The following is a 288,358-nucleotide window of genomic DNA, read 5'->3' on the forward strand; positions in this document are numbered from 1 at the left end:
CCAAATTTTAATTTCAACAGTTCTAGCAATAGCTCAAAATGTTCCAAAACAGATATCTGAGAGTGGATTTCCCTTTTAGTCATTCACCCCCACCCATCTCTTCCCCCAGGACCTGGTGATGATGATGATGATAATTTCATCATTATTGTGATCAACACTTCACTTACATAGAGTGATTTAAGTTTCCTCAGGAGAAGCCTGTGAAGTAGGTAGTGAAAATATTTTTTACTCCCATTTAGAAGGAATTCATTCAATTTCCAGGATGAACTTGGGGAAAATAAGAGCAGGATGGGACCTGGGGGAGGGGAGTAGCTTTATACTCATTTTACAATCCCAAGTGTTGGACAGCAAAAAAGGTTACATAGGCTGCCATTCTATGAAAGGGAACTCAAAATTCCTCATCCTTTGTACCCACTCTTCCAGTTTAGGAGAAAGTATCTTGCATAGCTTTGCATTTGTGGGATGGAAACAAAACCTGGCTGCATTTTCTCCCATTGCAGCCTCTTCATGGCAGATTCCTGGATTTATAGGGCTCATCTGGGATGGTTGCTGACAGCAAAAAAGATTGATTTTCTCCTCGATGATTCTGGGAGGCTTGTGTTGGCGAGCCAAAGTAGTGGGAGTGAACCTCAGGCCTAGGATTATGTTGCTAGTGCTGAAAAAGAGCATCTGACACCATGTGCACGCAGCAACTCAGGATAGGGCAAAGGATACCTTTTTCCCATTTTTAGAAAGATACTCAATGTACAAAGTGGGTCAGGTATAGGATAACTATTCATTTTCTCCACCACTAAAGAAATGCTTAAAACTCAAAAGGATTTGTAAATACACATTGTCAAATATGAGATACCACCTCACATTCCTATTACATTCTGCAGGGAGATTGATACTTAAAACATTAAAAAGTGAAATACTTTGAAGGATTGCTAAACAAATATTCCTCTTTTACTTCTGACCTGCATTGTCTAGGCAACTCACAAGTTTTGATTCCCTGATAAATCGTGCTCTGGCTTGGATTTTCTTAGTCTTAACTTCCTGGCAGGGGTCCTCTTCTATTACAAAGATCTCTTGCTGGGCAACTAGCACCCAGATCCAGGAGCTTCTGACCTTTTGAATTCACAAGGTTGCCAACAAGGCTAGGAACATTCATCCCAGGGTCTCTGTTCAGTCCCCAGTACTCAGGAGAACAGAAAGCAGAGGACAAAAAGAAGGTTTTGATATGCAGCCTCAAGCTCACCTAGACAAGGACATGCTGTTCAACCATCAGTAATAAGAGCTACTGGGGAGAAGAGGAGAGATGTTCTTCTCCCTTGCCCTTCTCTGGAAGTCAGAGAGACTGGAGTCTCCCAATAAGGGCAACAGTCAGAAAAAGGGAGAGAAAAAACATGAGAGGCAAATTCATTCTTTTTTAAAGACTACTTATTCTTCCTGACTCAGTGACTAATTCACTGAGGCAGAGCCACAATATAATAATAATAGTATTATTAAATTTTATTTATTTATATTTTTATTCACAAATGTATTATAAATATAATACATTATTAATAACAATGCACATATATAATAAATAAACATGTTATTAATAAATTAAATAATAATATTATTAAAATAATATTATCTTATAGTGATTTAAGGTTTACAAAGTGCTTTACATATCTCCTCTGAGACTCACAACAACCTTATGAGATAGGTGCTCAAAAGAAGAAATTGAGACCGAGAGAATTTAAGTGAGTAGCCCAGGGACACAACAGTTAGTAAATCTATGAGACAGGATTCAAATAGTTCTTCTGCTTAGAAGTCCAACACTGTCCCCTGGGCTACCTCCCTGACTAGTTACATTCTTTAAGCAAACCACCAGACTATCTACCCTGCCTGTGTATCTTGACCTTTACAGTGATGTTTTCCCCTTTTCCCCACTGAGAAGTCACCTACTGATGTAGACCTCCAGAGACCATGTCCCCCCTCTACTCCCTCACCTTGGAGTAGTTAATCCACTCAGTTTTGTAACCTTGGGGCTAAGCTTTCCTGATTAGTGGGTAAGTGAAAATTGACTTAACTCACTATATGTAGTGGGGTTCAGTTTATGTAGCATGATTCACATGCCATCAAGCCACACGGAAACCAGGGCTCTACGGAAAGGGCCATCTGCCCTGGGAAAACACAGGAAATCCCCTCCACACACACAGAAACACACACCTTGCTCTGGTATTAGAAATGTTAACATAATCGATGCACCTTTGTTTAGGGTGTAACAATCAACTTACTTACATTTCCATTCACAACTCTTGTGATTTCCCAGGCCAAAACTTTCTGTTTTGGTCCCCACTCTTTTATCTATGTGGTCTCACCTATTGTGTGCGTGTTTGTCCTTCTTCATTCTCGAAGAGGACCATGACCTCAAAATGATGACATGACTTGCAGTTGAGGTCTCACCTATTAGAAGCTCCTTGAGGGAAGAGATTGTTTCACTTGTGTTTTTGTATCCCCAATTTTCAGTATCTTGAAGACAATAAATGCTTAATAATGCTTGTTTCTTTCTTTCCTTCCCTCCCTCCCTCCTTCTTTTCCTTTCTTTATTTTCTTCCTTCCTCTCTCTCTTCCTTTCTCCCTCCCTCCCTTCCTTCATCTTTCCCTTCCTCTTTTCCCTCTTCCTTTCCTCCATCCCTCCTTTCCTTCCTCTTTCCCTCCCTCTCTTCTTTCCTCCCTCCTTTGCTCCCTTCATCTTTCCCTTTCTCCACTCCTCTTTCCCTCCCTTCTCCCTCCCTTCTTTTCATTTTTCCTTCCTTCCATCTTCCCTTCCTTTCTTACATCTTCCCCTCTTTCTTTCCTTCCTTTTTTCTTTCTCCCTACCTTTCTCATTTCTCTTCTCCCTTCTTTTATCCTTTTCTTCCTTCCCTCTCCCATTCCTTCCTTCTTCTTTTCTTTCCTTCCAAGAAGTGAAGTCAAGCAAAATAAATGAGCTTGAGGGTCTCAGGGACTCATCTACTATATTCAGCTCCAAAAATAATTTGAGGTTCTAAGTATAGTCTTCACTGTCTCTGTGAAAGAAGCTGACAGCAGTTTGCTCAGTTTTAGCATTTGAAGTTCAAAACTTACCTGAAATATTAGGACCAGTGCATTGAAAAACTGTGTCTAAACAAGATTTGTTTCCAGTATTTTCCACTTTACTTTTGAGTGGGAGCCCTGACTTCCTCTGGGGAAGATGAAGAATTAAAGTGGTGTTTCTTCTGGGGTGAAGTAGAGGTGGAGAGATAAAGGAGTTGTATTTTTTATTTAATGTACATTTACTTACAAATACTTAGACAATAAGCATATTACAATTTGATTGCTAAAACAAATATACAAATAGAAAAGTCCCTAAAGAATCAACATAGCATCTGGATTATAAATATCAATATACTTTTAAGTACAACTATGAATTACTGAATAAACTTCTGTACTTGGAGACTTAGGAAGATGTGTTTGTATCTCATTAGCACATTCAAATATTTGCTGGTATAATCTCCTGGATAAAGGACATTTGAAAGGCATTCAGCAAGGTTTATTGGAGTGAGGAAGACATAATTCAATTCCTACCTGAGATACTTAGTAGTTCTGTCCCCTTGGGCAAGTCATTAAACATTCCACAAAAGTTTCCTCATCTCTAAAATTAGGGGATTGGGTTTGATTGCCTTTAGATTTCCAATTCTTTTTCCTTTTCTTTTGATCTCTTTAGGATACGCACCTAGCAGTGGTATTACTAGATCAATGGAGATGCACAGTTAGTGCTTTGGTCTTAGTTTCAAATTGTTCTCCAGATTGTACCAATTCACAACTCCATCAACAAAGCATCAGTGTATCTATTTTTCCACATCCCCTCCAGCATCTATAATTTCCTTTTCTGTCATATAAGTCAATCTGATAGATGTAAAGTAGTACCTCATAGTTCTAGTTTGCATTAATGTATTTAATAGTGATTTAAAGTATTTTTTCATATGATTGTAAATAGCTTTGATTTCTTCTGAAACCTGCCTGTTCATATACTTTGATCATTAATCGATTGGAAAATGGATATCTTATTTTTTACAAATTTGACTCAGTTTCCTATATATTTGAGAAATGAGGCCTTTGGAGAAGTTTGCCGTATTTTTTTGATATTACTTTATTGTCTATAATATCTTTTAGCAAAATGTAGTTTCCTTGATTATCTCTTAATTTGGTCAATTTTTACTTTTGCTTTGTCTGAGATCATGACTATTACTGCTGTGTTTTTTACTTCAGTTAAAGCATAATAGATTCTGCTCTAACCCCTATTTTGACTCTGTGTGTGTCTTTTTATTTCAAGTGTGTCTCTTGTAAACAATGTATTGCTGAATTCTGGTTTCTAATCTATTATGCTATCTACTTCCATTTATGGATGAGGTCATCCCATTCATATTTACAGTTTTGATTTATGTATCCTATTTTCCTCTTTTTAACCCTCTCTATTTACCCTATCCCTTCTCGAAAGTCTGCTTTGCTTCTGACTACTGCCTCCCTTAATCTGCCTTCCCTTTTCTTATCTCCTTCCCATTCTATTTTCCTATTGAGTAAGACATATTTCTATGCTCAGTTAAGTGTGTGTGTGTGTGTGTATGTGTATTCTTTCCTCTTTGAACCAATTCTAATGAGAGTGAAGTTCAAGTGTTACCTACCTCCCCTCCTCTACCATTTCCCCCTTCTCTGTAAAAGCTTTTTCTTATGCACCTCTTTTATTTGAGATAATTTTCCCCATTCTTCCTCTCCCTTCCCCCTCTTCCTGTGCATTGCTCTTTTTCACCCTTTCATTTTTTTAGATCAGTCCAACATAATCGATTCACACCTATGCCTTCTATCTTTATAGACTCCTTCTAACTGCCCTAATAATTATAAAATTTCTTGGGAGTTACATGTATCATCTTCCTATATAGGAATGTAAATACCTTAACGTTATTGAATCCCTTATGATTTCTCTTTCATGTGTACATTTTTATGCTTCTCTTGAGTCTTGTGTTTGAATGTCAAATTTTTCATTTGGCTCTGGTCTTTTCATCCAGAATGATTTATTGTGGAAGCTACTAAACCTTATGTGATCCTGACTGTGGCTCCATGGTATTTGAATGGTTTCATTGTGACTCTGTAATATTTTCTTTTTGAACTGGGACCTCTAGAATTTGGCAATAATATTTCTGGGAGTTTTCATTTTGGAACATCTTTCAAGAGGTAATAATTAGATTCTCTCAATTTCTATTTTACCCTTTGGATCTAAGATATTAAGGCAGTTTTCCTTGATAATTTATTAAAAGATGATGTCTTGACTCCTGTTTTTGATCATGGCTTTCAGGTAGTCCAATAATTCATAAATTATCTCTCCTTGATCTACTTTCCAGGACAGGTGTTTTTTTTCCAATGAGATGCTTTATGATTTTTCTATTTTTTCATTCTTTTGACTTTGTTTTATTATTTCTTGATGTTTCACAGAGTTATTAGCTTCCACTTGCCCAATTCTAATTTTTAAGAATCTCCAGTGAGATTTTGTATTTTCCATTTGGTCAATTCTGAATTTTTAAAGATATTATTTTCTTCAGTATTTCTGTACCACTTTTACCAAGATCTCAATTCTCTTTTCAGAATTTTCTCACATCACTCTCATTCCCTCCTCCCAATTTTCCTCTACTACTCATTGCTTTCTTTAACTCTTCCATGATTTCTTGTCAATCTTGTGTCCAATTTGAATTTCTTTTTCCTTGGAGGCTTTGCTGCTAGCTGTTTTCGTGTTTATTATATTCTTCTGAGTTTGCATCTTGGCTTTTTCCTGCTGCTGTAGTTTTTTATGTTCAAGTTCTTTTGTGTGGGTGTGGTTTGCTCATTTTTCCAACCTATTTCTTGACTTTGAACTTAATGTTAAAGTTGAGCTTTGTTCACTTTGAGGTGGAGAGGCGCTGTCTCAAGCTTTAGGTTTTTCTTTTTTTTTTTTTTTTGGTGCTGTTTTTGGTGCTTCCAAGACGGTGTGATCTGATGAGAGGTGTGGTCACTGCTCTCTTGGTCTGAGCTCTAGTCTATATCAAGGAAAGGCCCCTGCTCCCATGCAGCCACAAGTGCTAGCACTACTCTCTGCCTTGAAACTGCAACCATGGCCCATGGTCCCTTGTGAAGGCACAATTAAGAGTTCTTGTGACCTATAACTGTATATGGGCAATAGAGTTGCCAAATAGTGCCAAGCCCTACACCCAGTGCCAGCTCAGGATCCTCTGTAATCTCTTTTCAACCAGTTGTCTAACTCCCTTACAATCTCTGGGCTGATTCTTCCTAAAGTTGCTGCTGTCTCTAGCCCAGTGCTGCCACTGTGTGTACTCCAGGCTGACCACCTGGTGTCTCCTGTGAATCTCCTAAGTTGTCTTAGGCTGGAAAAATGTCTCACTCTGACTTTTTGTTGGCTCTGTTTTCCAGAATTTGAGTTGAAGTATTATTTTAAAGTTGTTTGTGGGGAAATGTTGGGAGAGTTTGACAGGTAGATAGAGGCACTATCTTGCCTTAGCTTTAAGGGAGTTGTATTTTATGATTACTCTAAAGAGGGCCGAGCCAAACCTAGATGTGCGTGTGTTAATAGTGGCATTTAAGAAACATTGAAAGATGTGGGTAGAAGGGCATTTGGGAGCAAAGGCTTTCCCAGAGACTGTCAAAATATATCACATAGGTAGCTACCTAGTCTGCTTATGGCAAAGTCTGCTCTACTACCTATTGAATATCTCCAAGAGACATATTGGAGGTCTAGGGCCATTGGGCTAGACACAGAGACAGAGCAAAAGACAACTAAGACAAAACTAAGCACAGAAGGATAGGAGGAGAGAGATTCCTTCTCAAACATCAGTCACCGTATTATATGACACTCATGATTCATGTCAAAAAGTAATTGAAAGTTTTAAATCCAATGAAAAAAAATCTATTTCAAGTCAAATGCCAAGTGTTTAGCACTATGGGGCTTTTACTTTTTGTTCTTATGAGGGCTAGTCATGACTGCATCATGGCCTCATCCTCATGGATAGCACTGCATCTCTCCTACTCCCTTAGTCAATTTCTTTGGCTCCACCTCTTGGAGGTGGTTTGATTTTCCTTTCAACCTGAAAAGAAAACATACCAGTCGTAGCTTTCACCAAATATGAGCTGACATTGTTTAGAAGTCCAGGTACCCATGGGATCCCCATACCTTTTCAGGGGATCTAGGGAAATCAAAACTTTTCACAATAATACTGAGATGTTTTAATTTTGAATATAGCAAATACTGATTGAAATAACTCACATAAACAAAACCTCTTTTGGGGATCCTCAATAATTTTTAAGCATGTAAAAGGGCCTTGAGATCAAAAAGTTTGAAACTAATAGCCTAGAAATATCTAGGTCCACGTTTTTTCTTCCTGCTGTAAGAAGTTCCAAAAAACTGAATCAAGAATTCCTTTTTTGTTCAACTCAAGACCCTAGTCAGAAAAAATTACCCTGGCAAATACTGCAGTTGTGAAGTTTATTTCTCTTTCTCTAGGTGTTCTACCCTTATTGCCTTTCGTCTGCTTTATTTGATTAATGAAACATGTAGAAAAACAGAGCAATATTTAAGCATATTTATCTTAGAAAAATCACCTTTTTCAAAAAAAGAGAGATCAAATCTGGCATCAGACATTTGATGTCTACTAACTGTGTGACCCTGGGCAACTCACTTAATCTCAGTTGCTGAGAGAGAGAGACAGAGACAGAGACAGAGAGAGACACACAGAGAGACAAAGAGACACACAGAGAGAAACAGAACAGAAAGCAAACTCTTAAGAAATTTAGAGAATAGGCATAAAAGTTATCCCAAAGTGAACCGTGGAAAAGTGAGAGAGTTGAAGAATCATCAACCTTTCCCAAACAGTTTCAGCAAATCCAGATTTTGTTCCATGACTCTGTTCCATGGCTCCATCAGAGAGGCTTTGTCCTGTAGCCCAAAATCCAATCCTCAATGCAGCTGCCAGTAGTGGGTGGTGGCTTTCCCTGTTTCCCACTTTCCGGGAAACACTACAGTCATATGTGGCTGCTGTGCATAACTCCCAAGCACCTACATGGAGAGTGGAACTTCTGCCTTTCCTTTCCCACAGAATAGCTGGGCTAATGAGGACATTAGGGATATTAGGGATAATTGTCTGCCATCAGACACTGTCTCCAGATTCCTATTATATATAGATACAAACTTCCTTTTAAAGGCAAAGAAAGAATTACCCAACATTGTCTTGACCATCAATATGCATGCAAATCTTTTTATTATCATTCACTTCTCATAAGCACAAGTATATTGAGATTACTCTATAGAGAGTAATTGATTAATATAAGATCCTAGAGAATGGGGAGTAGGGGGAGAGAGAAGGGCAGAAATCACTCTCTCCTACTAAGAAACTTTGACTCTGGAGGCCTAGGCAGACAGTTCTGGGAGAAATTTGACCTCTAAAAAATGGTATCACAATTTTTTCCCCCAAACTCTCTGGCTTATTAGGTTGTATTTAAGGGCCCAGGAAAAATATCTTCAATAAATCTTATGTTTGACTCAAGTCTAGGGTCTCCCCAAAAAGAGATGGACAGAGTCCCTCTTAGAAAAGTATTCAGTGTGTAACATAGATCATGTATAGGTCATCTATTTTCTGCAGTATAAAAGAAGTATGTAAAGCATAAAAGCCTGCCACCTTGACAAATGTATAAAACGTAAACTATATTTCTTCTTAATTTATTTATTTAACTTTTAACATTCATTTTAACAAAATTTTGGGTTCCAAATTTTCTGCCCTTTTGTCTCCCCCCCCCCAAACACCAAGCTTTCTAATTGCCCCTATGACCAATCTGCTCTCTCTTCTATCATCCCTCTCTGCCCTTGTCTCCATCTTCTCTTTTGTCCTGTAGGGCCAGATAACTTTCTATACCCCTTTACCTGTATTTCTTATTTCCTAGTGGCAAGAACATTACTCAACAGTTGTTCCTAACACTTTGAGTTCCAACTTCTTTACCTCCCTCCCTCCCCACCCCTTCCCTTTGGAGGGCAAGCAATTCAATATAGGCCAAATCTGTGTAGTTTTGCAAATGACTTCCATAATAGTTGTGTTATATAAGACTAACTATATTTCCCTCCATCCTATCCTGTCCCCCATTACTTCTATTCTCTTTTGATCCTGTCCCTCCCCATGAGTGTCGACCTCAAATTGCTCCCTCCTTCCCATGCCCTCCCTTCCATCATCCCCCCCACCCTGTTTATCCCCTTATCCCCCACTTTCCTGTATTGTAAGATAGGTTTTCATACCTAAATGAGTGTGCATTTTATTCCTTCCTTTAGTGGAATGTGATGAGAGTAAACTTCATGTTTTTCTTTCACCTCCTCTCTTTATCCCTCCACTAATAAGTCTTTTGCTTGCCTCTTTTATGAGAAATAATTTGCCCCATTCCATTTCTCCCTTTCTCCTCCCAATATATTTCTCTCTCACTGCTGGATTTCATTTTTTTAAGATATGAGTCCATCCTCTTCAATTCACTCTGTCTCTATGTGTGTGCGCGTGTGTGCATGTGTGTGTGTGTAATCCCACCCAGTACCCAGATACTGAAAAGTTTCAAGAGTTACAAATATTGTCTTTCCATGTAGGAATGTAAACTGTTCAACTTTAGTAAGTCCCTTATGACTTCTCTTTGCTGTTCACCTTTTCATGCTTCTCTTCATTCTTGTGTTTGAAAGTCAAATTTTCTTTTCAGCTCTGGTCTTTTCATCAAGAATGCTTGAAAGTCCTCTATTTCATTGAAAGACCAATTTTTCCCCTGAAGTATTATACTCAGTTTTGCTGGGTAGGTGATTCTTGGTTTTAGTCCTAATTCCTTTGACTTCTGGAATATCCTATTCCATGCCCTTCGATCCCTTAATGTAGAAGCTGCTAGATCTTGTGTTATCCTGATTGTATTTCCACAATACTTGAATTGTTTCTTTCTAGCTGCTTGCAATATTTTCTCCTTGACCTGGGAACTCTGGAATTTGGCCACAATGTTCCTAGGAGTTTCTCTTTTTGGATCTCTTTCAGGCGGTGTTCTGTGGATTCCTTGAATATTTATTTTGCCCTCTGGTTCTAGAATCTCAGGGCAGTTTTCCTTGATAATTTCATGAAAGATGATGTCTAGGCTCTTTTTTTGATCATGGCTTTCAGGTAGCTCCATAATTTTTAAGTTGTCTCTCCTGGATCTATTTTCCAGGTCAGTTGTTTTTCCCATGAGATATTTCACATTATCTTCCATTTTTTCATTCTTTTGGTTTTGTTTTGTGATTCCTTGGTTTCTCATAAAGTCATTAACCTCCATCTTTTCCAATCTAATTTTGAAAGAACTATTTTCTTCAGTGAGCTTTTGAACCTCCTTTTCCATTTGACTAATTCTGCTTTTGAAAGCATTCTTCTCCTCATTGGCTTTTTGAACCTCTTTTGCCAATTGAGTTAGCCTATTTTTCAAGGTGTTATTTTCTTCAGCATTTTTTTGGGTCTCCTTTAGCAGGGTGCTGACCTGCTGTTCATGCTTTGACTGCATGTCTCTCATTTCTCTTCCCAGCTTTTCCTCCACCTCTCTAACTTGATTTTCAAAATCCTTTTTGAGCTCTTCCATTGCCTGAGCCCATTGAGTAGGCTGAGATATAGAAGCCTTGACTTCTGTGTCTTTGCCTGATGGTAAGCATTGTTCTTCCTCATCAGAAAGGAAGGGAGGAATTGCCTGTTCACCAAGAAAGTAACCTTCTATAGTCTTATTTCTTTTCCCTTTTCTGGGCATTTTCCTGGCCAGTGACTTGACTTCTGAATATTCTCTTCACACCCACTTCGCCTCCGCCTCCGGATCCTCCCAGCCAGCAATTGGGGTCTGAGATTCAAATGCTGCTTCCCAGCCTCAGGGCTTTTGGTGGGGGCAGGGATGCTATTCAGTGTGAGATTAAATTCAGATGCTCAGGTCAGGGCAGGGCCGCCTCACAGGCTCAGTTCCCTCAGGGGGTTTATGCAGAGACCTTCAACAATGGATCCAGGCTCCTGCCTGCTTGGGGAGCCGGATCTGCTCCCGCCACCACTGCTGTCTCCCGAGGGGGCCTGAGTTATGGGGGCACCCCACTCCCCTCTAGACCCGCCAAAGAGACCCTCTCACCGACCCCTGTCACCTGCGGGTGGAGGGACCCGCGTGGCCGCTGGAGATCCCGTCCCTGAAGCCTGCTCGGATCTACTCTTCTCGGTGCTGCAGCTGCGGCAGGGCTGTGCTTGACTCCCAGTCCGCGGCGCCCAGTCCGCGGTGCAAAGGACCTTTTGAGAGAGGTTTGCAGGTCCCTCTGGAACAGAAATCTCCTTGGCTCCAATGTTCTGTGGCCTCTGTTGCTGCAGAATTCGCAGTGAGTTGCTATTTACAGATGTTCTATGGGTTGTGGGTTCGGAGCTATGTGTATGTGCGTCTTTCTACTCCGCCATCTTGGCTCTGCCCCCCGTTAACTATATTTCTAAATAAATGCAGGAGAAAAGCAAAAATTCCCACTATGTTATTATTTGATAGAGTTCTAGAAATTCTAGCAATTAGCAATAAAACAAGAGAAAGAAATTAAATGTGTAAGGATAGGTAGAGGAGATAAAACTATCCCTTTTTGCTATTACTAGCATGATGGTTTATTTAGAAAATTCTAGAGAGTTAGTAAAGATTATAATTGAGGTAGTTGATAGTTTCAGTAAGGTTGTAGGCTACAAAACAAACCCCCAAAATCAACATTTCTATAAAATAATAACAAAATCCAAGAGCCATAATAGAAAGGAAAATACCATTGAAAATAACTACAAAATGCATAAAATTCTTGAGGATCAAAATCCTGTGGATCAGATAGGGGTTTTGTAATCAAGGCATATAAACAACTAACATGTTATATGTGTTACTTGGTGTCTATATCTATCTATCTATCTATCTGTCTATCTATCTATCTATCTATCTGTATAGAAATATATACAAATATGTGGGCAAATAATGTGTGTATCACATATATATATATATATATATATATATATATATATATATATATATATATATATATATATATATATATATATATATATATATATATATATACAGTAACATTTATATGGCACTTAACTATGTTCCAGGCACTATGCTAAGTGCTTTATAATTATTATCTCATTTTATTCTCACAACAATCCTGGAAGGAAGGTTCTATAATTATCCCCATTTTACAGATGAGGAACTAAGACAAACAGAACTTAAGCTACTTGCCCAGTGTAAACACAGCTAGTGCCTGATCCTGGATTCGAACTCAGGGCTTCCTGACTCTAGACCTGGTACTCTATGTAGATAAATGGTCAAAGTATGTGGATATTTCTCAGAAAAACTGTAAACTATCAATAATCATATGAAAGAACACTCTAAATCACTAATAATAAGAGAAATACAAATCAATACAACTTTGAGATTTCAACTCAGTTCAGTAAATTGGTAAATAGGACGAAAGATGGGAATAATTAGTGTTGAAGGAGTTATGTGAAGATAGGCATACTAGTGCATTGTTGGTTGAGCTGTGAATCAGCACAACCATTTTGGAAAGCAATTTAGAATTATGCAAAGGAAGTGACTAAAATGTCCATTCTTTTTGACACAGAGATTCCACTACAAGTCTAATATCCTTAAGAGGTCATCAATAAGAAGTAAGTCCCTATATATGTATATATATGTATACATATATATACATATATAGGGACTACATACATATATATATAAATACTACATACATACATATATACTACATACATATATATAAATATATATATATATTTATAGCAGCACTTTTTGTGTTAGCAAATAGTGAGAAAAAAATGTAGATGCCTTCTGATAGGGGGATGGCTAAACAGACTGAGTTACATGTATGTAATGGAATATTACTGTGCTGTAATAAATTATGAATATGATGAATACAGAGAAAAATGGAAGATTTATTCTATGTGATGTAGAGTGAAGTAATCAGAGCCAAGAAAAAAGTCTCTCCAGTGTCTATAACAACAAGTGAATGTTGCCAAATTACAAAGAACAAGAATGATTTGAAAGAAGAAATTCGAGAAGATACCTCTACTCTGCTTCTTTGCCAAGGTGAGAGGTCAACAGTTGTGGTAGATTGCATATAGTTTTAGACCTTTTAAATATATTGATCACTTTTAATGATTTTTCATTTTTTTCTTCTAAAATATCATTTATTGTATCAGAGACTCTCTGGAAAGGAAAAAAAAGGGATAAATTTTTCCTCTAAAATATTCTTTGTTATGTCAGAGGCTCTCTGAAAGGGAAAAAAAGAAGGGATATTGGGATAAATTGTAGTGATGTAAACATTTATGTAAAAAACCTAAACTATTACTGCTTACAATGTACTCACAGGAGCCCATGAACAGATATAGAACATGCATGAGGTACTCAGAAGATGCAAACAAGTTATTTACATCTATTCAGTCCTGTGCTATCTGCATAACTCACAAGTCCAAGTCTCCTAGCAAACCATCCCTGGCATATGCTTTCCTCACGGTTTCATCAGCAGCATCTTCCTGGTGATAGTCACTTTCTCTGAAAAGTTTTGCAGATCTGACCTTTTTTTGGGTCACCAGTACCTGGACCCAGGAACTCTCAGTCTTTTCTATTCTCAAGGTTGCTACCAAAGTTAGGAACATCCATCTCAGAATCACTCTTCAGTCACTGGTGCTCAGGAAATAGAAATTAGAGGAGGCAGCTAGGGACTTGAGATCCAGTCTCAGGCTTCCCCAGACAAGCTTTTGCTCTCATTAGCACAGGTAAACTAATTTCCAGGATTGGGGTGACGTGGGGAGGAGAGAGAGATTCCTCCCAGCTAGAGCACTAAGAAGTGTGCCTATATGCTCAACAAGTGGGGAGAGGTACAAGAGATTCATCTTAAATTCTACTGAGTGGATGACTTTACCTGGCTCAGCCATTCATTATCTTTGACAGAGTCCCTTCTGCCTATAATGGGGAATGCAGGATCAACAAGAAGACTCTAGTCCTGCGTATTCTTGGGCCAAAGCCAGACCATGTATATCACCAAATGTGGCCAGTGCATAGGCTCAGCTCCATGGGGAGTGCATCAGCCAAAAACCTCATGTATCACCAGAAGCAGCCAGGGCACAGGCTGAGCTCCATGGAATAGCCCCATAGACCCATCTCCACATGCATTGTGTGAGTCAGTCCTCTTCTCTAAATGTTATACAGCTTAGCCAAGAGCCTGGACCTTGTCCTTCTTTGGTGACCATAGTACAATTGTTCCTAGTGGATGTCCACTAAGCTAGTCTCACCCAAATCTAACCTCTCTACCTACATTTCCAAAATGCAGTGCAGAACTCCCTTTGTTGCAGTACTTTATAGCAGAGGTGTCAAACTTACTGCAAGAGTAAAACTCTCAAGTGGTACCCAAATTAGATTAAAAATATAACTGGGAAATGTTAAAAACATAAATAAAAACAATAAATATATGGGCATCTAGGTGGTGCAGTGGGTAGAGCAATGGGCTTGGAATCAGGAAGATTCATCTTAATGAGTTAAAATCCAATATTAGACACTTGCTAGCTGTGTGACCCTGGGAAAGTCACTTAACCCTGTTTGTCTCAGTTCCTCATTTGTAAAATGAACTGGAGATACTCCAGTATCTATGCCAAGAAAACCCTTGAAACTACTCAGCAACAAACATTACAGCATAGATGATGTTAATTTGTGATTTTCTAAGACAAAATACTGCCCACAGGAATCTTTTCTATTTGAAACAGCATTGCTTTACAGCTTGAAAAACAGCTAAGAAGAGCCCTGTGAGATAGGTATAATAGTATACCATTACTCTCACTTTAAAGAAAGTGATAAATAAATTAAGAAACTGAAGACAAAGAAACTAAGTCTTAAAGAGGCAAAATGATTTGCCTATGCTCACATAGCTAATAAAAAGCCGAGCCAGAACTCAAACACAGATCTTCCTAAATCCAAGTAAACCATTCTTTGCATGACACCGCCTCGCCTCTACAAAGGCATGTACAGGTACTGTATGGTTCTGGCTTAAAGGGCCCATCTGAGACTCAGCAGGAGAAAATGAGGCCCCAAGTCTTAAAGAAGAAATGGAAAATGTAATTAACTCTGCTCTGTTTGTGGGACTGTGATCCCCCCTTACCTTTCACCTTAACTCAAAGATGGATTAAAGTGAAATCCAAACTACAGCTTGGGTCCCATTCAGAGCTGATTAGAAACATGCGTTTCCTCCCTGCGACTGACTAGTCCGTGAAGAGGGAAGCTATTATCTCTCTTTAGAGCTGGTAAATGTTTCATAGATGGGGCACCTTTCATTCTGTGGAAGGGAAAAAATTGATCTGAAGAAAGAACTCCCCTTTCTTTTGTTTTACAATCACTCATTGGTTCAAATAAGGAACAAACAACCCACATATGGTTGTGCTGGAATCCACAAAACACCATGGCTTTTGATGCAAAGTATAAAGTCCTTAGAGGAACTGCTGACCAGCCAGAAGGGCACAGCAGGGTGACTTCCTGCAGAGAAACGTTTGCCTCCTATGAGTCAGAGAGGGAGAATCTGAAACTTTTATATTGTGACTAAGTGCTCAAGGAAAATGTTTCTGAGAGAGAGTGAAAGAGAGAGACAGACAGAAAGAGACACACGGAGACAGAGAAAAGAAAAAGAAAGAAAGAGAGTGGGGCAGGGAATGGAGAGAGAGAGAGACAGAGAATGGGGGACTCACCCACACTGCTTAATAATGGCTTTGGATTTAACAGAGTGGCTACTCAAACCCTTTAAGGCTCTTAAGGTGTTTTAAGGAAGCCAAGGAAGCCTGAGCTGCAGGATCAGAGCCCAGATAGATGTTTGATGGGGCAGTAGCAGCCAATACTGGGGCTTCCATGTGGATTAAGCCGGCCTTCGAAGCCCTCAAGAGCTCACATTATATTCTCCATTGTGTGACTTCTGCCAAATCAAGAGAGATACAAACTATGGGAATAATAATTTGAGAATGAAAAATGACAAAAGAAGAGGCTGCATGTCTAATTTTAAAAAAATTAAAATAAAAAAGCTAAAGAGACAGAATTAATGTAGTGGCTGAGACTCTGAGTGAGGAAGATATAGGTTAAAATCCAGCCTTTGACCATGTGTGACCATGGAAGTCACTTAATTTCTCTGAAATTCAGTTTCTTTATCTGTAATATATGAAGATGAGATAGGATGGCCATAGACATCCCTTACAGTACTAAATAGAAGATCTCATTGTAACAGTGGGTATACCTTCGAGAACTGGGCCCCTGCCACGGTCAGATGTGCTATGCATGGAACTAGGGGCCCCATCTGGTAATACATCTGCCCTATCCCTTTTCAGTGTGCCCATGGATAACAGACATGCATCACCTCAGTCTTCTGATTGGTCCCTATGTGTTACCTCTCTCTAACCCACTCCAGGAAGTGGGGCTGTGTCAAACAAGGTTTGCAACTGAGCAGCAAGATCTGCCCACTCAGTAGATTTTAATGGGAGAGGCAACTTCTGCTCTCACTCTTTTATCCCTTTCTTTTGAACATGTGGTTTGAGACTCTTATTTTCTTAGACTTTCTCTGTTCTGTCTCCCCTTCCCCAAAAAGCTAGGACAATTGTTTTCACTGAGACATGTGCTTGTCTCAGTGAGCCTCCGAGGTATACCTCAAAGTGTTGGCTGCCTCTTCTGTTTTGTGTTTCTTTCTCTGATTACAGGTGACCAAACAGGGATCCTGAGTTGGATGTTTCCTGATTCGGTGGCTCGCTACCTCATAGGTTCAAGAGATCTGGAAGCATTGAGAGGCCCAGATGTCCAGCAGCAGGCACTGTGCTAAGTGCTCTACAAATATTGTCCCATTTGAGCCTTACAACAACCCTGAGAGATAGGTACTATTGCTATCCCCATTTTACAGTTGAGGAAACTGAGGCAAACAGAGGTTAAGTGACTTACTCAGGTTCACACAACTAGGAAGTGTCTGAGGTCAGAGAGTCTTCCTGACTCCAGGCCCAGTGCTATTCACTGTACCAACTGGCTTCATGTGTTTTATTACACATACATAGTATGTGTAATAAAACACACTAAATGATGAAGTAAAACAAAAATTCTTTCCCAACTAGAGAGACAAAGCCTCCAATATATTTGCCAAAAAAAAAAAGTCAAGCCGATAAGGGGTGTTGCCTTTTCTCTATAGTTCCTGAATAATAAAAAATGTTAATATAGTACTTCCGTATTTACATAGTGCTCTACAAAACACTTTCTATATATTATCTCATTTGGTTTTCACAGCCCTGGCACTGATATATCCCTATTTTACAGATGAGAACACTTAGGTTGAGAGATAAGCAATGATGATATATAGCTTCAGAGCCATAACTAGTTAACTTTGGACTTGAGCAAAGACTATAATTCTACTTGCACTTTCCTGGTGGTTACTTTCTTTGTTTTAGGTATGTTTTCTTGAACCATTCACATTTGTTGTCCTAGGAAAGTCCTGCAGTCCTTGTTATATTGCCAGGCCTAGAGGCCTGAGGGCTACCCGAGTCTTCCCTTACCTCTATCGGAGGTCTTCGGCTGGCCAAACCGGATGCTCGTATGAGAAAAAGGACGTTCCAGAGTCGAACAAGGGTTGAGCTTTATTTCAGGGTCTGGTTACAAGTGCAGAGGAATTCTTCCTTAGGAGGGAGAGAGAAAGATCTCCCAAGGAGGCAAAGATCTTACAATAAGAGATTGGAAGTAGAAGTATAAGTGGGGAGAGAGGGGGAGGGGAGAGAAGAAAGAGGAAATGAGGAGCCTTCTGTCCACACACGTGGCCCCTCCGCCCAAGAGCGCTTTCAGGCTTTCCTGATCCTACTTAAGCTCTCCAGCCTTATAGTTTGCATCTGAATACCGTGCTGTTAGATAACAATAGTGTGCCCAGATACGGGACAATCTCGAGGGCGGGGAGAGCTCTCTCCCATCACGTTTCTCACGGGAAGAGGCAGAAATACACGAGATAGCTCGGTTCACCTCGATTCCCAGTCGTTTTCCTGGGGGGCCTCGTGAGAACTCTAAGATTTAGAAGTTCCCACCTTTACCTGCCTGAGACTGTCCACATGGAATTGAGCTTCCATCCCCAGCATTATATCCTGATACAATTCAATTCAACTTGACTTATTAAATGTACACTGTGTACCCAAGGCCTTGTGCTAGGTATCATGGAGGATAGAGACCTGGATTCTGAAGTCAGGAAGATGTGGGTTCCAATCCTGCTTCAGACACTTGCAAGTCACTCAACCTCCTCATCTGTAAAATGAAGACAATAATAGCACCTGCCTTACAGGGCTGTTTAAGGTTTAAATGAAGTAATACAGGCAAAGCTCTTTTCAAGCCTTAGAGCACTATGTAAATGTGAGCTGTTATTATTGCTTTTCCTCAATTCTATTTGATGATGGTGTTGAAGGAGTGGTAGAGACTAATGGGAAAAGGAGTGGTCAGGAAATGGTGGAGCTATTAAGGAAGGTGGAGATGAGTCTTGATAAACTCCTTGACTGTAGGGACAAAATGTATTTGTCTCTTTTTTTCTGGTAAGACATCATCTATCCGTCCCCTAAATGCTTACACAAGGTTCTATATGCAGTAGATGTTGAATAAATGTTTATCTACTAAATATGGTTAGAAATTAATCAGCTGGGCAGCTGGGTGAAAGTGTCCTGAAGCTACAGACATAACAATCTAACCAGATGAAGGAATCATTGCTATTACACTTCTTTTTCTCCTCTTAAAAAATTCTTTGATGGGGAGGGGATACAATACATGTATCATTTCATTTGAGCCTCACAACAACCCTGTGAGGTAGGTGTTATTATTATCTTCATTTTACAGATGAAGAAACTGAGGTTGTGAGAGGTTCAGTGACATAATCAGGATCACACAGTTAGGAAGCGTCTGAAGCAAGATTGGAACCTAGGTCTTCCTGACTCCAAGTCCAGTGCTCCATCCATCATGCCACCTAGCCCAAGACCTTGAGTATACAATGTGTGTCTACCTGAAGGAGGCTAAAACAGAGTTATTGCTGGAGATCTGAACTCTCATTTCATGAATTCTCTACAGTCACTGCTCTCTGTGGGACCTTCAACAAGTCACATTGATTTTCAGAGTGATCAAACAAGAGTGCTATGTAAGCTGTTAAGAAAAATGAACATACTGTAACCCAAAATGTATCCTAGGAGGTTTTCACTGCAAATTACTCAGTTTAGTTTCAGTTCATTCAACCTTTTGAATAAAGCACAGAACAAGAGGATTACCATGATAGCCTTCTTAACAGGTCTCTCCACCTGCTGCCTTCTCCTCATTCCAAAACATACGGATATATGTGTATGCCTTCACATTCCTGGAGCAGACATCCCTCTGCCTCACTGACGTGTTTGAGGTCTGTCAGTTACCCTCAACTTGGGTTAGCCTTTTTTTTTTTTTAACCAGAGTGTGGCCACTGTGCATGCTATGGTTTCCGAGCAGCTCCTTGGGGAGCCCTCCCACCTGGTGGAGTGGGCGAATGTAAGCAATTTGTTTCAACAGCCCTGAAGGCCACTGGATGAAGCAGGTACTATGGAGTGCTTAGAGCTTGGCCACACACGGAAGATGCCAATTTAGGGTTAGGGCTATGTGCATCTGGGGCTATCACCAGTCAACCCTACTTTTGTCTTACCACCAAATTTTGATGACTCTGGATAAAAGAGGAAGGCTGATAACTTTGTGCAACTCTGCCTCACTTAAATCCAATTCACCAACAATTCAAGACATCCCTCTGTGACACCACCGGTCCTCTTCAAAAACAAAGGACAAACAAGAACATATGTGTATGTATATATGCATTCATATACATATGTGTGCATACATATGCATGCATGTACATATACATGTATGCATATATGTGAATAGATAGATAATAGATTAAACTTACTCAAATCCACAGGTGTTACCATTCTATCTTTCTCTGTTCTACTCCCCTCCCCCATTCTGGCTCAAAATCTTTCAATGGTTTCCCAGTTCAAGGCCTTCGTTTCATTATATATAACCTGGCCTCAATCTACCTTTCCAACTTCATCTTTCACCATATTTCTCCACAAACTATCAGTTCAACTGGTCAAATTACTCTCATAGAGCAGAATTTATAATTTCTTACTGCCATATTTTTGCATGAATTATTCCCTTCATCTAAAATACCGTTCCTCTTCTGGCTGCCTATCAAAATACAACCCATCTTTCAAGACTCAGATCTTAAGTCACCACCTCCTCCATGAAACCTTCTTTGATCCCTCATTGCAATTTCTGGTACATCTGTTAAAAACTTATAAAAAACCATTTTATCTTCTAGTTCTTTGTATATACGCCTTCTTTCCTTTTCTGGATTTTGAGCTCTCTGAGGAGAAGGATTATGTCTTATATGCCTGCCCTCAGTGCCCCCTGGATAGTGCTTCATGTAAGTTTTAGCATTTAAGGTTTACAAAATGCTCTGATCCCAAAAACCCTCCGAGTTAGATAGTACTGCTGTCCCATCTTGCAAAATCAGGAGTGTTAAAGTCACAGAAATGGGTGAAGTGACTAGCCAAGGCCATAGAAGTGAGGATTTGAGATTAGGTCAGGTTCACCTCATCATCTTATATGGAAAGAAACTAAGCTCCATTGAGGTGAAAGGATTTGCCCAGGACAACACAGGTAAGAAGTGAAAGAGCAAGGATCTGAATACAGTTTCTCTAAGTTCAGCACTCATTTCACTTTATGACAACCATCCTCATGAGTTCGTAAGTTGAGTTGGGTGAAAAGTTAACAAATCCCTTGAGTCAAGCAAGATCTTTCCTTTTACAATTTTGATTCGGGTATTCAAAGGCTCACAGATTTGGAACTGAAAGAGAGGGAACTAAAGGTAATCTAGTCCAATGTTCACATCTCATAGATGAAGAAATTTGGGACCCAAAGATTTTAAGACACTTGGTAAGGTTGTATACAGGCAATAGAGCTAGAATTTGTATCTAGGTCCTCTGATTTCAAATCCAGCTCTTTTTGTACTCCACCTGTGGTTATCTCTTTGCCCAGGCTAACGTGTTCTTGTTGCTTCTGCATTTAATCTTAGCCAAAAGGCCAAGAAGCGATACTTGTTGCTTCTGAATCACCATCAACCCATGTTGCCAGAGATAGCCCTTTCTCTGTCACTGGCAGGTAGAGAAGTAGCATTCAATCCAGGAAACTATGAAGGAAAAGAAAGGCAGAAAGGGGCATGAACATCAAAACAGATAAGCTTTTTTATTTTGGCTGGGTTTTTGCTGTTTGCATCTCTTCCTACAAAAAGAGCTGCTTCTTTCCGCTGCTTAGGGAATAAATGATCAGGAAAAACAGGAATTAGTATGCTCAGCTATTTGTGACTTTGATATAGTCCCTGTACATATTTCAGTGTATGTCTCATCACTGATTAACTTGCTTTGCCTTTCCTGTCCTCCATGAATTAGGACACACCCTGGATTTTGTCAACAACCCCAAGAAAACCGTTGGTTAAAAAAAAAAAAAAACCACAAAGTAATTAAACGTCAATAGTTTTGCACTCTAGTTAAAATGCAAAATAAGGGGAAAGTAATTCCCAAGTTCAGATTCCTAGAGGCTTTTCCAAGTCAGAGAGAAGAATTTAACTCAAGAGAAAAAGAAACAATGTCATGAAAATTCCCCACTTGTTCCGAAATAGCTCATGAGCCTCCATTTACATGTGTAACTTTAATAGTCAGTCAGAGGGCACAGTTCATTCAAACCAAAGGTTATTTAGTACAGTAGGAAAAGTGGAGTATGTATAGGATATTAAGAAAAGTAGCAGCAGAACATAAACTTAGGTCACAGACTTCTACAAAAATACACACCACCACCAGAGAGGAAAAAGACAGAGAGAACATATGTAAATAGGACACACATGCAGGAAACCCATGTGTTCAGAGCATCTCATGACTCCAACGTGTCAGGATCACTAATGTCTTCTGACAGTATCATAGTGCAACAAAATCTGTTCCCCACTGGTCTTCTGTAGACACTTTGTCTCCACCAGACACTGCTCAGCTGGTTATGTCATATGCACAAGATACATAGTCTGTCAAACACAGTTAGGGCAAAGATGGAGCTTCTTTAATCATTATCCTTAGCCAAATCACTATCTTTTCCTCTCAAGGAGAATTGGCCTTGCTAAGCTTTCAGTTTGGGTCACAGTCCTAAGGGCTTCTTTGCTTGGTTTTAGAGAAAGCTTTTAGAGAAACTTCAACCATATTAGGTGGGAACTAGGAAGGGGAAGCTACTGACCTGTTTTTTCTCTAATGAGCAGCCTACCCATTGTTCTCAAGAAATTATGCTACATCATCTTTCCTCTCCGAGAGATGGTTTTACTCAGGAGCCAAATTCTTTAGGATTTTGAAGAAATTCTTGTTAAGTAACCAATACCCTGAGACTTCTATTTTTTCTTTCTACTAAAGCTTCTTCTTCCACAGCTTGAGTATCCCTGTCAGAGACTTCACTCTAGTTTACAATGGTTATTCCCCAATGCCTCCTGATTTTAATTTATGAAGTCTACAGTACACCTAGTTATCATCTATATAGGGGCTATTCACCCAACAAGTGTGGAGTTTGGGGGTCGCTTAGTTTCTCTATTCCAAAAATTTCTTCTACTCTCCCATGTAGATGCTACTGTTAGTCTTTCGTTTTTTAAAAAGGACCAATGACATCAATGATGTCTTGACTTGCACTTGAATTGGAATTAAATGATGCAGAGTCATGAGCCTCACTTGCTCTTCCAGAGTCATCAAAGTCCAGCGACTAGAAAAAAGTCAGGATGACCAGCGATGGCCCAGCATGTACTGAATGATCTTGGCATCCTCAATGTCTGACTAAATTCTAAGCACTCCACATTGTCTGCCACATTCATGGCTATTGGAACAAAGTGTTCTTATCTGCTCACTCCACCAGGCAAACCTTCACATTCTTGGAGTAGACATTCCTCTAATTCACAATGGATTTGTTGCCTTTTGGTTACTTTCAACCTGATTAAGCCTTTCTTTCCAGACATTGGACAATGCGTATGCTAAAACTTCTTGGAGCCACAGGTGAGAAAAGGGTAACAAGTGGACACCAAAGGTGGATGAGAGGCTCTAAAAAAGGCTTGGCAAGCCCTCATACTTGTGGTGCTAGTCCTCTCTGAACGCCCAATATATCCCATGGAAAAGGGGAAAGGCACATAGACAATATAAGCCCAGGAAGCAAGGCCATTGTATTTCCTTCCTGCCTCACCACACTCCTGACATTTACTATACATATAGAGCCAGCCAAAGCTTGAAGAGGATTTGCGCTCACCCTTACTTAAGGAAAATCTCTGTAACAATGAGAGCTATCCAAAAGTAGAGTGGGCTACCTTGAAAAATCTTGGGTTGCCACTCACTCATGCTCTTTAAGTAAGCTGTAGAAACATTTTTAATAGAGGAAATTTATGTGCATGTTGCATGTATAGGTTGGACTACAATAGATGACTGCTGAGGTCCCTTCCATCTAAGAGATTGTGAGATAAAACAGGAAACCAATGCTAGGCAGTAGATATACAAAGATAAAGAACGACAATTTCTGTCCTCAGAAATGCTCAAAGCTTCTGCCCTTATGAAGTCTCTCTGGGCATTGCTCTGCCCACAACAGGTATCATAATCTCTGCCACTCTCTTCCAAGGATTTCATGGGGATTTAAAAAAATTAATGGTGGTGAATATATCTTGGGATGAATTTATTTCCTGCAAAAACTTGAGATCATTCTTATGATTTAGAGCTAAAAATGATTTAGGAGGTCATCTAGTACAAGTACAGTTGAAGAAATTGAGACTCACAGAAGATAAATAACTGGTCTAAAGGCATATAAACATGGCAAAGCATAAATTTGGATACAGGTCCTTTTTACTCTAAATTCAGTGTTCTTTCTACTATCCTATACCACCGCCTTAGGATATAAGAAATTATTTGCCAGGTGCTGACTTCTGAGCATCAAATTTGGGATACATTTGAGATATAGGATAATATGAGATTGGAAGAAAAAGAAGAGTAGCTTTACTGCTAGAGTGTTTGTGCTGAACAATCAATATCACGATATGTAGGATCTTCAAGCTTATAAACTGAAGAAGAAGCATATCTGAAAAAGGAACAAAAGCCTCCTCCTTGACCAGGAAGAGTTTCACTCTTAAGCTCATTTCCTTAGAGCAGGAAATAACATTTGAAACTGGCTAGAAGCCAAGACTCTGGCCCTTATGCAATAAAAGCACAGATCATCATGGTGTAAGAGAGGTAGTATGGTTTACTGGAAAGAACATTGCATGCAGTCAGAAGAGACGGGTTTGAATTCTACTTCTGCTTTTAACTACAGATAGGATGTGCCCCTCTTTGGTTCTTAGTTTCTTCATTTGTAAAACAAGTCAATTGGACTAGACAAGGTGATAAATTTCGAGCTAGTAGAGATGTTGAAAATCATTTGTCCCAATACTCTCATTTTTTGAGTGAAGTAATCAAGACCTGGGGAGATTAGGTCATTTATCTGAGATCATACAGGTTAAAAGTGACAGAGACAGGATGAAATTTGAGGACTTTGAACCCCAATCCTCTTAACCCCAAAGAATGTTTTCTAACTCCCTTTCTAGTTCTAAATTATAGGATCTCCTTTGATATCTAGGTCAACCAACTCATCATCTTAAAGGCCTATCCTCTAGCCAAGAGGCTAAAAAAGTCAGTTATCTTTCCTCCTTCCTGACTTCTCAGGAGTCCTTCTGTTCATTCCTATGTTAAGTTGAAGTCCTTGAGCAAACTTTTAAAACTTAATTTCCAATATAATATGAAGACCATGGCCAAACCATAAAGAACAAGTGGCACTTGGAAACTGTAAGTGATCCAGATTACCACATAGTAGACATCAACTCTTTACAAACAATAAGTTACAAACAATAACAAAAACATGAGGAAATTCTATTAGGCCATAGAGATATAACTGAAATGGGATGTGTAGATGGGCCCAAAGCAGAAACACGGGTCATTATTGATTCTAGTTAGGAAACTAAAATTTTGGTTCAGAATCAGCTTGTACAAATTTCTTTTAAGGAAAACTAAAATCTCACTCCTGATTTTCCTGAGAATAAAAGTGGGAAAAGGTAGTTACCACCATAGCTCAGATAGAGAAAGGAAGTCCAAAGCTGATTGCCTACAACTTTATATTCTGGGTAGATTATTTACATCATACTTCTCAATTTCCTTTTTCTAGTTTCTCGTTCTTTAATGTGTGGGTTGATGGAGTAAATTTTTTTTGTGTGCAAAGTCCTGCTTCAGAGCAACTTGAAGCATAGTGCTTGAGATCATAGAATCATAAGCTTACGGGAGGCCATGTGATAGAATATTGGCTATAGAAACAGAGATCCTGGATTTAGATCCTACCTCTGACTATTACTCTATGTGTGACCTTCGTTAAGATACCTAACTTCCTTGGGCCTCATTTTTCTCATCTTGGGTTGAATGACCTCTGAAGGCTTGTCCAGCTCTTGACCTATGATTCTATGTAATTTTGCTCATACTTCCCTTTCCTACCACTTATTTGGAATGAAATATAAAACATAGGTAGATCATCATTTATATATTCATTTATTTTAATGAAAAGGTTTAATATCAGGAAGCATATTCCCTTCTAAGATCAGGAAACCATCTTAGAAAAGTAAGCCCTTCAAATAAAAGAAAAAATTCTATTTGTAATAAATAGAGAAATAAAATTAAACAACAAAGTAAAAAAAAAAAAATGTCTTAAAAAAATGAAAAAAAAGCCTTCCTAAAAAGCTATAAAGTAGACAAAAAGGAAGGGACAGAGAAGTTATATGACAAGGCTCTGAAGTGGAAATTGGGCCTGAGAGAGAAAGGAAAAAACCTACATGGTAAACTCCTGGGAGACAAATTGCTGCCACCAAAGCTGTCTTCCCCCAAAGCCTGGGGAAATTTGGCTTCACAAGCTTGATGTAGCTTCCTCAGAGTCAATCACGTAAGCCTAGAATACTCAAGGTGTTAGGGGCCTCAGAGGTCTAATAGTCCAACTCATCCCTGAACAAGAATCTTTTCTACCTCATCCCTGACAAATAAAGGTGATCTTGCTTTGGCTGAAGACCTCCAGTGAGGAGGGAGCAGCTTCCTCTCAGGCTGTTCTAATTGTTAGGAAGTTCTTCCACATTTCTGCAATTTCATGGAGACTCTGCCCCAGTCTTTCTGAAATGTTGACCCCCTTATCACCTCATTCTTTCTCTGGGAAGAACCTAGTACAGACACTCCTAGCTCCCCAAAGCTCTACTCAAGCACACATGCCTATAATATGGCTTTTTCCTGAACCCCTCTCCTAGGTGTGCTTCCCCAATAATTTGTCTTTCTTTTCTAATACTTGCGTATAATGCTGACATGCTGTTTCCCCTGGTAGAGTATGAGCTCCTCTAGTAGAAGGACTATTTCATTTTTGTCTTTGTATCTTCTATGCTTAGCATAATGCCCAGCATATAGTAGGCACTTAATTATACTTTATTGGTTGGTCCTTCAGCTAACTTCTTTAACTTCTTCCAAGAAAGAAAAGAAGGAACATTAGGTGAAACTGTTACAGGGCATTTTGCACAAGTTAGTTCTGTGAAAATAGAGAAAGAGATATTAGCTATTAAAGCTTAAATCTGCACTAAGACTTTTGGGACACTGCATATATGTATATTATGTGTGTGTGTGTGTGTGTGTGTATATGTGTGTGTGTGTGTTACCTGAGATCCAAAGCCCATTGGTATGGGACTCTCTCTTCATTTATGAAGAAAATGCCCTGCACCTGTGTGAGAAGCAGGAAAGAGATGAAAGGAAGAGAGAGGAAAACTCTACCTCTTCAAGCCTTTGGACCGGCTTTGACTCTGTTTGGGTCGCCCCAGATCACTTCAGTCTCTTCAAGTGCTGCAATCACTTTAGGAGCTTCTAGCTTCTGGCGTCAAGGGAGAAAAAAGTGGATGATGCCAAACCTACTTCAGGTTGCTGAAGGAAAAGACTCTGGGTAGGAAGCTGACATGAGAGGAGTTGGCAGTCCCTGTCACGTACCTATATGCAACTTGAGACCCAATTCTTTTGGGTGAGATCTAGAATTCTCTCTGTCTCTCTCTCTCTGTCTCTCTCTGTCTCTCTGTGTCTCTATGTCTCTCTCTCTGTCTCTGTCTCTCTATCTCTCTATCTGTCTGTCTCTCTCTCTCGCTCTTGCTCTCGCTCTCTCTGTCTAGCTTAGTTATCTCACTCCCATTGTGACAATTCTGTATTTTCTATATATGTTCTCCTTTGCATATTTTCTTTGATCTCTTTTTTTTTGCTATTTGATTTGGATAAATAAGTTTCTTGGCTACCTACTATGTGTATACATCGTGTAACTGGTATTTTGTGGAAAAGGAGTCAACCTTGGATATAAATGTTGAGGTACTGCTTCTCCCCCAATAATGAAACAGTAATCAGAAGTTTGATTGAGCCTGAAAACTACATCCCCTAGACTAGTCATATATAAGGAAGCAGATAGATATAATTCTAACCTGGCAGCCCACTCTCTGAGGAGAACAGAATGGCCAAGCTTTTGGCCCCAACTTCCAGCTTCCCCTCCTGGCAGGAAATTAGGTAGTCTTTCCAAAAGGTGTGGGGGAGGAGATGTCTACTTTTCCTCTCTTTGAGCTGACATTCCTATGCTACATGATGGGGGAATAGCTTTTGCTATATATAATTAAATGTTTTATTAAAAATGTAATACTGAACATCAATATAAATAAACTTGCCCAGTAACTATATTGAAATTTATTAATTTCAACATATATCATACCTTTTTTTAGATACTTCCTCTAAATCCTCATAGGATTCTGTGTCCATATTCATTCATTTTGCTACAGAAACAATATTAAAAACGGATGATTGACTGAACAATGTTACAAGGGTTTTTCCTGACTTTAGCTGAAATTTGGTAGCAGCGATAACAACTTATTGATGCTGTTATCACAAAGCAACGTTGGGTGCAGGCAACTTTGTGTGGAGTTTGCCTGAACTTGAAATTATATTAATTAATTAATTCATTCATTCAATAGTCATTTAGTAAGGGACTGTTCTGTGCAAAAGCATGATGCTTTATAATAATTCTGCCACCAACACACTAGAGACTTTATTCTACAGATTCACGCCTCAGTTAATTCAGGTCTAGATAACTCAGACCTTTACCTCCATGCTTGCTAGTGAAAATCTGATCTTGGATGGATTGATTTACAGTGGCACACAAGCAAACAAATTTCATCAGAGGTTGAATGCAACTCATTCATAATGGGTACCAGGAGTTTGTATGTGTTTGGCTTGCCACGGGTCTGGATTTCAAAATTTAAGGTCCAAGTATATTTACGACCTTGGTGGTAACCCCGTGTATATCTCTAGGAAATTATCTGATCCTCACCAACTAGATACTCCATTTGAGAGAATGTGGAACCCTCTTCTTATGGAGCTCTAGTTGACAGCACAAATCTTCCAATATTTCTTGGTAATGCTTGCTCAACTAATACAAGTTCAACTCCATCTGACCCATCCCACTTAATCGGTAACATCCATGCTCCTTTCAGGGAAGACTGGAATGAAAGTACTTCCATGTGGTCCTTTGACTTTCTGCAATGACAGATGACTTCAAATTACATTTCCATTTGCCCGGTGAGGGCAGAATGCAATTTCTGGGTATTGTGCACAGACTGTTGTGTTGACACATCCCAATACACTCCAGGAGCAGAGGGAGATTGCCTTGGAATTTTTGACTGTTTTTATGCTGTTTCCATCAAGGCTGGGAACTCTATGATTCTCACTGAGATGTTGTCATTGGAAACTCCTATCTAGAAAACTCTCCTTCCTTAGTGAGAAGATAAATTGAAGCCAGATTTTCCAGAGTTTTTGCAAGAAAATTTCTTGGCAAACTGCAAAGTACTATAAAAATATCAACTAATATTTTTGAAAAGTACTAATGCAGGGGCAGCTAGGTGGCACAATGAATAGAGCAGTAGTCCTGGAGTCGGGAGGACCTGAGTTCAAATTCAGCCTCAGACACTTGACACTTACTAGCTGTGTGACCCTGGGCAAGTCACTTAACCCTGATTATTTAGCAAAAAGAAAAAGAAAATTACTAATGGAGAGGGAAAAGGAGAAGTGGAGAGATTAGCGAAACACATTCTGAGAGTTAGGAAGACCCGGGTTCAAATCAGACATATAGCTATGTCATGCTGGACATATCATTTAATCTCTCAGTTCCTTAAGCAATTCTCTAAAATTATAGTAACAGCAGAATATTTGCTGATCTACATTTCTAGAGGGAGTTTCCTCTCTGGGGAGTTTCCTACTTCAAGGAAATCAGAGATCTAGACCAAAAAGCCATGCCAAAAAAAATCAAACCGCTGTGGAGATGCACCCTGATCCAATGGCAAATATCTTAAACCTTCAAGCACTAGCTTTTATATTTGCTAGTTGAATGATGGGGGTTAAATTGTTAAATTTCTCTGTGCCTCTTTTACCTCACCTATGAAGTGGAAATAATAACACTTGCATTATCTATGTTGTGATAATTACAGGGTTTTCATGAGGAAAGTGTTCCTATAAATTGTAAATGAAAATTTGAACCCTTAACCAATGTTTGGAAGAAGAGTTAAACAAGGGATGACAAATCTGCCTCCTTCTAACTGGTGTCATAATCTGGTTGTACCTATTAGAAAGGATGGGGATGACCACAAAGACATAGAGAGATTAGTGGAGGAGGCCAGGGAGTTTTTGTCCTGCAATTCTCACTGTGGAGAAAGAAAAGGAACTAGAAATGAGGAAATATAGCTTTTTTTTTTCTTTTTTGCAACTGCTTTCTTTTTTTAATACCAGTTTTATTATTAATCCAACAGTCATAAACAAATATAAGCACTTCCATACACAAAGGATGGAAAAAGAGGATTGTCTATGAAACTGAATTTATTGAATGTTATTTTTAAAAAATGCTTCAATTTTAACATAGTAGGACCTACATTGCCCTTGTCTGTTTCCTTCTGAAGTTCTAGCTACTCTCTTCTATGTATTTTTTCTGTACATCATTACGTTCTTTTATTCTTTTTTTTGTATCCCTTTAAAAAAAAAAAACCTACCAGGATCCCCTATGACACTTCCCCTTCCCTAATAAAAGCCCTCTCTTGTAACAAATAAGTATGATTAAGCAAAACAAATTTGTGCATACCCACTATTTTCAATCCATGACTGAATTTAATTCAACAAGGTTTTATGGACCACCTCCTGTATATCTGTCCCTGGGCAAATGCTAAAAGGAAGACAAGAGAATGAGGAGACATATTCTTTGCCCATAACAAAGCAATGTGTAGTCTAACTGGGGAGACCAGGCTAATATACACAAAAGCCAAACAACCTATTACATTACCTACCAATAGATTATGCGATAAGAATAAGCACTAAAGGAATTCATTAAAAGGAAAAAGAAAAGGTTTCCTTGAAAAGGAGCAACTGGAATTGAGCTTTGAGAAGAGAGGTTAGAATCATAGATGAACCCAGAAGGAAGCTTAGAGATCATCTAGTTTAATTCTCTCATTTTACAGACCATAGGATAATAAATTTAGAAATGAAAGGAGCTTTCAAGGTCGTCTAATTCAAACTCTTCATTTTACAGTTTAGGAAACTGGGTCCCTAAAGAAGTCAAGTGACTTTTCTCAGGTCACTCACATAGGTTGGAAGTGATGGGATTCAATCCCCAATCCTATAACTCCAAAGCTAGCGTTTTTTTCACTGTACTAGTTGAATTTTGCTAGATAAAGAAGAGGGAGCTCTCTATTTTATGTCTTTAAAATTCATATATATATGTGTGTGAGTATGTGTATGTACATATTAATGGGACTCTGTGTGTGTGTGTATTCTTTTTTAGGTTAACATTTTGTTGTTGTGTAGTCATTTTATTCTTGTCTGTTTCTTTATGACCCCATTTGGGGTTTTCTTGGCAAAAATACTAGAGTGGTTTGCCATTTCCTTCTCCAGTTCATTTTTACAGATGAAGGACTGAAACAAATAGGGTTAATTAACTTGCCCAGTGTCACACAGCTAGGAGGGATTTGAACTTAGGAAGATGTCTTCATATCTTCAGACTCCATGCTGTATCCACTGCTCCCCCTAGCTGTCCAAGGTCATATAAGAATTGAATGTCAGAGGTGGGATTTGAACAAAGTCTATCTTCTATGAGTCCAGAACCTGAGGTCTTTCTTTCCGGTGGCAACAATACCAAACAGAGATTATATCTATTTAGCATAAGTTTAGTGACATTGAAAATCAACCTTTTCCCATTCTCTATTGGCATCAAATTTCTTGTTTCATGGGTTAACATAAATATCAATTTCTCTTTTTCAAATTAACTTTTATTATTTTTTAGTTTATACATTATTCAGATTTCCCATAATACCCCCCCACACACACACACACACACACAATCCTGTCCCAGAGAGTAATCCCATATAATAAAGAATTACTTCTAAGAGGAAGAAAAAAATTCAGCAAAATTTACCAAGGATAGGAATAGAGACAGAGTCTGGGATTTCATCAATATAGAGAAATCCATGATGAAAAGAAAACTCCTTATACTGAAGTGATCAGCTGCATATGTCAGAAAAATAATAACATGTAATGTTCCAAACCCATAGCCCCTCACCTCTGAAAAGGAAAGGTGATCATATATCTTCACTAGGGCCAAGCTTGGGCAGTATAATTTTGAATCATTCAGTGTCAATTGTTTTGCTCTTGTTACTATTATTTCCGTTGACGCTATTGTAATCATTAAAACACAAACATTTAAAGATGCAAAGAACAGCAGAGAGGATTGCGTATGTTTCTGTCTCTTGCTCCCTACCTGGGCTAGAGGGAGGGTTTTGTGAACTCTTATTTTTACCAAGGGAGGATGCCAGTGATCACTGGTCTTCGTACCATCTACTAAGACCCTGAATTGAGGGAGGATTAGAGATCTGCTTGTTTTTTTTATTTATCAAAGAGCATTCTGAAATAGTCACAGAAACAGGATCTGAGAGCTGGGTGAACCACAGAGATAATCTTGTCCAAATCATTAATTTTCCAAAAGGGAAAATAAAACTCAGAAAGGAGAAATAAACTGTCCAAGCTTACCCAATGAATGAGCAGAAAATCTGGGACTACAACACTCTTGCTATGGCACATTTCCTATATATGTACACAGTCTCTAGCACATCATAAGCACTTAATAAATGCCTGTTGACTGATTGACTTATTAGGTCTTAGTTTTCCCTCCCAGGTAATGTTTGTATTTTAACAGGAGCCTGGTCATTAAATTTCAAACATAAATTTTGGGGCCAATGAAGAATGGGAAAAGGTTGATTTTCAATCTCACTAAAGTTATGTAGTTAGATTAGCTTTTCCTTGGTATTGTTGCCACCAAAAAGACTTTAGGTTCTGGACTCAGAGAAGCTAGAGTACCTTGTTCAAACCTGACCTCTAATGTTCATTACTTGTGTGACCTTGGGCAAATCATTTAACCTCCCTGGGCCTCAGTTTCCTCATCTGTAACATGAGGGGGTTGAATTAGAAGACCTCTCACTCTCAGTTATCTATTTCCTTTTCCAGCTTTAGATCTAATCTCATAATACTACTAAAAAGCTGAGATTGTGAAGATTGTCATTGGAATTTAGAGTCCTAGAAAGAATATTAGGGTAGGGAAAAGTTAGCTTTTAGGAGGGCTTAATTACAAATTATTAAGCCAAGCTTCTATTCTCTTTGTCTCATAGAGGAATGGATGTGTTACCTCTGGTCTGATGGATGTCACATCTAGTTTTGTGTGACTTTGGCTCCTGCAGTAGCAGCCAGTTAAATCAAGCTGATCTTATAAATACAGACTTTAATGCTGCTAATCACCTTAATCACCTGTCTTGGATACTCTCTTCTCTCCAGGTTTTTGTGACTCTGCTCTGTCCCTGGTTCTTCCAGGACTGGGAGAACCTGTCTGTTCCTTCTCAGTCTCCTTTGCTGGATTTTTATCCCATTCACTCCTAGGGACTGTGGGTGATCTTAAAGATCTGTTTTGACCTCTTTTCCTTTTTCCCTCTAAATTATTTGGTGCTCTCATTAGCTCCTATGCATTCAAATTTCATCTCAATGTAGAGAATTCTCAGATCTATTTATCTAGTCCTTACTTCCAGTCTTGTATCTCAATTGCCTAACAGACATCTCAAACTGGACTGTCCTATAGATATCTTAAGCTTAACTCGTCCAGAACTGAAGTCATTATCTTCCTCCTCTTTCAAGTTCACCCCAATTCCTAATTTCCCTATTATTGTCCAGGGCACCACCATCTTCCAGTTTCTCAGGTTCTCAACGTAGATGCCATCCTCAATTCCTTATCCTCGCTCACCCTCCATATCCAATCTCTTGCCAAGTCTTGTGGATTCTACCTCCACAACATCTCTTATATATGCCCTTTTATCACCTGTGACATGCCATTACCTTTATCAGGTCTTAATCATTCTTGTCTAGACCATTGCAATAGCCTTCTGGTTGTTCTCCCTACCTAGAGTATCTCCTCACTCCAGTCCATTCTCCAATTAGTTATCAAAATGATTGAACCTTTTTGCGGGTTTGACCATTCCACTCTCCTATTCAATAAATTCCAGTGGCTCTCTATTACCTCTTTTTGTCATTCAGTTGTGTTCAACTCTTCTTGACCTCATTTTGGGGCTTTCTTGGCAAAGATACTGGAGTGGTTTGCCATTTCCTTCTCCAGGTCATTTTACAGATAAGGAAACTGAATCAAATTAAGTGACTTGCCCAGGGTCACACAGTTACTATCTGAGGGCAGATTTGAACTCAGGAAGATAAGTCTTCCTGACTCTAGAGCTGATGCTCTATCCGCTTTGCCACCTAGTCACCCTATTACCTGTAAGACCAAATATAAAATTCTCTGGCTTTTTTTGTAAAAATAATTTTTATTAATATCTCTTATTTTTACCTCACCAGCACTTCTCCTAGTATCTCTCCACATTCCAGAGAATCATCCTATATAACAAATAATATTTTTAAAGAGAGAACAGAAAAAGGAAGAACAAGAAAAAAATCAGTAAAAGTAATGAATACAGAGGAAAAGTCTGAAAAATATGCAATGTACCATACCCATTGACTCTGCAAAGGAGTGGGCTGTGGATTTATTCTCATTTTTCTTCTTTGAGGCCTTCATTATTCTACTTTACATTTTATTTTACATTCTATTTTACATTTACTTTTGATTGTTTTGTGGTTATTTTTTCCATTAATATTATTGTAGATATTGTTTTCTTGCCTCTGTTTGCTTTACTTTATATCTACAATCTTTCCATACTTTTCTGTATTCACCATATTCATAATTTCTTACAGTCAATCAACTAGCATTTCTTAAGTACCTACTATGTGCCAGGCATTGTACTAAATGCTAGGGATACAAAGAAAAGCAAAAAATAGTCACTGCTCTCAAGGAGCTTACAGCGTAAGGGAGGTAACAACATGCAAAAAACTATGTACAAACAAAATTCAGGCAGGATAAATTGGGGATAATCTTAGAGGGAAAGCATTAAGATTAAGTAGGCCTGAGGAAGGCTTTTTGCAGGAGGAAGAACTGTAGTCAAGTCCTAAAGGATTCTGAATGGGCAGCGAGATGGTGCAATGGATACGGAGTGTCAGGTCTGGAGTCAGTAAGACCTGAGTTGAAATTCAGCTTCAGACACTTAGTAGCTGTGTGACCTTGGACAAATTACTTAACCTTGTATAGCTCAGTTTCCTCATCTGTAAAATGAGCTGGAGAAGGAGATTGCAAAGCACTCCTGTATCTAGTGTCAAGAAAACTCCAAATGGGGTCACAAAGAATCAGACAAGACTGAAAATGACTAGACAACACAGAAGGAGCCTGAGAAGATAGGAAATAGAGATGTGGAAGGACAGTATTCCAGGCATAGAGGACAATTCCAAAGCAGGGTTTCTGGTTTCGAGAAACAACATAAAAGAGCATTGTTATTGGATTATACGAAGGGATTCAAGGTATAAAAAGACTGGAAAGGTAGAAAAGGGCCAGATTAAGCTTGAAAAGTCAAATAGAGAATTTTATATTTAATCCTCAAGTTAACAGAGAGCCACTGGAGTTTATTGAATAGGGGTGTGATGTAGTCAGACCTGTGTTTTGGAAGATCTGTTTGATAGCTGAATGGATGATAGAATAAAGTGGAGAGAGACTTAAGGTCCAGGCCTGAGGAGAATAGTGTCTAAACTAGAGTGGACAGTGTTAGAGGTGATAAAGGGGCATAAAGGCACACATGCACACTTACACATACGTATACAACGATGTTATGAAGATAGAAACAATGAGCACTGATTGGCACACCAATATTTCATTCTGTTCCAGTACCTCAATATATTTAGCTGTTCCCAAATTGGTAGGCATCTACTTCGTTTCCAATTCTTTGCTTCTAAAATATTTGAACGTCTATCTAATAACTTTTTTTAGGAGCATAAGCCTAGTAGTGGAGACTGTGGATCAAAAGGTATGGGCATTTTAGCCTTCACACCATTCCAAACTGCTTTCCAAAATTGTTGATCATTCTGATTCATAGCTTGGCCAACAACACATCAGGGTGGCTTTCTTCTAACAGCTCCTCCAACATGACTATTCCACTTTTTTTGTCATTTTTGACAACTTGTTGTTGGTGAGGTAAAACCTCAGACTTGTTTTGATTTGGATTTCTTTTATTATTGATGATTCAGAACATTTCCTCATATAGGTATTAATAGTTTGTAATTCTTTTTGTGAGCTTCTTACTTATATCTTTTGAGCACTTATCTACTGGGAAATGGCTTTTAGTTTTACACACACAGGCACACACACACACATACACATATATTTTTATAAAGTTTGGGAGAAGAAAAAAGACTTAGTTCTATACTATTTAAGGCAGGAAAGAGAATGTCTTGGAGTTTGATTGGCAACTATTTGCTTATATAACTAAATAGTAATTTAATAACTTGTAATAACTAAATAATAATTGTTTATCTTTTACCCAGGAACCCTGAGGGTCTTCCCCTCCTAGTCACACTTTTTTTTTTATTAAAGGGGCCATCCCTTGAGTAACTTAAAGAAGTCTATTCATTGAAAGGGTGTATCTCACTCAAAGTGAAAATTTGATAAGACCTTAGCCTGAAAGGACCAGGGTCCCACATTGCATCCTGGGCCATCTCCAATCATCCTGATGAATATCAGGTCACTGGACCCAGATGGCTCAGGAGAAGAAAGTGAGGTTGGTGACCTTGCACAGCCCTCCCTCACTCAAATCAAAGTCAGTTGCAAGTCACATCATCATCTTAATGTCATGATCCTCTTTGAAAATGAAGGACAAACACAACAAATATATATATAATATACATGTATATATCTACACATATATACATATACACACAGATATATCTATTGGTTATCTATATATCTGGCATACAAATTCTTATAAGAGAAATATAGGTATTAATAGTTTGTAATTCTTTTGTGAGCTACTTACTTCTATCTTTTGACCACTTATCTATTGGGGAATGGTTTTTAGTTTTACACACACAGATATACATATATATTTTTATATATTTATATGTCTGGATATATATATACATTCACAGATATATGTCTATTGGTTATATATCTTGCATACAAATTCTTATGTGAGAAAATTGATACAAAGATTTTTCTCATTTATCTATTGTTCCCATTTCCTTTTTTACCCTAGGTACATTAATTTTATTTATACAGACGCTTTTTGGTTTTATGCAATTAAAATTCATCTTTTGTGATTCTCTCTATCCCTTATTTGTTTAAGAATTTATCTCTCATCCCTAACAGCAAAAGGTTTATGATCTACTTCTCTTCTATTATTTTTAATAGTCTGATCTTTTATATTACTGGCACATATCAATTTAGAATTTATTGTGGAATATGGCATAAGATGTTAGCATAAGCCTAATTTCTGCCATATTGCTTTCCAGTTTTCCCAGAAGTTTTTAAAATCAAATAAGAAGATCTTATGTTTCCAGTTTATCAAATACTGGGTTATTGAATTCCTTTGTTTCCGATTTACCTTGTTCTAATCTGTTCCATTGATCTACTTTTCTGTTTCTGAAAACACCACGTAGTTTGATGCCTGCTACATTATAATATAGTTTGAGGTCTGGAAGTGCTATCTCCCCTTCATCCCTAACATTTTTTCTTTATTTCCCTTGATATTCTAGATCTTTTGTTTCCCCAAGCAATTTTAATTTTAATTTTATTGAGTTGTTGGACTTTTCAAGCCCTTCCTAGGCCAGGCTTCTTTTACATTTCAAATTTTCTCCCATTTTACTCCCCTCAAGGACTCTAAGATCCAGTGAAGTTGGCCTCTTTGTCATTTCTTGCACAAGCCTCTCCAGGGCAGCTAGGTGGTGCAGTGGATAGAGCAACAGTGAAGGAGTCAGGAGGACCTGAGTTCAAATGTCACCTCAGACACTTGACACTCACTAGCTGTGTGACCTTGGGCAAGTCACTTAATCGCAATTTGCCTCTGGTCACTGGATTCAGATGGCTCTGGAGGAGAAGTGAGGTTGATGACTTGCACAGCCCTGCCTCACTCAAAACAAAAGTCAAGTGCGAGTCACGTTATTATTTCTCTGATGGCATGGTCTTCTTTGGCAACGAAGGACAAACACACAAGACTCTCCTTTTGCTGACTCAGTACATTTTCATTCTCTGTCCCCTTGCCTGAATGTGCTCTCTCTCTCTCTCTCCCTCCCTCCCTCCCTCCCTCCCTCCCTCCCTGCCTGCCTCCCTCCCTCCCTCCCTCCCTCCCTCCCTCCCTCCCTCCCTCCCTCCCTCCCTCTCTCTCTCTCTCTCTCTCTCTCTCTCTCTCTCTCTCTCTCTCTCTCTCTCTCTCTCTCTCTCTCTCTCTCTCTCCTGCTTTCCCTGACTTTCTTCAGGGCTCAGACCAAATTCCCTCCTTTTACGAGAAGCCTTCCTGGTTTTCTTTAATTCTAGTGCGTTCTCTCAGAGATTACCTCTAATCTATCTTGTATATCTCTTGTTCATACAAAGCTCTTTGCATGTTATCTCCCCCATTAGAATGTGAGTTCTTTCAGGACAACAATTCTTTTTGCTTTTCTTTGTCTTCTCATCACTTAGCCCAGTTTCTGGCCCATGGTGAGCACTTAATAAATGCATGTTGACTTCTTACTGGGTCATTGAAATAAAACAATGAAATTCTCCCTTCTAGTTGAGCCAGCCACATTTTAGATTTACCTTCACCCTTTCCCTCTCCCCCTTTTTACTGGCCAACCAGCTTTTCAGTTACCAGGACTCATGAGGAGGGGTTACTAAGCCCTAAGCCATCATTTAGATTCCCAAACTCCTCATCAGACTCCTGCCTTTCCCTACCAGCCCAGCTCCTCCTGGGTTAACCAGAAACACCTGCCTACATGGAATTTCCTGCTGCAACTCAGTCTTCATTTCCTTAGATAGTAAAAACCCAAGGCATGCAAAGGTGAAAGAAACCAGCAGGTCAATCATGTTCATGACCAACAACCAGTACCAGAGCAGAGGACTTTCTAAATTAAATTTTAATTCCCACCCGATGGTGTGGCTCGGTGAAAGGGTGATTCAAACCTTCCAGATGACCCAGGCTCGGATCCTAGATGATATTAGCACCATCCCCAAGACCAGGGGGGCTGTTTATGCCTTTGCCACTAGATTATGGAAGGAGACTTAAAGAATGAAAGGAATCCTTACCAGCACCTCCCTGCCCCCCAGACCCAGCCTCTCATTCTGCAGCTGCCTTACTGAATCAAGCAGTCACTCCCAAGGGGCTGTTTGAATTATTAGCTGCCATTAGAGATCAGAGCTAAGCAGGCAATTGGCGTACTTGGACTGAGGAAACATCAAAGTGTAAAAGGTTACCCAGGTTTATAGGACTGCCTAGTTAGGGCACAAGGTTTGGGGTTCTGCCCTTAAGAGAGGTGAGTGAGTGTAATGAGGAGCAATGCCTTAAAGTCTCACGTAGGGAAAAGAATGTTGGGGTTGGAGTCAAAACCTGAGTTCAACTGAAAGCTCCATTGCTAAATAGCTGTGGAAACTTGGGAAAAATATTTAACTTCTCTGGGACTCAGTTTCTTCTTTTGTAAAATAAAGACTTTGAACTAGAGTCTCTTTGTTTCCTTTGAGTTCTAAAATGTGTGTCCTATTAATCCTTTCAGAATACCTTATGAGGACTCTCTGTATCTCTATGAAATGGGGAATTGAGGATATTAGGAAGATGGAGGAGGGGTGCATGTTATTCTCCTCCATTCCTTAGATTGACAAATTGAGGTACCATGAGGGCAAATGACATTCCCAACTCTACAGCCTGCTGGCATGACCACTACATTAGCCTCAGTTCACTTCACTGTATGATGCTGCCCAAGTTCCAAAATGGACTGGTAAGATTGTCTGAGCTCGAGGGACTTTAGACATGGTTAGCCTTCTAATTTTATAGATGGAGAAATAAGTGAGAAATGACTTTCCATCTTAGTTTAGTAGTTCAAGTCCCTTCACCCCCACCTCCAAATGAGAATGCTTAGGATTTAGAATAGGAAGGGACTTTATAGGTCATCTATTTCAACCCCCTCATTTTACACATAAGGGAACTGAAGTCCAGATAGTGAAAGTGTCTGGCTCAAGGACACACAAGTACTAAAGAGTTAAACTGAAATTTGAATCTAGGACTTCTGATTCCAAATCCTGTGTTCTTGCTTTAAAATATCCAAATGTTTTCAGAGGTGAGTACAAAACACTGTAGAACCTTGCCACAACACAACTCATCAAAATAACTTACGAGTATCACAGGTCCAATCATCTCCCTCCAAACGTGACACAATAAAAGGCTCATGGAAGTTGCTTCTTATGTTATACCCTGTTACACTAATTAACTCATGCAAACCCATAGACAACACCCCTATAGTTTCTTCTTCTTCAGTTTAGGGAGTTAATTTTAGTTGATACAAGCTCAGTCACAATCACACTGACTTCCCATTAGGAAAATGCCCAATATTTAAGTGGAAGATAGGCTGTCTGCCTAATTTTACCTAGAGATGTAAAAATGGAGAGATAGAGAGAAAGATATATGTATACACACATATGTGCATATGTACACACACACGTGTGTGCGCATATGTATGTGTATGTGTTTGTGGTATAGGGGATAAAACACTGGGCCCAGAGTCAGAAAGAGCAGAATTCAAATCTGACCTCAGACACTTACCAGCCATGTGACCCTGGGCACGTCACTTAACTCCAGCCTCTATAAAACTGGAAAAGGAAATGGCAAACCATCCCAGTATCTTTCCTAAGAAAACCCCATGGACAATTGGTCCACAGAGTCAAAAATAGTGTGTGTGTGTGTGTATGTGTGTGTGTTCATCCTTTGTTGCCAAAGAAGACCATGCCATCAGAGAAATGGTGACATTACTTGCATTTGACTTTGTTTTAAGTGAGGGAGGGCTGTGCAGGTCACCAGCCTCACTTCTTCTCCAGAGCCATCTGGGTCCAGTGACCAGATATTCATCAGGATGACTGGAGATGACCCAGGATGAGGCAATTGGGGTTAAGTGACTTGCCCAAGGTCACATAGCTAGTGAGTGTCAAGTATCTGAAGGGAGATTTGAACTCAGGTCCTCCTGACTCCTGCACTGGTGCTCTATCAACTGCACCACCTAGCTACCCCTGGTTATCTAATGGAAGAGTACAACAAAGAGAGGCACCAAAAGGAAGCTGGCAAACTATGTAACACATAATTATTTACAAAAAATTAATAGAATTATTTTGGGCAAAAAAAAAGGAAACTGGTCTCTGTAACTTATTGCTGAATTGAACTGGACCCCTCACTGTGTGACAACCTCAATCAAAAAACATAAAAATCAAAAACTTAATGAAATTGCCCTCAGAGAGATGTTATCATAAGTTTTGTCAATTTTATTTATTTTTAGTACTATGTTACTGTGGATTTTCATAGCTTAGTATAATTTACATCTGACTTACAAAAACAATACTTCAAAATTTAAGTTCTCCCAGCATTCTTATTTTTCTTTATATTCCTTCCACACTGCTTCCTAAAGTACCCAACAAATATATTTTGACACACACACACACACATTGTATCTTTGGAGGAACCTGAACTGTTTCTATTGCAGTTCTTTCATTTCTAAACCAAAGGTGACAAAGCACTGAATTTGACATTACTTATTACTCTGTTTATATAGGGTGCAAACCCCTGAATGGAGAGTCATATCTAATGGGAAGCTACATACTACAGTCCACCTTTGTAGGGTTTTATTTCAGTATGACTCATCAAAGAGACACAGTAATATGTCTCCTCGTAGGACATAACTGAACAACAAATTGCATATATATATATATATATATAAAATATACGCACACACGTACATACATACACACACATATATGTATATGTATATGTATGTTACACTATATTTACAAATACGTATATATATATATATGTGTGTGTGTTTGTGTGTGTGTGTGTGTGTGTGTGTGTGTGTATGCAATGTCCAAGGGATGCAGAATAGACATCTCTTTCCATCCTTCACCAAGGAAGACTTTAATTCCTGCCAGGAAGAGAAGCAGGAAGTTAGGACTGGAGTCTACTCTCTTCTTCTGGGAGCAGGAGAAGGGGAGAGGTATTGGATAGCATTATGTCTGTTTTCTCCCTTAAATATTGTTAGTCTACTGAGGATGAGGTTTTCTGGTTCAAGCTGACTTTTGATTGCTATTTATTATTTATTATTCTGGGTGGGGAGGGGAAGCAGGACTCTTCTATAGCCAAGCTCTATATCCAAGTATCCAAGGCTTGACCTCTTTCCACCAAATACCAGTTCCCACAATGAACACACATATCACTTAGAAAAAAAAACAAAACTATGTATCTAAATTGATATCAAAACAGAAATCAGGGAGGAGCCAAGATGGCAGAATAGAAAGATGTACATACTATAGCTCTTCCCCCACAGCCCATAAAATACCTGTAAAAAAGGATTCTCAACAACTTCTAGAGCAGCAGAAGCCACAGAATGACAGAGTGAAAGAGATTTCCAGCCAAAGGTAACCTGGAAAGCCAACAGGAAAGGTCTATCCCATGGGATGCTGAGTGGAGCAGAGTCCAGCCCTGGCCTCATGACACCTGGAGGAATAGGACCAGAACAGGCCTCCAGGGCAGAATATCCAGCAGGGAGGGTCTCAGATCCCTCAACTCACAAGTGCCAAAGAGCTTCAAAGGCCACTGAGAGGGCTTTGCTAGCTGGGCAAAAGGAGAGCAAGGTCTCCCCCCACCCAGCACAGGCCCCAGGCATAGGGTCATGCTCACTAAATTTGGTATGAAAATCTATCTTACACTACAGGAAAGTAGGGGAGAAGAGGTCAAGTGGAATGAGGGGGATGATAGAAGGGAGGGCAAATGGGGTAAGGGAGTAACTAGAAGTAAACACTTTTGGGAAGGGATAAGGTCAAATGAGAGAATAGAATAAAGGGGGACAGGGTAGGATGAAGGAAAATATAGTTAGTCTTACTCAACATGACTATTATGTAAGTCTTTTGCAAAATGGCACTTATATAGCCTGTATTGAATTGCTTGCCTTCTCAGTGGGGGTGGGTGGGGAGGGAGGAAGGGAGAGAAGTTGGAATTCAAAGTATTAGAAACGAATTATTATTGCATATAACTGGGAAATAAGAAATACAAGTAATGGGGTATAGAAATCTACCTTGCCCTACAAGAAGAGAGAAAAGATGGGGATAAGAGAAGGGTGGGATGTGACAGAAGGGAGGGCACATTGAGGGAAGGAGTAATCAGAATGTAAGGTATTGTGTGGTGGGGGAGGAGAGAGATGGGGAGAAAAATTGGAACTCAAAATTTTGTGGAAATGAATGTCATAATCTAAAAATTAATTAATTAATTATTTTTAAAAAAAAGAAGAGGAAAAAAAACAGAAATAAGAGATGGTATATATAGGAAAATATAGGCCAGACAATTCAGAGTGAAAGAGTCCTCTCATTGGGAGTGATGTAGCTAAGTTCAACTAAGAGAGAACACCCTGGTGGAAGTTACCCTAAAGATGGGACAAGGACATAATGAAGACTGCCTATTCCACTCAAATCTTCCCAGAGTCTTCCTTCAGCAATCTGAAGTGGAGTTGGCCTCCTCCATCCATCTCAAAATAGAAACAGAAGCACATAGAAGAAGACTCCAACAATACTGAAGAGACTCAGGTTCTTCACCCACTCTGTCCTGTCCCTCTCACAAGGGCAGGGCATTGATCTCCACCCATGAAAAGTGAGTCCCATACCAATGGTCTTTGGGACTAGTTGTGTGTGAGTTTGAATAGACATTAACTGCTTAACTCTTTCTGGTCTAGGCAAAATTCAATTTATTACAAATGTTTGATTAATGAAACAACAGGTGATATTACAGTGCAGGGGTGGGAAACCTGTAGCCTTGAGGCAGCCTTTTGACTGAGTTCAAGTTTTACCAAGCAAATCCTTTTATTAAGGGATATGTAGAGACTATAATAGAGTGTCTATGAATAGACTGGCACTGGAAGGGAAAGGGAAACTGGGGAAAAGCAAACCTTTCTTTGGGACCTTCTTTCTCCCAGTCTTCTGCTCTGAGATGCCTATATATCTAGTAACCCTCCTTGACATCTCCTGTCTCTGCCAGAGTTCTGTCCTACTTTTGCTCCTTAGGGATGTATTACTATGGCACCATCTTTCTCCAACCTCTCAAATGACTCTAGTCCTCTAGTTTGATAATTTATAAATTACAGTGGAGTATGGTCAAATTTCCTGGGCTTTCGGAACATGATTCATGTGAAACATATTAAAATTTCAAGGACTTTTTCACATTTAGTGTAAATCCTATGAAACTGATTGAGCATCATATCACTTAATTTAAGTAGGGGATTGACTAAATGAATCAGCCAACCCTTACACATGTATATTGTAATGCTGGGGTATTAACACACATCAGCCTTGTGAAAAATAGTTGTTTCCTCAGTACATTTGTGTTCATCCTATGAAATATGAAAATATGAATTGTGTTTACTAAGACCTGCCCACAAACACCCTAATAAAACCTTAAAATTCACTATTAATGGACAAAATATGGAGAATTACTTGTCAATTCTTCCACCCAGGCCAGAGATGGATATAAGGAACGTTGATTCCTAAGAAACCCTGAAGCAGACAAGCCAAGGTAGGTCAGAGGTCTAACACATCCCCAAGATAACTAGAGAAGTGGTCCAGCACTGACCTAGAGCCCAGGGACCCAGGGAAAATGAGGGGATAGCCATGAGCCCAGTGTCAGGAAAAGGGCTCTAGGCAAAGACTAGGCCACCTAAAATCCCATGAAGGGAGTCCAGTAAGAGAGTAATCATAGTAATGCCTGAGGCCAGTAAAAGGTGGGGAGGAAAAAGGGCCCCAGGAATAGCCTATCAAAGGAACAAGTAATGAACAAGTAAATCCTTGTTGTCAGACAAAGAACCTAGGTACAGCCCAGTGCTGGAACAGTCCAAGAGACCCCTGAAGAGGAGAACTACTCTATGCCACCACACATAGGACCAGACAAGATTAGCTCACTTCTTTCATAAATACTGGAGTGGAGACCAACACCCCCTGTGAAGACACTGAGGTTGCTGAAATGAGCAAACCAAAGAAAATGTAAAATACTATATGAGGAAATACTTATACTGAGAGACTCCCAGTAAGTAAACCTTGTAGAAGAGACAACATGTCCAATTAAAATCTCAGAGAAAAGAATATTCTTGCCAGAAAGGATTATACAAGTACCTAGATGAAATAAAGCAAGATATACAAAATGAAATAGCTAGAGAGAAAAAAGGGCAACATAAATTGATACATTAGAACAGATAGGGGAAGATCTTACCTAAGAAGTAAATGCTCTGAAAATTATTATGACCCAAACAAAGAATGTCAAAAGACAAGAAATATTAAAACAAAATCACAATATTTTTTAAAATGTAAGAAATAGGGGGAGTGGAGCCAAGATGGCAGAGCAGAAAGATGGACCTACTGTAATTCTCCCCTCATAGCCCATAAAATACCTATAAAAATGACTCTAAGCAAATTCTAGGGAAGCAGAAGCCACAAAACGACAGAGTGAAAGAGATTTCTAGCCTAAGACAGCCTGGAAGGCCGACAGGAAAGGTCTATATCATTGAGTTCAGAGTGGAGTGCAGCCCAGCACGGACCATGTGGCACAGGTGTCAACAGGCCTGGAGCAGACTTCAGGGTGGGGAATCACAGGTAGCAGCTGCGGTTCCCAGATTTCTCAACCCACAAAAGCCAAAGACAGCTTCAAAGGTCAGTGAAAAAGCTCTTTCACCTGGGTGAGAAGGGTGTGTGGTTTGCTCCAGCCTCAACGCCAGGGCAGCAGCCACTGCAGCAGCAGCATCCACTTTTGGAGCCCTTGGCCTAAAGACACTGGGGGAATCAAGCAGCCAATCTGAGTCTCAGTCCCAAGTGGTGGTCCTGGGGTGAGGAGGAACACTGGCATGGTGGAGCTGGTGAAGTTTCTGGAGAGGGAATCCTACTTGCAGATCCTGGGCAGAAAAGAGTGCTAGTGGTTGCTCCTAGACCAGAGTGCAGGCCAGGAGAGGAGTAAACTCCTCTCCCTTGATTGTGCCAACTTGGAAGAACTGAGAACTTACGGTCCCTGGAGTATACCCTCCACTTGACAAAGGACTCAAAAGTCAAGTAACTGACTGGAAAAATGCCCCCAAAAGGGGAAAAAATAATACTATAGAAGGTTACTTTCTTGGTGAAAAGGTATTTTCTTCCATCCTTTCAGATGAGGAAAAACAAAGCATACCATCAGGGGAAGACATCAAAGTCAAAGCTTTCACATCCAAAACCTCCAAAAAAATATACAATGACTCAGGTCATGAAAGAGTTCAAAAAGGATTTTGAAAAATCAAGTAAGAGAAGTGGAGGAAAAATTGGGAAGAGAAATGAGAGTGATGCAAGAAAATCATGAAAAGTGAGTCAACAACTTGCTACAAGAGACTCAAACAATACTGAAGAAAACAACACCTTTAAAATAACCAATTATTTATAATAATAATTATACAATGATAATATAATTAATAATAAAACAACTAATAAAAATAACCTAAATGCAAAAGAGGTCCAAAAAAACAATGAGGAGAAGGATGTTTTAAAAAGCAGAATTTGCCAAATGGAAAAGGAGGTTCAAAAACTCACTGAAGAAAATAGTTCTTTAAAAATTAGAATGGAACAGATGGAAGCTAATGACTTTATAAGAAATCAAGAAATTATAAAACAAAACCAAAAGAATGAAAAAATAGAAGACAATGTGAAATATCTCATTTGAAAAGCAACTGACCTGGAAAATAGATCTAGGAGAGATAATTTAAAAATTATTGGTCTACCTGAAAACCATGATCAAAAAAAGATCCTAGACATCATCTTCCAAGAAATTATCAAGGAAAATTGCCCTGATATTCTAGAACAAGAGGGTAAAATAGAAATGGAAAGAATTCACCAATCACCTCCTGAAACAGATCTCAAAAGGAAAACTTCTAGGAATATTGTAGTCAAATTCCAGAGTTCCCACATCAAGGAGAAAATATCTCAAGCAGCCAGAAAGAAACAATTCAAGCATTGTGGAAATACAATCAGGATAACATAGGATTTAGCAGCTTCTACATTAAGGGATCACAGGACTTGAAATGTGATATTCCAGAGGTCAAAGAAACTAGGATTAGAACCAAGAATCACCTACATCATCAAAACTGAGTATGATACTTCAGGGGGGAAAATGGAATTTCAATGGGATACAGGACTTCCAAGCATTCTTGCTGAAAAGACTAGAGCTGAATAGAAAATTTGACTTTCAAATACAAGAATTAAGAGAAACATGAAAAGGTAAACAGAAAAGAGAAGCTTTAAGGAACTCACTAAAGTTGAATTGTTTACATTTCTACATGGAAAGATGTTATTTGTAACTCATGAGATTTTTTTCAGTATTAGAGTAGTTGAAGGGAATATATATACATATATATGTAAGTGTGTGTATGAGTATGTATGTATGTATATTATATATGTGTAGGGGTGATATGTACATGTATGTATGTGTATGTATGTACATATGTCTATTACATATATAGACATATATACATACACACTAGACAGAAGGCACAGGGTGAGTTGAATATGAAGGGAGAACACCTAAAAGAATAAAATTTACTGTTGAATGGAATGTACTAGGAGTAAGAGAAAGGAAGAGGAAGAATGTAGCAAATCATCTCACATACAAGAGGGAAGAAAGAGCTTCTACAGTGGAGGGGAGGAGGGTGGAGATGAAAGGAAATAATGGAGCCTTACTCTCATGGGATTTGGGATTTGGCTTAAGGAGGGAATAACACACTCAATTGGATATGGAAATCTATTTTACCCTACAGGAAGGCAAAGGGGAAGAGGATAGGAGAGGGAAGATAATGGAAGGGACAGAAAATTGGGGAAAGGGATAATCAGAAGCAAACACTATTGTGGGAAGACAGGTCACAGGAGAGAATGGAATAAATGAAGGGCAGGATAGCACAGGAGGAAATGAGGTTAGTCTTTTACAACATAAATATTATGGAAGTACTTTGCATTGTCACACACGTATGACCTATATTGAATTGCTTGTTTTCTCAATGAGAGTGGGTGAGTGGGGAGGGAGAGAATATGGAACCCAAAGCTTTAAGAATGAATGTTAAAAATTGTTTTAGCATGCAACTGGAAATTAGATCATACAGGCAATGGAATATAGAAATCTATTTTGCCCTACAGGAAAACAAAGAAAAAGGGGGGTGGAAGAAGTGTGGGTAAAAGAAGGGAGGACAGACTGAAAGAAGGGGTGGATGGGGTGCATGCTGTCCTGGGATGGGGAGTGGGGAGAGATGGGGAGAAAATTTTGAATTCAAATTCTTGTGGAAGTGAATGTTAAGAACTGAAAAATAAATAAATTATATATTTTAAAAAATGTAAGAAATAATCAAAAACAAATGACTTGGAAAACAAGTCAAAGAGAAAATATCTTTGTAACTGAATCTGTATGAGTCTTTTGTGGGCTTTGGTACTTGATTTCCATGTATTTTAAGCATTTTGTAGTTATGTGGAATCTTTCCATTATTGCTTCTTGTCTTTTGTTATTATTATATAAAAATGCTGTTGATTTTTTGAGATTTATTTTGTAGCCTTCAACTTTGTTGAAGTTATTGTTTCAATTAATATCTTTGTTGATTCTCTAATATTTTCTGAGCATACCATCATATTACCAACAAATAAGGATAGTTGTATCTCCTCTTTATCTACCTTTATGCCTTTAATTTCTTTCATTTTATTGTTGCTAGCATTTTCAGAACTATATCAACTAATAAAGGAGAGAGTGGGCATCCTTGCTTCACTCCTGCATTTATTGGAAAAGATTCTAGTGTGTCCCATTGCATATGATGCATACTTTTGGTTTTAGATAGATGATATATAACATCTACCTAAAATTACATATATATGTGTATATATATATATATATATATATATATATATATTATATATATATATATATAATGTGTGTCTATGTCTGTATTTTGTAGGCTTTTTAGCATAAAAAAGTGTTGTAGTTTGTCAAAACCTTTTTGGGGGGCGGGAATCTATTGAGATGACCATGTGGTTTTGGATGTTTTGGTTTTTAATAAGGTTAATTATATTGATTATTTTCCTAATGTTGATCCATTCTGGAATCACTGGTATAAATTCCACTTTGTCATAGTGAATGATTTCTTAGATAAATATCTGTATTCTGTTTGACAGTATTTTGTTTAAAATTTTAAATCAATTTCATTAATATCACTGGCCTATGGTTTTCTTTCTGTGATTTTCTCTCTCCCTGATTTATGTTTTAGGACTAAATACATTACACAAAAGTAGATACCCTACCAGAAGGTATGAGGCTTTCTTTCCCAATTTTAAAGAATAATTTGTGAAATATAGTTACTAATTGTTCTTTAAAAGTTTGACAGAATTCTCATCAGGACCAGGAGGGCTTTTTTTTCCCCACTAGTTCCTTTACAGCTATATCTATTTCCTTTTCTAAGATTGGGTTATTTGAAATCTCTATCTGGTCTTCTGATAGTCTGAGTATTTTATATTTTTGAAAGTATTCCTTTATTTTCATGTGGTTTTTTTGTTAGTATATAACTGTGTATAATGTGTTCTGATTATTCCGTTTATTTCTTTGGGTTTGGTTGTAATTTCATCTTTCTTATTTTACTTATCTCATTTATTTTTCTGCCCTCTTTTTAATCAAGTTAGCTAAGGATTTATTAATTTTATTAGTCTTTTAAAAGAACTAGCTTTTAGTTTTCTTTATAATTTTCATGGGGTTTTTTATCCTCTAATTTTGATATGTCTTTTGTATTTCTTTTCAGCTTGTTTAGTTGTTGGCTTTCTAGTCTTTTAAACATACATATTCAGTTCATTTATCCTCTCTTTTTTAATTTTGTTAATGCATGTTTGTAAGGATATGATTTTTCTCCTGAAGACTGCTTTAGCTGCATCCCATAAATGTTGGTATATTGTTTCATCATTATCATTTTTATATATCATTAATTGTTTATATGATTTATTCTTTGACCCACTCATTATTTAAGGTTTCATTGTCAGATTTCCACTTGGATCTGTATCTTTTGTTTGTGGGCCTGAACCAATGATTAATCTTGTTGCATTATGGTTTGTAAAGGTTGTATTAACTATTTCTGCCTTTTTATATTTGTCTGCAGTGAATACTTGTCCTTCATTGCTGAAGAAGACCATGCCATCAGAGAAATAATGGCATGACTTGCACTTGACTTTGTTATGAGTGAAGGAGGGCTGTGCAGGTCACCAGCCTCACTTCTTCTCCAGAGCCATCTGAATCCAGTGACCAGATATTTATCAGGATGACTGAAGATGACCCAGAATGAGGCAATTAGGGTTAAGTGACTTGGCCAAGGTCACATAGCTAGTGAGTGTCAAGTGTCTGAGGTGAGATTTGAACTCAGGTCTTCCTGACTCCTGCACTGGTGTTCTATCCACTGCACCCCCCATTTGTGTGCAGTTTCTTTGTACGAAGCACATGGTCAATTTTTGTAAAAGTTTGATGTGGTGTCTGATAAATATGTGTATTCATTTGTTGTCCCATTTAGAACCTTTAACTTTAATCTCTCTAGCAATTTGTTCACTATCACATTTTCTCTTTTGCTTATTTTTCTTTTTGATTTATTCAAAATTGAAAGAGGGATAGTGGAATCTCTTATCAGTTTTGTATTATTGTCTGTCTTTTTGTAGCTTAAGCATATAAACTTTATTACTGCTATTGGCTTTTCAGAATAAAATAGTTTCCTTGTTTATCCCTTTTTAGTTTTTTTAATGTTTCTTTTTGCTTTGTCAGATAGCATGGTTTCATTTCTTGCTTTTTTTGGATTCATTTGATGCATATTTTAAAAAAATCCTCCTCCTAGGTTTTATTTTGTATATGTTTTTGTTTATTTAAATGGTGTTTCTTGTACACAACAGATTTCAGGGTTTTATTTTCTTATCCAATCTGTCACTCTTTTTATTTTATTGAATTGTTTAATTCATTCACATTTAAAATTATAGGAGTTAGGTTCCTATTTTCCTTCATCTGTCTCTAATAGTGTTTTTTCCCCAAGTTGTTAGTTTTTTCTCCTGCTATAAATACAGTACTATGGTCCTTTAGTTACTTCATTTCATTTTTTTAATGGCTCTATTTTCTCTGATTCTCTTTCCTTCACCCCTAATCCCCTGTTTTTTGTTATTCATTTAACTTTGGGTTCTTGCTTATTAGTTCCTTTTTATCCCCTACTTTTATATGGCTATGTAATTCTCCCCTTACCCCCTTTTCCCCTCTCAGTTAGATATGTAGATTCTCCCTTCCTCTCCTCCCTTTCAACTAGCCCTGTTCATTAGTTTTTAAAATTTCATTTTTTGTGTCCCTTTCCAAAACAGTATTCCTCTTAACTCTTTTCATTATTCATCCTCTCTTTCTGCGTACTCTAGACTTTTTGATTCACAACCCCTATCATTAGCTTCCTTCTACTCTCTGTATTCCTTGTGTAATTAAAATTTATATTCTAGAAGTACTAAAAGGCATACATTCTAGGCTCTCCTTTTTAGGCAATTTCTGCCACTGCCTTGTAGAGCCTGCCCCTTGAACTTCCCCTTTTCTATTGTGCTTTTCCCTCTCAGAACGATCCCAATTATTGCAAGTGTCAGTCTCACCCCATTGTAAGATGCCTCCCTCACCACCTTCTTACTCATGAAGTCCACCATTGATCCATATCCTGCTCAAATTACCTTTTCTTCCTCATTTGATTCCAAATGTTCTCTCTGAGTCCATTTCCTTTTGCTTCACCAGGTACCATTTGCCCAAAGGACTTCCAATTCCTCTCGTTCCTGAGGTGGATAAGTGTACTTTTCAAGTACCAAAGTCACTGGTGGAGCCAAGATGATGGCACGAGGTGAGCAGAACATTCTTCTACAGCAGCTTTAAGTTCTGAACAGAAAAGCCTCTCCAAAAAGTCACAATGAGTCATTTTCCAGCCACTATAGCTTAGGAAGACAGCAAAAGAGGTTTGCAGACAATGAAATGAGAGTTGGTTAGAACCACAGTGCCAATTGATAGTGACATTAGTTAGAATTATAGTGACACCAAGTAGTAGTGGTGGTGGTTAGGCAACAGTGGTGGTGGCAGCAGCAGCATCAACACCAGGAATACAAGGATACTGAGTACCTGGTCACAAACCCTAGCAACCTCTGTACCAGCACTGGGAGCAAGACTGGGTGCCATTTGTCAGATCTGTTGCCCATTACCCACTTCTGGGTCACAGTTTCAGGGAGAAGAGAAGTAGTTGTACTCATGAGGGAACAGGGGACTTGCCAGGGTAAAGAATAGAGCATAGAGCAAGAAAGCAATGAACACACTCCCTCCCTAGTTCATACCACTTTGGAAGCCCTGAAAACTTACACCATGCCCTGAGACTGAGCTATAAAAGCAGCAAAAGTAAACAAAAGACAGAAGCTCAGGATAGATATCCTCACCACCACAAAAGATTAGCAAAACCCAGCTCTATTACAAAGTTTAAAGTAAAAAAATAGATTCAAAAATGAGTAAACAAACAAAAAGAACTTGACATTAAAAACTGCTATGGTGGCAGGGAAGCTCAAGAACAAACTCAGAAGAAAACAATGATTTGAAAACATCTACAAGCAAAACCTCAAAGAAAAGTTCAGGTTAAACAAAAGCCCAACAAGAATTCCTAGAAAAAGCTAAAGAGGGGATTTTTAAAAATAGCAAAGAAATGATTTTAAAAATCAAATGAGATACAGTTAGGTGGCTCAGTGGCCAGAGCACTGGCCTCAGACAATTGACACTAGCTGTGTGACACTGGACAAGTCACTTAACCTTGACTACCTTGCCAAAAAAATCAAATGAGAGTTGTAGACTAAAAATTGGGGGTAGGGTGGAAAGAGAGCTGTACAGGAAAGTTATGAAAAAAGCAATTAACAGCCTGGTGAAAGAAGCACCAAAAATACTGAAGAAAATGATTCCACAAAACTAATAATTGACCAATTGTTAAAAGCAGTACAAAACTTCACTAAAGAAAATAACTCCTTAAAAATTAGAATCAGTTGTATGGACACTAATGATTTCTTTTTAAAATTTTTTTGTCATACTTACCTTATTCATAGTTCTATTCACCTCCTTAACTTCTTTCTTGTTTATTTTTTTAGGTTAGATTCATCAAGTTCAGAGAGGGGGAGGTTGAAGTCCCCCACTAGTATAGTTTTGCTGTCTATTTCTTCCTGTAACTCCCTTAACTTCTTCTCTAAGAACTTGGATGCTATGCCACCTGGAGCATATACGTTTAGTAATGCTATTGCTTCATGGTCTATTGTGCCTTTTAGTAGGGTATAGTTTCCTTCCTTATCTCTTTTGATTAGATCTATTTCTTCTTTTGCTTTGTCTGAAATTAGGATTGCTACCCCTGCTTTTTTTTACATGATCTGAAGTATAATATATTCTGCTTCAACCTTTTACCTTTATCCTGTGTGTATCCTCCCATTTCAAACGTGTTTCTTACAAACAACATATTGTTGGATTATGTTTTTTAATCCATTCTGTTATCCATCTCTGTTTTATGGGAGAGTTTATCCCATTCACATTCACAGTTACGATTACTATCTGTGTCTTTCCCTCCATCCTCTTTCCCCCCATTTATGCTTTTAGTTCTTCCTTCTCCTTTCCCCTCCACAGTAGAGTTTTAATTTTTTACCACCACCTCCCTCAGTCTTCCCTCCCTTCTTTCAGCTCCCTTCCCTTTTACTCCTCTTTTCCCTTACTACTTCTTGCCTCCCTTTTAGCCTCACCCCCATTTTCTTTCCTTCTTCCCCTACTACTGCCTATAGAGATAGTTAGAATTTTATACTTAATTGAGTTGGTTATTCCCTCCTTGAACCAAATAAGATGAGAGTAACTCTCAAACAATGCTAATTTCCCTCCCCTCTTTCCCTCTACTACGATATATTTTTGTGCCTTTTCCTGTGATGTAACTTACCTTTTTCTGCCTGCTCCTTTTCACATCTCCCATTACATCCCTTTGCACCTTTAAATCATACTTTTATCATCACATCATTTACTTTATACCCACTCCCTCTATCCGTGTATATCCCTTTTATATAGCCTAAAAAATATACAATTATCAAGATTAACAAGTATCATCTTAAACAGTGCATATTGAATAACAAGGTTTTTTCCCCTGTTTACCTTTTTATGCCTCTCTTGAGACTTGTATTTGAAGATCAAATTTTCTATTGAGGTCTGGTCATTTCTTCAAGAAGGTATGAAAATCCCTTATTTCATTGAATGTTCACCTCCTTGCCTGAAAGATTATGCTCAATTTTGTTGGGTAATTGATCCTTGATTGTAGTTCCATTTCGTTTGCCTTATTGGAGATCATATTTTAATCCCTTCGATCTTTTAATGTAGAAGCTGCAAAGTCCTGTGTGATCCTGACTGTAGCTCCTCAGTATCTGAATTGTTTTTTTCTGACTGCCTGCAGCATTTTCTCCTTCACTTGATAATTCTGGAATTTGGCAATAATATTCCTTGGTGTTTTTAGTTTGGGATCCCTTTCTGGAGGTGAACGGTGGATTCTTTCCATGACTATTTTGTTCTCTGGATCTAGGACTTCTGTGAAGTTTTCCTTGATGATTTCTTGAAAGGTATTGTCCACACTCTTTTTTTCACCATGGCTTTCTGGTAGACCAATAATTTTTAGATTTTTCTCTCTTGGATCTATTTTCCAGGTCAGTTGTTTTTCCAATTAGATATTTTACATTTTCTTCTATCTTTTCATTCTTTAGATTCTGTTTGACTGATTCTTGATGTCACATAGAGTCATTAGCTTCTATTTGCCTGATTCTAAGTTTTATCAAATTGTTTTCTTCAGTTAACTTTTGCATCTCCTTTTCCATCTGTCTAATTGTTCCTGTTAAGGAGTTGTTTTCTCCATTTAGTTTTCATACTTCTTTTTCCATTTGTCCAATTTTCCCAGTTAGGTTTCATGCTTACTTTTCCATTTTTCTTTTCAAATTCTTCCGTGATTTCTTTCAATTCATGAAATCCTTCTTGAGCTCTTCCAAGAATGCTCTTTGGGCTTCAGACAAGCTCACATTCCCTTCTGAAGTTTCAGATGAGAGTACAGTCTCAATGCGCCCTCTTTAGTATTCATGTTTTGGTCCTTGGACCCATAGAAAGGTTCTACGATTTTATCTTCTCTGGTTTGCTTCTTGCTCATGATGATCACCCTTTTCCTGGCTTGTAAAGTGGATCTCTGCTTCTGGGGCACAGGGGGCTCTGTCCCCCCCTTTCTTGTGTTTAGAACTTGAGGCTTTGTGTATTGTGGGCTCTGGTTCTTTCAGCTAGAGGCTAGAATACCTGCTGTTGAGCTGGCTGATGTGCCAAATCAGAGGCCAGGTGAAGTCTTTCTGAGTTTCCCTGGAGTTACCCTGGAGCTAACTGAGTTAAGTGTGGGAGAGGGGTGGTCTGGCAACAGGAGGTCTTCTCTCCTGAGCATAGCCAGGCTCAGTAGTTGGTGAACTAGTGTTTGCACTAGTGTCTTCCCTAGTCTCCTGCTTGTGCTAAGGCACATCTGGGGTCCTGGTGTTGATAATTACAGACTCCATCCCCCTGGGGCTCAGGATCTCCTCCTGGTTCACTGAGGTGGGGCTGTCTGGGACAGCTCTGGTCCTGCACTGGTCCCTTTCAGGCACCACAAGAGGGACCCCTCTTTGCAACTTTCCTAGCCTCATGATCTAAGAGACTGTTTACCCCTTCAGCTGATCCCACTGTTCCAGGATTTTTCCTGGGGAAATATTTTATGGGTTTTTCAAGGTCAACAAGGGGAGGGATAGAGCATTTATCAATTACTTCACCATCTTGTCTCTCAGAAGTTCAAGTAGGTGACTTATAGATATTTAATCTGTGGGCTGATAGCCCACAGGATAGCTCAGAAGCAGCTGCTGCAGTTACCTGAGCCTCTGCATCTCTCTCTCTCTCTCTCTCTCTTTCTCTTTCTCTCTGTTCCATTGGACTCCCTTCCTGGACTGATATAACTGAGATTCCACAGTGTATCCACTGTTTCAGCCCTGCCATGGCAGGGACTGCACTGGTACAGCCTGTACACTGTGTGCTCCTCCAGCCCCTCATAACAGATCCTTCCCACCAACCTTCCAGTCTGTGCTAGGCTGGAAATCTGCCACAGTCTGTCTCCTACTGGATTCTGCCACTCCAAAATCCATTCAGATTCTCTTTTTATAGGTATCTGAAGGAGTTTCTCATAGAGCTTAGGTGAATAGTTGCTCTCATTCCACTATCTTGGCTCCACACCACTCCCTACTAATGACTTCTTGAAAGATTAGGAAACAATAAAACAAGCCAAAATATTGAAAAAATAGAAGAAAATGTAAAATATCTCATGGGAAAGACAACAATCCTAAAAAATAGATCAAGGAGAGATAATTTAGGAATTATTGGGTTATCTCAAAGCCATGATAAAAAAAAAACTCTAGACATCATATTTCAAGAAATTATCAAGGAAAATTGTCCAGATACCTTGCAACCAGAAGCAACATAGTAATTGAAAGAACCCTGGAATCATCTCCTGAGAGAAATCTCAAAATGAAAATTCCTTGGAATATTACAACCAAAATCCAATAACTTCAGGTCAAAGAACAATTAATGCCAGCATCCAGAAAGAAATAATTCAAATACCTCAGAGCCACAATCAGGTTCACACAGGATTTAGTGTCTACCTCTGTAAAAGAGTAGTGGGCTTGGAATATGAAATTCTGGAAGGCAAAAAAAGCTAGAAATACGATGAAGAATAACCAACAAAGAAAAACTGAGTATAATCCAATAGAGGAAAAAAATGGATGTTTCATGAAATAGAGGTCTTTCAAGCATTCCTGATAAAAAGACAAGAGCTGAATAGAAAATTTTATATGCGAACACAATACTTAAAAGGAACATAAAAAGGTAAATATTAAAAAGAAATCATAAGAAATTTAACAACGTTAAACTGTTTATATTCCTATGTGAGAAGATACATATAACCCCTAAGAGCATTATCTTCATTAGGGCAATTAGAAGCCTACTTAGGCAGAGGACATGGGTGTTAGTGTGTTATCCTGGTATGAACTCAAAAGAAGAAAGGAAGGGTGAGGAAGAGGGATGCATTGAGGGGATGCACTCCCCCTCTTTTGGGGGGAAGAAGGGTAAAGGGAGAGAAACGGGAAAATTATCTCACATAAAAGAGGCCTGCAAGAAGTCCTGCACTCTCCTTTCTGGGTCTGGGAGAAGCAGCAGCTGCAGAAAGGCTTCCTCCTCTGTGGGGGCCCTCCTATAGGCTGTCCCTCTCCACCCATGTTCTCTTCCTGGGAAGGCACACCAAAACCAACCCTGGCTAGATTGTACAGTGACTTCAGTGGAAAACTGGGCAGGGAACAAGAGGAGATCAGCCATTCGTCTAACGTTCCTGAAGGAGAGGAGTGCTAGCTGTAGTCAAATGCCAGGTCCTAGTTAAAACACTGGCAGCAGTGTTGTCTAGGCTACAATTTCAGATACTATCCAGGAGGCAAAACATAAGGTTCTGATAGTAATAACTCACCTATGTTGCAATACATGGAATTATATGCTTCTAAATGATCTTAGTTTTTTTAATTCTCTGTCACATTCCTCAAGTTGTTGTGAAAGTTTCAACTTTACTCCAGTTTTTTGTATTTGTTTTTGAAATTGACATTTGCAACTTAGGTCATAAAAAGAAAAAGAAAAAAGACATAGCTGATAAACAGTCTCTCCCCTTGAAGGAGAAGGAAGACTTTTTAGAATGGAGGGGAAAATAAGGGAAAAGAGCAGGTAACACTTAAATCTCACTCTCGTTTGAACTGGTTCAAAGAAGGAAGTACAGACATAGACACAGACACAGATATAGCTGTGTATGGAAATTCTATTATCTAACAGGGTAGTAGGAGGGGAAGGGACTAAAAGAAAGGGTGGGGAGTGATAAAAAGAAGAGTAGATTAGGGAAGGTACTGACCAGAAACAGAACAGACTTTCGAGGAGAAGACAGGGTTAAAACAAGAAGGATAAATAAAAGAGAAAATGATGGAGGGAAATATATGGTTAGTAAGAATAACTGTGAATATGAATGGAATAAACTCACCTATAAAACAACAGGATAACAGAATGGATTAGAACCCAGAATCCAACATGTTGTTTACAGTGGACACACCAGTAACAGAAGGATGCTACTGGAGTTAAAATAAAGTACTAGAGCAGAATCTATTATGGCTCAGCTGAAGTAAAAAAGATAGGGGTAGCAATCATCTCAGCTGGAGCAAAAGCAAAAATAGACCTAATTAAAGGAGATAATAAAGGAAACGACATCCTTTAAAAAGGTCCATGCCTATGGTAGATGATGAATTGATATCAATACTTAAACTTATATGAACCAAATGGCATAGCATTCAAGTTCTTGTAGGGAAAGTTAAATGTGTTCCTGGAGGAAATAGTAGAACAATACTAGTGGGGGACCTTAATTTTTCTCTGTCAGATCTAAATAAGCCTAACCATTAAATGAACAAGAAAGAAATTAACCAGAGGAATAAAATTTTAGAAGAGTTGTATGATAGACCTCTGAAGAATATTAAATATGAATAGAAAGGAGCATACCTATTCTTTACTGTGCATGGTTCCTTCCCCAAAATTGTCCCTTTTGGGGACCATAATGCAATAAAAATTATATTCAATAATGGGCCTTCAAGCATAGATTAAAAATCAACTGGAAAGTAAATAATCTAATCCCAAAGAACGAATGGATCAAATTGTAGTATGTGTTTGTGATGGAATACTATTGTGCTCTAAGAAATGAAGAGCAGGATGTTCTGCCAGCTCTTCTCTTACAGAGACCACAGGAGTCACCTTCTTCTCATTGCTAGCCCTTGATTTGATTTAAGTGTATCACTTCTACACACATCCCCCTTCCCTTTCATGTAACCTCCCATAATGTGATATAGTCCCATTAAAAACATTGATTCACCTGTAGGCTGGATGTTGCTCCAGGCCTGCCTCTTCACTGTTAACTTAACCACACTTCTGTTTTCTCCTACAGTGTCCTTGTGTACTGGTCTTTCTGCAATCACTCTGTTGCCATTTCTGTCATTGGAAGCTGTATTTATTCATTCTGGCATTTCTACTGTTCGCTGTGTACCAGAAGCAAATTATCTCTTTAGTTCTCGTTTTCTTTCTTAAAATGTTTTAAATATCTCTTTATTATTGAACATCCATCTTTTCTCATTTATAGTTAAACTAAGATTTCATGATAGGTCACTCTGGGCTGTATCTAGAACTCCATTGTTCTTTAGAACAAATGATTCTCTTTCCTCCTATGTTTTCTTATAAGTGCAAAATAATCTTGTGTTATTCAAATTTGCTTTCCTTTGTGTTTAAAGGTTTTTCTCCTGATCACTTACAGATTTTGTCAGAAGTTCTGGGCAGTTCTCTTTTATTATCTCCTGTATTATCATGTTAGATTTTTCATCATTGTGTTCCTGATGCTTAGTTTTTGTCTACACAACTTTAAGATTAATTTGTGATGCTTGCATAGGAAGCATATTTTCTTTTAATGTTATTATTTTTGTGCTTCTCTTCCTCACTTGTGTGACTGTTCTTCGCTTCTTAAATTTGCATTTTCAATCTATTGTTCTCTCTTTTGTTTCTTTGGTGAGACTTGCTGGCACAGATGCCAGTTTTTCTGTTCCTGCCCATTGTTATCTATTGCCCATTATTATTTCTGTGCAGGCCATAAGTGCTGTTTTCATAATTCTCATTTCTCTTTTGAACCACTCAGAAATAGAGTGTTACGGCTCCATGTTCTGCTGAAAATCCAAGGGTCCTTTACTTCATCAGGTATTAAATCATTTTTCCTTGTTTTGCAGTACTTTTTCATGGATGTCTGAACTTGTTTATTAAATTTGGAGACCATGTATCCTTCTGTTACTAGGGTTTTTCTGTTGATTTATCTGCTTATATTCAAGGTCTTTGAGTTTTCTTCTTCCTGACATCTTTGATAACTTCAATCTTTCTTTTCCCTTATTTTCCCCTGTTGCTCACTTTCTGATCCCCTCCCCTCTAATTGTACTTTCCTTGGAGGTTGGAACAATTTAGAATTTACCAGCCCAAGTCTCTGACCCAACTGACTTTGGGATGGTCAAAACTGCTCCCATCAGGATACTATGCTCCCTGGACTTGGTGGAGTGCTGCTTAATCCCCATACATATACAGTGACCTGTCCTGTTCCCTCTATTCCCCAAATCTCCATCCCAGCACTGGCAGTTCAGAGCTTTGCAGTGCTGATGCTATGGGGTTTTTCACCCTGGCACCAGTTCAGAAAGCAGCCACATGTTATGGAGTTGTCTTCCTTGGCACTGGAAGTTCAGAGTTTTGCAGCACTGATGTTAAGGGAGTGTTTGCCATAGCACTTGCTGTTTATCATGGCCCTTAGCAGGCTTTTGTTCTTAAAAGGGCTGCTGCCTACACATCAGGCACTTCACAGTACTGGGAAGAGGGAGAGGAGACTGGAGTGTTGGAAAATTTGTTGCAAGACCTTGGATCTTCAACTGCAGCCTTGCTGCTAGTAGAATGTGGGTGACCTATAGATAAGTATCCATTCATATTTTTTTAACATTTGTTTGGATTCTGAGTGTCCTAGACCATGGAGTTAGCTAAAGATGTTTTATCTTGGGTACATAATTTCTGTTTCAGGTAGGTTTTGAAAGGTCATGGAGATCAAAGGAAATGTCTAATCTTCCATATTGCTGTTCACATAATCTGGAAGACCCAACGATGATTTCTTAATTGCCAAATCTAGTCCAGACAATTTCCTTTGTAGATCACAAGTATCAGGCAAAGTCCCTCTCTTTTATTGTGTTTTTATTTTTAAGTATAATGGGATCAAAGAGAAGAAAAAGTACAGAAGGATAGGATAGAAAGAGATACACAAAGCCATGATCACAAATGAAATGACCTGACCTATAAAATGGAAAGGATAGAAGAACTGATTTGAAAACAGAATGCAACAACATATTGCTTACAAGAAATACACTTAAAACATAAAGATTCACATAAAGTTAAAAGTAAGGGGCTGGATTGAAATTTATAGTGCTTCAACATAAATCAACAAGGCAGGGGGAGCAATCATGATTTCAGATAAAGCAATGATACAGATTGATATGATAAAAATTGATAACCAGGGAAGTTACATTATTCTTAAAGGTTCCAGAGATAATGAATCAATATCATGACTATATGCATATATATATATATATATATATATATATATATATATATATATATATATATATATATATATATATATGCACTTAAAAGAAAAGTTAATTAAATTGGAGGGAGAAATAGATAGTAAAACTATAATGATTAAGAAACTTCATTGTAACTCCTGCAGATATAGACAAATCTAACCAAAATATAAACAATAAAGATGTTAAGTACCTGAATAGAACTTTAGAATAATTAGAGATGATAAATCTCTGGCAATTACTGAATGGAATAGAAAGGAATAGAAAAGAATTCACATATGGCATCTTTATATTAGAAACATAAAGATTGTTTAAAAAAATGTAGAAAAGCAGAAATACTGGATACATCATTTAATGATCACTATGCAATTAAATTACATTCACCAAAGGGCCTTTGAGGAATAAATTAAAACAAAATTGGAAATTAAATAACATAATTCTAAAAAGATGGAAAGTTAAAGAAAAAATTATACAAACAATAGAAAATTTCATCAAAGAAAATAACAATTATAATTTGTTGTTGTTCAGTTGTTTCAGTCATATCCAACTGTGACTCCATTTGGAGTTTTCTTGGCAAAAATACAGGAGTGGTTTCTCATTTCTTTCTCCAGCTCATTTTTACAAATGAGGAAACTGAGGAAAACAGGGTTAAGTGATTTGCCCAGGGTCATATAGCTACTAAATGTCTGAGGCCAGATTTGAACTCAAGAAGATTTAATTCCAGGTCTAGTACTCTATCCACTGCGGTAACAACACACCAAAACCTATGGGATGAAGCTAAACCAGTTCTTAGAAGAAAATTTCTATCTCTAAATGCTTTCATCATAAAAGAGGAAGTTAGATCAGTTGATTGGATCCCCCTCCCCCCAGTAATCTAGGTCCACAATAAATCAGTCCTCCTCAAAAGAGTATTAAAGTAGAAATTATGAAAACCAAAGAGGTTAACAAAATTGAAAGCAAAAAAGACCCCATCAAACTTATAAATAAATCCAGGAGATTTTCAAGAAAAATTAATAAAAAATAAATAAAGATTAAGCTAGAGAGAAAAGCCTTTCTTTCATGTCAAAATAAAAAAGGAGCACTCACAGCAATTAAAGAAGAAATACAAGAAGCTATCAGAAACCATTTTGCATATATGTATATGCATATATACATGAACTGGCATATATAAACATATATATATATACATAAATTGGCAAGTTAGAGATAATGTATGTATACTTACAAAAAATAGAAAATATCCAGATTGACAAAAGACAGACCATTTAAATAACCCAAAATCAGAAAAAAAAAAGAAAATGAACAAATTTTAAATGAACTCAAAGTCTCTAGGAATAGATTGACTGGCCAAGGAATTTTATCAAACATTCAAAGAATAATTAATTCTAACACTACATAAACTGTTTTTCAGAAAAAGAAAAAGAAGATATCCTTCTAATCTTTTATTAAATAAAAATATAGTCTTGAAACCAAAATCATGGAAAGACAAAGCAGAGAAAGAAAATGATAGAACACTATCGCTAAAGGACAATATGAAAAAAAAAATGGCATTGGTTATTGGTAGATAACATTTTTAAAATTATAGACCAGCTTTGCTAATTAATGTAAGTACCAAAAGAGTTATAAAAAATTCTGAAAAGGATAAATTAAAGCCTCCAACTATTACAGTTTTGCTATTTTCTCCTATGGCTTGCTTAACTTTTCTTTTAAGTAATTAGGTGCTATGCCATTTGGTTCATTTATGTATAGTATTGATATTAATTCATTATCTATGATACTTTTAAGTAAACTACAATTTTCCTGCTTATCTTTTTAATTAAGTTGATTTTATTGTTTCCTTATCTGAGATTCTGACTGCTAACCACTGCCTTTTATACTTCCACTGAAGCATAATGCATTTTGTTCCAGTCTCTCATTTTAATTGTGTGAATCTTTGTTTTGATTGTGTTTCTTGTAAAAAGAAAATTATGAAAAAATCAACCAATTAGAAAAAAGAGATCCAAAAACTTATGGAAGGAAATGACTTCTTGAAAAATAGAATTGGGTAAGGGGAATCTAATGATATCATAAGACACCAAGAAAAAATAAAACAAAATCAAAAGAATAAAAAAAAATGAGAGAATGTGAAACATCTCATTAAGAAAACAGGTGACCTGGAGAACAAATCGAGGAGAAGCAATATAAGAATTGTTGGACTATCTGAAAGTTAAGATTTAAAAAAAAAAAAGAGTCTAGATACCATGCTTCAAAAAAATTGTTGAGGAAAACAGCTCTGAAAGTTTAGAACTAGAGAGTAAAACAGAAATTGGAAAAAGAAAATCCACCAATCACCATCTGAAAGAGATCCTAAAATGAAAACTCATAGGAACATTAGGACTAAGTTTCAAAGTTTCAGGTCTAAGAGAAAAAGTATAAGCAACTAGAAAAAAAGAACTTAAATACTGTGGAGCTATAGTCAGGATAACATAAGATTTAGCAGCTTTAAAAGCATTAAAAGACTAAAAGGCATGGAACATTATATTCCGAAGGGCAAAGGAGCTGGGTTTACTACCAAGAATAATTTAATAAGCAAAGCTAAGTATAATCCTGCGTGGGAGAAAAATGGAGATTCAATGAATTAAAAGACTGAGGTATTTGTGACAAAAAGAACAGAACTGAACAGCAAATTTGACCTACAAGATTTGGGAGAAACATAAGAAGGTAAATATTAAATACCAATTACAAAGGATTTAAGATCCAACTGTTTACTTCTTACATAGGAAAATATTACGTGTAACTCTTAAGAATGGTATCATTATTTGGATAGTCTGAAAGAGTGTACATCCACAGAAAACTTGGGGTTGAGTTAATTATGATGGGATGATCCAAAAAAATAAAATTGAGTAGGGAGAGGTAAAAATGAAGCTATTATCTCATACAAACAAGGTATGAATGGAAGAACTACTACAGTAGAGGCAAGGGGCACAGTGTAGAGGGCAGCTAGTTCTAGAACCTTATTCTCATTAGAACTGAGTTAAAGAGGGATGACATATGCCTCCAGAAAAATATAAAAGTCACCTTAACCTGGAGAGAAATAGGAGGGTGAGGGGATAGGATAAGGGAAGGACTATTAGAAGGATGTAAAAATCAAAGAACAGGAATATAAGCGAGAAGATAAAGGAAGGATTCTTAGAAAGGGTGAAGATTAGGGAGGCAGTGGTTAGAAGTGAATTAGACATCTGATGAGGGATAGGGTAAAAAGAGAGAGAGAGGGATAAACAGTGAGAAAAAAATAAGACAGAGGGAAAAACACAACTAGTAATGATAGCTTTGAGTATGAAAGGGATGAACTCACCCATAAAAGAGAAACATATCAGAATGAATTAAAAATAAGAATCTGATAATATGTTACTAATAAGAAACACATTTTAAAATGAGAGCTATACACAGAGTAACAATGAAAGGTTAGAGTAGAACTTAGTATGCTTCAGCTGATGTGAAAAAAGGCAAAGGTAGAAATCAGGATCTCAAACAAAGTTAAAGCTAAAATAGATTTAATTTGAAAAAGATAAACAGGGAAGCTACATTGTGATAAAAGGTAGTACAGATAATGAAGTAACATCAGTACTAAGCCTATAACACTAAATGACATACTAGTCACATTTTTTAAAGGAAAAGTTAAATGAATTACAGGTGGAAATAGATGGTAAAACTATAATAGCAGGGATTTCAACCCTCCCCTCTCAGGACTAGATAAATCTGACCAAAAAATAAGACAGAAGAAAAGGAGATTGATAGAATCTTAGATAAGATAGATATCTAAAAAGAACTGGGTAGGAACAGAAAGAAATATACGTTTTTCTCAGTGGTATATGCACAAAATTAACCCTATATTAGGGCATTAAAACTTTATAATTAAATGCAGAAAAATTAAATGCATCCTTTTCAGATCACAATGCAATAAAATTATATTTAATAAGGGACCAAGGAATTACATGTTAAAAATTAATTTGAGACTAAATAGATTAATAATAAACAATGAGTTGGGTAAAAAACAAATTTTAGAAGCAATAAGTGAAAGAGAATTAAATTAGAGAGAACTACAGTAAGACAACATACCAAAACCTATGCAGTGCAGCAAAAGGAATACTCAGAGGAAAATGTATATCTCTGAATACATATATCTCTGAATACATATATAAAAATGCACAGCAGAGAACAAAAGAAAACTCAGACAGAAACAGAAAAGCAAGATAGTTTTGAAAGCAACATGTAATATCTATAACAGTTTTTAGAAAGCAAAAAATATGAAATGAAGATTCATAATTTCATATTGAATCCTCTTTTTCTGTTTGGTGTACATGGAAATCTATTTTTTTCTCTTTAAATTCACAATGAATTTTTAAAAATTTTTTAAGATTATTTTTTTTCCTGTAGGATGGATTTAAACTCAGATTTGCTGAGTATGTTATTCTTGATTGCAAGTCCATATCTTTTACCTTCAGGAATTTTACATTTGAAGTGTTTCATTCCTTTATAATAGTAATTTTTAAATGTTGTGTGATTTCTGACTCTGATCCTATCATACTTGAATCCTTTCTTTTTGTCTGCTTACAGTGATTTTTTTCCCCTTTGACCTGGAGACTGGATTTTGTCTTTATCATTCCTGGGAGCTTCAATTTTACTATTTTTTTTCAGAAGGTGGATTGTTTCCATTTCCACTTGATCCTCTAGTTCCAAGAGAGCTGGGCACTTTTTGTGATTTTTTTGAAATACTATTCTTTCTCCTCCTCTTCCTCCTTCTTTTCCTTCTCCTTTTTCTCCTTCCAGGTAGTGCAGGGTCATCACCAGTCATCTTGACTTTTGTCTTGTCACTGGACTCTGATGACTGTAGAGGAGAAAGTGAGACTGATGACTTTGTGCAATTCTGCTTCACTCAAATCCAACTCATGCACGAGTTAACACATCATGCTCATAATGTCATTGTTCCTCTTCAGGAATAAAGGACAAACCACAAACAACACCAACAACAGGTAGTCCAGTGATGCTTAAGTTATCTCTACTCTATATGTTTCCCGGGGCTTTGTTTTAACTATGACATACCTTATATTTTCTTCCATTTTTTCAGTCTTTGGACTTTGTTTTAATTTTTATTTTTATCTCATGGAGTCCTATTTGGTCCAATGTAATTTTTAAGGAGTTTGTTTCTTGGATAAAATTCTGTATCTCTTGTTCCAAGCTATTAATTCTCTTCCCAATTATTTCTTCTGTAGCTCTCATTTGTTTTTCATTTTTCCTCTAGTGCTCTCATTTGAATTTTAAAATAATTTTTAAACTTTTGTTTCATTTTTGTTCAGAAATTCTACTTGAATTTGTATCTCCAAGCTATCTTCTTGAGGAGGAGGGTAGGGAGAGGTCTTACTTTTAGATGTTTTAGAGTCATTCTCTTCTAAGATTATATCTTGAGTGTTCCTGTTATCAAAATCACTCTTGATAATGGTATTCTTTTTTTTGTTTGCTCATTCTTCCAGCCTACTTTCTGACTTCAGAACTTATGTTAGAGTTAGGCTTTGCCTACTTCTGAGGGAAATGTCTAGGTTGAACTTGTTTGCTTTTGGGTTTTTCTGGTGCTTTCTTGGACTATTGAGTATTGTGCTGTTTCAAATTCTCAGGGATAACTTAAGTTTTCAGTGTTCCTAAGAGTAAAGAGTCATGTTTACTCTCCTGATCTGAGCACAGCAAGTTTATGACTGGAGGTTGGGCATGACACACCTGTGGGCTAGTTCATGGTTGAGGTTCTAGTTGACTGCTGCTCCACTCAGCTTCTGAATGCTAGCTGGAAACCTCTGCTGGTTCAGATCAAAAGAACTAGAGCCTCCCACTTTGGTTTGGAATTCCTTCCTTAGTTATCCCCCTGCAGGCTTCAGATTGGGCTGGGACCTGAAATTGAGACCTCTGCTCCACTCCTAGAGTTGGAGCCTCCTCGCTGCTACTTGCTTCTGAACTTGTTCCTACCTCAGCACACAGCCTAGAGACTATGGGAATGCCACCTTTAAGCACATGTCCCCTCCTCAGTCCACTCTAGATCTATGATCTGGAATTGGGTATTAAGTGACAGAACTCCCAGTCAAGCCTTGTTCTTGCACTGTGCACAATATTGTTCCCTTTTGTAGTGGTCTGTGACCTCTTTCTTCTTGCCCTGCCTCAAGACTCTTTTAGTTCCTGCTGTATGCAGTTGTTCACAGTTAGATCCTATTCCCTTTGTTGGTAGACCTCTCTGTCTGTTTTCCTACGTCAACCTGGGCTGGGATTTTTTTCCTTGGATTTCCTGATCAAGATTCAGTTTGATGCATTTTCTTTATATAGGAGTTATAAAGGAGGGTTTGAAAGATGAAAAGTTCAGTTCTACTTCTTTCTGTTACTCTGCCATCTTGGCTACACTTCCCTGGGTCTTTTCTTAAAGAATTCTTTTGTGGCTTTTCCAATTTCATTTTTTAAAGTTTGAGTCACTTAAATTCTCTCTTTCTGTCTGGGACATTAATATTTGAAAGAAACATTCATCCATTTCATCCAAATGGTCGATTTTATAGACATATATTTGTTTCTAATAATAAAGTGATGAAGTTTCTAATAATTTCCTTTTTTCATTTTTTGACTTATACTTTTGTCATTTCAGATAGCAGCAACTTATTACATCTAACTTTTACAAAATTTTGTTAAGGTCCTTAACTTCTTTCTTGTCTTATTTTGAATTAGATTTGTCTAAGTCTGAATGGGATACATTGAGGTTGTAGTTTTATTATTTTTCCATGTAACTGGTTTGGATTTTTCTTTAAATATTTAGATACAATGCCATGCAGTGGATATACATTAAATATTGAGATTAATTTGATGTCTGTGGTAATTTCCAACATAATATAGTTTCCCCTTTTACCTATTTTAATTATCTATTTTTGCTGAGTCTGAGATTATGATTGCTACCCTTTGCCTAAACATGGTTGATCTTGCTTTATCCCTTTAGTTTAACTACATGTGAATCATTATGCTTTAAGTTTCTTGTAATGAACATTTTGTTGGATTCTGATTTCTTACTAATTCTGCTCTTCTTTTACATTTTATGGGTCATTTCATCCCATTCACATCCACAGTTATAGTTGTTAATTGTAAAATTATCAATTATATATTTCCTTCCAAATGAATCTTTTATACTTTTTCTTCTTTGCTCCCCACTCATCTTTACAAAGAGGACGAAGCTGGTAGAAAAGTGTACTTAGCATCAGTATTCTATACTAGATACAATCTGCTTCTATTCACCTGCCCCTCTTTCCTTTACTCAGACTCAAATCACAGATGCTTAACCTAATCCCTCCTTATATTTTATGCTCCACCTTATTTTCTCCTTCTCCTATTTTCCTTTCAGATTTCCACTTGAGTTAAATGTATTTCTTCACCAAACTATGCAAATGTGTATTGACCATATTGGCCAGATTAACATGAGATTCACAATACACATTCCCCCCAATTCTTTCTTCTTCTTTACATAGTTGATAGGCTAAATCTGTGACCTTACACCACAATCAATGTCATACAATGTCATACAACTGCTGCTTACTTCTGTTCCTGCTCTTTGCCCAGCAAACAACCTCAGAACAAATCTTAGCTATACTCCTTGCTCTTATACAGAGCCACGGGTTTAAAAAAAAAGATCCTCCCCCCACTCTAGATCCTTGACCCACCTCCAGGGTTAGAGAAGTACACCTAATAGCTGACTCCTGTTCCTGCTCCCTGTAAGTACAAAGACTCCATCTCAGTTTCTGCTGGATGGAGGATTGCTTCCTTCCTTGGAATATAGCCACAGGTCCCAATTTGATCTCTCTTCTGGAAGCCTCTGTATTGGGCCTGTGCCCCATTCCTATTGCCTGAAATCCACTGTCATTCTATGGTGATCTGGACTGGAAAAATCATCCTTTGGTTCCTTTGGGGTTTTCAGATCATTGCTTAGCCTGGTGCTCTTTCTAGATCTTTGTTGGAGTGGTTCTTTGTTGGTTTTGTTTTTTAAGTACCAAAACCAAAATCTCTTGCAACCAGTAATCATATTCAAGCAAAAAGAATCCATGAACTGCCATGTCCACAAAAGGCATGTCACTTTCTACACCTTAAGTTCACCTGCTTTCCATCAGAAGGTGGATAACATGTTTTATTCTTGGTCTTCTGTAGGCATGGCTTCTATAGACATGGTTAGTAATTGCTTCTTATAAATCCTTCAAAGTTGTTTTTCTTTGTAGTGTTGTTGCCTTTTCATAAATCATTCTCCTAGAACAGGAGTGGGGACATTTGGCCTTAAGGCCACAGTCGTTCTTTGTGAGAGAGAGCTGGGATAGATTTCATCTTAGTCTGTCATCTTTGCTGTTCTCCTCATAATAATATTTATTTTAAGAGCATGAATGTGAGATTACTGAAGGATAGTAACTAGCAAACCTTATCCCCAATTTATTGGTGAATTTGGGGAAATGAAATTGGAAAGGATGAATTCTTTTTTGGTGAAGGTTAAGCCCTCTCTGGGTTCAAGAAAACATAGCATTGCTGGGATAGATGCCACAAGTTTCACAAATGGAAATGAAAAAGGTGAGTATTGGAAGCTTTCCTCTCTGAGAGGAAAAGTCAAAGTCGGTGTCAAAACAGTGCATGTAAGGCATTAAAAGGGAAGAGGACAGAAGCAGGTTGGGAAAATGAGACTTCTTTGTGCCATTATCAGCTGACTTTGGCTGTATTCTCATCAATAAAAAAATGGGAGCATGAGCCCGCACATATGCATAAACACACACATTTGCTAAGAAAAGCTCTAATTTAGATGTTATCCTAGTAGAAAGTTCTGTAAAGTTAAAGCAGTTTTAAAATGGAGATATTGAAGAATAGAAGGTATTAAAGTGCTAGTGGAATAGAAGGTATTCAAGTGCTATATGGAAGAGGAAATTATATCATCTGGTCCTACATCCTCTGAGGACGTCACTGCAAGGATATACAAAGAAATCATGTTCTTTGAACATGGGCCAGGCCTTCTTATCAGAAAGAAGCAGCCTCCTCACATAGCTTACCTGGCTCTAACCTTTAAGTTAAGAGAAATAATTACTAATAACCAGTGATTTGGGAAGATCCAGAGTTTCCCCCATTTTTCTAAAGTTCTCATTTCAAGGTTCAGCTTCCAAAGGACAGTATTGATGATAGCAGATAGGATGAACACTCTCCTCAATCCACGTATTGCTACCCCCCTCCCCCCAATTTACAAGGAACTTAATCTAAGGTGAAACCCTGGACCATTGTGTTCTACTCAGGTGGGGGTAGCAGATCATTTGACTAGAGGCTAGGGGTATTTTATAAATAAATGACATGATCAAAGTCACATCTATTAGTCCATCAGTAGAATACGTCCACCATTCATTATAATATTCATTCTCTTTCATTAATTGTTAACAAATCAGAGTTGATTGTCACTCTCAGGAACACTCGCTCTTCCAAGAGTATAAAACTGTGAGCCCACCACCATGATTTGTCTTTGGGCCAAGAGCAATAGCCAAAGGATCATTCTTTCTATTAATAATATGCCCCAAAACTAGGTCTCTCAAACTTTTTAAACATCACAAAGTTATAGCTGAAAAACAAACTCCTCTTTACTAACTCTCCATGGTGTCTGAAATCAGGACATTTGAATCTATTCAAAGACTAAGTATTTCTGATTTTCTAAGGCAGTTATTGTTTTCCTGTTCCACCAAGAAGGGTTGGAATAAGTCAGATATTACATCTTAAAGTATCTTGTTTTTTTACTATACCTTCTTATTGTTCTTAAGGGGAAAAACAGACATGTAAGGTATTTTTTTTCTTAAACATGAAATCTACTTTCTATTTATGGTCTCATAGATAATTATGAGACTCAAACACTTTTTTGAGATAAAACACACCCCTTTTACATCCTTATGTTCTCACTTGGAGTTTCATTGTTGCTTTATAATCATTCTGAAGTTAAAATGGTTTTTATTACTACTAGGCTGACTAAAGCCAACCAGTGAATTATCAATATATTTTCTTAGAGGAGTTCACACACCCTGGAAGACTAGAGCAATTAAAAAACCTCTAAGATAAATGAACCCCAAGTCTAACTTCCTAAGAGAGGAAAGTTTCTATCTTCTATTATTAAAATAACTACTGAGTCTCATCATCTGTCTGAGGAGCAGATAGGGCCCTATATGGCCCTCTGAAGAACTAAGAGTTACCAAAAAAAAAAAAGTCAACTCAATCTGTTTGGATTAGGAATCAGTCCAGCTCATGGTCCTTGTAGGATAAGAATGTGTAATGTGGTTGAACATTGTTCCCTTAAAACAAAGCATTTTTCTTTATAAGGAAATTGTTTAAATCATTTCTCCAAATCTATTTTGGGTTTAGTTTAATTTGTGAGAGGGTTCATATGAGAATTATTTGGCATTTTTTAAGCGAAGAAAAAAGGAGGTTCACAATTAATGTTCTCATCTCTCAATGCATTTAATTATGATGAACAAAGTTTTTGATAAAGTGGAGTTTGTCCAGATGACAGAAACCAGGATAGGAAAGGAATGGAAGGCTGTTGTAGAGGATTCTTTGAAGAAGAAAGGGATTCTCAGCCTGGAGAAAAGAAGACCTAGGGAAGGAAGATCATTGTCTTCTAGTATTCAGAGAGACAACATGTGCAAAGAGAGATTAGACTTGTTCTGCTTGGCCCCAGTGGACAATAGAAGGACAGTGGATGGAATAGTTGGAGAGACAAATTTTGCAGAATCATAGTTCATAAGACATTTGAAGTCATGAGATCATAATACTTGGAGCTTCAAAGCATCTCATGTTATTTAGTCAAACCCCTGCACTTTGCAGATAAAGAAATAAAATAACTTGTCCAAAGTTGCATATAGGTAGTGCAAGGCAGGGCTGTGATTCAAAATCAAATCCTGTAACTCCAAAGTCTGTATTCTTTCCATCACAGCATGTCAATTCAATATAAATAAAACTTTCTTTATTATTAGAGGTATCCACAAATGGACAGTCTGTCTTAAGAGACAGTGAAATCCCCTATCACTCACTATATTCAGATGGAGGCTAGATGACCACTTTCAGAAATGTTATGGAAAGTATTCTAGTCTTCTGACACAGAATCACAGAAGACTAGAATTTCGGAGCAAGAAGAGACCTTACAGGTCCCACATCTGTACTTATAGCCTTGATCCTTAATACTGTACACCATTAATGCATTGAGTTAAAGAGACATGATTAGAATTTATACTGTAGCAATTTTTTTTAATTCAATGAATACAAAAGGAAGAAAGGGGGCAGCTAGGTGGTACAGTAGATAGAGCATTGGCCCTGGAGTCAGGAGGACCTGAGTTCAAATGTGACCTAAGACACTTGACACTTACTAGCTATGTGACCCTGGGCAAGTCACTTAACCGCAACTGCCTCACTAAGAAAAAAAAAAAGATAGATTTTACATAACTAAAGTTGATGATGAAGTGGAGGAGGGTAAGGAGAGACAATAGGTCCTTGTACATAGTAGTACATCATAAATAATTGTTGAAAATATGAAAGGGTTCCTGCTTCCTGCCTTCTACTTCCTCCCATTCCAACCAATACCACTGAGACCTGGGATGAATCCTCCCAGATGAAACTAGAATAGAAAAGAAGTAAGTGCTTCCACACAATCCAGAAATGCACAATAAAAAGGATAGCAGAAGCCACCAGTGGGCTAGGAAAGGGCATTATGACACAAATATGGTTTTGAGACATAAACCAAGGAGTCAAAATAGAAAAAGAAAACCATATACCAATTTCCTTAATCAATACTAATTCAAAAATTTAAAAAAAATATTAGCCAAGAGAGTATAGCAATATATCACAAAGATCATATGCAATGACCAGACTACATTTATTCTAGGAATGCAGGACCAGTTCAATATTAGGAAATCATAAGCATGATTTCCATATCATAAATAGACCATAAAATAACAAATATAACAACAAAAACCAAAAGATTATTTTAATAATTATAGAAAATGCTTTTTTTATAAAATAAAACGCTCATTCCTATTAAAAACTCTAGAAAGAATATATATATATATAAAAGAACAAATGAGACTTTTCTTAAAATGATAGGTAGCATCTATCTTAAAACCAAGAGCAAGCATTATCTTTAGTGGAGAAAAATTAGAAGCCTTTCCAATAAGACCAGGAGTAAAGCAAGGCATGTCCATTATCAATATTACTATTCAATATTTTACTAGAAATACCAGCTATAGCAATAAGAGAAGAAAAAGAAATTGAAGGAACAAGTATAGGCAGGGAGGAATCAAAACAATTACTTTTTTAGATGATACAATATCTAAAGTAGAGAGTCCACTGGAAAAACTAACTGAAACAATTACCAACTTTAGTAGAGCTGCAGGATATAAAATAAACCTATACAAATCATCAACATTTCTCTACATTACCCACAGAATCCAGCAGGAAAAGACAGAAAGAGAAATGCTATTTAAAATAACTTGTACCTGCCAAGACACACAGTGGAACCTTATGGACACAATTATAACACACTTTTTACACAAATAAAGACATCTAAAAAATGATAGAACTGCTAATTGCTCATGCATAGGCTGAGCCAATATAATAAAAATGACAATACTACCTAAATTAATCTACTCATTCAATGCCATGCTAATCAAACTACCAAAGAACTACTTAAAATAGTTAGAAAAAATAATAATAAATTTCATCTGTGGAAACAAAAGGTCAAAAATATCAAAAGAATCAGTAGGAGGGAAAACAGAAGGAAAAGAAACCTATTGGTACCAGATCTTAAATCTAGTAATCATCAAAATAATTTGGTACTGGATAAGAAATAGAAAGGGTGATCAGTGGGATGGATTAGATATATAACATACAAAAGAAAATCAGCATGGTAACCTAGTTTTTGCAACTCCTCCCCCAAATCTCAGATATTGGGGTAAGAACTCACTACTTAAGAAAAACTACTGAGAAAATTGGAAAGCAGTCTGACGGAAATTAGTCCTAGACCATCATCTCACATTGTATACTAAGATAAAACTGGTACTTGATTTAGACATAAAAGACGACATCTTAAACTAATTAGTGGATCAGGGAAGAAATTATTTACCATACATCTATGGATAAGGAAAGAATTCATTACCAAAGAAGAGATAGATAAGTTTCCAGGAGGTAAAATGAAAAATTTTTATTATATAAGATTTGAAAGTTTTTGCACAAATAAAGCAATACAGCTAAAACTGAAAGAGAAGCAGGAAATTAAGGAAAAGTCTTTGCAGCAAGTTTCTCTGAAAAAGGTTTCATTTCTAAGATTTATAAAAAACTGAGTCAAATTATAAGAATTAAAGAATTCTTTCTAGTCATGTCCCTATCATTCTCTGGTCAGTCAGTTCATTTTATAACTCTGTATCCAAATTTTTACCTCACATTTGTTATATATCACATTCTTAGATGTGACGCACCTTTCTAATCTTTAAAGAATTTGAATTCTGACTAACATTACTAATCACCTTGACCCTCCTGGTTTCCTGACCTTTGTATCTTTTCTTCCATCTATAATTCTATTCAATTAATTGCCAAAATATTGCATACCAGAGGACCATCAAAGTGAACAGTCATCAGGACACAATCAAGTGGCAATTGAAACAGTGATGGATGCAAAGTTACAGGACTTGAATTCTAATGCTAGTTTAATGACTTAAGAAGATGAGTCAGTGATGCAGAGCAAGAATACTTTTCCAAGGCATTCTACAAATGAAGACATGGCTCCAGTCTATTGGCCTAAGCTCATAACAAACAATTATTATTAACACGCTTCTTTCTCCTTCCAGTCACGCTTGTCTAGTTTCTTTTTCTTACACAGCAATGAAATCGTAGGTATGGGTTCCCTCCCCCTAAAAAACTTTCAGACTGTGTTCCCTCCAATCTCTATCAATGCCACAATTATTTGGATTGTGAATAGTACCACTGTGTTCAAGTCACTTAAACTCTCTGTGCCTAAGTCCTCTCACTCACAGAATTGATAAACTGCCAAAGGATATGAACAGTCAATTTTCAGAAGAAGAAATCCAAGTTATCAATAGCCATATAAAAATGCTCTAAATCACTAATAATTAAAGAAATTCAAATTAGCACAACTCTGAGGTACTACTTCATACCTATCAGATTGACTAAGATTTCAGAAAAAGAATGCTGGAGAAGCACATGCTGAAGGGGATGTAGGAAAAACAGTGCACTAATGCACTATTAGTTGAGCTGTGAACTAATCCATTCATTCTGGAAAACAATTTGAAACTGTACCCAAATGACTATAAAACTATGTGTACCCTTTGATACAGCGATATAAACTAGGCCTGTATCCCAAAAAAGATCAAAGAAAAAAAATTCACATATCTACAAAAATATTTATAGCAGCTCTTTTTTGTGGTGGCAGAGAAATAGAAATTGAGGGGAAGCCCATCAATTAGGGGACGAATGGCTAAACAAGTTATGGCATATGAATGTGATGGAATACTATTGTGTTATACAAAATATTATATTGTTCAGGAATAATTATTATACTGCTTAAATCCCACACTATATAACTAAAGATTGTCCATACCCAGAATCTCACCTGACTTCAATAATTCTCTAGGAATGCTGAAGCTAACTACAAGGTACTGTGGATTCCCCTAAGTCTGGGATCTACCTAAAGCATTCTTGTTTTGGGTTACCACACCCAGGACTTATAGTAAGTCCAGCCAAGCTTGTGTTTCGGCTTCACTGAAATTTTAGTGAAATTTCACAGTTACTCATATCTCTCTCAATCGACCTTGCATATATATATATATATATACACACATATATATACATGTATGTGTGCGTGTGCATGTGTGTGTGCATATACATATACACATATATATGTGTATATATGTGTATATACGTATATATACATAAGCAGTTCTCACTTTACATAAGTGGAACATTCAGAAGACCTCTACATAAGTGATTTTTACTTACTGTGAATTTGCCTGCAGATGTGAGGAATGGGAGGAGAAAGGCAGAAAGGGGCTTCATACCTGTGGAGAAAGAAGGCCAGAATGGGGCTTAAGGACAAGTAGGGATGGGAAATAGAGGAGCAAGAGCAGGAGACGTAATAGTGGGGTGGTGCCAGTCATGTGGGGACCTGGCCAAAAGCAAGAGGAAGAATGGGAGGAAAGACACTGGGTGCTGGACACAGGTACAAATGAGAGAAAAAGCAACAGACAGGGGCAGGACAGACAGAAGGCAGACACTTTGGGGTGGACATGGTGTGTGTGGGGGTGTTGGGGCAAAAGATTCCTCTCTCTGAACCACAGATCTCAAGGCAAGTCCTGATCCAGCAGTGGCAGCAGCAGTGGCAGACTCTCCACATGTCTGTTCTTCTGCTTTCACTTGGAGAGCTTATTTTTAGTTTATTTCTTTTCTTGATGAGGGTGTGGAGCACCAAGCAAAGAAACAGGAGTGGAGAGAGAGAGAAAGAGAGAGAGCAGGAGAGCATAGTATTGTACAGTAAAGTTAACATAGGTGATTTTTTGGAATGCAAATTCATTTCAGAGTTCTTCAGGTAAAATTAAAATTGTGTAGTGAGAATTAATGGAAAGAGGACTATCTATGTTGTGCAGTAAACCTTTCAGGACCACCTCCTTTCTGGTTCTTTCTCCTCTACCATATGACCTAACAAATTTCTTTCTAAAAATATTTCAGATTTTGGGGTGTGTTCTCATGAATATCACCAAATACAGCTTTCTCTCCCTTAGACCAGGGAGACTAGGCAACCTAGGCCAAGGGTGAGTATTATGGGGCTATCAACCTTGCCAATGATTTTTCTTCTGTTTCTGTGGCTGAAACTAGTCAGGAATAATTTGAGTTCGTCTGGGAAGGAATCCAATAGACCTTCACTGTTCTTCCTCATGGCTTCCTCAAGTCTCCTTCCTACTGCCATATTATGGTGAGCAGAAACTTTAAAGAGGCCTCCTCCTTTCCTCAGGATATTGGGTGTACACCACTACAAGGATGACATATTGTTGACTAGGTCACAGGGGCCTAGATCAGGTGGTAGGTGATATGACAGACAAATCAATCCTAAGAAAATTGAGGGTCCAGCCTGCTCAGTCAAGTTTTGGAATATAGTGGGAGGGGAAAGCTCAATGAACTCTAAGCACAGTCCAGAGTAAGCTACTGACATTTGCTTTGCTATTTCTTTTTTTTTGGGGGGGGGGGTGTCAGTATAAATCAGAGACATATGCTGAAAAACAGGTTGGAACAAGTTGAGGAATGGGTCCAATGTCAGTTTGCACATTTGGATGGTGATAACCATACTATGCTGGGCACAAAACAATATGAACCTTTTCACAAAGAACAAGACAGTTATTCCTGATCCAAGTGGCCCTGAACCTGACCCCAAATGGCAAAATGGAACTTTTATCTCAGGATGAGAGGGTTGCCCTTAATGATGAACAGTTGCATCATTATGCATCTGACTGCCCAAGTCAGGTATGCAGCCACCTGCAAATCATATGTATGACAAATTGATGCGTCCTTGGAAAGGGAAAAGAGCCCCCTTGTCAAGTGGTTTCTTGGATCTAGTCTTCAGAAAGGCTTATCTGATAAGAATGGACTGTTTTAAGACATATTTCTGCTTGATTCTCTCTGGTCCATCCTCAACTTCAAAGTGCTTTCCCTCTCATAAGCTTTCATACCCCTTAAAGAAGTAGCTCATGTCCCCTTTAATTGGCAAGCTTTTTATTTTCTTTAGGATGGTTTAGGGAACTCCTTTCCAAAAATCCTTGGTCCCTTAGGGGACCAAGAGGTGGTATTTGGAGAAATCTTGTTTTCTGTGTTGTTAGGAAGTATCTTGTTATCTAACAGCACGGTGGAGATGGGATTGTTGCTATATAATTCTGATAGGCATGCCTTTATCTGGAAGAAAGGAGACCCTTTAACTGACTTAGTGGTAATTCTGAATCACTGGATGAGAGTAAGGGAGAATTCTTATTTTTCCACTGTGGTAGAAGGGGACAGCCCATCAGAAGGCTCTAAGAGGGGAAAGACTTTGTGTTATTATTCTGGGGAGGAAAAGGTTTAGGTAGGTAGAACAGGGAATACCTAGTGAGTGATGATACAAGAAGAACCTCAGTATCAACCTAAATGCCAATATATTTTGCATGCCAGAGGTTTATGATCTCTTAACCACTTTACTACAGATGATCTCGATGCAGAATGAAGAATCATTGACTATGTCAAAAGTGTCTGTGCAGAGGCCCTGATATCCCTGGAACTATGCTTGCTCATCATCACCATTTCAAACAGGAGAAGAAATCTATGACTACTGGGATGTTATTGCACCATGGCTCTAATGTTCTCACTGCTGCTTTGATTCATCATCCCCACTTCGCATTAGGTGAACCGCCATAAATTAGAAAGATGCGATATCATCCATCACATAGACCAAGACTGTGAAACTTTGAGGTTTAGTCTTTCTGAAAAAGGAAGGAAAGTTTTAGGACTTCTGGCTTTTGAATTCCACCACATTTTTATTTCCTTTTTCCCTTTACTCCTTTTTCCTACCTTAGAATTGCCCATGATTGGAAGACTGTCTAATTATTTAAATGATGGAATGTCCTTTAGAAGATCATTAGGACCTTGCTACCAAGGGGTGGTATGTGATAGAACAGCAATTTTCTGATGCAGCTCCCCTTAACCCTAACATAGCTTCCCCTCATCCTGAACAATTCTCACACACTCTTCATTGTTAGAGGAAATTCCCAAATCAGTGAGATAACACTATTTGATTATAAAAAGACAACAATCTATAGCTCTAGAGGTTTCATCCTTCCTCTAGGAAATTTTCTAGTATATAGTCTTAGCATCCTATATTTATATTATACAGGCAATCAACTTTAATCATATGGTTTATTAAACATAGCAAAAACCATAAATACAATTATTAATCACTCTCCACACAATAGTTTTCCAGAACTTCTTGATATCTAGTTTCAACGTGTCAGAGGAATAATTACAAAACAGTCACCACAGTTCCCCTCATATCTTAAGAAAGGATTGCATGTATGTATCCCACTTGGGATGAACTCTACAAATGAAGGAAAAACAGAGGAGGGATAAAGAGGTTTTTTTTACTTTACTTGTCTTCCAATAGTTCAGTAGGATATATAGCAATTACCAGTTCTACCACTCCAGTCCTGTCAGTTCCTTGAATGCCTGACCCAAGAATCAGTATGATATTTCTACTATAACATTGGTCTTAGGGTATTTTATATCTTTAGCAGATAATATTATAGGCATCATTGTTATAATAACTGCCTGCATTTGAAAACATTCAAAGCACCGAGCAACTGCCTAAATATAATCCAACTCATTCTCTTTTTCCTATTCAATTCTAGGCCTTATAATTGGATCAACTTAATGGGCTGCATATACAATATCATTTTAAAACCTGGGCAACATGAATTACTTTTTTTTTTTCAAGATGAATCTTTTTTTAAAAAAAATTATTATTATTAATTTATTTATTTTTAGCTTTCAGCAATCACTTCCACAAGATTTTGAGTTCCAAATTTTTCCTCATGTCTCCCCTCCCTGTAACCTGATTCTCATTACCCTTTTCCCCAATCTGCCCTCCCTTCTATCACCCCCCCTTCTCTAATCCCCTTTCCTTTTAGTTTCCTGTAATGCAAGATAGATTTCTTTATCCCATTGCCTGTATATCTTATTTCCCAGGGCAACATGAATTCTTCATAGAATCCTAGAATTTCACAGTTGGAAGGTCCTTCAATAACCATCTAGTCCAATCATACCTGAAAAAAAAAGTCTCTCCAAAGCACTTTGGACAAAAATAGACTGCCTTTGAACCTGGAGAGAATGTGAGTAAGGAGGTGAGCCTTGGGGGTGGGTGAGGTGTTTGTGACTCAGATATACATTTTACCTATGCAGAATTGCATTTATCTTGACAAAGAGAAAAGCTACCTTATTCTCGGAGACTAGAACCAAGGAAAAAAGGTTTGGGGAGGGAGGGTGTAAGCATGTAGATAGCACTTACTATGTGCCAGAAGAATATGCTAAGCTCTTTACAAATATTATCTCATTTGATCCTCACAACAACTCTGAGATAGATGCTATTATTGTCCTTATTTTGCTGTTGCCATTATCTGTCTTTTGTTCTTGAAGAGGACCAATGACATCATGAAGGTGATGCCTTCACTTGTATGTGGATTGGACATGAGGAGAACAGAGCTGTGCAACGTCATCAACCTCACTCTCTCCTCCAGAGTCATCAAAGTCCAGTGATAAGGCAAAAGTCAAGAGGACTGATGATGGCCCAGGATGCACAGACAGAGATTAAATAATTTGCCCAAGGTCACATAGTCCATTAGCGTCTGAGGTCAGATTTGAACTAAAGTCTTCCTGACTCCAGGTCCAGTGCTCTCTCTGCTGCATGACCAACTGTCTTGGGTGAAGAAATAGAAAGGTTCTAAAAGTATGAAGGAAGAAAGAATTTAAAAATTTTCCCACAGATATTCTTTATCTCCTCATTTAAATGATTAAGGTAGCAGTATTGTTATTTCTGGTATTTAACAATGAATATTTAATTGCTAGACTAGAGTTTTTAGTGAAATTAAAAATCAATTCTCCATTTCTGGAGGGATGGATACTTTCTTCTGTAACATGAGGGGACTGGCCTATAAATGCTAGTGTTTGAAGCAAGTGCAAATTTTTCCTGCCTCATTTAAGCTCAGGCAACCAGGTGGAAACTTGAGATGAGCTTATTTCTAGTTCAGCAAAGATGGGATGGGAGACAATTCATTGTAGGAAGAGTATCATAGAAAAAGCAACTTAGAAAATAGTGAAGAAGGAAAACTGAGACTATAAACAAGAAAAAGCATCCAACAAAGTGAATAAAGGCTATAAGGAAATTTAACATTTTCCAATGATATAGAAAGTATTATAATAAATTCTGTGAGTTTTCCACTCATCCAATGAGAGCTCTAAAAGACCTTGAAAAAGATGAACCAGATAGCTGAGAAACTAAAGCAAATAATGGAAAATGTCTCCTAAACAATGAAGTCTTTGATAAAGAGAATAAAAAATTTAGAACTCTACAATGCAGAGATTACAAATTCATGAAATAAAATAAAAATAAAGACTGAATGGACCCATGCCAAGAAAACTGAGCTTGATGACAGGATGGGAATACAAAATTTTATGATTATTCCAGAAAAACACAATAAAATAAACAGTGTAATTTTAATACCTCAGAAATCCAAAGAAGAAAAATTGACCAAAAGTACTAGAAATAGAAATAAATACACCTTTTTCAGAACTCATGGAATGTCAATGGAGAGTAGTTCTAAGTTTAACTCACAAAGAAATGCCATAGAATCATTAACTAAGGAAAATCAGTTTGAATAGCTCAAAACTACTCATCATTTATGAGAAATCAAAGGAAAAATTGTAATATGATAGTCTAAAATGCAAAGGAGCTCAAAAGGAAACCCCTAAATAATATATCTTCAGAAGCTTTATCATTAATGAAAAAATGATGGATTTTCAGCATAAGGGAAGAACTTGAGTCTCTCCATAAGAAAGTAGAGATGAGCAGGGCATTTGACATGGAATCTCATGGGGAGAAATTATATATATATATACATATATATATATACATATATATTTATATATGTGTGTATGTATATATATATATACACACATACATACATACACATATGTAAACATCTATATTCAATCAGTCCATTTCAGTTAAGTTATTATATGCTGTTAGCCAATGGTTCCCATTTTTAGGATGATAGCAGCCTCAAAGGATTACTGACTAAAGACTAGAAGTGCACCCAAAAAAAAAAGTATTGAGGAAAGGATTTTAATGAGAAATCTCAAAATATTCACTTAGATCCAATATACTTTGATGAGGAAATTAGTAAAAGTCATTCAATAGGTCATAATTTTGTAACAATAAACAAAGATGTTCAAGAAATCTGTATTATTGGCAGCCGTGAAAAGGAGTTAATATGATGAGGAATGCATTAAATTGGTTTTTCATTTCATGGAGATAATGAATATTCATGACAGCAATGCGTAATGGGGTTAGGGTTAGAGTTCTTACAAAGAGCATCTTAAAACCTCTTTTACCTCAACATTCACAACTGAAACATGAAAGTAATGTTTATAACATAACCCTGGACCTCACAGATTGGAAGCGCTCTCTGTCCCTGCAGTCTGCCTCTCTGATTGATGAGTTTCTCCTAGAGGTTCCATTTTAAAGAGGAGACCCAGGTCATCCATGTCTTTATTCCTCTCCAGGCTGCACTTCTGACTCTTTTAGACTTTCTCTACAATGCCTCTATGTTGGTGTATCACCAAGATAATATTCACAGCACTGGTGGTGACTATGAATATGTTGGCGTAGTTCTCAATCTCAAAATATAACAGACTCTTCTATAGAAGGCAGAAGACACCAGCAAGTCAAATACCCAAACCAGAAAGTTAAATCTGTCATAGTAGCCAAGAAGTCAATACAGGTTATTATGGCAGGGGGCAAAGCCATTCCCAACCTCCCTGCCCCATGCTGGGACCTTCCTACAAACAAACACTCATGAGCCTAAGTTGTGCCTGCCTGTCTGTGTCCTTCCCAGCTCTGACTAGCCTGAGCAGCTTCCTCCCAGCTCTGCTCCATCTTTCCAGTTCTACTAGTTCAGAAAGTTTCTCCTACATGTGACTTAGGCTTCCATGTGATTTAAGCAGGTCACATGGACCTATTAATGAATGGGAAAGATTTTTGCATTTAAATTACCATTACAGTCAGGTACCTTCCTCTCTCCCCTTTCCCCTTAGCTTTTCAGCTCCCTTCTATGTGTTTTCTTCTACCCTTCGGCTGTAAATTCCTTGACAGCAGGGTAGTCTTTCTGTTTGTATTGTATTCTCAGTGGTTAGCACAATACATGACATATAAGTACTTAATAAGCAAGCAATTAAATAAGTGCTTAATAAATACTAGTTGACTTGACTTGATAAGCCTGCTTAATTTTTTAAGTGGAAAGAATAAGATCTGAAGACACACAATGCTGATTCATTTATTTCTGTGAATAAGCAATAAAGTAGAAAAGTGATTGAAGCTTCATATTTAATAAATTATCAAATCACACACACAAAAAATAGATCACCCCATGGCAGAAAATTTAATTTTGTTGTGTGTGAGAGTAATTTTCAAGTGTATGTTTGGAGATTTCATTTGGAAGTTAGAGATAAAATAATGTTTAATCAGCTATTGTAGAAATAGTTCAAAAAAGGGACATTTAGCTTTGCAATTAGGTAAGACAATTGATATTTGTAACTTAGCAAATATAGTTTTAATTACTTTTTAAAGATGGTGCAAAAAATGATTTTTTGTTGTCAGTTAACAGGACATAGACATTTTTAATCTAATTAATTCAAAGTTTGAAGGAGAACAAATCAATTGACCCTCTTGTGGAATTTGCACAGATGAAGCAAAGTTAATGAAATTAGACACATTGGCATATTGCTTCACATGTTAAAAAAAATTAACATGAATATAACATGGACACAAACGTTTTGCATCAAAGAAGATGTTGTAGCAATTTAAAAGTGTGTTAGATACTGTCAAAATAATTCACTTTAGAAAACCAAGACCTACTAACTCTCAATTGTTTACCATTTTTGTGCAGAGAGGTGGGTAGTGCACATGTTACACTTCTAAGACACACAAATGTGTGCTTTTCTATGGTAAATAGATTAGTTATTACTCACTTATTTGAACTGAGGAATAAATTAGTAGTCTTTTTCACTGACTATCCTTTTTTACTTGAGTAAGTTTGCAAGTGATAAGGCATGGCTACAAAGTTAAGCATATTTAGAATTATTAACAATTTAGAATTGAATTCAGCACATAGTGACAGAGTACAAATACAAATATACTCAATGTTTAAAGCAAAGTAAAAAGTAAAGTTAAGAAACTAAAATTTTAGACCCACATGGTTAAGAACTATACTTAGTGCTTTGTGATATTACATAATTTCTTATTAGAAAATGAGCTATCAGGGGGAGGAGCCAAGATGGCAGAATAGAAAGATACACATACACTTAGCTCTTACCCCATAGCCCATAAAATACCTGCAAAGAAGAACTCTCAACAAATTCTAGAGCAGCAGAAGCCACAGAACAACAGAGTGGAGAAGATTTCTGTTCCAGAGAGACCTGAAAAACTGACGGGAAAGGTCTGTCATACACCAGGCCAGAGCAGAGCCCAGCCCCTGCCTTGACCATGCATCACCAAGAGGAGCAGATCCCAGCAGGCTTCAGGGATGGAATCTCCAGCAGCAGCACAGATCCCTCAACCCACAGGTGCCAAAGGTTAGTGAGAGTGTATTTTCAGCTGGCAGAGAAGGGGGCAGGGTGTCCCCATAACTCAGGTCCCCTCAGGAGGCAGCAGCAGAGGCAGCAGCAGACAAGTTCCCAAAGCAGGCAGTGGCCCGCATCCATTATTGAAATTCTCCTCATAAACCCCCTGAGGGAACTGAACCTGGTGTGGCAGCCCTGTCCCCACAAGAGCAGCTGAGCTTACTCTCACACTGAATAGCAGCCCCGCCCCATCGAAAGGCCCTGAGGCTTGAGAGCAGCACATTTGAATCAGCCCCCAAGTGCTGGCTGGGCAGAACTGGAGGCAAGGTGATTGTGGAGAGGAAACTCAGAAGTCAAGTAACTGGCTGGGAAAATGCCCAAAAAAGGGGAAAAAAATAAAACCATAGAAGGTTACTTTCTTGGGGAACAGGTGTTTCCCCCCATCCTTTCAGATGAGGAAGAACAAGGCATACTGTCAGAGGAAGTCAAGGCCTCTGCCCCCAAAGGGAACTTGAAATGGGCTCAAGCAATAGAAGACCTTAAAAAACAAGTTAGCAGCTTATTAAAGGAGAACCAAAAAAATGCTGAGGAAAATAACAGCTTTAAAAAGAGGTTAACTCAATTAGAAAAAGAGGTCCCCAAAGCCAATGAGGAGAAGGAGGTTTTAAAAAGTAGAATTAGCCAAATGGAGGAGAAGGTTCAAAAAAGCTCACTGAACAAAATAATTCGTTGAAAGAGAGAATTGAGTTCAGGGAAATGAATGACTATGAGTTAAACCAAGAAGTTAGTAAACAAAACCAAAAATTTGAAAAAACAGAAGATAAGGTGAAACAACTCATTGGAAAAACAACTGATCTGGAAAATAGATCCAGGAGAAATAATTTAAAAATTATTGGACTACCTGAAAACCATGATCAAAAAAAGAGCCTAGACATTATCTTCCATGAAATTATCAAGGAAAACTGCCCTGATATTCTAGAATCAGAGGGCAAAATGGATATTGAAAGAATTCATCGATTACCTTCTGAAAGAAACCCGAACAGAGAAACTCCTAGGAATATTATGGCCAAAAGTCAGAGTTCCCAGATCAAGGAGAAAATACTGCAAGCAGCTAGAGAGAAACAATTTGAGTGCTGTGGAATTACTATCAGGATAACACAGGATCTGGCAGCTTCAACATTAAGAGATCGGAGGGCTTGGAGTGGGATATTTCAGAAGTCAAAGGTACTGGGATTGAAGCCAAGAATCACCTACCCAGAAAATATGAATATAATACTTCAAAGGAAAAAATGGTCATTCAGTGATACAGTCAAATTTCAAGATTTCATGTTGAGGAAAAGACCAGATCTATATTTAAAAATTTGACTTACCAAGACAAGAATCAAGAGAAGCATGAAAAGGTAAACAGAAAAAAAAAAATCATAAAAGACTCTCTAAAGCTGAACTGTTTACATTACTACATGGAAAGAAAATATTTTTAACTCTTGAATCTTTTCTCAGTATTTGGGTAGTTGGAGAGATTGTACATATACACATACACACACATACATAGATAGAAAGTACAGGGTATGTTATATCAGAAGAGATGATATCCAGACGCACACAAAAAAAATAAAATAAAATAAAAATTAAGGGGTGAAGGAGGAAAATTCTGGGAAGAGAAAGGGAGTAATGGAACGGGGTAGGCTATAACTCATAAAAGAGATAAGAAAAATCTTATTCAATGGAGGAGATAAAGGAGAAGGGGAGGGGGGGAATAAAGCTACTGTCCCTACATGTGGCTGAAGGAGGGAATAACATGCTCACTAAATCTGATATGAAAATTTATATACACCACAGGAAAGTAGGAGAGGAGGTGACAAGTGGAGTGAGGGGAATGTTAGAAGGGAGGGCAAATGGGAGAAGGGAGTCACTAGAAATAAACACTTTTGAGAAGGGACAAGGCCAATTGTAGGGGGGAAAATAAGGGGGGATAGGGTAGGTCAGAGGGCAATATAATTAGTATTACACATGATTACTATGGAAGTCTTTTGCAAAACAACACATATTTAGTCTGTATTGAATTGCTTGCCTTCTCAGTAGGGCTGGGGAAGGAGGGGGGAGGGAGAGAAGTTGGAATTCAAAGTATTAGAAACAAATGTTGAGAATTTTTATTGCATATAATCGAGGAATAAGAACTACAGGGAATGGGGTATGGAAATTTATCTTGCCCTGCAAGAAAAGAGAGAAGATGGGGATAGGAGAGGGGTGGGGTGTGATGAAGGGGAGGGTACATTGAGGGAAGGAGTAATCAGAATGCAAGGTATTAGGAAGTGGGGGGAGGGAAGTGATGGGGAGAAAAATTGGACATGTTACAAAGTGAGGTAAAAGCAATTAGTATTAAAACAATAGACTGAATTAATTACTGAGAATAAATCAATGACATCTTTAGTTTGTAGAAAAGAATTTTAGTCTAAATTTCCTAGAGGAAGGTAACCTCGGGTAAAATTTGGCATTGATGGAAAAGTCAAGGTTCTAATGGTAAATTTAATTTTATGATTGCCATTTAATCAGGAACTAGAACATGTATAGAAAGGCATGTAAGCCACTTAAGACTTGCCTAAAAGATGTTCCTTAGCCAAAGTGAAACTATAATCATATTTGAAACTTGGTTATTGGAACTTGCCATTTTTAGATGCTATGGGACTATTAAGTGACTGTTCTTCTGAGTCTAACTCCAGGTATGGGTAGCAAGAAAGGCGATCTGAGCCTCCAATACATGATGCCAGTAAGCTGATGAGATGCTGGTATAAACTGCATAGGTGATCTCAAGGGAAGGGTGGGAGAGCAGCTGTTCAGCATGGGCTGAGGTGGGATTCTCCTGACTCAATCTCCCCACTGACACCTGGCAGACTTTAAGCCTTACTGAATGCAAGTGGATAATCTAATCCGGCCTGGATTTGACATGAAGTTGGGGTGATATTGTATCCCTGCAATGTGGCAATTTCCTATAGTCAAAAGATTTGTAAGTTTAATACCAGATATATTCAATTATAGATTATGGGTAGGGGAACATCTGAGGTTGTCTAAAATTAAGCTATTAGGCATAGGACTTTAGACCAACAACAATAAGTTAGGGTCCTTTAATTCTTAGTAATACTGTGGAGACAATTAGGTCAAGAGCTTGTGAAGTTAGCAATATAAATATTATTTGTGTCTCAGTTGGTTGATGTTTAAAAAAAAATTTTCTTTTGTCATCCATATTGTAAATGCTTCAAAAAGAAATATCACCTGACCAAAAGCTGGAATTGCTTTATCTGTTATAAACTGTGTTAAAAATAAATAAGAAAAAAATGAGTTATCTTTGGATCAGACTGTCAAGAAAGACACCAGTGATCATCTGAAATTTTTAAAGTGACTTTCAATGAATATTTTCCTGATATTTCCAATAAATTAATTGGATTTATAGCCCATTTGGTATATATTTTACATCTCTGGTTGATGAATTGCTAATAGAAGAAAAAGAAAATTTAACTGACATACTGATTTTGACTCAAATATCATTCAAAAGCAAGTCATAAATTTTTGACTAGAAATTTTAAAATTTATTTCCATCTCTCAACAAGAGAGCTTGAAAAATTATCCTACTATTTTCCAGCCCATATTTGTTGAGCATTTTCACTTTATCCTTTTTAAAAATCAAAATATAGAAATAAAATCTATATAGTAGATTCAAGACTGTCTGTTATTGAGTTAAACATTGTAAACTTTTGTTTAACTGGAAAAGTCCAACATCAAAATTAAGTTTATACATGATCATTATAGTACGTTGAACATTTTCCAAGTTATAGCTACTTTTTGATTTTGGAAGGGGAAGGTGAGGCAATCGAAGTTGTGACTTGCCCAGGGTCACACAGCTACTAAGTGTCAAGTGTTTGAGGTCGAATTTGAACTCAGTCCTCCGGACTCCAGGGCTGGTGCTCTATTCACTGCACCACCTAGCTTCCCTTGAACTTCTTTCATTTAAAGTGTAATTTAACAGTTAAAGAAAAAAAAGACAAGAAAGAAAATCGATGGGTTATCATAAAGACTAAAGTCGCCAAAATAGACTGTTTGTCAAAGATACACTTAAAATGCAATGAGTTACATGATATCACAATGAAGAATTAAAGAATGTTGAAAAAAAAAGAAACTCACAATTTCAGGCATGATTAATGTAGGAATTTGTTTTATTGGATTATTCATGCTCATGATAAAGGTTTTTCTTTTCTTGCTTTAATGGAGGAAGGTAGTGGAAGAAACAGACTATAAATTTATGTAAAAACAAATAAATTAATCTTTTTTACAAAGTAAAGTAATTAAAAATAAAATGTTATTTGTATTAAACAAAATTTATAAAAGAAATAAATTTAGCATGAAGTTTTAAGGATAATAGTAAGCATATTGTTGGATAATCTCCTTTAATTATTACATAATTTGCCAGATAAAATATTTGTAATTACTTTATAATTGAGGTTTTACAATTTTATATTGAGTGTTTTCATAATTTTAGGTAGAAAACAATTTTTTGTTTTATAATTAATGTAAATTTTAATTTGAAGCTTTTGGGGGCAAAAGTTATATTGTAATCATTTAATGAATAAGTCTAAAAGAATATTATGAGTAGTATATTAAACTGACCAAGAGTTAACAACATTTTTTTTTGGTTGTTGTTAAAGGGATTCATAGCACAAAATATGTTAGGAACCATTGTTGTAAGTAATACAACATTATTCTTTAATTTTCACAAGAGAAAGTTTAACTTGAGACACATAAGCATGTGAAGAAGAGAGAGTGCACGTATTAGCTGAGATGATCTTCAGGATGCAGCAAGAGAAGGAAGGTAATCAGTGATTCAGAGAGAGCCAGCCTTATTTACCCTACACTCTGGTTACTCCAGGTTTTCTGCTCCAGGCTTTGGAAGAGAGTAGAAGTTTTACAGGAAGTGGTAGGTCTCATTAAGGTCAGAAACAGAGAGGGAGGAAGAAAGGGACAGAAAGAACAACCATTTCTTGAATGACTGCTATGGGTCAGACAAGGTGCTAAGTACTTTACATCTGATCCTAACAACAACCCTGAGCAGTATTTTCTACTGTGGGACATATACATCAATTAGTAAGGTTCCATAAGTAATAGAAGTTTCTAGTAAATATGGGGAGGTGTCCAGAAAAAGGAGTGGGGCAGGGAAGGGTACAAAGTAGAAGAGAGATAACTCTAGAGCAGACATATCTAATACAAAAAAGGCTAAGCACAGTAAACAAGAACAGTTTTTTTTGGCTCCTCATGTAATTAGTAATAAAGGACTATGCAAATGAAATTCATGCCTTCATGTACAGTCCTTCTTGCTGGAGGTCCTTCTCTGCCAAAAGTAGATGAACTATTACATTCTTTACTCGTTTTAGTATAACCCTTGGCTCAAAGGAACAATTATAGTGAACCCTCTCCATATTGGAGTTTGATTACTCATTACCCTTCCCCAGCGTGAGGGGCAAGGTGGAGTTGGTGAGAACAGGAAAGAAGAGATATCACTGCTTTTCTGGCTTCCAGCATCAAGAGAGAAGACATATGATTCCAATGTCTCTTCAAGTCCATGAAGGGAGAAACATTCTGAGAAGCTGACATGTAGAGAAGCTGGTAAAACTTTGATCATGTTCCCATTCCCAGCTTGCTATTCTAGAGACTTTGGGGAATTTTCCCTTGGGTGAGATCTGAGATCCTCTCTCTTGGTTAAGCTGAGTTATCTTACTCCCAATGGGAGATTTCATTCTCTCTGTATTATCTTATATATTTTCCTACGTACACTTTCATGGGGTTTTAATTTGCTATCAATTTGAGTAAATGGTTTTCTTCGCAATTTGCTTATGTGTTTTCGTTGTAGAACTTGCAACTGATAGGAAGCTTGGGATACTCCTTTCCCTATTAAGAAAACTGTGATCAGGAACTATAGTTTGAACCTGAAAATTACTTCCCCTAGATATATTTAAGGGAGTAAATATATAATTCTTGCCTGGCGCTGTCTCTCTCAGAGAAGAGCAGAGTGGTCAACCTCTGGGTCCAATTTCCTGCTTCCTTCCAGCAGGAACTAAAGTCTTCCTTGAAGAAAGATGGGAGAAGGAGATGCTAGGAGTGCCTATTCTTGCCTCCTTGTGAGCCATCACAAACCAATGAGGACATACATAACTTACGTTGGCCAAAACAAAACAGAACACACATGGTACATGTCTTACATTAGTGATAATTTTATCCTTCAAAAGGTGGACAAACCAACAATAGAACACTCTATTTTGGATCTGATTTTTACTAACATGGAGGAACTGGTTGCTGGATAGAAATGATGGGAAACTTCGAGGGAAGTCCATCACTCCATCTCAGATTTTGTGACAGAGAAGGACAGGAAATATGGTTATAGTCTGATATGTATCCTAGATTTTGACAAAGAGTTCAAAGGGTCCAGGAGAGAGAAGTAAGTTTCTATAGACCAAAAGGATTCAAAGGAAGTAAGTCAGCCCAGAAGAGATGAGTGAGTCTTAACTAGGAAATTCTAAACACATAAAGGAAAATAATCCCAAAGAGGTAGAAAAATGGGATTGGTGTAAAAAGGCCAAAGTGGATGCTCACCAACCAACTAAAAGTTTAAAATAAAATATACAGAAGACAGAAGCAAAGTCAGGTAATGTAGAATGAGTATGGGATGGTTCTGTGAAAAGATTGTCAGGAAGGTTAACGTTCAGAATGTTATAGAAGCTTCCAAGGAAGTAAAGAGCAGAAAAAATAGGTTAAAAACTATATTGGAAGAAAAATGAAGATCAAAAAAGAGATGTTAAAAGCTGAAAACAAAGAGGAGATTGAAGTGCTCACTCTCATTTTGTCTCTGAAAAGGGTCTGATTTCTAAACTGGAAACTAATAGGATTTCCATCAATTAGGAAATAGAAGAACAAAATATGGCATATCAGTGTAATGGGATTTTGCCATCAGAAATGATTTGAAATGGTTTCAGAGAAACTTATACGAACTGATGTAAAGTTAAATGAAACAGCAAAACAATTTATAGAAAAACAACATTGTAAAAATGAACAACTTTGAAAAACTTGAGCATTCTGATCAATGTAATGACCAACCACAATTCCAGAGTACTGAGAATGAAAAATAGTACCTTCCTGACAGAGAGGTGTTAGGCTCAATATGAGTCACGTAGGTTTTGACATGTCCAATGTGGAAATTTGTTTTTCTTGCCTATGCATATTTGTTACAAATGGGTTTTTTTTTCCTTTTCAGTGGGGGGGGGGGAGGGAGAAAAAATAAATGCTTATTTATAAAAAATTTTTTTTTAAGAGAAAGAATGTCCTTTTCACTGAAAATTATAGAACAAAATGACTACCAGGAAGTTGATAGCCAAGATAATTAAGAAAATAGTGACAGAATATCTAATGGTCCTTGAATTCAAGCCACTCAGCCCAGAGGACTTATATTCTAGAATCTTGAAAGAACTGGTGAATGTGCTTCACTCTTCATATTTGAAAGATCATAAAAAATAAAAGTTGTATTATGAGTTTGGAAAGCAGTAAATGATGTCCCAGATTTTGAAAAAAGGAAGAGAATAGAATCTGAAAACTATAGTTCAATGAATCTGATGTTAACTTCTGGAAAAAAATTCTAGAATGGATCATTGAAGAGTTGGTTGGCAAACATCTAGAAAAGGATACAGTGATTACAAAGAGATAGCATGGCTTCATTATGAACAGTTCATGTTAGACTAATTTCATTTTCATTTTTAACATGATTACTAAACCAGTAGATGAGGAGACTATTGTGGATATAGTTTGCCTAAATTTTTAGCAAAACTTTTGATAATATAGCTCATGATCATCTTATGGAAATTGAAAGAGCTGGAATCAAAGAGTAATTGTTAATGGTTCAATATCAATGTAGCAAGAGGCTTCCAATGGAGCACTCCCAGAGATATCTTCTTGGCTCCATTATTTAAAACAATTTTTTAAAATTAATGAGTTGGATAAAGGCATACATGGTGTTGTCATCAAATCTGTAGATAACACAAAACAGGAAGGGCTAGTTCGCACAGCAAATGACAGAGGCAGAATCCAAAAGGATCTCAATAGATCAAAGCATTGGAATGAATTTAATACTATGAATTTAACTTGGATAAATATAAAGTCTTTCTTTCACTCTGGCATAAGCAAAAAACTTCACAAGTGTAAAATGAGGAAAGCATGGTTAGACTGCAGTTATTCTAAAAATGATCTGGGAGTATGCGTGGACTGCAAACTAAGTGAGGAGTGTGATACGACTTCCAAAAAGCCAATTTAGACTTTTAGGAGGGGTCTAACTTCTAGCAAAAAGGAGGTGTATTCTGGCTCCAGCACACCACTGGCTTCAAGTATGTGAAGGGATCTCATGTAGAGGAGGGATTGATTTATTATTTTGGGACCCAGAGGATGAGACCTAGAATACTGGGTGGAAATTGCAAAAAGATTTAGGCTTAATTCCAGAAAAAAACTTTCTAACAATTTAATGCTATGTAAAAGTGTACTACCTCTACAGGTACTTCTGTGCACCTTCATTCAAAGGTTAATTGACCACTTATCAGGTGTGATATAGTGAAAATTCTTTTTTGTGTATAAGTTGGACTAGATGGCTGGTATGGTTCTTTCCCACTCTCAAATTCTGTGTTTCTTGAGCTAAAGAAGATTGTTCTTTTTGTCTTTTTATTTTTTAACACATTCTCTTAGGGGCAGTAACACAACTAAAACACATTTATAAGCAAACTTCCAAGGGATGTGTCAAAAGAATAGAGAAAAAAATTGAAGCAATATATCTTGCACTGGAAAAATGTACCCTCAATATGAAATCAATATATTTGAATTAAGAAAAGCACAGCTGATCTCTGGAATGGGTTATGAAGAGAAGAGATACAAGGTGTGAATCTGCAGAAGCATACTTACCAAGTCTAGGATTTAAAGAAGTGGAATGTGGCTTTTTGTTTCTACCTCTTGCCCTGCCTAGGGTCTTTGTGAGATCTAGAAAAGAGCACTGGGGTGAGAGAGAAAAGAGTGAAAACATTTTATTGTGGTGTAATTTCTGCAGGTATGGTGGCAGGAGGAATAATTTTGGCCTTGCCACAAGTTCAGTTCAATTCATAAACAGGCACTTCTCTAGGGAGGAATAATCTTTCCTGGGATTGTTTCTTACCCCAAGGAACCTGGGGTGGATGTTTCTGAAATGGAAGATGGGCAAATGGGTGTTATATAAATTCAGAGGGAGGGATGAGAGCATATTCTTAAGTGATGAGTTGAAAGGGGTTGGAATCAGACCAAGTCCTTTGACTATGAAGACCTCTTTCCACCATGCCACACTGCCTCCTCCATCATTAATTAATATGGTTCCTCACATCACACCTATCAGACTGGGTAATGTGACAAAACAGGAAGATGATAAATGCTGGAGAAGATGTGGGAGAGTTGAAACACTAGTTCATTGTTGGTGGAGCTGTGAGCTGATCCAATCATTCTGGAGAGCATTGGAACTATGCCCAAAGGGCTACAAAAATGTGCACACTCTTTGACCCAGCAATATAGCTTCTAGGACTGCATCCCCAAGAGATCATAAAAATTGGAAAAGGTCCCATATGTATAAAAATATTTATAGCAGCTCTCTTTGTGGTGGCCAAGAACTGGAAATCGAGGGGATACCCATCAATTGGGAAATGGCTGAACAAGTTGTGGTATATGAATGTAATGGAATACCATTGTGCTATAAAATATGATGAACAGCAGGACTTCAGAGAGGCCTAGGACTGACATGAATTGATGCTGAGTGAAATGAGCAGAACCAGGAGAACACTGTACACAGTACCAGCCACAGTGTGAGAGGACTATTTCTGATAGACTTAGCCCTTCACAGCAATGCAAGCACCTAAAACATTCTTAAAGGACTCGAGGCAAAAAACTGTCCACATCAAGAGAAAGAACTGTGGAATTGGAATGCAGAATGAAGAAGACTGTTTTCTCTTGTGTTATGTTTTGTTTTTTCTCATGGTTTCTCCCATTCATTTTAATTTTTCTACGCAACATGACTAATGTGAAAATGTGTTTAATAAGAATGTATGTGTATAGCCTATGCAAGACTGCATGCTGCTTAGGGGAGGGAGGGGGAAGGGAGGAGGAGAAAATTTAAGACTTTTGGAAGTGATTGTTGAAAACTGAAAACAAATTAATTTTAAAAAATAAAAAGAGAAATTTAATCAGAAAAAATTAATATGGTTCCTTATAAAAACATGTGTGAGAGAGAGAGAAACCGAGGGGGTGGGGGAAGAGAGAAGAGTGGAGAGGAGAAGAGCAGAGATGAGAGGAAATGCAGAAAGTAAGCAGCGGAGAGAAGGAAGACTTGAGAGAGATCTGAAATTTCATTGAGTTAGGCTAGATAGAGTAAGGAACAAGGCTTTTGTTTTGCAAAAACCCCAATTTGTATGAGTCCTAGAAAGAATAAAGAAAGAATACAGGCCCACAAAACCCATGAATAAGAAATTAGAAGTTAGAGTATCCTCAGAGGAGAAAGGAATAAAGAAGAGAATTAAATCAGCACTTCTTAGAAAGGGGCAATACAAATGAATATTATTCAAATTATGAAACTAAATAGTTTCTTAGAGGGAAGGGAAGATTCTGTAACACTATTTTCTGGGTGGAAAAGGATAGGGCAAAAAAAAAGGGCTGGGGGCAGGGTAAGGGATGCAATGATATCAGATACATATAAAAGAAACAAATTGAAGTGCCTTGATGCTGATTTTAAATTTAATATGACAGAATTTAATGGAATAAAATACATTTAACCATATTTTAACCTTACACATGAGTGGACTGAATGACTTATTAGGACATTATTGTTTTACTAAAACAAATGGGAATGGTGGAAATGATAAGGAAACAAAACTCAATAATACTTTTCTGTACACAACATTTTTAAAACATAGAGAGATGAACAAAACGAAAGCGAAGTACTAGAACAAGATTTATTATGATTCATACAGTTATAAAAAAGGAACTGTATTTATGATTTTAATGCAATAATAAAAATAGATAATATTGAGAGATAAGCATGAACACTACATTATGCTTGGAGACACCATAGACAGTGAAAAAATAAGATTATTAAATATGTACATACTAAATAACAAAGCATCTAAGTTCTTAAAGTAAAAGCTGATGGAGCTTCAAAAAGATATTGATAGTAATGATAACTATAGGACATTTTAATATTCTTCTATAGAACTGGAAAAATCTAACAGAAAGAAAAACAACAAGAAAAATGCTGAAGAGATTGTTGGAAAAAATAGATTTCGAAAAACCTCAAGTAGTTTTGGAGTATGGAATTAAAGAATACACATAATTCTCAGCATCACATTATTTACAAAAATTGATTTGTGTTTGAAGGCATAACAAGAATGTGAAAACACTAAATATATCATTTACTGATCATAATTCAATAAAAACTAGTAATCAATAAAGGAAATATGAGCAAAAGATATAGTCCTAAATGAAAGTTAAGTAATGACATACTAAATAATCAAAGTACCAAAAAGAGAGAAAAGACAGAAACAGAGAAAAATAAAAATGCAAAAATAAAAAGTTAAGATGGCACATTCCCTATTAATAGGAAATAAAATAGTTCATTAGTACATCTATCCATTCATTCATTTAACAGGCATTAAGTATCTACTGGATGCTGGAGATAAAAAAAAAAATAAGACATAATCTTTACTCTAAAAAGCTTATAATCTAGTAGAGGGGATAAATGAAATGGACAGAAATAACCATATAGCTGTAATATAAAATGGAATGTAGTGAGTCCATAGGAGAGATCCAAACAAAAGATTATTAGAGGAGGGAGAGATCACTCTAATCAAAGAAGAACAGGTAAAACCTCCTGGACAAGGCAGGACCTTGAAAAATGGGTAGGATTTCACCATATAGAGATGGAGGAAGAAACAATAACTACCTTATTGACCTCATTGGATTATTGTGAGAATCAAAGAAGATGGTAGATGTAAAAACATGTTCACAGAATGTGAGTTAGAGGTTACCACTTAGTCCAGCCTATTTCTATATATCTCTTTATTTTTTTTCTACAACACCTCTGACAAATGTGTATCTATCCTTCCTTTGGAGATCTCCAGAGAAGGGAAACTCCTGCCACATTTCTTAATGCCTCATTAGTTTTATCTATTTCCTCCCCTAAGTCCTCAGTCTGGGAGTCTAACCAATGTGCCAAGGGCCTTTTCACACTGTGTGAATACCAGTCAGCTATCCATCAAGTCATTCCTCCTTCATTCTCAGCTTACCTCCTTTTCCAGTCATATTTCTGATGTTATTTCTTTTATCAAGCAATTTGGCACTGGTGATGTTACAGCCTATTGAGTTCTACCAAGTACCTCTCCATTATCCCTGAGGTGACCTGAAACTTTAATTCTTCAGAGACTGTGATAGGCCATAACCAAACAGAATCACGGAAAGAATATTGACATAAAAAAAGATGTCTCTGTTTCCTGGGAAATGTTCAAGTCATTAAAAATAGTACACAATTCCAAAAGGCTAACTAGCTTGCTCCCCTCCTTCTATATAATTCTAATATTGTTCACTGTCCAATCATAGTTTACTATCCAAGATATATGTACTGATAGATGAATTGTGTGAATTCCCTAACATACTTCATGTCATGGTCTTGCTCTCCTGTGGGAAGTTAGGTCAAATTCTTTTGAGTGATTATATACCTCATTAGGGAAATCTGCTGTATTCCAGTGCCTGATGCAATGATCACAATGTGAAACAGAAGCACCTGGAGGATCCCACAATCTGTAGGAAATACCTCTTTAACTCATATTTTTTGAAGGATATATTTCATAACAGTAAGAAGCATCTTTGTCATATCTATATCTCCTTATTTTATGCCTCCCTTGATAATAATAATTAGAGTGGAAAACAAAGTTATCTGCTGTTCCATCTTTCAAGCAGTCTCATATGAAAGGAAATCACTGTTGGAAGAGAGCTTTTTAGGTGATATGTGGCTGTACTATATCAAGTACTATTTTATAGTCAATAAAACATAAGCACATTAGGATCTTGTATTTTTGGTGCCCTCCAGTCAATTATGTGCCTGTAAAGATGTCTTCCGTTGTGAAGTATCTTTTGTGAAAATCTCTTTTCCTCATATCTTTATAAGTGCTATAATCTGAGTGTCCATTAATCACATAAAGATTTTGTAGAGATGAGAAAGCCATTTAGCTCAGTAGTTACTGACATTTTCTGGGTGGCCCTTTTGGAGTGATAATGAGAGGTGGAGAAGACTAGATGATAGAAGGGTGAGCTTCTAGTCCAGAAAACATGCGTTAGATCCTGCATCTAACACACTGGCTACATGACCCTGGGCAATTCTCTTACACTTTAAAAGCACCAGGCAACTCTGAGCCAATAAACTGCTGCATTCATAGGAAAGTCTTTAGGGACATCAGTGGTCTGAAGACTCTCACACACGCACGTTTTTCCTCAAGTCTGTGATGTCCTCTCTCCTTTCCTACTTCCTGAGAATGGACTTTTTGTACTTTATGAATCTGAAAATCACAAGGAAGAGTGGTTTCTTCCACTTCCTTTTCTCCATTTCTAAATCAGCCTGGGAGAGGGTCAGTCTTTGATCCCACTAAGAAGGCTTCCAACAGGCGTCCTCAGCGAGTGCTCTGCTGTGCGTGGTGGAAGGAGCACTCCACTTTGAACGAATGAAAGGACCTGGGTTGGAGCACTGTCTCCGCTGCCCGAGCTGCTGTGGGATCTTCAGTTCCTACTTCTCCTCGTCTGGGGTTGAGTTTCCTCATCTACCAAAGGCAGGGTCTGGACTAGACGGTGAATCAGGTTCTTCCCAGCTCTCACCTGAGGTAGACAAGTTAGAGGGAGCGGACTGGGCAGCCCTCAGTTACTTCCAAGTCTTTCTCCTGCTTCGGTCCCCTTCCCTACGGACAGGGGCACAGATTTCTTTCCAAGGAGAGCTCTGGCTACAGCTGATGCGTTTTGAGTTTTGCTCCCCCACACCTCCACAGACCCCCGGCTTTTCTCAAAGGGCAACCTCCAGACTGGCAGCCACACTACAGTCTGGAGAGATTATCGGGGAGAAGCCCCGAGAAGGGCCTGAGCAGGGACCACTGCGTCCACTGAAGTAGGAGAGAGGCGACGGCGTTAAAGTCTCCGCAGGTAGCGAGGGGGTTACCTTGTGCCGCGCCAGCGGGACAGGCCAGCCCCACCCCGCACTAGGCAAACTCCCGGAGGTAGGCTCTGGCTTTCTGTGGGCGTCTTTTGTTTCCCGAGAGCCTCTCCACCTCAGTGCCTAGCAAACAGAAGGCATTTATTTCATAATGCTTCTCGAATTAAACTGGGAAGCAGCTACCCGACCGGAGGGAGGAGAAGGAGAAGGAGAAGGCCCTTCAGACTGCAGGACCGGAGCTCGAGCGTGCCCTGGACAAGGAGCCAGGCTCTGCTGCGGAGGGCTCCGAGGCCCGGGGCAGCGGGGCAGCTGGGCTCGGGCGCTTGGAGAAGCTTCAGGCTGCGCTCCGAAGCGGGCTCGTACGGGAACGCGCGAGGCCGCGCTTTGGAAAAGGAGGGTGTAGATGGGGCGCGTGCACGGGGACGCAGCATGCGGGGGAGGAGCGGAGGGGGAAGGGAAGGACCGCTGCCAGCCGGACACGGGCCGAGGATGGGGATGTGACGAGAGGTTCGCGGTGCATTGTGGGAATTCACACAGACGCTGCCGACTGGTTCCAGTTCACACGGCGGCTGATAGGAGAGAGAGGGAGAGAGGGGAGAGAGTGAACGCGCGCGAGCGAGAGGGAGGTGGGGGGGAAGAGACTGGACGAGCGAGCGCGGAGAGAAAGAGCGAGAGCGGCCGAGGCCGGAGACATATTGCTGCTGCTGCCGCCGCTGCCTGGGAGCCGCTCCGTAAGTGATCGGCTGGGGTGGGGGGAGGGTCCGGGCTTTCCCGCTCCTCTGGGGCCGTGCGCTTGTGTGCTCGGGCAGCCGCGGCCGCCGACCCCCGGCGCCGGGGGGCTGCCCTGCGGAGCGCCCGGTGTTGCATTGAGCATTCTGGCTCCGGGCGGCCCGGGCCTCCCGGAGAGGATACATTGTATCTCTCTCGTCGGGCTTTGGGCGCGGGGTGGGGGAGAGGCTGGTCGGAGCCCGCGGGTGGGGGTGGGGGAACCTGCTCCAGCTGCCGGGAGAGCGAGAGAAAGAAAGAAGGAAGGAAGGTAGATTTCGTTTGTTTCTTCCTCATTTCCCTCCCTCCTTTTTTTTTCCTTCAAAGAGGTCGCCTTGCTTTTTTCCCTTTCTTGCGAGGAAGCTTGCAAGGCCGACAGCTTCTTAATTTTTAAAAATAAACCCGGAAACCAACTTCCTTTGGAAGAAAAAAAAGCAAGCATCCTATCCTTGACGCTGCCGCTGCCCTCCTCCTCTCAGCCGCCCCCACTCCCCTCCCGGGCCCGGAGCCGGCGGAGCCTCCCGCCCTTGGCGGAGCCCCGGCCCTCGGAGGGGGCTCCCGGGTCGGGGTAGAGCCTGGTGCCGCCGGCTTGTTGAAGGGAAGGTGCAGAACCTGGAAAGAGGTGAAGAAAAGGACTCCTCCCCTCCCCCTCCTTTCCCCTCCCCCTTCCTTGCCAGGCCTGTGCCCAGGGCGGTGTTTGAGAGTCTTGTTGTGTTAAAGGTGCCTAAAGTTGCACTTGGAAGATGAGGCGGCGTCGGCGGCAACGTGGCGCCCCGGAGTTACGAGAGTGCATGGGAGAGAGAGAAGGGGGGGTTCCGAGGTGCCCAGAACAATACTGGCAGAGGCAGTGAGGGCAGAGAAGAAAGCCCTGGAAGGAAGGAGCTGGATGTGCGTGGGGGGGGATTGGAGCCGTGACCACCCCGGGTCCTGCCGTTACTTATCCTGGGTGGAGGCGGGGAGAAGTCCGAGGAGCTACCCCGGCCCGGGTGGGACCCAGCTGACCCTGTGGGTACCCGAAGGTGATGTCCGGAAAGGCTTCTTCTCATTAGGAAAAGATGGGAGTTCGGGGGACCGACCAGCACCACAAGTTCTTTAGTTTCTCTTTAGTTCTCCTGTTTACAGTTTTAATGTTTTTCTTGAAGGTAATTCCCGGAAGGGCTTATATTTCCCTTCTGTTGCAGCTTGGTGAAATGCTGGATTTGGAGCCTGAAGAACTGAGTTCGATACCTGACTCTGTCAGACTGCCCTGTGTAATCTTGGGCACTTTGGGCCTTGGTTTCCTCATCTGTAAAAGGAGGGGACTGCAGTAGATGACCTCCAAGTCCTTTCTGGTTCTGCACCTTTGATCCTTTGGAGGGTTGAGAAAACATTGGAACTGCAGACTTGCCTCTCTGTTCCTTGGAGGAGGATGGGTAGAGATTGGGAGGGATGTTTGAGTGTTGTCGGTCATCTCCCCTGGCCATTATGGGTGACTCCCTTAACTGACGACTCATTACAACCTCCATTATTTAAATGGAGTTCATTCAGATTGGGACTGCAGTTGTATACGTTAAGAAAATGATTTATTTCGAAACACCAAATGGGTTATGAAGAGCAAGTAAATCTTAAGTCTAACACTTGCACTTATTGTGAAAAACTTGTAAGATTTTAACGATGCCATAAAACATCCTGTAAGAATAGAAAATTATAGGGTCTTGCCAGTTTCCCTTCCTCACCCTCCTAGTTTGAGGTTTCACAGTTCAAGGTGCTTCCTTCCTTTTTAAGATTAGGCTTTCTTTAAAGATGATTTGTTTTTTGGGAGGCTAGTAGCACTCATTCACAGCTTTGGAACTCAATTTTGCCAACTGAGACCCATTTGATTATGGAAGCAAACACTAATTTACTGTCCGTGGTAAAACAAAACCTAGAACCTCTGATTTCCCAGACTTGGCACTAACTCTTCTATCAATCCAAACCAACTTTAGTATGTTGTACTCCCTAAATTTCATGAGAAAATTAGAGTTCCTCTTTGTAAAAACATTTTTACTTTTTACAAAAGCAATCAGAATTTTGAAATTATATATTTTTTCTCTGCTTTGTACAGTGAGATAGTCAAATACACGATCTCAAAAAATCTAGGTTTATATTCTTAATTTAATAGTAGCAGTATTTAGCATTTATAAAGCCCTCTAAGCTTAATAATGGTACTTTAAGCCCATAACAACCATATAAGACAGGTGCTGTTGTTGTGCCCATTTTACAGATGAAGAAACTGAGGTTGAAAAGTTAAGTGACTTGCCCAGGACCACACAGCCACTATGTTCAAGACAAGATTTGAACTGAGGTCTTTCTGATTCCAAGTTCAGTACTCTATCCATTTCACCACCTAGCTGTGCTAGTGTTGAAAGCTGACACATGTAGTACTGGAAATAAAGGGTAAAGGAAGCATGAAATTATACCAGGAAGCACTTGGATATTGAGACATTTTTCTTTTTCAGACCTCAGAAATTGTTCAGTTTCCCATAGCATACAAACGGAGGATTTTAGTGAATAGCAGCTCAAGTCAACACACATGGCAACCAAAAAAGCTAATTTCATCTTGATAGAATCACAGTGCCCAGAACATGGAATGCAGTGGTATGATGGAAAGAGTGCTAGGTTTGGGGTCAGTCTCTGGTTATTCACTTTTCTCTGGGCCTCTGTTTTGTCCTCTATAAAATGGGAGGACCACCACTGAGGGCCCTTTGAGCTCTAAATGTACGGTCCTGTGGTACTCCCCTAAGTGTTCAGTTTTAGTCAGACAATATAGTTCTTTTATTCATTTACCTAGACTTTATTGAGTGCCTACTAGGTTCCAGACACCAAACAGTGGATACAAAAATGAAACTTCCTGTCCTGAGGGAGCTTATGTTCTCTTTTAGTGTTGTTTTTAGTTCTAAATACTACATTTGAGGAAGGATGTTGTACAGGAGAGTGTCCAGAAAAGAGTGACTGGGATGATGAGGGTTCTTGAGGTTATACCATATGATAATCATTTGAAGGAAAGGGGATAAGGACTCATGCATCAATCATTATATACAAACATTAAGCATCTACTTTCTACCAGGCACTGTGCATGTCCAAGGTCACATAGCAAGTCAGTGATGCAAAGGGACCACAACCTAGGTCTTGGCTTGAGTCATATCTTTCTCTGCACAGCCTTATAGCCTTGCTCTGGATAGGTGATGCAATGAAATAAAGTGATGATTTCTTTTTAAAAATAATAGAAATGACCATAACCACTCATGTATGTACAGTGCTTCGCATTGTATAGTTTTCATAATGTTTTCACTTACATTGCCTCACTTAATCTTTGCAACATCTCTGTGACATAAGCAGAATTTGTCACACTTGTTGGAGGGGAAAGTGTTTTGTAAACTTTAGAGCACTATTGAATAGTATCATAGATTTAGAACTTGAAAGGACTTTGGAGGCAACCCCCTTCTCATTTATAGATGGGAGGGAGAGACAGAGTAAGGTTATGACTAACCTACGGTTAACATAGCTAGTATCTGAGGTAGCATTTGAACAAAGCTCTTCCTGTCTCTGAGCCCAGTGCTCTACCTGCTGCATCATCCAGCTGCCTTGAGTATGAGTTATTATTAATAGGTAATGACTTTGAGACAGTCATTAAAAAAAACAGATCTAGGGGTTTTAGTGGACTTCAAGATCAACATGTGTCAACTGTGATCCAGTGCCAGCAAATGAAAATGAAATCTTAGGTTGCATTAAAAGAGGGCTAGGGATGTGAGAGTCCCGCTGTGTTCTTCCTGTTTCAGCTCAAGTATGGAGCACTGTCTTCAGTTCTGGGGGCCCAGTTTTAGGAAAGACCTAGAGAAGTTCAGGAGGAATGGCAACCTGCATGATGGAGGGTCCTGGGATCAATTGATAGGATAAGTTGAAGGTAGTAGGAATGTGTAACCTGGAGAAGATTAGACTTCAGGTTAGATGTAATAGTTGTCTTCCAGTATTGACAGGGGGGGTCATGTGGAAGATGCATAGTTAAACTTGGGCCTGAATAGCAGAACTAGTGGTAATGGGTAAAAATTAGGCCGATTTTGACTCCATGAGAGTAAAAACTTCCTAAAAATTAACTGGGATTTCCCCCTACCCAAAAGTCTCCAGGAAAAAGTTGGATGCGCACTTGTAGGGATGTTGTTGAAGGGATTGTTAAACAGCTGTGAACTGGACAAAATGGTTTCTGAAGTTCCTGCCACCTCTAATTTTGAATAATGCACAAATTAGGCTTCAGCACCTAGATCACCTTGAACTTTCTGACAGCTATTTTAACAGAAAAGAAAACAATCAGTTCATAATTTACCCACTTACCTAAGGAGGCCCAAAGTAGTAGGGAATTTTGAAATATTATTCCAAGATAACCTACAAAAAATTTACTTTGGACAAGTCATCATAACATCAAGCTTGTTCATTTTTTTTCCCCCACCACTGCCACTGAGCAGTGTAGTAAAACTTGCTTTACTTGCTTAAGTCAGAAGGAAAACCCCAAAACAACACCCCAACAACAGCCTCGCTGCTTTTGGCGTTATTGCAGCTGTATTAGGAGATTGTTCCTCAGTTTTTTTACAGATCTAGGGCCAGTGGTCAGAGCAGACTACTGTAGAGATTGTGGTTTTCTGTCTCTTAGTTGAGAAGAATTCTCTGAAACCCTGAAAGAAAAAGGTGTTACGGTGTCCAAGTATTTTACCCACTTCTGTATTCTGTTTGTGTTTTTCTATGCATTCCAGTTTCACTGAGGCCACTTGGTCCAGTGAATTGGCAGCAGATCTGGAGTTGGAGAACTTGGGTTCAAATCCCAGTTTTACTACTTAGGATTTGTATGATTTTGGAAAAGTCACTTCTCTGTGCCTCAGTTTCCAGATGAGCAAAATGAGAGGGTTGGACTACATAACCTTTGAGGTGTCTTCCAGCTTGTGGTTCCAAGAATGTCTGCAAGCCAGTGTTTCATCTATATAAGTTCACAAGCTTATGTTCTCTTTGCTGATAATTAGAAGAAAGTTTAGCTCTTCTGTGTGAATGGCTTAGAAGAATCATTTAGCAGTCAAGAATCTTGGAAATGTATTATTGTTTGGAAATGTTTTTTTTTTTTTTTTCACAGAACAGCTTCACTGTTCCTGGGAGCTTTTATTTGATGGGTTTCCTTTAGAGTGGATGTTTTCTGTTTTGTATTGAAGCACACCCTTTCCAAATGGAAGGAGCTTGTGGACTGGGGATGGGGTGAGGAAATCACTTTGTGAATCAGGCATTTGCCTTAATTCAATGCAACAAGCGCCTCATATGTGCACGGCCTTGTGCTTGGGTCTGGGGATGTAGACCTTACAATCCAACAGGGAAAGGATGGGGAAAGATAATACATGGCTATGACCCCAGGGAGAATAGACAAGATGACATCTGAAGTCAGCTTGGGACTTGAAGTAAAATGGAGACTTTAAAAGATGAAGCTGGGGGGAGGCATTCTCTTCTAGACATTAGGGGTGATGTGTGTAAAGATGGGGAAGGGCAGAAATAATAGCATGAGGAAAGTCCTACATTTGTTTCCTACATTGCTAGGAAATCAGGATCAGGTTAGAAAGGTAGTTCAGAGTAAGTCTAAAAGAATTCTCTGCTTTAATCGTTAGGCAGGGGGGGCGTTCTGAGAAATGTCATGACCAAAGTAATTCAAAGGGAAGATCCGTTGGGTGCCTGTATGGAGGATGAATTAAAGAAAGAAAACTGGTTATGAAGTGAGGTTCTTTGGGAGTCTAAGGCTTTCCTGAGTTGGAGTGATTGTAAAGAGAATGGAAATGAGGACTAGAGAGATTTTTGTTTTACTTACTGGCCATTAACATTTGATGAAAATTCCTGTAAGTGAGTAATCATGGTTTGTGTGCTCTGCATTGGTGTTAACCCTTTTTGTAGTAGATTTTCCAAGGCAAATTGAAACTCCCTGTCAATTAGCTGATGTTCATATGCACACTAGGTTAGTTTTAAGCCCCAAATAAACAAATCAGGAAGACAGATGTATAGCAGGTAAAGTTACAAACAATATTCTGAAGTACAGAATAACTGGGTCTTTGGATTATATATACATTGAGCTCACCTGTTGCACTTCATGGCTTGTTTCCAAAGGATTATAGGAAGTTGACTGTAGGATACTTATCTAGTACAGCATGCTTTCAAAGAAGTGTGTGTGTGTGTGTGTGTGTGTGTGTGTGTGTGAGAAAATGAATGAATGGGGACATATGACATTCTTGATTGGCTGGAAAACTAGATCAGGCCCCTATTTTAAGCCAATCAGAGTGACACTTTTTAACCCCAGCCCAGTGAGTGATGGTTATTGTACTGTATCCTATGCCTCTTGGGAGTGACAACAGTGACACGGTTAATCATTTTGTATGATGGGAATAAATGGAAGGGAATGTTGTAACAGGATTAGTGTCTCATGCTCCAGAATTAAGTGTCTCAGATTGGCCTTGGTGATTGAAGTTGATGGGAGGGTGACAAATGCTTGTGTAGAAAGTGGGCATTTATCCAACTCCATGAGATCATTATCCTGTGACAACATGACTTTGATCTGAGCGCTAATCTTACAGAATCTGTCATCCTTATAGTAGGATGTAATTACCTTTAAATAGCTGTCACCAGTCAGACTCTAATCAATACTTTTATTTGTGGCAAATATACAAGTATTAATTATTTAGCTAATAAAAAAACTTGACAATCTATCTTTAAGCCATTTTGTAATTTGTCTTGATTATTTGCTTCTTGCTACTTGGTTTTTAGGTCTGTCTAATAATGGAGGTAATTTAGCAAGTCTGAAAAAAAAACCCTTTATTTGGCTTTCTGCAGGAGAGAAACTTTTAAAAGATGTGCAGAGGTGCTTACTTGGAGATAATTTTGGACATCTTTTTGTTTCCTTTGTTGCTGGGGAATCAGGATATCTGGATTCCATTCTGACTGAGCTATGCACTGTTTAACCTTAGGTTAGTTTTGTAACTTTTGTGGGCCTTAGTTTGGTGAATTGTAATAGAAGAGAAAAGGACCATCTTTGGCCTACTCATCTCTCTTACAAGTATGTGAGAAGGGCATGTGAATGCAGCACTTTGAACTCCTTGGAGGAAAGTTGCTGTGTACTTTGGAAGTGGAATTGCTATTAATGGATTCTGGTGTAGGCATGACAGGCATTTCTCATAATGGTGTCTTAAAAAAGTCACACACAGAGTATTGCTCAGAACTGGTATGTATTCCCAAAATTAGGAAAGGAAGTCAGCTGGAAGAGAGGCATAAATGATAATTGTGAAATGCTTCGCACAGTGCTTGACACATAGTAAGAGCTATAGAAATGTTAGCTATCATTATTATTATTATTATTATATGTAATAAAGCACTATCTTCATAACAATCTTGTGAGGTAGGCAGTGCAAGTCCCAGCTCTGACACTCAATACCTGTGTGACTTCGGGTAAATTATTCAACTTCTCTAAGCCTCAGTTTTCTCACCCATAAAAAGAGGGGATAGGACCAGAAGATGATGTCTGAGCTCTTTCAGCTCTAAATTTTATGATTAATCAGTCTGTCAATATGCATTTTTTAAGGCCTAATATGTGTCAGGCCCAGGGAAAACAAATAGAAGAGAGAGAGCCAGTTTCTGCCTATGAGGGAGCTATCAATGTACTAGGGGCATGCAGTATATTTACAGACATGTGAAATAGAGAGCAATAAATGTGCTCATGACTGAAGGGCTCAGGACAGGCTTCTTTAAGGAGGTAGCCCTTGGGCTGAGTTTTGGAAGGAGCCAAGAGTTCTAAGAGGCTGAACATTCTAGGCATGGAGAAGAACCTCTTCTCCAAACAGTCTGTGCCTTCTAGAGGCCAAGGGGCCTGTAAGTATTCTATCTGTTTGAAAGATGAGAAGTTTAAGCAGCTGGCAGGGTGATATTCTGGTAAGTATCCCTGGATTTCCTATTGGCCTTGAAGATTTCCAAAGAGCTTTACTATCCTATTTGAACTTCACAAAAGCCTTGTGACATGGGTGCTGTTGTGAGCCTCATTTTGCAAGTGAGAAAACCTAGGCTGAGGTTAAATGATTTCCTTAGGAGTCACATATCTAGTGAGTATATGAGGTAGGATTCAATCTCAAGTCTTCCTGATTCTAAATCTAGAAGTCTTATCCATTCATCACCATCACAGAGTTGGCCAAAATGTGGTGAATTTTTTTGAAAATAGCTTACTAAAAACTCATGAAGACATGTTTATCTACTTACGTGTTGTGACACAGTGGAAAGAGCACTGGATTTGTTGTTAGAGGACCCGAGTTCAAATCTCAGCTCTGCCACTTACTATTTGTATAACTTTGGGCAAGTCATTTCATGTCTTTGGGTCTCAGTTTCATCATCTGTATAATGAGGGGATTAGATTCAATTATATCTAAGTTTCCTCTTAGCTTGAAGTCTGTGATCTTTCTGTATGTATTAGGCTACGCTCAATGTCATTGGAGGGAATGCCCATATTCATGAAATGGATCTTCTGAAGTATTGAAATGAAAAGCATTTATAGAGCTCCTACTGTGTGTCCAATATCAAATCAGTGATGCAGGGGACCCAGAAGACTTTATTGCTAGGATTTCATATTTCAGTTGGAGATACAGTCAGTTAACAAGTACTTATTAAGTGCCTAGTGTATACTACTGTATTAGGGATGGTATAAAGACAAAAATGAAATAGTCTGCCCTTGAGGAGCTTATATTCTGTCAATCGAAATAACATAACATATGTATGTGTATGTATATTTGTGTATGTAGAAATAGGTATATATGTGTATATGTACATAAATGTGTATATGTCAGAGACATATGCAAAATAAAGGGTAATAGCCAATCACTTTCCCAAACATAACAACATTTGATGGATGTGTAAGAAAGCAGAGAGGGCTCTAGTGTGATTCAAGTGGGGAAAGTCAGAGTTTGCATAAAAATAAGTCTAAGAAAAGCACATATTTTCAGTTTGGAATAGAGAGATAAATTAGGATCATACGATTTAAGAGGTGGAAAGGATCAGCTAGTGACCCAGAGGCGATGAACCTGAAGCCTTGAGGCCACATATGACTAACTCTTCAAGTGATCCTTGAGGCTCAATCCAAACTTCACAGGACAAATTAAGAATCTATTTAGGCTAGGGTTTCTTAGCCTGGGGTCCATGAACTAGTTTTTAATGTATTTTCATAGCTGCATTTGAAAATAATTTGTTTCCTTTGTAAGCCTATGTATTTTACTTCATTCATTTAAAAACACTTAAGAATGGGGTCTATGGCACAGAAAAAAATTAAGCATCTTTGATCCAGTGCAGTCCCCTCATTTAAAGGATGAGGAGAGAGGTACAGAGTTGTTCAAGATGTCTTAGGTAGCAGAGCCAAGACACAGACTCATGTCTTCCGACCCCAAAGGCTAGACTTGTAATTAAGAAGATCCGAGTCAGAGGAGTTGAATTCATGACTTTGATTTCTTCATTATATGTCTAGTATCTTTTATACATTCTCTGTAGGCACTTCTTCTCCATAGGCACTTAGCTCTCATCAGTCATAGCTGGAGTGAAATCATATTACCCAACCTGGTGGCATTCATGCTTCCACAGAGCTATTTGGGGAAGCTTCCCTGTGGTTGTTTGATACTTTCATCAAGGATGCTGTCAGTGTGTGTATAGATCATTCTCAAAGATTTTATGGGGATAGGAAAGTAGACTACGTAGCTAGAAAATATATTCTGGTTACTCTTCCACAATGACTAATAAGTAATTCTATATTAAGTACCTACTGTGTGTCAGGAACTGTGATGGGCATTGAATTTGCAAAGACAAAAACAAAACAGTTCTTTTCCTCCAGGAAATTATGGTCTATCAGAGGGAAATAATACATATGTTCTTAAGTATGTACAGAGTCCATATCAAATAAAAGTAAGATAACTTTTGGCAGGGAGGGCACGAGCTGGTGGAAAAGAAGGGCTAGTGATTTAAATTCAGAGTAGAGCAGGAAGGAATCTTAGATACCAATCAGCCTTCTGATTTTATTGAACAGTAGATAGAATCCAGAATGGAAAAGGGATGCATACGAGGTCATTCAGCAAGTTAACCTGGGAGGAAAAAAAGGAAATAATGCACAAAGAAAGGCATCATGTAAATACAGAAAGGTGAAAACACTACCTTTATCTGTGTCTCAGTTCAAAGGGAAATATTTAAGAATCTGATATAGAAACTTATTTTATAGATGCTTTGCTGTGAAACATGACCAGGGAGTAAGGGTGCTTGATTCTATGTGACTAATTATGGCATGCTGCTCAGACAGATGCCTTCTCCAATTTAACTTAAAAATCTTGGAATGAAATGAATATAAAATGGACTAAGTATGAAAAATACCCTTGAAATGCTGAAATTTGTCTATACTGTACAAAATTGAAAGGAGTTAAAAGATTGCTGTTATCAGTCATATTTGTTCCATACTAAACCTGGGTCTCCTTGGCAGTTTGAGGAAGCCTATGAATCATTTCTCAGAATGTTCATAATTGTATAAGTTAAGATACATAGGATCGCAAAGGAAATCAATTACATAGTGAAATAAAATTATTAAAATTTAAAAATAATTTCACAGACCCCATGTTAAGCACTTGATTTAATACATAGAAGAGCTTTCCTCCCTAGATTGACTGCTGGTTTGGTATCTCAGAAGCTCAGCTTCAGGGAAGGATGTTAAGGCTAAAGAGATAGCAAGCAAATCAGAAAGATGATCTCTCTGCATGCTAGAGAGAAAGGAGTCAGCCCTGAATCTCATTCACGCTGAGTGGGTGCTTCATTAGATGGAAAGGTCATTGTGATCCAGTCCCCTTAATCTATACAGCCAAGTATCCCCTGGTGAAGGGTGATCTGAAACTCCGGTCATGTGGAATATGAAAACAAAAGTCCTTATTACCCTTGTTCATCTAGAATTATGGGGGCCATAGTTTCTGAATCCCAGGCTGAGACATGTCTGAAAAAAACTATTTCGTTTGCAAAGCCTTATTTGAAGTACATTTCTCTTTCCTGAAATTGCAAGTATACGTGAAAATCTGGAAGACAAATGTTCACTGTCTTGCCTTACTGAACTAGGGCCTAAACTTTGAACATTTTAACTATTTATGTTGTACACTAGCTAGTTTGGAACTGTTGGCAAAAATTACTCACACAGAGATAAAAAAATCTTTATGCGATTTTTCAGAATTTTAATTTCTATAAGTTTGAAATATATAGCTATAATAGACCAGCCTTTGTTCTGACCCACACACCTCCACTTTTCCATATATCAGACTTAACAGGCAGTTTGGCCCTTCCCTAGGCCAGGTGTAAATGTAAAGTTGGGGCTATTAAGTTTTTCAGGGCAATCTTCTGGAAACAGATCCTGTGAATGCCTGAATATACAAAATGGGACAAAGAACTTTAATTCTAGGGAACAAGATGTACTTCACAGCATGTCAAGCATAGAAGTCTAATTGTTCCTCTCCTTAGCAGAGATCATACTCTTTTCTAGCTGTAATTAGCCAAAAGTCACTAGCCAAAAGGCAGCTATGACTGCTTAAGGTGGGGTATGCCCCCCAGGGATTGTTGAAGGGTATTATGAGGTAAAGTCACAGTTCAAACAAAGAGCTAAACTATTTTCAGGAAATATTTATCACTTTTCCATATGCTTCTATTTAAAAACAAAAAACACCTACCCATTTAAAAAATTACCATAGTAGTACATGACTTTGATATCCATAGACTCAATGGAAATTTCTAGTTGGGCTTTATGGCTCTAAGAAATATCTGCAGTAACACTACACGGAAGGTAGCAAAATGTTTATTCAAAACCAGGTCAGGATCCTTAAGACATTATGTGAACCACACATTTCCTGCTTTCTTAGTGGGTAGAGGCACCGGTAAGTAGGGAATAGTTTAAGTCACATTCATTCATTCATCAAACGTTTTTATTAAGCATTTTTCACTGTAGCCCTGTGAAGTTGGTGGCCCAAGTTGCAGCCACCCTGCTTTGTACTGTATTACCTTTGTAACTCAGACTTTGCAACTTGTATGCATTTAATTTCTCTGAACCTCAGTTTCCTAATTTCTAAAATAAGGGAGTTGGACTAGATTTCCAGAAGCTCTCAATCCTGTGACCTGTCATTGAAAGTACTGTTAGATGGTGGTAAAGATAAAAAGTTGACATAAGACACAGGCTACCTACACCTCATAGTAAAGGAATGAGAGACATTGCATTGTTAGACAGTAAACAAACATTCTCATTAAAATGAGCAAGGCTTAAAATTATGAGGACTACCTTTCTGACAGTAAGCCCTGTTTCTATATTATCTACCCTTTAGGGAACAGTTGACTCTTTGCCATCTTTTGGGGGATGGGTGGATAGATGTACTCCAGATAAGGCTCTCTCCTTTGGACACCTATCTCTGGGTTGATTCTGAACAGAGGCTTGAGCAGCCTTAGTTCCTGTTAGATTTGTCTGTCACAGAGCTCTGATTTTTCTAAGAATTAAGCTAACTGACATTTGAACCAGGCCTCAAGGGACATTAGAGCCCCTAGGGGGAAAGAATGAAGTACTAAGATACCTATAAAATGTGTTGCATCATTGGAAAATGCTTGATGCAGTGAATAGAGTGTACCTAGTAGTGCTGTTAATGAGACTATAATTAGTGTTTTTATAAACATTTATATTTCTGTGGCCTTCAAAGAGCTGAACTAATATAGAGAACTGGCCCTCTGGGCTGATGACTAAGCCCTTATTTAATGATGTTAGGGCCATTTCACAGATTAAGAAACTGAGCAGATAAAGAGGTTTTGTGATCTGCCAATAGCCAGTCAGTGATTCTGCTAAGAATTCATATTCTATGACAACGAGATATAATACTGGATTTCAAACTGGAAGACCTAGGTTTTAGTGTTAGGTCTGTTATTTACCAGTTGTGTAGAGTCACTTAATCTCTAAGTCTCAATTTTCTCATTTGTCAAATGGAAAAATAGTATACTACCTACTTTCTCAAAGGGTAATTTCTAGGAAAATATTCTGTGAATTGTAAAGTGAACTATCTGACACCGACTTCATTGTTCCATCACACTTGATTTGAATGAAAAACCCAAGAGACAATTTCTGAGTAATAAATAATCAATTTATTAATTAGCCTAGCTAATAATCAATAAATTTGTGGTCAGTAAGTTCTCTTGGTAACCAAAGACAAAAAACATGGAGACTGGAAGCCTTAGTGAACGTTTGGAAAAGGGGATGTCCTTGAGAGATGATGGGGAACAGTTAAGGAGGGGTGGGCATATTATTAAGGAGGTGGGCTTCAACTCCTCCTGCTGAGAATGTGGCTTGATCATGAGAATCTGCTGCCTGCAGCAATCTAGACAGAGGAATCCATCTCCACCCAGACCACTCTGCTTGGTTTTCACCTTCATGAGGTGAAAACTCTAAACTCCAGTGACTGGGGAGGGGAACGGTGGGAGCAGGACGTGGGCTTAATGCTTTGAGGCTGAAATTCACCTGGATTAGATTCTGTTTGCCTTCTAAACAGCAGTCAGGTCTCTTGGTTGGGGTCCTGCCCAAGATTGTGGAGCATCGTTTCCAGAGGATTTGCACAGTCTCATCATCTACCAGCCTCGTCTTTCAGAGAGTGGCTGACTGACTTCCAGGGGCTGGTCCCTGAATGAGGAAATAAAGAGCAGAAGACTTAATCCTAATTTAATAGTTGGTTATTAATATAATAAAAATAACTTCCCTCACACTGGTTCCAGGTACTGAATGCTTTAAGAATACAAACTTAAAAAAATATGAGCCTTCTGTGAGTATAGGATCATAGATTTAGAGTTGGAAGGGCCCTTAGAGATCATCCAGTTCAACTCTTTCCTTTTACAGATAAAGAAACGGAGGCTCACAGAGATTATGCGCTTGTCCAGAATCACACAGCCACTAAGTTTCAAAAGTGGACTTTGAAGTCAGGTCTTCCTGATTTCCAAGTCTAGCATCCTGTCTACTATCCCTTGCTGTCTCTTAGGCTTCAGAGAATTTAAATTATATTTATTCATTTAATAAGCACTTATTTAAGGACCTACTGTAATCCAGGAACTAGGCTTGACTGTAGGGATATAGAAACAAAAGTGAAATCATTCCTACCCTCATGATACCTTATATCCTATTCTCCAAAGGCACACAAGTAGTAAATAAATTAAGCCAGGATTTGAACCCAGTGTGTTGGATACCAAATGTAGCACTTTCCCCTGTATGACCCTGTATCTATAAGGAAGTACAGCAATATTACCTGTCAGTCTTGCTGCTTTCCCCTACTTTGCTTCCCCTCACTGCCTACCTGATTCTTCAGTATCACCTTTAACAGGTTAGAGTGAGAGGACCTAACTGCTATTTCTCTCTAGACTCAGCAAATATTTGGTAGAACCTTCAAGTCTGGGGTAACCATAAATTAAATTTCATAAATTAAATTCCAAATAGACCTTGGAAGTTAGTTCCTCTTGCCACTTAGAACCATAAGCATTGTTAGTCATGGATTTTAAGATTCAGTCATTCTCCATGCCAGTGAAGTCGCTTCAAAATATGTATGGTCAGCAAATAGGTAAGCCCTGAGTTTCAGTTCTGTGTAAATATAATGATTTAATATAAAGCACAGAGAACCTAACAAAGAAATCCAATTTTCTTTTTTTTAGTATACATTATAAAGGCACTTAAGGACAGTCACATCATTTTCATGGTAATATTTAAATGGAATGGCAAATAAAGTAAATGGATGTCATAGTGTCAGACATGGAAAGTGGAATCATTTATTTTAAAGGAGGAGGGAGCAAATTCATTCCAAGAGAATAAAGAGGACTTAAGTGTTTTCAGGTCTAGGTGGAAGAACCAAATCCACAGTCTTTCATTTGCGCAGATATGAGGTAGACTGTTAGTCCATGCAGGCATGTCCTCTTCTAGATGGTCCCAGAATTGGAGAGGGTGATCTGATTGCTTTTTCCCTTTGCCTTTGTAGTGTGCTGTTTCACATCCAGGAAAAAAACAAGATGTCAAGCCGGGGTGGGAAGAAGAAGTCCACCAAAACCTCTCGGTCAGCAAAGGCTGGAGTCATCTTCCCAGTGGGACGGATGTTGCGATACATTAAGAAAGGACACCCCAAGTACAGGATTGGGGTGGGTGCTCCAGTGTACATGGCTGCTGTGCTGGAATACCTGACTGGTGAGTCTGACTCATCTTGGATGTGAAGTGGTCATCCAACAAGCATTCACACCACTATGTGCCCAACCTGGAACTTCCTGGGGGGGAAGGGGAGGAGACACAGGAGAGAAGCAAAAGCACCAGAGTTTATCCACAGATTTACAGTCTGATAGGGGAGACAGGACTTTATGCACAAAGAAACAATCACTGAATAAGACATATATGTTTAAATGTGTGATATAGCACATTTAGCACACATGCTAAAATGTGAAATAGACAAAGGTTCAGGAAAGGGAGATCAGTGTGGGCTGGAGAATTTAGAGAAGTCTTGCAGGAGGAGGTAGACTTGGAGCTGAGCTTTGATGGATGGGGAGGATATGGATTGGCCCAGAAAAGAGAGGGGGAGGGCATTTTAGGCTGAGACAGCAGCATGAACAAAGCCACAGAGATATGGATAAGTGGGATGTATTTGGGGGACAGACTATTTATGTGGAGTAGCACAGGGGCATGTTGAGATAGTTGGAAAGAATGCAATTTAATGAACATCTCTTTAGTACCTTCTATGGGTGAGCCTCTGTACTACAACCTGGAGATTCAAATGAAGAATGCAATCTCTGTCCTCAGAGAGCTTGCAGTGTGGATAAGGCACATGCAAAACAAGGATTTTACAAAGGAGGATGTGGTTACCACAAAGGAGAGCTCCAGACAAAATGACTGAAGAAAATTTGAGGAGGGATGGAAGAGTAGGAGTCTATTTAGAGAAAAGGATTCCTATAGAATCCCACTAGTAAAAATTAAGCTCCTTGCGGTTGAAGATTAGTTCATGTCTGTCTTTTTTGTATTTTACATTATTTTGTCTGGTCCTGTGATTTCCTTAATAAGGGGAACTCTTATCAGCTAGTACAGATGAGCAACTGTTGTATAACTCAATGTCTTAGAGACTGGCCATGGGAACAGAGAGGTTAAACTCACTTGTCCCCGCTGATATGTATGTGAGGCAGAACTTTGACCCAGGTCTTTTAGATTCCAAGGCTGTTGATTATATTTTGCACAGAGTAGGAACTTAATAAATGTTGATTAAATGTTTATTGAACCATTAGACTCAACAAGATGAGGTTTAGGTTCCTCAAATATAATACACCTAGTTCTTATGGAATCATGTTTTTGTTGTCCCACTACTACTACTTTTGGCACTTGGGAAATAAGGCAGAACTGTCACATATGCTAGTGCAAACCAGATCCTATATAAAGTGCCCAACAAGGAGTGAGTCAGACCCTCTAGAGATGATAATCTAGGGGAAAGAATGTGGCAAAGAATTGGGAGTTAGGAATTGCTTGGAGAGTCATCCCATGTCTGAAGGAGGAATCGTTTTTGACTTTCTTTAGAAGGGGTCATGCAGTCTGCTCAAATACATCTAGTGATTAGAAATCCACTACTTTTCAAGGCTGCCTATACTCTGAACTTCCATTTTCTCATCTATTATAGGGGCAATTATTTTTGCAAACAGAATATAGAGAACTGGCTTTGGGATCAAGAAGACTAGACTTTCGGTCTCACCTCTGACACATACTATCTGTATGACCCTGCACTCTCTAAGATGCTAAGTTCCTTATCAGGCACTGATCTACATTGATAAAAGGAGGTATTTGGTCAGAACTCCTACCCCAATGAAATTATAGGCCAGGATGAAAAAATAATGCAGTTCCTCCCTCACAGGGTTATTGCGAAGGGCACACATTCTCATGCATAAATGCTTTGAAAACAGTCAAATTTTAAATAAAGAAGATTATTAGATTGGTCTTATGACCTTGGAGATCATGTAATTCATTACATGATCCTCCCATTTTACGGTGGAGGAAACAGAGACTCAAAGAGAGCAAAGAACTTGACTCAGGATCACAAAGTAAGTTACCTAGAGGTCTAGAGTGAAGAGTAAGGCTCTAAGCACTAAGTACTGAGCAGAGTAGTGTTAGAGTGCCTTGTATCCTGCAGCAGGATACTTTCAATTCACTTCAATTAAAAAAGCTTTTAAAATCTTATTTTTATTGATAGCTTCATCTTTACATCACCTTCATTTCTGAACATATCTTTCCTCCCCCTACTCAGAGACCCATCCCTTCTAACAAAGAATAAAAGAGAAAAAACCCAGTTGTGTCAAACCAACCAGGGCATCAAATATGTCTGCAGTATATGTAATAATCCACAACTTCCCTCATTCTCCCTATTCCTTCTGTAAAATGGGTACACTAACATTTGCTTTAAAGGTTTATTTTGAGGATCAAATGAGATAGTCTGTGTCATGCACTTTGCAAACTTTAAATTGCTCCATTAGGTATTAGTTAATATTATTAGTTATTATAACGAACCATATGCAGAGTATACATGTATAGAGTAAATATAAAGTAAATTTGAGCAGCTAAGGAGCACTCACAAGTGTAAGACACTAGGAATGACCTCATGTAGAGTTAGGTCTTCCTGCTCAGTTATCATTCTGTACTCTTCTTTCATGCCTAGTTCCTGGGTACCTAGTTATGACAGAGAGCAGTGGTCATCTTGCAGTTGTGAGGGGGGAGGAGGGTCATTGTTTAATGAATGGGCTTCTGACATTTAGAATCCTGTTATATTCTTTGACTTTTTTTTAGTGAGATTTTGGAATCCTAGGTTAAGGAGGGTGATGATTCACCTTCAAGCTTGCCTTTTGAATTCCCTTAACCAGAATGAAAAGACAATCATAAATTTGGAATTGAAAGGTAGCTTGGAGATCATCTAATCCAACCCCCCCATTTTACAGATGTGGAAAGAGGCTCAAAGAGATTAGTGTTTTGAGTTCCCTCTCAGCCTGCTCTGTCATTTTAGAGTCATTTAGTTTTTGCTTCAGTGAGAACACTTTCTTTCAACAAATATTGTATCTATTATTTGCAAAGCCCTGTGGGAGGATGCAAATGAACAAGACCCAGTCACTGTCCCCACAGAGCTCTTGGTTTAGTGGGGTTTGTAGGGAGGGCTTAGGATGTGAACACAGATAAATATGCTATAAGGCAACCTGTGGCATGTCGCAAAGGAGTGATAAAGACAAGAGCTTTTGGAATATAGAGGAGGGGGAGGTCACTGACTATTGGTGTTATTAGAGAAGGTTTCATGGAGGAGGTGACATCTTGAAGAATGGGCATGGGGATGGAAACAAGGAGGAATGAGGCTTCCCAGGCAGTGAGAGGACAATATGAATAAGACACCCAAGGGAAGATAAGGCTTCAGCAATTTGAATGGCGTATGAAATATATTCATTATAAACACATATTAAACACAAAGTATGCTGAATTACTATTTTGCAGGAGATACAAAGTTTAAATAAGCTGTTCCTCCTTGGATTTTACAGTCTCATAGGGAAAGATTTGTTAAAGTAACATACAGTACAGCATAAGTACACAAAACAGGAAAAATAGCTGACATTTAAATAGCGCTCTAAGGTTTGTAAAGCACAGTACACATATTATCTCATTTGAATTTTGTAAGCAACCCTGTGAGATAGATACAGGTATTATCCCCATTTGGAAGTGAAGGAACCAGACTGGAGAGCTTAATGTGCCTGTCATTATGCAGCTAGTAGGTGTTGGAGGCAGGATTCAAACCTGTGTCCTTTCTGACTTCTAGCATGTGTCTGCCTTGTGAAGTTGGGGTGGGGCCAGGAGAGAGGATCGTTGAAGTATCATAGAGGACTTGGTTCTTGAGTTACACTCTAAGGGTGGTTTCTTTTAAAACTCAAGCTACCTCCTCTGAAAATTTCTTTCCCTTATCACCTCAACTCTAAGGGATTTTTCCTTTCTTTGTTAGACAAAAAGGGAAGGGAAGATGTTTCAGGTATAGGGAGCCTTGTGAACAAATGCTTGGAGGCAGGAGAGTACTTAGCATGTTGGAGGCAGGAGTTTTGATCCCTCTGGCTGGAGCTCCGACGTTGTGGGAGGAGAGTATTATGAGATAAATATGGAAGGTTTAGGTGTTACCCAGTTTTGTGAAGGTCTTTTGAATGTTTTAAAGGCATTTGAACTTGAATCATTAGGCAGTAGGGAGCTATTGAAAATTTTAAGCAGAACAGTGACATGACCACATGTGTGTCGCTGAGTCTGTTTGTATGATCTGCGCTGCTTGTATGATCCTTTGATCCTATGGAAGATTATTTTGGCTTCAGTATAAGGGATGGATTGGAGAAATAAAAATTATAGAATCAACAAGGCCTATAAAGAAGCCTAATTCATAGGAGTGCTAATGATGAGAGTGAGGGTGAGTCTAGAGAGGAGGGGACAGAGTTGGTGGAAAGGTAATGTTGATTGATAGGCCTTGTTAACTGAATGTGAGAGAAGATGATAGAGAAGGAGTTAAGCTAGAGGAAGGTAAGGGTAGAGAGCTAGGTTGAGGATAGATAGCCCATGAAGCTAGGACTTTGTCCAGTCATCATTAGTAGGGAGCCATTGTAGGTCATTGAACAAAGAGGTGACATGTGCATGTATTCCCTGACTTTGGGAAGATTTCATGGGGAGGGAGAGAGACACAGAGACAAAGAGAAAGAAAAAGAAAAGGGGAGAGGGAAAGGGAGAGAAGAGACAGACAAAGCCGGGGAGAGAGACACAGCATACAGGATAGCTTGGATAGGGGGCAACTAAAGGCTTATGCATTCAGAGAACGTTCGGAAGCCTTAGTCTACCATGTTGTCCACTTCTTTCCTGTGTAAGATCCTTTGGCAAGCACAGTGAAAGGGCCACTTTAAGGATCATTCTGGCTCCTGCTGAACAAAAATGTTAGTCATCTAGAATCATGCAACAGGCTGCCTGTTGTTAGTGGTATCATATCTGGTATTTGAACTCTGACTCAAAATGTAGTGCTTTCTCCATTATAACACATTTTCTGCAATACATACAATAATAATGGGTAATAATAGGTAGTATTTTAGCAACTACTATATGCTAGGCACTGTGCTAAGAGCTTTATACATTGTATTTCATTTTATCCTCATATGAACCCTGGAAAGTAGGTGCTGTTATTATCCACTTTTAACAGTTGAGGAAATCAAAGTAATAGAGGTTAAGTGACTTACCCAGGGTCACATAGCTCGTAGGTGTCTGAGATTTAAACTCAGGTTTCCTGACTCAAGGCTTGACATTGTCTCCACTGCCACTAGCTACCTAGTGGGAGATTTGTTAGGGGAGGTTTCTTAGAAACCTTCTAGTCTAATACTGATATGTACTTATACTTTTATGTACATATTAAATGTCAAACTTATTTAGTCCAATTGCAGATGAGGAAATAGAAGCCCGGAGAGATTAAATGATAGGCCTCTGTCTAAAGTGAATGAGAGTGGGTTGAATGTTGGACTTAGAATCATGCAAGACTTGAATTCATGTCCCATCTTAGTCATTCACTAGCTGCATAACTTGTCACTTAAACTCTCTGAGCCTCAGTTTCCTGAGCTGTAAAAAGAGGAAAATAATTCCCATAGCAATTACCTTATTCACTTCATTGTGTTACCACAAGACTCAAATGAGATAATGTACATGAAGCTCTGTGCAAACTTTAAAGCCTGACATGAATACTAGCACTTATTAATTGTTCTTCAGAGTCAGACAGCATGGTGGCCAGGCAGAAGGTGTGATAATAGAAAAATCAAAGCTTGGACAGGGTAACCTGGAGAATTGCAGTGGTCATCTGAGCCCTCCTGCTGCTGTTGGAGGAGATGAGTGCTGCAGTGAGGGATTCTAACTCGTGGAAGGGCTAATCTTGAACTTGTCAGGGAAGAAGATTGGAAATGTGAAATCATGGTTCAAACAGATAGCAGACTTGAGATTGAGAGCAACAGGGTCATTAAGGAAAAATAGACTCCATTCTCTGGATGTGTGTCATTACTATTGGTAAGTCTTGGTCTTTGGCCTGAGCTGAAGTCTTTAAGAAGAAAAGTTGAAGTCTCAAAATGTAGGATCATAGATTCAGCTCTGAAAGGGAAGACCTTTAGAGTCATTGAGTTCAGTCTCATTTTCCTGAGGCCCAGACAAGTCAAGTGACTTATCTAAGATCACATAGACTGTGTCAGTGCTGGGAGGTTTTATCATTGGTTGAAGGTATTGGGAAAACCTGAGCATGCTCCGTAGAGGTGTAGCATGACTGAGTCAGGATGAACTGGGTTCAGGTCATTCCTCAACATCCTGTGTGACCTTGGTATGTCTCTTCCCCATATTGGCTTTAGTTTCCTCATCTCTTAAAAAAAAAAAAAAAGGTTTTCACAAAATGGCCTTTGAGGTCCCCTTCAGTTCTCCAAAATGTTAAGAATCTCTTCTACACCAATGAAATCATAAGTGTGGACTACTCCCTCCAAAGAAACAAATACTACATAGGCAGCTTAGTGGTGCAGTGGAGAGTGCTGGGCCTACATTCAGGACTACTTGAGTTGAATTCTAGCCTCATACACTAGCTGTGTGACCTTGGGCAAGTTATTTAACCTCTCTTTGCCTCACTTTGCTAAACTGTAAAAAGGAGATAGTAATAGCACCTACTTCCCAGGTTGGTTGTGAGGATCAAGTGAGATCATTTTAACCGGCTTAGCACAGTGCCTGGCATATTGTAGATGCTATATAAATGCTATTATCATTATGTTCTTGCTGTTGTGATGGGTGACCTCTCTAAACCTTAACCAACTTTTGAGGCTCATCTATTAAGTTATAGATTAGGTGGGATCTGCATCAGAAGAGGAAATTTCCATATAGATCTTTAATGTACATGTTCCCTCTCTATAGTTTCTTTCAAGCAAAAGAATATAGTAGAAACAGCAGTGTGGCCTTGGAATCAAGAAGTACTTGGTTTTGGATCCTGCCTCCTTCACCTACTAGTTATGTGACCCAGGGCAGATCATTTCACTGAACTTCAGTTTCTTCATTTGTAAAATGGGGATCAAGACAGTTGACTTGAAAGAAAGTCACACTGGTACTCTCTACAGAATTGTAATTTACAAAGTTGATATATAGTAGGAACTAACACCTTAGTCAAGTACTTTTGTCTATCTAGGCCTTGATTTACATCATGCATAAAATGATGGTGTTGGACTGGATTCTAAGATCTCTTTCAGCCCTGACATCATACAATTCTAAAATGGAGATTACTGATTTATAAAAATGGTTCATTACGGTACTTTTTGACTTTCAGGTGAAAAATATTTCCCTCCTCTGGACCTTCTCCCTCCCCCCACTCTGTAACCAGCTGCTTTTCCTTGGATAAACTTTAGTATTCATTTGTAAAGGAAATTAAACTCCACTGTTCTCTTCTTTCCTCTCCCCTTGTATAACAAACCTGATCATAGTAGCTTTGGTGAAATTCTGCATCTTAATCATCAATTTTTGCGGGCCTTTTAAGATTCCATTGGGGAACAGAAATAAATGACCTTTCTTATCCTCTTTGCACATTAGGCCAGCAATACACAGTTTGCTTCTGGTATGTCTGAGTCCATCCAAGATGTATAAAAGCCATACCACGTGAGCACCATCATAGAATTGGATGTGCAGAGTTTGAAGGAGCCTTAGAAGACATTTTGTCCAGTGACCTTATTTTATAGATGAGGAAACTGAGTCCCAGGAATTTCAGTGACTTTCTCAGAGTGACACAGGTAGTCAGCATCAAACTCCGCAGTCCCACTCCCTGTACAGCCTAGAGCCAGGGCTAGTCATGTCCCTATTTAAAGCATCCAGAGAATGGTTGCTAATAAATGGTGCTCTAACTGTTGAAAGTTATAGAATGTCATAGCTAGAAGGGACCTTAGACCACAGAATGTTCAAGTGGTAGGGAGCTTAGAGACAATGTAGTCCAACTTGCTCTTTTTACTGAAAAGGGAACAGGCTTGGAAAGAGGAAGTGACTTGTCTAATACACATACCTAGTCAGGAATTGGCAGACTTGGGACTCTAGCAAAAGTCTTTTAATAGTTATTCCTTCCACATTGCTGTTTTCCCCATCGTGGTTTTGACATATTGTGGGTTGGCATAAGAAATTGAATGGGAATTTTTTGGGAGTTTTGCAGGAGCCACAGATGACACATGAGGGCCGTCAGATGACACAGAGCCTATAACCAAATACTTAACCCAAAGTTTACTATAAGGTACTGTAGAAACTCCATAAAAGAAAAATTCACACTTCTTCTCTGGTATGAAGGGAGGGCCAAAAAATTTAGATTGCAAGGCACTGCTCCCCTAATTTCCATGATGTGGAAGGGGTAACTGTACTCACTGTAGTACTTTTCTACTACATCATCTTCATGCTGTCCTCCCAGGGAGTGTGCCCCCCACAAGTGAGCTCATGCTGCCTCTCAGCTAGGACAAGATGGAGGCAACTTCAGTAAGTTCCAAGTGTTCTCAGTGCAGTCCTATGAACTGTCCTTGGGATGCACACAGGTCAGCCAAGCACCTCCTATGTGTCTGCTTTGAAACCTAGCCCTAAGGGAAGGGGGAGTGACTGAAGTTGAAGGACCTGGTTTTGAATAACAGCACTGCTGTTTATTACCTATGTGATTGCTTAACCTCTCTGCTCTTCTTTGTTTTTAAGATGAGTGAGTTGAACTAGATGACCTCTAAGGCCGTTTCTAGCTCCGTATGACCCTGTGAGTCTATAAACTGTTGCTAGCAAAGTAGATGTAGTTATAACCATGTTATAGACTCCCTAGAAGAACAAGAGGGAGGAATGAAAAGGATATTTAAGAGCTAGGGATGTTGGGTGACATAATTAAAAGTCTCGCTCCTGGAGGGATCCTGTTGAGTTCTCTTGGGAGGGGCAGCAATGTGAACTATGTTTGTTGTTCTGTAATTTGAGGCTGGGCATCTGTTTCTCCTCTGGTATGACTGGGCGAATCATCTGTCTTACTTGAAAGGAAAATACAGCATCTGGAGTTGAACCTGTGTCTGGTGACCAGAATGCACCCTTCCAGAAATCCTAGTTACAGATGGCTCTCTAGTCCCAACAAGCCCTATCCTCTCAGATTTTTCCCAGACCTTTCCCCATGGAATATGATCCCTTCATATACTGTGCACTATTGCCCATTTCTCTCAGTCACATTTTGGTGTCTTACTGCCTCAGTGGCATCTGCACCTTTCTCACATAATTTTCAGGCTTATGTTGCTTTTTTCATGTCTTTGTTCCTTCAGAACAACAAAGTTCAGTTTCTGTGGGCAAGCAGGGACAATTGAGATGATATTCAGAGCTGTAGTCCTGGCCCTGGTGGTTCCTTTTATGGGTCTCTGCCCGCTCTATCATCTCTGCTTCATATTCCCCTAGGTAATTGTTGTTGTTTAGTCATTCACTTGTGTCTATTTGTTATCCCATGGATGACGTCCTTGTCCTTGGGGTTTCTTGGCAAAGATAATGAAGTGGTTTTCCTTCTCCTTCTCTAGTGGATTAAGGCTGGTTAAGTGACTTGCCCAGGTTACACACAATAAGTGTCTGAGGTTGACTCTTTTTTGCAACATGCATCAGAAAGCATGTTTGGCTTTTAAGGGAAATGGAACATTAACTTTTCTGTGTTGTAGTTGAAAGAATATTGATAAACACTGTAACTTTAGGCAATTCACTTCTCATCTTGGTCTCAGCTTATTCTTTGTAAAATGGAGGTTAATAATGCCAATCCTGCCTCTCTCCCAGGATTGGAACTGTAAAGTACTGCATAATGGTAAGCTTTAATTATGCTTATTGTTAATATTCAGTAAGCACTTGTTAGAAAGCATGGGAAGTATGAGTTTGTGACTTGCAGCCTGACTGACAGCTGTTTGAATTAGTCCTTCAGTACTTATGTCTTGAACAGGTGCTTAGGATTAAGAGTGAGCAGGGCTCGAAATTGGTTTAGCAGAAAGAGAATCATGAGTCTTAGCATTGGAAGGGACTTCAGAAAACGTCTAATCTATAGCTGAACATAAATCCCTTCTGCGAAAAGTTTAAGGAGTTTACTTGAAGACTTCTCACAAAGTGGGGGAGCACAGAATCTCCAGAGGCAATCCATACCACTTAGATGCAGCATTAATTCTTGGGAAGTTCACTCAGTAACTGCCACCTTTTGCCCTTTAGGACTGAACATGATGGCTCTTGGAATGCTATTTTGTCCCCACCTAATCTCTTCTTTTCTAGGCTAGATATCTCCAATGTCTTCCTTCCTCAGCTAGGTAGTTCTCTGGAAACTCTAGCTTTTCCTCAGAAGACAGATGTAGCCTGACCAGGGCAGAATATAACAGGAATATCCTAGGAATATAGATTCAGAGCTGGGAAGAACCTTAGAGATCAAATGGTCCAGTCAGTTCAGTTTACAGATGAGGAAACTGAGACCCTGAGTGGTGAGGTATGTAATCCAAAGTTACAGCGTAAGTGCCAGAGTCAGGATCCAAACTCAGATCCTTGGATTCCAAATCTGTCACTCCATGTTGCCCACTACATCTTCTTTATCACTTCCTTTGCCTGGACAGTGTGTTTTTCAGCGTAGCCCAAGATCTCATTAACTTTTTTGGCTGCCATTTTGCATCGTTCACTGTGTTTCTCAAGGAGAACTTTAGAAGTTCTGTTGTAAGCTGTATAAACCTTTTCAGTGAGTTGAATTTGTTGTTTTGTAAGAAAGCCCAGCACTCTTTAGCAGTGATCTTCTCCAAAGGATGCTATATATCCTAAAGGGTAAAGAAAATATGCAAGCTGGGTTTAAACAGGGTAATGCATCTTACCAGTGAAATGTATATAAGGAATGGTGTAAGAATAATGGATTTCATTATTATAAGACACTCCAATGTGAGGAAATGCCCTCTGCCAATTCAAATTGGTATCTTCTGATACTCATAGTCTTAGATGCTTAGAAGTTAAATGACTTGTTCAGGGTCGCAGACAGTGTATGTCAAAGATAGGAAGTAAATTCTGTGTCCAGTCTTCCTGACTTTAAGTATAGGTGTCTGTCCACTAAACCATAACAGATACAAAGGGCATATCTGACTGGAGATACTACTATCATAGTGCTAGAGGGAGAGAGTATTGATGGGCAGACAGTCTGAGTGCTGCTGGGCTGCCCCTGAGAACAAGACGAAGGATTCTGTTGGGTGGATCCATGGTAGAAGATTTACAGGAAAACAAATAAGAATCACAGGTGATAAAAAGACATAGAAGGGTTGTGATTTTCCCAGTTGAGGTAGTACCCACACTAATGAAATCATGAAGTCAGCAAAGTATCAAGTGTTTAGTAAGTGTGTGCTGTGTGCCTACCACAGTGTTAGGAATTACAGGGGAGATTGAAGAAGAATATGGTGTGGGCTAAGTTCTTAAGTAACTTCTAGTCTAGATGGGGCCACACATAGACTTATGAGTTAATTATGACAGTATGGAATTAAGTGCTAAATTAAATCTAACCAAAGCCAAACTGCGCAGTTTGTACAGTCAGCAAGAACCCTTGTAGGTCAAAGAGTAGACAGAGTCAGGAAAATAGAATAGATAGATAGGGAAGTATAGAGAAAATCAAACTGGATTTGTAGTCAAAGGTTCTGGATTTCAGTCCTGGTTCCCTTCCTTCTTGTGTGATCTTGGGCAGGTCACTACTCTTAGGCTTGTTTCTGCATTCTGTTACGAGGGCTTCACCCACATGACCTCTGATGTCCCTTCCAGTTCTAAATCTGCAGTAGTATGTCACTAGGATTTAAGAATCTGAAACTGAAAGGGATACACAGTTTTGGAGGCAGTGTATTACACTGCAGATAGTGACGGATTTAGTGTCAAAGGACTAGGGTCAAATACCAGCTCTGTCCCTAACTTCATATATAACCTTGGGCTTACTTAAGCTCCTTAGGCCTGTTCCTTCATTTGAAAAAATTTGGGGTAAGGAGGATTGGGGATGTGGACTACATGACTTCTAAGGTCCATTCCAGCTCTAAAATTCCATGCTTCTCTGATTCATTCATCCAACCTGGACATTATAGATTAACCTGTGAGTAACAGGATGGTTAGGGAAATCTAGTACCAAGTTGTAGGAGAAGACCAAAGCTCCACATATAAAGAGCTGGGTTTTGGTGTGTCTATTTTGCATGCATGCTTTCATTCAAGGTGTATCTTACCATAAATCAGTGAGAGGCTTTTAAACAGATGGACCAGATGACTGTGTAGCCATGTGACTTATTTTAAAAATAAACAGACCTAAACTTGTATATCCAAATGAATGCCGTCCTCTTGGGAGGCTGCATACTCCTTTCTGTGCTTCTGACATTGCTTGGACTACATCTGGACTTGTTTTTAACCAAACATGCTATTACTAGCCCTGTCACATCATTCACCAGTCTTGATTTTGAGTGACTTTCAGCTACTTCCACAAATCAAATTCACTCCTAGAGGGGATTTGAAAATATTGTATAGAGATTCCATCCTGTGCACCAATGTCTAGGTCTCAAGGTGGGTCAGGTACCTGAAGAATGAGACTGGAGGCCACCACTAGCATGGAATAGCGGTTGCTGGAGCCTCAGGCCAGAATCCAGGCCATTAGAGACTGAACATGGGAGAAAAGTGGCAGGCTTCCCCTCCATAATTCTCCAGGCTACCTTGGCCTGGCTAGGCTGAATTTAGGGATGAAGAGCAAAGCCAAAGAGGCTTCTGCCATCCCATTCACTCATTCATCAAATATTTAGTAAGCAATTATTATGTGCTGAGAACTGTTCTAAGTATAGGGAAATGTAAGTAAATCATAGCTCTTGCCCTCTCAGAGTTGACAATCTAGTAGAGGGATAATACATATACTTATGTAAATAATTACATTGTATGGTTTACTCTCAACCAAGAAAAATTATAACTACATTAGAGGGATATACACAAAGTGCTTTGTGAGGTCTGAGGGGAAAGGTCATTGTTGACTGGGAGGACTAGGGAAGGTTTCATGGAAGAGCTTAAACAATATATAGAGTTTGGATAGGCAGAGTGGAGGACGACTAGAAGCTCACATAAGCAAAAGGCATGGTGGGGATAGGGTAGAGAAAAAGCAAGTAGGTTTCAGTGGGAGACAAGTCCAGTTGGGCAAGATTCAAGGATTTGGGAATCAGTGAGCCATAGTAGTTTGAGTGCTAAACTTGGAGTCAGAGATTTATTTCCTGCCCATATTACCTTGGGCAAATCACTTTGGCTTTCAGTTTCCTCAAGTACAGAATGAAGACCAAGGTAACTTGCAACTCTAATGATCTGTGACATGCTTTGAAGGCAGTTCACAAAGTTGAGTCTAGAAAAGAACTAGGGTAGTAGCACTAGAATAAGTGTATGACCCCTAAATGGACTATTTTTTACTTTAGAGGGACCAATGCTTATTTAAGCCTTTATGTGCCTTTTGCATATTCCCCACACTGTGCATTTCTGGTTAAAATTTCTCATTTTTGGTTTTGTTTTTTGTCTTGTGTGAACATTGAATTCGCCTTATATTTTCCATTTAGCTCCTCCCTTACCCTTCTTTCTGTTTGTCCTTCCTGTGATTTTTCCCTAATCCCAACCCACTCTTCTTCCTTTCAGCATTCTGCACTCTGTCTTCTCTCTTACATTAACTACTGAACATAAGACTTCCTTAATAGGAGCCTAGTGTCCTTGGATAACAGAAGTTTCTTCTACAGCTGTCTGTAGTTAATTGACCTGAGTAATGTGTATTTTTACACAGCCGATTCTTGACCCAGAGAACAAAAGGTGTCCCTTGGGTGATCTTCCAGCCACTTGACAGACTGGATAAGGTATACTTTGGAGCCTGATTTCATTTTGCAATAAAACACCGAGGAAAGGTATAATCATTAAAAATACACCTTGAAGTCTGGTCTAAGCTAATAGAATGATCTTCTTTATTCCACATTTCAGCTTGCTTGACTTCTGATCTTTAACTTGGGTCAGATGTTCTCTATCCTTCTACCATCAGTTTTTCAGCTATGCTGCTCTTCTCAAATCGTGAGAGAATTCTCTTGTCAGCACATCCTGCTTATGCGGATACTTGTTTCAGTGAACATACATCATTTCTGGGGCTTCTGGCTTTGGGAAAGGAAGTAAATCCCCCAGGCTCAGAGAGCTTAGGGGTGGAAGGTATGTGTATTTGGCCCTGACATTAGCTCTAAGACAAGAGGTCATGGTTAAATTTACTACCTCTAGCCCCTAGTCACTCCAGTCTTTCCTGAATATGCTCATTGAGTGCAATTTAACTAGAGCAACGAAACAGAATGGGGACATCGTTGGTTTAAAGAGCATTGGAACAGGAATCAAGACATCTGGACATCTGGTATCTACTGATTCTGCCACAAACTCACTGTGACATCAGAGAGGAAAGGAAATAAGTCAGGAGAGATGAGGAGAGACATGGTATGGTAGGAACAGTGCTGAATTTGAAGTCAGGGGGGCTTAGGTTCTCCTGGGTCTGCTACTTATTACTTAGCCTTGGACAAGTCTCTGAATTTTTTCTTCTGTAAAATGAAGGATTGGATTAAAAGATCCCTGAGGTCTCTTCCGGCTCTAAAGTTCTTTGACTCTATGAACATTTCACTAATTTTTTAAGATGGCATATATATCTCGCGGGGGGCGGGGTGTGTGTGTGTGTGTGTGTGTGTGTGTGTGTGTGTGTGTGTGTGTGTGTGTGTGTGTGTGTGTGTGTGTGTGTGTGTGTGTGTGTGTGTGTCTCTGTGTGTGTGTCTGTGTGTGTGTCTGTGTGTGTGTCTGTGTGTGTCTGTGTGTGTGTCTGTGTGTCTGTGTGTGTATTTATGTGCCTCTAGGTACATATTTTGGAGTAGACCTGTGATTCTATTGGTAGAGGGAGCTCCCTCTACCTGTGCAGGTTGATCCCCATTTTGAAATTTATAGTTTTAGGGAGCTTCCTGGGGAACTTGGAAGTTAAGTGGACCTGCCCAGAGTCACATAGCCAGTATGTGTTAGAGGTAGCACTTGATCCCAGGTCTTGCCAACTTCAGGGCCAGCTCTCCAATAGATGATCTCTCAGTGTATGTGTATTTATATATTTGTGTTGGTACATTTTTATCTTTCATTGGAATAAGTACTCCTGTTTATGTAACTTTAGACTCCTTTATATTGTAGTAAATGAATTATTGTGGCAAAAATGGAGTGGAATGGAATGCTGTGGAAAAATTCATCACTTGGCAGTCAACCTGATAGACATGGAAGGGACCATAATGGTCATTTAATTCAATCTTCTTGTTTTACGCAAGAGGAAGTGGAGGACCAAATAGCTCTTATGAACAGTGGAGCTGCCGATTGCTCACACCCAGTTCTTCTGAACAGGAAGACTCCCTTCATCATACTTAGGCAGTAGTCATCTAGTGTTTGTGTGAAGAAATGCAATGAAGCAGAGACAGCCTGCCTCTTGAGACAGCAATTCCACTTTGGGATAGTTCTTCTTTGTTAGGAAGTTTTTCTTTATATCTGACTTAAATCTCCCTCTCTTTTCTTCCACTCATTGCACCTATTTCTGCCATCTGTTGTTAAGAAGAGCAAATCTAATCCCTTTTCCTTTTAATATGGTAGCTCATCAAATGCTTTAAAGTAGCAACCAAGATTTTTCTGAGCCTTATCTTTTTCGGGCTAAATGTCTCTGTTTTTTCAATTAATTCTTGTATGATTTGATCTCAAGACTCTTCATCATCCTGTTTGTCTTTCTCTGGACATTCTCCAGTTTATCAGTATCTTTCCTAAAAGAAGTGACCACAGTACTGCAAATTATATGACTATCACCTCCTTAATTCTTGATATCATCAAACTCTTAAATAAGCCTAAAATTGAATTCACATTTTTGACTGCCGTATCACACTGTTGACTTAAATTGAGCCTGCATGCCAATATATTTACTGGTTCATATCCTGGATTGACCACTAACTGGCTTTGTGAACTTGGAAGAGTCATTTAATTGATCTAGCCTCTGTTTCTTCCTTTTTCAAAACGGGAGAAATAATCCTTGCTCTGTTTCTCTCCAAGGGTATTATTAAGCTCAAATGAGATGATTTATGGAAAACCCAATGTAAACAGTAAAGCACCATAAAAATGTGTAAAAAAGGATTATTTAGTTCTGGGCAAGACACTCAAGCCTTAGGGGACACAGGTGATCACTGCTGGCTGTTGTTTCCCTGCTAAGGGAGATAATCTTGAGACCCAGAAGAAAAGATAAAAATAGGTACCAGAAATCTTGCTGTCCTTAAAGGTGACATGAGTTACCAAGACCAGAAATACATTCCAAGACTCTGAAAGAATTAGGTGTTGTAATTAACAAACTGCTGTTAGTGATTTTTGAAAAATTATAGAGAACAAAAGAAGGTGTTATATTATTGGAGTTAGAATCTGTAAATTGGGTGATAAGTTTGATTCCTGGAAAAATTATAAAAGTCACCATTAAAGTGATTATTTCTGAGCATTTTTCACAGGAAGTGATCAATACGAACCTTCATCGATTTGTGAAAAAACAGGTCATGCCCAGACTACCTTCATTTCCTTTTTTGACAGAATTTTCATATATGTACATATTAGATTGATAGATAGTACAGCTATCTGTATCTTAGATTTCAGCAACGTATTTTTCATTCTATCTTTGTCGACAAGATGAAAACGTGAGCTGGAAGACAGGACAGTTAGGTGAATTCAGAATTTGTTGATTAACCAGACCCAAATAGTAGTTGTTAATGGGTCAATACCAGTTTGGAGGGAGTTCTTTAGTGTAGTAACCTAGGGATCCTTGATTCTTATACTATTTAACATGATGTCAAAGAAGGCATTAATCACATGCTTATCAGATTTACAGATTACACGAAGCTGGGAAAGATATCTAAATGGAGAGGAGAATCAGGATCCACAGTGATCACAGCTAACTAGAATTGAGGATTGCATCTAAGAAGAAGTGTTAATAGGGGCAAATTTTAATTTTTACATTTGAGTTCGAGGATTTTATTTCACAAGGTTGGAAATCATAGCATGGAACAGGTCACATGCAAAAGATCTAGAAGTTTTTCATGTACTACAAGCTCAGTAGGTGTCAGTTGTATTACATGATACCTTAAAAAGCTAATCTGAAATTAGGCTACGTTGAGAGACATAGTGTCCAGAATGAGGGAGTTGTTGGTCTTGCTTTTTGTTGACCTGGTCAACACAACTGGAATATTTTGTTCAATGCTGGGTGCCACATTTTAGAAAGGATATTGACAAGCTGGGACACTTTGAGAGGATTCTGAAATTGGTATGATTGTCACCCTAATTAGGTTGTAAGTTCTTTGAATGCCCCACACAGAAAAGCTTTGTGATCCAACAATCCTTCCTTGACTATAATTGACATGTGGGAGTGATATTTTCTGCCAGTTATATTTTCCATAAAACCGTTCTGCTGTATATTCAAGGTAGTTAAGAGGACTTAAAGTGGAATAGAAATTGAGTAAATGCAGACCAACAGAATCATGGGGCATGACTGGGGATAGGAAGTGATTTCTACTTCTTCTTTGGTTGTTAGAAGAAAATTGTATAATCATCATTTCTCAAATGTCCCTGACTGTGTTCCCTGAACCCTCCCTTGTAATAAAGAAGTATGTTTATACCAGTGATTCCCAATTAGGTTGTTTGTTGTTTCTCTTCCTCCATATATTGCCATGTAAATGGTAACATTTGGAAATACTAAGGCCATCATTCCATTGTGGAAGTAAGGTGACTCTGGCCTCTAGGCCTCTGCCCTAGCTCATGCCCCTCTTCTTCCCTCAAATGAATTGTTACTCTTGAATTCACAGCTGCTTGTTGCTTATCTTTTTTTTTATTGACAAAACCAGGCCAAACTTTTGTGACCTGCTCAGAGATTGCTCATACCGGTACTATAGTGTCTCAGCTCTCCCACATGAATGAATGAATGAATGAATGAGTAAAAGCATTTATGAGGAACTTGCTGTGTACAAAACTGGCAGTGTAAACACTGGGAATACCAAAGTAAAATACTCCTTGCTTTCAAGGAATTCTCATGGGAGAAACAACATATATGTAAAGTTTCTACTAAAAATAAGATAGAAAGATCCCATGGCCCTTAGAATACAGCAGCAAAGCATATAGATAGTAATGCCCCCTTCCTTATTATAATTTCTTTTTTTAAAAAAATTTTTTAAACTGAACCATGTAGAGCAAAACAAGCATTACATTACATTTACCTATCATAATTCAATTAGTCATTCCCCAATTGATGCACACACACCCCCTCAGTTTCCAATTCTTTACCCATCTGTAAAAAAAGTATTTTTAGCAGCTCTGGGTTCTTTGACATTTTCTTTGATCTTTTTGGGATATAGACCTAGCAGACGTAACGCTGGGTCAAAGGGTATGGTACAGTTTAATTGCTTTTGAGACATAGTTTCAAATTGCTTTCCAGAATGGCTGAACTAGTTCACAACTCTACCAGTAGTACATTTAACTAAAGTACCTGTTTAATTGTTTCTTCAGCAATCCTTTTTGGAATATAATTTTCATTTCGTTTTGATCCATGAAAGATGTGTTTATTATTTCTGCTTCTCTGCATTTGTTTGTGAGATTTTTATACTCTAACGCATGCCCTAATACTTACACTGGTCAGTTTTTGTGAAGTGCCATATACAGCTCAGAAATGTATGCTTCTTTCTTTTCATTCAGTAATCTCCACAAGTCTATCATGTCTAACTCTTCCAGAGTTCTCTTCAGATCCTTCACTTTTCTTTTTTCTTTTTTGATTAGATTCCTCTAGATCGGAGAAGTCTCAGTTGAGGTCTCTAGCTATTATAGTTTTAACTATGGTTTTATAGTTTATTATAGTTTTACTTTTTATGTAGTTTATAGTTTATTCTCCCTGCAACTTATTTAGCTTTTCTTTTAAGTATTTGAATTATCTACCATTTGGTCCATTTGTGTTTTGTATTGATACCATTTCATTGCTTATGATAACTTTTATTTTTTAATTAAATTTAATTTTGCTGTTGATTTGTTGAAGTTCTTGATTGTTATTCCTGCCTCTTTTACTTCAGCAGAAGCATAGTAGATTTTCCTCCAACTCTTTATTGTAACTGTGTACATCTTTCTAAGTGTGTTTCTTGTAAACACCGTATTATTTGGTTTTCTTTTCTAATCCATTCTGCTGTCTTCCTCCATAGATGCATTCATCCTATTTAACTTTATTGTTAATTATATATTTCCCTCCATTCTGTTCTTTTATACTTTTCCTTCTCTTTGTTTCCTGCCACCTTTTTGTAAAGAAGAATAGGGTGGTGAGAGAAAAGGAGTGTGCTCAGCACCATTTTTCAAGGTTTGGTATAATATGCTTCTGTTTTTTTTTTTTTTCTCATGTAGAGGCCAGTAACAGGTTGTTATCCATTCTTGTATTTTAAACCCCTCTCTGATTACCACCCTCCTTAGAGTTTATTTTGCGTAAGACTAATCCCTCCTTTAATTTACCCTCAGTTTTATTCCCTCTTTTCTCATTTTCTTCCTGTTTACCTGTTGAGTGAAATGTATTTTTGAACCTCTTTATGTATGTTTTCTTCCCTCTTGACTATTTCTGATAAAAGAGAGGTTTAAGTGTTATGCACTCCCCCAACCCTTTCTTCTTTGTTTATATTGTCTGTGTTTCTACTTGCTCACCCCAGTTATGTGAGATGATTTCCCCCACCTTTCCTCTTACCCTCCCTTTCTATTCTTTTAAGATCATCAAAACATAACAGAACAACACCTGGGCACACTGTCTATAAATAGATTCTCCCCTTGTTGGAATGTATATCTTTGTTTAGTCCTGAACCATGATTGTTCATGATTGTTTGCTTATGTTTACCTTTTTAATGCTTCTCTTGAGTCCTCTGTTTATATTTCAAAGTTTCTATTTAGCTTTGGTCGTTTTGTCAAGAACACTTCGAAGTCCTTGATTTTTGCAAAGGTCTGCTTCCTCCTCCTCCCTGTCTCTTGTAGAATTACATTCAGTTTTGCTGGGTAAGTTATTTTTCATTGTAAGCCTCTTATCTTTTATCTTCTGGAATATCATATTCCAAGCTCTCCACTCCTATATAGTGATGGCTGCTAAATGTTCTAAGATCCTGACTTTGGCTCCTTGGTGTTTGAATTCTTTCTTTCTGCCTACTTGCAACATTTTTTTTTCTTTGATCTGAAAGCTCTAGATTTAGGCTATAATATTCTTGGGAGTTTTCTTTCAGGAGATAACTAGTGGATTTTTTCTTTTTCTGTTTTACCCTCTAGTTCTAAGGGATCTGCACTGTTATGATTTCTTGGAATATATTTAGGTTTTCTCTCTCTCTCTCTTTCTCTGTCTCTCTCTCCCCCTTTCCCTCTCTTTGTTACAGCTTTTAGATAGTCCAGTGAGTCTTAACTGACCTAGGAAACTGGTAGAGGAGAAAATAATCTGCTTTTACAATGAGATATGTTATATCTTCTTCAATTTCTAAAATCTTTTGACTTTGTCTTAATATTTCTTGCTGTCTTTTGGAGACATTAGCTTCTGTTTTATCCATTCTAATTTTCAGGGAGTTTGTTTCTTGGGTAGATCTTATACTTCCAGTTACAAGTTGTTAATTCCCTTTCCAGTTCTTTCTTCCATAGCTCTCATTTCTTCCCCATTTTTTCCTCTAGTACTTTCATTTCATTTTAAAAATCATTTAAGCTTTTTAAAAAAAAAAAAACTTTTGCATTATTTTTTCTGAGAATTCTAGTTGAATTTGTCTCCAAAGCAATGTTTTTCTTTTTGGGGCTTTGCTTGGAGATGTTTTGGAGTCATTTTTTTCTTCTTCTAGGTTTATATCTTGAGTGTCCCTGTCTAGTAGCTCTTTGTGGTGGGATTCTTTTTTTGTTTGCTAATTCTGCTAGCCTACTTCCTAACTGTGGACCTTGTAATAGGACTGGGCTCTCCATACTTCTAGAGGGATTATCTGAACTGAGCATATGTCCTTTTAGGTTCTGTTTCTTACTTGGGGTATCCAGTGTTGTAGTATTTCAGGATCCCAGGGTTATCTCATGCTGGGGATTGGCAAGCTTTTAGTACTATCAAAGTGGTATCCTCTAGGATGAAGTCTATAATCATTACCTTTCTGGTCTGAGCTCTGCAAGTTCCTGACCTGGGTTTGGGTCTTAGTAACACTCCCTGATTGGAAGTTTCTGGATGCAGCCATGATCAGCTCATTGGAAGCTAATACTGAGTAACAAAATTGATCTGGAACTCCTACCTTGTTGCTTTCATTGCTAGCTTGAAACTGGGCTTGGAGTCTAGAACCAAAACCTTCAATTCCTGGAGTCAGAGCCACACTTCTTCTGTTTGCTTTTGAACTTGTTTCTAGCCCAGTACATATCCTAGGGCCTTCTGAAATGTCATTCTTAGGAGTAAGTCCTCTCCTCAGTTCACCCTGAATATGTGACTTGAAACTGGGTAGTGAATGAGCAGGCTGCCAGTTTGTACTTGTTCCCCACAGCCTTGAAAGGTTGGGGTACATCAGTATGGTCTGGGTTCTCTTGCCCTGGTGCAGAGCCTTAGTCCTTTCTGAGTTCAGTACACTGCAATGCTCCATACAACTTGATGTCTTTCTTTTTTCTTGACCTCATTAAAGGGGCCATGTCCTGGCTACATCTTAAACAGGCCTATTCAGTGAACTCACCCTAAGTGAGTGCCTGCAAAAACCTTGGCCTAAAGGGCCCAAGGTCTCTCATTGCATCCTGGATCATCGCCAGTCATCCCATTAGATCTCTGGATTCAGATGACTCTGGAGGAGACGTGAGGCTGGTAACCTGTACAGCCCTCCCTCACTCAAAACAGTCAAGTGCAAGTCATGTCATCATTTCTCTGATGACATGGTCTTCAGCAACAAAGGACAAACACAATCCTCCATACAATACCCTCCAGAATACACTCCATCCCTAGAGTTCTGAGACCTGTCTGTCTCTGTGCTGACCTGGGCTGGAAATAGGACTTGATGTGATTTTTTTTTTTCTTGCATTTCCATATCTGGTGCCTTTACTAGATCTTAGTGAAAGGATTATGTTGGAAGAACCTGCCTATATTTCTTCCTGCTACTCTGCCATCTTGTCTGTGCCCATGTTAATGTCATTTCTACTGATTAAAACAATACTTTCTGTTGTTGAACCATTTGACATTGGCTGTGTCTTCAGTAGCTGTGGCTATAGCAATTGCAAAAGAAATTGCCAGGTCTCCATTTAGGTGGTGGCTTCCCAGAATGATGATTGTAGGCACTGTTACTATTAGGAAGCATTACTATTCCCATACCGCTTGGGTTCGGGGTCCATGTCTAGGTCTCTAGGTCCTGGGAGGTCATGATCAAGGTGATAGTGGTGTTTGGATTTGCCTTAAAAATTTTTCCTCCCTTCTCCCTCTCAGAGTACCTGACTGCTTTTACTTAGTCTGACTTCCCTGCACTCTGGGTGACAGTTGGAAAGAGTGGTTCACTTCTTCTCCACAAGGGTTTCTTGCCTGGATAGTATGTGTGAGAACTAGTCTGGAAGCAGGAATGGTGGTGTGGGAGGTGTTACCACTCACGGGGCTCTTGTGCTTGGAAATACTGAGAGAGTCCAGCAAAATTATTCACTATTTTGAACTTCTGCTCACCTCAGAAGTCTGTCCACCTCCTTCTGGAAAATTAAGAAGACCCTAAGTCTGCTGTGGTCTCTTTATTTAGGCTTGTGAATTTTACATGAAGCAAAAGCATCTTGGATATTTAGTCTTGTTTGGCAAGCCAGAACCTAGTAAAAAGTTCAGGTGTTTAGTGGTTAGGGAGGAGGGTGACTTTGGCATTTGGAGGTTATATGTCAACTTAAATGCCAGTCTCCTTCAGTGTCTCCTTCAGTGTGTCCCCTTGAAGGTTTGTTTGTCTTCTGACACAAAGAGCATTGGTGGAATAGATACACACATTCAAAAAAGGATTACAATAATAATTATGAATGAATCTATCATCCAAGAATTTAAGGGAGGCAACATCAGACACATTGGAGCTAGTATGATAGGTTGGAAAAAGCATTTGATTTGGAATCAGAAGACCTAGGTTTGAACTTCAGCTCTGCCACTATGAAACTTTGGGCAGGCTACTCCACCTTTCTATGTCTCTGTTTCCTCATCTATACAATGAAGGGGCTGGACTAGATTAACTCCATTATAACTCTAATCCCTTTTGGTCTCATGATCCTTAACCTGTCAGTAGTGGGAAGGATTCTCATGCCCTGTCCAAAATGATCCCTCTCTGCTTCCTATCAGACAGAATTTGAAGCTGAATAGATCCTAATCCAGTAGGAGAACTCTTTTTTTCTTTTGCTCTTAGAAGCTGGGAAGGTGACATTTGCAGTAATCCTAGAGGACTTGTTCACTGTGTGACCTGAGGGAGCTACATCACTCCTTGGTTAAAGTTTTTCCTCTGTTCCTGAGAATATAGAGAAACAATTAAAGCATGAATAACTGAGGAGGGTGAGGTCTTTAGGTAATAAATGCTATGTCAATTCCATACACTGTGATTATAACATCCCATGTTTTTTTCCTAGAAAAAGAGAAGATGTTTTAGACAAGAGTTTTTGATCTTGGACCCACCTGTAACTTTATTACTCTTGACATTAGCAGTCCAAAAAAAGTAGAAATCAAATGTTTAAGTTTGTTGAGGCTAAGTCAGTGATAAGACGGGTGTTAGCTACAGGAAAAAACAACCAGTTATCTTAAATGTTTCAAGAGATGGTTTTTCCTTTCTGCCAAGAAAGCATGGAATAAGCAATATTTTTTAAAGCAAAAAGGTAACCAAGGGCTGAACAATCCGTTTGGGTTTTAATAGTATTATTATCCCAGGTTGGTGTGTGGGAATCACTTGAGCATAGGGTTTAAGAAGGGCTCTGCATGCTTAAAAATCTCCCAAGTGCCTTGAACCCTTGAAGATGATTATTAGAATTTGTTCTTGAGATACCAAGTCCCCCACGGAGAAGAGAACAGAAACCAGTACAAGTTTTGTGAGTAGTCTTTCCAACCATTGTTCCATCAAAATTTCAACAACTAATAAAAATATATTTATTATCCTCTTTCCCTAGCTATTTAAACCATACTAACATATTAGGAAAGCAAAACCTAAAATTCAGACCTATAAATAAATGCAGTTGAGGGGACCAGCCCTAAGGGGAACATTAATCATAGTCCTCACGAAAGAGAGTCTGCATGGCCTGTTGTTGTCAGGAGTTTAATATTTAACCTTCTTTAGATCTGCCAAACTGCATGAAACGACTCCTTTCTCCATTCCTTTTCCACTCTATCCTCCCTTTTCTTCCTCTCTTTCTCTCCTTTCCTCCTTTTTCTCCTTCCCTTCTTTGCTTATTCTGTGCTTTTTCTTCCTCCCTTTTCTCCCCTCATTTCCCTTCTTCCTCCCTCTCCATCCATCCATTTATCCACTTGTTCAGCAAACATTAAGTAAGCTTCCACTGGTGTGTAAAGCATGATTGTCAGAATTTGGGGAGTCAAAGACAGGAACCCTGCCTTCTTAGAGATCATTGTCTAGTAGAAAGATAAAATGGAAACTAGGTAACATAGTATTACATGGTTAGACTATCAGTGAGACATAAAATTTTCTACTCCCTCTCTTTTCCTTCCCTTCCCCTATTTCCTGTGCTTCCAAATATTCAAATAATTTTTCCATTGTGTCAGGGGCAGGGAGAGAGGGGAACACACAGACAATGTCTGTATTGTTTCTGGTACAATGTGTTGTTTTCTCCATATACTTGTATTATTATCATTTACGTGTCTAACAGATAGCCACCAACTACACAGGTATATAACTTTGCCTTGGGTTTTGGTACGCTATGGTTGAGAAGTTGAGGAAATATCTTTGTGGGTCTTTTTTTCCCCCTACACCCTCCTTCACTCCCCCTCCTGTGGAAGCATTTTTTATTCCAGTATCTCAATCAGATTCTAATTTTACTGGCTAGATAACAACAACCCTGATACAAAATGCCCGGCCTGCAAAGCTGCACTCACTACCTGGGAAGTCCAGGAAAATTCACAACTTATCCAAATTGATCCTAGGGACACTAGCTTCATATTCTGGTTAAAATTCTGATTTATTGCCCTTGGAGTAATTATTAGCCAAGGTTAATCTTTGTTCATCCATAAACCTGGATATTGACTGGATATTAAGAGTCAGTATCAGTCATTCATTAGAAAGCAAGTCTTCTCAACTCTAGTAGTATAACTGCTGAGAGCTGCACATAGTGAATGAATGGCTGGCTTTGGCTGGACATAATAGATGAATGGCTGGCTTTGGAGTTATAAAGACCTAGATTCAAGACACCTCTGACCATTTTGTCATCATGAACAAGTCATTGCCTCTGGCAATTCTTAATTTAGGGGAAAGCATTCTGATTTAGAATCAGAAGACCTGGACTCTAATCCTAATTCTGCCATTTATTACCTATGTCATTTTGGGCAAGCCACAATCTCTCTGGGCCTAATTTCCTCATGTAAAACAAGTTGGTTGGGTTAGATTGTTTCTAAGGCCCTTTCCAGTTATGATACCATGTAGGTGTAGGCTGGCTTCATATAATCTGTTTCTTTGGTACCTTCCTAATTTGAGGTGTCCTGGAATGATGGATAATAGAAATAGAGAGAGAGCACTGACCCTGGAGACATAGGATCTGGTTTCACATCTTACCTCTGAGAGTCCCTACTGAACTTTGGAGAAGTCGTTCAACTCAGCTGAATCTTAATTTCCTCATCTGTAAGATGAAATTGAACTCGATGGCCCCTGAGCCAAGTGCCTTTCAGCCCTAAATCTATAATCCTGTGTGTGCAGTGGTCACGTATTAAAAGAAGGGAGTGGGGGACATTTGGTTTAGCTTGGATCATAGCATTTAGAGGTTGGAGGGACCTTAGATCTACCCAGCCTCCTCATTCTACAGATGAGCAAACTGAGCTTTGGAGAGGGTGGGCCACACAAGTAGTAAATCATAAATCCACGATTCAAAGACGGGTCATCTCCATAGCTAGTAGTTTTTCTCATGAACCATAATCTTTTTTTTCTAAATTACAATTTGGGTTAAGTAAATTAGTGGGATTGGTTCTGGTTTTGGTGTTCCTGGTCTGGCTTGGTTTAAGTCCCTCTGAGGGCAGTCAGCTGAGTTGTAAAACTCAGGGTCCTGAGTAGGCATCTACAAGTACAAACTTCAGAAAGGCATGGGACAAGTTGTGATCAAAGTAAAAGAGATGGATGATGTCTTAGGGAGCCTCAGCTTCCAGACAGGAATTTCATAGGTGGTAATATAGCATCCTTCAGGGAAGCTACTCCCAGACATTACAGGGTACCCTGTGTAGTCCTCACTGATCTAGAAGTGAGCTTGTAACTGTCTTGGTCCTCAAGGCCCAGTTCCTTCACATACTCACAGCCTTTCCCCACTTTATTGTATGGTATGGGGTGGTGGCTATGTTGGTTTAGCATCCTCTTCACTTCCATAAATATTACTGTGCTAGAGCATGATGGAAGAAACAAGATAAGGAGAAGACCCAACCAGGGAGCTCCCAGTCATTAGACTGCCACACATGCAAGACAGGCAGTGATGGATAGTATGATTACTATCATACTATGGACAACATGTGCTCTGCAGCTCAGAGAAGGGAGAGATCAGCATTGGCTGGCGTGGCTGGGAAGGCTTTATTTAGAGAAGCCACATGGTATAGAGGAAAGAGCCTTAGACCAGCAGTTAGGAGACATAGCTCTCCCACTAACTAGCTGTGTGATAGTGAAGTAGTTACTTTCCTTTGCTGGGCCTCAGTTTCCTTCTCAGTAAAATGAGGGCATTATACTGAATCTGACTGAATATGAATTTTCAAAAGAGGATTCCAGTAGGTAGGTACAAATTACTTCTAGAATTTTTGTGGCAGACAGGGAGATGTTACATTCAGTGCTTTTAGTTGACTCAAGATTTTGTAATATAACAATCATAAAATTAAAGTTGGAAGGAAATTTAAAGATCATCTAGCCTAACCATATCATCTTACAGATGAAGTAAACTGAGGCCCTGAGAGGTTAAATAACCTGTCCTCAATTACCTACGTAGCACATGGAAGGACTGGGACTCAAAACTAGAGCCTCTGACTCTAAATCAGACCCCTTTTCCGTGCTGTTTATTTCCCCAGAACTTTTCTGGTCTCCTAGGAAGGGGGAGGGTTTAAACTTTGCCTTAGGGGATAAAATACTAGATTTTTCAGTCAGAAGAACTAGATTCAAATCCTAGCTCTTATATTTACTAGCTTTGTGACCATAGGTAAGTCCCTTCTGCTCTAAGTCACATTTCCCTTATTTGTAAAATGGAAGTAATACTTGCATTACCTATATCAGTGAATAACTGTAGGGAAAGCATTTTGTAAATCTTACAGCACTATGTAACAATAAAGAGAGTTCTTCTTCCCATCTCTCTTCTCCAAGTCCTTAAATTCTGTGCTGGAAAGGGTTGTGCAGGAATTTCCTACTAGGAAAGCATTGGATTTAGAGTCCAACTTGGATTCTGTACTTACTAATTGTGTGACTTTAGGTGAGACACTTTCCATCTGTGGGTCTCAGTGGGCCTCTTATGTAAAATTAGAACTTTGGACTAGATAATTTCTAAGGTTCCATTCAGTTCTCATTCCTATGATGTTCTGAGAATCAGAGGGGAGATCTGCCAGAGTTGCCTGAAGGAGCAGCTGGTGCGAGATGAGAGACTCAGCAGAGTGAGCCAGCAAGCACACATGGAGGCTCCAGCAAAGTTTCCATCTGTTGCATAGTAACTCTCCCTCAAAATAGAGCTTCCTCCATGCTTACTTCTCTTCAGCATGATGGGAAGCTTAACAGTCAGAAAAAACCAGGGCTTGAGTTTTAAAAATTATAAGTGTCTCTAGTCAATTTTCAGTGTCATCTTTTTATTAATGGTTACTGAATGTGTACTACCTGTGAGTGCTTATTCCAGGTTATATGGATGAAACAGAGGTGCATGACATAGTTTCTGTCCGAAAGGAGTTCGTAGTCTGTTGGGGAGGAAAGACATATACATATAAAGAGATAACTAATATGGTACAGTGGGAAAAAAAAACTCTGGCTCAAGACTGGCTTCAGATCTTGACTCTGCTCCTTCCCATTGTGTGATTCTGTGCTAGTCACTGGACCTCCCTTGGCTTGTTTCCTCATCTTTAAAATGAGGGAGTTGGACCTAGGTGACCAAAGGCTCTTCTAGATCTGTGTTCTTAATAAAGAACAGCTTGTGCCAAGTGCCAAATAAGGAATATAGGCAGTGAGGCCCAAGGATTCAGAGACTGCAGAGGACTGTGGAATTGTTGGAAAGATTTCATGATGATGTGATCCTTGAGAGATGGACAGAAATTTAGATAGGTAGTGAGAGAAAGAAACAGCATTCTGGGGAAGGAGAAATGATGTGAACTCAGGCGTGGAGACAGAAATGTGAAAGGTGTGGGGGGGTCAATGAAAAGACCAGTCTGGGCTATCATAGAGGGTTCATATACAGGGGCTTTATGGAATAAGATAAAAAAAAAATAGGGTGGCACTAGGTTGTGAAGGGACCTTGAATGCTAGGCTGAAGATCTTGTACTTTATCCTCTCAGCAGTGGGGAACTATTGGATGTTTCTGAGAGGAGAGTAACCCAAGTTTGAATCCTGGCTCTTTCACTTATCCATGTTACCTTGGGCAAGTCATTCAGCCTATGAGGGCTTCAGCTTCCTCACCTGTAAAATGAGGTGGTTGGATTAAATTACTTCTATCCTGTGATGAAAATCATATTTTAGGAAGATTAATCTAATAGTGCCAGATGAGTTGCAGCCAGGAAAGATGTTAGGAACTTCATCTTTTCCCTACCTCTTGACTGTTGGGAGGGGAAGAGACTGGGACAAGGGTGCTAAATGCCTAGCCACAGATTCTTCTGATTTAGACATTGGAAAATAGCCACATCTCTGGATTACAAAGTTTCAGAAATTGCCTTCTTAATCACCAAACTCATAATGCTGCAGAATGAAACCCAGCAAATCAAGAAAGAAGTGAAATTCAAAAGTTTTGTCAGAAAGAGGCAGAGACACACCATGTGGCTAGTTTCCACTGCAAGGAACAATATGGATGGGGAGTTTAAGATTGAAAGTTTTTAATGAGGGAAGTAAAGGGGTGGTCTCTGTCTCTAAAATCTTGCTGAAGTGGTAGTAAGAAGAGTTGCTTCTTTTTCAGTAACAGTTTATGAAATCCCCCTGGTTGTTCTCAGTTTTTAGCAGATCTCTTTGTGTTGTACCTACCCCTCTCTTCTGAGATGAATGAATGGCAAAGCATTGCAGTTTGGTATTTCAGTAGACAAATATACAAATTAACCACTTCCTCTCAGATGAATTGAGTCTTCAAAAGAAGAAATTGATTCTTAGGGACAACAGAGACCTCCCAAATGGCTAGAGCTCAAAGATACTTTCCTCAGACCAGCTGGTGTTGATGAGGTCACCTCCTCCATTCCTTTTCTTTACTAATGGTGCTGGCATTTGCTGCCTCAGCAAATGTGGTGTGGGCACTAGCCAGTGATTGGCAACTGACACCTGTCAGCTCTGACTCTCCCCTCACAAATGCAAATTTGGCAAATGCAGAAGAAGGTCAGGGACTAAAAACCAAGACCCCAACTCTAAGGAATAACGAGCCTGCTGGGCCAAGACATACACTCTGTGTTCAATCAAGTCATGTCTGGCAGCACTTAGGTTAATCAGGTTCAAGTGCATTTTTTCAAACATATGTAAACCGTTAAGAGTAACAGCAAAGTGTAAACTATCAAGGGGAGGAAACACCAGGTTCTCTGTTGCTCTCCCTTCCCTTTTCCCCCACAATGAGACACACTCTCTTTCTCTCCCACTCCTGTGTGCATGTGTGTGTATATACCTGTATATGCAGTATATATACTATATGTGTGTGTGCTGGAAAATAAGTTTGCCAATCTTTGTAAACTCTTAAGTAGAGTGTGTAGTCTGGGACCATTTTTATGGCTATATTTTATCCTGGCTGCAGAGCACTTACTGATTTACGTCAAAATGAATGTGTAAATGAGAGAAGCTAGAAAGGCTTCTTAATTAAAACAGGTAGATTTGACCCAGGATTCACAAAGCAAGCAGCAAGAGGTGCAGATTTTCATCCCAAATATGCTGGTCTGTATGACTTGCATGTATGACCTGTCTTGCAGTGAAAAGAATACTAAAATTGGAGTCACAGGACCTGAGTTTGGATTCTGATTCTGCTATTTGGTACCTGGGTGATTTTAGCTGAGCCTCTTAATCACTCTGGGTCATAATTCCTCCTTTTGTTGTTTAATAGGTATTAAAATAATTATTTTAGAGGATTTTACTGCAAGAGTTTTGCCAGTCTTATTTAAACTGACCAGTTCTAGTGCTGTGGAAAAATTTGAGAACTACTGGACTTCATGATCTTTGAGTTCTCTATCTTTTGTGATACAGTAGGGGAATTTAGAGAGATGGGTAAGTGATTTGGCTATGTTCACCTTTTGCATACCAGTTATTGTTATTATTGTTAGTAATAATTGGAATATTTGTGCCTTTCAAGGTACTTAGGAGGCTTTAATATTGAGGCCAGTTGCTCCCTAGCTCCACCGAGGATGGAGCAAGAAAGAATCATGCCTCAGTTGAAGCATGGGGAATTTAGATTATGCTTAAAAAAACAAAACCCTGATACTTTCTTCACTTCAGAGATCCAAATATAGGAATAGTCTTCTGATAATAAGAGCAGTGAACTGGCAGTGTTGTGCCAAATACAAGATCTACAAAAAGAAACATGGATGTGACTAGGACTTCATTTGTAAATTGGGGACAATTCAATTTGATCTTTGAAAATTTTCAAATTTTCTCAGTTGCGCAGAATTCTTTGGTTCTATGGGTCAAAAAGAATGAAGGGAGGTCATCTAGTCTAGTAGTGTCAAATTCTAAGTAGTATGTAAGGATCCCTACGGGCCACCTACTGACTTAGGAAACTACATACTAACATTATCTTTGTTTTTATTTTTATTTTTTTTATTTTGTTAAGTATTTTCTAAGTACGTTTTAATCTGGTTCCAGCTGCACTTGGGAGTGTTGCAGGCTGATTTTTGACACCTCTAATATAATATAATCTATTCCCGTATCATCTTTACACCTAAGTTTCACCAGTTGAATGAATATATATCCTATCTTTAGGGACTTAATTTACATAATGGGATTTTCATATTATTCTATATCTTTACTATGTCAAGCTATTAGATAGCTAGATAAAGCATTTACTAAGCACCCACTGTGTTCTGGGAACCCTGCTGTCTTGAGAATACAAATCCAGGAGGACCTGAGTTCAAATCTCACCTCAGACACTTGGCACTCACTAGCTGTGTGACCTTGGGCAAGTCACTTAACCCCAATTGCGTCATCCTGGGTCATCTCCAATCATCCTGATGAATATCTGGTCACTGGATTCCTATGACTCTAGAGGAGAAGTGAGGCTGGTGACCTTGTACAGCCCTCCCTCACTCAAAACGAAGTCAAGTGCAAATCATGTCATCATTTCTCTGATGGCATGGTCTTCTTTGGCAACAAAGGATGAACACATGCAGTTAGAATAATAATAATAATACAACTCTCATAGAGTTATTGTAAGAATTAGATGAGCTTCTTTATATTTGTATATGTGTGGAGAACTTTATAAATCTTCATATATACTTACATATGTCGAACTATGTAAAATTCATGTGCTTTTATACATGTAAACTTTTAGGACAACAGGTCTGGAGGGGTCTCAGATGAAGCCCAAGCACAGGAATGCATGTGGATCCTTCTTTAACTACTAAGATTTGGGAGAGTCCAAGGGGATTGGAGAAGACTATAGTTAGGGGAAGCATGCAGGAAACTCTACAATCACCCTCAGATTGGGGTTGATTGGGTTAAAACCTTCCGGAATTGTGTGAAACAATTCTGAACTCAATAAACTGCTGATGGAAGGTTGATTAACTTAAAGAAATACAATAAACAGATACCTTGTCATGTTGTTGGCTTTGTAGCAAATGCCTGTTTTCTCCTTGGGATTACAACAGCCTTTGCTTTTCTTTGATTTCAAGATGTTATTTTCAATTTCTCTTTTGTTACATGAGTCTCTTCAAACAGCTCTGAAAAGGCCCCTGACTTTTTCCTATTGGAAGGTCTGTATTTAAAAATTTGGCTTGGCCTCAACACATCACCTGTTAGTTGTTATGAGCCTAATTCTGCAAACCATGACTTCATCTCCCTAAAGGGAAGATAGACAAAAGGCTTCAATACAACAGATATGGTTTAGTTCAAGAAATTTAAAAAAAAACAAAAAACTAAACTTAAGGAAAAAAACCCAAAAACCTAAGCCTTTGGTCTCTGGATGAACTCGGAAAGTAGACCTGTCAAAGGTACTCACATTCTGACAGCTGGTTAGGGGCTGAAAAGGCTGCCAAATCACACTGTTATTCAAGGCTGCAGGAATTTTGTCAGAACAGCCTTTAAAATATCATGTTCAATGAGGCCAAGGGACATTTAGGCCAGCGAGGAATCTGTCAAGATTGCTTCTCTGGGGAGAGAAAAGGATGCTGTGTCTCTCAGGCCTGGGGTCACTGCAAATGATGCAGCTGGCAGGTCATGAAGTGTGGGTGAGCTTGGGCCAGTATAGATTTTAAAGCTAGCAGAGCTGAAACAAGAGCTGCCTAAATCTAGGATGCTTTGTAAATAAGAATTAAGGAGATTGGAGAGAATTTCTCATCTTTTCAACCTGTCTTCTTTTTAGCTACAACTTTTCTAATTAGTAAACTTTGCCCCACCTTTTTAATTCCCTCTAGACTTCACCCCAGGTTCTAATATTTATGCAACAAGTCTGTGGTAGGCATTCTTTGTAGAAAATGGATCTTTTTCCTTAGCTGAAGAGCAAAAATGACCCAACTAAGGCAGCAGTGAGCTTTGATGTGAGCCACTTGAGGGGCTCTGTTTTTGTTTTTGTTCTCCTCCTTAATTACTTTTCTTTTGGTTTCCTTTGTTCTTAAATTCAGGTTCCTTTTGTCCCAAGAAGAGTCACTTGTGACACCTGAGAATTCCTTCCCAAACTTAATGTCAGTCTTTGAGAGATGAAGGTTTTGGTCTGTGAATCCCAGGGCATTTTTGGCTCCTGAGATGCTCTTTTCCCCTAATCCAGCTACAGTCAGGAAATTCAAATATGCACAAAACCTTCCCCAAAACAAATTAAATGAACTTTAGGAAAACCTTTCCCTAAAAGAGTTTGGGCTCAGTTCAAGTTTTAGGCAATAACTGAAGCTGGTTCTGATTTAATGCAAAACAGTGCACCTCCTGCTGAAAATCACCAAGGCTTTGGTAGAGTTGATGCAAATGGTATGTAGAACCATTTTGGGGAGCAGAATTTGGCTGTTAATAATTTAGCGTACAGTTCAGCGCCTGAAGTCTCGGTGACCTCGTGTGTTGTTAGAGCATAAAAGGGAGGGGCTCCTCCCCCATTTGCAGGAAAACAAAGCCTGATCTTGTTTGTATTTTGTGCCTCTGCCTCTTTTCCTTTCCCTTCTTTGTCTCTATCTTCTTTTTTGACCCTTTTCTCCTTTTTCCCATTCTAATTCTCTTTCTTGTACTTCTCCCATAATTTCTCTTTCTCTCCCTTCTCATCTCTCCTTTATCCTTTGCCTCTCACTCCTCTGCCTTTACCCCCTTTCCCTTTTTTTTTAACCTTTGTGTCCCATTGTCTCATTTCTTTCTTTCCCTCTTCCCCCCCCCACTGCCTTTTATCTTCCTGCTGTTCCCCCCCCCCCCCCCCCCCCCCACTTCTCCCTCTTGGCCTGCACAGTGCCCTCCAGGAGTGAGAAAGGAATTGTCACATCATGTCCAAACGGCCAGCATTTGGCATCTCCTTCCTTTTTCCCACTCTGTTATAGGCCATTTGCTGCCTTATCTCTTACCAGAGAAGCACTTTTAGGTCCCTTTTTTTTTCTAAAGAGTGTGGAAGGAGACTGTGTTAGACACTTGGAAAGGATAGCAGATGTTTAGGGGTTTGTTTTGTTTGGGGTCTTTGTGCTCATTTTTCCCTTGCTATTGTGAAACATGCAGCCATCCATATAGGGGGGAGGGGATGGGCGTGGAGTGTGTTTTTGAAAAGGTGTGTCTTGGGGTGCTGTCTTGTGTGTCCCTTGATGAAGGGGTTGCTATAGTAACTGTCCATCTGGAAAAAAAAGTGCCTGAGTAAACAGTTATAAACGCCATTGCACGGCTATCCAGAGGGTAACAGTGAGTACTCCCTTTGTGCAGTCCTCACATCACATAAAGGAGTTCCCAAATTCATGTAGATAGGGAGTATGCCTGCTTACTTCTCTGACAGGCCATTACCTCTGTTTGGACTCCATTTTGTATTATTTGATTGTGGATTCCATTTTGGATTGTATCACAGACAGAAGGGAGCAATACTGGATAAAGTTCACAATGGCCTATGGCAATAGCTCCATTTATTTTGAAGTCTCAAAATTTTTGTTGTTCCTTTGCTTCTGGGATTTTCAGGAGTTAGAGAGAGGGCAGATGATGATCAAATAAAAGCGTATGATGTAACCTATCATTTGAGAAGTTATGGGTGAAATGAAGAAGACTGGAACTGGAAGCAATCTAAGAGATTATTTGGCCCAACCCCCTCATTTTGTATATGAGCTAACAAACAGATGGAGAAGGTTTAAGGAACTTTGCTAAAATTACAATAGTAAATGGTAGAGCTGGAATTAGAATACAAGACGTGATGATAAACCTAGCACTTTTTCACCTTTCACCATGTTGCAGGGCTAAATGCAGGTCACAACTCATAGATCCATAGCATGGTCGAACAGGGAAATGACCCTGGGCAAATCACTCAACTTCTCTCAGCTCAGTTTCCTGATCTGTAAAATGAATAGATTGGACCCAGTGGCTTCAAATGTCCCTTCCAGATCTAAATATGTGATTCTGTGCATTACAAAATTTGGAAGTTGTTTATTGTCCAGCTAAATAGCTAAGAGTTTATTCTCTTAATTTTGCAAAACAAGGAATTAAGGCCCTCAAGGACTTACTGAAAGTCACTCAGATAACAAATGGCAGAGGTAGTACTTGAACCCCAGTGTTTGCGTCTTTAAGGCCAATGCTTTATTAAGCAAGGCGGAAAGGAGCTGTTGAAAGGAGGTGGAAGAAACTGGGAGAGAGGTCATAAACTTGGAATTGGTATCCATCAGTAGTTAGGAAGAAATGACATCAAGGGCATAAGGGCAAGAGTTAGACTTAGGATAGGAAGGCGTCTACATCTTACTGAGAGATTGGAGGAAAGTCAGAGAATAGGTATAGGAACTGTCAGAAATATATTTAGAAAAGAAGGATGGTATGTATGGGAACTTTTAATAAAGTAAAAGTCAAGGTCATATATCCCAGAAAGAAGGGAAAGGAATGGGAATGGAATTGGAGTTTTGAGGAATCAGGGAAGGTCTGGAATAGGTGCTGTGTGATGGTATGTCCTAATGAGTCAATAAGAGATAAAAGGATTTCCAGGTGTAAGCCCTTCCTTTAAAAAAAAAATAATGAAACAGACCTACAGGAGGGTAGAACCATACAGCCATTCATCATCAGAATCATTGCAAATCTTTCTCTTGGAACTAAGACCCATGAACCATGAGTTTACAATATAGCTTGGGTGAGAAAGGAGCCTCTGACATAGCAGACTTAGAAGGTAGCGTAGGTTTTTCCTGAATTTTAGGAAAGGGGACCAGAATTCTCAAATAGCCAAAATGCAGTCTTCTTCTGTTTTGTTAACCACTTTCCCTCTCTTAGAATATCTGTTTACTTCTATGGTCAGGCATTTTGAACTCCATTGCCATTAAGTAAACGCCATTATAAGTATTTCCCTATAAAATCACTGAGGCTGCCGAAGTTTCAGCAACAGGAGAAGTAGACAGGAAGTACAGAAACAAGCAAATAAGGATTATCCCTGGATTCCATGTTGTCCCTCTTCAGCCCACTAAGCTATCTTTTCTTACCTTTCTACCTTCCCCATCCATTTGCTGGTCCCATACTCATGAAAAACTGTTTTTATGCAAGTATGAACTTCAAACTGCTCATTGTTCTTTTCAACTCTAGACTCGACTTTCACTACATTGGGCTTAGGTAATAGGGTAAAGAGGGAAGAGAAATTTTTTTAAAAAAACAACCCTTTCTTCTCTAATTTCCCCTATAAATTCCTTTCTTATTCTATGTCCCTTCCCCTCTCTAATTCTTTCAACCGCTCCAGCTCCGCCTCTCTGGGTCGTCTTACAGGGAACCCTCCACACTATTTACCAGACAGGAAAGAAAGTAGGACACCTCAATTTCTGTAAACGGCCATTGGAAAACCATAACTTCAAACTGAATTTCCTGCTGAAGGAACAGGGTTTAGCTGAATCACACTTCTCTGTGAGAGCAACATTTTGTTGTCTATGACAGATACAGCAACCTTCATTGTTTTAATGCTCCCCTGTCCCTCCTCCTCCCCTATATCCATGTTCATTCTTTGTTTAGTTCTTTAGCTGTGAACTTGTTAGTCATGCAGAGAGTCACAGAATAACAGATTTAGACCTAAAAGGGACCTTTGAAGCTATTGAGTTTAATTCTCTCATTTTACAAATTAGGAAACTGAGGCTGAGAGAGATTAAGTGACTGCCCAGGGTCACAGCTAATAAGTGACTGAAGTAGGGTTTCCGTTCATATTTTCCACCATCTAACCCTACTTGTGCTAAAAATATTGGTACCCAACGTCTCCAGGTACCTGTGCAGAAGAGACAGAAGTCAGCCACATCAGGGAAAGAGAAAGGAAGATAAGACAAACCCAATAGAAAAACCTTTGGAAAGCATCTCTCCTTATTTTTCAGCCAGAGTAACTGGCTAGTAGTGGCAGGTGTGCACCCTGCAGTTTACCTGATTCTTGTTTGCTGACACCAGTGTCAAAGTTGTTTGTAGTATTTTGTTTCAGTACCTGGCACATTGTGCCTGAGCTGATTGGCACACCTCTGTCAGGGGAGCAAGTAAGTTTGTGTAATTGCTGCTTCACTTAATGAATGGAAGAGAAATAGAGGCAAAACTGATCTGACCAGCACACTTTGCCAGACTTTGTTTCAGCACATCTGATAAGTGACTGATTGCCTGAAATTGGTTATGTGACCAGAACCATTGCCCTTTATGTCTTGATCAGTGGAGCAGTCACATCATTCTCTGCTTAACTGAAAAAGGAAATACTTAAAATGATTAGTCGACCTGGTGGCCTAGTAGAAAGAGAAAAGGTTTTAGAGTCAGGAGACCTGGACTTGAATCTCTGCTTGGACATTTATTATCTGTGTGGCTGCAGGCAAATTACTGAATACTTTGAAGCCTCAGTTCCTCATTTATGAAATGATAATAATGGTCCTAAGACTCCCCACCTCATATGGTTTTTATGAGGAAAGCACTTTGTAAATGTAAAAGCAGTTCAGAAATGTGAGCTATGAAAAATAAAGAAAACATAACATGTGGACCTCTTATTCTTTTGGTTGACTTGTCAATAAGCTATGGAGGAAAGGACATCTTCCAGTTACTCTAATGTAAAACTGTGGAACTGAGAGGGACTTTCAGAGGCTTTCTACCTGTTCCAGAAAAGTGAAATCATGATGTCAGTTTTCACTTTCATCTCATTTCATTTCTGTGACTTTCCTTATAATGCTTCCATGATGATACAACTCCCACATGGGTTTCCTTAGTGGTTTTGTTTTATTCTCATGGTCTTATACTTAGGGCATAGGACTGCAAAGAGAGCCAGTTACATTGATTTGCAATTATCAAAATATTTGTTTATGAACCTTAGGTTAAAACCTCTCTTCTAGTCCAGTTTCTTCATTTTACAATTGAAGAAACAGCCCCCAAAAGGAGAAGGGACTTTGTGACTTGTCAAAGGTCATAATATAGCTATCAGGACTGGAATTGGAATTCCTTTGAATTCAGATCCAGTATTTTCTGTTATACTGTCCTGTTCATGGTAGTCACAATCACCATTCATTTATGATCACAGATGAGGTCCAGAGAAATTAAATGACTTGTGCAGGGTCAGCAGGTTCTAAGGAGATGCAATGTTTGAATGCAAGTCCTCCGACTCTGGATCCAGCATTGCTTCTGTTTGATCTTGCAGAAATTGGGTTTTGGCTGTGAATAATTTCTTATTGACTTACGTTTATACAAAAAGGAAATATTTGTAAGTATACAACTTAACATACTTTCACTTAACTGGATGAATAAGTATTCATCCATTCATATATTAAGCATCTCTTAATTTACTGTGTGCAGATTTCTGTGCTGAGAACTATAGGTTAGGAATATAAAATTTAAATCAGACCTGGTCTCCCTACCCTCTTGGAGCCTAGAAGCAGGGTAAAACCCATTCAGTTAACTCTGACATAATGATTGTGGATAGGTTCATTAAAGAAGTGAAGAACTCTGAAACTCAAGGAAAAGTTTATTAACAATGAGAGGGATTAAGAATATGGAGCAAATAACATTCGAATTGGATTTTAAAGGATGATCGGGAATTCAGCTGATGAAAGGGAGGAAGGACTTCAGAAAAAGAGAAGAGTGTAAGTAAAGAATTGGAGTTGGTATAGCATACACACGCTGTGTTCAGAGTACGGAAAATAGCACAGTTGGGTGGTTTTGAGGGAAGTACTGTAAAATAATAAGCTAATATTTATATAGCACCTGAAGGTTTGTAAAGCATTTTACACAATTTCATTTGATCCTTTAAAAAAACCTGTGAAGTAGATGATTATATGTTACATTATATTAGGTAACATGTTATTATTTTATATTCCCATTTTTCAGACTAAGGAAACTAAGGTCGAGAGAGGTTAAGTGATTTGCCCAGGGTTGCACAACTAGTAAGTGACTGAGTTAGGATTCATATTTAGCTCTGTCCTGACTACCCATTTAGTTATCAAGCTTCCTTCCTCTGAAAGGGTAGGGCAGCTACAATTTCTTAAGGACCTTGGATACTGAGGGAAAGAGTATAAATTTTACTCCCATAGAAAATAGGGAGCCACTGAACATTATTGAATAGAAGAGTGACATGACCAAATCCCTGCCAAAACATTTAAAAGACACACTTTTAATTCAGTGTCTATATTAATATCTTTGATTATAATTTTGAATGCTAATATTTTTTAAAGTGTGATCATCATGGACTTAGGATAAGGGAGTATAATGGATGAAATGAAGAATAATACATAAAAGATTCCTGCCTTCAAGAAGTTTACAATGTAGTAAGAAAGAGAAGATATAAATGCACAAAATTTACTAATATAATATTCACAAGGCATAAAGTGATTAAGTGTAGTATGTTGTAGATAAATTTCTTGTTTTTTTCAAAAACAGTTTTATTAGTATATCTTTGTTTTTCAAATTACAGTTTCCTAGTTTTAGCCCTCCCCCACAAACATACCCACACTATAGATCCCTACCTTATAACTAAGAAATAGTTCAATAAAACCAAGATACACGGTCATCCTATTTCATAGTATATGCAACATTCTCCACCCACATTTTCCACTTCTCTGTGGAAAGGAGAAAAGTTGTCTTTCATCACCTGGCTCCTGATGGAAAGATTGGCATTTGCATTTAATCTGAGTTCAGCTACCTCTTGTACATCGTTTACATTGTAGTACGGCCATATTGATCTCCTGGTTCTCTTTGCTTTGTGTCAGTTTGTAAAATTCTTCCCACATTTCTCTGGATTCTTCATAATTTTTTTCCCTTAGGGCCCAGTAGAACCCTATAATTAAATAAACCACAAGGAAAATAATTTTCCTAGTTAATGGGCATCCACTTTTTAGTTTTTTTCTGCTTTATTGCTACTTTCTCCCTCCAAATGACAAAGGTAAAGAATATGTTTCTTGCCATTTAGAGAGATACCTAATTAGTAGCAGGTAGGTTGCACAGAGTTTAGAGCATTGACCCTAGGGTCAGGAGGACCTGAATTGAAATCTGGCCTCAGATACTTAATAACTGTGTGACCCTGGGTAAGTCTCTTAACCCTGATCGCTTCCACAGAAGAAAAAGAAAGATTCCTGGTTATGGCTCTGCAGAAGGAAGGAAATTGGCATCTCTTCCTAACACCACAGATATCTGAAACATGCTAGTTAGTGGCTTTATAAATTAGAATGCGAGTAGAAAGATAATTTCAATGGTAGAGGGGAAGATCCTCTAATCCCTAGTCTATTTAGTTTTCACTGAGGTCTTTTTGATATCCTTTTTCTTTCCTCTCTTCTCTTTCTTAATTCTCGCTCCTTTTTCCTTTTCTATCAGTCTTTTGAGCTAAAGAACTGAGAATTGTGTGGTTTTTATTTAGCTTCTACCAGTAAACACAGTTTACCTTTTCCAATCAGAAACCATTATAAACTTAGTGACAGACCTTGACATAACTGAGAATGTCTTCAAAAAGCTACATTATTCTAGGACTTATCATAAACTTGATTCAGAATACGGTCCTCTCTTTTTCTCTGAAGACAGGTGTTAAATCAGGGACACAGAAAACGGTTAATCAGCATAGCTAACCTGACTTAGAAAAAGCAGTAACAGATATTTATAAAACAAAGGATGCCCATTTAATAATTATCACTATAGTAATAATATGCTTGTAATGTTTATTTCTGTTATTGTTATTATGTGCAATGATTTATGTGTAAAATTTAGACCAAAAGCCTGAGCACAATAGTAAATTCTATATCATACATACAAACACTGTGTTTGTGTGTTCAGTCACAACTTAACCTTCGTAGATAATTTTCTCACATTACCATGTTAAAGTCAAGAAAGAATGAGACATTTGCTCAGGATTGTAAAGTTTCATGAGGTGGTCAAGCTTCAGTACCTAACAGAGGAATTTACTGCATATATCACAGAGGGAGATTCCCCCTCTGTGACACTAACCAAGAGCCATATTCTTCTGCCTCCCCATCCACAGCAGAAATTCTGGAATTGGCCGGGAATGCAGCAAGAGACAACAAGAAGGGAAGAGTCACTCCTCGACATATCCTTCTGGCTGTAGCCAATGATGAGGAATTAAACCAGGTAGGAACACAAGCCATGGGTGTGTCTCAGGTAGATTTGGAGTAGTTGACCACTTTTGAGGAAGTTCTTCCATTCAGTCAAACATTCCAGCAAACAGCCTCAATTTTTTATCTGTGTCTCCCTCATCCAAAACTTTTCCATGTCTGCAAATTCTGAAGGATGGGTTCAGTATCAGGGGCCATTGCTTTGACCTGCAACTTCATGGCCTATAGGCCAGGGCTAATGTTCAGTGATTAAACCCACAGTTTTAGTAGATTGTATTTAAGAGATTCTCCTGTTGAAAAAGTTACTACCTGTAGTCTGGGCTGCATTTTGATTTATAAAACCACAAATTAACATTATCTATATTGTATTTTAATTTTTTTTAAACATTTGACAATTATATTTTAATCTGGTTCTGTGTACTTGGGAGGTCTGCTATGGTCACCTTGCTAATAATAAGCCTCTCTGGACTCTTAACTTCTCTGGTCCTTAGGCACCAGATGTATAGTTTGTCAGGTGGCTCTCACTCAAATCTTTTCTAGTTGACTGAACCATGTGCTTCTCTGGCATGGGGTTGGAGAACTCCACATCACCATCACTCCGCAATCAGATATTAAAGTAAGATTCAAGTGTAAGATTCTTGAAGGAACAGTTTCACAGTAAGGAATTATCATTTCTCCTAGTGAAACATAAGACAAAAGTTGTATGCTATACCAAGCAATTCATGTGTCATGCTAATTTTAGATAGGTCTTTTCTTTTGACTATGTAGAATAGGTGGCTCTTACCTGCTCACATGAGCTTATTGTTGAGTTTTCACTGTAAGCATTTATATCTCAGAAATTGACCAGTGCTACAAAATCAGGGCTTGACTCTTGGTTGTTTTTTTTTTTTTTGTCTGAATTTAAGAAAGTAATGAGAAAAATGTTAATAATGCAGATTAATCTTAAAAATGTTGTCATGGGCACTATTTGTTTTTGAGAGCTGGTTATTAAACATTTACCAGCACACTTCTGAAATGGAGTGAAATAAGGTATGTGCAGTTTGAGGAAGGAAAAGTACAGTGAAAATGCAAAGATGCTGGAAAAGTAGATTAAAAATTCACTCTTTTTCAGTGCTTAGAACTTTGTGTATGGCAGTGGGGGAGTAAGTGTGGCATTTATTAAAAATAAGTCCTTATAATCTCAGAATTGGAAGGAACCTGAGAGATCATGTAATACAACCTCCTTAGGAATACATGACGTAGCTTCCCTGATAAAGAGGTCCATTGGGGAAAGAATGCTTTTTTTTTCTTTTTAAATTCAAAAATGTTTCTTCTTGTCCCAGCTCAGTCTAGGTCCGTTCCTTTTTCTGGGCCGTGGTTTCAGATGATCCCTAAGTTCCCTGTAGTTGTGATCTGCCATGCTTCTAGGTGATCAGCTTTGGTATGAAAAAGTTGTCCTTCTGCAGACCTGGGAACGTTGATTTCTAATGTGCCATTCTGATTTGTCGGCAGCTGTTAAAGGGGGTCACCATCGCCAGTGGGGGTGTTTTACCAAATATCCACCCAGAATTGCTAGCAAAGAAGAGAGGATCCAAAGGCAAACTGGAAGCCATCATCACTCCCCCTCCAGCCAAAAAGGCCAAATCTCCATCGCAGAAGAAACCTGTGTCAAAGAAAACAGGGGGCAAGAAAGGACCCAGGAAGTCCAAGGTATGCTGTTCTGCCAACCCACCATGGGAGACCTAGGCTTATAACCCTACTCAAGCCAACCCACAATTATTGAGCCTTTTTTGTGCGCAAGGTATTGGGGAAGCAACAGCAGAGTGCTGCTTAAGCTCTATATATCCTCTAGGATGAGGAGGTCTCTTCTGAACTTTGGAACAAGTAAATTTAGGGTGAATAAAAGGAAGTCCTGCTTTGTACAGTACCTAATAAGTTATAGAAGTCTTTGCCCCCCAAGAGCTATTAGAGACAGGAAGTAAAAAATGGATTTAAGGAGTTGGATACATTTGTGACTGACAGAACTCTATGTACCTTTTAAAAAAAACCGTTATCTATCTAACCTTCACTGGTTATATCATGTAGGACAGCCAACCCCTTCACATCCTATCCCTTGGTGTCATGTTGGATGCAAAATAATGAGTCAGGTGGCCCATGGGGCAACTAAGTGGAGCAGTTCTTATGGTCCCATATAGACCTCTGCTTACGGCTGTGGCTATTCATGAATTTTCCTTCAAGCAATCTACATTCCTCAAAAATTAAATGTCCAACATATAAAAGAGCATGATGGTTGATTCCTCAAGGGGGAAAATTTACTTTTCAAAGGAATATGTTGGCCCCTTGAAAAATAACTTTTCCCGGTTGTCACTACTCATTGCAGTGACTTTATATCTCCCACTGAATGGAAGCATTCCCAAATGTCCCAGATGTTTTCTTCATTGGAATGTTATTACTCCAGCGGCAATGAGAAAAACACAAATGCCGCCCAGACCTTTAATGCCATGTATTCCTGCTCAGAGAATGAGGATAGGAGTCTAATGGTTACTGGGGAGTGGGGTAGGTTCTTATATTCTTTGCCCTTATGAGCAAACTGTTCTGCTTTATCTTTTATGTTTGCTCTTTTTAAATTTTATTTGTAATTTATGGAATAAAACAAGCAAATTGGAATGATTTGCCCTTTTCTTAGTGGGAGAGTTGATGAGCATGAAAAAGTTCCTACAGATCTGAATTTTGGTTATCTTATATAGATAGATATCTATCTATATATCTATATATATCTATAAAAATATATACACATACACACACACACACACACACACACACACACACACTTGTAGCATTGTATTTTCTTTGAGGAAATAGATCAAACTGACTCCTCATCAAACGTAATGATATGCTTATTTTTTACCTTCCCAGAGAGGAGCAGCTGAAAATGGACTATAAGCACATTTGTCTTATTTTCTACTGATCTAATGACTTCCATTTTAAATCAAGCAGCCTCATGGATAAAGATGAAAGAAACTTTCCCCTTTGCCTCATCAGATGCGTTTTTAATAAGTTGGGCACCACAACAGTTGAGCTGAAAGAGCATGTAAGAGGCATTTATTCCAGCCTCCTGTCTCTTCTTTGACCAGTGAAAACAGCCCAGGACATTCTGCTGGCTATTATGATTTGAAAAATCTCTTCTCCTAATTCCTTGGTAACCCATTCTTCTTTTTAGAAAGTGCTTAATTGATACCTTTTTAAAAAATAACCCTTCTAATAAAGAAGCAGTTAAGCAAAATTTACCACAAAGCAATTTGACAGTGCATGCCATATTCTGCTTCCATTTCGTCCACCTCTCTGTCTGATACGTGTTCATAGGATCATCATTCATCTTCATAGATTTAGGTAGAACCTGGGCTCAAAACTAGGTCCTCTTGCCTCGTGTACCATGTTGCCTCCAAGTAGATGAATTATAACTAGTGGAACATAGGGACTGAATCTGGATTTCATTGGTACAGAAACTCTAAGGGGAGAAAACGTCTTCTGATTCAGCTTGGGACCTCTTGCAATTTATAGTCTTGGAAAGTTGCCTAGGACTCTGAGAGTAAATGGCTGACTCAGCCAGTATGTGTCAGAGGTAGGATTTGAATATTAGTATCCCTAACTTAGTGATTGGCTCTCTTTTTTATTAAAATACCTTCCTTATACTATTAGTAAGTATAAAAATATAGAAGTAATGCTATTTCAAAATTCTCTAAATGGACAAATCTTAATTTCTATTTCGTGGAGATGTATATGGTTCTCCATACAAACTCAGAATGTCAGAACTGTAAGTTATCTTAGAATCACGGAAAATGAATGGCAGAATTAGAAAGGCTACTTCTGCTTCTCGGGATAAACATTGGTACCCTAATTTAGTTTCTACCAGTAAGGAAGGTCTTTCTAATTCTGTCTAGAATGGGGTCCTGTGGAAGCCTGGACAGTGATAGCTGCCATTCATTCCTATGGCATACCCATTAAAGACTTATTCTTAGAAAAAATTGTACCACCTCCTAGATGTCTTCAGTAAGCACAATCTGGTTTTACCTGGGGTGTGACAAAACCTTTGTCTCCCTATTTAACCATAGGATCATAGAGTCGGGGCAGGAAGGGGGCCTTGGAGGTCATCTGCTCCAATCCTCATTTTACAAATGAGGAAAGTGCAGCCCTCTTAGTGGGAGTGTGTCAAGCAGGACTTGAACTCATTTTTTGTAACTTTAAGGCCAGCTTGCAACCAACTACTTCATGCTGCCTGCTTTATTGTTATTGTTTTAGGGTGGGGTTGGTTCTGTGTTGAAATGGGAGTTTAATAGTTCATCTTTAACTTACAGCTTTAGAGAATTGCTGAGGACACTGAGAGGTTAAATGACTTGAACCACAGACAGAGAGGGGGAGAGAGAGAGAGAGAGAGAGTGAGTGTGTGTGTGTGTGTGTGTGTGTGTGTGTGTGTGTGTGTGTATGTGTGTATGTGTCAGTGTGTGTCAGTCACTGCCTCTGCTGGAGGTATGCCAGAGCCCCACTCCTTTCTAACCTTTGGACCCACCATCTTGCTAGGGGACCATCTGCCCTGACATTGTTCTCCAAGGTCCTTGGGGCCTTGCCATCTGCCCTGCTACTTCTCTTGACTAATTACTTCCTGGCTTTTCTGTCTTTCATGAGCTGAACATAAAAATGAACTCTGCTTTACTTGTTGTCTCAGCTAGAATGTGAACTCCTTGAGACCAAGTGTCTGTTTGTATTACTGGTGCTTAGCATTTAGTAAGCATTTAAGGAGTGCTTTTCCATTCTGTTCCATATATGCCAGAGGCAGGACTGGAATCAGCCCCTTTCCCACTCCAAGACTGGCTTGCTAACCACTGCGCCAGCTTGCTTCTCTTTTGTCTACTGTAGAGTCTGTTTCCTTTAGAATTTGTTAATGTTTCTTTGAGTGGAGTCAAAGTAAACTTGGAGAAATTTCTCCCATGCAAAGCTCATTTCTTTCAGGGCAATGAGGTACTTCCCATAAAACAACAGTTCAGAAAACCTTTCCCAGACCACCTGAGAATTGCCCCAAGACTTTTGAAAGGGAAATGCAATATTGAATAACTCACTAGAAGTTATTTCCAGACTTGAATTCCACTTCCCGAAGTCCCGTAGGTGGCTCAGGGCTACTCAGGGATTCCATGGAACGTTCCATACTTGTTCTTGCAAAGGATAAAATTAGCAGATTGAACTGTTTCTTCTTCTCTTCTTGTATGTGCAGTTGAGATGATTTGTTTTTAAAAAAAGTTAGGTGGATCCATTCTGCAGCTTCTGAGAAGGATCCAGATTGATACTTTGAGAGATTTCCCAGCTCTGGCTACCCACTGAACAGCATTCCATCAGCTAGTGGGGGCTGTGGTTGAGTGACTGAGTTGCTCTGCAGAAATGTTTCATTTTTTTGCATTCATAGCTTCACTCTTGCATGTTTAGTCCAGAATGAACTCTCTTAGATTCCTGAATCCTGGAGAAAGCCTGCCTAAGTTGCTAAACAAAGTCTCTGGCTCTTTGTTGTGATTTCAGAATCCAGCTCTTGGTCATTCCCAGTCCCTCTCCCTTGACCTCCAGGTGTTTTTAAAAATTTATTTATTTTTTCCCACTGCCTTTCTCAACTTCCAGACCTTCCAAATCCAGGCATGTTTTCTTTTTGGACCAGGACAGAGGAGAGAGGAAGGTGGTGGGGAACATTTCTTGGTGGAGCTATATTTAGAGCTCAGAATTTCTAATAACCACACACGAATGATCACTCCAAACTCCAGTTTTTCCTTGATTACAAAAGCAGGAAGTCTGTAATGGTGGTCTGTTTTTCTTCCACACAATAAAGCACATTGTCTGCTTACTGTACCAGTATTTGGCTAACGTTAAACCCTGAGGGGAATTGAAATTGGACCTGTGAACAGCTAATTTTCCAAACATTTGTTTAATGTGAATTGTGGTGTCAGCTCCCAGAAATCAGTGGAAAGCCCTGCTTCTCCACTTTTCCTGTTCCTAAAATACCTTGTCAAAGGATACTTGGAATACCTCCTAACATTCCCAAACACTTGAAGGGAAAGAGCATTGCTCCTTATCAAGTGTCAAACCTTGAATACCAACGCACCATATTCTTTTTCAATTCCATGTCATTTAAATTTTTTTTTAACTCCTTCCAAGTCTAACAACTTGAATCTGTTATAATGAACTCCTATAAGCTGATAGGGAAATTTTTCATCTATACGTAGATAATGCATTTTAATCCAGTTAGTTTCAAGCACTTCATTTTTATAATTGTCTTTGAATTTAAGCATCATTATATTTATGTGTGTGCATATTATATGTATATACACACATGTATAATATGCACACACACATTATATATCATTATATTTGTGTGTATATATTTTATATATAACATATGTGTGTATACATATATATAATATGCACACAAATATAATGATATATAATCTATATTATATGTATAATGTATATGTGTGTGTGTGAACGCAAATAGATCTGGGAAGATCTGGGTTCATAATCTGCCTCTGAAGCCTACTGACTGGATGACCAACCAGTAAATCACTTAACCTCAATAAGCGTCAAGGGTAATTCTCTAGTATTGGGTAATTCTTTAGTACTTTAAGTTGTAGAGAGGATGCCACCTGCCTTGAAAGGAGTTCTCTCTTACAGGAATTCTTTATCCCAGTGAAATCACAGATCTAATCCCTACGTATGTGTAAACTTTAGATGCATTTAAAGTTAAGGGAAGGAACTTAGGGATAAATAACGATAAACTTAAGGACAGATAACATTTAGATTATTCATGAGGAATTGATAGCCTACTCATGTGAAAAGGGTTTTTAGCCAAAAATTAGGTTAAAGATAATTTTCATTCATATTCTTTCCCTTTAACCCGTGTAAAAATCAGACATTGGCATCAGTTCTCCCTTATCACAGATTGGTCGAGATCCTAGGTGATCTTGGTATAGTCGCTTTCTTTTGGAGATATAAATATTCTAGTCACAGATTTTTTTTTTTAATTAATGTATTGGTTTTCAGTTTTCAACAATCACTTCCGTAAGTCTTAAATTTTCTCCCTTACTCTTCTCCCTCCCTCCCCGAGATGGCATGCAATCTTACATGGGTTCTACACATACATTCTTACTAAATACATTTTCATATTAGTCATGTTACGTAGAGGAATTAAAATGAATAGGAGAAACCATGAGAAAAACCAAACCCAAACATAACACAGGAGAAAATAGTCTGATTCATTCTGTGTTCTGATTCCATAGTTCTTTCTCTAGATGAGGGATTAAGGTTTAGATGAGGATGACAAGAAATTGAAATAGCTCTTTGAAAAAGCAGCTGCTGTTTCAGTACTTTTGCTGCCCCTTTGGTGAAATTTTAGGAGTTAGGAATCAGACTCTTGCTACATAACTGACAACTGAGGTTGTGCCATCCAACAGAGGGAATCGAGAAGAGGGACACATGCAAATTTAGACCATAGGCCAACCCAGCATTTGGGGAGTGGAAACAAAATCTGGAATGGGTTTCAAAGTCACTTAAACTTCTTCATAGGATCATAGAACTAGAGTTGGAAGGAAAAAAGGAAGAAGATAGGGAGACAGATATTTATTAAACACCTACTGTGTGCTAAGTACTTTACAAATATTTAAGTAGAATTTAATTATTTAAGCCTCACAGTAATTCTGGTGAGGTAGGTGCTATAATTATCCACATTTTACAGTTGAAGAAACTGAGGTAGACCAAAGCCAGATTTTGACCTCCAGGGCCAGTGTTTTAAGGGACTTTAGAGGTCACCTAATCCAACCTCTTTAGTCTGAGGCCCAGAGAGCTTGACGTGTTCAAGGAGTGAGTGGCAGGGTTTGTATCCAGATTTGCTTCCTTTAATTCCAAGGTCAGAGTTTCCTTACCACCGTCTTACCCTTTTAGTTGATTGTAAGAAAGGAACTATGATGCTGTCCCCTCTTTTGCATAATAGACAGAAAAATTGATTTGGGGTTTGGAGACCTGGGTTTAAATCCTGGCTTTACTGCTTACTACTTATGTGACATTGGGCAAGTTGATCTTTTAGATCTTTTCCAGCGCTAAGTTCTAGAAGCCTGAGTATTTCAACTGCAAGGCCTCAATTTCCTCAGGGGATTAGATTAGATTATCTCTGAGTTCCATTCTAGCCTTAAGTTCTCTAGTCATATTTTCTTATAATAATATCTACTGTCATCCATTCTGAATCAAATGCCACCAACCTATTCATTCATCTCCCAGCTAATGCTAAGCAGAATATAAAAGAGGCAAAAAAATAACCTGAGAAGCCATCTCTGTTTCATTAAAATTCACGAGATACACTCTGTACATGTTAAAAACGACCATCTTGGATGAACTAGTTCTGTTATGGGGAATCATGTCCCAATTGAGCCCTTAAAGGATCAGACAGATAATCTATGAAGTGGGTAATTCATATTTAGATTGTTGACTCTCAGACATTTAGGGGTCCAGGGACCATTCACATCACCCTGCTTTACCTATGTTGCTGAATACTGTGAAAACATCCTAACTAAAATTCATAGAACAGGAGCATTGGTTCAGGTGAGACACTAATGAGGGAGATCAAAGGCAACTCATTGATTTTGGCCCAGAACAGAAGTATAGATGTTGCCAGATTATTTCTGGGTTGCTGGGAAAACCTTTGGGTACATAGACAAAAACTTTTACCAAGGCTATTAATTTGGCCTGAAATTTAATCAGATTCATTTGTGTAGTTCAAGACTTTGTGAAAATACAAATACCAGGGAGAGGTATCTTTTAAGTTATCAATCAGTAGCACTTCTGTGTGAATGAATTTATCATGTACCTTCCTAAGATTGGATTTTGATAAGAGTGAGGAAAGTGAGAGTAGGATAAAGGGCACGGGGCATCTGATAGAGACAGGGAGGAGCACTGGTCCTTGGTCCATCCTTTGAGAATCACTGGTAGTATGTCATGGGCATAGTGGGAGTAATTCTAGATTTAAAATCAGAAAATCCAGGTCCTAATTCCAGCTCTGCCACTTTTTGCCTGTGGGATATATAGCCTCAATTACTTTCTCTGCAAAATGAGAGGCATTGAACTATATAAACCTTATGGTTCTGCTGAGCTCTAAATTTAAACCCTGTTATTGGATGTTTTACATTGTTCTCTTGATTTTGCAGCTAAGAGCTATATGCCTCAGCAGACAAATGTTCAGTTAAATGAGAACCTCCTCATATGCAGATTTAAACTAATGAACTCTATTTATGCAAGAAGAAGCAGGGAGAAGTCAGCAAAGCAGCCAGTGCAGATAGCACGACAGAGGGCACTCCTGCTGATGGATTCACCGTCCTCTCCACCAAAAGCCTCTTCCTCGGCCAGAAGGTATGCTAGCACTTTTTCAAAATTGAACGAACTACTGGACAGACCCTCAAGATTCCCTCTGTCTCTCTTTCTCTCTCTCTCTCTCTCACACCCACACACACACAGGCACACAATACCCTTCACTGTGAAGGCTGGGGACTTTTGGAGGTGTGATGTGGTCCTGTTTTTTGGTCTTTGGGGTCCTAAGATGCCACCATGATTGAGGAAAGGACTAGGTTGGGTCCCAGAGGAACATTGAGGGAAGCAAGAAGACTTGGAAGTATTGGTGGGAGTGGTGCAAAAGAATGTTCAGGAAACTGGAGTGCTATGGAGATAAAGAAAAGTATGGACATTTCAAATATAAGGGATTGAGAAGCTGATATGTATATAACATGGTCAGCACATCATATAAACTTCCTCCTACAGATAGAACTCTGTCCGAAAGGTAGACTGAAAGCTTAGCCAGAAGCAAAAAAGAATCCTTAGCAGAAAGCAGGGGAACAATTGGTGGGTCACTTAATCACATCTGGAAGAATATCACTTTCATTTTCCAATGCAGTGGTCTTTCTGACCTGAACGGTGGTTGATTCTTATAGAAATTTATACTAGCATAGCTTTCACTTCCTGACATATCAATTTATAAAAATATTTATTGGTTGTTTTTTAATGTTGTGCAATGTATTTTCAGTTGCTCTGGTGATGCAGCTTTGCAAACGATGCCACAGCTTATAAAAGAAATTTATTTTTATTGCAAATAAAAATGATACCAATAGCTTTTAAGTCTTGAAAGCATAATGATTATGAACATTACCTTAAAAAACGTAATAAAAAAAGAATTAGATATTATATTCAGATCATTTCCTTTCTTGAAAACTTAAATGGTATAATTTAAGGGTTGAATTTGACCTTTTTAAAAAATATATTTTATTTCGACATGGCATCATTTGTTAACTCTCAATATGAGGTTATTTTTGCATCATAAGTGATTCAGTCTGCTTTATCATGCCACTGAGATTTCTCCTTTGAATCCTTTGTTTTTTTCCAAAACCAGGTTGTACTTAGTCTCTTATTGTAGTTTTATGCTAATTTAGTGATATAAAGCATAATCAGAACAAGCTTCTGTTTTGCAAATGCTGTCTTTGTTTTTAGTACATTTGTGGGGGTAAAACAGCACAAATTTGTTATTTTAAGGTGTGGGGGTTTGAAAATTTTGCTTAAAATGCACTTTGTTTTATATTGCACAAAGTAAGAAAAGTCAAATGATTGGGTATAGTTATATATCCTTTTACTTGTTCTTTGGGCAATAGATCCCAGATTAATGTGACTCTTCATACAAATTACCTTGATTGGAATGAGGGGTGAAAAGTGCTTCGACTTGAGCCCTGCCCCCCTCCCCCTAGCTTGTTCTAAGTTCCCTGGCCCAGATGGAATTTCCAAGACCTGGTAACCTGTTAAGTACATGAAGACACAGAGCCCTTAGTGTTCCACCCCCACCCCCACCTCCCCAGTCACCTTCCCTGCTCTGGCAGCTTGTCCCCCCCTACAGCCTCTTCTGCTTGCTCCCATCTTTGCTATTTACTTATAGCTAACCCCCATTCCTGCTTTGTGTCAGAATTCCTCACCTTGCCTTGATGAATAGGGGAAAAAAATGCTTCCCACATAGCTAAATAGAAATTCTTTATGTGTGTGAATGGTAAGGAGAAAGTCTCCCTTTCCCCAACTCTTATATTTCTAAAGAAACTGAGAACTCTGTCTTGCCTATCTGCTCCCTAGTTATTTGTGAACTCCTTGGATGAAGGGCATAGGGGGTCTTCATATTTACTAAAATGCAGTGCTTTACACATAGTAACAAACCTGACCCAGTCCACTTTTTTTTTTCTTCTTGAGCCCAGTATGTAGGCTTCAGTGCCCTTAAAAGAACCAGGAGTTTCTTCTCCCATGTAAATGGATTTACTATACATACATTCAAAAGTCTGCTGAAGATTAGGATGGAAAGAGGTGGGACCTGTACATGCGTCATTTAAATTTGTTCTTCCTTCTCATTTATGTTTCATTACCAGACTCCACAGAAATGTCTGTAAACAGGCAAAACGAGTTATGCCAACTGCACAACAGTGTTCAGGAGCAGCCAGACAAAGTGCATGACAAACGTGTAACTTGCGCTGTCCCCATTTAAACTGCTTGCAGACATTTAGTCCAATATTATTTAAGAACTGGGAAAGACATGAGGAGCCTTGTTAGAGTACAGCAATGAAATCAGTATCCCTGTTTGGCTGTTTAATCCTTGGAAAGAAAGTCCCTGAAACAACACCGTTCTTTTAATATGTATTTCAGTTAAGACTATTGGACACCGTAGGAGATATGCAGGTCAAGTTAAGTGCCAATACTCCATACAACAGAACACTTCCTCTGTCCAGATCTGGAATCTGTAGACCATGAGAGGCATCAAGTTGTAGTGCTGCAGGGTCAGTTATGAAAGTAGTGAAGATGTGGGTTCAATTTCTGGCTCTGTCTGGGTGATCCTAGACAGGTCACTTAATTTTTCAGCACTCTAGGCAGCTTTTGAAGACCTCCTAAGTTGCAGGAAAATTGTTGCATTGCATTGGTGAAGGATGTTTGCACACTAGGAATTCAGTACACTGGCAGAAATCATGTTCACACAAATACAACGCTAAGACTGAATTTTTTCAACTTAAATATTGAGACTCTCAGCAAGTATTTTGTTCAATGCTTTGAGGGTGTTAAAAAATTATCTACTAGCATTTTAAAGTTGAGTGTGATTATTGAGTTCTACTCCCATTGTTTTCATAGAATGAATGGTGTTTAGACTACCTTCAAATAACAGCTTCAAAATACAGGGGGATCAGCACAGGGAACAAATGTTTATCACTTGTTTCTTTGTATATTAAACACAGGAACTAAAGGTACGTAAACAACACCAGCAAGAGAGACTGCCTTTATACAACCTCCTTATAAAGCAGTTCACTGTTAGACGTGTATGAATAACAACATTGATGTGACGCATTAAACTTTGTGAAACACTTTGTTCACAACCCTGTATTATTATGCCCATTTTGCAGATGAGGATAACTGATATTCTGAGCAGTTAAATGACTTAAGTTCACCCTGACAGCAAACGTCAGAGCCAGTTTTTGAACCTTACAATTTCTGACTGCACATCCACTTCTCATTTCACTAAACTGCCCTGCCTCTGTGTTTCAGATCATGCCTCCCTTATCCACTGCCCAAATGTAACTCCATAAAGTATAACAGGATATAAAATAGTTTGTTGTTAGTATGACTGTTTTCTACTCTGATACTTATATTATAAAAGGGTGCTATTGTTTCTGAAGTCAAAAAGGCCTTCATTCTCACCCCTTGAGGGATTATACAAAGAATTTTATATTTAATAAAATTTTATTTTGATGTGGAATTTTCCAGTGATTTGTCCAACATAACAATTAGACAAACAAATGATAACATATATTCTGAACCATAAAACAGATAATTCTCATTGTACCTCAAAACACCATTAAAAAGTCTAATTTTCAGATTTAGCTTGCCTTTTAATTGGGGCAATTTAATTTAGCCATTTTAACGTTTTAGCCTAATTTTGGTTTTAGGAAAGATTTCTAAAGTGTCACATCAGTAAAGTTTCTCTACAGTAGTCCTCTGTACTGCTTGAGTCATATTTTTCAAGTATGTATCATGATTTCCCATCTGCACATGGCAGGAGATTTAGGCTGGAAGATGCTGTTTGGTTGCTACAGTTCTCCGTGTCAGTTGCTAAGCTACTTACATAAAAAAGCAAATGAGTTTTGGAGACTAGAAGTTAATTGTTCTTGTTAATGATACTGTACTTGACATATTTAAGTCCCCGAAATAATTGCTTTTAATTATGCTTTAAGTTTTTAAAAAACACATATAAATATTACATTGTGAAAATGAAGGCAGTGCTCTTATATTGAATCAATTGTATGCTTTTGTTTTGTGATTTCTGATGCAGTTGCTTCTTTAAGAGACAGTCCATTTGCAGAGCTTTTAAAATCCAATACTCCATCTCCAAAGAGCATCCAACATAGATTTCCATAAATTACTGTCAAATGATAGCAAATCTAATTTAATAATTTTCTTAGTAAAGTTAATAGTTGAGTTTTTCAGAACAGCCTAGGAAGTAATGAGTCATTTCTTACAAATCTTCCTGATGGTCACTGAGCAGCCTTAGGACCCTCAACTCCTTGGCTTTCTCTTGCAGTTCTAGACTCATTTCATTACAGATTATGGAAAGATTCATATGTTTTCTTCCTGAAACTGTGGCTATTTCATCTATTGTATTTGAAAATTCCCCTGAACTAACTCAGACAACAGACAAGGCAATTTCAGAGAACTCTGTTGTGTCCATATGGAACAGAGTAAAAGCTGCTTAGGGAGATGTCAATTTGAAACTCACAGAAATTGCTTCAGCACTTCCAACATCAACATTATGAAGGCCTGGTGGCCATTGGATATTTCATGGCACCCCAAAAGGCCTATTTATAAGAAACTGAGAAAAGTAAGAGTGATCAACCTTCTTCCCAATGTGGATGCAGTCAGGAAGCCACTTCTTTACTAAGATGAACAAACACTACAGTAAAGTTCTATTTCCCAAAATGAATTGAAAAATAAAGGTTCAACAGGATTGAATTTTTCCTTTGGAAATGGTGGAAAGTGTTCTGCTCTGTGTGAGTAATGTAGGAAGATAGCACCAATTTCACCTAAATTCCCCTTTCTTAGAGTATTAACATAAATTAGCATTTATACATTACAGAAGAGGATTATTAATATCTTTCCAATCTTTTTTTTTTTACTGCTTATTCACCTTACTTTCATAAAACTGCATTTATATTGAAAGGGTATTAAGAAAAAAATAAAAGTTTGCTATATATTGCAACCATATCTGCATTATGGTAACTTCAAATTTCAATACTTCTATGTTATTGCTACCATTTTCTCAACTCAGTTAACAAGCCAATTCAAGAGCTGTTCAAAGTAAGACCATGTGATTCCTAATGGACAGAAAGCTTGCTAAGGCAGCTTTCTGTCACTATAATGGATAGATGTGGAATATTTAAAATGACTCACGCAGTCTTGTACATTGAAGGAAGAGAGACTAATAAAAATATCATTCTATTTCACCATGATGTTTACAGATGTTTTAGTATTCATTTCAACTAATGTTTTATTTCACTATCTGCCAGCAAGCCCTGTTGTAGATGGTATGGGGAGCACAGCTGAACCCCCCCCACCCCCTTAAGGAGCTTACATGCCATTTGGGGGTCTCTGTGAGATGCATGCACACACAGACACACACACACACACACACACACACACACCCAACACACGCACACACGCACACCCAACACACACACGCACACACACACAACTAGAGACCATGCTCCATTTGAATATAATCTAAGGTCAAAAACACAGAGTGAAGACAGATGGTATGAGGTGATCAGGAACAAGGTCAATCAGAATGAAAACCATGAACTGCTTGTGCAGGCAGCATCTTTGAGAAGTCATCCATGGTGTCGTTCAGACATGACTTTACTTAAGTCCTGATTGACCTATGAGAAACCATCTTATTTTTTATGAACATGTTGACATTTTTATGTCACCCTTTCCAGTACCTCACAATCTTATTGGCAGTAAATTATTCTTCATTGGCAGTCTAAATTTCCCCATGTGGTAGTTTTCAACTGCCTTGTAGTCCTGTTCTCTTCTATGCATCTTTTTTGGCGAGTCTGTTGTTGCCTACTTGAGTTCTTACTAGGATAATCAGAGGGTGGCCTTATAGTTACTATCTTTAGTTCCCTTATTTTGCCTCCTACATTTTTATAAAGGGCTTCCTGATTCATGACTGGTCTGTTATGTGCAATGGCATGAAGATCTTCTTGGCCATACCTGCTCATGCCCAGCCCACTGCCTTTGTTTCTGTGCACTGTTTGTTCTTCCTTGGGTGTATCACTTGTCTCTGCTGAATTTCATTTTTTTCTACACAATGTGCCAGTTAACCAAAGTACCTGCATCTCTTTTCATCTACTTCTTTCTTCCCTCCTACCCCTCAAAAAAAGAACAAAGAAAAAAACTTTATTTTAAGGTATATGTTCTTTGGTCTGTCATCCAAGTCCATTAGATAAACCTTGTTCAGTTACAATCCGTAGTGATGAGTAATGGCTGTTCTCTGGTGTCCTATCTCTGCAAGGCACCCACATTGGCCAGATGTGAAGACAGACATCTCCACACCACAGCTGTAAATTGTCTGTGGAGCCTCATGGCTTCAGTTTGCAATTTCTGTCCCTCTACCAGGCCAGGATGTAAGATTCTACTCACATTCTACTCCATATTCTCAGCAGAGAATCCAATTCCACTAAATGTAGGCAGTCAGTCTCCATAGGACAAAGCCAGCTCAAGGCTGGAGGGTATTTTATAGCGTGGTTGAATTGGATCCTACATAAATAACCAGCTTTCCTATGAGGCATTTCTGAACACAAAACCAGAACAGTTTATATAACTGGAAAAAAGTGTGAATTTCTAAGGATTTAAGCATGTATGGTTTTAAACACATACAAAAATGCAGTAATGTGATAGATATAGTAAAAAGTGCACTCATCCATACCATGCCAAATGAAGTATTTCTTTCCCTTTTCCTTTTTCCCCTCTTTTCTTCCCTTTCTCCAACCTGGAAACAGTGTTTCTTTGGTATTGGCTTAATTTGAGTTTTTTGGTTTTTTTTTTTTCAAACAGCATTTGCATGTTGTCAGATCGCAAGACTCAAATGATATCATTGGGAAACAACCATTCCTTGTTCACAATTGTGCATGTGTCAAGGCACAGTAACCATTAAATTGCCTCCACATTTCCTACCCAATTGGTAGACCCATAGTTAACAAGTGTTAATCTTGACTTTCTTTAATGTCATTTGTTCCTATGCACAGGAAGAAACCTTTGGATGAATGAGTGAATGAATGAATGAAAATCATCCCAAGCTAGTTTTTTTTTTTTTCTCCAAAAACCAGGACTGTAGGCAGCTCAAGTCCCAGGTTGCAATTCTTTATTTGAGGGCCACCCTTTCCTCCCCCAGTCACCACACATGAGTTCCAAGAAACACATCTGAGGATCTCAATTCAAGGCCATTTGGAAAAGCGTCTTAAACCACTAAATGTTCAAACTGAAAGCTAGTCTACTACCTCTCTAGTTAGTAATTAAAAGTGATTCCCACTGTCAGATGGCTAGACCTGCCCTGAGCCTGGGTCTGGCATAGTTACATAGAGTGTGTTTCCACTACTGTCTTCCTAAGAAAGGATTACTCTTAGTCTAAAAAGGGTCCTGATTTTGAGAATGTGCTGACTGCTTCTGGGAATCATAAACCTGGGTTTATGTTTCTGATGCTTGGAGTGTGTTGGGCTTTTGTTTTGTTTTGTTTTCAATAAAATATTTGGCTCAATAAATTTAGAGGATTGAAGCCTAAGCAGCAGTTGGCTCTATTGCCAGCTTTCAGCTTCTCTGATATGATTTTCACTTGTTTTCCCAGAAAACCAGGATAAGACAGCTCTGGCTAGAGTAGGTTCTGGCTGTATTGGGATGGACGTCTCCTTACCAGCAATGCATCATCCTCTCCTCTGCGGAGGACCTACATTTCTTTAAGTAAATTGATGCCCACAGTTCTCATCATCACCTTGACTAGAATCTATCTCAGCATCCTTCTCTGGCATTGTTACTTTTCTTTGGCACAAGTTTTGTTGCTGAAATATAGAGCCAAAGAGTTAACATTGCATTTCCAAAAAAAAAAAGTTCCACTTGAATAATCATATCTAAAAAACAATAATTCGGAAATGTCATACTAACATCCATTGGTCTCTACCTTAATTAATTCCCAGCACCCCACTGGTTGCTGAGTTTACAGTGTATAATTTCCCTTTGTACTTAGATATTCAAGGTTGTCTTGGAAATATGATAAAAGGATGGTCATGAGCTAGAGTATAAAGGAGCTGATTTATTGGGTAGAAATAAACTCGCCAGAGGGAAATATCCTAGAGGAGAAATCAGGACATGGTACCCAAAGAGTTTGGCAAATTTTAAGATAACTACTTCTCGAAGAAGTACTGTTTTTCTTTTCCCCTTAGTTCTCCCTGGAGAAATCCAGAGTCTGGTGATGAATGGGCAGGTGAAATTAGATGTTTCTAAGTAACAGACCATTATAGCTCCTAACTGGCCTCCTGACTGAATCAGAACAGACTTCCTCCTGGATAAATGGGGATAGCACTAAAGATATATGATAGGTTTGTTAAACATGGCAGTGCCCACACCAGCCTGGTACTGTGAAGCTGCTGGGAGGGGAAAGGAATTCGGTAACATTGTGCTCTCATAAGGAAGAGAGATTTTGAGTCTCATGATAGTAATTTTCCTGGACAGAGGCTCTCAGGCGATCAACATTGCCAAAGGCAATATATGTATCCAGTGCAGTTTAGACTTTGCCCAGGCCCCCATATTAACATCGTTAGTATCTCCTCAAGGCTGGCACCTAAAAAAATCTTTATTTCAGCATCCTGAGTAAGCATTTGAGTCTTGTGTTTGAAATGGATTCATTTTGAGCACTGACCCTCCCCACCCCACTCCCGCACCCATCACCAACCTTGTTTGTGGCCTGTACTTTGTTTTGAGTATTTGTTACTTCCATCTGTGTTGCAAGGCTCACTTCTCTGCAGCTTTTCTGTGACTTCCCAGCTGTCCTGTTATTTCCCACCTCATGCTTTTCTTTTCAGCTGAACCTTATTCACAGTGAAATCAGTAATTTAGCCGGCTTTGAGGTGGAGGCCATTATCAATCCTACCAATGCTGACATTGACCTTAAAGATGACCTAGGTAATTGGGGGAATGGGTTTGGCACAACCAGCTGTCAGATGGAAAACTATGGAACCCAGAATTTAGCTGTTTAACAACTTTTTCTGTAAAATAGTTTAACCCAAATTCCCAAATCCTAGGCTGGTGTTTGAACCTGCATAGCTGTGTCCAGCTTACACCAACCTTAGCCCAGGTATAAGGGACTCAGTACGTTTCATTGATTCTGATTGGCATTTTCTCATTTGATTGCAATTACATTTATGTCTAAATTCTTTTCCATAATGATCAAACTGACTGTTGGCTTCTTGGGGTGGGGGGAGGGGGGATTTTTTTTTAACTGACTGAAATACTCAGGTAACAACAAAATGGAGTTTCTCCATTCTAACCTTCATTACAAATGATATTCAGACTAAGCCTAAAAATAATTGAAAAGTAGAAGAGAATGATATAATGTGGGTACAAATTGTCATGCTGGCTTTAATTAGCAAACAAATTGATTTTCTCAACATTTATTATCTACCTTCATTGCATTGTCTTTTACATTGGAAAACTGTGTAATAATAAGGGCCACCTACTTAGAGCACACTGTGGTATCAGAGTGAATTTGATTCAACAAATGATATGCAAGGCCTTGCTTTAGATATTGAGAATATAGAGAATACACCCACCTTGCAGGCTCCTGAAGGAATATAACACATACACAAGTGAGTAATAAAAGGTAACTTCAAGTTGGGGGGAAGCCAGAGAAGGCCCCTGACCTGTGCTTTAGAGAAAGGGTACCAAAGTCCAAAGATAGGAATTCAGTCTCTTGATGGATGTTACTTTGTGAAGAGAAAACATCTATTCCAGAGCTACACATAGCACCATAGATTAGACAAGACATCTGTGAGGGGATGTAGATGGCTATACATATCACCCCCACGCGTAGAAACATACCTTAGCCTTCACTGATAGGTGATAGGTTATTAGCAGCATCTCTGCTCCCCCAAATGACAGCTTGTGGGAATGAAGATGACCTTTTTCTCCCTCTAGCTTTGTCTAATGGTATTTCCAATACATCAAAATGCCTCAAAGGAACTGTTTTCCAATAAATACTAATTTAGGGATTAATTTTATAGTAATAATGCTAAATACCTGTTAGCTTTTTTATCTCTGCTTATATAAAGCATCAACTTTCATTAATGGAATAATAATTGCATTCTACTGTTCAGGTGTTGTGCATAAACATTTTTTCAAAGTATAGGAGTAGACAAATCTAGAAATGTATACTAAGGCCAACCCCATTTCAAATTTCACATCTTACCCAGATATTATTTTCAAAGGAAAGACAGTCAAAGAGAGGGGGAAAGTGGCACCAATAGAGTATATCTTAAAAATGCAAAATCCATTAAAGCTGAATTGACTTAAATAAGTGGTAGACTTGAAAAATACATTCCACTCCATTGGAGAAGGGAGAAAATTACCAGTTCTCTAAACACAAATACACTGTTTTCTCAGTTTAAAAGAGAGGTGCCTTGAAGGTAGACAAGATGATAAATGTCACAAGGATAAAAATTAAGGCCTGTGAGTTTATTGCTGCTGACAAAATGGAGAAACTCGTTATTTTGGTTGGCCTGATGATCCGCAATTAAAAAAAAACCAACATGCCATATTTTAGTATCCTTCTCAGTGGGATGCCAGTTTTATAGGTTTCTGCAAAGTGAAAGGGGTGTTAGCCATTTAAAAAAAAAAAAACTTTGGAAATGATCTCATGTGATTTTTTCAGACCTGTCATTCAAACATTTAATTGAAACATGTCACATTTGATATCCCTCCTCCTCTCACCCCCATCCACACGTGTACACACATCTCGGATTACCGTTTGGGCTCATGCTTTGGAACCCACCAGGTAGGTCCACACTTCCATTGGTGCGTTAGTGAATGTACAGCCTATGCATGGGTCTCAGTCCCATCCAGTTGATCTACATTTGTTTACCTGTTATAGTTGCAAGTTGTACAGGCTGATATTGCCACGATCGACAGTGATGCTGTCGTTCACCCGACAAACTCTGACTTCTACATCGGTGGTGAAGTAGGTAATGGAAAGCCCAGCGCTGCGGAGTCTGTGTGTGTGCATGGGCCATCAGCCACGAAAGCTTGATCGTTCTGAGAGCTATGCAGGGCTGCGTTCATCTTGCACTTCCAGCAGTCCTGACTCATGGGGGTCTTAAAAGTGAAATGCCCTTCCTCTAAAGTCCCCTGATTGTAGCTCTAAACTGCATTCCCTAGGCTCATTGTAAAAGGCAAAAAGACCGGTGGTGATGGGCCATGCAGCCATCAAATGGACGCTTCTGGTTGAATAATCTGGCTTTTGCAACACAAGTTCCCCCTTAAAATTTTGCAAGTGATCCCCACCCATAATTATGACCATCTGGGATCCTGACCCGTGGGCCCTCTCTCTGGCAGAGTCATGTCGTCAAGATGACCGCCCTTTTTTTTAACCTGAATTAAGCTTTCAAAATATCATAGTGAATTGGAAGAGAAAAACGCAATCATCTGACTATTAGTATAATTTTTCTGTATGCAACAATTTGTTTTAATCACAGAATTGACTCATTTTTTCTTCCATCAACCTTTTATTGAGTTAAGAAGGTATTTTAACAGGGAGACACCACAGCCTTAGATTTCACAAGAGCTAAAGGAATTAAGAAGTGAATCCATAGTTCTGTGTAATATACAGGCATCTCTCAATATGTGGAACAGATATGGGACCAATATGTTCCTAAAAAGATATTCATAGTTCTTTGTGTTTATATCCCCAGTGCCTAGCATAGTACTTGGTACATCGTAGCAGGTGCTTAATAAATAAATACTTGTTGGTTGATTAATTAACATTACTACATATTTAACCTTTCCATAGATTTTCCAGAATCCTAAATTCTGGAAAAGACTTTCTTATCACTTGCTAATTTAATCAATCAGCAAATGTTTTATTGAGTACTTTCTATGTATAGTTGCTTTTCTGGGTGCTGGAAAAGTTGGTTTCTTTGGGTTGACTGGTTCCAAAGAGTTGAAATAAATGATCTTTAGGATCTTTCTCAACTCTAAATTCTATGCTCCTATAGTTTTATAAGTGTATTTAAATTCCGTTATAGTGAGGAACACCTGTCCAGAAATGCTAATACAACATATCATGCAAAAATACTAGGTTTTAGGCTTAAAGATAGCCCCCAAAATGTAAAAAGTGAAGGTTACTTAATACCTAAGTGTCAGCTTATATTAAGATGGCTAGAAATGATGATAGCTTCAGAAATATTTCCCCAATATGGCAATAATCCAATAGTCTATGGCTGTCCTGTTTTATTCACTATTACTAAAGAAAACATAGTATTTGTAGAGTGTCTCCATAAATCATTGTTCCATTGTGTAATTCAGGTTAGTAAATCCAGTTTCTAATGCAGCATCTAGGAAGAAAATATTAAGCAGAGTCTGGATTAGCTATGGCCAAAATTAAATTGTAATGTAGACAACTGAAATAAACTGAAATCCAAGTATCAAAAGGGAGATTAAAAATTCATGAGTCAGAGAGTGTAAGAGGCAGGAACTTCACTCCTTGCTTGACCAAATGGAAATGTGATGAGCAGGAAAGGGTCATTTTAACAAATAACAAAACAATTTTACAAAATAAATTTTACAAAATTGATAGCTGTACTCAATTCATAGTGACCACCAACCTGTCTCTCTTAACCTGTACCCTCTGGACACATGATACCTACTTAATACACTTTGGACCTAGAAGGCCACCTTCTGAGTTACCAGTTGCTCTGAGACCTCCTTTGAACTATAGTCTTTTGGTTCAAAAGCTGAAGGGAACCCTTGAGAATGAGATTGTTCAAATTCTTCCTAGACGAGGATAGTTCCAAACAATCCTGCGTTCTTTCCTGACACCCACCTCACGGTACAATATGATACTGCCATGGCCAGGTGACACAAAAGTCAAAGGAAACCACGTTAACCTTCATGGAACCAGTTTTTCTTGAATGATTAATTGAAATACAGGCAAAACAATGTGGCAATGATACCTTACATTAAGTAGTTTCCTATTTTCTTAAAGGCATGTGTACCTTCACGTACAATAGTTCAGTCTTACAGTTGAACAGATGAAGAAGTAGGCCCAGAGAATTTGAAAGACTTGCTGAAGGTCACACTGTTGGTTGATAATAGAACCAGGGTTAGAATATGCCAACATGGACATGGTTTTAGGAGTGATGCCTGGTGAACCAGTTTAAACCAGAACTAAACCAGATCCATACTTTATATCCACTAAACCTGACCTAAACTTACACCCCATTTGGGTCTAGTGTCTGCTTTGAAGTGAGCCTGTTTAAGAGTCAAAGAAATGCCTGCCTGATAATCTAATTTCTCACCACTGATAATAAATTCCCAGGTCCCATGACTGCTGGAAGAAGAAATGAACCTGCACGAATGCTTAGCTTCTGATGATTAACTTTGATCACCTGAAGTTCTTTCTAACAGTGAAATTTACCACAGGCATAAAGCCTCAAGTCATCTAGGCCAAAATTCTTTCTTAGGCTGTTCTAAGCACTGTAATACTTATTATGCCTGCTTTGTAAGCATGAGATAATGCTCTTATTCTCATGAGAGTAACACATAGTTATGCTTGGGAGAAAATAAGCCAATTGCTTTACCATTAACCCTGATATTAGACTAAAGAACCAAATGTTCTTTGTTAAGAATTTTGGCTATCTAAAGAAAAAATGTCTTTATCTTATAAAAAGAAATACAAATGCATATATATATACATATATATAGCTATGAATAGGATCAAAGTGGACCTTGGTTGTGTGTCCTCACTTTTGGGTAGAATTCAGACATCTCTAATACTTAATCTAAGAACAGCTTAATTTTAATTTCCTTTCCAATTAAAAAAATAGGACAGTTAATTTAAGACTTAAATACTTTTCATTGAATAGAATATTGATAATAAACCATATCTGCCTAAGAAATAGTTGTAGAGAACAAGGCACTTATTGTAATGCTATTCTTAACATTTTCTGGTCAGTAATTACTGTTTCATTTTAGTTAATATAGTTAGACAGTTTGATTTATTTACACTAGAATGCTTCTTCTCCCCTCATCAAACTAAAGTGTAAGGTGAAAGTAGTGCTATGCTATAATAATTAACAGTTCACATTTATGTAGCTTTTTAAAGCTTTTTAACATATTTTACACATATTACCTGAAGTGAAAACAGTAGTACAGTCATTTTGGATGTTAGTGAATCAAGGCTATGGTTTGTATCTTTCATCTTCTTAGTGGCCTTGCTTCAATTCTCTGGTCATTTCAAGCCTGTACTATGTAAGTGCTTATCCCTTATTCTCTACTATTCATTGCTACCTTAGTCAGATATCTCATGCAAATCAGAGTTTCTGTCACTTGAGCTTAACATTAAGGTTAGTGGAGCTCAGAAATCTGTATTGGGTAGTGGCTTTTGCCTCATGCACTGTGCCATCAAAAAACACCATATTATTCCCTTCTGAACTTTAGAGTGTAAAGGAAAAGGCTGGATTTCACACAGAGAATCTTAAAATGAACACCTCTCTCAGAAAGTCAGCCCAGGACCAGTTTAACACCTTAATGTCTCTGCCTTGACTGGGGTTTGATTATGACCCTTTCAGTACTCACAGCAGTGCTTGCCGATTTCCAGGACAGGACTCTGCTGACATAACTATAGCTTTAACCCCAAATTCTGTTTGTACTGAAGTCATTTGTCTTTTTATTTTTTTCATCCATTCTAGGAGTTTTTCACCCATGCAGTCCACCCACTTTTGGAATGTGAACTCCATGTGAATAAGGCAGATTTCTTTAAAACATCTAATAGTTGTTTTTGTGGCATATATTCAAAGCAAATTTGGGATAAATCATTCCAGTGCCTCAAACAAATCACCACAAATTTGTGTTATGTATATCATGATTTTTTTTTCCCCAAGTAAAAGCATAAGTAAGTAGTTTAAAAGGGTGCACTTCAGCCTCACTTCAGGAAAGTAACTTTGAAGATGTGCAAAACAGGAATCAGAGCTTTTTAAAAAAAAAAAAAGCCAAACTTCATTCTAAACAGAAATGTTCAGTATCATTGCCTTCTTTGGTTTCAGTGACAAAAGTCCATTGTCTTTTCTAGTTGTCTCTCAGAATAATGCTGTGGACTAGTTCTAAATATTTAACATTCAATTGTAGGCTTGTATTTCCACTTAGAAAAACTTCCCCCAGTAGAAGGTATTAGAATATGAGAGATTAAAGTTGGAAGGAATATTATAAGTTGCCTATTTTAATCTTCCCTTTATAGATAGAGTAACTGAGCGGAGACGTCAGGATTTGAACCCAGGACCCCTGGTTCTCAATCCTGTGCTCTTTGCACCACTGTGTTTTCCTAGTTGATTTTTTTTTTTAACCAAACAAGTGAACAGATTTACTGCTTTTATGTTTTGAGCCTGAATTGTTGAAAATTCAGTAATCATTCCAATCCATCACTAAGTATTTTTCAAGTACCTACTATTTGTAAAAAAGCCATTTGCCTTTTTATTTTTTTAATCCATGCTGGGAGTTTTTCACCCATGCAGTCTACCCATTTTGAGGATGTGAACTCCATCTCAATAAGGCAGCTTTCTTTTTTTTTAAACATTCAGTCTTTGTTTTTGTAGCATATGTCCAAACCAAATTTGGGATAATTCATTCCAGTACCTCAAAAACAAATTACCACAAATTTGTATTATGTATATCATGCAACTGTGCTAAGTCCTGGGAATGCAAAAAGTCTTTATATAATAAAACATTATTAAGCTCTGTTTCTTTCTTTGCTCATCTTTACATATGATGATTGGGGGTCATTAGTATAATTTAGAAAATCTTGTCTGGGGCCATTTTTGTATTTGCCTATGATGACAGAACTGCAAAATAAGAACTAAGTCATTCAGTAAATTGTGGCCATAAGTTGATAAAAACCCTTTATGATTCTCACCAAACGTTGGAGTTCTCTCCTTTTATTCTAGGTTCAGTGACAGAAGTTAGATATTTGATGGAAGAATGATAGGATTCTTATTATTATATTATCTATGTATTATATAGGATCTTATTATTTTAAGGAAAGAGAGGCAGTGGGGAGAATTGGGTCTTTCCAGAGAAGCTCAGGTGGGAGCAGGACTTCAGGTTTAGTTTCTAGCCCTGTGTAGCTTCTTTTCCGACAAAAACAAAATAAATGAGAGCGGGCCCGTACACAAAGGGCCCAATTCTCTTGGCCTCCTGATGACTCGGGAACCTTTGAGATTGGCCAGAATTAGACTCACTGACATCTCCCAAGGTCCAACAGAGACAGGAGAAACAAGAGGCAATGTGAATGGTGCCCATTGGCTATCCTGGAAATGGCTTTGAAGTTTTACATTAACAAAACTAACATTTAGTTCCTATTTTGCAGTCCTCCCAAAATTGAGTGGGTCAGATCATTTTGTAAGTAGCATGGTAGCTTGATAAGCTACCATGCTTGTGTGGGTCCAAGTGATGAGGCTTAGAATATAACCAGACACTGTCCTCATTTAGGGAATACCCTGGAGAAGAAAGGTGGCAAGGAATTTGTGGAAGCAGTGTTAGAGCTTCGGAAAAAAAATGGTCCCTTGGACATCGCTGGAGGTAAGAATAAAGCAACGCTGCCAATTTCCAGGTTTAGTTCTTGCTCCACTTGGGCACATTCCTGGGCTATGCCATCTTTTAATCCTCACAAAGCACTCTCAAAGAAGCCATCCTGCATGATTACTTTAGAATCTCAAAATGAAAATTACAAAAGATATCCATCCCATCTGTGTAGTGGAGTGAAGTGGATAGCTGTTATCTTTACAAAACAGAATTTTATTGTAAGCAGAGTTCAAACTAAGAATACGTCAAACCATATTTAAAAATGTGGTTACTCAACAGTTCATCAGTTTTTATACATCTAAGATTCTGAATGGAGTTTCAAAACAGAAGACCACCACAAATGTAAGCTGATAAATTATAAATGACAGTATTTAAACCATCTGTAAAGCTGCTGATAAACGTTGCAAATTAATTATCCTCATTCAGCTACCTCTTTATAATCACAAAAAAATAAAATCAATTATGATTTGCCAGTTAAAGTCCTCCAGAAAAAAAGGCAGAGGGAAAAGCTTATCTTTGAACTGCAAAACTTAATAACTGCTCTAAGTTTTTTTGTTTTTATTTTTCTGGTCCTTGCAGGATCACTTATCTAGGCCGGTTTAAAATCTGAAATTGGAAGAGAATTTAGTTGAGCATACAGACCAGTGCAAACTTTAATCCATATGGGTGATGGCAAAGTACGTTGTCAACCAAGTTGCTGGATGTGAATGTACACAAAATGATAGCTCTGGTACTAGCAAACCATTTGCAACTAGGCCATTCTTCTCTCTTATCCAGGAATCCTATGGTCTTACTATTTCTGACAATGTCATTTCCTTATGCCTTCTATGGTTATGTAAGACTAAAACTCATCAGGATGAGATAGTGGTGGAGTTCCTTCAGATGGTCTGAATATTTGTAGCATGAAGCATTAAACAGTATCTTGTCCATGGATTGGTGATGATAGAACCAGTTTCACCCTTTTTTAACTGCCAGAGGAAATGAGACACTCTGTTGGTCCTCATGAAGTTCTTAAATACATCCAATTGGGAGAGCCAACCTACTACAAACTCATGTGGGAAGACTCAAAGATTCAAAGTAGACTACAGAACATTAATTAGATAGGATCCCAGAGACTCTCAGATTTAACCCCTTATCTTACACATTAGAAAGCTAAGTCCCAAAGAAGGAAAGTGACAGACTAGAACCATGGCTAACAAAGGAACTTGCAAACTAGTTCCCAAACTATTTGGGAAGAGAATGCCTGTACTTTATGAAACAGTCTGAGAACAAACATGATAACTGACTGTGAACCAAAAGTTTATTTGTAAGTCAGCTGTATAGCTCTCAGAATATGTTTGCCAATAGAAATTATGTTTGATGTGCCAATTTCCTTCTTATATTACCCTACAAAAGCACTTTGAACCCATGAGATATGTCAGGGGTGGGGAACCTGCTGCTTTGAGGCCTTCTAGGTCCTTGAGTGCAGCCTTTTGCCTGCATCCAAGTTTTACAGAACAAATCCTTTTATTAGGGGGATTTGTTCTATTAAGTTTGGATTCAGTCAAAGGGCTGCTCTTGAGGACCTCGAGGGCCACATGTGACCTCAAGGCTGCAAGGTTTTGCACTCCTGAGATAGGTGAATAAGTCCAACCACCATTCTACATATGGTGGCTGTGGGGTTTTAGTTTCAATTCCATAGACCCTCAGGAGGGAAGATTTTGACTTTTAGAGCTTTCTCTTTCCTGCCAGTGCCTCAAGCACCAAAATCCACAGATAAGAATGAAAACCTTCACCATGTCCTCCTCCAGCTGGGGCAGGACTTCTGAGACAGGGCCCTTTATCAGTGACTTTTAGGCAGCAAGGGATTCTGGATGTTCATAAGTCAGGGATAGCTAGCGTAATCAAGTGCTTGTTTACAGACACGTCACTGTAATAATAGCATTAAGCATCTGTATCCATTTGTTTGTAGGCATTTATTTACTCATTTAATCACCCAGGTCTCACTCCTTGATATATAGAAGGACCCTAAATCTTTATCTTTAGATGAGGGCTCTTCATGATTAGTAAGATGAGAAAGGAAGGAAGGATTCTTAAGAGAGACATAACACTGAGCATGGGCCATCTTCTGTTAAAATGAAATGATCCTACCTAAAGCAAACAGATTAATTCTATCAAAACTAAATAACATCATTTAGTTGCATGGACTCCCAAGACCTTCCCTAATAAATCCATTAAAGCAGGATGCTGGGTATTTGTTAGACTCTATAAATAAACAAAGGTGTTTATCCTAACGTGTCTGTGTCGACATATCAGGGAAATTTATTTATCACACCTAATGATTTTTCAAACAAACCCATTGGCAGCAAATGGAAGCAATGGATGTAACTACTTTGAACACCTCAAGGAGTTATTAGTCTGGCATACTTAATTCCCTGTGGTTGGCCCCTGAGTAACTATTCTTTATAGCATGGGGATTGCTCTACAATAATGGAACCCATTCCTGGCAGTAGCTCAGTGGATGCTGAATGCCAAGTTTCCAAGGCTATGCCTTGGCTGGTCAGTGCAGTTGTAAATGACTGTAACTAAACATGTTTGACCACCATGGGAACCTAGGTTACAAATGCAAGTACTTTAGAAGTGCTCTTGTTCCCTCTTTACACTCCTGACTTCAAAGAACTAGCATCATTTTTAAATAGGTATACAGCACTTTACCATTTATAAAGCCCATTCACATACATTATCTCACTTGACTGGCTCAACAGTTCTGTGAGGGAGCTAGGGAAGGGCTAATCATCCCCGTTTTACTGATGAGGAAATAGAAGGAGAGAGAGATAGAGAGATACAGATGCTAATTGAAGGTTACTTCTAGTAGGTACAGGAGCTGAGATTAGAACCCAGTTCTTTTGATCCTTAATTATAGCAGTTGTTCCATGGCACCATATTTGCAGGTGGTTTAAATTTAGGTCTGAGTTGTTGTTTTTAACCCCATGCACACATGTAAATTGCTTTTTTATTTGCAAAGGGATGGGAGCTAAAAGTCTGGGTTCTTCTTCCCATCAGCGGCTGTCAGTGCAGGCCATGGCTTGCCTGCCAAGTTTGTGATCCACTGTAACAGTCCAATATGGGGCTCTGACAAGTGCGAAGAGCTTCTGGAAAAGACAGTGAAGAACTGTTTGGCCTTGGCAGATGACAAGAAGCTGAAGTCAATTGCATTTCCATCGATTGGTAGTGGCCGGTAAGAGAGCCCACTAGTCCAGATATTTGTGCCAGAAGATAATTCTCAAGTAATGTATTAATTTATCCAATTTTTGAGGGATTAATGTGGACACTTAGCTGGGTGATGAGAGACAAGTGAGGCAAGGTGTTAATTTTTATGTGGTTCATAGTCTAGTTGAAGAGATAAGACATGAAAAATTAGATAATTCAATTTAATTTCATCCAATAAATAATTGCCTATTCCTTATACCTGGGCCTTATGCTGGATACTGAGAATCCAAACTTAAAATAAGATGTGGTCCTGGTCTTCTAGGGACTTCAGTCTAGCAAAAGTTCGGGACATGTACACAGTGCTGTAGTGCAAATAGAGTAGAGACTAATTAGAAGCCTGGGAGATTTAAAGAAGGTAATGAGAGATGAATTGAGGAAGGCTTTGTTAAGGAAGTGATACCTGAGCTGGACTTTGAAAATGAGAAGGATTTAAGTAGGTGGAGACACATGGGGAATTTTCTTTGGGCCTGAGGGACACATCTTCAAAGGCACAGAGGTGGGAAAAGAAAGGCTAAAACTGAGGATCACTGAGTAGTCAAGTCTGGCCAGATGATAGGCTATGCAGAGTGAAATACAAAGCTAGAAAGGTAGGTTGGAGACTGTTTGTAAAAGGCTTTGAATACCTAACTGAGGAGTTTGGATTGGAGAGGATCAGACTGGAGACCTTCTGATTCTGTAAACATCTCACTTTTTTGCCTTGATGTCCTTCCTCGATGACCTTAGAGTCATCATTGTGGAATGTGGTCTAGCTATGCAAGGGTCCTCCACTAAAAACAGAATGGAAAGCTAACTCTATTTACCTACCATAAGATATTTTCTGAGTAGATGGTAGAAGCATCTTTTGTAGGGTTTGGGGACCTCATAGGTCACGTAATCCAGCACTCTCCCTTAATAGATGAGGAAACTGGGACCCAGACAAGTTCAGGGACCTGCCCAGGTCACATTGTAAATGAGCGTAGCTGAGATTCATACTGAGGCCCTCTCACTTGAGAGCTAGTGTTTTTTCCCAGTTCACTACATTGCCTGTTCTACATTGGTAGAATACTCTGCTTTTTTCAGTGGGCTATTTTGCTCTCCACGTATTGAAAACGCTCAGTGTTATCTAACTGAGCATGATCTAAGAAAAAGCAACGTGGATGTAGATATCACTACATTTAGGAGCCCTTTCAATTGAGAAGAAAAGTGACTGTGTTTTATAAGATAGGAGGTAGTCAACAAGCTCCTGGTAGAATACACTTTATTTGCAATTAAGGAGATTTACAGCATGTAATGTAGACCTAGGCCCAGAGTAGATTTAGAACCACTTTCCACAAAGCAGTCTTGTAGGAGTTAAAATAGCTGTGCCTTTAAAGTCTGTCCTTTTTCACTGAATTCATTGTATTACCTTTGATAAATGAGTCAACTTCTCTGTGTCTTGGTTTATTTATCAGTAAGTGAGATTAATAGGGTTTACCTTCCTCATAGAAGTATTATGAGGCTCTATTAATTAGTGTTTATAATGCACTTTGATATATGCTGATAAAAGGTGTTTCAGATGTGAGAGGTAATATTATTCTTTATGTATTTTTTTCCTTTAGCTATTGAGAAAGCTTTTAATTGAATTATGAAAATTAATTCCCATAAAAGTACATCTGTTATTTCAAGCATATTTACATTTTTCATGGAATAAAACATTTTTAAAAAATAGTAAATTGAAAAACTTTTAAGATCCACAAGTGCCGAAGGCACCACATGTGCACAGCTGTTCTGTTATAGACATCTGTCAAGCAGACATCACCTTATAAAGCCATGTAAACAGTTTCATTCCCTTTCATGACTCAAGAATGGGATTACACCAAAGCTGTTCAAATAAATCATGTTGGATTTTAGGAGGGGAAATAAAAACGCTTGTTTGTGGCATTCAGTGTCTCTAGCATAAAAGTCATGTTGGGATTTAAAAAAAAATTAAGTCCAGCATGCTAAAGGAAAGACCTGGCGATGGCATTCTCATATAACAGTACTTCGATATCCTCAGTCTCCAGCAGCTGTAACAATCACAGTACTGCATGCATCAGTGTGCATTCCATACTGGACTTTTGCCTCAGATGATTTCTTTTAAAATGTGCTTTGGTTAAATAAAGCCCAACATTGTAACATGGGATGCAGGAAACTACCTTTGGCATCTAGACATCCTGTTTCCAGCCTGTTAGACCACAATATTTATCGAACCCCCACTCGATGCAAAGCCTTCCTGGGCTCTGGTTGACATTAAGAGGGTGCACACAATCTCCTAGGAGAAAAACACAGAATCAATTTGCTCTCTTCTAGTTAGGGATTTTGCATAAACTTTTCTTGAATTTATGAGTTCTGAGAAAGTCAGTTTAGGGCTCTATTCTCCTTTCCATTTGGCAAGTGCAGGCCCCACAGTCATTTGCATGGTAGGCTCTCCAAACCTTTTGAGCAGGCAGAGACTGGGTGGCAGGAGGAAACACTTAGGAATTCCTTCACCCTATAAACTCAGGCTTATAGCTAGTAGGCCCTTCCCATGTGCTTTTGGGCCTAGAAGAAAAGCAAATTAGAGAAAAAGCAAAAAGATCACAGATGCAGAATCATGGCTTAAAAGGAGAGATGATGAATTAGCATTAAGTATAGTGGTAGAAACCCATAGTATGAGATTCTTCCTACCATCACTGATTATCTAGGAACTCATGGGGCATGAGGGTGTATAACATAGCAGCTCTCTCCAAGTTTCCATTTTTGACTGCTTGAAAAACTACCCTTTCAGAACAGGCTCTCTGTTTTATTGCTAATTAAGGCGCCTTCTTATGAAAGCTGTGAATATCTTAAAAGTAACTTCAAAATCACCCAAATGTCAGAGCCAGGCCAGGACGCTGTTGAAGGCATTTCCAAGGTATAGGAATAATGGTAGGACCGTAGTCCATTTGGAAGAGTAACAGATGCAGCACAGGTACTCATTTCCTTTCTTAGACATCATAGTTTTGTCCATCTCCTTAACAGTTAAGATTATGGAAAGTGTTTCTGATTGCCTCCACCCAGCTGTACTTGAGGACACAGTGGAGAGGCAGGAATAGGTTGTGGTATGCATTCCCAGGGAAATGGCCTCCACATTTCTGTGCCAGTGAATGTATCCTCAGGGTAAAATCAGCTTTACTATGTAGCCTGCAAACACAATCCCAAGTCTTGATTGGTCAGAGAGAACTGAAAGTAAGCACCAAATCAAGCAGGTTGACACTAAATGATGAATTTTTGATAGACTTAGGACTGGAACAATAAAACCAGGGAAATTTTTTTGTTGCTCTTTGGGGTGGAATTATGATTTCATCAAAGTAAGGAATTCTTGGTATAGGAACTCCACTGATTGGCAACTTTGCAGTGGATCAGAGTCAGGTCTGCTTCCATAACTAGCTGTGTGAGCCTGAACAAGTCACTTAACTTGTTAGCTAGCCTCTTGTTTTCTTATCTGCAAAATGGGGATGATGATAATAATAAATGGTGCTTACCTCACAGGCTTGTTGTGAGGATCAAATGGAATAACAAGCACTTTGCAAATCTTAAAAGATAGCCATTATATAATAATTCTTATTGTTATTATTGTAACCTATAGTCTTAGAGAGTTGTCTGGTATGCTGCAAGGTTGTAGCTTGCTCATGTTCACAAAGCTTGTATGTATCGGAGACCAAACTTGAACTCATGATTTCCTGACTCCCAAGCTGGCCTGCTATCCACTAGGCCATCCTGCCTCTCCAGGGAAGTAAGTTTGGCAAATGTCTATACTTAAAGAGATAAAGCCACTTAAGACGCACTTATCCATAAAGGGGTTTGTGAACTGAGGATAAGACATAAGTATCATTGCTCCATAATTGAAAGACTAATTGCTTAGGGATTTGGAAATCATCTAATCTAAACCTGTTCCTTTAGAGAGAAGAAAACAGTCCCAGAGAGAAAAGATATGTCCAAAGTGTCAAAGCCAGGATTAGAACCCTGTTCTATTACCCTGAGTCTCAGGCTCTTTCTAGGACCCCAGGCTGCCTCTCATACTCAGTTGGTGAACTCTCCAAGTTGTTGGGCTCTGTACTTTCTTCCCAGTGCCCTGATGGTTTCATTATTCATAAGCTAGAAATAAACTACAGTATATCTTAGTCTCTCTCACAAAATAGGAGCCAAAAAATGCTGAGCTGGAGACAGAAACTTTTTACTCACTTAACCAAAATAATAATGACTAAAAAGAACAATTTGCACTATATCCATTTAACAAACTCAGCAACTAAACATATGCTGCATAGAGCACATGGGTTTTCCTAAGTAACTATTGTAACAAGAGACAAAGAATAAATGATTTCTGAGATTCTGTGATCTTAGGAATGAAACTGGATTCCTACCCTCCTGAGATTCACAAATCTAGTTAGAGGCATGATGTACAGCTATGAAAAGAGAGCCACGAGCACCAGAGAGTGCGTGCTGATTACTTAACAAAAGAAATCACAAGTAGGAATTCAGGGAGAGAAGGAATCGTTGTCAGAAAGGGCTTCTGGGGTGACTTTGAGGAGCTCTTTTACTCATTTGGGCCCCAGCTTCCTCATCTGTGAAGTGAGAGGATTTGGCTAGATGGTCCCTGTGGGCCCTTCTAGTTCTACAGTCTATCATGAAGGGAATTGTTTTGAAAACTGGACTTGCAGAATGGGAGAAGATTTGAAGAGGCCAAGGAGATGGGGAAGATCACTGTAACCAGGAAAGTGTAGGGCAGAGGAGAGTTGGGAGGATGACAGAGACCAGACTGTCCAGAGCAGAGAGTATCTAAGTCTGGAACTGTGGGTTGGAGCCGTTTTATTTATATGCTATAAAATGAAGATGTACCAATGCTATCACAGGTCCTACCTGCAAAGAGTAAGAAAAAGGTAGGCAGTAGGACATGGTGGGTAAAGAGCAGACCTTGGAATCAGGAAGAGGCAGATTCAGATCCCACTTCTGACATGGTGGCTATGTGACCATGGGCAGCACCTTGCACCTTTCAAAGTGCCTCTGTGAAGCTGTGAGCAGCAGAAGAGATGCTCATCTCTATTGAGAGGAATTGCATACCAAGAGTTTCCCCTGACCTCACCTCTAACCTTACCAAAAGAAAAAGAAAATGGTGACTCTCCCTGCTCTCCTAATACAGATATTATAAAAATAATTTCATATTAAAAACCACTTTAAGCCTACCCTAGACATAAGCAGGAGTCTGATTGTCATTTGGGGATCTCTTTTTGTTTTACTTGATTATGCATGCAAGGTCTTTCTCATTGTCATGCTTCTGGAGTGTTAGTTGGAGGCTTTACCCCGCAGGCTGAGAAGTGAACCAGAGTATTCATGTAGTTCTTTCTTAGTCACATAGCATCAGTTTGTAACTCAGAGGCATAGAGGACCCAAGAAGGAAAATTTGACTTTTCAAGATTTCAAGATCTCACTACCTAATGATGCTCCAAAGTACTGAAACTCAGCATCCAATGAAAATGGCCAATAGCTGACTTTATTTATTGCTTTACAACAGGATTTCTTAACTTTTTTGTGTGTCATGAGCCCCTTTGGCAGTTTGGTGAAGGCTATGGGACCCTTCTCCAAGTAACGTTTTAAAAATGCATAATTAACAAAATACATGGAATCACAAAGCAAGTTAGTTATGTTGAAAAAATTACCAAAATATTAAAAAAAACAAATTCTCAAGCTCCGGGTGAAGAACCCTTGCTCTAAAATTTGCAAAGTGCTATAGATATATGTGATTGCAGCCTCACAGCAACCCTGTGATGCAAGGACCATAGCTATTCTTATCCCCATTTCGTAGAAGAGCCATATGTAATACATAAGACTGCAAGGATCCCCTCTGTTTTTCATGTCAATGAACAGTTTAAGGTAAAATATGTGGGTTCTTCAGTTTACCTCTATTTTATAGTGAACAGATCACTCCCTACACTTCTCATCCTCTTGAAATACAACTGTCTTCAGGGCTTAGATCAAGTATCATCTCTCCAAGAGGCCACACTTACAAGTGTGTGTATGTTTCTTCCCAGGACAAGTTGAAATCATTGAAGAACTGTTTTTATTTTTGTCTTTGAACCCTCAGCACCTACCACAATTCCTGACACATAGGTGGTTAAGAAATGCTTGCTGAATTAAGTTGAATTTAGCTTTTGAAAGAAGAAAATATTCTTGGAGAAATGGCCACAATTAGGTTTAATTCCTGACTGGCAAGATAGTCCTCATGGACTGAAAACACTTTGTGGAAGTTATTTTCTTCTGTTATCCCTCTTTGAAAAAAAAAAATGCATTTTTCCGGCTCCCTGGGACTGCACCTCTATCTGAAAGGGTGAAAGAATTTGTTTTTGTCATAAAAACCTATGTTGGACAGCAAGAGGGAAATGTTTTCTATGAAAGTGGTATACTACTTGGAACACATTTCAGGAAAAATATTATGAGAATTCTGTATTGATAATTCTTTATTAATGTTCACTCACTAATATTCTGTGAATAAGATCATGTTTCCTTGTGGACAAATATGACGTTTGGTGATTGTGTCATGCATGCATACATACCCATGCACATGTACGGTGCTCAGAAAATGTTCCAGAATTTAAGTTCCTAGACATAATGGGCAGCTTCTGCCTTTTCCTCACCTGAGCAAGAGTTTCTCCAATGTTTACTGTCCTGGTTCTGTCAGATCACAGAAACAGATACATTTTGAAAGCTTAGATTGCAAAGTAGATGTTGCTGATACAGGAGTGGATTTAAAATGGCATCTCTCCTACCCCTTTCTTTCCTTGCTCTGAGTCTTTTCCAGTGATTTAAGGCAGACACGATTAGAAACCCTGAGTGAAGGTCTAAATTAGCCTTATGTATAGGAAAGGATTAGAAGTATGCTCCTATTTTATACTAGTATCCAAAGATTATTCCTTGTGACCATATTAATAGACCTGGTCTCTGCAGCCAAAATGACCTCAGACATTCAGTTTCCTAACTCTTAACTTAATTGGAATAGCTCAGATGTTTGAGGAGCAGAGATAGTTCAGGTCAGGTTACCTGGTGATAGGATGGTAAGTCATTCCCTTGAGTACTTTCTATATGCTTGCCACTGTGTCAGGACAAATAGATAACATAGCCCCTTTCTTGGATAAACATGACCTGGTTTACAGGTTCATAAATTAAGACCATCTAGTCCATTACAGATTAGGAACCACAATTCCTCTAGAGGTTAAATTGTTTGCCCATGGTCACATAGCTAGTAGCAAATTTGAGCTTTGAACCCAAATTCTAAGATTGCAAATTCAGCATTCTCTCCGCTGTAGAGATGACAAGACATAAAATCACTTATTTCTTCAGTAAAGACTTGTGTAGAGAACTGTGCTGTTAGAGAACAACACACAATAGTAGATGGCCAAGTGTTGATCACAGGACACAGATGTTTGGTTTTTTAGGACCTCCTTTGGTAGAATAGAAGCTCTCTGAGGGTAGGAGGGACATGAGGTTTTTGTCTACAGTACCTGGCACATACATGGATACTTCATGAATGCTTGTTGTGTTATTCAGCCTTCTTTTCTGTGCAGTGCCATGGCATATACCAGATGAAGTCACAATTGAGATGGTCCTCCAGCTTCAGTGAGAACCACACACCACTTTAAAAGCAGATTGTATCAGTGCAAACCAAATAAACCAGAGAATAATGGGGTGAAATCCTGTTCCCCCTCCCCATCAGCCAAGGCCCCTGCTGGGCACTGCAATCACAGCCAACAGTTTCCCCCTTAATCAAGGAGGTATTTTGAGACTCAACAGGAACCCAGACTGATCCCCACAGTGAACAGTTTTCTCTTCAGGCATGTGTTTCTAGAGCTCCTTCCCACATCCTTGGCTGCTAGTAGGCCCATTTATGTCTGCAGTCCTGGGAAGGCTTCCCACTCCCTACCAGTCCAGCCTCCTTAGGTTGTTCTCACAGCTGGCGAAATTAATGGAATCATTGTAACCTGATCAGGTACTCTAAGAGGCAGCTGTACTTATGGCATGAAAATAATCTTTCATTCTTTGTGTGACGCTTAAATGATCTCTTATTCAAATGGTCTCTCCATGACCCTCAACACCACTTACCCCACCCCCAAACCTCCGTTAGCTTAGGAATGGGGCTGTGTAGACCAGTGCAATTTTGCCAAGTCCTCAGCCGTGTATGACCCTTGGGAATGAGAGAAGGCAGTATGGTAGAGGGGGAAGAATGTCCAATATGGGTTCAGAGTCCCTGGAGTCAAGTTCCAGCTCTGCTTATTCATTACCTTTGTGACCTTGGGTAAATCATTCCATCCTTTCAGGTCTCGTTTTGCTCCTGTAAAATGAGAGAGTAGGACTAAATAACCTCTAAGATCCATTCTAGTTCTAAAATTGATGATTCTATGAAGGGGAGCTTAGCTACATGCAGCCTTAACCTAGCCTCTGCCCACTGCTTAGTTCAGAAACCTACATTCAAAATGATCACTTCTTCCACATATGTTTCCACCTTCACACACAGTAGTTCCTTTAAAATTAAATGCTTGAGGGGTGTCAGAACATCTTTAGATGACAAAATGGAGAAAGAAATCCTGGGAAAAGTAGAGAGTTGGGTTGTCTCCTTTCATATATGCCACAGACTTTACTTTCTTATTTAAAATGACATGCATTATTTCATGTTAAAATGAATCAGGAATAGAACACATCACCTTTTCCCCCCTTTTGTTAAAATTAGGATATTACAATACATGTTGGAAAAAAAACTTGAGCAGAAATGGGTATCTAAAGACTGGGGGGAAATCATCCTATTCTCTTTCCAGGTATGTCTTTCCATTCCTCGAGTACTAACTGATGTTATGTGCCAATTAGTTTTACCACTCAGATTTCTAGGACTTGGTAGTAGTACCTTCTCCATGTCATGATTGTAGAATCATAGATAAAGAGCTAGGAGGGACCATGAAAGTCACTTAGTCCAAATCTCTCCTCTTACATGTATGTAAACAGATACACAGGTATCGAGTAGTGGAGGCAGGATATAAACCCAAGTAAGTCCTCTGACTGCAAGTCCAGCATTCTTCCTGTTGCGCTATGCTACCAGCCCCATAAAGACATTGCCCCAATAAAGAGAGGTATTAACTTTTCAAAACCTATCAGAGAGACTCTCCATTCAAATGAATACTGCTCTCTTCAAAGTAGTTCTCTTGGGAGACAACTTGCTGCTTACTTAATCCAATGATGCTACCTTTTCCCACAACAGTTCCAGATTTCCGTTTTGGGAACTGCCATTAAGGACTTGGGGTGCAGGCTTTCTGATCTTCTGTGGTAGCAAATATTCCTCCTTTGAGGCTGGGTTTGATTTTTGGAAATAGTCAGAAACCCTTTGGAGCCAGCCAAATCCCAGAATGTGATCAAGCTCGTAACAGTGTTCTCAGAGCAAAATGGAAAGGTGACTACCAGTTAATGAAATGGCCTGCAAACTGGCTAGGGATGATTTCCCAAAGGGAAGTCCAGAGATGTTTTAGGCAGTGGCAGCATTGTTGGAATCAGCGCACAACCTTCCAAAAGGTACATCTTAAAAGATGATAGTTTGGTTCACCAGACATTTATTAAGTGCCTGCTATATGCCACGTCCAAGGGAGGCATCATAGTTACAGAGGAGGCTTTGGAACCAAGAAGACCTGAGTTCAAATTTCTGTTCTGAGACAGGCTAGCTGTGTGACCCTGGGCAAGTGAGTGCTCCAGATGACTGTGGAACTAGAAGCAGCAGAGAAGCTGCTGGTAGATCAACGAAATCATGATTCTCACCTTTGGTCCTCTGTAACAAGTACTTTCCTAAATATTGGGGATACATAGAAAAAAAGAAAACAGGAGCTGCCCTCAAGGAGATGATACATTCTCCCATGCTCTTGGCTGTACAAATTTTGGTATGTTAAAGGATGATCATGGCCTTACTCCCATCTCCCATCCATCCTGTTTGGAAATGATTGCACTAAACGTGTACTTCCTTGCAAGGTTTTACAAAAAGACCATCTATCTAAAATAGTCATGTAAAGAGGAAAGGGCGATTTGGTAATAAGCGTTTATATAGCGCCTTTTATGTACTGAGCATTTCTTTTACAGATTATCTCATTTGTTCCTCAGAACAGCCCTGGGAGCTGCAAAGGCTCTTATCCCCATTTTACAGTTGAAGAAACTGAGGCAGACAGATTAAGTGATTTGCCCAGAGTCACACAGCTAGTAAGTGTCTGAGAGCTGATTTAAACTCGAACTTCCTGATTCTAGCATATTAACGTGTATTTAACTCATGCTGTGACCTGGAAATTGAGTGTCTGTGTGCAGAGCCCAATGTAAGTTGAACCTTACTGACTGACTCCTTACATATGAAAACCAGGCCTAGACTGGGCACTTAGCAATCAGAGTAATTTAACAAGCATTTATTAAATAATTATGATAATGCCAGGCACTGTTCTGGGCCCTAGGGATGCAAAGATAAAAATTAAAACATTCCCTGATCTTGAGGAGGTTACTTGGGAGGAGCAACATGTATCCAGATAAACAAATAGAAAATATATTCAAAGTAAATGTAATTTCCAGGACAGATAGGGGGTGGGGAAGCGATACAGAATGAGGAGGAAGGAAGGAAGGAGGGACAACTACATGCAAATATCAGGAAAAGAATGACAAGACTTTGCCTTAATACAATGAAAAGTATTTATTTAAAAGCAACATCTAGCATTGTTTACATTGCAATAGAATAGAGGCTTCTTGAGGATAGGGATTGTTTACGAGAGGTAGTGTAGCTAGAGATCTGACCTTGAAAGGGTTCAAGTGCTGCCTCTGATGAATGCTAGCCACATGGACCTAAGCAAGTTCTTTAAGCCCTCAGTGCCCTGGGCACTTTCTAAGTTGAAAAGAAGGTGGCAGTTGGTAGAGGGAATTTCCTCTTCTAGAAATTCCCAACACAAATAATGAAGTTTACGGATCCAGTGCCTTTCCAAGTGTAGTAATAGAAGATGTTTAACAAATGCTTGCTGAACGAATGAATACATGAAGAAACTCTAGATGTTTCCTAATAAAATCAGTAGTGAACAAGGATGTCACCATTACTATTTGGCATAGTACTAAAAATGCTAACTACTGCAGGGAGACCAAAAACAAACCCAAAACCATAGGAAGTAGGCCCTGAAGAAGAGGTAAAGTGATCCCTCTTTGTAGACTGTCAGATGGTTTACTTAGGCTTGCCTAGAATTTGTATCCCTGTTTTCATCTGACATGTTCTCAATGGACATGCTTTTTCTCCTAATATAAGCCCTCACTGTATTTATCTTCAGTCTTTGGCTTTGGCCCTTTATAACCATAATTTTAGATATCTTGGTATATGAGAGCCATACGTGGAACACATTTAGAAGAACAGATCATACAGGAAGTATGTTAGATTTCCATCCATCTTGGCACATACCAACAGGAGCAATTGAAAGAAGTCCCACTCCGAGAAGGTCCCCATTGGAACAAAAATCAGCTGTCAGAGAATTAGGAGCCAGATTGTCTACAAGTTCTGCTTCAGGCCTTTGTGTTTCTGGATGGCATTTAGAGAAATGCACAGAAACTCACCCACCTACAGGGTGTAGGCTTACGGCTTCCAGCCTTTCCTATTCTGTGGTTGTGCTCTACCACTCTTGAACATGCTTTATGGAATATGTTTATTTTGGTTGTTTTAGGGTTAGCATGCCCACAGATGTTCAAGGCCCAAGTTGGCCTTAGATGAATATGTATATTATTATTGAATAATATATGTGTATATAAATTATGATTCTGTATGAGCATGTCAGAGTTGTAGTAGAGACTCCTATGACTTATTAAATAAAGTTATAGACAATAGATTTGCTGAATAGAGTTCAGGAAAGTTAGATCCGTGAGCGTATCCTGTCTCTGACCCTGAAGAATTTTGTGACCGCAAGCAAGTCACATAAACTCTGTGTGATTCAGGCAGAATTTGCATTGGTAGAAGGAGTTCCCATGCTTTTGGAGTCACAGGCCTTAAATGTTTCCATTTCTGGGCATCTGGACTCTATTTAAGAAGTTCTAAGAGACTAGTGTGGTACAATGGAAGTGATAGTGCTTTATGGTTTTGCAGAGGTCTTGAGTTGGATCCTGGCTTTCCACTTACCACCATGGGACTTGGGACAAGTAACTTCTTCTCAAGGCCTGAGTTACTCATTTATAAAATGAGAAGGTTGGATTATAAAAGACCCTTCCCACTCTTTATCTATAAGACTGAAACACTTTGATGTCCATTTGGGAAATGATAGGGCAAAGTCTAGATTCTGTTGAAGCAGCAGTACTTAGGTCATCACTGTTCATTTTCTGTCACATTCATTTAGCAAACACTGAGTGCCTGCTGTAGAGACCAGATATACTGGGCAAAAGTAAATGGTCTAACCTTGCCCTTTCAGATCTCAGTCTGGCACATATGCATGAAACAGTGTGGGAGAATGACATCCTAGCATGCTGGATCATCAATTCAGAGGGTCAGAACTGAAAGGATAGCTCATAGGACATGTATGGCTAGCTAATGGGAAGGGGGAGCAGGAGCTGCTACTTTTGACCCCATGCTCCCCACCCCACCCAATTTGGGATAATCTTATGCTAACTCTGGTGTACTTTCTCCCTTCACAGAAATGGTTTCCCCAAACAGACGGCAGCACAGCTGATCCTGAGAGCCATCTCCAGCTACTTTGTGTCCACAATGTCTTCATCAATCAAAACGGTTTATTTTGTGCTCTTTGACAGTGAGAGTATAGGGATATATGTGCAGGAAATGGCAAAACTAGATGCTAACTGAGTTGAAAGAATTAGAGAAGCAGCCCAAACTTACTTGGTCCTTTTCTCCAATTTAAAATTAAAAAGAAAAAAAAAGTTCTTAACTCCTAATTGTGAGGCAACACCCTTTATTTTCAGTTTTGCTCATCTAGGGAAATGAGGTTTTGTTTTTGTTTTTTGGGTTAATTTTTTTTGACCTCCTAAAATGTTTTTATGTTAGCACTGATAGTTGGCGTTACTGCTGTTAATGCACTGTTTCAGCCCTTGTATGAGTTTAGTATGATCTAGGAGATTTTATAGTTTTATTTTAATGAAAACCAGATTGATGCAGACAGTAGTGGGAAGTACATTGTCTTTTACATGTGGAAGAAACCAGGAAGCCCTATTTTGTAACTGTGTTGTGGTACGTAATCCTACATTGCGTGATGTTTCCCTCTCATCACATTGTTCTCATTTTTTTTCCTAAAACAACAACAAAAAAAGAAAAAAACACATCACATCTAATTTCTGTTTACTTATTGTCTTAATGATAGATCTGGAAATGGGGGGAAAAGAGAAGCCTGTTGTCCTTAATTATATTTGCAATTTGGAATTTGTGTGAATTGATTTAGTAAAATGTTAAACTGTTTCTGTGCCTTGGTGTATTTTTGGGTAACTGTACCAGAGGGGCCCATGACTGGCTCCTCACAATGGTTGGGGAAGGATGTCAGGCTCTTGTTTGTCTAGAGAAGAGGGTAGGCCAGGGTCTCAGAATGTATTGGCCATCCATTCTCATTCACATCTTCAGGCAATGAAACTCATGGTTCTATCTACAAGGTCAGCTGCTGGGCCTTTTTATCTTAGCTGCATATCATACCTCACTTTTACATTTCAGCCATGTAAGTCAAGGCCCAAAGGCTCAGGAAAAAACCTTTGGCATGGACTTGTCCCTTCCGCACCCCAGCTACAGTTGCAGACCAAGGTCTCAAAAAACAAGTGTTCAGTGTAATTTTATTGATAGGATTTTTCAGTGAGAGGCAGTTTGGTATCACACTCAAATAGAAAGAGTTCAGTACATAAAGCATATTGACTTAGAAAACCACATGGTAACATCCATCATCTATTATATTTTATTTATTTTGTTAAATATTTCCCAATAAATTTTAATTTAACCAGGGTAGCACTTCTGATGTAAAGCCACTTTCCATATGCAGAATGTAGGGCTTCAAGTCCTGCCCCTGGCCCATACAAACTTTGTAATTGTGTGAAGATTTAAACTTTTCAGACTCCAGGCAATTCACCAAGGCTGTAAATTGAAGACCAGCTTCTAATCTGCATTGGTCATCAAGAGGTTCTATCTAAATAAAGTTTCAGATGTGTACCTTCATCTCCCTCCCCCCCCAAAAAATTTTTCATGCTCGTTAGGGTATTTTGTAAAAAATAATAATGCTTGAATTTGAAAAAAAAAACCGTCTTGGAACAATTTTGTTGTTTCTTTTCTCATTGGAAAAGACCCTAATGTTTGGAAAGATTGAAGGCAAAATTGGAGAAGGGGACGGCAGAAAATGAGATGGATAGTGTCATGGAAACAATGAACATGAGCTTGGACAGACTTTGGGAGATAATGGGGGATAGGAGGGACTGGCGTGCTGTGATCCAATAGGATCATGAAGAGTCAGACACAATTATTTGTGTTAAACACAGGCTACTCTGACCTGCTGTGCTGTAGCTGGCGTACACATTCTCCCAGCTCTGCACCTTACTACTTTTGTAACCATGGGCAAATCACGTAATCTCTCAGAGTTCTGTAAAACGAAGGACTTAGACTGGAGTCCTTTCCATCTCTGCAGCAGTGGACTTCTTACTCTCTTTATGCAGCAAATAGCTACACCCTAGTGGAGGTGAAAGTCTACCATCATCAAGGACCTTTAGAGTTCACACGTCATTTTATATGACAGGGTTGGACTAGAATAATCTCTAGGGACTTGCCCAGCTCCGAAAAAAAAACAAAACACTTTATGAGTCTCTCCTATGATTCTTACTCTTAAACTATATTTAAAAGTTAGAAAAATATAATACAATGTAATATGTTTCATTTGGGTGCCGTCCTAAGGTGATTTCCTTCCCCCAAATAACCAAGGTAGTGCTGCATTTGGTGACTTCATATTCAAGCTAGAAATGTGACTTGCTGAGCTGTTCTTTAAATAGGCAGTTTACTATTATTAGATACATTCGTTGTGTTTCCATGGTCTCTTCTGGGGTTTCTGTGTAACTTGTAACCGAAGTTATAAGTGTAACCAAAGCATCAGATTTTTCCCCAAAGAAGATAATTTTTCTCTACTCCTTAAGGTGTTTTTAAAATGACCAAAAACTTTAATTAGTGGATTCAGGTTTTTGTGGCTAAGCTACTGATAATTGGGCAGATGAAATTACTTTGTAGGAATATAATCAATAGAATTTTGACAGTTAGTGGAGGGATTGGGCTTTTAAGAGCTGGGTTGAGGGTGGATGTTTAGATTAAAGATTTAATGAAAGTTCCAGTGTGCCTAACTGGAATGTCCTGGTTGTCTTTTCTGGATAAATCAAACCCTGTATTTTGTAAAGACTCCACTAGATGTCACTAAAAGGACTGAAAAGTAAATGATTTGTCCAAGTATTCACACAAAGGCATAACTCGCATGGATCCTTTGAAGTTTGCAGTAATTATTTACCATAATTACCAGAGGATATCTGAAGTTTCAGAAAAATTAGGCAAACAACTAATTATGTGACTGTGGAGTCTCCAGTATGTAGCAATAATTTTAAAAGAAAACAATACCCAGATCGGAGTGCTGGGTTTTGAGCCAGAGGACATGGATTTGAATCAGCCTGTGCCCCAGCCACCTCTGTGATCATGGACAACATTCTGCTTCCTGGACTTTAGTTTCCTTACCCATAAAGAAGTAGATGGTCTCTAAGAGTCTTTCCAGTTCTAAGTCTGTGATCTTATGCTGTAAATATTGCCATCTATTAGAGTCTCTACTCAGCACCACAGATTGAGAATTGGAAGGGACTTATACATTTTATAGATAAGGAAACTGAGGCCCAAAGAGGCTACCTGGCTTGTCCAGCGTTACAAGAGTGGTAGAGTAAGGGTTAAAAATCTAGATTCTCTTACTCCAAATCTAGTAGTCTTACCACTACTCTCCTGATTTCTACACTACAATTAAAATTAACAAAATGAGTTCAACAGTAGTTAAGGCTAAGGGTTTAAGGGAAATGTTTCTTCCTTCAAAAGAAAAAACAAAACACCCACACCACTGCAAAGAAATTCTCATAAAACACTTTTTTTTCTAGCCAGAAGACTAGCTCATAACAAAAGAAAATGTATCACAAAAGTAATTTGCTTCAGATGAGGAGAAAAAATCCTCTGCATTTAGAAGAATAACTTTTGCTTAATGTTAAAATTTGTTTTTACAGGAAAATTTTAATGTTTGTTTTAAAAAAGAAAAGAATAACGTGCCAGTGTGCTTATGACAGGTGGGTATGTATATCCAAACGAACAGAAACAGACATACAGTACATGGACAAACTATAGTATTTGCCTATGTTTGCTTCAGTTCCTGCCCCCAGTATATTAGGACTCCATGGAAAGTTTGCCTCCTGAATGAAAGCGCTGCAGGTAATGAATTACACTGTACTCTGAAGAACAGATTTGATAAGATAATTAGTTCATCTGGATAGTTCTGAGGGAAAGAATCAGAAGATATACCTGGGGTCAGAAGAGACCTGGGTCTGAATTCTGCCTCTGATAATAGTTATGTGATCATTGACAATCCTCTTAACTTCTCCAATCTCTTACCTATCTAAAAAACTGAGACTCTATTGTGCCTGTTATACCTACCTCTACGTTTGTGGTGAGGGTACAATGATATATGCTAAGTATTTTGCAAACCTTAAAGCAATATTCAAATATCAGCTGTCAATAATACTTTTTCTGTAGTGGCAGGGTTTTTGTTTTTTTTAACTTCTTGCCCCAAATTAACTGGGTAGAAGTTGATTGTCTCATTTATCTCCCTTAATTTATCTTAATTGATAGGTTTTATTGAAGATTTAGTCAGAGAAACAGCATTTTCTTCTTTGTTGTGAGCTTGACTCCAGAAAAGCCCCTGGATGTTTAATCCAAGGATCTTGCCAATTCAGATTCTTACTGAGAATCACTGTACAGCCCTGACCTGAAAGAAGAAAAATGGCATCTATCTTTTAAAGACAGGTTTTTATCCATCTATAGTCATAAATACGCAAGCATGTATAGAGTGCCTTCTATATGGAACTTTATACATGGCAAGATCCCTGCCCTTAGGCAGCCTCCTTTCTAATAATGAAAACAAGGGTCCTTATCCATAGACAAAATTACTATTAATATACCTAATTTGAGTTTATGGAGTATTCTGAGGTTTATGAAATTTTCCTCAAAGCAACACAGAGAAATACCACAAGTATTTTACAGATAAGGAAACTGCCAGTTAGAAATTAAGTGACTTCTGTCACATTAGCTAGAAAGTGCAATGAGAGGCATCGTGTGCCTAAATGAGTAGTATAGATAAGTTCTGTAAGCTCAGGGGAAGGATAAATCTAGGTGAGCTGAGTTAGTCAGGGAAAGCTTTGCAGAGTATTTGAAACCTGATTTGAACTTTAAAGACAGATGGGAGTTGAACAGATAGAGGAAAGGGGAGGACATTCTAGGTGGAAGAAATGGTGTGACCAGAAGTGCCAAGGCAAGAGTCCAAAAAGCCCAGGTTGAGGGTTTGAGGCAGAAGGCCATCATTAGGTGGATGCACAATAAGTGGTCAAATTTCCCATTTGCATTTATGATTGGACATAAATTAGCATATTTAGATGCATCCTGAAATGTGTAACTTTAGATCTGCCATGTTTTCCAATTCAGCTCCTACCAGGATTCTCTCATCTTCTGGGTTGTCCATCCATGTGATTTGTTTATCTTATAAAATTATTTCATCACATTCATGGTCAGACTGCAGTGTTAGGTCACAGCTGCATTTAGCCAGTGACAGAAATTTAATTTTTTTAGGAAAGAAGGAAGGAAATAAGGAGGAAAGGAAAGAAGGAAGGAGGGAGATAGAAGTAAAGAGGGAAGGAGAGGAAAGAAAGAAGGGAGGGAATTAAATTACTTTCAGTTTTCTCTAGGGTTAATAAACATCAAACTCTTGGTTTCAAGTTTGCCAACTTGGTGTTTTTAACATTCAGAATTAAGAGTAAAAGAAAAACACATGCTTGTATTTTTTTCTGGACTATATACCACTGTCTCTTTCGTTATCAGGAAACATGGGAATGCCATGTAGAGAAGAAAAGGAAGAAAGAAAGATGGAAGAAAAGAAACAAGAAAAAAGGGAAGAAAAGGAAGCGAAAGAGAAAAATATAAAAGGAAAGAAAATAAACGGGAAAAGAAAAAAGAGAAAGCTAACTCTAAATGAGATTGTTTGAGGTCACTTTCTTAGTTTTTTTTTTTCTCTTTATAACTTGTACCCATTGTTTCTGACATCAAAATGATATCATAGGGACTTACTGACAAGCCCCATGGTAAAAATTCTCATTAATCCTTTTCTCACACACCCGTCTGCTGCTCAGCAAAGGTGTGTAAATATATTGCCTTTTCCCTGACCCCAGCCTGTGGGGTTTTATTGAGAAGATTCTTAGGAATTCCTTCTCTCCAAACCATGGCAACATATTGAAGCCCTTTTGGATCCCCCAAATTCTAGCATGGGACAGAATTCAGATTACCCCAGTTGCCTATAAAGCACTTTGTGGACTTTAAAGCAGTGGAATTGTCATTATTATGATTTTTCATCGTTACACTTTATGGAGTTAACATAGAAATGGTTTGTGGTCAAATCATTTTCCTATTTTTTTTTTTAATGTTTAATGCTTAGGGGACTGTTGTGCAGGTGGATGAAATAACTTTTTTTTTTTTTTTAATTAAATAAAGCACTGACATACTGACTCATTTTCTGTGGACTCACCAGAAGCACCTTTAGGATAAGTCTAGTAGCTAGCTTTCTCTTTTTCTCTTCCCATTTCTTTTCCTTCCTTTTACGTTTTTCTTTTTCTTTCACGCTTCCTTTGCTTCCCTTTTTTTCTTTCCTTTCTCTCTTTTTGTTTTCTTCCTGTCTCTTCCTTTGTTTTTCCTTCCCCTTCTTTGTCCATCTTTCCTCCTTTCTTTCTCTTTCCTTCCTTCCTTTTGTTTGCTTTCTTTTTTTCCTTCTTTTCTTCCCTACATGATATTTTTATCTTTCCTGACAAGCATGACAAGATGACAAGGATGATGGAGGTGATATATGGACATGGACATGAATATATATATGTAGTGATACTGATACTTAAGATATCTCCATCTCAACCTATTTATGCAGCATGGTATAGCGGTTAAATTGGCCTTGAAATCATGAAGACTTGAGATCAAGTTTCACCTCTTACCCTGATACTAGGCAGATCTTTCACCTTCAGTGCTCTAGATGACTCATTAAGACTAGATTTCCCTGATAATACCACATCTGGAGAATTCCATTTAGTTTTGAGTGACACATTTTGAGAAAACCATTGATAAACTGGTCCCTGTCTAGCTAGCTTATCAAGGAGGGTAACCAAGATGAGAAGACTGGAAATATTGGGATATCAAGTTGGGAAATGAGAAAACTTCGGTGGGATATCATAGTTGTGTTTAAGTTTTTGAAGGACTCCCATGTGGAAGACGGATTAGCTTTATTCTGTTTGTCCCCGGAGTTCAGAACTAGGCATAATGGTTACAAGTTGCATAGATGCATACCTCAAGGTAAAGAAGAAAGAAAAAAACCAACTTCCTAACTATTAGAGTTGTCCCAAAGTAGAAGGAATTGACTCGGGAAGTTGGGGACCCTTATTGAAATGTCTTCAGGTGAAAGATGGAAGACCATTTATTTGGAAGGTCATAGAAGCAATTCGTGAATAGATACAGGTTATGCTCAAAGGCTCTGGAGATTCCCTCCAAGTGTGAGGTTTTAAGATTTTGTGGAAGCACAACACAAACTCCATGAATATTGCTTTGACCCATTTGGAAATGAACTGGCCTGACCAGTCAAGGGTGGACTGAGCTTTCAGATTATTATTCTTATGTCAACAACATTACAGAGTCTCCCTGTTACACCAGGGACTGTTTTTGCCTCTCTTTGTACCCCCAGAACTTGGCATAGTGCCTGGCATGTAGTACCTACTGAATAAATGCTTGATGACTTGACTATGCTAGAAGGGAAAGGAAGGTTCTCATATCAGCAGCAAGGCAGCCCTGCATGAGAGAGTGCTACATATGACTTGCAACCAGTGGCTCCCAGACTCAACAGGAGGAAGAAAAGGATTGAGGATATTCAAGTCTCAGAATAAAACTACCCTATTCTTCCATAACATTCCCATAACAAAAGTTATAATGCCCAAAGATGTAGCAGTGGAAGCATAATTGCTGGGCCCAAAGAATGCAGGTAGGGAGAGGATTGAATTTACATCCCTGCTGGGAGGTGCAAGGCAGTCACTAGCTCAAAGACTTGGAAATTGCCACCAATTCCTTTCTGTCTTGTGTCCTTTAGAGATTTACTTTGCTCTTCCTTAGAATCCAACTTAATGCCTCTCTGACTCATGTGTAACCATTATCCCAGCAGCCTGCTTCTTAGTGACACCGGCCTTCCCTGGAGCCTTCCCCAAGGCCTCACAGAGGACACCATCACTAGCTCTCACAATGGCTAACCTACAAAACCTCCTTTGGCCTTTACTGCCCACCCCTGGCCATCCTAGCCTCATGTTCCCATTGCCCAGGCTAAGTGGGAGAAATCTGATATTTTTGTACTCAAAATGACTGGTCTTCTTAGGCTTAGAAGAATAAATTAAAACTGAACCCAAGTAGGCTCAGCTGCAGTGGATGGGCAAATTGATTTGCTTTACCATCTGGGAGATTAAATTCCACTGCCAAAAAATGGCACCAGCGTAATTAGCTGTCAGTCAGGCTGCAAAGAGAGAGACTAGGGAGGATAATTGAAACCTTTGCAGCTTCTCATTAGGTTCTACAGGAGCCTGATTTGCAAATTTCCACCTTTAGGTGGTTCTGTCTCTCAGAACCTTGACAGAAATTGTACTCTGGCTGCACAATGCATTCTTCTGAAGAGAAAATAGGAATATTGTGCAAGGGCAGGATTAATTTTAAGTAACTTTCACTTAACTCAATGTGCTTGTAATATATTTGTCAACAGCCACTGACAGCTCCACCAGGATTTAATTATGGGCAAATCCAAACAACTGGAAGAAACGAGTGCCCCATGTCTGAGATATGTCTCACCCTGGTTGCCTCCTCATCCAAATCTCCACACACTCCACACCCCACACAGTGAAGCCTGTTCCCACCTCCCACATTTTACACACTTTTACACACACACACACACACACGCAGCAGCAGCAGCAACAGCAGCTTAGTTGGGAATCCTGGAAAACAGGCTACCCCAGACATGCACTTCCTCTGGGTAGCCCAACAGAAAATCCAAGAAGGTTGATTTCTCTGTGCCAGACTAAATTTAGGTTTCAGTGAGTGCTGAATTGAAGGGAGCTGATGGACTTGGACTTTTCTCCACTCTATCTCTGGATTGTCTCAAAAAAGGACAAAAGTTTGGTCATCCGCAGCAATATGGCCAGTCCTGGTTAAAGATGTGAAATGGAAAAGTTGGTCTTGGGAATTACCTTGCTCCCCACTGACCTCATAACTTTCTACCCAGAGAAGCAATGTGACAATGTAGGTGGAGATCTGACCTATGAGTCAGAAAGATAAGGGTTCCAGTGCTGCCTCTGACATATCCTGTCTGTGTGACCATGGGCAAGCCTCACAACTTCTCAGTATTCTAAACAACTTTCATAGACTGCAAATTAAGAGAAGGTACCAATTTGCATTGGTGGAGGAAATTTTCTCATCTGGGAGGTCCTCATATCAGACTCTAATGTTCTAGGCCCATTGTTTTCTAGTCATATCTCAAATTCAGCAGGCCAGAGTGATCTGAGCTATTGTATTGAGACAATAACAATTGCTATCGTTTCCTAGCAGCTGTACTTCTAAATAAGATTCTTTTAATTGTAAAATTCTAGAATCTCAGAACTGGAAAAAGTATCAAATAGTCTGATCTCTCATGTCAGGTGGGAATCCTCTCTACCTGTCTTTGACACAGGGTTATCCAGGCTCTGCTTAAACATTTCCAGTACCAGGAAGCTCACTCCCTGACCTTTTCCTTTACTGCAAAGCACTGATTGTCAGAAAATTTTTCCTTATAGTGAGTATGATGAAATTCCATGAGATGTGCACTCTTTGTTCTTGATTTGCCCTCTGGTGCCTAGGTATAAATCTCTACTCAGAGATATAACAATTCTGGGAGCCACAAAAATGGTAATTTTTGGTATTTTAGGCAGAGTTAACATCTGACTTCCTCAAATCATCCTCTCTTCTCTATAGGCAAGGCCAGTCTTGAACACGAATAGTTTTGCAAAATAATTTCGATATTAATTAAAGGTGCCTAGTATATGCAAGACCCTTTGCTGGGCACTAGGGATGCAAAGATAGATTTTTTTTCTGAAAGAAACCATAGAATGACTGTTTGTATTCAGTGCTTTCATTTGTAAGCTCAAACATGATTAATTATGTAGAATTCTTTATACCAACTACTTAATCAGAATACATAAACAATACCATTGTAACTATCTCTTAAATGTCATTCTATTTTCTTATAATATACATTTGTTAACAGCTTTATTCAATTGACTTTGAAAACCTAATTTTTTTCAACCTACAATTTCTTTTAGTTCTCCGACATTCCAAAGTAAAGGATAGATACTACCCCTTCCCTCAAGGTAACTAGAAATTTATGACTAGTTATGTCATTGATCGTGTGCAGTATTAATACTTCATGCCCTAGGCAACTCTCCAAGACTGTATAGGTTATAGACCGATTGTCTTAGATTTGATCAGTTTCCACACCAAGGATTTCCTTACACTTAGGAAATCACAGGTCCGGATTCAACCCTTACCCCCATCCCACATCCCATTTGATATTTGTATAGTTTTTTACACTTTAAAAAGAGTTTTCCTTACAATGATATTTGGAGTAGGTAGTACAAATATTATTGCCATAGATGAGTAAACTGAGTCTCGGAAAAATTAAGTGACTCCTACTGTTCTGTCATTTTCAATCATATCCAATACTTTGTGACCCCATTTGGGGTTTTCTTGGAAAAGGTACTATAGCAGTTTGCCATTTCCTTCTGTAGCTCATTTTAAAGATGAGGAAACGGCGGCAAACAGGGTTGAACTTGCTTAAGGTCACACAGCAAATAAGTATCTGAGGCCACATTTGAACTCATGAAAATGAGTCTTCCTGACTCTAGGCCTGGCATTCTCTGCACCATCTAAATGCTTCTAAATAGCTTCGGCAGGGGCTACTAAATGGTATTCCCTTTGTCTTAATTGTTCTGCAGACATATTCAGATTATTAAAAAATAAACACCCTTGTATTGATTTTTCCATTTATAAATATTTATTTCTGAATATACTCCTCCCCTTTTTATACCCAGCAAGTAACAAAGATTTTTTAAAAAACCAATGAACCCAGTTGAGCAAACCAACATATGGACCTTGTCCAATAGTATGTGCAGCATCTTAAACCCATAATCCCTTACATCCTCAATAAAAAGAGGGAGGTTCATTTTTCATCTCTTCTCCAAGGCCAAGCTCGGTCATTATAATTGCACATCATTTATTACAATTATACCACATTATTTTCCTCATTCTGCTTAACACATTTTCCTCAGTTTACATAGCTTCTGTTTCTCTGAATTCCTCATAGTTGCTGTGTCTTATGGCACAATAAGATTCCATTAAGTTCAGTTACCACAATTGGTTTATTCAGTCCCCCATAAAGATACACCTGACAGAGGTCTTGCTCTCAAGGAGTATACAGTCTACTAGGAGAAAAGACATTTAGACAAATAAATATGATAATAGAGACAATGCAATAAAGGAGAGGTGCAGCAAAAGTGCTATATTAAACAGTGAACTATGACTTTTAGATGGAGAATAGGGGAAGGCTTCATAGAGGAAATGTCATCTCCATTAGACCTGGAAGGAAGGGAATGTCTTCAGTGAACAAACATGGGAGCAGAGTCCCTTCTAAACTTGGGGGATGATGCGAGCAAAGGGTCACATCAAAATAGAATGAAAGATGAGAATGGGGCTGGAGGGTAATTCATTTTGTGAAGATTGTGGTATAAATAAAAAAAAACAAAACAGGATCAGAATGCTGGACAAGTAGGTTCAAGTCAAACCACGGAAGGTCCCTAAATGCCTGGGGCAGCTAGGTTGGTGCAGAGACTAGACTGCTAGGGCAGGAGTCAGGAAGACCTGAGTTCAAATCTGACCTCAGACACTTATTAGCTATGTGACCCTGGGCAAGTCACTTAACCCTCTTTGCCTGTTTTCTTTTCCATAAAATGAGCTGGAGAAAGTAATGGCAAACCACTCCCGTGTCTTTGCCAAAAAACCCCAAATGGGGTCATGGAGAGTTGGACGCAAATGAAAACAACCAACAACAGCTAAATGCCAGTATCAGGAGTTAACAGTTTTTCAGTGGACAATAGGAATCTGTGGAAGGTTTTTGAGTAGATAAAATCAGATCAGATTTCATTATGAAACCTCCCACTGAAGAGCCCTACTTTAGTGCTGGAAACAGGACAAAATAGGTTTCAATTCCATTCTCTTCATTGAGCACTTAAGATGGGTCCACTCCCTCTTTTGTTTCATCATCTTGGCTGATGAAATAATCCCTAGAAGTATAAATTCAAAGACACACACACAAACACATACAAACATATACACACATACATACACACATAAAACACACACAAACATACACACACATACTCACGCAAGCATATATATAGCTTTCTCAAAAGATAATAGAGAGTGGTTTGTTGTTGTTTAGCTATGTCCAACTCCTTGTGACCCCTTTTGAGGTTTATAGCAAAGATACTGGAACAGTTTACCATTTCATTCCCTTCTCCAGCTTATTTTACAGATGCGGAAACTGAAGCAATTAGGGTTAAGTGACTTACCCAGGGTCACAAAGTTATTATGAAGCTAGATTTGATCTCAGGTCTTCCTGACTCCAGGGCCAGCACTCTAGTCTCCCAGAGTAGTTGAGGATCCTTTTGAAAAGAAAAGAATTAGCCTCCCAGTTTATACCTCTACCCTCTTAAAATATTTAGAGTATGACAAATTGCGTATTGTAGTTATTCATGTATGTGTATTATCCTCCTATTAGACAGTAAATCCGAGGAGGGTGGGAATTTTGTCTTATCTAAACTTTACATCTCCCTCAGTGCTGGTGCCAAGCAGGGCTTTATCCATGTTAGGTTCTTAATAAATGCTTGTTTATGAGTCCCCCAGGCACTGACCACAGCACACTGGACCTCTCTGAGTCAAACACAGAACTATGTAGGTGAGCTCTCTGTGGAAAGAAGACAAATGTTGGTAGAGTGGCTGTGGACAGTCACTATTACCCAAAAAGTTCTGATTTAAGCAGGGCAGCTAATGCAGAATGTAGGAGGTTCAATGCTGAAGGGAAAGCTCCCATTCGCTGGGTCATTTTCCAGTATCTCCTGGCACATTATCTTCTTCTGAGGACTGTATAAGTATACTGTGCAGCAGAAGCCATCCTTCCTCTGGATACTCAGGTCACCTTCTTGCTATGACCCAGAAAAGAGAATTCTTAGCTCTTAGGAGAAATGCATGTTTTTTCTAATGGTTGCAGAGAGGGGGAAGTGGAGAGACACTGAGAAGGAAGATAGCCAAGTCACTAAAGCTCTTTTGAACACTAATGTTGCCTAGGAGGTACTGTACACAAATTGATTGTGTTTGTTTTTTCTGCTGTGCAGTAAAATTTTGTTTTTAGGGGAGCCAAAAACTGTTTGCTATAGGAACCCCACAGAGGTTGAAGTCCCAATCTTAAAGATAGAGACCCTCCCTTCCCGGGAGGAACTTCTGGGTAGAACTAGAAAGCTCCCTAACCAAAGGGGACATTTAAGGCACAGCATCCTGGTGCAGTGAATGGAGCACTGGACCTGGAGTCAGGGAGACTCATCTTCCTGAGTTCAAATCCAGCCTCAGACACTTACTAGCTGTGCGACCCTGAACAAGTCACTTAACCCTGTTTGCCTCAGTTTCTTCATCTGTAAAAAAACAAAACAAAAAAACTCTGGGGAAGGAAAGGGCAAACCATTCCAGCATCTTTGCCAAGAAAATTCCAAATGGGGTCAGGAAGAGTCAGAAATGACCTAAATAACTGAACAGCAAAAGCACTCAGCAAACTTGCTCTCTATGGCGACGGTGTGTTCTTGATAAACCAAACTAAGGCATTCTCCCAGAGCCTGTGCTGGCTTTTTGTGCCTCACATGGCACTAATGTGAAAGCCAGGAGCATGGTACTCACTCAGAGCTGCTTGGCTCCTCTGCTTCCTGAAACCAGAGATCCACATACACCAGCAAGCTTAGCAAAACAGGTACAGTATGACAGAGGCTTCCCCTGCCCCACCCCCTTGAGACTCACAAAGTTGGCATGTTCCTCATGAAATAGTGTGTGTCTTACAATAGATTTTGTTGATATAATTGGCTTTTACATCACTAAAATATTATCCTTTATCTCTCCCCCATCTCAGGGAGTCATCCCTTGTATAACAAAGAATAAGAAAGAAGAGAAAAAAAATCAGCAAAATTCAACACACTGAATAAAGCTATAGATGCAGTGTTGGACACCTGTGAACCATTACCTCTGCAAAATCGGGGTGTGGGAGAGGGAGGTGGGGGGTATTAATAGTGCCCTCTTGTCATATCTTTCCTTAGGGCCAAGTTTGTTTTTTATAATTTTGAGACATTCTAGTTTCAGTTGTTTTCTGGTTGTTCTTTGGGTCCATTGTTTTATTGGCTTGACTCATGACAGTTTGCAATAATTTCTATAAATCTCTCCATATTTATCGTGTAATATTATTTATTATAATTCTCTGTGCTTGTATCTCATTACCCTCGCTCACCTCCTCCTCAGTCAAATTGAGTGACATGAAAGCAGAGATTATTTCTTATGAAAGACTCATATCAAGAACAGTTAGTCATTTTCATTTGGAGGATGTCAGGTATGTATGGTATCACTCGGTAGAGTGGGCCTGACCCCATTCCTTTCTTCTTTGCTCCTTCTCACTAAAAACCACATGGCATTCTTTTGATTCACTTGACCCTGATCAAGATGGAAAGTCACGCTTTAAAACACTGAGAGGCCAACCTCCTGGAAATAAATGTACTGTTTGATTGCTGGGACCCAGTACAGAGATGAGACAGAAGTGCTCAGACATCAGCTGCCACCGAGGGTTACCCTACCAAGGACGCATCTCCTCATCTAATCGGACTAGGGATAATACAGATACAAGCTGGACAGGACATTAGGAGCCATCTAAATCTACTCACCATTATCAAATGAGATAATATTTGTAGAAATATTTTTAAAAATAAAACAAAGCAAAAAAGTGTAGCACATAGTAGGTGCTATATAAATGCTTATTCCCTACTTCCCTCCCTCCTCATCTTACAGAGGAGAAAACTGAGGAACAAAGAGGGTAAAGGACTTAACCTAAAGTCACATAGGCAGTAAGTGACAGAGCTAGGATTTAAAATCAAGTTCTCTGGCACCATACTCGGACTTCTTTCCATTGTAAAGTACCAGAAGAGTCTCTTAATAAATAGTTGCTGAATTAGATTACCTTTCTATAGAAACTGGTTTGCAGTCTCCCAGACATCAAAAGTAATACTGTCTCAAATAGTTTATGTCTTATCTTTTCCTCTCTTAATTACATTTGGCATCCAAGTAGTGGAGTGAATGCAAGGGTGAGGAACCTGCAGCCTTTGAGTTTATTCTGTGAAGTTTGTATTCAGTTAAAAGGTCACACTTGAGGACCTAGAGAACCCATATGGCCTCAAAGCCGCAGGTTCCTCATTCCTGGTAGATTATTGAACTTGGAGTCAGGAAGACCCACGTTTGAATCTTGCCTCAGACAGTAGCTATGTGACCTGTGTAAATCACTTAACCTGTCTTGGCTTCAGTTTCCTTATCTGTAAAATGGGGATAATAATGAAATCAATTTTCCAGGGCTGTTGTAAGGCTGAAATGAGCTATCTCTAAAGTGCTGTGCAAAGCTGAAAGACAATGTAGATGCTAATATTGTCATTATTGTTATATTTTCTACTGTGAGAAAAACTAACTCACATTACTTAAAGCAGAGATCACTGGTACTATGTCAAGTTATCAATTAATCAGATTTGGAATGGGCACTGAGAAAGAAGAGTGGTCTGATGAAAACAATATTGGATTTGGACTCAAAGGACCTGGTTTCAAATCCCAGCTCTGCCACTTAGTTATCTGGGTGACTAAAGGCAAGTTGGATCACTTTTCTGGCCCTCAATTTCTTTATATATAAAATGAGAATAGAATAGATAACCTCTAAAGCCCCTTCCAGTTCCACATTTGTATGTGTGTGCATGTGTGCACACATGTGTGAGTGTGTGTGTGAATGTGAATGTATGAAGTGGCTTGATTCAGATCACACAGATGGTGAGAGAACTGGGATTTTTGTACCCAGATCCTTTGACTCCAAATTAAATATCTTTTCTGTTATATCATATTGACTTCTGCGTACACCACATTGGTCAAAATATACAGGCCATCTTGAAATATAAATAAATATAAAAGATATTAATTAAATTACATTTTAAAAATTAAATTAAATCTAAAATTAGAAATAAATAAATAAAACTTTAAATGAGATCCATGATTCCAGGGACTGTCATCTTCATCTTCCATCTTGGAAAACTCTGGCTCACAGTTTAAATAACCACTTTCTGTTTCAAAGATCAAGACTGTGGAGACCACCAGGACACCCAGGTGAAAGGGTGGTATAGACCAAATTTGTCTTTGAGCCTCTTCCCTAGCACCTTTCCTCTCCACATGGTACTTCGCATCCTCTAAGGTTCCAACTTGCTCATGCTGCTTTTTTCTGTCCAGTAGGTGAATGGACAGATGTCTCCTTCCAGAAGTGGTTGTTTTTAAAGGAAGAACGTAGCTCAGAGTCACCATGCCCAGACCTACTTCCAATCTTCATTACCTCGTTGTCCTGATGAGTATCTGGCCCCTGAACCCAGATGGCTCTGGAAGAGAAAGAGAGGTTGGAGACCTTGCACAGCTCTCCCTCACTCAAAACAAGTTAACCACAAGTCATGTCATCATCTCCCTGATGTCAAGGTCCTCTTTGAGAATGAAGGACAAACACAACAGCAGCCTGCGCTACTGAATTAGCTTTTAAATTGGTTTCCCTGTCTCAACACTCTCTCTATTCCAATCCAGTCTTCGCTCAGCAGCCCAGATGATTTACCTAAAGTTTAAGTCTGACTGTGTTACTATCCTCTTGAGAGAACCCCAGTGGTTTTCTATCACCACCATGCTCAAATATAAACTCCTCTATTTGGCAGTGTGGTCTTTCGCAACCTGGCTTCTTCCTGGCTCCCAGGTAATTGTTTGTGTCGGCTGTCTCTCATGCCTGAAATGCTCTGTCTGCCTATCACATCTTCTTGGTTCCCTGGCTTCCTTCAAGATTCAGCTCAGGACCCACCCTCTACAGGAAGTACTACTCCCAGTTTCTAGTATGTTCACTTGGAGACTAACTTCTATTGACGCTATATATTTATCATATATTCAGATAGTCATTTATGTGTTCCCCCCCACTGCCGCCCCCATGCTCCCAGTTCCTTGAATCCCTTTTATGTATTCACAGGACTTAGCACAGGACCTGATAGAGAGTAAGTGCTTGTTGACTGACTAGTTTCAGATAATTCCATTCAAATTAAAACACACATGTGCACACATACACACACACATACACAAACACTTGTTAAATACTTAGGCTGGGGATATGAACTGGACCCATGATCTCTTTGGTATAGAGAATACTCGGATGAAGAAGGAACTCCCTCTCCCAATGCAGGCTGACACCTTCTTTGTCTTAGAAAGTTGCCCAGAGCACAAAAAGATTCAGTGACTTGCCTGAGATGCAAAGATTATAAATCTACTTATGTGTCAGGGGCCAGATTTGGACCTCAATCTTTCTAGTTCTCTCTGTCTCTGTCTCTCTCTGTCTCTGTCTGTCTATCTCTCACTCTCTCTCTCTCTCTAAAGTCTCATGCAGAGTGAAGAAGCAACTCAGAGGGGCAAGAAGCCTTACCAGCATTGTCCCATCATAACCTGAAGGTGATTAAGTTCCTAGTCCACCCATACTTCAAGCTGCCCAGGGCTGTCCCCATGAGCTCACTGCCTGCCATTCCAAGGGCCACCTCCTTCCCACCTCCTTGGACCTCCCATTCTGCCTCCCGGTGGCCAGAGCCTACTGCCAAAGGCCCCACAGCCAAACCAAGTCTTCAAGCTGAAGCAACATCTTAAAACTGCTCACACCTACTGGGCTAAGTCTTTGGAAATGGAGGCTCCAAAGAGCAGATCATTCATTTGTCTCATTGAAACTCTAGGACTCCAGTTTAAGAGCTTTTTTATAGACTCCTATAAAGGAGAGAGTGAACTTTTAACATGTTTGCACTCTGCTAAATCAATACACATGAAAAGCCCAACAACTGGGCATCCTACAGGCAAATATGGCCCAGCAAGTGCAAAGCCAGTAACCAGTAACTGGAAGTAGCCAAAATTAGCCTGTCTTGTAACTGGTTTCTCTTCTCTCAAACCAAGCCACTTACTGAAGACTCTTGGCATCCATCTGACAGGATAGTCAGGGCAGCTCTTGAGTCTTTCCCTCTGTTGCTAAACATTCCCTTGGATTCCCCTGCGCTCCAATTAGTAGACTGGGGCAGGGGAGTGCAGTAGCTGGGGCCAGACTCTAATGAGGATAGGAAGGTCCTTCTGCAGGCAGGAACAGCCTTCCCACTGGGGAAGTCTAATAGGCTTCCCCATAGAATAGCAATCATCCACAATACCCCCACAGATATACGGGCTTCATGGAGAGATGGAGAAGAGAGGGGAATAAGGAAATTGTAAAGTTTTACTAGAAATTCTCAACCATCTTTCTACTGGCCCCAATGCTTACTTTAGCCTTCATTTTTAATAGTTCTTCCACCTGCTTTGAATCTTGCTTTTAAATCAGTGAGATCTCACCACTGCTTCAGGACTGGATGTTGGGGTGGGGAGCAGAGAGCTAGGCCAGGAGGGAAAGAAAATAATTCAGCAACATCAGGAGTGTCCAATAAAGGGGAGGCAGCTGGTGTGATAGAAAACACATGGACTTTGGCATTTGGGGAAGTGGGTTCTAATCTCATACCTATTATATAGGACCTGGGCTACCTCAGCCAGGTTGCTTAAGTAGTCTTGGCCTCAGTTTCCCCATCTGTAAAATGGAGGCACTAGCTGTATTCTTATTCCTCTTCCAGCTCTAAATCTATGATCTTATGAAACAATATTTGTTTGGAAACATCTGCTTTCTACTCTCACTGAGTCCAATGGCAATCCTCCTTTCCCTTAGACAACCTCACAAAGGGTTTGGAAGCATTTTACATCTTCAGAGACTTTGTGTTTTCCAGACTTATAGACAGGAACATATGAGTCCTATTTACATTTTCAGTGATGAGTGGCAAAACAACTAACCCCTAAAGCACCTGTCATGGAGGCAAAAAAAAAAAAAAAAAGAGATAACATTGGATCTAACTCCTCCCTTGTGTTTTTCATACAAGGACAACAGAGCTCTGGTCAGTCAGAGGTATCCACCATCTCAGGAGAAATGTACTCACTCCTTACTATGAGACTTACAGAATATGAACTTTGTGATGAGGGTTATTTAGACATATTTTCATTCTGAACTTTGTTGGGCTATAAAACCCTGAGGAGAGGTTTCCCTGTTGATGATTTCTCTTGGCCAATGGGTGAACATGGTAATCCTTGGCCATTAAATATAAGCAGAAATTTCTCCCCAAATCAGTATCACTAAAAAATTATGTAAAATACAAGAACTTTTGTTCAAATTTCACTTATGACATTTGCTACCTATGTGATCATGCATAAGTCACTCTCTTAGCCTTGGTATTTTACTTGTAAAATGGTGATAATTGTTGTAAAGAACAAATAATATAGCATATGAGGTACTTGGAAAACCTCAAAGTGACACATATATATGATATATATACATATATATATACACACACACACATATGCTAGTTTCTAATATTATTTCTTAGAATTTCAGTTATGTTTGGGTTGGTTTTTTTTTTCAACCCTCCCTAAGGCATTTTCTCCTTGCTCTTGAAATGATAAATTCACACCTGAGTGGAGGAAAAACTAAAATCAATTATATCCAGGGTTAGTATGACATAGACTTACAATGGCAGAGTTGGAAGGGATCTTTGAGATCATCCACAACCAACACATTTTATATGCAGTCAGGTGTGTGTGGCTACACTCCTCATTTGAAGATCCAGGCTCAAGGGCAACTGAGGATGCTGGTCCATCCTCAACTCGAATTGTATTGAGGGACCTATGGGGATGGATACTGATATGCTTGTATATATATTCTTATACTAGTTTTACAAAATGTTTTTCTGAAATCATGAGATGGATAGAGTTTGCTTGCTGAAGCACATCTAAGAGCTGTGAAGTAAGGGAAGAGCTAAGTGACAGAAGCAGGAACTGATTGATTTAACTAGCAGATAAGAACATACCTCTAGACTGGAGTCAGAAACTAGAGGAACCCAATTCAGAGGCAGCCCCAGTAGATGACTGGCCACCAGGTACCCTGAGGACCCTGAAGGAAAGTCAACTTGGTTGATATACACGTAGGCCCCTCCATTGGGAGTGTATTGGAGCTCAAATTGTTCTATTTTCAATGTGACCATTTACACCTCGAAACTGATGAATGCTACAAATCAGGGCTTTATTTCTTGTTTAATTGAAAGTGATGGAGAAAATGTTAATAATGCAGATTAAACATTAAAGTGTGTCATGTTTAAAGTTTTGTTTGTTTTTGTGGTTGTTTTCTGGGAGACCTAGTTGTAAAATATTTACAGCATATCTCTAGGTGGAGGTCATATTCCATCAGATCTACATAGATTTTTGGGACAATGATATCAATTGCAACTCTTCCATTCCTGAATGACTCTTGTCCATTCTCTTTTGCAAGTTCATCACTGGGGGTGGGAGGGTGGGATGGGAATGTCTATTCAATGTGCAAAAAAGTGATGAGACTTAGCCAAGGACATAAGCTAGTAAGTTGCAAAACCTTCTTCACTTTTGTGGATATACAGCTATGTCTCTAGTGGAATTGTATCCTTTTCCAGTGAACCAGATGGCTTTTATGGTAGGAAGGGAGTGAAGGTTAGGGCCAGAATAAATCCCAGATGGCGTGGGTGGGTGGGTACCTGGGGTGGACCACAGATTCTTGACTCAGCACTCCAAGGATGCACCTACCAGAGTCAGTGAACAATTAGCTATTTTTGGATGGACCTTTGTGGATCATCTATTTTTTTCCCCTTTGTCCAGAGGGGCTAGGGAATAATAGTGTCCTGAGCCCTATAGTACCTTCTAACAACCATGGATATTTATAAAGCAAACTCAGCAATAGGTCAGCCTATTCCAGAGCAATCAGCCCATCAGCCACCACCTTGACTCCACTTTAAGCCAATCAATTACATGGAAAGGTTGCCAATCTCCAACTCCCTCCTCCCTCTTCATGAAAGCAGCCCTAAAAAACTATTTGAAAAAATATACCTATCAACTCCAATATCAGCAAAACAATCATGGCAGAGCTAAAACATTTCCAAACCCCAGTTGATGGACCATTTACTTAGAATAACATTCAACGTAATATTGAATTAGGGCAATATTTTAGAGTTCACTGTAAGGTGATGCATGCTGAATGAAAATTTAGCCAAATTTTAATTCAATCAATTCACCAAATGTTTACTGACTTCATATGCCATGTAAGAAACTATGCTGGGGAATTCAGTTCATATGACTAACAAGGAGGAGAACTAGATCTTTTCTTCAACACTTTCAAATCCTAAAAACTCCTCAAAATAAGAATTATGTGCAAGAGGTAAAGTAATTGTAGCTGTTTCTGCAAGCCAAGACAGCAAGTAGTTGATCAAAGTACCAATCCAATGAACTGCCAACACAGAAGCACTAATCCCTAATGTGCTCACTTGGCCCTTACGCTCTGGAAGGACAGCATAACCTGACCCTAGCATATGCTCAGGGATCCATTCAGTATACCTTTTGTTGCTTTTGCAGTTCTTGCTAATGAACCCTGCCCTTGCCCACACCACATGCAGCAGGCTCTCAATGTTATTCACCACTCCTCCCCTTGTGAAGTGGAGAGAAATACAGGAATGTGAGAGCATATTCTGCCTGGGGTGGCACTATGCTGCTACAGTAGCACTCAGTCAAAGAATTAAAGAATAGAAGAAACTGAGTCAGAAAATCAATATGTGTGTTGGACTGCATAAATCTGAAGCAAAGGGGATGAGAGTCTAGCTGGACGCAATTCTGTGTTCCTAGAAGTCATTTGGGGGCAGGTACTGAGACCAGTGTAAAGTGAGTTTCCCAAAGTAGGAGAAGACTGGGGCAGTTTTAAGGTCCAGATCTGGATGAATCTCTTTCTGTAGAAAGTGAAAGAGTCAGAAAGTGAGTAATAGGAGAACATAAGGAAAAAGAATGAAATTACAAAGGAGATCGGGAGGAAGGAAACCCAATTAAAAACTTTAAGCAAAAGCAGATAAATCAACAGAAAAGATATTAAAGTAGAAGAGAAGGTGGTCACTGGGATATCTAAATGAGTCCAAATATCACTAAATAAATATCACAAGACAAAGGAACCACAATAGAATGTTCCCTAATGCTCAAGAAAGAAATTAGAATTGTGAAAGCAAAATTTGTGTACTGAACAGCAGAAATAATTGTCGGAATAGAAAACTGTTGAATCTATGGAAGTGAGTCTCTAAAAAGGTGAAAGACAAACACCTGATTGAGAATACAAATGTTAATCTAGAAGAAAAGAAACAAAAAGAAATAAGATTAAAAGAGCAGGAGCAAAACATAGTAATCTCAAAGTTAGGATGTATAGAGGCAACTTAAGGATTATAGGTCTCCCAGGAGGACATGACAAGTCAAAAAATGTGAAATCATAATGCAAGAAATAAGAAAACTTTGGTCATGTGAGCAACAAGATGAAGGACTTAGCATTTTCTCTGATCCTCACAATCTCACAAACCTCTCTAAAACTGAAATTATGCACCCAAGATAAAGCAACTTCAACTCTCTCCATAGTCTACGACACCCAGAATCCAAAAAGAAGTCTTAAAAATTAAAAACAGCAACAAAAAATAACTCCAAACTGACACTGACTGACTCTGATCTCATTCAGCACCTTTCCCCCAAGTTCCATGCTACTGGCAGTGAAGTTGTACTTACAGACCCCAGGGTGTGACCCAGACTTACAACAAAACTCTCTCCCATATCCCAGTTCCCTTTCTTTTTTTCCAGTGCTATGAAGACACTGGCCCTTGAATATGGAGGGTTACGCAGTACTTCACTAAACCTGAGGGGAAGAGCACTGCATCCAGGTATGCCAGTTCTGAACACTCAAAAGTCACTTGAGGAACAGATCTAGACTGGTGAACTGTGAATTATCTAGCATGGGAGGAAGCAGTGGTACTTTGAGATCTAGCCCCTAAGGAAACTACAATTGGTGAGGAAGGAGTCAGAAGGTGAATGATAGGGGAATATAAGAAGTAGGGGAAAACCTGAAATTCTCAGAGATTTCAAGAAGAAAAAACTTGAAGACCTTGAATATAACCTGATAAATCAATAGGAAAATAGTAACAATGGAGTGAAATATGTTTTTCGGATCTAATAAATGAGTTCAGGTTAGATATCTATGAATAAATATTTAAATACTACAGAGCAAGGGAAAACAATTCAATGCTTGATATGACAGAGAATCCTGTGGAATAAACTAAACAAAACACCAAAACAAAAACAAAACAAAATGCTATTCCTCAGTGGTTTAAAAGAAAAATGAGACTTATGAGAGCAGAGTTTAGGGCCTGCACAATAAAAATAATGGGCAGAATGGAAAAAAAACCCCTATACCCTTTTAGATATATGTGTTGTTCCCTCTTTAACCCAAATCTAATGAGAGTAAGGTTTCAATACTACCCAACTTCCATCCCCACCAGCTTCCTCTGTATCAGTTCTTCCTTTCACATTCCATTTGCATGAGATAATTGCTTCTTTTTACCTTTTCCTACTCAATTTTGTTTTTTTAAATCACCCCATTATACTCAGTTTAGCCCCAACTTTTCTTTCAAACTGCCCAAGTAATGATGGCAGTCTTAAGAATACAGATAACATTTTCTTATATGAGAAATATACAATTTGACCTTAATGAATCCCTCATAATTGGTCTTTAATGTTTTCCTTCTATTTCTTCTGGATCTTATATATTGGATTTTCCATTGAGTTCTGGTCTTTTTGTCAAAAATACCTGAAAGTCTTTCAAGTGTTAAAAGGCCTCTTTTTTTTTCTTTTTTCTTTTCTAAGTAGGACAAGGGGACAGGATAAGGCAGGGACTTTAGAAGGGTATGTTGATTAAGATTTAGGAGGATGAGGAGGGGAGAGGATAAGGGAGGGAATCTTAGAGGTATGAGTAAAATAAGGAATAGGAGAGTAAGGAGAGAGGATAAAGAAGGAATTCTTTAAAAGGGGAAGGAAGCATAGATTAAAAACTAATTGGAGACTGAACAATCTAGTCTTGCAGAATGAGTGAGAAAAAGAACAAATCATAGAAATAAGACAACATCAAAACCTATAGGACATAGCAAAAGCAGTAATCAGAAGAAAATTTAAATCTCTAAATGCTTACATCAATAAAATAGAGAAAGAGCAGACCAATGAACTGGGCATACAATTAAAAAACTAAAACAAGAACAAACTAAAAATCCCTAATTAAAAACTAAATTGGAAATTCTAAAAATTAAAAGTGACATTAACAAAACTGAGTATAAAAATCTGTATCAGTAAGCACCCCAAAATACACGGAGGAGGCCTGCTAGCATAGGTTCTTAGATCTGCATTCATAAAAGGAAATCAACTTTCAAGGGGTTAACCATCACTTTCATCAAGCACATGTATCATTTCTTTAACCAAGGAATATATCATTCTATTAGTTCAGGGAGTCAGCACCCTGAATTTTAAAGAAAATACAGAGAAATCAAAAGATCAACTGACATGGCTTCCTCTGCCTGAATTGGACCCCAACTGTCTGACCCCAGACAGAGAGGGAAGTTACCAGAAAGGAAAGCATGACATCTGGATTCTCAAAGCTGGGGGGCTCCTTAGAGGTTTCCCAGAGTCCTTATCTGGCCAAACAAATGCTTCCAGTCAGTAAGTCCCAAAGTAATCAACAGACTTGGCTTCTTCTGCCTGACCATAATTCAACAGACAGGTACAGCTGTCTGACCATCATAACCACAGAGGGAAGCACTGACATCTGGGTTCTTAAAGCTGCCAGACTCCTTAATGGCTTCCCAGAGTCCTCATCTGGCACTCAAACCTTCTTGCAAAAACTAAGCCCTAAAGTAAAATCTCGACTCAGAGTTTTGTTTTGTTTTGTTTTTTTAAAGCCAGAGGGCATCACAACCGTTTGACCCAGGGTCTCAATAGAAAGAACAAAAGGTACTTGGGATCCTCCTACAAAACAACTCCCCTAATCAAGCACAATGGGCAGGTCCATCAATGGGTGGGAAAGATCTTTAACCACATTAAAATAATTAACAATACACTGTTTCTAGTTAAAGAAACTCTTGTTTCTGTACTTTACTCCTTATAAAGACTCATGATTGACAAAGGCAAGATTCAATCAGAGGAACTTGCCAAAGCAAAAACAGCAAAAGATCCTATTTTGATTGCCATCACAAAAACACATTGAATTAATAAATAAAACTAGAAATTGGTTTTATAAAAAAACCCAATAAAATTGATAAACCATTGGCTAATATGACTTTTAAAAAGAGAGAAGAAAATCCAATCACTAGTATTAAAAATGAAAATGGTGCATATACTAATGAAAGTGAAATCAAAGCAATTATAAGGGGCTATTTTGCACAATTATATGTCAATAAATTTAACCATTTCAGTGAAATGGAAGAATATTTACAAAAATATAAACTGCCTATATTAGCATGAGAGGAAATAGAATATCTACATAGAACTATTTTAGAAAAAGAAATTGAACAGGCCATAAATGAGCTTCCTAAGAAAAAAACACCAGGACCAGATAGATTTACAAGTAAATTCTATCAAACTTTTAAATTTAAACATATAAAATAATATGATATATTATAATATTAACATAACATGAATACGAAACAAATAGGATACTAATACCTAAACCAGAAAGAATAAAACCAGAAAGAAAATTGTAAACCAATTTCTTTAAGGAATATGGATGCAGAAATCTTAAATAAAATACTAGCTAAAAGATTACAACAATATATTACAAAGATTATACATTGTGACCATGCAGAATTTATACCAGGAATGCAGGGATGGTTTAATGTAAGGTAAGCTATTAACATAATTGATTATATCAATAATAAAAGAGACAAAAATCATATGATTATATTGATGGATGCAGAAAAAGCTTTGATAAAGTACAAAATTAATTTCTTTTTTAAGAATATTTATTTTTTTAAGAATATTTATTTTTTTTTAGATTTCAAAATTCATTTCCACAAAATTTTGAGTTCCAAAGTTTCTCCCCATTTATCCCCTCCCCCCAACCCATAATACCTTGTATTCTGATTACCCCTTCCCTCAATGTATCCTCCCTTCAGTCACACCCCACCCTTCCCTTATCCCCATCTTCTCTCTTTTCTTGTAGGGCAAGATAAATTTCTATACCCCATTACCTGTATTTCTTACTTCCCAGTTATATGCAATAATAATTCTCAACATTCATTTCTAATACTTTGAATTCCAACTTCTTTCTCTCCCTCCCTTCCTCCCTCCCCTCTGAGAAGGTAAGTAATTCAATATAGGCTATATATGTGTCGTTTTGCAAAAGACTTCCATAATAGTCATATTTTGTAAGACTAATTATATTGCCCTCCATCCTACCCTGTCCCCCCCCTTTTTTCTATTCTCTCATTTGACTTTGTCCCTTCCCAAAAGTGTTTGCTTCTAGTTACTCCCTTCTCCCATTTGCCCTCCCTTCTTTCATCCCCCTCACCTCACTTTCCCCTTCTCCCCTACTTTCCTGTAGCTTAAGATAGATTTTCATACCAAATTTAGTGAGTATGTTATTCCCTCCTTAAGCCATATGTGAAAAGAGTAAGCTTCACTTTCCCCCTCCCATCTCCTCCCTTTTCTCTTCCATTGAAAAAGATTTTTCTTATCTCTTTTATGAGTGATAGCTTGTCCCATTCCCTTTCTCCTCCCAATATTTTCCTCTCTGACCCTTTAATTTCATTTAATTTTTTTTTTGTGGATATCACCTCTTCTGATTCAACTCAATCTGTACTCTCTGTCTATATGTGTGTGTGTGTGTGTGTGTGTGTGTGTGTGTGTGTATGAATAATCCCTCCACTTACCCAAATACTGAGAAAAGTCTTAAGAGTTACAAATATTATCTTTCCATGTAGGAATATAAACAGTTTAGCTTTAGAAAGTCCCTTATGATTTCTCTTTCCTGTTTACCTTTTCATGCTTTTCTTGATTCTTATGCTTGAAAGTCAAATTTTCTATTCAGTTCTGGTCTTTTCATCATGAATGCTTGAAAATCTTCTATATCATTGGATGATCATTTATTCCCTTGAAGTATTATACTCAGTTTTGCTGGGTAGGTGATTCTTGGTTTTAATTCCAGTTCCTTTGACTTCTGGAATATCCTATTCCAAGCCTTTTGATCACTTAATGTAGAAGCTACCAGATCCTGTATTATCCTGATTATATTGCCACAATACTTGAAATATTTCTTTCTAGCTGCTTGTAATATTTTCTCCTTGACCTGGCTTTGGTGTGGGTGGGGCCGCTGCTGAGGGCTGAGGTTCAGGTCAGCTGTTCAATTCCCCCAGAGGCTTTAAGCTGAGTTGCCTGGACAATGGACCCAGGCTGCTTCCACAGCCACTGTAGCCATCGGCCACCCACTGTTACTGCTGCTCCTGTTACCACCTCTGCTAGAGGGATCCTGCACCCCTGTCACCCAGCTGGGAAAGCCCTCCCACACCAACCTTTGGAGCTTTCTTTGTCGCTTGTGGGTTGAAGGATTTGGGACTCTCCCTGCTGGGAATTCTGCTGCAGAAGTCTGTTCAGGTCCTTTTCCTCCCAGTGCCACGTGGCCAGGGCTGGGCTCCCCTCAACTCAGTGTCCCATGAGATAGACCTTTCCTGTCAGCCTTCCCAGTTACCTTTGGCTGGAAACCTCTTTCACTCTGTTGTTCTGTGGCTTCTGCTGCTCTAGAATTTGTTGAGAGTCATTTTTTACAGGTATTTTATGGACTGTGGGGGAAGCACTAGAGTATATGCATCTTTCTACTCTGCCATCTTGGCTCCATTCCACAGTATTAATTTCTACTAAAAACACTAGAAAGTATAGGGATAAAAACTTTTTTTCTTAAATTAATAAAAAACACTTACTAAGAACCATCAGCAAGCATTATTTGTAATGGGGATAAGCTAGAAACCTTTCCAGTAAGATAAGGTGTGAAACAAGGATGTCCACTATTACCAATATTATTGTATTGGAATTATATTGAAAGTCATAGCAATAGCAATGATAGAAGAAAAAGAAATAGAAGGAATCAGAATAGAGAATGAGATAATAAAATTATCTCTTTTTGCAGATGATATGATGATATACTTGGAAAACCCCACAACTCAACTAAAAAGTTGGTTGAAACAATTGATAATTTTAGCAAAGTAGCAGGATATAAAACAAATGCATATGAATCATCAGCATTCCTACATACTACAAACAAAATAATGCAAGACAAGATGGTAAGAGAAGCCCTGTTTAAAAAGCCATACACAGTACAAAATATTTGGGAATATACCTGTCAAGACAAATCATGAACACAATTATAAAATATACGTGTATAAAATATATGTGTATGTGTATATTTTATATATATAATCAGATTTAAATAATTGGAGAAATCTTTATTGTCCATGGGTAGGCAGGACCAATATTTTTTAATGGCAGTTTTACCCAACTAATTTATATATTCAATACCATCCCAATCAAACTACCAAAAAAATTTTTTTTGACTTAGGAAAAAAACAACAAAATTCATTTGGAAGAACAGAAGATCAAAAATATCAAAGAAACTAATGAAAAAGAATAGAGGAAGGAGGTTTAGCAATATCAGATCTTAAACTATATTGTGAGGCAGTAATTATTGAAACTATCCGGCACTGGCCAAGAAATAGAAAGGGAGATCAATGGAAAAGAGTAGACATGCAATTTACAGCAGTAAATGACTATGTAGCCTTGTGCTTGACAAATGTAAAAACTTAAGTTTTGGGGATAAGAATTCATTATTTGGTAAAATAAAATTGTTTGGAAAACTGGACAGCAGTATGGCAGAAGTTGGGCATAGACCAATATCTTATACCATTTACCAATATAAGGCCAAAATAAATACATGGTCAGATATAAAGAGAGATATTACAAGAAAATTAGAAGAACATGGAATTTATGAGACTTATGGATAGGCAAACAACTTAAGAGTAAACAAGAGATAGAGAGAACAAAATTAGGTGTAAAATGGATAATTTCAATTACATTAAATTAAAAAAGGTTTGTACAAATAAAACAAATGTAGCCAAGATCAGAAGAAAAGCAGAAAATTGAGGTGGGAAAGAATTTTATAGACAGTTTCACAGACAAAGGTCTCATATCTCAAATTTATAATGAACTTTGTCAAATCTATAAGAAAATGATTCATCTCCCAATTGAAAAATGTTCAAAGGATGTGAACAGGCAGTTTTCTGATGAAGAAAAAAACATTTATAGTCATAGAAAAATTCTGTGATCATTATTGGTTAGAGAAATTCAAATTAAAACAATCTTGAGATATTGTTTTATCTTCAAACTGACTAAAATGATTGAAGAGGAAAGAGACAAATGTTGGAGGGGATGTGGATAAATTGGGATAGTGATTCACTATTGGAGATCAATTTGGAATTATGCCCAAAAAGTTAGTAAACTACCTATACCCTTTGACCTGGCAATATCACTATGAGGTCAGTTTTCCAAGATGATTAGGGAAAAAGGAAAAGAACTTATATGTTCTAAAATATTTAGAGCACTTCTTTATGTGTGGCAAAGACCTGAAATTGTGAGTATATCTCTCAGTTGCGAAATAGCCAAACAAATTGCGATATATGATCATGATAGAATGAAAAAAAACCTAGCATCTGCAATGGCAAATTTCACCAAACAAACAAAAAGAACAATAGATTCAGAATTCAAATACACAGAAGTGTAGGATAATCTAGGAGAAGAGAAGCAAAAAACAGGATGTATAGAATCAACCTAAGGATGTTAGGTCTCTCAGAAGAACATGACAGAATAAAAAATCTTAACACCCAAAATGAAGGAAATAGTGAAACTTCCCAGAACTTCTGATCATGAAAAATGAAATTCTAATGAAAAGAATTCACAGATCATTTCTAGGAAGAAAAAAATGAGATTGTAAACTCTAAGACATATAGTGGTTAAATGCAACTCAATTCAGAAACAAGTTCTTTAAGTGATCAGAGAAAGACCTTCAAATACAAAGGAAAGGAAATTTTAATAAAACAAAACTATTCTATACTCATCAAAAATGTGAGGGAATGGAATAATGTGTTCTGAAGAGTAATGGAGTACAAGATGCAGCCCAGGGTGACCTACCTTGAAAACTAGAGCTGAAGCATACATGAAAAAAGATGGGCATTCAATAACAAAGAGGCATTTGAAATCTTTTTGGAAAGAATTAAAGTGATTATTTGCTTCTTAAAGACCCTAAAAAATGAAATTGTAGGAGTGTATAACTATAGCAGGCAAAGCTGGCAACAGCAACAGAGCAACAACTTAGAGATTAAGGAGAGACTTCTTTCTAAATGCACACAAATTGGTAGTGCACTTTGCAGGGATGTATACATTGATAGTGAAGTTGATGCATGCATTGCCAGAGCTAGCTCAGTGTTTGGGAAGCTCCAAAGAAAAGTTTGGGGAAGAAGAGGTATTAGACTGACTACTAAACTGAGGGTCTACGGAAAATAAAAAATGAATGTTAAAAGTTGTCTCTAAATGTCATTAGAAAAAATAAAATAGTATTTTTTTAAAAGAAAGAAAAAGATGAAGCATAATAAAAAAAATGATCATGCATCTTAAATGGCACAGTGGATAGACAATTGAGCCTAGAGGCAAGAAAATCTGATTTCAAATTGCTCTAGAGTTGGGTGACTCTGGGCAAGTCATGTAATCTCTGCTTCATTTTCCTCGACTGGAAAATAGAAATAATAATAGCACCTACCTTGCAGGGTGGTTGTGAGGATCCAATGAGACAATACGTGTAAAGTGCCTAACATATAGTAAGCACTATATAAATGTTAGTTATTATTACTACATATACTAAAATTTCAGGGGTACAACTAAAACTATGCTATAAAGAAATCACAAAGATGATGAATACAGAGAAGCATGGAAAGAGTAAAAAAAATATACACAACGATTACAATAATGCAAATGAAAAAATGACAAACACCAACCAAACAAATCAGATTAACTATCCCAAACACAGCTTTGAAAACTGAGGTCTCTTAATGGGGGTAGAGGAGGGAGAGAAAGCTTTGTAGATGAGGGAAACAGCTATCACAAAGCTCATACATTTTCTTCAGGAGACGCATGACTTGGTTTCATTCAAACCTTATTGTTTTAGGATCATATATAAAATAAAGTTAAGCACGTTAGAAATTTAATTGTCTGGTTTCTTTTGACAACCTCCAGCTCTTCCTGGATTATTACAAACAACAGATAAAAGCAGCAAGGATCTATTTTGGGAACCCCATTTGTTATTAACCTTCAGAGAGAATGCACAGTCTTAGACATTTGTCCAAGCTTAGTGTATATATACAAATATAAAAAAAATACTCCAAGGCATGGTGGTTTTTTTTCCCCTTCAGTGGTGGCTATTTGGTTCTTGTTTAAATCAGGGAATTGGCCAAATACAAAGAAGCACGGTATGGTGGACGGAATCAAAGAGTCTGGGCTTGAGCCCCAGCTCTGCAGTTTTCTACCTCTGGAACTTTAGACATATTCCCTCACCTCTCTGGGCTTCAGCTTCCTAATGTACAACGAGGTTTGGCTGGATGACCTTTTAGATTGTTTCTTGATCTTTAAGCCTTTAATCCTTGGAATGACTTCTTTTGTTTCCTTAAGTTAACACTTAAAGATTTATCTGAACTCCTCTTTGGGAGCTGGATGTGTATAATGGGAAAAAAAGAGATAATCCCCCCAATCATTTATATTGGACTCTGGAATTTGGTCAGGCAAGCACACTCAGTCAGATACTGCTCTACTTACTGCACTTTCCATAGCTGAGCAGCAAAGCTGGGCAAGAGGAAAAGGGTAGAGAGGGACAGATTTACCATGGGCATGGTATGTGTAGGTAATAGAAAGTCTTTACTAATAATGGTGGCAAAGTTCTCTTTTAATGTACATAGCACTTTACAATCTACAAAGTCTCTCCCTCTCTCTGTCTCTCAGTCTTCTCTCTCTCTGTCTCTCTCTGTGTCTCTCTCTGTCTTTCCATCTCTCTATCTCTGTCTGTCTCTCTCTTCCTTTCTCCCTTTCTTCCCTTCTCTCTCTCTCTTTCCTTAAAACAACTCTGTAAGACAAGAAATACAAAAATGATCATGTTTTTACAAATGAGGTTCAGAGAAATCAAATAACTTGCCTACACTTGGTAAATAATTGCCAGAATTAACACTCATGCTCAGATCTGCTGCTTTTGGGTTCAGTATGTTGTCTAATATATCACATAGTCTCCAAAAAGATGGAGAAGTACTCCTTTGTTTTTGTCTTTTGTTCTTCTATCCTTTTTCTCAGATCTCTAGGAGCCTATGGTTCATCACATTCCCATCATCTCATAGAAAAAGAGTACTCATCCCAAGTTCCTCAATTCTCTTATAATCTTAGCCTTAAGGGAACAGATATCCAAAGAGACCACCTAGCAGCCTTGCCAATCTTTGCTATAGGTCATGTGTATCTCTTTCTATACAGGTATTTTACCTGATAATGCATATCTCTGAGGCAGCGGTCATTTCAGGGCTGCCTATGTCTGTGAATGCCATTCTCGGAAAACAAAAGATCTGCCTTGAATGAACCACACTGAAGACATTCCAAGTCATTTGCTAGAGGAAATGCCTTGGATGTTGGCTTAATGCACCTCCATTCAGTTTCCCAAAGTGTCTATCATGGAGCTTTACTCCCTAGTTAAGTAAACAGGTCACAACATGACTGTAATTACAGACAGACAATGCAGGCTGGAATCTCTAGAGGATAAATACTTCTTCTTTTCAAAACATCAGGTTTCTCTATTTTCTCCTTATTATTTCAGCTGTCCAGTGGGGGAGATACTATGCTGCTGGTTGCTGAATAGCAGGATAGCTCTCTTAATTCCTGGGGCATACCAGGTTACTATGGAGTCCAAGTGACTGAACTCTTCTCATTGAAGAGGGAACCACCTCATTACTTCCTTGGAACACTTAATACCTTACCTTTTTTGTTTGGACAGAGCAGCACAGGGTGAAGGACATTATGGTAGACTTGAAGCCAGGAAGATTTGGGTTCAAGTTTTGAATTTGATACTAGCGATTTTAAGGGAGAAGCCTCCACTTCCCCATTAACCAAAGTAAGAACATGATGGAGTCTAAAATGTATAAATGAGGTCTATATCCTGTGAGTGCCCTACCCCTCTTTTTTGCTCTTTCTCTTTTGCTCTTTTTTTTCCCTTTTTTCACCCCTTCCCCATCATGCTTTTGGAGAGACTGTACCTATAGGAAACAACATTTCTAATCAGTGGTAAAGCAAGAGACACAAGACAAACACAGGCAAACAGAGACAAACAGAGACAAAAATGAATACAGATATAAAGCCACCAAAGGAGAAAGCAGCTTTAAGAAATGTGGAATGTAAACTCTAGCACCAGAGAAAAATGCCAGTTATGGTTCCAAGAGAAGATTTCTAGGTCATAAAGCATCAGGAAGGAGTTGGGAGTTACTATTCTGCCACATTGCCATTGTACTCTAAGTTTGAGGTCACTCTTCTGATAAATTATGTATTATTTGTGGGACAGTGTGCCTTACGGTTTTGAGGAGTAAATATTTTATATCAGCTGTTATTATTATACCATCTGAGGTTTTAAATGCCTTTGTGAAAAGCTAATTGAGTCTACTAGCTGATCTTCAACAGGGAGCATGTGAGCTGGGGCTTGTGAGTGATAGTAAATAGGAACCTGCGACAATCACAGTGGGGATCTCTCTCTTAGTCATTGCTGGCAAAATTCTTGTTAGAGTCCTCCTTAATAGGCTGATTCTGGAAGATGGTCATATACCTGAGAGTCAATATAGTTTCAGAAAGGACTGAGGAACAGTTGATACAGTGTTTGCTGCCCAACAACTCCAGGAGAAATGCCAGGATCAGGACAGAGGTCTGTACACAACATTTGTAGATCTGACCAAAGCCTTTGACACTGTTAGTCGTGAGGGCTTATGGAAAACTATGTCAAAATTTGGTGCCCGGAGGAATTCATTTATATTGTACTTCAATTTCATGATGACGTTTGCCTGGGTTCTGGATAGTGGACAATGCTCTTGTGCCTTTCCAGTCACTGATGGAGTGAAACAGGGCTGTGTGCTTGCTCCCATGCTTTTTAGCATGATGTTTGCAGCCATGTTATCAAGTGCTTTCAATGAGGATGAACATAGCATCAAGGTCAACTACTGTACTGATGGTAAGTTCTTCAATTTGAAAAGTCTACAAGCCAAGACCAAAGTGGAGGGAGTGTTGGTACATGATTTTCTGTTTGCAGATGATTGTGCACTCAATGCTGCCTCTGAAGCTGAGACAAAACAAAGTATGGATCAATTCTCTGCTGCCTGTGCTAATTTTGGCCTAATAATTAACACCAAGAAAACACAGGTGCTCTATCAGCCACCACCACACCATCCACATGTGGAACCATCGATTACAGCAAATGGAGAAGTTTTGAATGCTGTGGACAAGTTCACTTACCTTGGTAGTGCACTTTGCAGGGATGTATACATTGATAGCGAAGTTGATGCATGCATTGCCAGAGCTAGCTCAGTGTTTGGGAAGCTCCAAAGAAAAGTTTGGGGAAGAAGAGGTATTAGACTGACTACTAAACTGTGTTGACCTCATTGCTGTACGCCTGTGAAACATGGACAGTCTACCAGCACCATGCCAGGAAACTGAATCACTTCCATTTGAACTGTCTTAGGAAGATTCTGAGGATCACCTAGCAAGATAAAGTACCAGCTCAAGCTGAACTGCCACATATTCAAATTATGCTTCAGAGAGCACAACTCCAATGGTCTGGTTACGTTGTTCACAAAATATATGCTTGCCAAAAAGACTATTTTATGGAGAACTTGCTTGGGGAAGGCGATCACATGGTGGTCAGAAGAAGCCATACAAGTTTGACACTCAAGATCTCTCTCAAGAACTTTGGATTTGACTGTGCAACATGGGAGTCACTGGCCCAGGACCACTCAGCATGGCATGCCCACACCAGAAAGGGTACTGTGCTCTTTGAGCAAAGCAGAAATAAGACAGCACAAAGTAAATATAGGATGCACAAATTTGGGATACCTACCCCAAATATTTATATGGACTATCTCTGCCCAACCTGTGGTAGAGTATTCCAAGCTCGTATTGGTTTGATCAGCCACAGTTGGACACATTGAAATTTCACTTTATCATGGTGATGTCATTTTGCTCCTCTTCGAATATGAAGGACAACAACCAACCAAATAGGAACCTGGTCCCTCAGTATTACCCATAGAGCCCTGAGAGTAGCAATAGTTGCCTTCAGGATGTCCCAACCTATGAACACAAGAGCTGAGTGGAGGGGGTGTCCCCAGAGGGCCTGCTATACTATATTACCAGGAACAAGTTACATAACTTTTCGGAGCCTCAGTGATGGAAGAGAATACTGGATTTAATCCCTATAGATCCACAGAGTATTACAGCTAGTAGGGACCATCATTGTTTAGATGTTTCAGTAATGTTCAACTCTTCCATAACCCCATATGGGGTTTTCTTGGAAAGGATATGGGAGTGGTTTACCATTTCCTTCTCCAGCTCATTTTACACATGAGGAAACTGAGGCAAATAGGGCTAAGTGACTTGCCCAGGGTCACACAGCTAGTAAGTGTCTGATGCCAGATTTGAACTCAGGAAGATGAGCCTTCCTGACCTCAGGCCTGGCACTATATCCACACTACATCACTTAGCAGCAGCAGGGACCATAGAACCAATATAAACCAACACCTAAATTTTAAAGAAGTTTCAGAGCCATAACTAGGACAGCCTTGCCCCAGGTGCCAGACTTCAGAGAGAGCTCATAAAACTTTCAGTCCTTTAGCAGTTTAGCACCAATCAAATTAGAAGGAATAATTAGCTAAGACAGAAAGCTACCAAAAGGTGTGCCAGCACCGGTACCACAGACGAGCTCTCCCCAGTATCCTACTGCTTTAGCCTCTCTAATAGCATCTGAAGATATTTTTCATGGTCCTTGCAAATGCTGCTCTTTTCTGGCTCTGCAAAGCATAAAACTGAAGCCTAGAGCAGGAAAATGACTCATCTGAGGTCATATCTAACGTGAAGTTGTGTCTCAGTAGATACTATTCTGTATCATTCATCAAGGCGTCAGCTTGATATAATTGAATTGGAATTATAGGACCTGAGTTTGATTCTTTCTTGTGCCTGCATACATCACCACCCATAGTTGGTGATGGGAAAGTCCCATCACCCTTCAGTATTCTCATCTGTAAAATGGAAGAATATTTTCAGGTCTTTGTATTGAAGAAAGTGTTTTGGAAAACAGTAGGTGCTATGTAAATTGGAGTTTGGAGTTGTATTATCATTTTTATTGTTGTTGTTTGAAATCACTATGGTTTCATGTTATATTTATATTTCATGCCTTAATTTAATGAGGTTTGACTTGGGTTTTGTTTATTACTGTAGCCAAAGCTACTTGTCCAGCCTTGGACAAATCACTCAGCTTCAATTTTTTTCAAGTGTGAATGAGGAGTTCGTAAAATGTCATTAAACTGTGCACAATCTTGGACCCATGATACTACAACTAGGCATGCACTCTAAAGAGGTCAAACACAGGGGAAAGGCCTCTTATATGCAAAATATTTATAGCAGGGCTTATTCTGGCAAAGAACCAGAAAATATATCGAAGAGTGGCTGAAAAAAATCATGTGGTGTATTTCTGTAATGGAATCTTACCATAAGAATACAACTCACTCTAAGAAATGACAAATGTAGTAGATTCATCAGAAACCTCTGAAGACTTGTCTGAACTGATGCAGAATGAAATGAGCAGAACCAGGAGACAATTTACACAATGACCACAATAAGGTAAAGGGAAAAAGTCTTCAGAATGCTGACCAATAAAGTGACCTATTCTAGCTTCAGAGGACAAATGAAACAAAACACAACTTCAGTTTCTTAGGAGAAAGATGATGATTTGGAGATACAGAATGAAATGTACAGTTTTGGATATAATGTGAAACTAGATTTTATTTTTGTTGGATTATATTCATTTGTTAAAAGGGAAGACTTGTACTGGGGATGAGGGGAGTCAGTGGGCAATGATACAGATGGAACAGAGGAGAGAGAGAGAGAGAGAGAGAGAGAGGAGAAAGAGAGAGAGAAAGAGAGAGAGGACCAATAGAACATTAAATAAATATGCAGAAGAAAACAAGGCAAGTGAATGGAAAAATCTATACAAAGAAAAATAAAGCAATTTGGAGGAGAGGGACTAATTGAGAGAGGGGGTCAGGAGATGATGTTGATGTTGGGCCTTCAAAGGTGCCAGGGATCCCTAAAGGTAGATGTGAGGAGGAAGAGGGTTCCAGGCAAGGTAAGAGGCCTGTACAAACACTCAGAGATAGAAAATGGAATGTCCTGTTCAGCAAATGGCAAGAAGACCAGTTTGACTAGAACTGGAAAGATAGGATGGAGCTATGTTGTGAAAGAATTTAAGAGTCAAATAAAATAGTTTCTTTGTTATTTCTTCCTAGTGCTTATAGGCACTGACCTTCTTCAGTAGAGAAATGACAAGATTAAACCTCCCTATGCTTTAGGAAAGAGTACTTTACACATTGGAGGTATTGAAGAAATGTCTCTTGAACATGCATGAGACCACTGCATAGGAGATGTCAAACAGAGAGACCTGAGAGCTTCCAGAGACAGCACCAATGAATACGTGGAGGCATCATCATTGAAGTTTACACATTGAAGTGCCACACTGTGGACAACATTCTAAGAGACTAAGAGCTAGCTGCTAGAGCTAACTCAAATAAGTGTCCAAAAGCCTATTGTTAAATTTTCAATGCTAGTGCTTATACCTGAGAAATCAGAAAATACTCAAAATCAGGGTTTGATTTGTTGTTTTGTTGATTATCAAGACTTAAGAAAGTGATGGGAAAATGTTAAAATGGAAATTAAACTTAAAAGTGTGTCACATATGTTTTTTTTTTCTCAGACAAGTTGTTTAACGTTTATACATGGAGGCACTGAGGTGGTATAGTGGATAGAACACTGGCCCTGGAATCAGGAGTACTTGAATTCAAATCCAGTCTCAGGCACTTACTAGTTATATGATCCAGGGCAAGTCACATAACCCTGATTGCTTCAAAAGAAAAAAATGCCATTACACTCTTCTCTTAGCAGAAAAATATCACTCAAAGGCTTTAGTTTCACCTCAAAGAATCTTACATCAATAATTCTGGACTATGTAAAAGAAGGCAATAGACTTCCTTTTATCCTGTGGCTATAAGAGTTGAACTAAAAATAGTCGTGCTATATCTCTCAGCAGAGCTTTATCTAAACCAGAGGTGGGGAATCTGCAGCCTTGAGGTGTGCCCTCTAAGTCCCTAAAAGTGGCCTTTCTGATTGAGTTTGAATTTTACAGAACAAACCCTTTTATTAAGGTGATTTGTTTTGTGAAGTTTGGAGTCAGTCAAAGGGCTGCACTTGAGGACCTAGAAGGCCAGGTGTGGCTTCAAAGATGCAGGTTCTCTTGATCTAAACTATGTACAGAATATGAGACTGGGCCAGGAAAACTCTCAGTTTCCTTTCTATTCCGAGGCACTATCATTCTGTTCAGAAACCTCCTAGAAAGGAGTGGCTGAGATTTTGTACCATGGGGCAACCCATGACTTTTCCTTGGCCGCTCATTCTCTTCTAATTCTTATTCTAATTCTTAGGAAGGTGTTCCTGGCACTCAGCTTGAATTTGTCTTTTTGCAACTTCTACTTAGTGTACCTCATTCTACCCTTTAGGGCCAAACAAGTGTAATCTCTTCTCCACATGAAATCCCTCCAAATACATGAAGATCATAGAGAGTGTCATCCCTCCTACAAGCTTCTCCCCAGGTAAGTGTTTTGCTACCCCTAGTCCCACCTTTGCTAGAATATTCTCTGACTCTCACCTCCATACCCTTTGTACTGACTTTTTCCTATGCCAGGAAAGGTTGTCCCTCCTGATCTCTGACCCTTAGAATCCCTAGTTTCTTTAACATTCAGTTCTAGTTAATAATGCCATTCTCTCTAAGATTATTGTCTTTACATTCTTGTTGCTATTATCTGTCCTTTATTCTTGAAAAGGACCATGACATAAGGGAAGGGATTCCATGACTTGCAAGTGAATAGGATTTAAGTGAGGCAGGGGTGTGCAAAGTCACCAGCCTCACTTCATCCTCTGAAGCCATCTGGGTTTAGTAGCATGATATAAATCAGGACAACTGGAGATGCCTCCCCCCTCCCCCCCTACATTCTATATTTGTCTTGAATATTCAGAAAATTTATATATATATATATATATATATATATATATATATATATATATATATATATATACATACATACACATGTGTATATGTGTGTGCATGCATAGCCTTCTCTATTGAGATATGTTATCTGGAAGCGGAGACTGCTATTGTCTTTTTTTTTTGTATCATCCACACTTAGCATGGTGCCTGACACATAATAAGAATTTAAACAGTACTTGTTGATTAATTGCTCTTTGTTGATTGATTCTTTGTATGTGTATTCCAAGTGTTTAGCATATTGGAGATGTTTAATAATTGAGTGTTATTGAATAAATGAATAAATAATATGTAGTAATTATAGAGAAGTACAATGGGAACAAATTATAAAGGACTTTATTTTTTAAATTAATTTGTTTTTAGTTTTCAACATTCACTTCTGTAAGATTTTGAGTTCCAAATTTTCTCACCATCTCTTCCCTCCCCCCACCCCAAGAGAGAGTGAATTCTGATTACCCTTTCCTACAATCTGTCTTCTCTTCTATCGCTGCCCCCCCCCCCCCCATTCTCTTTCCTTCTATTTTCCTGTAGGGTAAGATAGATTTCTATACCCCATGGCCTGGGAATTCCCAGTTGCATGTAGAAACAACTTCTAACATTTGTTTTTAAAGCTTTGACTTCCATATTCTCTCCCTTCCTCTCCACCCATTCTCATTGAAAAGGCAAGAGGACAGAGCCAAGAAGGTGGAGTAGAAAGGCACACATACTCTAGCTCTTCCCACACAGTCCAAGAAATACCTGTAACAAATGATTCTAAACAAATATTAGAGCAACAGAAGCCATAGAACGACACAGTGAGAGATTTCCAGCCAAGGTAGCCTGGAAGGCCAACAGAAAAGCTCTATTGCACAGAGCACAGAGCAGAATTCAGCCCATGGAGCCCAGGCCAGCCTTGGCAGCACAGGGAAGTAGGGACAGGGTGGGAAGAGGCCTCTGGGGCAGAATCCTTAGCAGCAGTGCTGGTTCTCAGATCCCTCTACCCACAAACACCAAACATACTTCAAAGGTCAATGAAAAAGCTTTTTCTCCTGGGTGAGAAGGGAGCACGGTCCTCCCCTAACCCTGGCTCCAGATGGTAGCAGAGGCAGCAGCAATGTAGGTGGCTGTGGCAGCAGTAGCAGCATCCATTTTTGGAGTCCTTGGCCTAAAGTCCCTGGGAAAATTGAGCCATTGATATGGGTCTCAGCCCTGAGAGGTGATCTGGGGTGAGGAAGAGTGCTGGCTGGCGTGGTGAAGCTGGTGGAGGCTCTGGAAAGGGAATTCTACTTGCAGATCCTGGGCAGAAAAGCTTTGGTAGCTCCCAGACCAGAGTGCAGACCAGGAGAGGAGTAAGTCCTCTCCCTTGATTGAGCCACCTTGGAGTAACTGAGGACTTACAGGTACCCAGAGTATACCCTCCTCTTGACAAAGGACTCAAAAGTCAAGTAACTGACTGGGGAAATGCCCAAGAAAGGGAAAAAAATTAAGACTATAGAAGGTTACTTTCTTGGTGAAGAGGTATTTTCTTCCATCCTTTTGGATGAGGAAGAACAATGCTTACCATCAGAGGCCTCCAAAACAAATATGCAATGGTCTCAGGCCATGGAAGTGCTCAAAAAGGATTTTGAAAATCAGGTAAGAGAGGTGGAGGAAAAATTGAGAGGAGAAATGAGACCCATGCAAGAAAATCATGAAAAGTGAGTCAGCAGCTTGCTAAAGGAGACCCCAAAAAATGCTGAAGAAAATAGGCTAACTCAGTTGGCAAAAAAGGTCTGAAAAGCCAATGAAGAGAAGGTGACTTTAAAAAGCAGAATGATCTAAATGGAAAAGAAGGTTCAACAGCTCACTGAAGAAAATAGTTCTTTAAAAATTAGAATGGAACAGATGGAAACTAATGACTTTATGAGAAACCAAGAAATTACAAAACAAACCCAAAAGAATGAAAAAATCGATGATGTGAAATATCTCATTGGAAAAACAACTGACCTAGAAAATAGATCCAAGAGAGACAACTGAAAAATTATGGGACTACCTGAAAGCCATGGTTAAAAAAAAGAGCCTAGACATCATCTTTCATGAAATTATCAAGGAAAGCTGGTCTGATGTTCTAGAACCTGAGGGCAAAATAAATATTGAAAGAATCCACCGATCACCTCAAAACTCAAAATTTTGTGGAAATGAATGTTGAAAACTAAAAATAAATAAACATATAAAAAAAGAAAGGCAAGCAATTTGATGTAGGTTACAAACATGAAGTCATGCAAAACACTTCCATAATAGTCATGATGTGAAAGACTATATTTTCCTCCATTGTATCCTACCCCTCATTTATTCTATTCTCTCCTTTGACTTTCTCCTACCTGAAAAGTCTTTTCTTCTGATTATCCCTCCCTCTCATTTGCCCTCTTTTTTTTTATCATTCTCCCCCTTATCCCCTTCCCTCCTACTTTCCTGTAGGGTAATATGGATTTCCATACCCAATTAAGTGGTATGTTATTCCCTCCTTAAGCCAAATCTGATAAGAATAAGGTTTACTAATTCCCTCTTACCTCCGCCCTCCTCCCCTTCATTATGAAACCTTTTTCTTGCCTCTTTTATGTGAGATAATTTACCTCACTCTACCTCTTCCTTTCATCTTCTCTCAGTACATTCTTCTCTCACCCCTTAATTTTATTTTTTAGATATTCCTTCATATTCAACTCATCCTGTGCCCTCTCTTTCTCTGTGTGTATATATGTGTGTGTGTGTGTGTGTGTGTGTGTATTCCTTCAAACTACCCTAATACTGAGAAAGTTTCATGAGTTACAAATATCTTTCCATGTAGGATTGTAAATAGTTCAACTTTTATAAGTCCCTTATAAAGTTCTTTCCTGTTTACCTTTTCATGCTTCTCTTGAATCTTGTATTTGAAAGTCAGATTTTCTATTCAGCACTGATCTTTTCATCAAGAATGCTTGAAAGGCCTCTATTTCATTGAATATCAATTTTTTTCCCTTAAAGGATTATACTCAGTTTTGCGGGGTAGGTGACTCTTGGTTTTAATCCTAGTTCCTTTGACCTCCAAAATGTCATATTTCAAGCCCTCCAATTCCTTAGTGTAGAAACTGCTAAATTTTGTGTTATCCTGATTGTGCTTCCACAATACTTGAATTGTTTCTTTCTGGATGCTTGCAGTATTTTCTCCTTGACCTGGGAACTCTGGAATTTGGCTACAGTATTCCTAGCAGTTTTTCTTTTGAAATCTCTTTCAGGAGGTGATCAGTAAATTCTTTTGATATCTATTTTACCCTCTAGTTCTAGAATATCTGGGTAGTTTTTCTTGATAGATGATGTCTAGGCCCTTTTTTGATCATGGCTTTCAGGTATCCAATATATTTTAAATTACCTCTCCTGGATCTAATTTCCAGTTCAGTTGTTTTTCCAATGAGATACTTCACATTTTCGTCTATTTTTCATTCTTTTGGTTTTGTTTTATAATTTCTTGATTTCTCATAAAGTCATTAGCTTCCATCTGCTTCACTCTAATTTTTAAAGAATTATTTTCTTCAGTGAGCCTTTGGACCTCTTTTTCCATTTGGCCAATTCTGCTTTTTAAGGCATTCTTTTCATTATTGGCTTTTTGGACTTCTTTTGCCATTTGGGTTAATCTATTTTTAAAAGCGTTTTTTTTCTTCAGCATTTTTGGGGTCTCTTTAGCAAGCTATTGAATCATTTTTCATGCTATTCTTTCATCATTGTCATTTCTCTACCCAATTTTTTGTTTACTTCTGTTGTTTGATTTACAAAATCCTTTTTTAACTCTTCCATCATCCCAAACCAATTCATAGTAAGATTCTATAGTCTGATTTTTTTCTGCTGTTTGCTCATTTTCCTAGTCAATTACTTGGCTTTTGAGTTCTTTGTTAAGACAGGATTCTGCTTCCAGAGTGGAGAGTGCACTGTCCCAAGCTTTAGGGGTTTTTCACATCTGTTTTCAGAGATACTTCTAGGAACTTATAAATTTTTAGTTCTTCCAAGGTTGTATGATCAAAGGAGAAGTTTTACTCCTCTCCTGCCTATTTACTCCTCTCCTGGTGTGTGCTGTGGTCTATGAGTGGCCACAGCACTCCTTTCTGCCTTAGAATTGTGATGAGAATTCCCTCTTCACTGCCACCATAAGCTCTGCCATGCCAGTGCCCCTCCTGGCCCCAGGACCACCACCCAGGACTGCAACCCAGATCCACCAAGGGCAAACCAAGAAAATCCTGCCTCAGAGCCAGCAAAGAGATTTCCTGCAATCCCCTTCTGATCAGCTGCTCTATCCTCCTATCACCTGTGGCCAAGAGCTCTGGAAGTAGCCGCTGCTGCCACTACCACCACCACCACCACTGCTGCTGCTCTGGGCTTAGGGTTGGAGCCAGACCATACTCCTCTCACGCAGGTCTCACAGACATTTCCTACTGACCTGGAATTTGTGAGTTGAGAAGTCTGGAAACCACCATAGCTGCCAGTGATTCAGGGTCCTAAGGCCTACTCTGGGTGTTGCTGGGGCCCAGTCTGTGCCAGTGTGGCCCATAATGAATAGTGCTCCTCTCCCAGCCTGGTGCAACAGACCTTTCCTGTAGACCTTTCAGGTTGTTTTGGGCTAGAAATGTATTTCATTCTGTCATTTTTGTGGGTCCTACTGCTCTAGAATTTGTTTAGAGTCATTTTTTACAAGTATGTGAAGGGGTTTGGGGGAGAACTCAAGGAAGTCCCTGCTTTTACTCTGCCATTTTGGTGCTGCCCCCCAAATTGTAAAGAACTTTAAAAGTCAAACAGGGGAGTCTATATTTGATCCTATAGCTAGTAGGGAGCCACTGAAGTTTATTGAGGAAGGTACTGTCATGGACAGACCTGTACTTTAGGAAAATTCCTTTGGTAGATATGTGGAATATAGATTTGAGTAAAGAAGGGATTTGAGGCAGGGAAACCAATTAGGCATCTATTTTAGTAGTTCATTGTAGGGTGATAGCCTGTACTAAGGTGATGTTAATGTGAATGGGATGAAAGGACCAGATTCAAGTGATGTTATGGATGGGGAAACAAGAGTATCTGGCAACGGTATGGGTGTGTAGGATAAGAAAGAATGAAATGCCTAGTATGACATTGAAGAAAAGAACCAAGGTGACCAGAAGAATGGCAGCACTCTCCATAGGGAAATTTGGAAAATGGGCTGGCCTTGGGACAAAGATAACAAACTCCCATACTAATTGATTGTAACTCAATGTTAATGAGTTCCTTTATGTATCCAACCAAAATCTAAAGGTCAGTAGAATTAATCAGCATAAAAGAAGTGGGGTTGGGTGAGAGAGAGAGAGAGAGAGAGAGAGAGAGAGAGAGAGAGAGAGAGAGAGAGAGAGAAAGAGAGAGAGAGAGAGAGAAAGAGAGAGAGAGAGAGAGAGAGAGAGAGAACGTAATTTATTAAAGTTTACTGTGTGCCAGGGACTATGTCAAGCATTGGGGATACAACTACAAAAGTGTGGTAACCAGAGAATAGTTCTTTCCCATTGCTTGCAGTTTTTTTTCTTGATGGATTTTGACTGTGAAAGGTCTTCGCCTTTTGGGATTCTGTTTAAGAAATGATCAGTGGGTTCTATCATTACTTTGCTTTTGATTCTAATAAATCTGGACAGTTATCATTTATGAGTTCTTGAAAAAATAGTGTCTAGCACCAGCTTCTGGGATAAGAACTCACTGTTTGACAAAAATTGCTGGGAAAACTATATAACAGTGTGGTAGAGACTGGGCATAAACTAATGCCTGACACCATACACAAGAATAAAGTCCAAAAGGACTTTAAGGTATAAAGGTATAAAGACTGATACTATAAACAAATTAAGGGAGCAAGGAATAGTGTATTTGTCAGATTTATGGAGAATAGAGAAATTTTTGACCAAACAAGAGATAGAGAACATTATGAAGTTCAAAATGAATAGTTTTGATTACATTAAATTGAAGTTTTTGCACAAACAAATCCAGTGCAACCAAAATTAGGAGGGAAACAGAAAAGTGGGAAAGAAATTTTGCAACTAATGTCTGTGATAAAGGTCTCATTTCTAAAGTATATAGAGACCTGAGTCAAATGTACAAGAATACAAGTCATTTCCCACTTGATAAATGGTCAAAGGATATGAACAGGCAGTTTTCAGGGAAAGAAATTAAAGCTTTCTATAGTCATGAAAAAATACTCTTAATTGCTATTGATAAGAGAGATGCAAATCAAAACAACTCTGAGGTACCACATCACACCTATCAGATTGGCTAACATGACAAAACAGGAAGATGATAAATGTTGGAGAAGATTTGGAAGAGTTGGAACACTAATTCATTTGTTGGTGGAGCTGTGAGCTGATCCAATCATTCTGGAGAGCCATTTGGAACTATGTCCAAAGGCCTACAAAAATGGTCATACCCTTTGACCCAGCAATATTGCTTCTAGGACTGTATCCCAAAGAGATCACAAAAATGGGAAAGGGTCCCATATGTACAAAAATATTTATAGCAACTCTCTTTGTGGTGGCCAAAAACTGGAAATCAAGGGGATGTCCATCAATTGGGGAATGGCTGAACCAGTTGTGGTATATGAATGTAAGAAATGATGAACAGGAAGACTTCAGAAAGGCCCGGAAGGACTTATATGAACTGATGCTGAGTGACAGGAGTAGAACCAGATCATTGTTCACAGTCACAACCACAATGTGTGAAGAATTTTTCTGGTAGACTTAGCCCTTCATAGCAATGCAAGGACCTAAAAATTTCCCAGTGGACTCTTGAGGAAAAACACCTTCCACATCCAGAGAAAGAACTATGGAATTGGATCAGACCATCAGAATGAAGCAGACCATTTTCTCTTGTGTTTTGTTTTGTTTTCTTTTATGGTTTCTCCCATTTATTTTAATTCTTCTATGCAACATAACTAAGGTGAAAATGATATAGTATATATATGTAGAATATGTATATGTAGAACCTATATAAGACTACACGCCTTCTCAGGGAGAGAATGGGGAGGGAGGGGGGAAACGAAAAGGAAGGAGGGAAAAAATCCAAGATATATGAAAGTGATTGTAGAAAACTGAAAACAAATAAAATAATTTTAAAAAATTAGTGTCCAGGCCTTAAAACTAACCAAACAAAAGTGATTTTCTGAGAATCCAGTGATTCTTAAATCTTCCTTTGATTTGTCATCCAGGTCAATTGTTTTTTATATCAAATATATTTTCTTCTATTTTTCAATCATTTGATTTTGTCCTTCTGTTTCTTCCCTGTTTTTTGGAATATTTGATTTTTGTTGAGGTTATTCTAGCTTTTAGGGAACCTATTACTTGGATAAGGTTTACCACTTTCTCTTTTAAACTATTTATCCTTTCTCCAATTCTTTCCTCTAGAGCTTTTATTTCATTTTTTATCTCTTGCTTCATTTCTTCTAGGCAATTTGGGTAATCCTTGTGGAAAAAGCCAGTTTTTCCTTTGACTCATTGCTGGCAGTTGTTACAGAGTTATTCAATTCTTTTGGAGGATTTCTAGATCTACAATAATTTTTTATACTACTTGGTATTTGGTTTACTCATCTCTCCAGCTTTACTTCCTGAATTGAGACTTTGTGCCAGGACCTGGCCCTTCCTCTTTCTGTACTTTTGGGTGGGGTGGTTGGCCATGCTTGGTCTTGTCCTGGGTTCCCCAGGCTCCTTCACTGACCTTCCTTTACCTCCTAGGGTTAGGCCCACCCGGATCTTTGAAGTTCAAAGAGGTAGCTTGTCAGAGCCTTCCATTTCCTCTCAGGACAGGGTGCTAGAGACTTTAGAATTTCTGCGTATCTGATGTGTCCCTAGTTTGAGTACTGCCACATCACTTTCATTGTTGCTGCTCCCTGGGCTTTCAGGGTCTCCATTTTGGGACTTTCTTATCTTCTTGGATCTTTCACTGGGGAGCCCTCTGGACATAGAACCTTTCAGGCTACACTTACCTCTAACTTGTCCTAAAGAGATGTTGGACTTATTTGCCTGCGCTTATACTGGTTTTGTTGGCAGCCCCCTCCCCTAATGCCTGTGGGCTTCTGACTAATCTTTTGTGCAATGCTAGGGTGGAAGAGCTTACTGTAATTTTTCATTGGATTTCTTGGTCCTTGTTCAGTCTGATGTGAATTTCGGATTTTTACTGAAGCTGTTATATAAAAGCTAGGTGGTCTACCTCTCATTCAAGCTGCCAAAGATGATCACTCTGGATAAGAGCCTAGAAGTCTCTAAAACTTGATAACATGTTTTTGAGACTTTTATCTTTAACATTTCTTTTGTGTGATATAAATAAATATTTGTCTGAGACCTGATTTCATTGAATGACTTTTTGTTCCCTCCTTTTGGGGTCACCCTAGACACTGGGGCACAGTGGATAGAGTTTCAGTCCTGGAGTCTGGAAAACCTGAGTTCAAATTTAGCCTCAGACACTTACTATCTGTGAGACTCCGGGCAAGTCACTTAACCTCTATTTGCCTCACTTTATTCATCTGTAACATGAGTTGGAGAAGGAAACGGCAAACCACTCCAGTATCTTTGGCAAGAAAATCCTGTGGACCACCTTGGCACACTATGGTCACAAAAAGCCAGACACACTTGAACAACTGAACATAATAACAAAAAGTAAGAGATAGTTATGGAATGTAGAGATTACGTTTAACTTGGGGGTGAGGAGGAAGGGGAGAAGGCAAATTCAGAAAGCTTCTCTACTCCAAGGCTTTCCTTGGGTGTGAATCAAGACCAGAAACTACCTCAGAAATCCAGGCCAGAACTCATTTCTGGGAATCATGCAATCTAAAGTACAGACTTAGAACCCTCCCTTCTTGATGCTAAGTAGTCTGAGTCACCTTGGGCAGAAATTCTGGCTACAAGGAAGAAACCTTCTTTCCATGGCCTCTCTTGGCCCTGATTAGCTCTATTTATTCTCAACACTCCCCATTTTTCACTATAATAAGCTACCAGGGTTTGTATGTTTATTTTGAGAAGCCCTTTTTGTGGGCATATATCCAGTCCTCTGCCTAGACAGTAAGTCCCAGAGGGTAGACGTAGATATTAAGGCCCCAGAGAGGATCTGAATGGGGCCAATAGATAGGTCAGATTTTGATTTGGAGAATGCTTGTGACCTGTCTGACCTTGGGCAAGTTGCTTAGCCCCTCTGGGTCTCAGAGACCAAGGGTGGGATGCCTTGTGTGAGGACCATTTTGACCTCCCTCAGTCCACCAATTCTGCTCAGAAATGATGCAGTGGGATATAAAATGAGGGGCTTGGACTAGAAAGGGAGAGAGGTACCCTTCAACTCTAGTTTGTTATTCCCAAGTCTTGAATTTGAATTTTGGCCCTGCCAATACCTAACCACATGGTTCTGGACAAGATCTTAAACTTCTCTGGGAATCTATTTCCCCATTTATAAAATGATGATGTTGGAGGCCTCTTCCAGTGTAAAATCTGTGATCCAACATGATGTATTTTGTACCATGGAGCTTTCCATGCAAAACATAACAATTCTCCATGCTTAAAGGCATTGACCCTGAACATTCTTTTGCTCCCTATGCCTATCCCACCCCCACAACCACAAGACAGTGTATTTGGAGCCTGTGTTCACATTCACTTACTGCCTGTGTGACCCTCACTTTACCGGGTCTCAGTTTCCCCGGCTGCTGAATAAAGAAAGTAGAACCTGGTGATTCCAAGATTCTAAGAACTTTAAGTCCTGTGATCTTATGCCTTCAGACTTAGAATACCTTCCTTCCTATCTAACTGAGAGAGTTCAAGGCTACCACTACTGATTCAGCCCACAATAAGCTCTCCTTTCTGAGTCCTCCATCACTTGCTGCCCTTCTGACAAATGGAACTGTGTCAGGATTTCAGAGTCTTGGCAAGCAGGTTAGAATGCCCCTATTATACATGTATGAGTCTAGAGTATGAACTCCCCAAGGATGGGGCTATATTTTATCCAGGATCTTAAATTTAGGACTGAAAGTGACCTCCAAAGATGTCCTCTGATTATGGGCAAGTAGCCTCTCTGAAGCCTAATCTGAAAAATAAGAAGCCTGATACTTGTACTACCTCCCTCACAGTAGGTTGTAAGGTTCAAAGGAAATGATAAAATGGTAGATTTATTGTTGGGAGAGACATTAGAGTGATCTAGCCCAACCCTCTCATTTTGCAGATGAAGAAAGAACCAAAGGATGTTGTGACTCACCCAAGGCCACAAAAATATGAAGAATCAGAGCAGAGGCTTTCCAACCCTAGCACCCTTCAGAGTTGGTGCTCCCAAGATGTACTGGACAGAGGGCTGTGCTTAGCGTTGGGAGTACCTAAGTCTGAATTCTGATATTCATTAACTCTGCAACTTTGGGTAATCAGTTTAACCTTCTGAACTTGGACTTCCCCATTTGGGAAAAGATGGGATTGGACTAGGTGGTCTAAGGGCCCTTCAAACTCCAAAGTTATGACCCTAAGAACCTATTGTCCTCAGGAAACTGTGTTGGAGACTGGAGAGAATTACAAAGTTTACATAATATTCATGTTCCCTCATCTCATGAAGTTTAGCAGGGTGACAAGACTCCAATAGACAGATTTCATATAAGTGCATTAGAAAGAGGCAAAGTGATATACAATGTCTGATAGTGGTGGGAATCAATAAAGGCTTCTTGGAGGATGTTCAGTATTTATTGTTGATAGTGAAGATTATATGTTTTGGCATATCCATAGTGGCATAATGGACAATGCTGGATTCAGAGTTAAAAAGTTGTTGTTTAATTGTGTCCAACTTTTCATGACCCCATTTGGAGTTTTCTTGGCAAAGTTGCTAGATTGGTTTGCCCTTTTCTTCTCCAACTCATTTTACAGATGGGGAAACTAAGGCAAGCAGGGTAAAGTGACTTGCCCAGAGTCACAGTGTCTGAGACTGGAATTGAACTCAGGAAGCTGAATCTTCCTGACTGCAGGCCAGGTACTTTATCCACTGTGCCACCTCACTACCCAGAGTAAAAAAAAAAAAAAAAAAGACCCATATTCAAATCCTACCTCTTATATTTTTTCTTCTTGTGGGCAAATTATTAACTTCTTTAAACTGTTGTTGCCTAATCTATAAAATGGAAATCATAATAACACCTACAGCGTCTGCTTCACCAAATTGTTCTGAGATTCAAATGAGACCATGGCCCCATAGTACTACGGCTAGAAGGTTACTCAGAGGTCATCTGGTTCAATCCTATCATTTTACAAGAGAAGAAACTAAAGTCCAGAAAGATTCGCCCAAGGTCACGTAGCTTGTAAGTGAAGAGCACAGATTTGAATTCAGGTCCTCTGATTCCCAAGCCTATATTCTTTCCAATGTACTACACTGTGTTTTGCAAACTTTAAAGTGCTCTATGCATGTCAGTTATTTTATTATCTTCTAGATAGGATGGGTAGGTGTAAGCACAATAAAAACCACTAAAAGGGGGTAGGTTCAAATGCAATGTGTCCTGACACAGTTTAGAAGTTAGAATTATGGAATTATAGAATTGAAAGCTGGAAGGGGCCTTAAAGCTCTATATTTATCCCACTCATTGTAGATGTGGGGAAACTAAGATACAGAGCAGAGGTACAGAGACTTTCACACAGTTCAGTGGTAGTCAAGAAAACTCTAGAACCCAGGAATTCTGGCTGCCAGTCTAGGGTTTTTCCCATCACATTATGCTGCATTGTTCCTTAGAGGAACTGACTGATTGAAGGTTAAACTGGTCTCACTGCTTCTTCCAAATAATATTCCATCTCCTATCTTTTTACCTTTCTGAAAGTTATCCCCTGTGTCTGTAGTATCCTTTTTTGTCCCCGTTTCTTTTGAGAATCACTAGGTTTCTTCAAAACTGTTTAAACATAGTCCCCTACAAAACCTTTCTGATTTCCTCCAGTTGAAAATATCAATCTTTCCAAATTACCCTTTATATGCTTTTATATGCATGTTATCTCCCTCTATCTTCTTTAACCTCCTTGTTTCCTATTGTTTTTGTATCCCAAATACCCAGCACAGTGTTTGACACATAGTAGGTACTAAATGAATGTTGTTAATTGATTGATTGAATGTGACTTGTCTGGGTGTGGTTGAAACACTAAGAATGGTTCAGAAGTTAAAAGCTGTTTCCTGCCTGAAAAAAATGAGGTGGAGATAGATACTGGTTCATAAGTCAGAGGTCTCAAGGCCCTAGGAAAAAGGTTTCCTGAGAGGCAAATTATCTGCCCATTAATGCACTAAGGGAGGCAAGGTGCAAATGTTTTAAGGTCACTTCTCAAATATGGCCTTGCTCATCATGTTCTATGGCTCCTCTTCTAAAAAGGAAACTCATCCAGATGTAAAACCACAAGCATTGAATCTGAAATCAGAGAACTTGGCTTTGAATCCTGGCTTTACTATATAGCCATGTGATTGTGGGCAAGTAACTTGCCCTTCTGGGGCCTCAGTTTCCTCCTCTGTAAAATGAGGTGAGTAGATCATATGACCTCTAAAGTCTCTTCCAACTCCAAATCCTATGAGTCTAAAATACAAGCCTGTGTGAAAAGGGTCTCGCCCAATGAACTTGGCCATGCATACTATGTGGTCTCCAATCATCCACCTCATTTCTCTTGGAATGGGCCTCCCAAAGTGGACAAGAGATAATCTTCCTATAATTCCCTGGCTGGCCCAGAGACATTTTGGGGAGCCCAGCCAACATCAACAGTTCATAAAAATGTATCCAGAAACCAAGTTTCCAGTTCCTGAAGGACAAGATATTTGTTTTGTGGGTGGTTGACCACACTCCTTGGGATGGATTCCCAGGGCAAAAGACTCTTTTAAGATCTCATTTCTAATTAATGTCCCGTTTTACTGAGTCCAAAAGTCTGACTATGGATGCTTTCTCTGTCGGCTTTGGTAGGCACTGAGGAACCCCCTCTACATACAGGCACCTTCCTGCAAAACCAACAGCTGCAAAGACATACGTGGAATGATTTCATACCAAAAATCAACAGAACTTCCCCGACTAGTAAACTGAAGAGATTTCAAGTCTACATAGGCAAGTTGAGGCTGTTGAAAAGTGACTGTCTCCAGTTGTGGAGAACTCACTGAATTTATTAATAACATAATCAACAGTCAACTGCTCTAAGAAAAGGCATTTATTAAGTACCTATTGTGTACAAGCTTTTGTGCCAGGCGCAGTGGAATACAGAGGTAAAACCTTGAAAGTCCCTGCCCTCCAGGTACTACTACTACTACTACTACTACTACTACTACTACTACTACTACTACTACTATTACTAATATTACTACTACTACTACTACTATTACTATTACTAACTTTCTAATATTACTACTACTACTACTACTACCACCACCACCACCTAACATACAGCACCTACTATGTGCCAGGGATTATGCTAAGTGTTTTACAGGTATTATCTTATTTGATCATCATAACCCTGGGAGGTAGGTGCTATTTTTATCTTCATTTTACAGAGGAGAAAACTGAGGCAAATGAAGGTAAAGTGATTTGCCTAGGAGGATAAGTGACTTACCCAGCTAGAAAGTATCTTGAATTCAGGTCTTCCTGATTCCAGGCCTGGTACCCTATCCACTGTGCTATCTAACTATCCCCTAACATACTAAATCAGAAGTTTTTAGCCTTTTTCTTTTAGGTTTCACTAGCCCCTTTTACAGTCTATTGAAACCTGAGGGATCTCTCTAAGATCAATGTTTTTAAATGCATAAAATAAACATATGAAATTATGAAATAAATCAATTATAATGAAATATAGTTTTGAAAATATTTTAAAAACCAGATTCTTGGACCTCAAGTTAAAAACTCCTACTTTAACTTAAGTTCAGAAAGAGGATTTAGAATCAGAGGACTTTGATTCAGATTCTCATTCATCCTCTGTTGCCTGTGTGATCTTAGGCAAATCACTTAATTTCTCAGGGCCTCAGTTTCCTCATCTATGAGACTGGATGGAATGATTTCTAAGGTCCGTTCTGGATCTCAATCTTTGACCTTGTGATCCTTTTCTGACTTCACATACACAGTTTCAAAAAGTTGGGTGATCAGCTTTGGAAGCACACTGAAGATTACAAATATGAAATTCGAAGCATTGTAAGGGACTCAGAGGGACATTCCTAGAGGGAGGGGTACTGGAGGGAAAAGCTCTAAAACACAGACTCAAGAATGCTGAAAGTCCACGAGTTTGGAGCACAACTATATTCCTGCACAGAACAGTAGCTGATGCTCATGCTGTTAGCTCTGAATCATTAAGACAGGTTTCATTGCTATTTAGAAGCCTCTGAGGAGGAAAGTGTGTGATACATTTGAAAAGAATTTTCACTCCAAGTGATTACAGCCAAACAAGTTTTGTTACTTTAAACCTGTAGCTCCCTTGAAAATGTGGTTTATCTGGGAGGACCAGAGGTTTCTAAAGAGCTAAGACCAAAGTAGAATTAAAAAAAAAAAATCTGCTATTTAGGATTGTCTGGCCTGACTATTTCCCTCCCCCTTCCTCTTCTATAAATAACCATCCCTCACGTTTGTACCACATTTTTTTACTTTCAAAGTATTTTCACATCCATCATTTTCATTTGATCTTTGCAGCATCTCTCATAAGAGAAGAAGGGCAAGGATAAATCCCCACTTAACAGGGAGAAAACATACCTAGAGAGATGAAATGGCTTGTTTCAAGATCACAAAATGAGTCAGAGGGAAGAGGCAGGCTTTCTGACTCCCAAATAAGTGCTCCTTCCACTGTACTGCACTGTCCACACATTTAGACGACTTTTCTGCTTTGATTATGAAAGTTTTCCCCTCACCCCCAAGAAGCCACTGATTTTCTCTTTGAAGTTCTCTACACTCCAATGATGCCGTTGCCTCAATGACAAAAAAACCTTCATTTTCTTCCAAACTTGAAGATGTTAGTACAGTCAAATGTCCATGAGTGCATGGTGATTTCGTTCACATCTTCTAACTCTGCTGATCTCATTTAGAGCAAGGAGGCATTACAAGGGATTCAAAGGACACTGGTTCTCTAACACAATAATGTACTTGAGTTAAATTGGCATTTGTGGAGAGCCCAAGGGCTTTATTAATGTATTTGTAAGAATGGAAATGAGCCTAGGGATGAGGGCCCAATTATACAGGAAGAGTCAAAGGTCTCCATGCACTTGCAACCGATGGGAAGGATGATCCAGTAACTGAACAAAAATGTACATTTCTTATAATTAGTTATAGCAATGAGAGGCAACTGTGGTAAAGTGTGAGCTGAAGTCTGAGTCAAAGGTACCCAGGTTCAAATCTTGCATCTGACTTACACTGACTATGTGACCACAAGCAAGTCACAGTCTCTGAGTGCTCTAGGAAATTCTCTAAGTTTGTAAACTGGCAAAACAGCTACTGATCTCCCTTGGGGGAGGTACCAGGAGTGCCCTCTACCAAAGAAATCACATCTCTGAATGAAAGGGAACAAATCCAACCACATAATGGAAGTTGTGATATAGTGGATAGAAAATAAAGGATGAATGACTATCAGGGGGACCTGAGTTCTAATCCTGCCTCTGACCCTTCCTAGCTCTGTGACCCAAGGCAAAGATCTTTTGGTATCCTCACAATTTACAATGAACATCCTTGTCTTCCAGTCACCGTCTTGTTACTAAGATCATGGTCATGAAGTCCAGTTTCAGCAGAGCATGACATCTGCTTCCTTCCTATCATGTCATCTTTTCACAGTACTCATCATAGAGGATTCTTTTCCTTACATGCCAGCTCTGAAATTTAATTTGGGACTAGCAAGGGACTTCCCCTCCCAAACCTTAGCTTCTTCATCTAGATCATGGGGCTAATCATAATTGCACCACCTACCTCATCAAACTGCAAGGTAAGGCTATAAGACTGCACTTCCCATAGCTGACTGATTTGTAGTGATGGCACATACAAGGTTGGAGAAGGTAGCCATATCCACTGACTACAGTTGTGATGAGGAAAGTACTTTGTAAAGCTTAAATCAATTATAAATACAAATTATTTTTATTATTCATTGAACATTCATTTCCTGAGGGCCTGCTATGTGTAGAACCGTATAGTAGGCATTGTAGGGAATACAAAGAAGGGTAAAACATAATCCTTGAAATATTACTATGTTGTAAGAAACAATGAATAATAAAAATGAAGAATTAAAAGAAGCCTAGGAAGATATGTACGATCTGATGAAGACTAAAGCAAGCAAAGCCCAGAAAACAATATACACCATGACTGCAACACCGTAAATAGAACAACCACAAAACAAACAAAAGGGAATGTTGCAAAATTCGAAAGAACAAGTAAAGCTCCAATGAAGAGACAGTAGAAAAGACCCCACACCTTAGACCTTTAAAGAGGTAGGAGGTCCATGGTATAGTGCACTGCCTCTATATTTGGAAATTTTCTGTGTCTTGATTGGTTTTCCTGATTTTTTGGCTCACTTCCTCTTTTTCTTGAAAATAGTATTTGTTATATAGATGGCTCTCTGGGAAATGAAGGACAAGGGATCCCTGGAAGAAGTTCTAGTAATGTTAAAAAAAAAAAAAAAGATTTCAATAAACACCTATTAAATTAAACAAAAAACATATTTGTTGACCCTGAAGAGATCACATTGTAGTAACCAGAATCACTACTACTATGTATTTGCAAAGGGCTGTATTGTTCATAAAGAGTTTTCTCATACATTTGATCCCTACAGCTGTCCTGTGAAGGAGGCAAGACAGGCATTATTATCTCTATTTTACATATGGGGAAACTGAGGTCCAGAGAGGCACTGTTATAATAGATATAGCACATACTACCTACAACTCAATTTAACACCATCTCTGTTGCCCATGTAAGATTTCAAGCCAGGTTTCCCTTTCGTGCCTGCCCCATTATCTTAGTCATGCTTCATTAACTTCCCCCTGCGAGGACTTATTGTATCATGGAAGTGACCCTGGGTTCACAAGGGCTGTGCCAGTGAAGTACAAGCACTGACAGGCTTCAGGCAGCTGGAAAAGCTGGGTGAATGGACTGTACGTCTGTCACAAGAGTTAACTCTAGAGGAGCTCTTGCCATACTAAGGAATTTGCAAATCTTTGAAACTGGGAAGTATTTCAATCATATTTTTACACTCTACGGTTTCCAACTCTATGTTCAGGAATGCACAACAGGTCAAAACTATTGCCTATACTATCATCTTGTTTAATATGTTTGGTGATTTTTTTTTGGTATTACTCAAAAAGCTCAACAAATAGATGAATGAATCTCCCTCCCTCCAAAACAAATTTTTTTTTTGAGCATCCACAAGGCACAAAGATTTATTTGAAACACTTTGTGAAGGAAATATATAACAATTCACTGATATGACAAGAATTAGAGAGAGCACAGGCTAATGGCTAGAAAGAAGGCTGGCCTTGGAGTCACAGTGACTTGGGTGGGGGCAAATCTTCTCTCTGACACATACTGACTGGATAACTCTGGGCAAGTCACTTAACCTCTCAATGCTCAAGGCAATTCTCTAAGACTTTAAATTGCAGGGTAGTTGCATATTTGCATTGGGAGAGGGAGTTCCTATACCAACAGTTGCCTACTCTGATAAATGGTAAAACAGAGGGTCTGGACAAAAAAAAATGGCTATGGATGCATATAAATATATAATATATGCATACACATAATATACGAACATATATGTATATATACATATACGTATATACATGCATGTATATATGCTTATATGTGTGTCACATACACACAAATTCAAGAGGTTAAATGAACTAGGGAGGTTGAGTTTCAAGGAGAAAAGACTCAGGGGTTACATGCTAACTGTATTTAAGTGTAACAGGATGTTGGGAACCTGTGCCCGTAAGCAGATTGAATATACCCAGCATGGCCCTCCTCAATCCCCTGGGAGCTGCCTTGACCTTATAACTGATATGGTCAGACTTTGGAGGACAAACTAGTTTTTCTATCTGAAGGAAGAAAAAGGACAGAAGCTACATTTGGGCATGCAGATGAGCACAAGAGGCAGGTGTGCCTCCCTCACCACCACCACCATCACCACCACTCACCAGGGAGCCAAGGGGATACTACCACAACCAGCAGCTCTTCTGGAGACCAAGAGTATTCCTGGGAACCATTTCGAGCACACACTATCTGTGAGGACCATAATGCTAGACTACAGGATAGAAACTATTCAAGCCATTCAGCTTTCATAGAGAAGATGCTGGGTTTTGCTGAAACCATTCAAACTGCTGAGATCAAGGCTGGTGATTGCTCATACTTCTCTTCCCCTTCCCTCCCTCAAATCTATTTCTTAAGTTTATTTCCTTCTCTTTCCCTTTTGTTTTAAAAGTGGCTTTTCTAAAAGAAATGTGGTCAACCATTATGTTACTGATCTATGTATTTTATTATTTAAATGCCACAATACAATAGGTAAGAGACAATACGGTAGGTAAGAGAATATGCAAAATAGAGAAATATAGATTTCACAACTATGATACATGTGTTTGCCCAGCAATTTTCCTGACTGATAGTTTAAGCTGAACAAAAGAAAACTGTTGAGTCATTTTTTGTAACTTCCTCATATAGGGAAAGAAAATTGGGCTCTGATCTTCCTAGGCAATGAGTTGAGGGGCTTTTGATTGGGACTAGATGATGAACTGGAACTTGTATGAGAGGAGGCACCAAAACCATGTTTTCTTTCCATTCGAGGCAAGTTTGAAAGGAAAATTATTCCTTCAGAGGAGTGAACTGAGGAAGTGACTAAAGAGAAAGCCATACCCATGCTACCTAAGAAGATGGGGATCTTCAAGGGGGAAGGACTAACCTTCTTTAATAGGTCTGCAATACAGCACTCCCACACTACTGTGATAAGGATATTGGATTTATTCTGATTGGCCCAAAGGGCAGAAGCATAAGGTAGAAGGCAAGTTATAGGGAGAAAGTTTGAAGAATACACTCATGGTACAGATAAATAGGTCCAGAAGGACTGGAAAGAGTAAACCACAGGACACCTGATTTCTAGGTATGGCCATGTTGTGAACTTGCTGTGTGCTGTGAATCAAGGCCCTTTCCATCCTTGGATCTCAATTTTTAACTCTATAAAATAAGATGGTTGAACTATATGATCTCCCAGGACACATCTAATCTATTTGTTAACTTCTGTGCCTAAAATGGAGGCAACTGGCTGGTACAGTGGATTGAGTACCTGGGCTGTCATCAAGAAGACTCATCTTGAATTCAAATCTGACCACAAGCACTTACTAGTTGTGTGACCTAAGTGATTTAACCTTGTTGACCTCAGTTTCCTCATGTGTAAAATGAACTGGAGAAGGAAATGGAAAGCTACTCTAGTAGCTTTGCCAAGAAAACCTCAGATGAGGTCATGAAGAGCCAGACATGCCTGAATAACAACAAAGGACATATTCCTTCCAGCCTCCCCTTCTTCCTGCTTAGCAGCCTTTCTTTTCCTGGTAAGGGAAACTAAATTATTGAGGGGGAATTTCCATTTTTCATAAACAGTTTCTACCTAGAATTTGTGCATCCTCAGAAAAGAAGTGATATGATAGAACAGAAGAGTGCTGGGTTTATACTCAAAGGATTTGAGTTCAAATCTCAGTATGATGTGGGAGAAATAACTTAATCTCTCTGGCTCTCCATTTCCTCATCAGTAAAAGAAGGAATATAAATTAAGACACCTTCCTGAAATAAACTTGTAAAACATAAATGAGAACAGGCTACCTGACTTCATATGTGAAAGGTGACAAAACTTCAGCTCAGATTTTGAAACAGAATATTTTGAAAATACATTTAAATTTACCTTGGATATTGACTCACCCTTGGAATTTCAGTCATTTTTTCCATGCCTGGCACAGTTAGGGGCTTCATAAATGCTTGTTTACTCACTGATTGTCATCCAACTCAAGTCCTTACACCTCCTCCTACAAGCTTTCCAGGCCACTAGAGCCCACGGGGATCTCTCTCTCCACTGAAATTCTTGTAAACTATTTATTATTTCCACTCATTTTTCACACACTGTCTTTTACTGGGAGCAATATTTTGTGAATCCTTCCTTTCCAGCTATGCTGTGGACTTCCTGAGAACAGGAACTGCCTGTTTTATTTTGATAGGCATAGAGCAGTGGAAAGGGCGTTGGATTTAATCAGATTTGAGTTTCAACTCTTATCTAAGGTCATTCTTATGTATGACCTTGGGCAAGTCACTTCCCCTCCTCTGAGCCTCAGTTTCCCCATCTGTAAAATGAAAGGCTTGGGGCCTCTAAAGTCTGTTGTATCTTTAGATGCTCTTTGCTACTATGATATAGCATAGTTTATGTGATGTGTTCTGAGATTTATTGTTGTTGTTGAGTTGTTTTTCAGTGGTGTCCAATTCCTCATGACCCCATTTGGGATTTTCTTGGCAAAGATACTAGAGTAGCTTTCCATTTCCTTCTCCAGTTCATTTTACAGATGAGGAAACTGAGGCAAACATGATTAAGTTTTCAGATGCCAAAGATATGGTCTTTTTCTTTTAGGGGTTCAGGTCCCATGACCCCATCGGAGTGACTTGCCCAAGGTCACGCAGCTGAATATGTCTGAGGCCACATTTGAACTTAGGAAGATGAGTCTTCCTGACTCCACCCTGTACGCTATCCACTGTACCATGTAGCTTCCCCTTTATGATTCATAAAGTCCTATACAAATAAGTAGAAAGGGTAGACTCCCCCTCCTCAAATTTTCTTATATTTCTCTTCCATGATCTCTCCTTTGCCCTCACTGAATGCTATCTTGCATCATTTCCCCTTTCCTTTTCTCTTATTACTTTATAAGCTCCATGAAAGCAGGGACTGTATCACCAGTGTCTAGCCAAGGACTTTGCACAGAGTCAGTTTAATGCATTGTTTTCCTTGAACCAAATTGTTCTTTACTTGTATCTTGCACAGGAGGCATTCAGGAGATACAGGACAGACTGAAATACAAGCTAGCCCTTTTTATCTCCTCCAGTCTCTTCTTAAAGAGTCTGTGCTTGGCTATTATCACATTTCAATTTAGCTTGAAGCAGCTTTGTGATTCATTCCCTTGGACTGCTACCCCACCCCCTATCTCTGATCAGCCCTAATTATCTCCTCCCTCCCCAACTCTATTGTTTGTCCCTCTTTCTCATTCCTGGAGAAGCCCTACAGACCTTCCTTCTAATAGCTGAGGGAATTTCAGAAGCACCCAATCTTGATGACTCCTAGAATATTCTTCCCAAGCAGCCTTTTAAGGGAAGGCATTTACCCCTACACACTAATCCCACTGCTTCAGCTTCCTTGGGGTATGGGGTGGGGCTGAAGGTGGGAGGCAGGGGTTCTGTCATAATGAAGGCATAAGCCCCTGTGGTTGAGATCAGTGGGAGGTCCTTGGTTCAGGTGATAGCTCCTTAGGTGGGCATATCTGTTCAGAACACTCTGTCAAGTTGTAGGTGGAAAGGGGTTAGTGAAATTCTAATCATACTTCAGCGCTCCATGGCCAATGGGGCAGGCAGGGACTGACCACTCCTTTTGTGTGCTTAGATAGCTATTTCACAAAGATTTCTGTCCTCAGAGAGAGAAACAAAGGAAGGGGCTATTGGTGGCTGTGGGGAGTTTTGGGGGAATAAGGAGGATCCACCTTCTGACATGGAATTGGTGCATGGTTGGTGAATGAACCCAGCATTAATATTTCTTTCTCCTTTGTCTGTATTCACTGTAACTGAGACCCCTGTCTAGACTGAGTGGCTACTACAAGTAATCCCAGTAATATCCAGTACAATCACTCTGAAATGTGATAGTTATAGTTATGGAGGAACAGAAAGATTAGGTTGATAAATTGAACAATGGATTTCTGGTTTTCTACCATGAACTGTATGTGTCTCTAACACACATGTACAAAAAGTGTGGTTTGTTTAAGTGTGACATGGTGTAGAAAGTGGGTCAACCTATTCCCAATAAGGAGCACACTGGCTGGAGAAAGGAAAATGGCCACATTTCTAAGGATACTAGCCAAGATTTTAACTGGAACATCCTTTAATCTAAGAAGTTGATCCCTTATTCAATTGACTACATTAGCAGATCATCAGTCTATCCACCTCAGGCATTCCAGGTATCTATGGGTATGTAGTGGTGAGCTTTTTTTTTTTTTTCCTTTTAACCAACCTGTGATTTCTTCAGTGCAGGGAACTCTCACAGAGTGGGAGTATATCCGAAACTTCTCTGTAATTTAGTCATAAAGAGTTGTGTGGGGCACACTGCAGGGACATGATTTGCCTAAGGGCATGAAGTGAATGTGGAGTAGAGGCAAGGTCTTTCTGACTCCAAGCCTAGGACTCCCTCATTACTTCTCATGTGTATCTATCCCAAATCATTATGTAGGTAACTTGGAAGAGACAAGACAATGCAGTAGTAGGTAAAGAATTGGGGCTTGAAGTCAAAATTGTGGGTTTCAGTTCCATCTGTGTTATGGACTGGCAACATGATGACCTTGGGCAAGTCATCTGCCCTCTAAACCTCAATTTCCTCATTTGTAAGAGAGAGACAACACTTAGGCTCCCTGCTTTACAGGGTTGTTGTGAGTCAAATAATTTGTCAATCTCTAAGGCTCTATATGTAAAGCTCCTTGAGGGCAGAGGCTGTTTTTACCTTTTCCTTAATGGTTCCAGCATTTAGCACAGTTCCTGGCACATAGGATGTACTTAAATGCTTTTTAATTGATTGATGGACTACAGAAACATTAGTTGCTAAGACAAATACAGTGCCTTTCATACAGTGGGCACTTAAATAAATGCTTATTGATTTGAATTGATGTCCTTCAGTGATTAGTATTGTGTTCTCAACACAATGGCTTTCTTATTTTTCCTCTCCTCATTAAGGGTAGATCAAAAAAGTGTTCCAAAAAACTGAACTGATGGGTTCAGACACTAACAAGTAAACACAAGCCCAATTCATCACTTTGCCAGGCCCAGAAAGTCTATTTTTAATGGCTCCAATAAAGACAGAAACCATCAGTTAAGTAAACAAATCATTACATTTAGAATAGAATGGTCTACAGAGGCATAATCAACTAATTTGTTGGTCATTGATGGATACCTCTTAATTTTGTAGAAGTGTGTGCTATACACACATGCATACTTATCTATATTTGTCAACTATAGGTAGGCAAATTAGCTGCAACAAATTACTCCACTGGACCTCTAAAAGATAATGTTACTAATTATACTGCATATCTAGAAAGACTCAACCTGGCCAAAAGGTTGCCCTTTGGTCCATGGCATCCAATTCCCACTAGCATAGGGGACTTGGGTGCAAACCCTAAGTGACTCCTTGATATCTGTCTCTGAACATGATAGAAGGTTCTAGCAAACTTCAAAATGGATGCTTTATTCTTTTTACTCGTATACTCTAGTGAGAGAGTTAGCCTGGGAGCATGTTCAGTTGTCTTGATCTGTATCTTGCTACTGGACCCAGGTGGCTCTGGAGGAGAAAGTGAGGCAGGTGACTTTGCACAGCCCTGCCTCACTTAAATCCAATTCACTTGCACATCATGGCCTTGCCTTCCTGATATCATGGTCCTCTTTGAGAATCACAACAATAAATAATTGTTAGCCCTAAGAGAGGCCCACTCTCTGCTCTTAAACTCAGTCCATAGGATTAAAGCTATCAACCTAAAACTGTCAACAGTTAGATACAAAATATATTTTTCACATTTATTTTATTTTTAATTTATTAATTATTATTTATTATTTAATTTTTAAAATTTTAATTTTTTATTTTAATTTAATTTTTTAAATTTTAATTTAAATTTTTAATTTAAATTTAAATTTTTAATTTAATTTTAAAATTAATTTAAATTATTAATTATTATTTATTAATTAATTATTAATTTAATTTAATTTTAATTTAATTTAATTTAATTTGTGGAATAAAGCAAACATTTCTATACCATAGTATAATAAAAAAGATGACTGCACATGAAACTGAAAATCTATTATTACTATTACAGTTGCTATTATGATAGACACACATGAGAAGGAATGAGGGAGCACTATGTACTATGTCTTCTTTTTAAATATATAATAAAGTTATCATGTAAATTTCTTTTTTTCTTCTATTTCTTCCCCCTCACCCTAGAGATGGCTACCAGTAGACACAAATAGGTACATATAACCATTAACGTCATCAACTGTGCTCTAAATTCTTTGAGAGAGTTGGAAGAACGACCTATGATTTCGCTGAAATGGCAATCCCAGGTGAAAAAATTACCTCTACTAATGTCAATCTCCAACTGCATTTCAATTTATAATCTTAACTTTAAAATTTATTAGAGTAGTAATATAACAATTTTATAATTTAAAGTTACATGAGGGCACAGAGAGCTTGTGACTTGCCTGAGGATCACACAGCTAGCATATATCAGAGGGCAACCTTGAATCCAAATTTTCCAGACTCTCTGGCAGGTGCTTTAGTCACTAAAGAAGTTGTCTCCTTAAGTTCCAAACGTTGACACCTTATTGGAAATACTAATCACTAACTGATTAGTGAATGAATAAGAAGTCAAGGATAGTTGTTAACCAACCTGCATTGGATCACTAACAAACAGATGGCTCAGAGAGATTAAATGATTTGTCAGACAATTTGTGAGTGTCAAAGACTGGACTTGAATTTAGGTCCTCATGATCTTAGTGGCAGCCCTCTCTTTATGTGGCCACCTCATGCCTCATCAATAATAATTTCTCATCTGTCGTCTTATCTGATCCTTATGGTATCTCAGTAAGGTGGGTCATGGGGTAGTGTGCGTATTGTTGTACGTATTTTACATGACACAGTCAGACATAGTAGTTGAGAGATGAGTAGGGACTTATCCAAAGTCTATGCAAAGGAGTATGAGAACCCAGGCTACTTGACCCCTTGTCTGGAGCTCTCATAAGTAGCTGAAACAACATACATCCCTTCTATGACTCTACAAAACTCCTGGGATCATAACTCTTTTATCTGAATCCCTGAGACTGAAGGAAAACCAAACAGAGCAGCTGCTGACCTATGTCCTAAGAGCTGATTGCTGCCCGGCTGTTTCTCTTACTGAGGAGCCAAGTGCAGCTCTGTCCCTGTATGTGGTTAAAAAAAAAAATTCTTGCAGGGTGACCTGTCAATGAACTCTTCCCCTCAGCCTACCCAAGGCACACAAAAGCATTCTCCCCTGTGCCTGCCTTAGGTGGGGGCTGGGGGTAGGGGGCTGCCTACCACCCTCGGAGTGAGTCTGTTGGACTGGGGTCATTTATTCACAGAAATGTGGACTTCTCATCTTCAAGGGAAGCAAATGCCCTCCACTTGTTACCAGCGCAGGAAAGGTTTAAAAATATGAAAAGAAAATTGATCATTAATATTCATCACACTGTGCAGAGTTCCTGCTGGGGGATAAAAACCCCTCGAAATTCAATCCAGTGTAAAAGGATTTTTGGTAGGAGAAATGGGTAACCCAAGCTCTCCAGATCCTGAGAACTTTTTGTTTGTCTTTTTACAAGAAAATAGCAGACTCGTCCAGGTGGATGGAGTAGTTTGGAATCTGCACACCCTGGAAATTGTTTTTCTTTAAACACAACCCAAACTCACTTGGATTTGAAAGCTAAGACTTTACAAGCCATGCACAGTGTTGGCCTAGTTTCTGAGCTGGTGATGCAAAGACAAGCTGGTTTTTTCAATTTTCTAAGCCTCTTGAAGGGTTTTAGATCAGGGCGTCATATAGGATGGCAGGAGCTTAGGTCACTGAGATAGAAGTTGGGGTTTCAGACATAAGAAAAATGGGAACATTTTCTAAGACTTCATTTGTTTGTATCTCTCACACACCATGTAAATATAATGCTTGAAAGGACTGTATCAGATGGTGTAGATTAGAATACAGCAAAGCCAGATTATATCTACATCCATGAAAAGTGAACATCTGGGGCAATAGTATGTATAGAACATTCATACTTTCTGTCTGGTAGATCCAGATAATAGAGGCACCAGTGGTTTGGAGGTTAAAATTCTCCAAATAACTGTCTGGTGTGTGAAAATTAGTTCTAGCCTAGACAAGTTTGTGGAATACAAGTTCTTTGAGGGTAGGGACAGGGTGAGGTTTTGTAAGTTGTTGTTAAAAAATGGTGTCATTGTACCTCACCTCACTCCTAAAATAATGCCTTATATGCAGTAACTGTACAATACGTGTTTGTGAAATTAAATTGAATTGGAGGCAAACCTATGGTCCTTTAGAAAGGAAGTATGGCATAGCAGACAATGATGCACTGGGAATCAGGAGACCCGAGTTCCTCTTCAGGCCTGATACTAGCTGTGTGATCCTAGGAAAGTCACTTAAAATCTTTCAGACTTAGTTTCCTCATCTGTAAAATGGGAATGATGGAGTAGAATAGGTAGGTACCACCTATCTCATAGGTATTGTGAATACAGTGCCTTATAAAAAGTAAAGAATGTATATAAATGTCAGTTATTATTATTAGTGTATCAGACGATAATCCACCTGCTTTTATCTTTGTGGAAATTAGGCCATATTACTGAAGCAGTATGGTATTTAATGTCAGAGGATCTGAGTTCTAATCTGTACTCTGTCTGCCATCTACCTACATGGGTGACCTTGGGTAAGTCACCTGATCTTTCTAGGTCTGTTCCTTCATCTGTCAGATAGGGGTGATAATATTTTCATTGTCCATGCCATTAGGGGTTGTTCAATAAAATAAGCACTTGCAGTTCAACTGACATCTATCAAGCTCCTTCCATATCTGAAGCAAAGTACTAGGCATTGGTGATACCAAGATCAATAAGAAACAGGAGCTCATGTTCTTTTGGGTAAAACAATATGTACAAAAATTGGTACATTCTAAGTGATTTGAGGAAGGGAGAAATCCAGAAACAACTGAAGGTAGACAGTGGAGGCTTCATAGAGGAGGAAGCACCTTGTTCTCAGGAAAGAGCTTTGTAAGCCTTAGAACCCTATATAGATGTGAGTTATTACTATCCATATAATTGCTATTGTTATGACATTTGATCATCTAAATATAAGGTGCTGTGGAGTGGTGCCATATTTGAGCTCCACAATTAAAGGATATATGTATGTGCGCTCTGCACCCATTGTGGTGACTCAGTTATCACTCGATAGAGTTTTAAGTGCCATGAATATAGCCATACTGTGAGAGTTTTAAAAATTTACCAGTTCATGTCCATCATGTCAAAACAAGAAAAGGAGAAAAAAAGTTTTGTTACAGTTTTTGAGCACATAGCTGAGATTGAAATTTTTCTGAATGAGAGCCTTCCTCAATCACTTTTATCAAGCACTGAACAGATTTGGAAATTAGCTCTTGCTGCCAGCTTGAAAATATTTCTTAATGAATTTAACCTAAAATTAAAAGACAATGCAAAATTTATATGAGAAACTAATACTGTCGTAAAGATAATTTGATGACAATTAAAAATTGTTTGAGTCATGACTAATGTCAAACTGCTTCATGTACTTTCTGTGGGGTCAAAATTAACTTGTTTAACAAGTGAGATCTCCATTCCCACACAAATTTGCAGTGTTCTGCCAGCTTCTACCTAACCTTCAGTTGAAAGTGATTAATCTGCCATGTAATGACATGTTAAAAGGCAAATATCAAGAGAAAAATATAATAGAATTCCATAAATGACTCCCATCTGATGAATTTGCTTAATGAAAATCATATACTCATGGACTGATATCAGTAATGGTAGTACTTATCTGTGTGAAAAAACATTTTACATAAAATTTCGTTACTGATCAGCATTGACAGATAAATGTTTTCATTTGATTTTGATGACAGGGAATGCTAGCTGTGCACCCCAATTAAGTGAAATGTTATCCTCAAAAAAGAATTCCATTATTCTCACTACCTCTATTACAAAAAAAGATAACTTATTATTATATTTTGAATTTCATCAGTTCAAAACTGAATTTTCTTCTCTTTTAAGTAGTTGCATAATGTTCTCAATTTTGCTTTTGCCTGAAAAGCCCACTGTATTTACTGTCTAGTTCTTTACAGAAAAAGTTTGCTGGTTCCTAGGCTTAGACCAAGTCTAACAAGATGAATTCAATAGGCATTAAGTACAAAATCTTGCACTTAGGCACACAAAAATCAACTTTACAAGTACAAAATGGGGGAGACCTGGTTCAATATCAGTTTATTATTTTTCTTTTAAGTAATAATTTACTTTTTCCAATTACATGTGAAGATACTTTTTTAACATTCATTTTTAAGATAAAATTTTGAATTTCAAATTTTCTCCCTCCTCCTTAAGACAATAAGCAATTTGATATAGATTATATATGTGCAATGATGTAAAACATATTTCCGTATTAGCCATATTTAAAAAGAAACAGAACAAAAGGGAAAAAACTATGAAAAAAATTAAAAAGTGAAAATAGTGTATTTTGGTCTACATTCAGACTTCATCAGTTCTTTCTCTGAATGCAGATAGCATTTTCTGTCACAAGTCTTTTGGAATTGTCTTGGATCATCATTCGATATCAGTTTATAAAGAGGAATGGGGTGTTTATTGCACTGATATTATCACCACTCTATTACGGTCCTCATCACCTCATGCCTGGATTACTCTAATGGCTTGCTGGTGGAGTAGCTCTCCTCAAGTCTCTCTCCATGCCAATTCATTCTCCATTCAGCCACCCAAGTGATTTTTCTGAACATGTCATACACACACACACACACACACACATACACACACACACACATACGCATACACACACACACACATACACATACACACTTAATAAACTCCCATGGCTCCCTATCATCTCTAGGATCAAATATAAAATGCTCTATTGTCTTTCCAGTTTTCTTATACCATGTCAGGAGGACCTGAGTTCAAATCTCACCTCAGACACTTGACACTCACTAGCTCTGTGACCTTGGGCAAGTCACTTAACCACAATTGCCTCATCTTGGGTCATCTCCAGTCATCCTGATGAATATCTGGTCACTGGATTCAGATGGCTCTGGAGGAGAAGTGAGGCTGGTGACCTGCACAGCCCTCCCTCACTCAAAACAAAGTCAAGTACAAGTCACGTCATTATTTCTCTGATGGCATGGTCTTCTTCAGCAATGAAGGACAAACACACACCATGTACTGTTCTCTAAGGGTTTTCTCAACATATAAAAGAGGGGTTGGACTAGATGATCTCTATCACCCCTTCTAGTCCTCAAATTTCAGTTTCCAATGGAAGCTTAACCCATTCTCCTTAGCTCTTTCTCCTCCCCACCCCCAGTCTCTTAAGAGAAGATTGAACATGACAGATGTTGGAGGGAGTGTGGAAAAATAGGTACGCTAATGCATTATTGGTGAAGTTGTGCACCAATCCAACAATTTTGGAGAACAATTTGAAACTATGCCCAAAGGGCTACAAAGTGATACATACCCTTTGACCCAGCAAAATCATTACTAGATCTGTATCCCAAAAAGATCAAAGGAAAAGGAAAAAGACCTTTATGTACAAAAATGTTTAGAGCAGCTCTTTTTTGTGGAGCACAGAACTGGAAATGGAAGGGATGACCATCAATTTGGGAATGACTAAACAAGTTGTGTTCTGTGATTATGATGGAATACTATTGTGTGTAAGAAATGACCAAGGAGATGGTTTCAGAAAAAACCTGGGAAAATCCATGTGAAGTGATGCAAAATGATTAGCAGAATCAGGAGAACTTTGTACACAGTAACCACAATATTATAGTGATGATCAGCTGTCAAAGACTTAGCTGTTATGGTCAATACAAGGAACCAGATAATTCTGAAGGTCTCATGATAAAAAATACTATTCAGATCCAGAGAAAGAACTGATGAATTCTGAGTGCAAATTGAAATACATTTTTTTTCACTTTATTTTTCTTCTCCAGCTTTTTTATTTTTGTGATATGGCTGATAGGGAAATGTGTTTTGCACGATTTCACGTGTGCCATTGATATCACATTGCTTGCCTTCTCCATGGGTGGAGGAAGAACTCAAGAGAGGGAGATAATTTGGAACTCAACATTTAAAAAATGGTGTTAGTGACAATACATTTTTAAAACAATAAATAAAGGAAACATTGGCAAGAATCACTAAATCACTGATTTTGAGATAGAAGGGATTTCAGAGATAACCTAGTCTAATGTTTCTATGGTGCAAATAAGCTCAGATAAGTGAACTGTTCAAGGTCAAACAGGTAAAGAGGTGACTGAACTAGGATTTGAACCAAGGTCTTCTTATGACTGGGGTAGCTAGGTAGTGAAATGGGTAGAATGTTGGACTTTTCTTCCTGAGTTCAAATCCAGCCTCAGACATTTACTGGTTGTGTGACCATAGGCAAGGCACTTAATCCTATTTGCCTCAGTGTCCTCATCTGTAAAATGAGCTGGAGAAGGAAATGGCAAACCACTCCAACATCTTTGCAAAGAAAACCCCAAAAGGGGGTCATGAAGAATTGGACACGACTGAAAAACAACTAAACAACAAATTCTTACTTCAAATCCACCATTCTCTCCGTTGCTTCTCTAGAAGGAGGATTTCCTACCCAGGACCCAATCAGTGCAGTGACCCCAGAAATGGGAACCATTTTCCAGAACACTTCCAAGACAGTCTCTGTCTGACTCCATGTGACCATAAGGATAGAAATATATTTGGCGAAGAAGCTACAGGCTTCTTCATATATAGACAGGTAGATACAGAGAAAGTTAGCCATTAGGCTAGCTGGTCACAAAGAAGCATATTGCAAAGACCAACTCTGTAGTCCACCAAATTACCTGCATCCTTTATTTTTAAAAATATTTTTGCAAATTTTCCCCAATTACATATTGAAACTTTTTAAAACATTTTTTAAAAGTTTTGAATTCCAAATTCTATCCCACCCTTCCTCCCTCCCTTCTCCCCTCCCTGAGAGAGTAAGCAATCAGATATAAGTTATACATGTGCAGTCATGTAGAACATTTCCATATTAGTCATTTTGTACAAGAAGACTTGAATAAAGGAAAAAGAATGAAAGAAAGAATGTGAAAAATAGCATGCTTCAGTCTGTATTCAAACAATATCAGTTGTTTCTCTGGAGGTGGGTAGTATACTTCATCATGCTTTAGAGATTTGAATGGATCATTAAGAAGGTAACTTTTGACATAAGGACTTTTTTAAGCGCCAGAAAGTTTATATACAGAGTAAATCCTTACTATAACATTACTTGTTATTACACAGATTAGGATAAAATAACAATAAAATCTCTTGTCTCTAGTGTTTTGCCATTTAAAAAACATTTTTCTCATAGATGTTCTATGAGGTGGGTAATAAACATGTTATCCCTACTTCACAAATGAGGAAACTGAGGCCTGAGCCTCAGAAAGTAAATGGCTTGCCAAGTTCACACAGTTAGTAAAATCTGGAACTTAAACCTAGGTAATTGGATCATAAGACTTAGAGTTAAAAGACACTTATTTAGACCTATTTAATTGAACCCTCTCATTTTAAACATTAGGAAACTAAGCCCAGACAAAGGAAGAGATTTTTTTTCGGGGTCACATGAGTGGATTAAGACCCAAGTCAACTCCAAATCCAGTGTTTTATGTCCACTATACCAATCTAATCTACCTCAGGTCAATTCATATCCCCCCAAACTACACACACACTAATGCCAACTCTAGTTATCTCTGTCATTTTATCAGCTGGTTGTCCTGTAATAGTACAATAAAAACTGATGTTCGTATTGATAATCTGAGAGATATAGATGTGTCTTCTGAACAATCAAAGATGAAGTAACAATTAGCATAATTTTACTGGAAAAGGTATTTTAAAGTATTTCAATTATTTGATACTCAGTTAACTTTATAGGGCAATAATTTTCTAAAAACATCCTTCATTGGATTTAGACAGACATTATGTGAAAAATTTTAATGTTAATAATCATTTTTCTTGTAAAAATTTGCACAAAATTATGTATCAACAAGATATATTAATGACAATCAATCGATAAGCATTTATTAAGTGTCTACTATGTGACAGATGTTGTGTTAAGGGACCAAAAACCCAGACCATACTCTCAAAGAGCCTACATTCTATTGGGGAAAACAGTATATACATATTTGAGTAATTTTTTTCTATATAAAAATAATCTTAATTTTCTCTATTTCTCTAGACATTGTACCTTTATTTCGGCTGCAAATTCTAGATTCTCCTAGGCCAACACTACAGATTCTATTAATATGTTTCATGCTCTTAATGTATGCTATGACAGAATTAATTTGAAGAATGTTGCTATTGATGTATGTACATATTACATATATGTGTATGCATGTATGTAGATATATATGTATATAGATATGTATGTATGTACATATGTATGTGGGTATTGCCCTCACTTCAATTGACATAGTTGCAGAAGATCCAGAGTATAATCATAAGGTAATAATGAGGGGTTAAGCTAACTATAAAGATATGTCTAATCTCTTATTTATTTATGAAATTTGAGTACCTCTCTCATTGAGTTAGAGTACCTCTCTCATGAAAGGGAACATGATTGGCTGAACAAACAAATTAGCTACATCTCCAGGGACTTAAATAGTTAAATTCTGAATGAAATGAGAAGTCTGTCCTAGCACTGCAATGAAGTACTAAGTCTATCAGAAAAATTCCTCACACACTGTGGTTGTTGCTATGTACAAAGTTCTCCTGGTTCTGCTCCTTCCACTCAGCATCAGTTCATGTAAGTCTTTCCAGGACTTTCTGAAGTCTTCCTGTTCATCATTTCTTATATCACAATAGTATTCCATTACATTCATATACTACAGTTTATTCAGTCATTCCCCAACTGATGGGCATCCCCTTGATTTCCAGTTTTTGAAAAAGAGAGTTTCTATAAATATTTTTGGACATATGGGACCCTTTCCTATTTTTATGATCTCTTTGAGATACAGTCCTAGAAGCAATATTGCTGGGTCAAAGGGTATGCACATTTTTGTAGCCATTTGGACATAGTTTCAAATTGTTCTCCAGAAGGGTTGGATCAGCTCACAGCTCCACCAACAAATGAATTAGTGTTCCAACTCTCCCAAATCTTCTCCAACATTTATCATCTTCCTGTTTTGTCATGTTAGCCAATTTGATAGGTGTGATGTGATACCTCAGAGTTGTTTTGATTTGCATCTCTCTAATCAATAGTGATTTAGAATACTTTTTTTCATATCACTATAGATAGCTTTAATTTCTTCCTCTGAAAAATTCCCTGTTCATATCCTTTGACCATTTATCAGTTGGGGAATGACTTGTATTCTTGTACATTTGACTCAGTTCTCTATATATTTCAGAAATGAGGCCTTTATCGCAGATGCTAGTTGCAAAAATTCTTTCCCAGTTTTCTGCTTCTCTCCCAATCTTGGCTGAATTGAGTTTGGTTGTGCAAAAACTTTTCAATTTAATGTAATCAAAATTATCCATTTTGCACTTCATAATGTTTTCTGTCTCTTGTTTAGTCAAAAATTCTTCCCTTCTCCATAAATCTGATAAATATACTATTTCTTGCTCCACTAATTTGTTTATAGTATCAATCTATATACCTAGATCATGTACCCATTTGGACTTTATTCTTGTGTACTGTGTCAGGTATAGGTCTATGCCTAGTTTCTGCAATACTGTTATCCAGTTTTCCAAGCAACTTTTGTCAAACAGTGAATTCTTATCCTAGAAGCTGAGGTCCTTGGGTTTGTCAAACAGTAAATTGCTATATTCATTGACTACTGTGTCTTAAATAATTCCCAATGGTCTCTTAAGGCAAAATGCCTTCCACATCCAGAGAAAGAACTATGGAATTCGATCGCAGAATGAAGCAGATTATTTTCTTTTGTATTACGCTTTGGTTTGTTTTATAATTTCTCCCATTCATTTTAATTCTTCTATGCAACATGACTATGGTGAAAATACATTTAATAGGAATGTGTGTGTAGAGTCTATATAAAATTGTATGCTGTCTCAGGGAGGGAGTGGGGAGGTAGGGGGAAACGGGGAAGGGAGGGAAAAAAATCTAAGAAATGTGGAAGTGATTATAGAACACTGAAAACAAAGAAAATAATAATATTTTTAAAAAGCAGCAGCATTGTGCAATGAACAATGTTAATAGATTTATCTCTTCCCCAAAACACTGGATCTAAGACAATTCCAAAAGACTCATAATGGAAAATGCTAACCACATCCAGAGGAAAAAACTATGGAATCTGAATGCAGAACAAAGCAGACTATTTTCTTTTTTTCTTTCTTGTTTTTTTTCCCTTTTGTACTGATTCTTCTTTCACAGCATGACTAAGGTGGAAATATGTTTAATATGATTGTATATCTGTAGCCTATATCAGATTGCTTGCCATCTTGGTGACGTTTTTTAGAGTGAAAAATGGAACTCAAAATCTTATAAAAGTGAATATTGAAAAGTATCTTTATATGTAATTCAAAAAAAAAATACTGTTAAAAAGGGGAAATAAATAAAATCTCTTAAATCATAAAAAAAGAAATGAGAAGTCTGAGAGTGAGAGAAATAATAGGCTTTGAATGCTTTGTGGAAGAGAGCTCTGAAAAGGGAAGAAGAATTTTTCTTGACTTGTCCACTAGCAATGACATCTAACAGTAGAGTGGGAAATATTTTTGAGAATTTTGTTTGTGTGAAAATGAGTTCAAGACACAGCTGATGGAGCAGAGACAAACACTCCAGATAGATAGACATGGAGAGAGTCTTCTGAAGGAGAAAACAACTTCAGTAAATGGGACCCCTGGCAGCAGTGAAGAGAACTGGCTATTAAGAGGAACATATTCTGGAATCCAGTCCAGCAACCTACTTAGCAAAGATGCTACAATCAGTGGATTAGGAGGTCATCTAGGCCCTGCACTACCAGGAGATATAAGTTGAAGTACCAGGAGTTTGTTACTCATGCATCCTTCAATACCATTGTACTTTAAGTTCCAACCCATTCTTTCTATGGATACTCTGTGCATTTGTGGGAGAGTCTTCCCCAGGTTTATTGGAAGAATGTTTTGTGTCTGCTACTACCTTAGTGCCGTTACTAAAAACTAATACTGACTAACGGCTTATGTTAGGTGAGGGCCTGTGACTTAGAGATAGAAATGCTAAGCCAAAGAGTTATCCTCAAACTTGAGAATAGCAGCTCTCCTCTATGGACTGAATCTTTGAGTGCAAAATCAAGTTCAGAAAATAGCTCAGAGAAAGTGTTTCAGAGACTAACCATAAAATGATAAACATAAAAAAAAAAACCCATGTTATTAGACTATTTTATGGTTTATGAAGTATTTTCCTTGTAACAACCTTGGGGACAATATTGTACTAACCCATTTTACAGATGAAACTTGGGTTCAGAAAACTAGTGATTTTTCCTGGTCATTAGTACAAGAAAGTATTGGAGCAAGGATCAAAAAACAAATCTGACTCTGAATCTAAGGCTCTTTCCACCATTCCTTGCTGATTCTTGACTAACCAGAGCCTTCAATCAGAAAACCTCATACTTCAACTACAAAGGAGAATAATATTCATTGTGTATAAATCCAATTAGCTTATAATATAGATGTGAATGTTACTCACCAGCACTTCTATTAACATGTGGCTCTATCTCATCTTGATAATACAATAGGATGGGTAACATAATACCAAGGGACATCATTTAAAAAAATTTTTTTAAAATATTTTACTTTTCCCAATTGCATGTAAAAACCACTATTTTTAAAACAATTAAAAAAATTTAGGCTTCCAAGTTCTCTCTCTCCCTCTGCCTTCATTGAGAAGGCACGCAATTTGATATAGATTATACATGTGCAGTCATGCAAAACGTATTTCCACATTTAGTCATATTGTGAAAGAAAATACAGACCAAAAAAAAAAAAACCAACAAAGAAAAATCAAGTTAAAACAAAAGTATGCTCTGATATGCATTCAGATTCCATCAGATCTGTCTATGGATAGAGAGAGCATTTTTCATCATAAATCTCTTGGAATTATCTTGGATCATTATATTGCTGAGAATAGCTAAGCCATTCACAGTTGATCATCGTACAGCATTGCTATTACTGTGTGTACTGTCCTGGTTCTGCTCATTTCCCTTTGCATTACTTAGTTGATGTAAGTCTTTCCAAGTTTTTCTGCATGCATCCTGCTTATCATTTTTTATAGCACAGTAGTATTATATCACAATCATGTACCACAACATATTCAACCATTCTCCAGTTGATAATCATCCCTTCAATTTCCAATTCTTTGCCACCACAAAAAGAGCTGCTATAAATATATCCTTTTTGTTTACTTTCCTTTTCTTTTTTCTTTCCTTTCTTTTTTTCTTTCTTTTTCTTTCTCTCTTTTTTGATTTCTTTGGGATACAGAACTAGTAATGATATTTCTGGGTCAAAGAATATGTGTAGTTTTATAGCCCTTTGGACATAGTTCCAATTTTCCAATCTTATAGGTATGAGGTAGTACTTCAGAGTTGTTTTAATTTGCATTTCTCTTATCAATAGTGATTTAGACCATTTTTCCATATGACTATTGATAACTGATTTCTTTTTCTGAAAACTGCCTATTCCTATCCTTTCACCATTTATCAATTGGGGAATGACTTATAAATTTGACTCAGTTCTCTATATATTTGAGAAATAAGGCCTTTATCAGAGAAACTTGCTGTAAATATTTCTCACAAGTAGGATTACTATGTATTTCTCTCTGTTCTATTTTCCCCTTTCTTATCCTATTCTCTCTCTCTTCTTTCACTATCCTCAAGTGTTTTCCTTCTAACTACCACCTCTCCCAACCCTCCATCCCTTCCAATAGCCTTCCCCCTTCTTTTATCCCTTTCCGCTCCTACTTCCCTATAATGTAAGATAGATTCAATACCCAATTGAGTGTATTATTCCTTCTTTGAGCCAATTCTAATTAGATAAAGGTTCAAGCATCTATCACCCTATCCGCATCTTCCCCTTCACCATAAAAACTCTCTTGTTTCTCTTTTATGTGAAGTCATTTTTCCCATTCTACCTCTCTCTTCCCTCAGTTTTCAGAATTTTTCTCAGTTCCTTCCTTTTTCTCCCTTAATTTTTGTCCTTTAATTTTATTTTTTTAGATATCATCCATTCATACTCAACTCACACCTGTGCCCTCTGTTTATATACACTCCTTCTAACTACCTTAACAATTACAAAGTTCTTAGTTATTGCAAGGATCATCGTTCCATAGGAATGTAATTTAACTTTATCAAAGGCTAAAATTTCTCTTTCTTATTTACCTTTTTATACTTCTCTTGAGTCTTGTATTTAAAAGCCAAATTTTCTGTTCAGCTGTAGTCTTTCCATCAGGAATGCTTGAAAGTCCTCTATTTCATAAAATATCCATTTTTCACCTTGAAGTATTATATTCAGTTTTGCTGAGTAGGTGATTCTTGGTTGTCATCCTAGCTCCTTTGCTCTCCAGAGTATCATGATCCAAGTCTTCCAATCCTTTAATGCTGAAGTTGCTAGATCTTGTCTTATCCTGACTGTCGCTCCATGATATTTGAATTGCTTCTTTCTGGATGCTTGCAATATTTTCTCATTGACCTGAGGTGTCTATAATTTGCTATAATATTACTGAGTGTTTTCATCTTGACACCTCTTTCAGGAAGTGAAATCTTTTCAATTTCTACTTTACCTTTTTCTTTGATAATTTCTTAAAATGTCTGAGTTCTTTTTTTTTGATCATGGCTTTCAGGTAGTCCAATACTTCTTAACTTATCTCTTTTCAATTTATTTTCTAGATCAGTTGTTTTTCCAATGAGATATTTCACATTTTATTATAATTTTAAATTCTTTTTATTTTGTTTTGTCTCTTGATGTCTCATGGAGTGATTAGCTTCCACTCACTCAATTCTAATTTTTAAGGTGTTATTTTCTTCAGTGAGTTTTTGTATCTCCTTTTTGACTTTGCCAGTTCTACCTTTTAAGCAGTTCTTTTCTGCAATGAACTTTTTGTACATCTTTCCCCCCACAATTTGACCAATTCTGCTTTTTAATGAAGTTCTTCTCTTTAGTGAATTTTTGTGCCTCTTTTACAATTCTGTTGATATTTTTTCATGATCTTCTTGCATAACTGTCATTAATTTCCTCAATTTTCCCTCTACATCTCTTAATTTGATTTTTGCAATCCTTTTTAAGTTCTTCCAGGAATTCTTTTTTTTGAGGGAGAGACAGAGGGAAGAACTGTGGCCAACTGACATTTTTCTTTGAGACTTTGCATGAAGCTATTTTGACTTTGTTTTCTTCTAAGTTTGTGTTGTGTTCTTCCTTGTGACCATAGTAACTTTCTATGGCCAGGTTCTTTTTGTTTGTTTGTTTGCTCATTTTTACAGCCTGTTTCTTGATTTTTAGCTTGATGAAAATTGGGCTCTGCTCTCACGATGTGGGGGACACTGTCCCAATATTCACGTTTTTCTTGTTGCTATTTTCAGAGCTAGTTCTGTAAATTTGGGGTTCTGTAAATTTTTAGTTCTTCCATGGTGGTATAATCAAAAAAGAGGTATGGTCATTGTTCTCCTGGCCTGCATTCTGGTCTGTGGTTTACCACAATCATTCTTTTCTGCCCTAGAACTGTGACCAGGGTCCCTACTCCCTTTGACTGCATGCTTTAATGTGCTAATGCTTTTCCTCGCCCTGGTACTGCAACCCAGAAACACTTATGGGCAATGCAATAGAGTCCTGTTTCTAGTGCCAACAAAGGTTCCCTGTAATCTCTTAACTATTTTCTGTCATCCTTACTATTTGTAGGCTGAGAGCTTTGGAAGCCATCTCTGCTGATTCAGTAATCTCTCAAGGCTTGTTGCTGGCTTGCTGAGGGACAGCCTGCCTTGGACTGTGCTTTACCCTCACCCCAGTGAGACAGACTTTTCCTGCCAACCTCCTAAATTTTCTTAGGTTGGAAAATTTTTTCACCCCATCCTTTTGTTAGTTCTGCCACTTTAGAATTTGTTTTAAAGTTGTTTGGAGGAGAATTTGGGAGAGCTCAAGTGAGTCCCTGCCTTTATTCTGTCATCTTGGCTCCACTCCTCCCATAATTTCTTTAGTAGTTCTTGGCGGAGCCTCGAGAAAAAGTAATATATGAATACAAGTTTCATTACATACAGAACTGTATGTACATATACATGTTTACATATATAGCTAGAGACATATATGTGTATACGTGTGTGTGTATATGTGTGTGTGTATAACTATACATACACATAACTTTTTTTTTACATACTCGTACTTTGAACCGTAATTTTGAGTCTAATTATCTAAGACACAGATTGGAGCAGGGATGGGGATCCTATAACCTCGAGGCCACATGTGGTCCTCTAGGTCCTCAGATATGGCTTCTTGACTGAATCCAAACTTCACAGAACAAATCCCCTTAATAAAAGGATTTATTCTGTAAAACTTGGACTTAGTCAAAAGGCCACACCCAAGGACCTAGAAAGCTACATATGACTTCAAGAATGCAGGTTCCCCACCCCTAGGTGGAGACTATCCTCCTCAATAAGTCTATATAAAAAGGTGAAAAAATGTTGGATTCTCCCCCTTCTTTCCATCTCCAGCATCTCAGAATTCGAAATGAAACCTTCACAGTCACTGAGAAGTGATACCCTCCAATTCCCATGTTGTATATCTGAGTTTGTGGAGCTCACATGAACCTATATCCTTTTGAGCAGGGTGGCCAAGTGGTACTACTGATAATCATTCAGGCTTTTTTTAGACACAAGGAAGTCACATGCCTGGACCCTTACTCTTTCTATTTAGGGAATACAGATTCCTCTGAAGGGGGGCAGAAGAAGGCTGAGAGGAACTTTGAAAAATATGCTATCCCCTGGGGGTATGTATGTATGTTGTCAAGAAAGATTAATTTTTGCCCTTATATTGTTTTTATATAGGTAGAAATCTTATTTTTTGTTGACAAGGTTAATTAATTGACTAAGGAGTTAATTGACTCTTTTGAAAATAGGCCAACCCAGAGAGGCTAATCACCATTTTGCCTTCATGGCTATGAATTGCTTGGTCACAGTAACTCTAAATAACTATGTGCTAAGCTGTCCAAAGACTGTCATCAGTACTGGTGAAAAGTGTATTTACACTGATGAAGTCATAGACTTTTGAATTCCTGAAGTGTTTTTGTCTTTAGGACAATAAAATTCAGTTTCAAGAGTGAATGAATTGGTGAAAAAGCTTTTATTATGCATTTACTTTGGGCCAAGCATTGTGCCAAATACTAGGAGTATAAATTAAAAAGTGAGAGAGTTTAGGACCTCTAGGAGTAGCCCTTCTAACTAGAGAAGACAATACACAAAAGAGTGTTCAAATATAAGGTGGATGTCAGGGCCCAAAAGGCCTAAAGATTCCAATGCAAAATTGATGGTAAGGCTCAGGGGTCCTTAGGGTGTAGTAGCAAGACCCATTATAAGGCAATAGTCTTTCATCCTCCCAGAATGATATCCTTCTTATTTAAGAAGTGTCATTGCATAGGGAGACAGGGATAAATAGTGCATTTCTTGGAGCCACCAGGATAGCTCAATGACTGCTATGAACTGGGCAGGGGTTGGGGGAGGAGGGAAAAGGAGGTGACTTAAAGACATCTGAGACCAGATCCTACTGACATCCTACTGACTGGGGACTGTCAGAATGACAGAAGAAGAAGAAAGACTGTGCAAAGAGAAGAAGACAGATACAGGCTGAAGCTAGCACCCATGTTAGACCACCAGGAGATGAAGACAGAAGCCAAGGATTATGTCAGCAAGTAGGGCCTTGTCTTACCCAACCCAACCAGAATTGCAGCAGCAGTGGAATCTAAATTATAGAAGGAACGAGACTAAATAGGGCCTGCCTACATCATCTAAGAATGTGAGACAAGGCAAAACCTGGCCTTGGTCTGAGTCTAAATCCATAAACTGAGACTGGAGATATGACCAAATAGAAGAAAATGCTGAATATAAGGATGGATTTAAAGAAGTCCAAGAGGTAAACCCAGAGGAAGACAATACCTTTACTAAAGGAGTATAGAGAACTTCAGAGAAAAAAATGGCTTACCCACAAAGACTCTAAAATTAGATGGATGGAGTAAATGAAGCTAAAGATTTTTTAAAAAATGAAACTATAAATAAAATTACAGATTTTAAGGAAAATTAGGAGAACAAATCGCTTAAAATAGAAGACTGAAATAATCTTGCTGAAGAGTGAACTCTCTGAAAAATAGAATACAGCAAACATTCTATAACTTTTTAAAACAAAGACAAATATTAGAACAAAGTCATAGAACAGACTGAAAAATTATTCAACAAGGATGTATTAAGTAACATATATCTACTGATGAAAACAAATAACTTAGAAAATGGATTGAAAATAAGTAATTTAAGAATCATCAGACTTCCTGAAAACTATGACCAAGCAAAAAATCTGAGTACCATTTTTCAAAAATTATTAAAAAAAACTTCTACTCTAATAGAATCACATAGCAATGTGAAAATAGAAAACATCCAAAGTCATATCCTAAAGGAAACCCCAAACCAAAAATACCTAAGAATGTCATAGCCAAAATCCAGAGCTTCTAGGTTAAAGAAAAGTAAGGAAGTACAGTTAAGGTTACATGAGACTATGCTGGAATGACATAAAGGAGAGAAAATCTTGGAATAAAATATTTCAAAATGTCAAAGAAAAAGGCTTTAATCTAAGAATAATTTTTCCTAGAAAACTGAATTTAGTCCTATTGGGTGAAAGTGGGGGATGGGGTGAGGGGAGGGAATGGATTTTAAACAGAAAAGAAAATTTACAATCATTCTTAATGAAAAGATAAGAATTGGGTGGGATGTTGAAATACAAACACAGTAGACAAAACTAAAAAGGTAACTAAATTTGAGCAAATAGAAAGTGCTAAGTAATGATGAAGTTTTTACATTTAATAGGAGGAAAATAAATGAACTTTCTTTTAGAATCACATCAGATGGGATAAAGAAAGACAAACACAGGGCCTAGAGACCATTTTATTCTGCCCTTTTGGTTTTAAGAGAGGAAAGAAAAGTAAGGGGGAAAAGAAGTATATTAGAGAAGAAATGAGAAAGAAATAGTAGGAATTTACTGCTTTTCCCAATTTGGGTATATAGGAAGAAGAATATACAAATGTGTCAGAAAAGATGAGATAAATCTCATTCTTATCTGAACCAAGCAAAGAATGATTGATATAGACTGAGAGTATTACAAAAATATATTTAATTCAGCAAATAAACATACAGAGATATGTAGAAGCTAAAGAGAGAAAGGTTAGAATCAAGTTTGTTTTAGTCACAAGCAACATTTCACACCATATGCCACAATACATCCAAATAGATATATGATCTAGATATAAAAATCACATCAACAAAAGAAGGGATAGAACACCTTTTACAACCCTGACACTGGTAGTTATTGAGCAAATAAGAAATAGAATCATAAAAGATAAAATGGATAATTTTGATAAAGTAAACTTGAAAAGATTTTGGACAAACAAAATCAATGCAGTTAGAAATAGAAGGTAACCAGTTAACTGGGAAAACATCTTTGCTGCAAATTTCTCTGATAATGTTCTAATATCTAAGAGGATTCCAGCAAATATTTAAGAAAAAAAGAATTTGCCACTAAATAAATGGTCAAAGATAGTTTTTGCAAATGTAGTTTTCCAAAGAGAAATGTAAGCTATCAATGTACACTGTGAGCAAATTTTTATGATCAAGAGGATACAAACTAAAACAATTCAGCAGCTGTATTATACATACACTAGACAGGCATGGATGACAAAAATGGAAAATAGCAGTTTCTAGAAAGGTTATAAAGGGACAGGCTCACAAATGCACTGTAGTGAATTGGTCTGTATTCAAAAAGTTAATAAACTGAGCATACCTTTTAATGAGTGATGCCACTACTAAACATACACTAAAGTTGTCAAAGACGGGAAAAATTCCCATAAGAACAAAAATACTTAAAGCAGCATTTTTTGTTGTAGCAAGGAACTGGGAACAAAGTGGGTGAAGATATCAGAAGATATCTGAACCACATGTGGTATGTGGCTAACGATTCATACAATGACCTCAAAAGGATAAAATAAAACAACTTTGAGAAACTTAATGACTCTAATCAATACAATGACCAATTACAACACCTACTAATGAAATGCTTCCCACTTCTTGAATAAGGCATACATTTTCAGGCATGATCACTATGTGAATTCATTCTGTTTGGTTATACTTATTTGCTACAAGAGAGGGCTCATATATTATTTTGAGGAGGGGGTAAGGTGGGACAGGAGTAGTAGTACAATGATACCAAGAAGTTCAGAAAGAGATAGATAAACAGGTCATTGTTACTGCTTTAAATTAATGTATTAAAGCCAAGTTTTATGCAATATTCAAAATTTCATGCACAACTCCCATTTTCTAATCTTCTTTGTACATGGAAATGTTCAGGTTTGTTTGGAGTCAAGTTTATAACATGTACTTTTTAAATGGGCCAATCTTCTCTACCAAGATTTGAACGGACTTTTATTTCCAATAAGGTCTGTTGGGTCTGCCTTCACATATAAGTTTTAAAAAATGACACCCCGCAGGAGGTAGTAGGGTAGTAAAATAGAAAGAACCTGGGTTCATGCTGTGATTCTATAATTCCTATGTCCTTAGGTAAGTAACTTTACCTTTATGAACCTCAGTTTCCTCATCTGTTGGACCAGAAAACCTTTAAGGTCCCTTCTGGTTCTAACACTGTGATCCTATAATTCTAATTTCATCATCTTTCTAAGTCAGCGTGACCAAGTCCTAAATGCCTTGAGATGTAACAAGTGTGTTATAGGTATGTAACACAGGCTGTTAGGGGTGTTAGGGATCTTAGAAATCATTTCATCCAACCCTCTGACTTTCCAGAGGAAGAGACTAAGACCCAGGCAGGTTAGACTATTTGCCCAAAGTTACGTAGAGAAAGGCTGAGCAGGACTTTCTCCTGAGTTTCCTTACTTTGTTTACTGTGCTTATCACTTGGCCGGGCAAGGGATCTGCATCCCAAAAGTCTGTCTTCAAAGTAGATTTCAGGTGGTTTTGAAGGTTTCTTTCAATTTCTATTGCATTTGGGTAGAACTAAGAGAGGCTTATCTGAGGGTGGCCATACTTTTCTACAAAGGAACCAATGTCCACATTTAGACCATATATTATGCTTCTGTATGGGCTATGTTTACATACTCTGTAGAGTAATGGAGTGTCAGGGAAGGACAATCATGTAGTCAAACTGCATAATTTCACAAATGGAAATCTTAAGGCTAGGGAAGTCAAGCAATTTGTACAATTGCAGTCAATGAGAACCAGCTATTACATGCAACTCTCTAGTAGTCTAAGTGTCAATCAAGTCCGGATCTGCATTGTTGGGGGGATTTCCTCATCAGGGATGTCCATGCTCAATGACATTACAGACCTGGTTACCCTTCCTCTCCCCTGCCTCCAATATAAAATTCTTTGCATTTGCAAAGACATAAAGAAAATAGTTTCTGTCCCCAAGGAGTTTACTAGTGGGATACTATATCTACAGAGGTCATTTGAGGAAGGAGAAAGTATTAACTACAGGGAGAAGGAGTTGGGAATGAAAAGTTTCATGGAGTGCATGGCACCAGAGCTTAGTCTGGAAGGGACATAAGGAGTCAGAAAAGCAGATACGAGGAGAAAGTGCATTCTAGGCAAGAGAGAAAGCCTGTGTGAAAGTGCTGGGGGTTGAGATGACATTTCAGTTTTGGAGAATAGGCACTTCCAGTGCCAAGATGACAGAGTGAGAAAGGAACCATTTGAAGTCTTCCCAAATTCCCTTCCAAACAACTTGAAAACTGTCTCAGAATTGATCTAGGAACAAGAAAGTTGCTTATCAGCCTGGAAGGAAAAGGTCTAACTTACTGGAATGGGAGGGGAGGGAGGTCCAAGAGTAGCAGCAGAAGCCAGCCTCACAGCAGGAGATCTGCAATAGGGCTCCAAGCCTGGGACAATCCACCAGAGAGACTCTACCCTCCAGCAAACCAGCAACCCCTCAGGCAAGTGAGCAGTCTATAGCATAGCAAGTCTCCACCCCAGCATCCCCACCCACTGTATAAACCACTAGCCAGGCTTTGACCTTATTACTGACCAGTAGTGAAACCCCTCCCTGGGACTGGCCAACAGCAAGACCCCACCTCTGAGACCTACCAGCAAAGATATCTAGCAACCCAGGAGCAGGGTCCCACCCCTGGGACAGATCAGCAACAAGATCCCTCTTCCAGGGCCAGCCACCAGAAAGACCTTCTTACCATAGCAACCCAGCAGCAAGGCCCCACCCCTGGAGCAAGGCAGCAGCTAAACCCCACACCCAACAGGGAGGCCCCACCTATAAAAACAAACAAGAAGGGAAGCCTACCCTCCAGAAAAAGCAAGTAGCTATGCCCTGATGCCCAGTGAAAACCAGCAGTAAAACCCAGAACCCTAGCACAAAAAGCCTGGGACAATGCAGGAGCAGAGCCCAGCTTTCACATAAAAGCATTGTCACAAAAAAAGGCAGAAAAAAATAAAAAGAGCAATTCCCTTCCAAAAAAAAAAAGAAACCAAAATCCCAAAGAACTTGACTATAGAAAGTAATTGTGGTGATAGGGAGGATCAAGGCATCAACTGAGAAGAAAATAGGATCAAAATGGCTACATGTGAAACCTCAAAAAAAAATGCAATTTTGTTCCGAGTCCAAAAAGAATTCATGGAAGAGCTTAAAAAAGATTTTAAAAATCAAATTAGAGAAGTAGAACACAAACTGGTAAAAGAAATGAGATTAATGCAAGAGAATCATGAAAAAGAGTACCAGCATGGGAAAAGGCATACAAAAATTCACTGAGGAAAACAACTCCCTAAAAGAAAGAATTGGTCAAATGGAAAAGTAAGTACAAAAGCTCATTGAAGAAAATAATTCCTTAAAAATTAGAATTGAACAAATGGAAACTAATGACTCAATGAAACATCAAGATATGATAAAACAAAATCAAAGAAGTAAAATGAAATAAAGAAAAAAATGTGAAATTTCTTATAAGAAAAAACAACTGACCAAGAAAATAGATCCAGGAGAGATAATATAAGAATTGTTGAACTACCTGTAAGTCATGATAAAAAAAAATCTGGACAACATCTTTCAAGAAATTATCAAAGAAAATTACCCTGATATATTAGTACCAGAGGGCAAAACAGAAATTAAAAGAATCCACCAATCACTGCCTGAAAGAGATCCCAAAATAAAAACTCCCAGGAATATCATGGCTAAATTTCAGAGTTCATAAATCAGGGATAACATATTACAAGCAGGCAAAAAGAAACAATTCACGTATCATGGAGCTACAATCAGGATTACACAGGATTTGGCAGCTTCCACATTAAAGAACCAATTAGAATTACAACTTAGAATCACCAAGCCAGCAAAACTGAATATAATATTTCAGAAAAAGAAATGGACATTTAATGAAATAGAGAACTTTCAAGCATTTCTAAATAAAAGACCAGAACAGAATAAAAAAATTTGACCTACAAATAAAAGACTCAAGGGAAACATAAAAAGGTAAAAAAGAAACAAGAAGAGAAAACATAAAAAACTCAATAAGGTTAAATAAGGTTTAACCTCAATAAGGTTAAATAAGGTTTTATATGGAAAGATAATAGTTATAACTGTATTATATAAGTTATAGACATAAAGTTATAGATATACATAAGAGCAATTAGAAGGAGTATATGTAGACAGAAAGTGTGGATGATACCCCCCTCCCCCAAGTAAAAGAGTGAGAAAGAAAATTGTATTGGAAGAAGGTGAGGGAGATTGAATGGAGTAAATTATCCCATATAGAAGAGACATGAAACAGCTGGGAAGCTGGAGGGGGTGGTGGGCAAAACTAAAACCTTACTCTCATCAAAATTGGCTCAAAGAAGGAATAACATACACACTCAGCTGGATATAGAAATCTATCTTACTCTATAAAGGAGTAAAAGAGGATGGGACTAATAGATGCAGGAGGAAAGATTAAGAAAAGACATGGCATATTGAAGAAGGTAGTGATCAGAGGTAAAACACTTGTGAGGAGGGAAAGGATAGGGGGTAAGAGAGAGAGGGGATAAACAAGTGAAAAATAGCACCAAGGGAAATACAAAGTTGGTTATCATAACTATAAATGTGAATGGGATAAACACACCAATAAAATGGAAGCAGGTAGCAGAATGGATTAAAACAAGATCCCTACAATATGTTGTTTACAAGAAAAACATTTGAAGCACAGAGATACACACAGGGTAAAGGCAAGGGGATGGAGCAGAGTCTATTATGCTTCAGCTGAAGCAAAGAAAGCAAGAAGAGCAATCATGATATCAGACCAAACAAAAGTAAAAATAGATTTAAATAAGAGAGATAAAGAAGGAAACTCTATTTTGCTGAAGGGTACCATATACAATGAAGTCATATCAATACTAAATATATATAAACCAAATAGCATAGCATCTAAATTATTGAAGGGGAATTCAAATGAGTTACAGGAGGAAATCAATCGTAAAACTATACTGGTGGGGGACCTCAACTTTCCCCTCTCAGAGCTAGATAAACCTAATCAAAAAATAAATAAGAAAGAAGTTAAGGAAGTGTATGAAATTCTGGAAAACTCAGATATGATAAATCTCTGGAGAAAATTGAATGGGAATAGAAAGGAATATACTTTTTCTCAGCAGTATATGGCACCTGCACAAAAACTGACCATGTATTAGGACATAAAAACCTCCCAAACCAAATGCAGAAAAGCAGAAATTATAAACATATCTTAGATCATAAAGCAATAAGACTTGTATTCAATATTGAACAATGGAAAGAGGGATTAAAATTAATTGAAAATTAAATAATCTAATCTTTTAAAAAAGTGGGTCAAAGAACAAATCATAGAAACAATCCATAATTTCATTAAAGGAAATGACATCAATGAGACAGTGTACCAAAATTTATGGAATGAGGCCAAAGTGGTACTTAGGGGAAATTTTATATCTCTAATTGCTTACATCAATAAAATATAGAAAGAGTAGATCAATTGACCAGGAATGTAACTAAAAATACTGGAAAAAGGACAAACTAAAAATCTCCAATTAAACACCAAATTGGAAATCCTGAAAATCAAAGGAGAGATCAATAAAATTGAAAATAAGAAAATCTTTAAACTAATAAATAAAAGTAGAAACTAGTCTTATGAAAATAACAAAATAAAATAAATAAGTTATTGGTTAATTTGACAAAAATAATGGAAAGAAGAAAACCAAACTGCTAGTATCAAAAATGAAAGAGGTGAACTCACCACCAATGAAGAGGAAATTAAGACATTGTTAGAAGCTACTTTGCCCACTAACATCTCAATTAATTTGAAAATCTAAATGAAATGGATGAAGTCTACAAAAACTAAATTTCCCAGATTAACAGAAGAAATAAAATATTTAAATAACCCAATCTTAGAAAACGAAATTGAACAAGTCAGAAATGAACTCCCTAAGAAATATTCCCAGGGCCAGATGGATTCACAAATGAATTCTACCAAACATTTAAAGAACAATTAATCCCAATACTATATAAGCTATTTGGAAAAGTAGGTGAAGGAATCCTACCAAATTCCTTTTATGACACAAATATGGTGTTGATATACACACCAGGAAGAGTCAAAACAGAAAAAGAAAACTATAGACCAATTTCCGTAATGAATATTGATGCAAAATTTTAAAATAAAATATTAACAAAGAGATTATAGTAATATATCACAAGGATCATACATTATGATCAGGTGGGATTTGTACCAGAATGCAGGGCTGGTTCAATATTAGGAAAATTATTAGCATAGTTGACCATAAAAATAATAAAACCAACAGAAATCATATTATCATTTCAATAGATGGAGAAAAAGCCTTTGACAAAATACAGCACCCATTCAAAAAAGCATTTAAGAAATAAATGGAGCTTACCTTAAATAATAAATAAATAAATAAATATTTACCTAAAACCATCAGAAAGCATTATCTGGAATGGGGGTAACTTAGAAGCTTCTCCAATACAATCAGAGGTGAAGCTGGGAATGTTAGCTATAGCAATATGAGAAGAAATATAAATTAAAGGAATTAGAAAAAGCAATGAGGAAGCAAAGCTATCACTCTTTGCAGATGACATGATGTTATACTTAGAAAATCCTAGAGAATCAACTAAAACGTTAGTTGAAATTATTAACAACTTTAACAAAGTTATAGGATACACTATAAACCCACATAAATCATTAGCATTTCTATATATTACAAGCAAAGTCCAGCAGGAAGAGGTAGAAAGAGAAATTCCATTTAAAACAACTGCAGGCAATATAGAATACTTTGGAGTCTACCTGCCAAGACAAACTCAGGAACTATGTAAACACAACTATAAATCACTTTTCATACAAATAAAGTCAGATTTAAACAATTGGAAAAATTGATTGCTCATGGGCAGGCCACGCCAATATAATAAAAAGACAATTATACCTAAGTTAATATATTTATTCAATGCCTTACGAAACTGTCAAAAATTGTTTTATAGAGCTAGAAAAAATAACAGCAAAGTTCATCTGGAAAAACAAAAGCTCAAGGATATCAAGGGAATCAGTAAAGATGATCCAGCCATACCAGATCTCAAACTGTATTGTAAAGTGGAAATTATAAAAACAAGCTGGTACTGGCTAAGCAACAGAGTGATGGACCAGTGGAATAGATTAGGTACAAATTACGTTTTAGTCAGTGCCCTAGTCTAGTATATTATAAACACAAAGATCCAAACTTTTGGAAGAAAAACTCATTTTTGGCAAAAACTGCTGGGAGAACTGAAAAACAATACGACAGAAACTAGGTATAGACCAACATCTCACACTGTATACCAAGATAAAGTCAAAATGGGTACATGATTTACACATACAGGGTGATACCATAAGTAAATTAAGAGAACATGATATAGTTTATCTGTTATATTTATGGATAAGGGAAGAATTAAGACCAAAGAAGATATAGAGAGTATTACAAAGTGTAAAATAGATAACTTTGCTTATATAAAATCAAAAAGTTTTTGTATGAACAAAACTAGTACAATAAAAATTATAAAGGAAGTAGAAAACTGGGGGGAAATTTTGCAATAAGTATTTCTGATAAAAGTCTCTTTTCTCAAACATATAGACAACTTAGTCAAATTTATAAAAATACAAGTCATTCCCCAATTAATAAATGATCAAACAGGTTGTTTTCAGACAAAGAAGTCAAAGCTATCTATAGTCATGTGAAGAAAATGCTCTGAAACATTATTGATTAGAAATCAAATCAAAACAACTCTGACACACTTATCAGATTGACTAATATGACAAAAAATGTAAATGTTGAATGTTGTAGGGGCACTAGGTCACTGTCATTGGAGTTGTGAACTGATCCAACCATTCTGGAGAGCAATTTGGAAATATGTCCAAAGGACTATAAAATTATGCATATCCTTTAATACAGCAATACCACTGCTAGGTCTATATCCCAAAAATATCCAAAAAAGGGAAAAGGATCTATTTGTACAAAAACATTTATAGTGTCTCTTTTTGTGGTGGCTAAGAATTGGAAATCAAAGGGATGCCCATCAAATGGAGAATGGCTAAATGAGCTGTGTTATTTGATTGTAATGGAATATTATTGTGCTGTAAGAAAGGACAAGCAAGTTGATTTCAGAAAAACCTGGAAAGACTTACATGAACTGACGCTAAGTTTAGTGAGCAGAACTAGAAGAATGTTGTACACAGTAACAGCAATATTGCTCAATGAA

The 288,358-nt window shown here is 38.4% G+C and overlaps 1 protein-coding gene and 1 long non-coding RNA gene across 9 annotated transcripts; both read left to right on the forward strand.

The window, feature by feature from the left end:
- The first annotated feature begins 76,297 nt into the window (after positions 1 to 76,297).
- Positions 76,298 to 81,954, forward strand: LOC140525712 (uncharacterized). Its single transcript, XR_011974093.1, has 3 exons — positions 76,298 to 77,105; positions 78,522 to 78,718; positions 80,056 to 81,954. It is a non-coding gene; the product is annotated as an uncharacterized lncRNA (long non-coding RNA).
- Positions 81,955 to 99,409: 17,455 nt separating this feature from the next.
- Positions 99,410 to 198,754, forward strand: MACROH2A1 (macroH2A.1 histone). Of its 8 annotated transcripts, none has more exons than XM_072629892.1 (9): positions 99,410 to 99,711; positions 114,808 to 115,010; positions 156,015 to 156,121; positions 157,597 to 157,794; positions 165,406 to 165,513; positions 174,297 to 174,396; positions 181,966 to 182,055; positions 185,101 to 185,275; positions 197,983 to 198,754. In XM_072629892.1, the coding sequence occupies exons 2-9, from the start codon at positions 114,839 to 114,841 to the stop codon at positions 198,146 to 198,148; spliced, it is 1,116 nt and encodes a 371-aa protein (XP_072485993.1). In that variant the 5' UTR covers positions 99,410 to 99,711; positions 114,808 to 114,838; the 3' UTR covers positions 198,149 to 198,754. The 8 variants fall into 8 exon arrangements, with proteins under 8 accessions (XP_072485993.1, XP_072485992.1, XP_072485996.1 ...); XM_072629891.1 differs by having other exon boundaries at positions 99,428 to 99,711; positions 165,403 to 165,513; XM_072629895.1 differs by lacking the exon at positions 174,297 to 174,396 and adding an exon at positions 176,360 to 176,450 and having other exon boundaries at positions 99,428 to 99,711; positions 165,403 to 165,513.
- The last annotated feature ends 89,604 nt before the right edge of the window (positions 198,755 to 288,358 follow it).

Source organism: Notamacropus eugenii, chromosome 1 (assembly GCF_028372415.1).
Source record: "Notamacropus eugenii isolate mMacEug1 chromosome 1, mMacEug1.pri_v2, whole genome shotgun sequence".
NCBI lineage: Eukaryota > Metazoa > Chordata > Mammalia > Diprotodontia > Macropodidae > Notamacropus > Notamacropus eugenii.

Excerpts from the sequence above, each read along its gene's own strand:
- MACROH2A1 (XM_072629891.1), top strand. The coding sequence starts at position 114,839 with ATGTCAAGCCGGGGTGGGAAGAAGAAGTCCACCAAAACCTCTCGGTCA. Across the intron at positions 115,011-156,014 it reads TGTGCTGGAATACCTGACTG|CAGAAATTCTGGAATTGGCC; the intron begins GTGAGTCTGACT and ends CCCCATCCACAG. Across the intron at positions 182,056-185,100 it reads TCCCTTGGACATCGCTGGAG|CGGCTGTCAGTGCAGGCCAT; the intron begins GTAAGAATAAAG and ends TCTTCCCATCAG.